This window comes from Podarcis muralis, chromosome 1 (genome assembly GCF_964188315.1).
Source record: "Podarcis muralis chromosome 1, rPodMur119.hap1.1, whole genome shotgun sequence".
Taxonomy (NCBI): Eukaryota; Metazoa; Chordata; class Lepidosauria; order Squamata; family Lacertidae; genus Podarcis; species Podarcis muralis.
In genome coordinates, this window is record NC_135655.1 from 87131137 (window position 1) to 87374539 (window position 243403).

The window sequence follows — 243403 nt, forward strand, 5'->3', positions numbered from 1 at the left end:
TAAAGTTCCGTTAAAGTAAGTGGGGTTTACTTCCGAGTAAACGTGGACAGGATTGGGCTGCTGCAGGGAACTTTTTTCTCCCCTCTGCGGATAAAGGGGTCTAAATATTTGCAGGGGTCCATAGAAGTTGGTCACTCATGGGTAAGATATGCCCTTCTGAAAGCACACTTTTAAAAAAACCCTCCTTAGTAAAAGGTTTGAAAAGTCATCGGCCTTCTTTGAGGAACTTTAGTGTAAGTCATAGTAGATAGCTAACAGATTCAGAGCTGCACAAAAACACAACTGTTCTACCTTTTGTTCTACCTGTTGTTTTTCAGCTGTTTTATTGTATCCCATGCATTATATTGAGGTGTGTGTGTGTGTGTGTTTAATTCATTGTCATCATCTTTGGAACCCATTCTGAAAGCCTTTTTTGACTGAAAAGTGGGTAAAAGTTCTTCAGTTAAATAAATGTCGCATCTGAGAGCAATTCTAACTCCTGCAGAAATGAGAAGCAGCATCAAATTATATAGGCCTCATCTTCCAACTACTGACCATCTCAGATGGATTCGGAGATTAGACATGACATTAAAATGGACAATGCTTTAGGAAAATGAGCAGCTAAGAGGGTGAAAAAGGAAGAAGGCAGATTGATAGATGTTAGATGTCACGGAGAAACATTAATGGGATTATTTATTTAAGAGCAGGCAACCTTTGTGCATTGACGGAGATACACACAGAGAGACCTTTCTCTGTTACATGTTACAGGGTGGCTGCAAATCGGATGCAAAAATGGACGTTCATCATAGACTCTATGCTATGGAGCCCACACATAAAACAATTAGCTGAGCTTTCCCCCTTGTGCTGCTGTTGGCCCATCACTTGAATACTGGTACCAAAGTTTTGTAATCGTTTTGTAGTGCTTTGTAGCGAAACTCTGCGTTTTGTAGCGTTTTGTAACACCCTACAAACAGAGCAATAGGCTTTCTTTCTGTGGTGATCACTCGTAGCCGAGTAAGTTGTCTTCCATGAAAATGGTCTTAACAGTGAATTCATAAGTGACTGTGGAGGCCAATTATGGATCCACACGTCCTTCCACAGTGGGGACATAGGTTATCAGGTGGGAGTTGATCACGGTGAGAGTTTGCCAAATGTGTTTTCCTCCTAGCTCATTTCTCCTTTGCACCCTGAGTTTGTGCTTCTTTAAAAGTCCACAACACCTTTGGTAAAGGCTGTTCTCCAACTGGAGCGCTTGCAGGCCAGTGTTTACCAGTTATCTGTGCTTATACAGTCAAACCTTGTTTTGCGTCCCCCTCCACTGGCATCCACGGCAAACCGGGAAGTACCGGGTTATTTCTGGGTTTCCAGGTTACCTGGATTCCAGGTTATTTCTGGGTTCACTGCTTGTACATGCGCAGAAGCGCTAAATCATGCTGTGCATGCGCAGATGCAGCGCTTTGGTGTGCGTCATTTTCGGGTTGCAGCGGGGCTTCTGGAACAGATCCACTGTACTACAATTTTAAAGATTTGCCTTTAAACCTCTTTTGTTGTCCACCAGTATTTCACTTTCCATTCTTAAATTGGGAATTCAGTAGTTGCTTTGGAAGCATCCGAACAACATGACCAGTCCAACGAAGTTGATGTTGAAGAATCATTGCTTTGACACTGGTGATCTATGCTTCTAAACCCCGCATTTTGTAGTGCCCCTTAAACAATAGACACTCAAAGCCGGGGGGGGGGGCACGGGGGCACCAAAAACCCAACATCCATTCGCTCCAAAACCGGTGCCAAACTTTTGTAATCGTTTCATAGCATTCTGTAGCGAAAACCCCTAAAAACTGGCCCCTAAAAAATGGCAGGCCAAATGGCCAGGCCATGGGCCTCTCTTACATGCAGTGTCCAGAATCTCACAGGGAGAGAAGAAAACATCTATGGTCTGTAATACCATTGAGATGGGTCATTGAGTCAATAGCTTACTAGATTGGCAGGTTTTGCTTCCACACAGTGTTGCTCCCATTTTACTTTCCTCCATATAAACAAATGAGTGCTATTTATGGAGGCCATAAAATAATGGATGTGGAAGATCAGTCAAACATGGAACCCCCGCCTGCATTTTGAAGTGACATATTCTAGGACAGGGTGTATTATGATATTTCTAAACATGAATTTTGGCTGTACTGGACTAGAGATAATTGTGAATTATTTTTATATGAACATATTATATGCAACATTTATGACAAAATTACAAGATCACATAAAACAATACAATGAATAAAATGAAAATAAAAACAAAGGAAGGAACTATGTAATTAAAACATCAGGTACTTATCGGGGGGGGGGGGTTAAAATCTGTTGGAATTAAATTGTCTTAACCAGTTGGTAAAAAGGAACCAGAGAGGAAGCTGCATGAGCTTTCTGGGACCATCTTGCCACTGTCAGTTGTGCTTCTACCCTACTGTGGGGTTGGTATTTGTGGGAGCTCCAACTGGAGAACAGCCTTTACCAAAGGTGTCATGGGCTTTGAAGACACACAAACTCAGGACACAAGGGAGAAGCGTGTTAAGAGGAAGGCGTGCTTGGCAAATCACACTGTGATCAACTCTCACCCAGAAACCAATGTCCCCACTGTGGAAGGATGTGTGGATCCAGAATTGGCCTCCACAGTCACGGACTCATTGTTAAAACCGTTTATGGGAGACAATCTTACTCAGCTACGAGTGATCACCAAAGAGAGATTTGTGGGAGCTATCTGACCACATGTATGCACACATACACACTGATGAATGTTCAGCCAACATCATAAATGTGAGGGCCACACATCTTACACTTGCCTCTGTGTGACCCTTCCCTGCTGAAAAAGTTACAACTGATGGGTAGGATGGTAGAATTTCTCTGTGATGGTTTCTTAGTCAGCCCACACCACTTGTTCCAAGGACAGCATTTAGATATGAAACGTTCTTTCCACTCCACTTCCATTTTGTCCAAGAAGCTGACTTGTTATCTGCTCCCTGCGCTCTCTTCTACAAAGGGTTGCTCTGGGATCAGAACATGTTAAGTTTCCATTTAATGGGTGAGATGGGAAGAACATAGCTAGCATAGATCAGCTTGAAATATTGACAGATGCTAAACAATGCTTATTTCAGGAAAAAAGCTCAGCAAGCAATAACAGGAGTGCTCATAAAAGCAGTGCACTTTGCATGTGTGCTGTTATTTTTTCCAAAGAGATGTCACTGGCATGGCAGGAGGTGAGTAGCCAAGGTTTAGTCCCTGGGGCGAGAAAAGGATTGCTTTGTAAAGCGTTTGATCCTGCAAAGAGAAGATAGAGCAAAAGCCCGAGATGGAATTTATTTGAATGATTACATCCAAGAAGGGCTGCTTTCAATGACTAGAGGGTGATCAGGAAATGAGTATTAGTAAAAAAGCGCTAGGGAGCTGAATGCCTTTATACCTAATTTTGATATATAGTGTTCTTTACTTTCACTTTCTGCATGTAAGCAGGTCCGTCTTTAGCAGATGCGGCAGCGGGGTGCAACTATCCGCCCAGCACCCCCAAATTACCATGGATGGGGGGGCAAAGCTGCACACTGCCAGCCATGGGTGCAACTCTCCCCCATGCTGCTGTGGGAGAGCAATCCCCACAGAGGCTTGGGAGGGAAGCTGCATGCTCGCCAGCCATATGGTTGATGGTACGCAGCTGGTGGACGTGCAGGGGAAGGGGAAGCCGCCGCCAAAGCCTCACAGCTCCCCCACTCACTGGGGTGCCCCTGAGAGGCCGGCTCCCTGGCGCAATGCACCACTAAGCCCTATGGGAAAGATGGCTCTGCATGCAAGCAAACTCAGCACGCTTTACAATTTTGGATATGTGAATGTTTATGAAGACAAAACCAAATCTGGAACTAAATTTACCCTAAATTCAAAATCTGCTGATTTCTTCAAATTCAAAACCATCTACTACTATTACTAATCCTTTGTAGTCAACTTCCCATTTTTGAAACTGTAAACTCTAGCATTTATCCATGCAATATGATGTGACCGTTTGGAAATAAGACTAACAAGGTCATGGACATAATATGCTTTGTACAATTGGTGGTAGTAGCAGGACAATCCATAGTAGCTTTCAGTCTCATGGTAGAAACAGGCTGTATGAAGCCACTTTAATTACCCTCCAACATTTCTCCCATTAAAAATAGGGACATCCCTTTCCATAATGATAATTTTACTGTTTATACCCCATACATCTTACTGGGTTGCCCCAGCCACTCTGGGCAGCTTCCAATATATATAAAAACATAATAAAACATTAAACATTTTAAAAAAAACTTCCCTATACAGGATTGCCTTCAGATGGCTCAGGGGCCGGATAATTCTATACCCTCCAACATTTCTCCAATGACAATAGGGACATCCTAAAGAAAAGCGGGATGTTCCGGGATCAAATCAGAAACTGGGACACCTTCTCTAAATCAGGGACGTCCCTGGAAAATAAAATAGGGACACTTGGAGAATCTGCTTTCAATTGATCCCTGTGGTGAAAGAATCAATTTATCTCCAGCAACTTGCTGTGGAGGGGACTTTATGCTACTGCCAGCCAGGGCCAGATTTAGATGAAGAGAGGCCCTGGGTTACTCCACTTGTGAGGCCCCTCCCCATCCCCCTCACGACTAGAAGAAAATGGAAGAGTGTTATAAACAAAACTGAGTGAAGCCAAGGATGATGGTGGGCATTTAAAATTCTGCAATTCACAATTTCTCCTCTAAAGGACATAAGATGTTATTGTTAAATGCCATAGTGATTTTTTAAAAAAATGCATAAAAGTAACACTGAAAAACTTTTGCAATAACTGAACTTTGTAAACCTTTTGTAGAATAAGCATTATTTTTTAAGAAAATGAAGTTGTAATGTAATCACATTGAGTTTACAAATTATATTGCCTGGAAAGTAAAAATAATATGATCATGATTACCTGACAGTGTGGCACTTTTAGATTCTACTTTATGTTGTCATTAAAAAGTCAGTTTTAAAATACATCTTAAGAAGTAAACTACAACCATCAAATACAGTAAGGCTAAAATGTTTTTTTTTCCCCTAGCCTTCCTCATAGCAAAATCATCCAAAATTTCATCAAAATTTGTTTGTCTAAGTTTGTTACTTTCAATGTACAGAATGCCCAGTGCAGACAACCTGTCTTGAGACATTGTGGCCCTTAATTAATTTTTAATTCTTTTGAGTCCTGAAATACTCCTCTCTCCTGAGTAGTTAGTGACCATAAAGGTAAGAAATAGCTGCAAGATTGCTTCCACATTAGGAAAGGCTATCTGAATTTTTTCCTTGTATATAATTTGATAAAGGTCTGTATGAAAGAGTGCTCTGCTGTAAGCCTATGCCTTTGTGTCACATACAGGTGAAAAGTTCATTAGTAAGTTTCAGGTCAACAGTTCAACACCTTAATTTCTTGCTTAGATGCTGTCAAATTAGCAAGAATGGCAACATCACTGTACACAGTACTTCTTATTTTTAAATTGGCTTCAAGTGCATCTAATATAGGAATAAAGGATTTTATCCTAAACCTATCTCTTGGAAGTGCATCTAAGGCATCAGGTTCACTTCTGTTATTTCTTTGCTGTTCCCTCACTCTGTTTCCTTGTTTTGTAGTTGACATTTGGCAAGGTGGCTTTTGCTTGTTTCTCAAGCTCATCAAAATCATCTCTACTTTTCCTTAAAAAATCCAGAAGTGAACTGTACAAACTTGCACAAGAACTCAAAAACAGGTCTGATTTCTGAAGGGCTTTGCTGACCTAGCACATGGGTCCAAAAATGCAGCATAAACACAAATTCCAGTTCTTCCATTTTCTGCAAAAGATTGTTAGCTTGGAGCCTGGTTTCCGGTTCCCATTAACGTCAGAGTACAAATGACTGAGGGCATCAGTGATAGAACTGTAACTTTCCAAAACAGCTTCTATGGCTTTTGCGTGTGCATCCCACCTAGTGTCTGACAAATATTTCGGCACTTTAGACTGAGGTGGCAAAAATGGTTTTAGAACTGCCCATCTCTTTGAGGAGGATGAAAAGAAAGAATAAAATTCATTGATAATGCCAAAACAGTTCACTGCATCAAGGCAGCAATCCACAGCTGATTTAAAGAGTGATCTGTCAGCTCTTGTTGCTTCAATGAGTGGTTGATGCATGAAAGCCTTGATTGGATAGCATTTCCGAGTCTCTGTCTCTTCTGCTTGCTAGCACCACTTTCAAACCTTTTACTCATCTTTCAATTAGAATCTAAAAATAAAAATAAAAATTAATCTTCAGCTGGATAAACATGGGCTTCTGTCACTCTTCAGTACCTGCCACCACTCACTGACTTCCCTATGCCTTTCTTGAGGGGCAGTGAGACCCCTCTGGCTGACTCCTGGGGTTTGGAGATGAAATCCCTAACTTTGGGTTTCTCCTGGAGAGTTGGCACCAGTACATTTTTGGGCTTTTTCCCTCCCAGGACCCTTCTTAAGGCACTGGTAGTAGGCAGAGCAGGGGAGACTCCGTGGTCACAGCACCAGACTGGGCTTTTAAACAAAGAACAAATGTTTTCTTGAATATCTACAAGTAACAGGATTTGAAACACAAAATGTATTTTACCGGTAATTTAAACACAGAAAAGGAAAACACCACCAGACACAAATAAAATAAGACAAAACGGAGTTCCTCTGACCCTGAAATGATCCCTGTACTTATTTTCCCTCAGGATGAGGTCTAGTTACCAACCTGCAGCCTGGCCTCCTGCCTTCTACAGGTAGTTCTGGATCCCTTCCCACTGCTGCCTTCCCTGGTCCCCAAGGCCACTCTCTGCTGGTGGGCAATTTACAGTGCATGCTGCAGGCACCAACAGGGCTCTGTGAAGTGTGAAAGACAGACTTTCCTGCCTGGGAACTGGACTCACCTGCAGTTCCTTGGCACCAAAATACAGAGTTAAGGGTGCAGATAAGCAGACTGGAAGGAATAGTGGGGGAGTAATCATGGCAGCTGATGGAGGCATGTGGGAGACAGACATCCAAGAGCCTCATGCTGCGGCCAGGACAAAGGCCTGGCCGGGATGGTCGTCCTCTTATATAACCTGCTGGGATTGACAAGGCATCTGACCCTCACCTGAATCTCATAACTGTCCTGACAGGTGATTTGGTCTGCAGCCACAGTGTGGAAACAAAGGATGAGATTGCCCACCAGATACCAGACACTCTACTATTAGGCCCCAATGTTTTTCTTACAATCCGCTTCTCAATGAATAAATTTTAATCTAGCATTTAAATTCTCAAAATTTTCTTATTTGTTAATTCGAGCAAGTAAACTACTGCTCTCACTTCATTACAAACAGTATTTCTACCTGCAACTCACCTGAGCAAACCTGCTCCTCTTCCTTGTACAGATATTTTGTTGCCATTTGCAACTTGTAGCTGCCTCTGATTAGTTATCATTTAACTCTTTGGGGAAATAATTAGCAACACACGTGTGCATGGAAGTTGCCGAACCAATTAACCCACTAGAAGGATTACTGTTAATAGCACCAGTTTTCCTGTAACTTGATACTGCTGGACATACATCTCCATTGGTACATATTGGGTGTATACGTACAGGTTTATGGCCATGCTGTAGTGTAGTGCTTATGCAACTGTGAATAAAAGGTGGCTGGGCTCATCGTCCCAGAGTTTGTTTGTTTTTTGTGGGGGGAAGAAGTGACAAAACTGATTTCCAGTAAGTGCCCCCCCTTTATTTCCATAATAAGTCATTGAGTCTATACTCTGAATAGTGACACCAGGGACCTAGAAGGTGCAGGGCTTGTCAGTCCAGCCCCTGCACAGTCTCATCAGCGTTGGCCTTAAGGCAATTGGACCAATTGGGCCCCGCGGGCACCAAGGCAATCTAGATGGATTTTATTTACCGGTACAGTGGTACCTCAGGTTACATTCGCTTCAGGTTACAGACTCTGCTAACCCAGAAATAGTACCTCGGGTTAAGAACTTTGCTTCAGGATGAGAACAGAAATCATGCGGCGGAGACGCAGCAGCAGCAGGAGCATAGGCGCCGACTCCATGGGGCTTGAGGGGGCCCGAGCCCCCTCAAAAATTCGTTTGGGGGGGCTCCGCCCCCCCAATAATCTCCGGCGCCCCTCCAGCAGAGCGCCATCGCCGCCCCTCCCCCAGCCCAAAATGCACAGGGGGGGCGGGCTGCATGCCTCCTGCCCTCCCTCCCAAGCAAAAGCTCCACCCAATTTCCTTTGGAGCTGATTAATAGGCGCAGCACGCTCTCCCCTATTCGCTCACGAGGAGGCGGCGCCACTTTATTTGCATATTCATGAGCTTATTTATTATTCATGAGCTTTCCCGGGCCCCCCCAATATTTTTTATAAGTCCGCGTCCCTGAGCAGGAGGCCCCATTAGCTAAAGTGGTGCTTCAGGTTAAGAACAGTTTCAGGTTAAGTATGGACCTCCGGAACGAATTAAGTTCTTAACCCGAAGTACCACTGTATATCTTTAAGATTTTGCAGACTTTGGCTGTGAACTGGGGCCCTACAAAAAAAAAAAAAAAAATCAAGTTGGGCCCCAATGCTTCAAATTGGGCCCAACTTGCCAGCCCTGTGTCTCATAGTTGCTGGGCCTGAGTTGCCCTGCCCTTGCATAAAGTCTTGGGTTTGCAATTTTGGGAGAGGGGAGACTTCCCGCTGGGAAGAGGGCAGGCTGGCGAGGCCCCCTAGATTTAGAGGCCCTAGGCTTCAGCCTACTTAGCCTATACATAAATCGGGCACTGCTGCCAGCCCACGTTTTGGTAGTTTTTAAAAGGGCAGAAAAACAGAATGGCCGAACATTACAGAAAAACATCTTGCCATGTGGAAGCAACACCACAGGGAGCAATGGAAAGCAGTATCTGCAGAGAGACATTGGTTTGTGTGTTTCAGCTTTGAGGAATCACTGGCTTAACAGTTGTTCCTTGGTAAACAGAATCCTGGGAACTGTAGTTCTGTGGGCCAAGGTTTGGGATCTTCACTTTCTCACTACAGTCATACAATTCTGTGAATTCTTTGGTGTAAAATGTGATAGGTAATGGAAATAAAACTGATATGTAGGTCTGTAGTGTAGATAGGCCTTAAGGGTCCTGTTGTATCCTTACAAGATACAGTTGCTTCATTTTTTGGACCTTTGTTCCTAGAGGGCCCCAGTGGAATGGAGCATGGAAAAAGGAGAAAGGAGGACAACACTGGGAATATTAATAAAGCCAAGTCTTGACCACAGCATACTCCTTACCAGGAACTCCATTACAAAATGTTGCCCTACTTATAAGCCAGCTTCTAGTATTGTGTGGGCATTCCCAGTTCATGAGGCCTGCTGCAAAGCTCAGCAGATGTACGAAATAGTTGAACATTTTACATAGGTGGGTTTACAGGAGATATGGCATGACCCACTCAACCTAATGAAGTTTGCTGTGTGCATGCCAATGTTCAGAGACTACTGGCCACTTCTGGGTGGCCATTTTGCTGACGTGGGGTGTGAAAGTGCTTAATTAAATGTCATTACATATAATTTTTTATTATTTAATTTTCTGTTTTACAATTTAAAGCACTCGTTTTTACATCCTTAAAATATCAATGACTTCCCTTCTTCTCTTTCCATGGGTCGTTTTACATGTCATAAATCACTGCGTATTTTACAAAAACTATACCAATCAGTATTCCATTTTTGCATCCATCAAAACTTATTTACACTGCTGAATTTATCTTAACGCTACCAATGTTTTCAACTGTAAACAATTATTTCCCATATATTCAATAAACGTTTTCCAGTCTTCTCTAAACGTATGTTCTTCTTGTTCTCTTATTCTAGATGTTTGCAAGCTGTGCATATTCTGTCAACTTAAGTTGCCCCTCTTCTTTGGTTGGGACCTCACTCGTTTTCCATTTTGGGGCTAATAAAACACAGGCTGCAGTAGTGGCATATATAAATAACCTTTTTTGACACCTGGGAAATTCAATCTGACTGCCTTGTGAAATTTCATTGTCAGAACTCGTTCCCCATAGAAATTTTGCTAGAAGGGGAATCTTTCAAATTAGCACTACTTTGGGTGAAATCCAGTGGCAATGCCAGATGCTTACAAATAGACTGGCCACCTTTCTGCCAGAGGGGGCTTCTGTGCCTGTAATACCATGCAGTTGAAATAAACTCAGCAATGGCCCAAGAAGCCTTCCTCCACATGGTAGGAGTCAGAACTATGTTTTGCAAGCAATTGGTGCCTCTGCCAACCAGGAAAATTCCTCTATTGTTACTATGAAGCTAAGACGATTATCTGGCTTGTAAGCAACTAGAGCTGCCTGCATTGTATTTATGCAAAGTCGGGTGTGTTTGCCTGCTGTTCTAGAAATGAGATGCCACAGCTCAAGAGTCAATATGGGCTGCCCATGATGTTAAATCCCAGGATAGGGATATTTGGGGATTTCAGAAAGAAACATTATCTCATATGCTAATTCTCCCAGTCTAGGCTTTTTTCCTATTAATGGGGATAGCTCAGGTTGCCCCCTCCTGGTGCATGTCAGGAGGCAAAGGAAGTAGCGGTGTGAGCTAGGTGTGGATTTTCACCTTGAATTTGACCACTAACAAGGGTTAGAATAAAGTCTCACAGAAATTTGAACGTGTGGTTATGGTCAGGCCAGGATTCTTAGGAATAAGAATATGGGTGTACAAGATGCCTGAGAGATGTAAAGCCTAATTTTCAAGTTCCTTTGCTGCACTTTCCAGTCTACTACAAGACCCAGGGTATCCTGAAATACTAAATACTAAAAATACTTATATAACTATATCAGAATAACTTCTACTGATACAGATGGATGATGAAGAGAGAACAAAATTGTATCATCATTAGACAGAGAGAACTGGGTCTTTTGCAAATTCAAGTGGGAATGTCAAGGGGAGAAGGCCTTGAAAGAGTAGAGAAAATAAGATGGAAAGAGGAAGCAGTCCCGACCAAAGAAGTTTAGCAAACCAAGTTAATGGACTATGCTGAAATGGCAGAATTAACTGGAAAGCTCAGAAATCAAGATGAGAAGGAATTTTAAAAAGAATGGGAAATGTTTATTATGTATTTGCAAAAGTATTGTAAACAGGTTAATACATTGGCAAGATTTTAAAAATACTTGTAATTTTAGAAATCTGAGGTAAAAAATAATAATTTAGAGTAGAAATGATATGCAGCTGAAATGGAAATTTAAGGAACCGGGGGGGGGGGGGGAGTCATGGGGTTCGGAGAATCCCATTTTATGGATTCAACATTGTTTTTGTGTATATTTTTCTTTGTTTGTAGTTTTTATTGTATTTGTTACTGTTCAGGTTTTTTTGTTTTTGTTAAAAATTTAATAAAAATATATTAAAAAGAAAGAGTAGGGAGAATATACTTTGTTTGGGACACACATAGGGAACCCTTGACCCTACAGATGTTGGTGGACTACAGTTCCCATCAGACCTGCATCTCAACCATATGGCTGGGTCTGATGGGAATTGGAAGTCCAATAACATCTAGAGGGCCCCAGGTACCATATCTCTGATTTGGGGATGTGAAATGCCTTCAGGTATACAGGACCGAGGCCATTTAGGGCTTTAAAGGTCAGCACCAACACTTTGAATTGTGCTCAGAAATGTACTGGGAGCCAATGCAGGTCTCTCAGGACCAGTGTTATATGGTCCCAGTGGCCACTCCCAGGCACCAGTCTAGCTGCCGCTTTCTGGATTAATTGCAGTTTCCGAGTCACCTTCAAAGGTTCGCTGTAACTTCACTTCTCGCAGTGTGGGAACCGCCAGAAGGCCCTCGGCACCGAACCCTTGTGAAGATCACAAGATGATCTTGTCTTTTCTCTATTCTATTCACTGCCCAAGATATTTTTGCTGCCTGGGGTAAAGGACAAGACAGTGTCTCTCCCTCCAATTCTAGGTATGGAAGCTGATTGGAGAGGCCATTTAATAGTAGTTCAACACTTGTCATGGGATAGAGTCCTCCACTGCACTCGAAGGCAGCAGGCTAGCTTAGGGATGTCTAGGGCAGGCCATGTAGCACACCTAGCCCTGTCTAATGTTAGGGGCAGGCTCTGCCTCATACAGCTATGGTGCATTCACTGACATTGCCCCTTCTGCAATATATGTACATAAGTACTATTATCCCACAGGCAGCTTGAACTGCAGCTCTGCATAGTTAAGAACTTCAGCTAAAATTATCAGGGGCAGGTCAGCTACATAAATAATACTCAGGAAGTATCCAGATTCTCAGTGTTTGCTGCCTACTTAATCCCTAAATTCTAGGTCCCTTGAGGACCAGCCTTTTAAGATAATTACTACATTGCTTGGGTAGTTTCAAGCATTTGGCCTTTGGCCTGGTGCCTTTGGAGCCAACTTGAGGTCTTTTATAAAGACATACTTGGTTATGTTGGATGACTTAATTTTTAAAAATCACATTTTTGCCACGAGTCCCTGATCTTCTGCAGCACAGTGGGCAAACTTCAAGTACAGATATTTGCTTAGGTCTTGAAAACTGGAAGCCTAAGGATAGGAGCACAATTATGTGGGATGAATGCACTTAACAGCAGACTCTCTCATCCATCTGCTGCTTTACATGTTACATTAAAAAAAAGGGGGGGGGGAGTCAGAGCTTTCTTCTTAGGAACACCCTGACTGGCACCTGGTTGGTGGAAAATCAATGGCCTGGTCCAGTAGAATCTTCTTATGTTTTTGTGTTCTTCCCATTTCACAGAGATGTGGAAACTCTGACTCTTCCGATGCTGCTGGATTTCGACATGGCCAGTATTCAGAGGTGTTGAGAGGTGTAGCCCAAACCAGACCTGGAGCGTTCCAGGTTCTCATTCCCTGCCACCGATCACCTTCACAGTCCACCACATCTGTGCCACAAGAAAGTGCTTGCCGAGCTAGAACTTCAGATGAATCAAACTAGTAAGCCTTAGCTCACTATAAGTGAAAGGCCCATGTCCTCACTAGCAAGTATGAGTGCCAATGGCTATGTAGAGTGCCATTTTTAATGGGGAGGTGGCATATATTAAATTTAATCTAAATCTCACTGCATCTCATCTAACCAAGCTGTTGGGATGGTGGTGGCAGATCCTTGCTCACATCATGATTATACATGATGATCATATTTGCATGGCTTTACTTAAAAAAAAAAAAGGAATCGAGACCATGACCATGTGGACACTGACCAGCACATCTCCCAAAGCTACTCTTTGTCCCTGGGGACAGGAGCTGTGATCAGTGCAAATTACAAACAGCAGCTTGATACAGAAGAAGGAGTGAAGCTCATTGGGAAAACAGTGCTGGGAGAGTAAACGCTTTCTTCCCTTGCAGCACAGTCCTGCTCCAGATCAGGGTCCGTCACACTGTTGCTTTTATTAACATTTTGCAAATGCAATCATGCATTTTCTGTATCATCCAAGTTGGCCCTCAAACCCTGCTTATGAACAAAATCCATTCAGCGAGCCTTTTTCCTGGGGAAATTGGACTGGGCTACATCCGCACACAAGCCAGCATCCTGTCTCTCAGCCTTTGATTCCCTCGGAGGAAATGGAGGGAAATAAAGATTGTTTCTGGGGAGCGAAATCCTTCCTGACAGCCTTGGAACACACCAAAAGAGAGGCTCACAAGATATCCTTGCAACTGTATCTGACTGAATCTGGTGAGGGTTTCCCCCACTTTTCACCTCTCATTCCCATTCCCAGGGATCCAAAAACGAAACAGAGTCTTATAAATGCAGTGGCCATGATTACAGCTAGCTATTAAGGACATGTGCCCAGGTTCTTAAACACATTCTGCTTCTGTTTGCAGAATGTTATGAAAAACAGTTACACTTTTACCTGGGGGAGGAGGAACTGGGGGAGGAGCCTTAGAGAGAAGGGAAGGCAGGAAACTTCAGTCTTCACAACTGCTTCATTGGGGCAAGGCCTAATGGGAAGGGTTCCTGTGACCACTAGGCCTGCAGTGTTTTGCTTCTTTGAAAAAAAGGTAACTTCACTGACACCTGTGTTTTTTATTGCAGACTTACTCCTGACTCTGGCTCCTGGCATATGTACCTGTCTGTTGACACCCCACCCTTGAACATAACAATTTTTCCAGCTTTGAGACTGCAGCAAGCTGGCTCTGATTTCATGGTGTTTCATTCTTCCACCCCACCACACTGATACATTCCTGTAGGTCATTTTATGCTCTGCCAAGTATTCAGGCTCTCTGCTCATTTCGACCCCACTAATTCTGCTCTGCCTTCCTTATCAGCTCTCCGCCCCAGCCATCCAACAGGCACCGATCTTCCTGCTACAGACAGAGCACCTCCGGGTGAGCAACATGCTCCCGCTCCAAACCGTTTTGCCCACTGGTTTTAGTCAGAGATGCTCCGCTTAATTACCACACTCAAGTTTTTCTCCTTAATTGCATCCTCATCCCGGAAAGACACGGGAAGTCTTACTGCAAGGCAACACTCACAGAGGCAGGAGGCTCCTGATCATTGAGAGTTCAGTCAGGAGCCTTCAGTGAAGTATCTTTAAGTGATGGCTTGCCAGGGGGATGTGGCTGAGAACAAAGCAATCAAGGCAGCCTCTGTCCCATTAAGGGAAGCTTAAGTGGAACAGGAAGCTCTCTGCCGCTATTGACAGAGGAGGAGGCAACAAAACGGGTGGAGGAAAGTGTTTGCTTTGTGTAGGAAGGGAGGATCAAGAAGAGGCTTTATGCTTTTTTTTAAAAAAGTATGGCTGCCTCCCGGCTCTCTGCTCCTGAAGGGTCAAATCAGAATGTTACATGTCTTGTGTTCTCCCTTTCCCAGGCCTGATTTAGCACACAGAGGTGACTTAATGTAGAGATTTGCTTGCTTCATGTAGTTGCTGTAGCATTTAAAAGGTACTTCGTCCATGCACTGTTATGTGCATCAAGCGTCAAATGCTAGTACAGGTACCAGCTAAGCAATACATCCAGGTAGTGGTTGGGGCAGATTCAGCCGTTCTTGGGTCTGGACTGCCTTAAGCAAGGGGACAGAAAGGGGATTTGCTTAGTAGGCAGGCTGGGCTTGCTAAGGTCAGGATGCCATAGTAGCCATGGCAGTGAAAGTCATAAGTCTGGGACGACAGGCATCTACTTTTTTCCCCTTTTTCACATCAGTCACTCCACAAACTACCTAATTCAAAGCATTTGCACAGCATGGGCACCAAGTAAGCCTCTCTGGAGAGGGCATTCCATACATGGGGCAGCACCACTGAGAAGACCATTTCCTTGACTGCCAGCCACCTCATCTGAATAGCTGGGGAAACCTAGAGAAGGGCATGTGATCTACTATTGAGCTACAGCAGGCCAAACTTCAGAAGAATAAGAAAGTCTTCTCCTCTCCAGTCCTGCTTTATCTGATTTGGTTCTGTCCACTTCGCTGCCTCCTAGAAGAAGAAGAAACGTCATTTTGATGTTTCCTTAATATTTTGTTTTTCATAGAATTATAGAGCTGTAGAGTTGGAACGAATCCTGAGGGTCATCTAATCCAACCTCCTGCAATGCAGGAATCTCAGCTGAAGCATCCATGACAGACGGTCACCCAACCTCTGCTTTAAAACCTCCAAGAAAGGAGAGTCCACCACCAGAGGTAGATTTAGGGGAGTGCGACTGGTTTGGTTGCACTGGACGCAGAGCCTTGGAGGTGCTGCAGGGGGCACCACAACTATTATGTAGATTGGAAGGCAAGAAGTTGGGAGCATTGAATTTTGGTGTTGCCCAGGGCCTCAAGGTCTGCCAGGGCCACCACTTTCTGAGGGAGTCCATTCCACAGTCATACAGCTCTTCCTGTCAGAAAGCTCTTTCTGATGTCAAGCCAGAATCTCATTTCTTGTAACTTGAAGCCATTGGTCTGGGTCCTACCCTCCAGAGCAGGAGAAAACAAGCTTGTTCCATCCTCCATGTGACAGCCCTTTATATATTCTTTTGTTTTTAATCAAATGACTGTTTTACAGTCAAGAACTGCAACTTATAGAATCCTTAATATATTTCCGTAGGGTTGGTTTTTTGGTCTTTTGTGAAAGACCAGCGGCGTAGTGTGGGTTGTCAGCACCCGGGGCAAGGCAAGTAATTTGCGCCCCCTAACCCCTAACCTGCCGCTGCTGCCAGCTTCTTCTTGCTGCTGCCTGGGCTGGGGTATTTACGGTAAGGTAGCCACGGCGGCGGCGGGGGGGGGTCCGTGTCAGGTGATCTGAGGCGAGTTGCCGCTGGTGCTGCCGCCCAAACGACACCGCTTGCCTGGAGGAGGAGGAGGGCAGAGAGGCGAGGAAAATGCAACATGGCCCAGCAGCTGCAGCGGCGGCGGCGGCAGCGGGGCTGTGAGGAGGGGCTGCCTGGTGCGCCCTCCGCGGCCCTGACGCGCGGGGACCGTGGCGAGCGCTGAGAGCCACTGCCAGCTCGTCGGTTCCGCGAGACATGGGGCTCTGCTACAGCCTGTGCCCGAGGCTCTTCGGCGACTCCGGAGGCGGCGAGCGCCCCCCCAGATGTTGCGCCCGGTGCGGCCGGCCCCCCCTGCACCCCCCACGCTACGCCACTGTGAAAGACAAAACCTTGATTTTCCATGGCACATCAACTCTCAGTGATAAAGTGTTTAACACTTTACAGTGGTTTGAAGTGTAACTTATTTGTGGCAAATTAATTGCATGTGCTGTTTTCATTTGGCTGTGCTGAGTAATTGGATCCACCCCTCTCCACCCTTCATTAGGGAAGAATGAAGAAACTTCCACTGCACTTCATGCTGCTTCTCACCAAAGCCTATTGATAATTTGTATCACAAAGGGAGACCTGGCCCAGTATCACAGCTGAGTGACATTTGAATCTTACCTGCATTGTTCATTGGTGATGGGATTTTTGCTTCTTGGAGTGGTGAGAGGCAAGTGACCAAGCCCTAAACTGCTGAGGGTTTCTCAACACTTATACAGTGTTATTCTTTCTCAACACTTATACAGTGTTATACAGTGTTATTCTGCATAAGAGCACATAAGGAAGCTGGCAAGTAAGTATGTGTATACAGGCAAGGAGTTATCTGGACACCCCTAAGTACAAGAGAACTGTAGGGGGCATTCAAATGACTCCACAACCCTATATAAGACGAGCCCTGCTGGATCAGCCCAAGGGCCCATATAGTCCACCATTCTTATCCAACAGTAGCCAACCAGATGCCCATGAGAAGCCCACAAGCAGGAACCGACTGCAACAGTGGTCTCTCCACTTGTGTATCTGTGAGTGTGCCTTACATGTATATGAACAATCTCTGTGGGATTTTCCATGTGCATATAGGTGTATATCTGCAGCATTGCTTATCTGTTTTCAGGAATAATTGATATAAAACACTGATACAGAACACCATGTTAACTCGCACACACACTAAGTTTAAAAGCATCAGTGATTTAACACCACCAGCAGCAGTCAAATTGTCAAATGGAAGTCCTAGCAAAATAAGTTTCTACAGTGTTAAACATAAAAAAGAGATATGTTTGGCCATTGGACCTCCTTGGAGGCTTAAGCACCAGCGCTGAAGAGGACCTGTTCTGGCTTCCCATGATCTAGCCTCCTAAAAGGGTTTGAGGCAAAACAAGGCCACATCTTGCAATGCAAACCTACAACCAGCTGTGGTATGCATGTGACTAGCAGAACTGCCTGGGCCAATAATGTCCAAGGACAATCCAAATGCCAAATTAATATACAGAAAGCCAGATGAGTTCTCCATCAGGCTTGTCCTCAGTCGTTTAGGTACACTTCACAAAAGGCTAGCCTTGAAAACAGCCCAGAAACTTCAGCAACTCCAAAGTGCACCTGCCAGGATTCTATCAGTAGCTACCCCTTCATACCACATTACATCATTCCTCTGTTGGCTTCACTGGTTGGCAGTGCATGTCCATACTCACTTGAATGTTATGGCTTAAACCTCTAAATGGTTTGCAACCAGAATATCTCTGAACCATATCCCTCCATATGAACATGCCTGAGGCTTACATTTCACTGCAGAAGTTACTCTTCAAGGTACACTGCTGGCTGAGAAACAGCGTATAGATACCTGAGAAATGAATATGGTTATGGAGCCCTTGTGGCCTGCTTTTAGGTGTGTGATAAATATGAATTTATTTAAGTGGATTTTGTTACAATCTTGATTTTATTGTGTATTCCCCTACTTGGTTTTTAGTTTTGCATCGTGGCTTGTTTCTGTTACTGGTTTTTTTTAGGTCGCATTTTTATATTAATTGTTTTATATTGATTTTATGTGAGCTACCTTGTGTACCTTTTGTAACAAGGTAGAGTGTAAATATAGCGCATGCATCCTTTGCAGCCATGATACTTTAATCAGTACCATACTAAGATGATAGAGCTGTCTCAAATATATTCACACTGCCACCATGGTATGTGATAATGGAATGTATTCAAGAGAACAACACAATGGGACACAATTAATATATTTCTTAATGAGCAAAGCATCTCCCAGCATTAATGAAAATATAGATATTCATACTTGTAAGCCATCAAATCCTCTGCAGCTAATTAATCTCGGGGGGGGGGGGGTTGTCTCAGAAGAACCAGATTACCCACTACCCTCTTTGAAATCTTCTGAACTGCATGCAGGATTACACAGCTTCTAGAACAGGTGGTGAACTAGCAGCCTGCAGGTCTGATTTGGCCCACCAAGCCTTGACCCATCAACCCACAACTCACTTTACTGACCGTACTGACTTTGCCCTAAAATTACAACCCATTTATTTCTGATACCTCAGTGAAGCCTGTTGGAAGTAGCAACTAAACTCAAGCAGTAGAATAGATCACTTGATGTGCCAAAACATGTAATATATTTGTTTAAATCATCTCATTCTAAGTGACCTGAAACCCTTCATGTGTGAAGTGAGCTAATATTTCCCGTGTGCGGGGAAAGTATTCCTGAAGATGATCAGTGGCTGTTGTTCTTGGGGGCTCTGCTATTGTGTGTGTTAAGTTTCACGAGGAAACACGATCAAAATTATGCCATGCCACTTGAGAACAGGGGTCATCAAGTCACATGTGCAGTGTCACAAGTGTGCTGTTAATAATACAAGCATTCTGATGGGACAGGGTGAAAGTCCTCATATTATGCGGAGAAACGAAACACACGTTCTCCACTTAAACACACACAAATAAAAACAGATATATAGAAGCATAGTTTCCTCATTGAAGGCACCCACACTAGTTTCCCAAAGACCCTGGCTCAAACTGAGTAGCTGTCCTTCAGATATCTGCACTTTACGACTGCACTTTGTTAAGCAGATAAACTAATAAAACAACCCCCTCTCCCGCAAAGCAGATAAAAAGGATACTAGACCTTATATACATAAAATAGCTGTGCAGGTGAGAGATCAGTTCCTACTCTCACAACATTCCAACGACACACACAAAGAAAATGTGTTCCTAATACTCACAGGTGCACGCACGTAAAGCACAGCTTCCAGAAAACAGAGAAGCAGCGCCACAGACACACACTCCTCTGTACACAGACAACCACGTAGAGATCGTTCTTAGAGATAGATGTATGGCACACTCGCAGATGCATAGATACGGCGTGCGGAATAGGAGCTACCTTTGCCTTCCCACGAGACGCGCACAGTGATCACCCTTCCACGTTCACGCGGAAAAGTGGAAGGCAGGCAATTCCCACGCACAAACATACAGGGACACACGCTTTTACAGCTTACCCACAGACACCGTCTCTTTTTTACACAAACACACGGAGCAGACGAACAAGCAGGCAGCAAAGGAAACAGTAGCCTCACCATATCAACATAATACTCGCAGGACCTAATTTATTGCTGGGGAGGGTGGAAGCTAACACAAGGCGGCTCACAGTTCCGTAGCACAGGTCTCTCCCCCCGCCCCCTCTCTCACACGAGCACCCCCCCTCTCTCTCCCCCTTCCCCCACCCCCCTTACTCTTCGGATCCCTCTGCTAGTTGCGTCAGTTCCCCAGTAGCGCGCCAAGCTGGGCCAGGGAGCTGTCCAGGGCCTTTTGGTGCTGAAACTGCAGCAGCACTCTGACCAGCCCCCCTCCGCCGCTGCTGCTTCCGCCAGCTTCCCTGGCATATTTTCTATGCTAAGCAAGACCTTTCCTTCCCCCACCCCAAACGGTTTATTGACAGCGACTGCCGGCCCTGGAGGCGGAGAGAAGCAAGGCTGGGCAACAACCTCCCTCTCCCGCTCGCTCGCTCGCTCTTTCCCCCCGCCGCCGCTTTTCTGTCTTGGCTTTATTTATTTAAGGGCTGAGCAGCAGCAGGAGGAGGAGGAGAGAGAATCACGTTCCACCCATCCTTCCTCGCTCCCGCCCTTCCTCAACATCCCCATTTGCACTGCAAAACTATCCTCCTTTCCCATTGCATCCCATGGAGGTAGCAACAGCCACATCATCACTGAAAGCCGGGTGGGAGAGAGCTGAGGGGAGGCTGGTGAAAGGGAGAAGCTGATCGCTGCCCAGACGCTAGGAGCTTCAAGCAAAATACCCCCACTCTTCGCTTTTTTCCCTTCTCGATCTGGCACATCGTATTCCTAACAAGCCTGCTTTCATTTTTTCCCCCTACCCAAAGCCGAGGATACTATCTACGTGTGGGGTCCCCCACCCCCACCTCTTTTTATTTTAAAGACTTGCAATGGTTAAGCGTCAATGCCATTGAGCGAAAACAACAGTCAGAGAAAGAGGAGGAGAAGGAGGAGGAGGAGGAGGACAGGGGAAGAGGAAGATGAAACTGGAGACGGTTGTAGCGGCGGAAAAGAAGGAGCCTTATGCATCAAAAGGAGATCCCTGCATCTGCTGAACGCACCTTTTCCTCCGCGTCAGCCACAATGGTCTGTACAGGCTGTCAATGCGTTTGATGACGTCCCTATTTTGTGAAAGGGGAAAGGAAACGTGACAATGTAAGATCCACGTTCTCTTGGTCAATTTCGTGCGAAAAGGATAGAACCGTTTTCTACGGATTTGTTTTCCTCCCCAAAGTCTAGGAGGGAAAACCATTTGAGGAATTACTAAGATCCACGTCCCCTCCTCAATCCTAATCCTAATAATAATAATAATAATAATAATAATAATAATGTGTGTATGCGTGAGTGTGGTCCAGACAGTTCCTGGAACGGGGAGTGAAAACATAATCCAGTGAATTTGGGTATATAAAAATTAACCTCATTTAATACTCACTTCCTTTCAGGACTTTCAAATTTTCTATTGAGAATATTTTAATAAAGTAACATTTCAACTAATCGGTGAGGATTTCACATCGAGGGTGTGTTTTCCCCTCTTCCCCAAGAAATGTGTGCATCTTTTTTCAATGAAATCAGTTTTGATATTACTATTAATAATGATTATGATGATAGAAACAAGAACTAATTTTGCATTTTATTAATGATCTGCTCTGCTGATATTCTGTCAGAGACACATTTTTAAAACGTTCCAACTAAATCAAAATAGTAATAAGGAGAAATACTTGACATGCCAAATACTGTTGGAAAAAACTATATACACATATATATATTTATTTTCTCCACACCTTCTGGTGACTTGAATTCCTCTTCCACTTCCTCCTTTTTTTGGAGTTACCAATTGTTATCAGTTTCCACCACATTTTCCGAACTATCCTACCCAGCACTTGGAGTGGATAGGGCTTCTTTCCATAACTATTTCATTTTAACTTTTTTAAAAGGAATTGTGGAATTGCTCATTTAAAAAAAGGAGATGTGAGAAGGAGGAGCTTGAAATCAATATTTTGTGGTTGTTGTTTTAAAAGGAAACCTCATGATTGTTGTGTGTGTGTGTGTGTTTAAAACGGGGTTGCTGTGACATATCCGAAAGATCTTCCTACAAATTCCACTTTTGTTATTTAGCTAGCTCTTATATATGTATCAGTGAATTTGGGTGGGAGCAGGGAAAAGGAAACGGAAATTAACCAATCCAGCCCTCTTGCTCTTGGGTGCCCCCTACCGGCCCCATTTTTTCCCACCCGTGCCTGTCTGGAAGGGAAGGCACATGTTAATACCAACCGGTGCGATCGTTTTATGGTACTGTTGCTGCGGATTGCTGATCCCCAGACAGATGTCGCGCCACCAGGGTCTCCTCAAGTGCCGCTGCCGCATGTTGTTCAATGACCTGAAGGTCTTCCTCCTGAGGAGACCCCCCGCGCCCCCTCCGCCCTCGCCGCCGCCTCTCCCTCCCATGAACAGTGGAGACCAAGCCTTGAGCTTGCAGGCTTCTAACAACAACACGCTGACCACGCTCTATGGAGGGCGAAGGGGACCTTGGAGAGCGCCGACTGCCGGGGGTGGTGGAGGGGGAGGGGGGGCAACGAGCCCTCCAGAAGAGGAGTGGGGAAGTCCTGGAGGAGAGGGAGAGCAGCCCATGTCTATGATGAGCAGCGCCTCCTCCGAGGACTTCTGCAAAGGGAAGGCGGAAGATCGGTATTCCCTGGGGAGCAGTTTGGACAGTGGCATGAGGACACCGCTCTGCAGGATCTGCTTTCAGGGCCCAGAGCAGGTGAGTGTGTGTGTTTATGCACATATATGTTTACATTCACCTGAGAGAGACTTCCTGCAAAGCCAGACTTTCCTACACCTCCAAAATAGCACTTGCCCCTCCTCCCCACCCCACCCATCTCCACATTGATTCTCCACCCAAGCTGGAAAGGCTCCCCGCCCCCTCTCTCCGCACATTCACACAGCTGCCTGGGGTGTTCCATTTATCTGTATCTGTAGTGAAGTTTCGAGAGAGAGAGAAAAGGAGAGCAGAGCAGTCGGGGGCACAATGCCCCAACTTGGTAACTTTTGATGAAAGAGGACTGGAAAGTACTGCAACACAGTAGGCCCAGGACCAAAAGCACACAGGTGCATACACCAATCACAAACATGAATAGACAAACCCCTCCAAAAAAAAAGTATCACAACAAGGGTCCAGGACCATCTCCCTCCTTTTCTGCATAAGCAGTAGTAAACATAAAGTACAATTTAAAAAAGAAGAAGAAGAAATCCAGAAATATTAAGCTCCACATATGTAGTTGTTCTGCTGGTGAAGTTTAATTACATTCCTGGTAGTTTGTGCCAGGTCAGGCATTACTCTTCCATTGCAACGGAGGAGTGAAAGAAATGATGAGTGAAAGAAATACAGTTTAATGCACTTGTGAAGGGTCTGTGAGCCACCTTTTATGGTCAGCCCTGAAGATGCTAGCCATTCCTTGCTTTAAGTTCTGGTAGATGGATTGTCTTTCTGTGTCAATAGCATTCCACATGCAAAGTTACATGGACATAGGCAAGTATTGCTCAGAGTTACACTGTTATTGCCTTCCTACTGCTGATTTGGTGTTATGTTTTGTTGCTTGGCTTTCCAAACAGCAGAGGCATCGCTTTTGTTTGACTGATGGTTTGCAACTTGGTGGAGAAAAGTGGACTATACAGCTTCCCCCAGATAGCATTTCATTTCAAGTGTTTTGGAAATTTTTCAGACTTTCTAAGTTCGGTGTGATCCAGATTTGGTCAGAGTAGACCAATTGAAATCAGTTGAATTGGAAGTTAGTCTTGACTAATTGAAGTTTATGTATTTGAATGGGTCTACACTCCAAGTATGTCTAAGTTTGTATCCAAGCTTGTGCGATTTCATGTGTTAGAAAATATTGTGCATAATGAAAGTAATGTCATCTTTGATACCTGGCTGAAAGATCACAGTGTGTCAAATTAATGAATTAAACAAGCTTGTCTCAGATTGGCTAACTTCTGAAATGCTAAAAATGTGTGGACATCCTGAAAGCTTGAATTTCAGCACTGCTCAGCTAGCAGATGTTTAAAGATTACAAAATAAGGCAAAAGTAAACAAACAGCCAAGCAATTTAAAGCAATTAGTTTTTTTTAAAAAAAAAAACAACAAACAGCAGCACACTTTTCTAGGAAGTGTATTTAGAAAGCACGATGACATAATGATTCATTAGGAATGATGAGCAATTGAAATTGTGCAACAAAACTTCTAAACTTTCATTTTTGGTGTGAGGGCTCACCCATCACAATCAGATACACTGGACACATTTGGGGTGCAGTGTCTTTTTCATAGCCTTTGGACATGCATACATACATACTATGCTATTGTGCAACTCCTGTTTGATTGTAATATGCTCAGAGCAGATGTTTCCACTAAATTGTGTTCATTGACCACAATCTGTTACACAGTTGCACATGTTTTATCATTATTAAAATAGCTGGAGCTACTCCGTGCTGTATCACAAACATTGTTTTAACATGGATATCCTGTAGCCTTGATCATGAATGGTTGTGTAGTATTTGTGAGGCCACATTAGATGCTTTCATGAAATAAAGTGATGTGGTAATATCTGTAATGCAGAGTCAGAATATAGGATTTATCTCTGTAGAGTCAGGCTGGCACCTTGGAATCAGACAATGAAGACCCTGAATTTGCCTCTGTTCTCATACAATATTTCATAGGTTGGACTTGGGCATCTTTCTCTCTGAGTCTCAGTTTTGAGCCAGCAAAAGGACTCACCATGGCCAGTCAAAATGCTGAACAAGTTGAGAATGGCAAAGCCTGTTCAGTGATAAAGTATTATTGAAAGAATAGTGGTGCTAATGTTGTGGTTGTTAACACACACACAATGCTATAGTTGAAAGGAAGACTGAGAAGAATGCTTCTACATGTAGCATTCTGAAAAGTTCTCTGTGGAACATCAGATGGCTAACTTATGCTTCCAATTCTGGTGGGCCACTGTGGTTTCAATTGTATGGTTTGACCAGTGGATGGTTTGAGTGGATGGTTCAGCCTTCCAACAGACAGTGTGTGTGTGTGTGTGTGTGTGTGTGTGTGTGTGTGTGTGTGTGCGCGCGCATGTCTATGATGAAAGGTTTGGATGAGATGGTCTTTCATGTCTTCCAGTAATGCTAAATGAACCAGTGGCAAAACACTCTTCCATCATACGCTTAGTAGCAATTAGAACTTGAGTTTTGCTATTTGCAGACATAGATCCAAAATAACAAGCAGGGGTGATGAATGCTTTGTGTAGTATAAAACTGGTTCCTGGCCTGACACCATGCAGGCACCAAAATAGCAATCACTCTGATGATTACACTCCTGTCACCCAGAATGCTTGTACTCAGTTGCCCACTGATACACATCCAGGGTTCAACCAGTTATTCATACACCAAGCATCCAACCTGTGGCTCACTGCAGCTCTCAAAGATCAGCTGCACATTGGCTAATACCAAATTGCAGAAATCCACTAGTACAGGCTCCGCTTTATGTGAAAGACAAAAATACTTTCCCTCCAACAAATAAAAATGTAAGGTCACAGTACAATACATATATTTTAAAAACAGAAACTGAGAAAGGTTAACTACAGTCCTGCACATAAAATGCACAGGCACTGCAGCAAATTGGCAGAACAGGAGGGGGAATGCAATGTACTTATACCAGGTAGGTTCAGAATCTGCTGGAAGATCTCTTTAGTTCTGCTGCAGTCCCAATCCTGCCCTTTTACTAGAACGGAGGTTGGCTTGAGTGGAAATGTTTTATCTTAACTGGATTCTTAGTGCCATGCACCAACTCCATCCTTAGTACAGCAAATGTTGCATTTAGTAGTAAAAATTCTGTTGTTGTTGTTGTTTAGTCGTTTAGTAGTGTCCAACTCTTCGTGACCCCATGGACCAGAGCACGCCAGGCACTCCTGTCATCCCAAACTCATGAAATTAGCATTTACTTTTTTGGGGTAATCCTGCTGCTAATGTTTAATGTAAGAGTAATGTAATGTAATAAGGAATGACATATATTTCCTAGCTTAGTTTGTGAGGCTGTACCAAAAAATGGGCTGGAATCAGGATTTGCTGTAGTTTCTCTTACATCACTGTGTGGAATCCAGAGCTGACTTTGCTATACTGTGAGTGTAAATGTTAAGGTCTCCTAAGGAAGAAAGGAAAAGGCATTTTAGTCGTCAGCATTTTAGTAGAGCCTTGAGTCTATTGTAAGGGCATTGGATGGAGCATGTCTTGCGGCCTAATAAGAAAAATTCAGCATCTCACAAGGGTAGTGAAGATGCCTCATACTCATGCAGCATCTAAAACATAAAGAGTTTGGCAGAGAGATTCATAGTGAGGAATGGAAACAGAAGGGATCTTGTGTGACTTCAGTTTGTCCAGCAGTGAGAATGGTATCTAGAAAAACTGAAGTGCCCAGCAGGGCACTAGATCTTGTTGCTGGTTGTGATGTCCTGGTACTGTGTTGTCCAATATTTGTTTTGACCAGCTGTAAGTCTCTACCAGGGCTATAACTAGAAATGGCTCTTTGGCAGCTGTCCCCATGTGGTGAGTCACAGAACAGTGATTGGAACATTATTCTGAGCGATTCAACATTATCATTCTCTGGATTGAGTGGCAGTTGGTTGGCCATTGAGTCTTTTTAGACAAGAAGAGTTCCTGTTTGAGATGATAATTTGAGTAAACAAAAACCAAAAAACAGGCTCTTGTATGTTCTTTAGCTTTGAGTCACATCTGACTGCTGCCCAAGGCTGTGCCCTGACACTGGCATACATTTGTACAAGCTTCTGTGGTTTGGGCAAGTCAGAATCTCTTTGGAGATAAGTGCAAACAAAGGTACAAACATGACATGCAAGGGATTTGGTGGGAGCTCCTGAGGCCGCTGTTGCAGTTCTTGGGCTAGGTCCTGGTGCTAGGTCCTGGTGCTGAGGTGTCCATAGAGAGCATTGGTTATTGTTATTATGTGTGCTTAAGGTCCCAGGTTCAATCCACGGCATCTCCGCATAAGAATGGGAATGGTGAAACCCTGGAGAGCTGCTGCCAGTTTATGTTTGCAACACTGAGTTTGCTGGGCCAATGGGTCTGACCCTGTGTAAAGCAACCCCCATTGTTCCTCTTTCCTGCCAGTGTCACTCTTGTACCTAATCGCTGCACAGAACCAGAGTGCTGATTTGCAGTATACTCTGTTAGCCAGAGGATAAATGACCAGTGAGACACAGTCCTTGGTGGTGACTTCTGTAATTGATGGTTTCAGCAAAATGCCTTAAGATGATTTAAAAACAAACAAACAAACAAAAAAACCCTCTCTGTTTAAATACACATTTTCCCCCCCTCTGCCAGACAAATTACACCTTGTGGAATTTTATTTCTTTTTTATATGTTTAGAAAGCCACTCTTCTGAAGATGCATGCAACTATTCCCCTTGCGTATCCTGCATAATTCATCTTTATAGAGGTACACAAACTGTTTATCTTTCTGCGCTAGTCCAGGAAAGATGGAATCTATGAAGCGTGGCTTTGTGTGTGTGTATGTAGAGATTATAATCAGCGTTAAAGCAAAGAGTCTGCTTTAGAGAGCACTGAAGCCTTAAGACAATGGCAGCACAATTGTATGCCTGCCTACTCAAAAGTAAGTCCCATTGAGTACAGTGGAGCTTACTCCTTTGTAAGTGAGGACTCTCCTGTGTGAGTGTCTGAGGGCCCTGCTCCTTCCTGCCACTCACCATCTGGCCCAGGGCGGGGCCTGAAGGACTCACAGGGACTGCTGTGTTCTGCTGCCCAGGAGGACTCTCCTGTGTGAGTGTCTGAGGGCCCTGCTCCTTCCTGCCACTCACCATCTGGCCTGGGGCGGGGCCTGAGGCCTCATAAGGACTGCTGCGTTCTGCTGCCCAGGAGGACTCTCCTGTGTGAGTGTCTGAGGGCCCTGCTCCTTCCTGCCACTCACCATCTGGCCCAGGGCGGGGCCTGAGGCCTCATAAGGACTGCTGCGTTCTGCTGCCCAGGAGGACTCTCCTGTGTGAGTGTCTGAGGGCCCTGCTCCTTCCTGCCACTCACCATCTGGCCCAGGGCGGGGCCTGAAGGACTCACAGGGACTGCTGCGTTCTGCTGCCCAGGAGGACTCTCCTGTGTGAGTGTCTGAGGGCCCTGCTCCTTCCTGCCACTCACCATCTGGCCCAGGGCGGGGCCTGAAGGACTCACAGGGACTGCTGCGTTCTGCTGCCCAGGAGGACTCTCCTGTGTGAGTGTCTGAGGGCCCTGCTCCTTCCTGCCACTCACCATCTGGCCCAGGGCGGGGCCTGAAGGACTCACAGGGACTGCTGCGTTCTGCTGCCCAGGAGGACTCTCCTGTGTGAGTGTCTGAGGGCCCTGCTCCTTCCTGCCACTTACCATCTGGCCCAGGGCAGGGCCTGAAGGACTCACAGGGACTGCTGCGTTCTGCTGCCCAGGAGAACTCTCCTGTGTGAGTGTCTGAGGGCCCTGCTCCTTCCTGCCACTCACCATCTGGCCCAGGGCGGGGCCTGAAGGACTCACAGGGACTGCTGCGTTCTGCTGCCCAGGAGGACTCTCCTGTGTGAGTGTCCGAGGGCCCTGCTCCTTCCTGCCACTCACCATCTGGCCCAGGGCAGGGCCTGACAGGACTCACAGGGACGGTTGCTGTCACTGCTGCTGCGGCCCAGGGGGATCCGGTGGGGCGCAGAGTTCCTTTTAAAATGTTTTAAAATTTTCCTTTTCCTTTTCCTTTTATTTTTTTGTATATGTGGGGACGGGGATGGGGGTGGGATGGATGTTTAGTTGGGAATTTGTTTGATTTTAATGGATTTGTAATTTTTATAGTTTTTCATTTGTATTGCTTTTTGTTTTCTGAATTTTGTTTGTTTGTTTGTTTGTTTTTGTTTTTATTGTTTTAAGGTCTTATTTTGTTCTTAAGGGGAAGGGTCAGGGCTGCCGAGGAGTGGGTCCCAGCCAACAAAATGGCTGGGGTATGTTCCACAGGGGGGGATGCACTGGGACAACCGATCTCAGTGATCACGGGTAGGAGGAGGAGTTACGCTAAGACCAGACCATGTCATTACAGAGGAGGCAGGTTTAGTCGTTGTCTGAGGACTATCCCTGCCTCCGGGTCTGGTCCTGTCCGGACGGATACTAGAATCAGGAAGGGATACCCACATAGCCTGAAGGTGCTGCTGTGCAATGCCAGGTCAATGATTCATAAGACCACTGCCATCCATGACTTGATCATGGATGGAGGATTTGACCTGGCTTGTGTAACAGAGACTTGGTTGGATGAAGCAGATGGGCCTGTTCTTGCCGCTGCTTGTCCACCGGGTTTCTCTTACGCACAGCAACCCAGGCCTTGTGGGCGGGGAGGGGGGGTTGCAGTGATTTTTAGGAAGTCATTAGTTTGCACCAGGCGTCCTGTTAGGAAGACCCAGTTCTCTGAGTGCATGTTCTGGAAGTTGGGCAATAGGGGCAGTACAGGATTCCTTTTGGTGTACCGACCTCCCCGCTGCACCAAGGATTCCCTGCCCGAGCTGCTTCAGGTCGTGGCGGATGTTCTCCTGGAGACACCTAGTTTGGTTGTCCTCGGGGATTTTAATATCCATGCCGACACGACCTTACAAGGGGCCGCTCGGGACTTCGTGGAAAGCATGGCCTCCATGGGGCTGTCCCTGAATAACTTTGGCCCAACCCATAGCCGCGGACATGCCTTGGACCTGGTGTTTACCTCCATGGATGTTGGTGTTCTGACACTAAATAAAAGTGAAACAAAAGAAGTGCCATGGTCAGACCACTTCCTGGTGCAACTTGACTTCTCCGCGACCCTTCCCCTCTGCAGGGAGGTGGGACCGATTCGGATGGTCCGCCCCCGCCACTTAATGGATCCAAATGGCTTCCAGAGAGTGGTAGGGGATGCTTTATCCCATGTTGATGGCCTTTCAGCTGATTCCCTGGTGGCCCGCTGGAATGTGGAGTTAACCAGGGCTATTGACTGTTTGGCTCCGAAGCGCCCTCTCCGATTGCATGGAGCCCGGACAGCCCCGTGGTTTTCCACGGATCTGAGGGCAATGAAACAATCGTTGAGACGGCTAGAGCGCCGGTGGCGGATGACCCATTCTGAAGCTGACCGGACACAGGTTAGAGCTCAGTGTCGAGCCTACCAAGTGGCGGTAGCGACGGCGAAGAAGGCCTTCTTCGCCGCCTCTATTGCATCTGCAGAAAACAGCAGCAGGAGACTTTTTCAGGTGGTCCGCAATTTAGCGGAACCACCTGCTACATCGGGGCCCAGTACGGGCCACATGATCTCCTGCAATGATTTTGCAAAGTTTTTTGCAGATAAAGTCGCTCAGATTCGGGAAGAGGTAGACACCACCGTGGGAGCAGGGCCAGGGCGGGAGAGTGCTAGAGTCCTGTCTAGTCAAATTGCGTGGGATCAATTCCAATCTGTTACCTCCGAGGATGTGGACAGGCTGCTTGGACGAGTGAAACCAACCACCTGTCTCCTGGATCCTTGCCCATCCTGGCTTATAAAAGCTAGCCGGGAAGGGCTGGGCGATGGGCTTCGTGGGGTGGTGAATGCTTCCCTCCGTGAGGGAACCTTCCCAGACCCGTTGAAAGAGGCGGTTATTAAACCGCTTCTTAAAAAACCATCTTTAGATGCGGCCACGATGGCCAACTATCGCCCAGTCTCAAATCTTCCATTCTTGGGCAAGGTGATTGAGCGAGTGGTTGCTGAACAACTCCAGGCACGCCTGGAAGAAGCGGACCATTTGGATCCCTTCCAATCGGGATTCAGGCCTCATCACGGGACTGAAACTGCCTTGGTCGCACTGGTTGATGATCTCCGGCGGGCTAGGGACAAAGGTGAGAGCTGTTTCCTAGTTCTGCTGGATCTCTCAGCGGCATTTGATACCATCGACCATAACATCCTTCTGGACCGTCTTGAGGGGCTGGGAGCTGGGGGTACTGTCATACAGTGGTTCCGCTCCTTCCTCCTGGGCCGTGTTCAGAAAGTGGTGGTGGGGGATGAGTGTTCAGACCCCTGGGCTCTCACTTGTGGGGTGCCTCAGGGTTCTGTCCTCTCCCCTATGCTTTTCAACATCTACATGCAGCCGCTGGGAGAGATCATCAGGGGGTTTGGGCTGGGTGTTCATCAGTATGCAGATGATACCCAGCTCTACCTTTCTTTCAAATCAGAACCAGTGAAGGCGGTGACGGTCCTGTGTGAGTGTCTGGAGGCGGTTGGAGGATGGATGGCGGCAAACAGATTGAGATTGAATCCTGACAAGACAGAAGTACTGTTTCTGGGGGACAGGAGGCGGGCAGGTGTGGAGGATTCCCTGGTCCTGAATGGGGTAACCGTGCCCCTGAAGGACCAGGTGCGCAGCCTGGGAGTCATTTTGGACTCACAGCTGTCCATGGAGGCACAGGTTAAATCCGTGTCCAGGGCAGCTGTGTACCAGCTCCATCTGGTACGTAGGCTGAGACCCTATCTGCCCGCGGACTGCCTCGCCAGAGTGGTGCATGCTCTGGTTATCTCCCGCTTGGACTACTGCAATGCGCTCTACGTGGGGCTACCTTTGAAGGTGACCCGGAAACTACAACTAATCCAGAATGCAGCAGCCAGACTGGTGACTGGGAACGGCCGCCGAGACCATATAACACCGGTCTTGAAAGACCTACATTGGCTCCCAGTACGTTTCCGAGCACAATTCAAAGTGTTGGTGCTGACCTTTAAAGCCCTAAACGGCCTCGGTCCAGTATACCTGAAGGAGCGTCTCCACCTCCATCGTTCTACCCGGACACTGAGGTCCAGCACCGAGGGCCTTCTGGCGGTTCCCTCACTGCGAGAAGCCAAGTTACAGGGAACCAGGCAGAGGGCCTTCTCGGTAGTGGCGCCCTCCCTGTGGAACGCCCTCCCACCAGATGTCAAAGAGAACAACAACTACCAGACTTTTAGAAGACATCTGAAGGCAGCCCTGTTTAGGGAAACTTTTAATGTTTGATGTATCACAGTATTTTAATATTCTTTTGGAAGCCGCCCAGAGTGGCTGGGGAAACCCAGCCAGATGGGCGGGGTATAAATAATAAATTATTATTATTATTATTATTATTATATGATGACAGCCTTAGGGTCAAAACACACATTGCTGGATTTTAAACTAATTAGGCATGGAAGGCTCCCCCTCCATTTGCATTAAGTGCACAGGAAAGGGATATTTATTCCCTCCCTTCCTGGCCATGATCATGGATGGAAACCAACCCAGCTTTGATCCCACAAGTTCAAGTCCAATGCAGCGGGGGCGAACCCTGTGCAAGGCCAAAATTTGAGACCCTCTCTAGCCCCTGCCAGGTAAGAGGCACCAGGTTTTCAGAAGGAGGCAGGAGGGCTCTGGTAGGTCTTAGAGCCACCGCCCCCTCATTCCCAAAGTTGGTAAGTCCTTGCTGGGTTTGGGGAAGAAGGCGGGAAGGCTCTAGTACCCTGCCAGAGCCCTCATTCCCTTGAGAAGGGTTAAACCTCACCATGCTCTGCAGTCTAAATGAAAGCTGCTCCCCACCTCCATACTTAACTTAAAATATCTCCCAATGGCTCATAATAATAAAAACATAACATAGCTTGGCCCTCAAACACTTGTTTTTTTATTTATTATTATGTATTTATTGGTTTTTTTGGGGGGGTGTTCCAGATGTTTTAGATTACAACTGTGCTGGCTGAGGTTGATAGGAGTTGTAGTCCAAAATAGCTGGAGGGCAATATGTTGGCAAAGGCTGCAAGAGAAACAAACAACAACAACAACCTCACGCCTGGATGGTATGTTTTCAGAGTCTCTTGAAATCAATGGGGCATAGTAACCAGATGCAGCTGTGAAAGTAGAGGATTCCACATCTGCGGGGCCACCACAAAGGATGACTGTTTTTTCACACACACCCCTCACGCATCTGAGGTGGACTTTTGAGGAAGGTATTTGATGTCAATCTCAGTGCACACGAAACATTGTTATTATTACTATTATTTATCAGACATATATTTTTTTCTTCAACAGGCAATCATATATGTGATAGGAACAGCAATAACAGCAACAGGAAAGAAGAAAATGTTATACAGATGAGTTCCAATTATCATTCTCCTTAGAACATTGAAAATCCATAATTAACACTCAGATTCCATATACTCTACAATACTCCAAAAAATGGGTAATGCATTAATTCTGCCATCACCACATAGTCACCAGAGATGGGCAGAGTATAAATAAATTATTATTATTATTATTATTATTATTATTATTATTATTATTCCATATTTTATCATGCCATTCTTTAACTGTTTGGGACTATTGCCCACCTCTATTTGCCAGCATATAAAATTCTGGTAGCTGCTAGCAAATATGAAATCATTTCCTTATGTTCTTTCTTTATTGGCCTTTCCAAATAATTTAATAGAATTGTAAGTGGATGCAACGGAAATTCATAACCCAACATTTTCACTAGCTGAACTTTAATTTTCTCCCAGAACTTTCTTGCCAAATCAGATTATATTGGTGTTAGTGATTATGCTCTGATTTAATATATAATGCCTATATGTTAATATGAACACATACTCAGAATTTCTTAGGTTTATTGAATATTCTGCAGGTAAGGTCTACACAATACAAAAGGCAGAAAGGTTGTTTCTTTTTTTAAAAAAAGAAGAAACAGCAACAAACCTGAATGGACATAATAACAAACACACCGAAAAAGGCTGTCACCCATGAGATTTAAAAGAAATTAAGGTAACACCAAAATATCCTTGCCAGAGGTTATTTATACCATAAATATAATGTATTGGCTGCCCAATTGCTTCTTTCCAGTTTTCATGACAAGAGAGATGAATAGATTCATTGAACCAGCCTCTCTTGGCAAAGACATATGCAGCGTTTTGAGTTCCACATGTGCCTTTATCAGGCAATAATCTTCACCAGAATCTGAATACTGAGAATGAACATATCTGCTTCCCCATCCTCTGCCCAATTATGAAATAATAAGGAAGGACAGGAAGCATATTGAAGAATGCTTTAAAAAAAAGCATTATTGATTGGAAATGCAAACTTTCAGGCAGGAACTGTTTCTGCATACAATACACTGTCAAGTCCCATAAAGAGATGCAAATCCTATTTTGATTTTCTTTACAAACAAGCCTAAATAAGATTTCTCCCTGTGCGTCTTTCTCATCTGTCTTTGCAAGTTTTTGTTTTTTTTAATATAATCTCACCACTAAAGCAAGCCAAAAAGGCTGCAAGGATTTTCAGATTTCAGTTTTATGGCAGTCCGAAACACGGCAGCCTCCAAGCAGCTGACTTGCTTGTATCTTAAGATCTGTGTGTGTGATGGTGGCTTTTATGTATAAGCCCATGGTTTCTGTTAAAACTCATGTTGGGCAAAGGGAGTAGAGATAAAGAAACATTTGGGCTTCCCTTTAAGTGAAAGCAACTCCATAATGCTGCTTTGTGTAAGGTTACCAGACATCCTCATTTCCCGGGGACAGTCCCCGGATTTACAAATCAGTCCCCATACAAAATCCATTGAAGTTGAAAAGTGTCCCTGGATTCATTGAAAAAAATCTGGGAACCTTGTGGTTCCTTCCTTTCCCTGAGTGGGTACGTTGTGAGCCTCAAGGTCCCTGGTTTACATCTTGCCTCAGCCACAAACTCATGAGATGTCCTTAAGTATGCCATTATTCTCTCAACTTCAGATCCCCCTCTGCATGTGGGACCTACAATAAAATGTTGCAGTGCAGAGTGCTCTTGCTCAGCGTGCCATCCAGCCATGCGCCTTGTTGCATTTCCCTCTCCCTTTGCTCTATCACTTTCCCCTCTGTCAGTCAGTATTCTGTGCCCACTTAGCATGCAACACCTCCTCCAGCCAGATCCAGGTATCAGAGACTTGATTCATTTCCGCTGAGATATTGTGGATTTTCTCTGTTTGGGAACTAAGATTCAGGAGCAAGGGTGATTCATAAACACGTGCCCAAGTGCATAGGAGTGATAGGCCTCTTGACTATTTTCTTGTTTCGGTTCACAACATCTGTTCACAAAGCATGGCTTAGCTTGGACAGAAAAGAAATTGAGATGCTTTGACAGGTGAACCTCCGTGTTCAATAGGTCTGAATCCGACCTGGAGGGGAACCAAGCAGGTCATCAGAGAAAGAGAAAAAATTAAGAAGAAAAAGCTTCTTTCACTTCAGTGAGTGGCAAGATTGCAAAGGCAGCAGTGCATAAACTCTCCTTCTGTAGTTATGTCCCCTTGTTGCTACTTATTGTGTTGAGAGGGCAAGACTATCAAAACCTCCTTCAGATCTGGAAGGCTCTGGAGCATGAAATAGGGGCTCCTTCCTGTAAAATGTAAATATGCTGAGCCCATATATTTTGAAGGTGGCATCTCTCTATTTGAATTTGCCTCTGCTTTCCCCTCTCAGGCTTCACTTGAGCTTAGTCCAAAGGGTAGCTGGGAATGTGAATTCTGGATATGTGATCTGTTTTAGGGAAGGATATGGAACTCCCTATACTCATTCCAATATAGGCATATAGAGTTCCTCCTGGTAGGGAGGATCCTGAGTCTGAAACACACATTCCCTTGAGTTGTTGGCTCACCCAGTGAGCTTTGTGGCTCACCCACCCACCCACCTCATTCATTCATTCATTCATTCATTTATTCATTCCCCGCCCTTCATCATAAGGTCACAACATTAAAAACAATATTAAAAACAATGAAATCAACTCTATTTTTAAAGTATGATGGCAAGAGCAGTTGCTAAGGGTAGCTTGCTCTTTTTCCTTGTCCATAACAACAGGGGTGAGGAATTCTTTGGGCACGGTGAGCCAGATTGTTGCCTTTCGTCATCCCTGTAGGCCAGGAACAACCTACCTGTCAGTCACTTGATATCATTATGCGGTCACATGATTAGCAAGTGGGTTGTCCCATCCCCTTGCACAGTGCTTCCCAAGCACATGACAACCAGCTCGTGGGAACCACAACGCAAGGGGCTTTGCTGGGGATAAGCGCTGTACATTGGGCTGTAATGATTAGAGCCCTTAGTTGGTGGAAGTCGAATGCCAGCCTGCTAGGACCCTCCCAATCAATGCCAACCAATTCTGTATTCTACCATATGTTGGAGGCCAGTGCTGCTTTGCAGACTTTTCTTTCTTTGGTGGGCCTTCTACCCATAGAAAAAACTCTTTGTTCTCCACTTCCTCTTGCACAGACCTTGGATGAGTGGGTAGCACCAGCTTATCCTTGGGCCTTCTCAGATCTTTCTTCTCTCGATGGCTGATGAAGACTGTATTTGAGCCAATGTTCAGCTCCCTTGAACCCAGCTCTCTGAAGTGGCAAGAAGTTATGCTACTTAAGAACCTTATAATGCTGGTTTACTTGTTATGGTTTGTTGAATTCATGAACTGCCCAGAGAAGGTTTGTTCATGGGTAGCATCCAAAAAGCACAGGTAAGTGAATAAATAAGGAAGATCCTGTTGCTGGATCAAACCTCAGGTCACGCAGAGCTTTAATCCTGCCCCCGTGCCAAAGCCCATCCCTGCTTCTCTTTTTCCATTCCTGCTCTTCTCTTGCATGGCTTTGTCAAGTTTTCCCCACTGCACACCAAGCCTCACTGCTGCCCATTTTCTTCGAAATGCCAATTTGGCAAGCAAAGTCTCTCCCGCTTAAAACTTCCAATGGGCTGGAAGCCGAAAAAGCTGATATCATTAGACATTTGCCAATGATGGTTAAGATTCCTGCAGCCTACAAAGTGGCAGGCGCAATGTGACTATTACAGCAAGCCTGGAGAAGAAGGGCCATGCATCATAGGAGGCAATTATAAACCTGTTAGCTTAGCACAAATTGTGGAGAGAATATCAGAAACAAAGCTGTGAGATTTAATGAGAGGAAGAACTTTGATTAGGGAAAGGCAGCTGACGTGGATCTGTACAGGGGGGGAGCAACGGAAGCCGCCAGAGCTTTTCAAAAGGCATTAATGTCAATGTTGGAAAGGAAACAAGTATAGTTGATGCTGCACGCTTATAAATCTCAACGAAAAAAAGGTGCCAAGACGTTCCACTCTGGACTTTATTTGCTAACGAGTGACATGCCTGCCATGAGGACGGGAAGGATGTGTGCGGAGGGAGGGCTTGTAGTATATTGCAGGGAGTGCTGGAGTTGAACAGTGCAATGTATCTCCGCAAATTGAGTGTGCCAGGAAGGTTTTGCTTTCACAGCATTGTTATTCACAAGCACAATGCCACTAGGGCTGCGGATGCACCGTGCATTTAAAGCACACTTAAAAGCACATTTTCCCACCCAGAGTCCTGGGAACTGTAGTTTACCCCCCAGAGCTACAGTTCCCAGGAATCTTGGGAGAAAGTGATGTGCTTTAAATATATGGTGTGTATGCAGCCTAAGTTTCTTTCCCTTTCCCATTCAGCAGCCTGGGAGTCAATTCAGTATGGTCCTCAGGAGAGCATTATATGAGTGAGCCTGTAATTATGTGACCATGTAAGCAGAACGGATTGCATCCTGCCCTTGTGGGCAGTTGTTATTTATTACATCTATATCCCATCTGTAAAATGCACAGAGAGCTGGATCCAGTTTTAGTCATACCTGGAACAGACCCATCTGAATCAATGGGGCATAAGTCTGAATCCAAACCAAGGTTCAAAGGCAATCATCCCTTTGGGGACTGACCTGATCTTAGCTGCGTCATGTGCCTTCAAACCATGCTCTAGGACAGTGATGGCCAAACTTGGCCCTCCAGCTGTTTTGGGACTTCAACTCCTATCACCCCTAGCTAACAGGACCAGCGGTCAGGGATGATGGGAATTGTAGTCCAAAACAGCTGGAGGGCCAAGTTTGGCCATCACTGCTCCAGGACCTTTAATCACACATGTACTACTGCAGCATGGGATCTCACCATAATTGAAGTCTTCTTCTTCTTCTTCCCTGCCTCCAGTCTGTAGGGACTTCATCTGTTCTCCAAGAATTCTCAGAGATCATAGACAAAGGCTCTGAAGAGGAAGCATGCTTGTTTTATCCTGCTCTAGAGCAGGCTTCCTCAGCCTCGGCCCTCCAGATGTTTTGAGACTACAGTTCCCATCATCCCTGACCACTGGTCCTGCTAGCTAGGAATCATGGGAGTTGTAGGCCAAAAACATCTGGAGGGCCAAGCTTGAGGAAGCTTGCTCTAGAGAGTAGCACTCGAGGCAATGGAGATTCCAACTAAACATTTGGAAAAACTTTCTGACAGTAAGAGCAGTTCAGCAGTGGAACAGACTTCCACAAGAGGTGGTGGACTCTCCTTCCTTGGAGGTTATTAAGCAGAGGTTGGATGGCTATCTGTAATGGATGCTTTAGTTGAGATTCCTGCATTGCAGGGGCTTAGACTAAATGGCCCTTGGACCCTTTCCAACTCTAAGATTCTATGATTCCATTATTATTATTATTATTATTATTATTATTATTATTATTATTAGACATGGGTGGCACTGTGGTCTAAACCACTGAGCACCTTGGGCTTGCCAATCAGAAGGTCGGCAATTCGAATCCCCACGACGGGGTGAGCTCCCTTTGCTTGGTCCCTGCTCCTGCCAACCTAGCAGTTCGAAAGCACGTCAGAGTGCAAGTAGATAAATAGGTACCACTCCAGCAGGAAGGTAAACAGCATTTCCATGTGCTGCTCTGGTTTCCCCAGAAGGGGCTTAGTCATGCTGGCCACATGACCTGGAAAAACTGTCTGCGGACAAATGCCGGCTCCCTCGGCCAGTAAAGTGAGATGAGAGCCGTAACCCCAGAGTTGCCTGTGACTGGACTTAACTATCAGAGGTCCTTTACCTTTACATTATTATTATTATTATTATTATTATTATTATTATTATTATTATTATTATCATTATCATCATCATTATTTTCCTACCCTGCACACTAAGGTCCCAGGGCAGGTTACAACACTAAAGCACAGTATTAAAAACAGTTTAAAGGCCTGTGCAATCTGCTACTACTATTATTACAACATCTCAACCGATCATGATGCACTCTTGCTTTGTGCTATATATTCAGCTAGCTCCTTGCTTAGAAAACATCCAGCAGCCACATTCAACAGTGTGGGATGGAAGGATGGCAGATGATTTGCTGATGCAAAGTTGAGAGCACAAGTGAGTGGACATGAATACAAAGATGTAATGTTGGGAATTAGGGGTTTCCTGTTTCAAAAGCAAAACCGAAATACTACTATTACTATTACTACTACTACTACTACTACTACTACTACAACTAACTAACTAACTAACTAACTAACTAACTAACTAAATCCTTGATGTTTTCCTCTTTCAGATGTGCCAAGCCTGTCAACCTAGTGCATCATGGGAAACGTAGTTCCCTCCCCACTCTTTGTGTTATATTAGTGCCTTTTCCCTAAAGGCTGTCTTCATTTCTGTTTGCTAAGCACTTTGGGATCCTCAGAAGGCATAAGTGTGAGAGAAGTGGAAGCTGTTATTTTCTGAGTGGGCGGTTGCTGCGCCTCTTCCGTTCCCCCCACCCTTCTGCCTCCTCTTCACACCATTCCTTGTGTTTCAAGACAACACTTAAAAATTCCCCTGAGCTCTTGCTTAGCTTGTTCACTCTCTCGACTCAAAATAGTAACAAGCTTAATCTAGGGGACATCTGTAATCTTTGGGGTTTGTGTGGGTGGCATGAGTAATAGCTCTGAGAAGCAAACCCGTTTATGCAAAGCAGTTCACTCTCCCCCAGCCACTGTCTTTTAAGAAGGATGAGATTAGAAAGATCTTGCCAGCCAAGTGACTAAGGGATCTATCTTCTTCTGAGGCTTGCTTGGTACTTAAGGAATTTACATTATTTGGCTTTCACTAAAATCTGTGCTGACTGAGCCTAGGCCCACAAAGCAAGAGAAAATGCAGTTTAGAAATAGCAAAGGCTGCAGTCTTAAACAGGGGAGATGGCCAATCCTGAAATCAGCAGGATTTACCCTCTAGAGCAGTGTGTAAAGCTGGGTATCACCTAGGATGAGTAACCGAAGGGGGAGAGGCCAGGAGAAACTGCTTATGGCCTTCCTTGCACAACTGCTGCGCAACAACAGCCTTGCAAGGTTGGCCAATTGCATCGTAACTATCCACTTACCACCACAGCTTCCTTTCCATTCTTACAGTTCCCAAACGGGGAATTCTTGGGCACTCAATTAAATACCAAAACCCGGGATCCTGAGACAATGTGCCCTGCATTTCCCAGGCAGATCCCTCTCAGTTTATTCAGGGAGTACACAGCTCTTCCTGTAATAAGGGCATCCTGCTTCTCTTTAACATACCCAAACTTTCACTCAGTAAAATGCACCCAGTGGTCATGCACAAAGGAGATTATCAGAAGTCTAGCATCTTATACACTCTTCAAGTTGCAGACTGTATGAAATTTTATTAAGAATTTTAAACAGGGGGGGGGGAGGGCAAAAGGAGAAGCAGATTGGAAAGTAAAAGGAGCTCATTAGTTCAGATCTACTTAGACTTCTTGGTGTACTCACAAGTAGCACAGTCAGCTGCAAGGTTTCCTGGTGGTTTTTGATGGCAGTAGTGATGTATGGAAGTGAGAACTGGACCATAAATAAGGCTGACTGCTGAAGAATTGATGCTTTTGAATTATGGGGCTGGAGGAGACTCTTGAGCATGGGTGTGTCCCTCAGACCTTGTGGGGGGCCGGACTACATTTTGAAAAAAGATATGAACGAATTCCTATGCCCCACAAATAACCCAGAGATGCATTTTAAATAAAAGGACACATTCTACTCATAAAAACACGCTGATTCCCAGACCGTCCGCGGGCCGGATTGAGAAGGCAATTGGGCCGCATCCAGCCCCCGGGCCTTAGGTTGCCTACCCCTGTCTTAGACCAATGGAAACCCTATTCAGCCCCCATGCTGACCTTCCCAGGTATATCCTACACACATGCCTCTCTAGAATCTATCATTGCCAGCTCCAGAACTAAGCAAGTTGCTTAAAAAAAAAAATTAAAAAAATTCCTGTGGCCACTGCCAGATTCCAGGCTTTCATAGTGCAGCTGCAGAATATGCACAGCCTTGACTTTGCCTGTAAACATATGCCAGCAAAACAATTTCATCCCTAAGTTACACCCGCTTGGCAGCATAGGATCACTCATGAACTCCCTTATGCTGTTAGAGTAGAATGCCAGGCTGGCAGGAGAAATGTTAACATTGGCATGGTATTGGCATAGCCCAGGCATCAACAGAACAATGGCACAGGAGCATAGGAAGTTGCCCATGTCAGACCCACCAGTCCACTGAGCGCAATAAGGTCTGTGCTGACTGGCAGCTCCCTCCAGGGTTTCAGGCAGGGGTCTCTTCAATGAACCTGGGGCCTTTTGCACACACAGAGAGGACAAAAAGCCACACTGGTGCAATTTGCTGCATGAAACAGCTACCCAGTCCCTGTGGTCTCTGTGTGACAAGCAAAGGCGCAGAGGGGCGCATTCAAATTCAGGGTTTTCTCATAGTGGGGAAAACACTATTATTGTTGAGATAATAGCCTGGAAATTTGTTGAATCATAACATCACACCAAAATTTATCAGTTGATTATGGCAATTTGAACCATTATTATGTGATAAAAAGGCAGTTCCCTGCGGGTCAGAAGCAGAGGGAGACACAACATCCTATCTTACTTTAAATCAGAAACAACCGACTTAAGTATTCTTGCAGGGGTGCTGGGGACTCTGTCATCCAGACAGTTGCCTGAGGCCTGGATGGAAATGTATTGTTAGACCAGCTGTTTAGCAGGGCTTGCATTACAGGGAAGTGGGGGTGGGATGGGATGGGATTCCCTTCAGTGGTATTCAACTAAACAGTCTAAACACTCTCACATTCCCTCTCTCCCCACACCACCACCCCTCTTGGGGGTCAAGTGCACCATTTCACTTCTCTCAAAATGTTGTAAACTAGCCTTGCTGTTTTGGGGCCCATTTTGCTGAGTGGCGATCTAGACTTTTACCTTCCAAGTCCTGTCCCCATTGGCCGCCCTACCTTTTTCTTGATGCATTTGTTTTAAGAAAGCTGGAGGGCAACACAATTAAAAAATTCCTTCCAGTAGCTAGCACCTTAGAGACCAACTAAATTTGTTATTGGTATGTGCTTTCGTGTGCATGCACTTCTGAAGAAGTGTGCATGCACACGGAAGCTCATACCAATAACAAACTTAGTTGGTCTCTAAGGTGCTACTCCCCTTCACGGATCACTGCCTTGTCATGGCGAAGGGGCTTGAATAACTCAGAGAAGCTATGAGCTATGCTGTGCAGGGCCACCCAAGATGGACAGGTCATAGTGGAGAGTTTTGACCAAACGTGATCCACCTGGAGGAGGAACCGGCAAGCCACTCCAGTATCCCTGCCAAGAAAGCTCCATGGACAAAGACAACGAAAGATGGAGGGCACAAGGAGAAGGGGACGACAGAGGACAAGATGGTTGGACAGTGTTCTCGAAGCTACCAGCATGAGTTTGACCAAACTGCGGGAGGCAGTGGAAGACAGGAGTGCCTGGCATGCTCTGGTCCATGGGGTCATGAAGAGTTGGACACGACTAAACGACTGAACAACAACAAGGTGCTACTGGAAGGAATTTTTTTATTTTGTTTCGACTACGGCAGACCAACATGGCTACCTACCTGTATCTGGAGGGGAACAGTTTGGCTGAAATAGGGAGGGCAGGTTGCAAGGGGCTTATGGATTGTGTTAAGCCCACCCCAAGAGGTAAAGCACCTCTCCATAGTCCAGAGCTGAGAGCAATGAAGAGAAGGAGAAAGACTCTCCTTGAAGGCAACCAACAACACCTGATACGCGCTCATATGTGGCGGTGAAGGCAGCAAAGAAATATCTCGCCTCCATCACATTCTCTGTTGCTGCAGAAAAATAGATGCAAGCCCACCATGTGCTCACTAAAGAAATAATAATAATAATAATAATAATAATAATAATAATAATAATAATAATAATTTGTTTGTTTATATCCCGCCCATCTGGCTGGGTTTCCTCAACCATTCTGGGGAGCTCCCAACATCATCATCATCATCATCATCATAAGTGATACAATGTCAAACATTAAAAACTTTCCTAAAGAGGGCTGCCTTCAGATGTCTTCTAAAAGTCAGATACTAGCCATGATGACTCTGTTCTACCTCCATTGTTGGGGGGGAGGGGACAATGCCCCTCTGAATGCCAGTTTCTGGGACTCACAAGTGTAGAGAGTGGTGTTGCACTCATGTCCTACTTGAAGACTTCCCTGGTTGGTCATTGTGAGATAATGATAGTAAGCTAGATGGGCCTATAGCCTGTTTCATATGGTTCTTCTTATCTTCTCCTGATCCAAACTTTTAATTTTAGATCATGAGGGCCCTTGGCTATAAGCAGTGGAGTTTGTAACACTATACATTATGGACACAGGACTTCCACTGTTGCTAACAACTCCCATCTTTCTTGTAACATCAAGTCCCACCTTCTACTTACATTGTTGTGAAGGCTATAGGCAGGGTTTATTTTGCTTTTATTCTTCTCCAGCACTTAGCTAGGCGGCCTGGGAACTTAATAATCATAATTGCACTATATCCAGAGAACTCTAGCAAATAAGCTATGCCACACTCTTTGGAGAAACAAAATCCCCTAAAGAATTAGCCTTTTATTGCAATATGTTTTTTCAATCAATCAATCAATCAAATCCTGTTATATGATTTAATCCGTTTAACAAAAACGGATAAATTCCAGAGCTCAGGCTGTTACCGCATACAAACCTTGACTGAACAAAGAAACCACCTGAGAGAATGTTTAATCTGCTAGCAACTTGTAAACTGAAAGCTAATGGAGGGGAATATATGAAGGAGGATTCTGAAGAGAATCGGACGTTTGCTTTGAAATGTGCTGGGGCTACCACCCTGGAATAACTATGAATAATACGACTCTCGCACAGGACTTAAAGATTATCTTCTTCTTCTTTCTTTCTTTTTTTAAAAAAATCTCCTTCTGAACAGAAGCTCTTTGAATTTAAGTGCTTTGTACAAGGTCACATAGCAAACCCGTCTCAGGACCCGCATCACAACTCTTGACACTGCTGGCTTTAGGCATAAAGTGCTGTAGTAAAAGATTAAACGGTGCTATCAGTGGGAGTGGCTGTCTGCTCTGCCGTTGAGTAATGTAATGTTTCCAGAGATTTGCAGAAACACTATAAAGAAATCAAAGGAAGTTTGGAAGAAGAATGCCATTTCTTGAAGAATGACATTTATTTCCACACCGGGCTTTCTGTTTTGGGTATGCACAAGGCTGATTAACCACCCGCATTGTGATGGTGGAAATCATGTCCCCAACTCACTCCAAGTCACTGTGACACCTCCGTGATTATCCTCTGTGAGGAGCGATGTGGGTGGCGGTGCATGCAGCTGTGTGATGGAAGACTTAGACAAAGAGAGAGAAAGTGAGGCATGGAGACTTGTGTGTGTGTGTGTGTGTGTGTGTGTACACGCACTGTTACATAGAAATCTGCCTTATACCGAATCAGACTTGTTGGTCCATCTAGTTCAGTGTTGTCTACACTGACTGGCAGTGGCCTTCCAAAGAGGAATCATTTCCAGTACTACCTTCTGCATGAAGCGCAGATGCTCTGGCAGATCAAGTGGATGGATTATGCCGAAAGGGCTAAAATGACCGGAGGAATCAGAAACCAGGAAGAGCACAATTTTGATAAGGAGTGGGGGGAATTTATAAGCTGCCTTAAAAACCACCGTAAACAGTTAAAATCGTTAGTAGGATTGGAATATCACTTGTAGCTTAATGGTGAATTTTGGACACAATGGAAATGTGGAAGATTTGGATTATCATAAAAGATGCAGGAGGAAATGATTAACAATAGGACCCACAAAGGGGAGGAGGGAAGTCCAAGAGATTCCTTGGAATCTTGTTTCTATGTTGTATGTTAGATATGTGACTGTAGAATTTCAATCTGAAAAACCAAATTAAAAAAATATAAGACAGAAAAAAGAAAAAGAAAAGCAGATCACGAGGTGTTCGCCCTTCCTCACCTTTGTATATAAACTGACGGTGGTGGTGGTGATGAAGTACCGTACTGGATATTTGTTACAGCTGGCTTTTATTTACAATTTTATGGTTGTGGCTGCATTTTTATTATATTTTATTTGTATCTTGCCTAAGAGGATATTACTCTTAAAGGTGGTCTAGAAGCATTCAAAATATCATAACGACAACAGCAGCAATAGTGTGAATGAGAATTGATGCAAACTTGCAAAATCAGGCTTATTTCTCTTTTTCTCTGTGCCACAGGGTGCTATGTTTTAACAAACGGCAGTGAGGCAGCTGCAGTTTACAATGTGCTTTTATCTCTTTGCCTAATTCTGAAGTCTCCGCCCTGCCCTTTCTGAACCCTAATCAAGGCCGCTATTGCATTTCCCCTGCCACGACCAAGCTCATGCCTTGTTACCTGCATGGGTGGCTCTCTGGTTGTGTCCTAGACTAGTCTGGTATATGTGTCAAGGCCTCTGCCTATGTGATTTGTCCTGATCCCATGCAAATGACAGCCTGAAAGGCTGTTCATCACTCATCTGGTGTCCTGATATTCAGGACACCTGATGTCCTGGTGTTCAGTTTCAATATACGTAAATTACGGAGGCTAACAGCACCTTGGGAATGTGATTTCTGTCAGGCCAATAGCAGAAGTGGAAAGGGTTAAGCCTCACCTCCCCAATGAAAATTGTTAAAGAGTTGCAGGAGCGAGAAATTCCTGTTGTTACATTTTTAAAAAATACAGGCATGCTTCATAATGATGTGTTATCATGTCTAGGTTGGCTTTTAGTATGCCTAGTGACACAGCCTTATCAGACTTAGGTCTGAGTCAGGTGAACTAGCACCTGGATGCAATGGGCTGGATGAGGACCAGTCAGCTGAAACTTGACAGGTATGAAGGTGCTCCTTGATTCAACATTGTCCCTAGAAGCCCAAGTAGCTGCACTAAGCCATCTTTGACCATCTTCTGCTGATACACGAACTGTGCCCATTCCTGGACAGGAATGTCCTCGCCACAGCAATGCATACATTGGTAACACCAAAATTGGACTACTGTAATGTGCTTGTGTGCAGCTGCCCTGAAGGCTGGTCTAGAAGCTACAGCTCATTCAAAACACTCGAAACTTTATATGGAGTCTCCCATTGCACCACTCTTAAAGGTGATGCACTGTCTGCCAAAAGGCTACCAGGTCAGGTTTAAGGTTTCAGTCCCTAAACATCTTGGGACCAGGATAGCTAATGGATCATCTTTCCCCTTACTTCCCTGCATGACCATTACAATCCACTAATGAGGCTGCAACCTTTCGGAAGCTCAGTTGGCGGCGACCAAAAAGAGGGCCTTTTCTGTGGTGGAACCATCTCCCCTCTGACCTTAGACAAGTGCCAACATTAGTGATATTTTCCAGCACCAATTAAAGATGCATTTATGTTTGCAGACCTTTGTGCCAGCGCTTGGTAGCACCAGGTTATTTTAGGGCATTTCCAGACTGTTCCTATTTTGGAACAGCAAACCAGCAAATCCAGGTTGCACAATTAAAGCTGATTTGAACAGGTTGCCTGGAAGTAACCTTACTTTATCTTATGTTAAGTCTGCCTGGGTTATCAGCTGTATTTTATTCTGCAGGGTAATTTTAACATTTATGTAGTTTAGATGGTTGCAGATTACCTGGAGCCTGGAGCAGTAGGTGTTCTAAAATATATTTTATCAAAATAAATTCTAAACCTGATATACAGTATACAGTAGCTCATCCTGACCAGCTCAGGCTCCTGGTTCTGCACCCACACCACTGCTGCAGGGAATAAACCAGACTCCTCCATACCGACTCCTGCAAGCAAGCTGAACTGTGAAAACCTTCACCGCTGCTAAAGGGTGAGTGGCGCTGACAGTTTACTGATCCGGAAATACTGACAAGAGTGTCAAAAACGTGAGTGTCAGTTTCACTTAAAGCTCCATTGAGAAGAGCTATCTAAGGTCACAGGCAACTTTGCAGAGCCCTTGGGTGGCTTCTTTGTTTTCAAACGTTGCTTCCAATTCCTGACTCTCTTCTCTGCCTCCTGCTCCTGTGGGGGTTAGGGATTGCGCTGAATGAAAGATAGTGTTATGAGTTTGTGGGTGCCGGACCACTATAATCTCTGGATCAAGCTAGTTTGAGACTTTAATTAAGGCTTGGGGTGTTAAAACTGGGTGCCAGACCTGTGTGTATTAAGTTGTGTGCTAGACACTTTTAATCCCCTGTAATCAGCAAGTGTTAAAATGTAACAGTGTTGCGGTGATAGCCTGGGTGGTGGGCCAGTAAGAGAACAAAGCATCAAAGGATTCAGTGTGAGATAGCAAACAGTTGGGCCCCCTCTCCCTCAGCAGAGGGAGAGCTTAGAGTAAGAGAGTTAGGAGTTATTTGACGAAGATGCAAAGCAGCAGGCAGAGCACAATGTTTGATGTCTGTTTGAATCCAAGGCTGCACCCGTGGGAGAAGCAAGACCCTTTGGGTGTGTCCGTGCTGTGAACCCTTCCATCACAGGCTCAGGCTGTAGATATGTGTACACAAACCATATATCATAAAGACACCACAGTCTCCACTGTGTGTCATTTCCTAAAGGAAACACAGATCTTTGTTAAAGTGCCTGGAACCCCTGGAACCTCCCATCACTTAGAGATTGGGATGGCATGCAACAATTTGGTGCTGCTCGATGCATAGAAAATGGACCAAGTGTAAGGCGTGTACCAGCAAGATTAATTGTGTTTGTTATGCTGAGGCCACACAGGGGACCTCAGCCAACAAGAACGTCAATAGCACAGACTTAAAGAGAACAAGCCATGCAGCCTGGCTGTTGCTGGCAATATGAAACTTAAGCTGAAAGCAGAGCACTTGAGTGATGCATTTCCGGCTAGGGAAATGAAGTTGAGACTTGTTTTATAAAAGAACGCTCCCATGGAATGACTTATTGCCTGCAAAGTCTTTCAGTCATCTCCAGACCGGAGGAATTCTTATGAATATGGAAACTTAGTGTCATAGTTCTCTTAAATAAAAAAAAGTGGGGAAACAGAAGATAGCTTGTATCTTACTGGCCAATTAGCTTGTTTAATGTGTTGAGGAAAATATATATAGGGCTCCTCCTCTTCTAATTAGGGAGCTGGGATGAAGGAAATAATTTAGTAGGAGACAAACGACTGGCTTTGTCTCAGGGAAAGCTACTTTGAATAGCTGCTCTGTCTTATTCCATCACATAATTATACCATTTTCAAGAGGACAAGATGTTTATGCATCTAAATGTGATGTTTCCATTTAAAAAAAAGGAAAACGGGGGGTGCAAATAGATGAACCTAAGTATCTTATCTGAGAGGTTTGTACATTTTAATATCTTTTACACTGAGGCAACCAAGCAAATGAAATAACTAAGAAGTATGTGAAATTTACAGACATCTAATAGACCTCTGTTAGGGACGCGGGTGGCGCTGTGGGTTAAACCACAGAGCCTAGGACTTGCCGATCAGAAGGTCAGCGGTTTGAATCCCCGCGACGGGGTGAGCTCCCGTTGCTTGGTCCCTGCTCCTGCCAACCTAGCAGTTCGAAAGCACGTCAAAGTGCAAGTCGCTAAATACTTACCGCTCTGGCGGGAAGGTAAATGGCATTTCCGTGCGCTGCTCTGGTTCGGCAGAAGCGGCTTAGTCATGCTGGCCACATGACCCAGAAGCTGTACTCCGGCTCCCTCGGCCAATAAAGCAAGATGAGCGCCGCAACCCCAGAGTCGGCCACGACTGGACCTAATGGTCAGGGGTCCCTTTACCTTTACCTTTTAACTCTATGTTGAATTATGGTCTCTTACCCTGAGACAAAACAGAGGTGAAGCCAGCCCCTAATTAATCAACCGTTCTCTTGTTTGCTTTCAACTAGCCTCTAACCAATTGATTAAGCTCACTGATTGTGTAAACAGACTGGAGATGGAAACAAATGAAGGGGTTTAGTTATCTCAGGATACAATTCTGTAAACAAGCTGTATGATTGATTTCTTCCTGTGAACTGTAGTGCTCTACATTCGTATCTTGGTGGTGAATGTCTAAAGCATTTAGCTGCTGAGTGTCCCATATGTCTTGTTTGCACAACCGTTATCAAAAGCCTTGACATCAGCGAGTGGATCCTTTCCTTAATGAGGGCACTTCCAGACTGTCGCTATTTTTTAGTGGGATTCAGTCACATCCCGGCAAATTCAGGATGCCCAATTATAGTTGATTGGGTAGTCTTGTGCAGTATACCTGAGAAAAAAGCAGTCTTTTGGCAATGAAGAACGTAGGGTTGCCAGGTCAGGAGCCTCCCGCCCCTGAAATTTCAAGAACCAAACATGAGACCTAGGGGCAGGCCTCTGATGATGTCACAGGGTGGGCCCTGGTGATGTCATAAGCATGACACATTAACCACAGTTGCTGAGAAGCCATCATTCAAATAAAAAACACAAAGTCTAACGAAAGAGCAAAAATGTCACTGGTTGGATATTAAGATAGAAATCTTAGATAAAGGGACTGTTTCCTGTTCCATCTGCAGTGAGGGGGTCATTCCTTCTCATCTGCTTATACAGACCATGCTTGTTGTGAACTGCTGTTGTTTAAGTCATTGTTAAGGATGCAATTGCCATTCATTAGTGTACACATTTCATTTCATTCTGACCTCACGATCTACACCCCCTCACCAACACTTATGCCATTATACAATTTGTTACTCTTTCAGGTGCCACAAGGCACTCTTGCTTGTTCAGAAAAAGAACAAAAGAAAAAGCATTTAAGAGTTTATAGGAGCACATGACATTAACATCAGCATACAAAATCACCTGTGATGGAGGTCTACCTTCATATAAATGAATCAGAAGTGGAGAGTAATCAGGCAGGAATGGAGATATGAGTGCAAAACAGCCATGTGCTTTAAACTAAAAAATGCACACGCAAACCATTTATTCCCCAAGGTCTGTATTCAAGACATGGGGTGTGATGGGACTTGTAGTCCACCAAAGTAAAAACCATGAGGATCCTCTTCACACCAAGAACAGACCTTTGCAAACTTCTATTTTACACACAGGCAAAGATAACAATAACAATAACAATAATTTATTATTTATACCCCACCCATCTGGCTGGGTTTCCCCAGCCACTCTGGGCGGCTTCCAGCCAAATATTAAAATACAATAATTCATCAAATATTAAAAGCTTCCCTAAACTGGGCTGCCTTCAGCTGTCTTCTAAAAGTCAGATAGTTGTTTATTTCTTTGACATCTGGTGGGAGGGCATTCCACAGGGCGGGCGCCACTACCAAGAAGGCCCTCTGCCTGGTTCCCTGTAACTTCACTTCTCACAGTGAGGGAACCACCAGAAGGGCCTCAGTGGTGGACCTCAGTGTCCGGGCAGAACAATGGGGGCGGAGTTACAGATAGGTAGCCGTGTTGGTCTGCCATAGTCAAAACAAAACAAAATTCCTTCCATAGTCAAAACAAAAAAAAATCCTTCCAGTTGGTCTTTAAGGTGCTAATGGGGGTGGAGACGCTCCTTCAGGTATACTGGGCCGAGGCCATTTAGGGCTTTAAAGGTCAGCACCAACACTTTGAATTGTGTACTGGGAGCCAATGTAGGTTTTTCAGGACCGGTGTTATGTGCCGCATTCAGGATTAGTTGTAGTTTCCGGGTCACCTTCATAGGTAGCCCCACATAGAGTGCATTGCAGTAGTCCAAGCAGGAGATAACCAGAGCATGCACCACTCTGGCGAGACAGTCCGCGGGCCTACGTTCCAGATGGAGCTGGTAAACAGCTGCCCTGGACACAGAATTGACCTGCACCTCCATGGACAGCTGAGTCCAAAATGACTCCCAGGCTGTGCAATTTATTCCCCAAGCTCTGTGTTTAAGACACCGAGTGGCAGAGAGACTAAAAATACCACTGGGGTAGCAGAATCCCATTTTGTGAAACAATATAGCCCTCTCTTCCATCACTCCATTCTCTTCCATATCCAAAGTGATTTGGCTAGATGGGTGGTCTTTAGAATGCCTTACCGGCTTCAGATAGCCCTATGGTCCTCTTTACTGCTTTCATGCGTGGTCTCGAGAGATGTTTCACCAACATCTCTGGAAGAAGAAAAAATCACAGAGAAAATGTAAGGGATGGCTACCATCTGACAGCATCACCCAGGTACCTCCACCGACTTCTGCCTGGCAACTTTTTCTGCTAACTTCAGTCTGCCAGCTTCCATGGGTTTCATCCATTCATCAATATCCACCAGTTTTGTTTTACACATCACATCAGATTCATGCTCATACACACACCATTTGACTCAGCCACATTCAAAACCCATGCATGACGAAAGCATACTCTAGTCAACATCCATGAATATTGGCAATGGACACACTCCCTCATCTTTCACTCACCATTCATTCACATTCGTGCCCTGGCTTCAACCCACAAATATCCACCAGCCTCTGTTGAGCAGGTTCCTGAGGCGAGCTTCAACCATCTTACATCCACAAACATCAGCCTTCTTCATCCTTATGACACCCACTGGCTTCTGAATGTGAATTCTACTGCCTTCCACTCAACAATGTTTGCCAGCTTCCGCTAGGATCTCATTTTCATACCTATATTTTATCTTTAATACCAAGCAGAATTCAGCGGAGACCTCTTGAATCAATAGACTCAGTAACTTAAATACATTGATTTCAATGGGTTTACTCTGAACATGAAATATTTGGATATCACTCCAATTGTTAAAAATGCCAGCACACAAAGACACTAAAAAAACTAAATGGGGGAGAAAACTAAAACACAACTGTCACATTACAAACAAAACTACAAAGCCTGAGGGCACTTAGGGAAGTGATAAGGAAATGTACCAGCAAGTAGAGAATAACATTTGGTTTGATGCAAAGCCATCTAACCTCCTGCAAACAAATCAAGATGACTGCTCAATGGACAGGTTGCCTGGAAGTGTCCTAAGAATGGCTTGTGGTTAAGGCTGCTGGGTCAATTTAAAGAACCTGTTTTTCTGAAGAGGTTAAATAAAGAAGTGGCATAAGGATGTGTGTTCTTCTGATTTCTATCTAGAGGATTTAGACAAGAAGACTTGGACAACTGGAATAAATCCAAACCTTCTCTTCTAAAGCCAAGTTCAAAAGTCAGCTTGAACATTTTTGTTACTCAAGTTGGGCTTGCTTGTTGGATAGCATGAGAATAGTTAGGTCATCCAACCTGGCATGCCTGCAGGTATCAGTGTACCTGGAAAGCCAGAAAAACATCTGGAAGACTACAGGTTTTTCAAGCAAAATGTGCAACACCTAACTAAGCAAATGTTGTAGGTTTGTATCTACTCAGACCTGTCAACTCTGTTGCTTTCTCCTTGAGCAATAGAGTTGTCAACACTGTGACTTTGATAGCTTGGTGCCCTCCAGATTTTTTCTACTACAACTCCTAGCAATCCCACCTTGCTGAAAAACAGCTGTTGCAGGACTCTTGCAAAGAACACGCTCAGCATCTACTTGAAGATGCTCCATCCCCTTGCCAGCCCCATCATTGGCACAAAGTTGTCAGGATGGAGGACTCTCTTCTGCTTGGGATATGAGAGCACTAAATCCAGCCCCACATTGTCCTCCTCAAAGCTGAGGAGGTCCTCAAAGCACCTCCTCTGCTATGGGGTGTTGGGAATTCTATTCCACCTTTCGTTGCAGATATGTGGATTGTTACATGTCACATGTCTGTTTACATTCCGGCACAGATTGCTGGCGTGAGCGGAACTTCTGATCTGCATAGCTTTTGTTTTCAGTCTCTCTCCAAGAAGACGGCAAGGAGAGAAGCCATGTTTTCTTTATCCGGATTTATGTATAATAAATGCGTAGCCTTAGTATTGTATCTACGCCTCAAGCCTCATTTGTTGCACAGTTTACACTGCTGAGTAATGTGTGCTCAAGTATGCACTGCAGCTTGAGTCACTGATGAACGTTGGAGGAGCAGAGGTCGATGGATCTCTGCAGCGGCAAAGCTGAGAGGGGATATGCTCCAGCTGGGGCCGAGCCAGCTGGCTTTTCATCCCCAGTTCTGACATGGGGATGGGCTACACAGTGACACCAGGAAGGGGTGGGACTTTGGGGCAGATGTCCGGGGGGGGCAGTCAGCAGAGTGAGCAGGAAGGCCCCCAAACTCTTGAAGGGCTGGCTTACCACATTTTGAAGTAAGCAGTAAGCAATGCAATAGAAGGAGCAGAGAGAGAGACATTTAAGCCCAGAGTCTAAATTTACCTAATTGCAGCACTAGAAATACACATGAATGGGCATTAGGGACTTTGGATTTGGTGCTATCGAAATAATTTCCAAACTCAGGATATCTAGTCAATGAGTGGTTCCATGTGAATGAACCCAAATTATGGACTTAGTAATCAGAAGCTGAGGGACGCGGGTGGCCCTGTGGGTAAAACCTTAGTGCCTAGGACTTGCCGATCGCATGGTCGGTGGTTCGAATCCCCATGGGGGGGTGAGCTCCCGTCTTCGGTCCCAGCTCCTGCCCACCTAGCAGTTCGAAAGCACCCCCGGGTGCAAGTAGATAAATAGGTACCGCTTTATAGCGGGAAGGTAAACGGCGTTTCCGTGCACTGCTCTGGTTTGTCAGAAGCAGCTTCGTCATGCTGGCCACATGACCCGGAAGTGTCCTCGGACGGCGCCAGCTCCCGGCCTCTAGAGTGAGATGAGCGCACAACCCTAGAGTCGGACATGACTGGCCTTCGGGCAGGGGTACCTTTAATCAGAAGCTGCAGAGAGAAGTGGTTTTATTTTTCTTTGATTCTCAACTAGTTGCTGGTTTGTTAATAGCATTTTATAGATTGTAATGATTTTACTGATGATTTGTTAAGTGTTTCATATGATTTATGCTGTACTTGGGATGTTCTATTATGTTATTGCTATTTATTGTTTGTAAGCTGCTTTGGGATTCATTTGAATGGAAAAGGGCATAGAAATACAATAAATCAAATCAAATCAGTGTTGTATACTCAACAAGGAACAAAGATTAGTTCACCATGGCTGAAAATAGCAATTTGTTCTTTTGGAACAATGTTCAAATTCACTCTCTCAAAAGATATAAATTATAGCTCTGAATGACTAGAATTGTTTTACTGTTTATGATTACTTTATGATGATTTGTATATTTCATTTAAAGTAGGGACAGGGAACCAGATATTGCAGACCTACAGCTGCCATCATCCCTGACCTTTGGCTATATTGATTGGTGCTGATGAGAGTTGGAGTCTGACTGCATCAGGAGGGGCACAGATTCCCCATCTCTGATCTAGAGACATTCTGGTCCTATAAAACGGCATAGATTGAGGCAGCAGCAGAAAGAGTGGCCTGCAGCTCATGCCAGGCCAACTGAACAGCAGCCTGCAACTTCCAGCTCTCCTAGAAAGTCACCAGGCTATGCATGGACATTTAAGAAGTCATCTTAGGAGGTTTCTTCTGAGTGGGTTCTCTGATGAGAACAAAGGCCAGTGAGCCTTTGTTGCATGGGCTTCAGCACTGCAAAGACAATGGTACTGCCAGCCTGGAGGGCTATTAATAGTCCAGAAATTTATGTTTGGGTTGTGCAGGCTGCTGAGCTGGCAGCAACTGAATTGATAGTATGTTAAGAGATGACACAAGATAAAGGATTACAATGAAATATTATCTACATTTATGGATTATATCATGAAGCAAAGAGAAATGTAAAGTGTATGGATTTTAAGGTTTATATATTGCTGTGCTGTGATATGCATGGTATGACATCCCCCAATATGATTGATGTGCTCCAAGTTGGATTTGAGTGAATCACTTTTATTGATCAGTATATACTATAAGATGCATAGAATAAAATGGGGGGTGGAGTTAATACTAAGGGGAACAGTGCATACTACAGGTCTCATGTGCAATGAATTCCCCACCTCTCCATCTGATATGGCTCCTGACATGTTAAAAATTTTGATCCCTGAGTGGGGCCTGGGGCTTGAACCAAGAGCAGGTCCCAGGGTAGAAATCTGAGAAGCAGAAGTTCAAGTCAGTTGTTTTTGTCGGGCTGCAACAGAGCCTACTGGTTTCAGGTCAGTCTGGAGGTTGAGTTCATTGCAAAGACTGTCTCCTTGCTGAAAGTTTATCATTAAGATAAGGCAGGGGTAGCCAATGTGTTGGGCTACAGCTCCCACATCCCTGACAGCTGGCTGCGGCTGATGGGAGTTGGAGACCATCAACCTGAGAAGCTGGAATGTAGATGAGATAAAGTTGCTCACTGCCATTCGGAGTGAGAGTCTTATCATCAGGACTCTACCTTCTACCCTGGCTGTGAGGTAATCAATGCAGCATTGATTCAGTTTCATGAATATTTGAGTTGTTATCTAGTCAGCTGCCATTGTTTTACAAAGCAATTGGTTAGGATTTTGTGTTACTGGTTTAATAATATAATGTAGTTTTAAAAGGTTTTTATTTGGTCTGTTTTTATTTCTTTTCCATTTTATGTGGCCTAAAAAAGGTAAAGGTAAAGGACTCCTTACAGTTAAGTCCAGTCGCAGACGATTCTGAGGTTGCAGCGCTCATCTCGCTTTACAGGCTGAGGGAGCTGGCATTTGTCCGCAGGTAGTTTTCCGGGTCATGTGGCCAGCATGACTAAGCCGCTTCTGGCGAAACCAGAGCCATTTACCTTCCCACCAGAGCAGTACCTATTTATCTACTTGCATTTTTGGCGTGCTTTCGAACTGCTAGGTTGGCAGGAGCTGGGACTGAGCAACGGGAGCTCACCCCGTCAAGGGGATTCAAACTGCCAACCTTCTCATCGGCAAGCCCAAGAGGCTCAGTGGTTTAGACCACAGCGCCACCCGCATCCCTTTTATGTGGCCTACCCTTTGTTTATTGTTTTGAGATTCCTTTATACTATCTTTGATTTTTCTGTTGTACCCCGACTTGAGTTTGTTTCGTATTGATCTGTATTTTTTTATACGGTCTTGATAATCTTTTGTATGGGACAGGTGCTCAGCAGTGGGGCAGGGGAGAGTGAATCTATCAGTTTTGGGGGAGACTGGAGAGCTTACTGTGGTTCCCAAATAATGTGGCAGGAGAGGATGGCAAGTGTGGCAGGAAGATTCAAGGACAAGCAAAGAAACGTTTAAACATTTCAGTGTAATATGGATATGCAACTAGAAACAGTATTCACGCCTCTCTTCAAGAGCATTGGCTATTTTTCTGCAGATCTCCGTATTGTTATGAACAGGGATTTCAATCTCTGACAAATATGAAAGATCAGAAAAGAGAAAGGCTTCTTTGTGTTGATGAGGAAATGAGAGTTTGTATCAAATTAGACCTAATATAAATGCTTTTACCCAGCAAAAGCAAGCTCACACCTCTCATTCAGTTTGTATACATACTTAAGGTACATATGTTAGGGGCTCGTTCATAATTATATTTTGGAAATGGTTCATGTTCTTATGTAGGTGCATTGTTTTATACTTCCTGGATGTCCCATGACCATATTATAAAGTAGTTGTGTTTTCTGTTATAAATCAAGCACTTCCAGGAGTTGTTTCTTTTTGTTTCCCAATGTATTTCCTTTCCAATAAAAACTTTGGTGTGGCACAAGCAAATTTTTATTCTGAAAGTGTGGCCCAGAGAAAATATGTGTGAGAACCAGTGATTTATGGGAAGAGTTGGCAGCCATCTTTTCCTCCAGCGATGTCCTGGGATCAACACGGCATCATCATAGAGCATCCTTGTCCTTGGGCAGCAGTGGTGAACCTGGTGCCCGACAGATGCTGTTGGACTCCTAGTTCCCATCATCCCCAGCCAGCAACGACCAATATTCAGAGTTTTTATTCATTACTTCATTTATTAAAATGTTTCTGTAACACTGTATCTGTATCTATATAGCTATATCATCTATATCATCTATATCTATCTATCTATATATCACAGCAGTTTACCAGAGTATAAAAACATAAAAGGGATGATGGGAATTGTGGCCCATCCACACCTGGTGCTGTAAGACCTGGCGATGCTTCTGATGCTGCTGATGCTCTTACTGCCAGTAATGCTCTTGAAGTGGTTAAAGGATGGAAAGGAACAGGAACCTTCCCTCACCTCTTCACATCAATCATGATGTCAAGTCCCCGACACCTCCGAAAACAAGTCGATTTCATCTTATCCATGAGAAACGAAGACTTATTCGCCAGCTCCTTTCACATCAGCCTTCACCCCTTATATAATTATTGGTAGGCTTTCCCACAAAGGCTTCAGCCCAATGTTAATTGATAGGTGCTCTGTCCATAGAGCTTGAGACTCTTCATCTCAGGGTTGTGGGTTTGAGCCCCATGTTGGACAAAAGATTCCCTTGCATCACAGGGGGTTGGCCTAGATGTCCCTCCAGGTCCCGTCCAACTCTACAATTCTATGATTCTATGTACCAATGCCTAGAGGTGTAGCGTGAGGGATGCCATGGGAGGCCGTGGCCCCGGGCACAAACAGGTACCCCCACAGCAGGCTCCTTCATCAGAGCCTGGCACCACACCAGAAGGAGCTGCACCTTGGTTGTGGCGCTTGTGCCTGGTGCAGAGGCTGCAGTACATCTTACGCCCTGTGGCAGCAGCTCTGCCGCCATGTCACTTCTGACCCGGTGGTGGAGAGCAGCCCTCCTTGGCCACGGCAAAGTGTGCCCGGCTGCAGCGACTCCATTTGCCTGACGCCCACCCTCCTTGGCTGCAAGGCACCTTGCGTCCAGCTGCAGTAGCTCCACTGCCGGATCCCACTTGACCCAGTGATGGAGAGGTAGAGGAGAGTGGGCAGCAGCTCCCCCCCCCCCAACCTTGAACTGTGGCATCTGCTCTGCCACTGCCAATGCCTGCCAGCTTTACAGGGGATAGGAAATCACGCTTCATACTGTAGGGACTTTTCTCTCTCTTATTTTCTTTTTAAAGTCAGCTCCCTCTGAACAGTTGTCCCCAATTGTTGATCTTGGTGGAGCTGAAAGGCGTGAAGACACATCTTGCCTATCTCACCTGTGACAGTCGCAAAGTGCTTGGAGGAGCCCAGTAGTGCCATCACAGCCCTTATCTGCTGTGATCAAAGCTATTACCGTGCATATCAAATTAATTAACAATAATGACTTGACACTGATTATGTCTTTAGCCCATTGAGCTGCTTTGATTAAACAAAGAGGTTCTCCTGCTGGAATTGTAAATTCCAGAAGGTGCCTTCCTATTTTTTTTGGTATTGATTTATTTAATTGATTGCATTTACAGCCCACCTTTTTGTCCAAAGAGCTCAAGGTGGCATACATGGCTTCCCTTACCATCCTCATTTAATCCTACAGCAACTCTGAGAGGTAGGTAGTCAGTGTGGTGTAGTGGTTAGAGTGATGGACTAGGACCACTTCAGCTATGAAACTCACTTGGCGAGTCACAGTCACTCAGTCTAACCTACCTAATATTTCTAGGTTGTTTTCTTTAGTCAAAACTGCCTACATAATTTTTTTGTGATTCTCCAGCACAACTACAAGCACTAGAAATTTGGTGTTGTTCTTTGGGGGGGGGGGAGCTGCTTGGATTCTCAGCATTCAGCTAGTGCAGCCTGCTTTACAGACATTCCCCAGCATAAGGACAGTTACTGTAGGTGTTTCCTGGTCTTCCTGAGCTTGCGCTGAATAATGTGAGAATTGTTTCTAAACAGCGGGAGTCAAGCAGTATGGAAAACAATCTTTGTTCTTGGCAAGGGCTGTCTTTTCTCCCACCCCCACCCCTCCAGGGAGTAGATTACCCAAGTTGTTCTTTTCTACACTAGCATTGCCACCTTCTCAATCATGCCTTTGCCTCTGATCTGCAGCCTGAAGGAGGCATTTATATAAGGGTGAGAAAATATTCACTTAATATTTGCCCATCAAACTGCTGCTAAATTGTTGTTTGTTTCTTTATAATGCATCATCGTCAGCATGCACTGCATTTTACAGAGTATCAGAGGCCATGTCCCTGCCCCAAGGAGTTTACAATCTAGAACTGGACCATGGGGAACAACAGTCGAAGGAGAAGGAAGTGGAGGCAGGGGTAAACAGGAAATCAACAAGCAGTTGCTGCAGCTGCATGCTGTGATGCTTAGCTACAGTATGACAGCTTCCCCCAACCTTGAGATGTTGCTGGACTCCAGCTTCCATCAGTTCCAGCTGGGACGGTCAGTGGTGAGGAAGGATGGGAATGATAGTCTGAAAAATCCAGAGTAGGGCAAGGGAATTCTAGGTTGAAGCCATGTAACAATTATAATAATGAATAACGCTATTAAATTTGGCCACAGCAAGCAGCAAATAATGTTGCTTTGCAGAACCTGAACTGCAGTGGAATGGAAACAGCACTGCATGCAAGAGATATACCGGTATATGTTGGGGGATTACAGCTCTCTGATTCTTGGACATGCTGGGTGAGGCTGACGAGAGTTGGAGACCAGCAACATCTTGAAGGCCACAGGCTCCCCACCCCTAGCGTAGGGTTTCAGAGGTAGAGTGGTATGGTGCTGAGCTGAAAGCCATATCATTTGATGAGGCCACCCACGTAAGAACAGAGTTTCAAAGACTTAAGGAAATCAAGTAGGAGCTAGCAATCTGTGGAGCATAGCCCATTAAAAAAATGCTGACGATCCTATTCTTCACTCTGCCCTTTTTTAATTTATGCATGGTTTTCTTTTCTTTTATATATATATAAAACTCCCCCCGCTTCCGTAACCTGTTACACAATGGTTACGCTGTGCACTGCACGACTTTAGAAAAGACCCAGCCATTGTCATATTCAGCTCTCGTTCGGCTCTTAAACAATCAGGATGAATGTTGGCTTTTTGGTGCTTTGCTCGCCTCTGGAAAGCCTGTGAGGCAGAGAGAGCGAGGTTAAGGTTTTCCTTTTAATGAGCAATTGGTGGAGCATTGGGAGCATGGCTCTGGGTTTTGTGGTGTGTTTTTTCCCTCAGTGCTAAAGGTTCTGAGAGAGATTAAGGGAAACAGGCCCTGTGAAAGGATTAGCAGATTTGTGTGTTCGGTTCATCTCCTTAAATTATTATCCCCCTAATTGCCAGTATGATGAAAGTCCACTTGGCAAGGATCAGAAAGAGGTAGAGCAAGCAATCAGGCCTCGAGAGAAGGCTCAAGGGGGGGGGGGGCGGAGCAGGAGGGGGCAGCAATGTGATTCCTGTTTTGTGCCTGATCAACAGAGCACTTACCTCTTCATTACCAATTCATGAGGCAAGGCTTTTTCTTGGGTCAACGTCAAGATCAAAACTAGCATATGCTTGAAATCTGGGACTCCTTGTGGGGACGGCCCATCCGTGATTCAGACTGATGAAGCAGACCCTCCAAGTGTCCCTATTTTCCAGGGACAGTCCTGGATTTACAGAAGCCTTCCAGGTTTCTGATTTGATCCCAAAATGTCCTGCTTTCTCTTAGGATGTCCCTATTTTCATCGAAGAAATGTGACCCTCGATCCAAGGAGATAAGTCACTATACACACTTTAGAAGACATCTGAAGGCAGCCCTGTGTAGGGAAGTTTTTTAATGTTTAATATTTTGTTGTGTATTTTATATATGTTGAACTGTTTTGGGCAAAGATGTTGAACTCTTTGGGGTAAAACCGCTTAAAAACAACAACCGATTCTGAGATATTTTTATGGAATGACGGCATTTCCACCCGGACACAGCTGCTGACTGCAGTATTCCACATATATCCGGAAAAATCTGGACATATGGCAACCCTATAAATTATTATTATTATTATTATTATTATTATTATTATTATTATTATTATTATTTAGAACATTCCTATTTCCATCGGAGAAATGTTGGAGGGTATGATGTAGCCACCTCAGGAGGCAAGGGCACTGCCTTGGACCTTCACCAGAGAAACGGGGACAAGCAGCAGCAGATTCTGGCAAGAGCCCCATGAAATCTCATAGAATCTTGTGGGACTCTCACAAGATCTCCTGGGGCTCTTGAGAGATCTTGCCAGAATCTGGAAGTCACAACTGCACAAACCAGTCTGAAGGAGATCATGAAATTTTCTGGCAAGCAAAGTTAGCCAAACCTGAGCTGTCAACTTCTACAGGACCTATCGGACCCATCGTGCAATGCTGTGCCTGACTCAGAAGTAGTCCCACTGTGTTGGATGTGCCTTACACCCCAGGAAGTGCATTCAGGATTGCAGCCTTTGCTTGTGTCTCTGTGTAGCTCTCAGCCCTGCTCCTGTGTGGGTTTTGAGTTGATAAACTATTCAGCAGACTTCTAGTTCACAACCTGTGTTTCTCCTATATTAATCATATAATAATCTATTCAATCAAAGTCAGTGGAGCAAGGGAATGTCTGCTGTACATGACTGGTGTGGGTTTTTAAAGCTTTTCATAAAATGGAAGTGCTAGATTAATTTGTAGCATTAAATACAAGACCCTCGCCCTTTTTAATTAAAAAGCAAATGCCCAGCCAGTTATGAAACTGCAGCTTTCCAATGCCAGTCATGCTAGACTGAGTGGATTTTACTGAAGGGGGAGATGAGGTGAAGATGCCCATCACAGTGATTTCGGAGGTGTTAAATTAGCCACTGTAGACTTCCAGGGCAGCCCAAGAGTGTAAAGGGAACTTATTGAATGTGACAAAGGCAAATGTAATGCAACGCTGAATACCAGGGCTGTGGAGTTCACAGAAAGTGCACACACCTGGTTTTCCACAGCAGTTTGCAATGAGGTCCAAAGCCGCGAAGGCAAAATGTAATAAAAATTTGTCTCACTCTACAGAGCATGGAGGAATCTGTGGCAATTGCAAAGGCATGAAAGACCCAGCACAGAGAATAATGGAAGGTTGTTTGCAAAGCCATAGCCAGTTAATAACCCCATCTGTTGTAGTGCTGTATCATAGCTCAGTGGTACAGTGCCTGATTTGCATGTAGAAGGTCTTGGGTCCAATCTCTTGTATCTCCAGTTAAACAATATAAGCTGGCTCTGCAGTATCAGAGCAAGAAAATCACTCCTGCTACAACCTGTGCTGCAGAATCCACATGCACACACTTTTTGAAACAGTTATTCCTGCTTGCTGCGTCAAAACTGCTTTGACTTGAGCATGAGGTGGTCCCCGGGTGCTGAATCCCCTTCGGTCAAGTGATAAAGCAATAGGAACCCGTTTGTGTGCAACTTCCCATTCATGACAATAAAGCGATCAATAAAATCGGCTGCCCCTGGGGCTGCTCCTTATCATCCCACAGAGCAATACAGGAGAAAGTGTGTTGCAACTCGACTGAGAGTGGCACAGAATCAGCTTAGCTGTTATCTACAAAATAATAATGAAGCATTATGCAGACCTTTCTGGAGACAAGTGTGTACATTTCTCCATCCCTTGCAGAGTGCATGCAGATGTCCGGTTATAGGTTCTTGACAGCAAGCTTTGACTTCTACAGCTGTCAGATGCTACAAATGAAGTGGAAGCAGGTTTTCAGAGCATGGCCTCTCACATTATTTTCACCAGAGAGAGACAGCCAAAAACAACATTTCTGTGGCCAGTTATCCACTTGGGTTTTCCATATTCCATTTCCCTGTCATGTCACTAAGAAACCGGGCACCATTTGCATTGCTTTGTTCCATTTTAATTTTACTATGTAATATATGCTCAAAAAGCAAGCAACAGAGCCACAAGCCAAAATAACAGTGAGGGTACCATGCGTGGTTTGTTCTTTTTGCATCAGCAGCTAAGGAGGTGAGCCGCTGCTGTTTTAAAACTGCAGTCACACCCACACCATGCATTTAAAACCCACGGCGTCTTCCAAGGAATCTCCCCTCTGCATATATGGCAGGTGTAGGAAATATTTTGGTCTCCTGGGGCAGATTTTTATCAGGATCAGCCTCATGGGCTAAACCTGGCAGGGCCCCTTGGTCCATGGGCTGCCGCTGGAGTTTCCTCAACCCTGATGTAGGGGTACACTGTCTTATTAGATGGTGTGTGGCTCTCACCTATGTCAAAGCTCTCAGTATTATATCGAATCCTGAATTACAGGGAAATACTGTAGGATATTCTGGGTAGAAAGTATGCATTGGAAAGTGGAAATTTAGACACACACACCCCTACTAAAGACCTTTTAAAAAAGACCTGCACTCATGGAGTTGCCTGCCCTTTATTGTCTCCCCATTCCCCACCCCCTGGTTATCTTTATAGTCCAAGCTCTGCTTGTGATGATTCCTGAGAAAGAATTCAAGAAATGCCAAGTTATATTAGAAAAATATGCAGCAACAGAAAAGAAGTACACACTGAAGTCAGAGAACACTATGTAGGCACAGATCCAGAGGAGGCCTGCAATGTCAAAATTTAAAGCTGCATTTCAATGCATACAGGCAGCCCTGTATTGGGAAGTTTTTAATGTTTGACATTTTACTGTGTTTTGATATGCACTGTAAGCCACCCAGAGTAGCTGTGACAACCCAGCCAGATGGATGGGGAAGAAGAAGAAGAAGAAGAAGAAGAAGAAGAAGAAGAAGAAGAAGAAGACAATGTATATACTGTCATTTGCACAAGCCATAGGGCAGTGTACAAAAGCCATAAAATAACATAAATAATAAATAAATAATCCATAAAATAGTGCAAAAACTCATGACAAATCACTAAAACCCAGTTACAAATAGCAGCTCCAATCAGGTCTCTGTTCCTGCCAAAAGAAAGATGTGTGTTAGCTAGCCACCTAAAATGCTAAAGAGGCAGAGCCAGACACACCTTAGCTGCTGATGCGGATTATAAGAAACTCTCCTGCCATCCCATGGATCTCTGCAGAAACACAGGACCCTGTGCCAACAATTAGCCATGGTTTTCTTGTTTCCTAAACCCTGTGTGCTTGTATCCAATGAAAACCCCTTTCTGCACAAAGGTATGGTGGTGTTGAAGATTCAGAAGCATAAGTTGCCAATCCCTCTCAAAGCAGTTCGCGAGATGGAGAGCGTACGTTTCCTTGGGAAAGATCACATTTCCAGTAGACTGGCGCAGTGGAGCTATTGGCCACAATCCAGCCACAATAATCACACCATCAGAATTCTGAAGCCTAAGCTCTCACAGTGCCAGCTATTGGTTCAGGAGGGGATGGAGAAAGTCTGAGTTTGACCTGAGTCAGCACCTCTCTGTAATTCATGCAGCCTTCTTGCTGTGGACTAAGGGAAATTGTGTATATCTGTAAGGATGATGATGCACCAGAGAAAAGCCTGCAAGTTGACTTTACAGTAGTTGAAGCACAACAGTGCACAACTGAGACATATAATTTGGATTGCAAGTGTGTCATTGTTGTATGTAGTGTCAGGGGAAGCGCCAGCAAAGGGACCTCCTGTATTTCTTTGCTTCTTTAAGAGGTAGAAATAGGACCTTGGCTATTCCTGCTGCTTCCTTGGAATGTCCAGGTGGGGTTGGGAACAGCTCCCATTTGAAACTCTGCAGAGATGTTTCCAGTCAGTGTAGTCAGTGTTGAGCTGATGAACCAATGGTCTGGCTTGGGGGAGGTGAAGGTAGCAGGTCGGAGCTTTAGGGCTGCAACTTCAGATTCCAATTCACAAAGAAGTAAGTGAATGGGGGAGGGGACAGAAATAAAATATTTCGATCCCCTCTTAATATTGGAACAGGTACCAAGTCCAGGAAAATGTCAAATGTTATAATTTGCACCAGTAATTTTTATCGGTGTTTATGTAGCTATAATTTGTTCTAGTACATTCTTTTACCCAAGTCCAGGAGGGGGAAGTGAGTTGTGCTTACATCTTATTGAAGTTAGTTACGACTCATTTTTGGGGAACTTGGGATCATTGTGAGGAACTTAGGTTCTTGATCCCTCACTTACAGAGGGTGTGTGTGTGTGTGTGTGTGTGTGTGTGTGTGTGTGTGTGTGAGAGAGAGAGAGAGAGAGAGAGAGAGAGAGAGAGAGAGAGAGAGTGTTTAGTGGCAAACATAATCTACTATATATTTTGTAAAATTGTTGGTAACCAAATTTTGCATGAGATTAAGGTACTGGCTTCTGTCTATGTTTGGACACAACTGGACACCAATTTGAATGAAGATGGTGGAGTGAACCTTTCAAAATCACACTCTTGGCCACTGATTTCAAAACTGCACTGATTTTTAAAATTATTCTTATTTCTTAGAATTCCCAAGCATCACCAGGTATAAGGCTGCTAGTACATAATAAAAGAGCTACTAAGCTTGCCACATGCTTCCAAATAATATGAACAACTGTTTCAATAGAAACGTTTGAAATTCCTTTCACCTTAGCTATTGTCTTCCCTCTCTTGCTGTAGTGGTGGGTTTCATGCATCAGCAAAAGGTTGTGCAAGGCAGCCTTTTGAGGCTCCTTCCAGCTCTGTGATTTTTTTTTTAACGTGATATAAGAGTTTTAAGATTTGTATAGGCCTGCATAATGCCCATCAGCTTTAGCCAGCATGGCTGTGCTAGCTGGGGTTGATGGAGATATAGTCCAAAACACTAGCCCTGCACCAACTCAGAAAAGGCAGCTATAGACATATATGCATTTGGAGAATGGAGGAGGCTTGATCACAGAACCTTCCTGCTTTTTCAGCACCAATGTCAAATCTGCTCATCCATCTGCCATAGTGCCTAATATGAAGATTCAGTTCTATCTTGTTTCTATAAAAATAACTAGAGGAAACCCTCTGAACAAATTGCCACTTGTCACTGAGTGTATGTTTCATCCTTGGACAAGATGTGTTGTGAAAATATACTTACTAAGAGCTGTCTTGGTGGGAAAAGCCCCCGGCCCCCCGACCATGCTTGTGTTTGTGAATGTTGATAACTTGGTGCAACACAAAAACTGAAAAGCTCTTTCCTGTGTCTGCCATTCATCAGCTTTCACCTGGTAGAGTTCCATTAGGGGTAACCCCATAAGGAAATATACCATCTCACATGTCTGAGAGAGAGAGAATGTGTACAGTGGTATCTCGGGTTACAGACGCTTCAGGTTACAGACCCTACTAACCAGTGGCATAGCGTGGGTTGTCAGCACCCGGGGCAAGGCAAGTAATTTGCGCCCCCTAACCCGTGAATTTGCGCCCCCTAACCCGTGGATTTGCGCCCCCTAACCTGTGGATTTGCCCTAAACCCCAGATGTTGCGCCCGGTGCGGCCGGGCCCCCCTGCACCCCCCACGCTACGCCACTGCCACTAACGCAGAAATAGTACCTCGGGTTAAGAAGTTTGCTTCAGGATGAGAACAGAAATCGTGCTCCAGCGGCGCGGCGGCAGCAGGAGGCCCCATTAGCTAAAGTGGTACCTCAGATTAAGAACAGTTTCAGGTTAAGGACAGACCTCCAGAACAAATTAAGTTCTTAACCCGAGATACCACTGTATATGCGTGTATGCATGTATGTATGCATGCAGAGAGAGACAGAGATGCAGGCTGTGTGTTGATGAATCTTGCTCTTTCAAAGACAATTTTCTGTTCAATGTCCTCCCACTGTTCCTAACTGACAGCCACAGCAGGAAGTTTTGCAGCGGTGTCCATCATTCGTAACTGTGTTAGAGATACTTTCCGCAGATGAAAGACACGGAGGCAGCCGCGAGCTGCATATGAACACTGGATTTCAAAGGGGGAAAGGAGGACAAAAAGTGGGAAGAGGTCTTTCCTCCCCACCTCCCTTCTTCTTCTTCTTTTTCTTCTGTCTGCTTCATCATTGCGTAGTACTGTCACAACTTTCTCTCAACTTTGCAAGTCTAGTGAAACTTCACTTCAGCACTGCAGCCAAATTTGTAATGGTTCTCATTGAGACAGCACCACATTTTATGCAGAACATAATTTGCCAGAATTTCTTTTCCCTTCTCCTTGTTTCTGTCGGAGCGCCCAGATTCCTGCTTCCTCTGCCTGGGACCTCCTTTTCACATGCCTGCAGGTTCTGCTCTAGCCTCCTGCCAGGGGTATCTTGAGGCTTCTCCATCCCTGTCAGCCCACCTTTCCATCTCCACCCTGCTCTTTTCAGCTTCCCATGCATAGCCAAGCAGAGACCAGCACTCTGCACCGCTGCCTCCCGACACACTCCCATGCTTCACACTGCTAGAGCTGGATTACGATATCAAAACGTTGAACATGACTGTACCAAACACTTAACCGATGTGCTTATTTGATTTCAGTGATCCCTATTTTAACACACCAATTAAACACTGGGTCCCTGCATAAGCTTTGTCAACTGTTTGCACAGTTATTCTAACCATTATTTGGAAATTCACAGGCCCAGACTTGATCATTAGGCAGAGTAGGGCAGCTGCCGGAAGATGCAGATTTGGAGTGCAATCAAATGATGATAAATAAACACTTAGTTATTATTACAGTGGTACCTCAGGTTACATACGCTTCAGGTTACATACGCTTCAGGTTACACACTCCGCTAACCCAGAAATAGTGCTTCAGGTTAAGAACTTTGCTTCAGGATAAGAACAGAAATCGTGCTCCAGCGGCGCGGAGGCAGCAGGAGGCCCCATTAGCTAAAATGTGCTTCAGGTTAAGAACAGTTTCAGGTTAAGAACAGACCTCTGGAACGAATTAAGTACTTAACCCGAGGTACCACTGTATATCTCTAACGTTTGTTTTGGATTTTCTGCTTCCAGCAGCAATACAATGAAAACTGACTCAGCCTTTGAATGTACTCTCTGCATTACTGTTCTTTGTGCAAGTCTTTTTCTAACTTCCTTTTGGTAAACTAGTCAAGCCATTGGCCCCATCTAGTTCTTATACCCCAGAGAGATATCTTGGAGCGAATTATGAATCTTGGGTATTGTCACTGGACACCTGTAAGGCTCTTTTGCCCACAAGCAGCCACTTACTGAGGGAATTCTATGGCATTTACACAGAGCCCTTCCTCCACAATTCCCTATTTAATTTTGGAGAGTTGCCTCAGCAACTAAAAAGATGGCTTCCTTGTCACTCCTTAAAACCTTTACCTTTCCAGTCACCTGATTTATGTATTTTATATTTAACTTCACCTGCTTGGCATCCACTCTCTTGCAGAGGTACCACAAACCAATCCCCATGAATTTATGGGACATTTCACACTCCTTATTGCATTTTCATGATAATCTTTCACTAGCATGATATTTCATTAGGGAGCAAGAGTTGTGTTTGCATACACTCTCTTGGAGATGCTCTCTTTTTGTCATCAAGAAGTTTCATATGTGGAAAATTCTCTCCAGTAATCACATTTCAAATTGCTACCAACATTTCTCCTTTCCCAGTTCCTAAAGGAAATCTTTCAAGGAACATACTGCACAAACTCTGAAAGCCTGTTTTCTTTTCACCATGTGTGCGTGTGTATTCAAGTACGTACAACTGATGCGTATCACACATACACACATCTTCTGCCTCTCTTTTGTGGAACTCAGGCATCATGCATGGGGTTGTCAGATGACAGTCATCCATACATTGTCAACCAGATCCAGATCTGCTTAGTGTCAGCAAGCTGTGCCTGTTTTATTAGAAAGATGCAGTAGCTCAGGAGAAGTAGGAGAAACCACTTCTCCTTGTCCAGTTCATAATATTAGCATTTTAACCAAGTTAAATGTTGGAGGGGACTTCCGGCGAGGCAGCATGGCGGCAGCAGCAGAAGAAAAGAGCTCCTGAAGCCAGCCAGAGTAAAAGGCTCTGGTGACCGATTCCCGGACCCCCCAGAACTGCTGCTGCCAGCACTGCCAACGGAGAGGAATTGGGGGTGCCCGGGCATCTATCAAAGGAGCCAAAACACCCCCCCACGACCTTGATTGAGCCGGAAAGGCACCCGACCCCCCCCCCAACAGCCGAGAGGAGCTCCAAAACCCGGAGGACAGTGGAACTAACGCAAAGAGGGAGAAAGAAAGGGAGAGAGAGGAAGAAGAAGAAAGAAAGAAAAAGGAGCCCCAAATTTACCGTTGCTGCCCCCATCTCTGCCGACGGGAAAGCAGAGGAGAGGTAGGTGAGCACGGTGAAGGCAAAATAGGCTTCGGGGAGGAAGGAAAAAAAAAACAAAAACGCACGTGGCTGAGCCCTACCGGGAGCTCCAGCGGCAAGGAGAACACAGAGAAGCTGCATAACAAAGGAGACCACAGAAAAGAAAAAACAACCCCCCCCCTTTTTTTTTAACACCCCCTTTTTTTAACCCTTTCCTCCCCCTCCCTCCCTCCCTTTAAAGAAAATATATATATACATCTTTCTTATCCCTCCCCCCCCATATACCTACTTTTACCACTTTTCTTTTTAAAAGAGGGGCCACTGCTGCTGCAGCCACCCTTTATTTGAATCTTTACTTTTATTTCTATCTTTTCTACTCACTATTTAAAGACACACTTTTCCACACACACATCCTCAATTTAAACCTCATTTTATTTCCACCTCAAACCCCCCTCTTAAGATTTAAAATGGCAGTACCCAGAAAACAGCCCTGAACCATCACAGGCCATTTCCTGGGACTGCCACTCCGCCCCAGACTTTCCACTCTCTTTTACCTACCCTCTTTTACCTATACTTTACTCATTTAAAAAAAAATAAAAATAAAAAGCTTTATTTAAAGACACCCCCCCTTTTTTTTTTTTACCTTTAATTCTCATTTTTATCTTTTACCCGTACATTTTTGGTTGCTTTTCTGCAGACGGAGAGTGGTGGCGGTGGTTGGGGGGACATATTATTATTATTTTTTAAAAGACAGAGCAGAGCCATACAATTATTCTTCTTTTCTTTCTCTTTTTAAAGCTCTTGTTCGCCTGCTCCTGAGGGGGGAATCTTTCGCCCCCAGCTACGACCACCACTCTCTTTTAAAACAAAAATTTCCTCCATATACCCATTTGGAGAACAAAAAATAACTGCATGGTTTTGTTTGATTTGTTTTTCTTAAGAATAATATTTCCCCCTGGTTATTGTTGTTATTTTTTGCTTGTGGGAAAGTAATTAAAAATGGAGGAAAATTAAACATATACCCTCTAATCTCTTGCATCTCTACCTGCTAACCCCCTTCCCTTTATATGAACTGTCTGTCCGTTAGTATACCCATCTCTACTTACCTGCCCCCCCCCGCCTCGGCGGCACCGCTGAGGCATCTACAGAAGCCCTAGAGAAGTTCTTAAAACACAGGCTAGAAGTGACACAAATGACCACCTAATCGAAACGCTCTGTAAAAGCCACCAGCCAACAAAGCCTGATCAGCTCAGCAACCCAACAATACCCAGGAATCACCACTGCCACAACTCCTAACCACCACACGCCCAACCCCAAGAGGACGCCAAGCCAACCTCAAACCAAAACCATCAGGGAGACCGAGATGACACCAACCAGGGAGATGGCAAACAATGCTAAGATGGTAGCTCCCCTTCAAGATGATGACCACCCAATAACGAAACGAGATCTGAGGGAAATGGAAGCACGATTAGAAGAAGCACTGAAGGCCACAATGGCTCCCATGCAGGTACTAATCAACAATCTAACCTCCAAAGTGGAAGCTCTAGAGAACAAGAACCAAATGCAAGAAAGAATAATAGAACAATACCGGGAGGAGAACGCACGTGTGAACAAGAAACTGGACGAACTGGTAAACCAAATGGAAGCAGAACACAACGAGATGAAAATTAAGCAAGCCGACCTTGAAGACCGCAATAGACGTTGTAACATCCGCTTCCGCAACTTTCCTGAAAAAACAGAGGAGAAAAGCCCAGCAGACCTAATTATACGCTGGCTGAAAAACACAATCCCAAGCCTGAAACTTGAGGCAGAGGACTTGGAGAGGGCTCACAGAGCCCTAAAACCTATGCCAAAACCCAGCGCCCCCCCGAGAGACATCATTGTATGTTTCACACGCTACCGAAAGAAGGAAGAAATATGGCACCAACTCAGAAACTCAAGCAACCTTCGATATGGAGAAACCCCCATTCTGGCCTTACAGGACCTATCTCAGGATACCCTAAACCGGAGGAAAAGCCTGCGCCCATGCACCCAGCGTCTCCAACAAGCAGGGATCAAATACCGATGGGGCTTCCCCTTCCGCCTCATTGTAACAACGAACACAACACAACACATGGCTACCAACATACCTGAGGCCCTGCAACTACTAAAGAACCTTGAACTCGACCTCCCGCCGGAATGGAAACCGACAAACCCACCAAGCGACAGCCCCAACCACGAGGAAACAACAGCAAACAACTGGACAATGGTACAGAAGAAAAAGATACAACAGAAGCGGCGCAACAACGCAAACCAATACAGGCAAGCATCATGCTCAGAACCGTCCCGCCGGCCATACGACACAAGAAACCAGACCAAGATCAACCAAACCAACTCATCGCAGATGGACAACCCTACAACAACAACAACCCCGGCTGAAAGAAGCAACCAGGAAAAAACCACAAACTGAAGGACTGGTGATTCCCCCCCCCCTTTTTTCCCCTCCCCCCCCAAAACATAGATTTAGTTAACACCATCAACACCCCCCCCAGCCCCGCACCCCCACAGAAATCCCCACCCCAACACCAGTCCAGACGACCTCAACCACATTCCCCATCACCCACACCTTCAACATCCTCATACTCCATACTAAGGAAAAACAACTCCAACCTTAATAACACAACCCACAATCAGGCTAAAATCTGATACCCAACCAGCACTATGGTGGCACCAGAGCGTACCAGCACCCACATCCCCACCCCAACACACCAACAATGTTGCTCATAATACTGGCAACACTGCTTACAAACCTTATACCTGACAGCGACGTTACAAAGTCACTTCACACTGTCTCGCTGATCACCCCCTATCGCAGACAACAGGGGGGTCGGCCTGTCCTTGAACACGGCCTTCCACACCAGCTGAGACCTAGGACCAACTGGCTAAATGCCAGATGGCCCAAAATACCCCAAACAAACACCTATATGACTACATATAGGAAACTCCCTACAACTTACCCCCTACTCTTTAACCCAAATCTCACTCTAATCCTACTAGCCCCCCACCCACCACACCCTAGGTCAGCGCAACCCCACTGGTTCTTTAAACAACACGAAGAGAGAGACACAAGACAACCCGAACGGGTTGGCATGGAATCGCCCCACATAATAGATAAACAAAATGGCTAACCTAAAAGCAATTACATTAAACGTGAGGGGGCTGGGAAACCCCATCAAAAGAAAACGCATCACCTCATACATAAACACCATGAAACCACACATCACCTTCCTACAAGAAATACACAATCCACCCAAAGGCAGCAAACTCCTGAGCGACCCCCGCTTTAGTCAACAGTGGGTCGCACGAGGCTCAGGGAAAGCCCGTGGTGTAGCCATAATACTCAGTAGGGACCTGAACTTCACTGCCACAACAGTCCTCAAGGACAAAAAAGGCAGATTCATTTTCGCTAAAGGGACACTAGATGGCAAAATCAAACTGACAATCGGCTCCATATATGCCCCAAACACGAAACAACTAGAATTCTTCCAGAAAACACTAAACAAATTCCTCTCCTTCTCTGAAGGGGAAGCAATCCTAGGAGGGGACCTCAATCTAAATATGAAAGGTATATCCCTGAAAGATATCCACCCCACAACCCCATGGGCAACCTTCCTCCGAAGGAAACCCCCAACAACCAGGAACTCTTACAAGTTACTAAAAATGCTAAAAAACAGGGGTCTCTATGACATTTGGGGTGAGCAAAACCCGGGAGACATCAGCCATACATTCCAATCGGGACGCCATGATACAGTGTCCAGACTGGACAGCATTCTACTCACACAGGGTCTGATTCCCTCAGTAGAATCAACAAACATAGGTAACATTAAAATCACAGATCACGCCCCAGTAGAAGTCACTGTTAAAATAGGAGAAGGAACACAAACCACCCCATCCTGGTCCTTCAGTCCCATCCTAACTACAAACAAACAAATTAGAGAGAGTCTCACAAAAACCCTCCAAAACTACTTCAAAGAAAACGATGTAAACAATACAACAACCCCCCTCCTATGGGACGCAATGAAAGCGGTCACCAGAGGAGCTTGCATAAAAGAGAAAACATTCCTTAAAAAACAAACCTCCTCAAAAATTAGCAAAATAGAACAAGACATCACAGCCCTCTCATCACGCTACAAACAAACAGGATCTAAAAAACTCCTCAAACTTATAGAACAGAAAAGGAGAGAACTAGACTCCTTAGAAATCAACAAAACAATGATCAACATTCTATACTCTAAACAACGTTTCTATGAATATGGAGGGAAAAACTCCAGATTACTAGCAAATAGATGTAGGAAAAAAGCACTCAAAACAAGAATACACTGCATCACCAAAAAAGACGGCAACATAACATTCTCCCCCAAAGAAATAATTTCAGAATTTGCAGAATTTTACTCCAACCTATACACCTCCCATAACCCACCAGAGAGGGAAATCAAAAAATTTCTAGCAGGACTGACCATGCCTACCCTAACTGATGAGGAACAGGAATTCATGGATAGCCCTATCACCCCAGAGGAAATAGATGCGGTCCTCAAAAACTTGAAACCACACAAAGCCCCAGGCCCAGACGGCTTCACAGCAGAATTCTATAAGAAATTCAAAGAACCCTTGATGCCCTACATGACCCGCCTATTCAACGACATCATAAAAGGAGGCCCCATCCCCAAAACCTGGACCCACTCCAAAATAGTCTCCATCCCAAAACCACTAAAAGACAGCCTCAAAGTAGAATCATACCGCCCAATCTCATTAATAAACCAAGACTACAAGATATTCACATCAATCTTGGCCAACCGCCTAAAAATCTTCCTACACAAGTTAATAGCCCCAGACCAGACTGGCTTTGTCCCTGGCCGCAATATAACAGACCCCATCAGGAAACTACTGAACCTGATCGAACACAGCAAGGCAACCAAACTCCCATTGACAATTATGTCCCTAGACATACTCAAAGCCTTTGATTGCTTGGAGTGGAAATACATATTAGCAGTACTAACTAACATGAAATTTGGCCCCAACTTCCTACAAATCCTCAAACAAATATACTCCCAAGCCTCAGCAAAATGCAGAACTAACAATATGGATTCTAACACTATAGCTATCCAAAGAGGCACGAAACAAGGATGCCCACTGTCTCCCTTCTTATTTATCCTGGCTCTGGAACCCCTAGCAATCCGCATCCGAGCAGCCGCAGACATCAAGGGAGTGGAAATAAAAGGCAGGACCTATAAATTAGGGCTCTTTGCAGATGACCTAATGGTCACAACACCAGACCCCATAAGCACAGCAACCTCCCTAATCAGAGAACTCAACGCATTTGCAATGGTGTCGGGCCTACAGGTAAATTTCACAAAGTCAGAAGCTATGTGCTTCAACACCCCTCCTCACACCCAAAAAGAACTCACGAAGGTCACCAAAATAAAACTTTGCCACACCAAGTTCAGATACCTAGGGGTACAAATAACCAGAAACCTCAATAAATTATACCTCCACAACTACAAGCCCCTGTGGCGACAAATTAACAAAGACCTAAAGAGATGGAATAACATGAATTTCACTCTCTCAGACAAAATAGCCATGATCAAAATGATCACACTCCCAAAACTAACCTACCTATTCCAAACCCTCCCAATCTGGATCCCCTCAACCCAACTTCACAGTTGGCAGAGAAAACTACACTCTTTCATCTTCTCACATAAAAAACCAAGAATAAGCCCCAAATACCTGCACCTCCCCACCTCAGAAGGAGGATGGGGAATCCCCAACATAGAAGCATATTACAACGCCAACCAAATACGCCATATAATCCCATATATACTAGAAGATGAGACAAAACAATGGGTACACCTAGAGAGGGACACAATTGAAAACACCTGCACCACAACATACCCACTCCTCCCAAACAAACTAAAGAAAATTCCCACAACACTTAACAGGTACACACAGACCATGCTCAAAGCATGGAAAACACAAATAGGCAAACTATCCCCAACCCCATCCCCACTAATCCCCCTGGCATACCACCCATTATTCCACCATGCAGCACAAAACCTCAAGATAAAAACCTGGCGAACCAAAGGCTTGTATCGCCTAATAGACTTTTATAAAAATAACAAACCCTTGTCAACACAAGAAATACAAGACAAACTAGAAGACACCCAAATGCCCTGGTTAACACAACACCAACTACATGCCCTCTTAAACAACCCAACAGTAAAATCAGCAGCAACTAGGCCCCTGACAACCTTCGAAAACCTCCTCCTAACAACAAAGGGAAACGGTAAAGGGATGGTATCCGCAATATACAAAATACTACTCCAAAATCTCGCAAATCCCCTAGACGCAATCAAAAATCAATGGGAGAATGACATAGGCTATGAGATAAACCCCACTCAATGGACCAGAATGTGGTCTAAACCCCCCTTTAAATCCATATCAACGAAAAGAAAAGAACTCACACTGAAACTCACCTACAGGTGGTACCTAACACCAAGGAAACTAGCGCTAATACACCCAGGAACCTCACCAAAATGCTGGAGAGGGTGCACCTCCACAGGCACATACTTCCACATGTGGTGGGAGTGTCCCAAAATCCAACTATTCTGGACAACAGCCATACAAGAAATTTGTAAAATAACTAAGCAAGTAATAGACACCACCCCAGAATTGGCCCTACTAAACATCTTCCAAGACAACAATGCCCATTTACACCACAAAGAACTCATAACCCACCTGCTCTCAGCAGCCAGAAACACCATAACCAGACACTGGAGAGACCTGTCAGGAGTAAGCATGGACCAATGGTATCAAATAGTATGGGAAACAGCCCTACTAGAAAAATTAACTAATAAACTGAAACTGACACGGGGACAAACAGAAGAAGATGCCTTCACCCCGGTATGGCTCCCCTTTATCACACACACAGCCCAACAGGACAATGACAATAATCCACCAACAGCATACAAATCAATATGGCTAACCTGATCCAAAACACCCACCCACCTCACTCACACACGAAAACAAAGATCACCACAGCCAATCACAAGCAAACAATCACACCCTAGGCCAACCCCAACCTCTCTCACCACCAAAGGAACACAAGTGAACAACACAAGCACGCTGACACCAAACTCTACATACATTAAACATAATAGAAACATCGCCACCCGACCCCACCCCCACCCATCTTCCCTCCCTCCACCCCCCTTTCTCTTTTCTCTCCTTTTTTTATTTTTATTTTTATTTTCTTCTCCCCCTAATGCCTCAACAAATGAAACGGATTTGTAAAAATGTTACATGGGGAAAAATATATATGAGGCACTACACTTCTGTAAAACAAGAAAATCCTTAATAAAATATTTAAAAAAAAAAAAAAAAAAAAAAAAAAAAAAAAAAAAACCAAGTTAAATGTTGGTAGAGTATGAGTGGCTTAATCTCAGATTTGTGGGTTCGAGCCTCACATTGGGCAAAAGATTCCTGCTTTGCAGAGTTTGGACTAGATGATCCTCAGGGTTCCTTCCAACTCTATAATTCATAATTCTATTATTCTAAATGCGTAGTGGAGGCATTCTTTTAAGAACTAGGGAAGGAAGACAGTAAAAAGTTGCCATTCTGACATGATCTTATTCCAAGTTTGGGGGGGGCGGTGAAAATCCCATGACATTTATTTTCCATTTCTTCATAAAACACCCTGTTATTCTACCCAAAGTCCCCTATGATAGTTGTGCTTCTCCCACATCTCTGTCCTATAATTTGACCATTGCTCTTAGACAAGAGGCTGTTGCCTCAAGCACCACCTTGACTTCACCATTCTGCCTGAAGAAATCCGCTATAGATGGGCTTCTTATATGCAAGAGAAAAGAAAAATGTAAATCGGGAGAGGAAAAGTTCACTCTTGTCTGATCTCTTCCTTTCCACTGACTTAAAGAGAGATTCTGAAATATAATTTTCTTTGAGCATGATCGCTTACATGAGACAGTATCTGTCTCACTTTCCTAATCTCTCTTTCCGCCCCCACCCTCCCTATATAATGTATGCAATTTATGTTCTCTCTTAAAGAGTAATGAGAAAAGTTATCCCTGCAAAAGATAGCTTCTTTTCAAAGAGGATAAGTGAAGGTGAGCAACCAAGTGGCCATAAAATATTTCTGCTCCTGTGAAATTGCAAATTATGGTTGATCTAATTGTGCAGGCAACAACCAAAGAGAGGAAAAGATGATAACTCCAGTATTACCTAAAGGAGAAATTTTGTCCGCTAGTATCCAACGTTTAATGAGGGGTGTGAGCACATGCTGCGGAACGAGCATTACGTTGCATCAGACAAGGAAGTTTGGAGTTGTGGTTCACCTATCTAGATCAAATCTGGTTTCAGGCCTTGTTTTGACTCTGAAACAGCCTTGGTTTCTCTGGTTGCTGGCTTTTATTGGGGGAGAGACAGGGGGTATATGATGGTGCTGCTTCTCCTTGACCTCTCAGTGGCTTTTCACACCATGGTATTTCTTCTGGCATGATTTAATGAGGTGGGAGTGGGAGGTACCGTATTATAGTGGTTCTACTCCTAGCTGCAGGATCGCTACCAGAAAGCAGTACTAAGGGATTGTTGCTTGGATCCAGCCCCCCCCCCAAAAAAATGTTTAGGGGTACTCTCATTTTAACTCAAGATAACCACCATTTTATAGTTCAAATCTGGAAAAATAAATACAGTCAATGGACAAAAGTACAAAGATTCACAAAATGTTTAGGGGTATGCGTACACCTGCATCCCCCCAGAAACAAAGCACTGCTTGGGTCCATGGTTTTTGGGCAGTGGGATCCCACAAGGGTCTATGATCTGCTATATACACTTAACAGAGAGTAGTAATCCCTAGAGAACTTGGATGGATTTGTAGCTGCACATAAATATGCAAACCAGCAGGCTGCACAGAACTGAATTAAAAACACCTGTCCTTTCTTGTGACTTCATCCATAAGAACATAAGATGAGCCTCCTGGATCAGGCCAATGGCCCATCTAATCCAGCCTCCTGTTCATACAGTGGTCCAACCAGATGCTTGTGGGAAGCTTGCAAGTTGGACACGAGAGCAGCAGCACTCTGCGCACCCATGATTCTCAGCAACTGGTATTCAGAGGCATACCAGAGCCACTTGTCCTCATTAATTTGCCAGATCCTCTTTGAAAGCCGTCCAATTTGGTGGGCATAACTATCTCCTGTGGGAACAAAATCCGGGGTTTAACTATGCACTGTGTAGTCCTGATCTTTTTTATCCATTATCATCAGAGGCTTAGAGACTGAAAGAACAATCATCAAAGGACAAACAAATTCCTATAATTCACAGAACTCGCACAAATAATTTACAGCAAAATCCTATATACCTGCTTAGAAATTAAGTCCCGTTGAGTTCACTAGGGCTTACCTTCAAATCAGTGGGTTCAGGAGTGCAGCCTGAGACATCAATATATATTTCCAATTCATTTTCAGTTATTGAAACTGTTTTCTATGTGAAAACCTTGCATTACTAGAGTGATGACATTTACCACCACCGCCCCCATTTCTCCAAGAAACATGGCTTCCCCGCTCACTCCTTTTATCCTAGCAACAATCCTGTGAGGTAGATTAGGCTGCGTGATTAGGCCCAGTGAGCTTCATGGCACTGTGTGATTTGAACCCGAGCTTCCCCAGACCTATTCCAACACACTGACTTTCTTTGCACACTCCCTTAGCCAACTTCTAGTTGCCTACTAAGTTGAATTCTTAAATGCACATAATGAACATCTGTTGATGTTCAGCTACGAGGGCTACCTTGGGACCTGTAAAATTCAGGTCATCAAAATGACCTCTCTTTCCTTTTTTTTTTTTTAATTTTTTATTCAAAATTTTCTAAACATTTATCCTCCAACACATATAACCCCATCCCCAACAATACAATAAACAGACAAAAAAGAAAAAACAAAGAAAAACATACAGAAAAGAAGAAAAAGTTATAACATCATCGTCAATTTCTTCCTTTCCTCACTTTTGGACTTCCTCACGTCTTTCGTTCCCACTTCCAAATTTATAAAATTCTAGACAGCAAATTATCACCTTGTTTCAATTTCTTAGTTATATTTTTCCCATATTATGTCTTCCAATTTTAAATTTGTTCTCCAAAGTCTTAGATACTTATATATGCATAATATTAACCAGTGGATTAACTTTTTCTCAAATCTCATCTATTCTCAAACTCTTATCAACTAATTTACTGATGCCACCTTTCTTCTTACTCTTACATCATCTTAACATTCATACAGTTTACAATGTTTTTGTAGATAGTCCTTAAATTTCTTCCAATCCTCTTCCACCACTTCTTCTCCCAGGTCACGGATTCTGCCAGTCATTTCTGCTAGTTCCATATAGTCTATCAGTTGCATCTGCCCAAAATGACCTCTCTTTCCAATAAAACATACTTCCTGGTTGTGTCCCCAACCCCCCATCCCTGTGTTAATCTCATGATGAGTAAACTATCCTGGGACAGCCTACCGGTAGTTTATTGATTTGGGTCCCACCTCACCATCCCATAGCAATCCACAAGATGGCTAGCAGCAGCATAAAACAAAGAATTAAACGAGACTACAGAAAAAGAGCCTTGCTGGAGCAGGCAAAAGGCCCATCTAGTCTGGCATTCTGTTTTCACAGTGGCCAACCAGAGACATATGTGGAGTCAGGACCTGAGTACACAGCCATCGTGGCTAATAGATAATGATAGCCTTATATTCCATGAATTTGCCCAGTCCTCATTTAAAGGCACTCATGTTGCTGGCCATCATTACCTCTTGCAGGAACAAATTCTGTAGGTTAACTATGCACTGTGTAGGGATGTAAGAAGGCATCCGTTCCATTCTGACCCACATTCCTTGCATGCAGCGCTGTTTCTGTCCTGCCTCAGTTCGCCTTCTGACAGAAGCGATGCTCTTCATCTCACTATCCACTGCGGAAGAATGTCGTGTTACTGATTATGTGATTAATTACATTATTATTACGCTGTTCCACACCATTCATTTCAACACTAAGGCCATTCATTTAAGTGGAAAAGGAAACAATGCATTTTTGGGGAGGGCAGGAGAGAAATATAATCAATTACATATCATTTGCAGACCGAAAGCAGCAACAACAGTGAATACTGAATGTATTTGCTGGATTGATTTGTGTTCCGGACATGGAACAAATAAGAGAATATTGGCAATTTCTGCTGCTGTTGCAGTTTCTGTCCCAATTCTCTCAACATCTCCAGTGCTTTACCTTCTTTTGTTTGTCCTGAATAGTCCAACATTCAAGTTTCAGTATTGCAGGAGAGAGAGAAAATAAGGAGACTCTCTCCTTTTTTTCAGCCAAAGCATGGGTGGCAGCAGTTCTGGAATCCTTTAAACTTTGCCAGCAAGAAAGCCGTCAGCACCCACCCGTCTCTAGCTCTCTGCACACAGACAAGAAACGGTGGGGATTGGGGGAAGGTGCAGGCTCGCTTTCATGATATATTCACACACAGAAATCCAATTTCTGTGAAACGGAGCAAACTAGCAGATCCGTGCTGATTACAGAAGGCGCTGCACAGCATTTGTCCAAATTACCACTGATATATAAGAGGACGTCGTGATAGGGTTGGTGGCTGCTGCTTTGTGAGGAAACCCATTTTCACATGTTAAAAACAACAAGCGTAGAAGTACAGCACAAATCACTGCAGAGCGTGGTATTAGGTGAGAATGCAGTAAGCCACTATCTGTAAATAAGGGAACAAATCATGAGAAGATTGGCCGGGGAAGAGCTAACCTCAGTGAGCAGCTTGCAGGCCTGTCTCTGGATTTCATATATTATTCAGCACCAAACATTTCATGGCAGAAAACAAACCTGGACATGGCATGAGCTCCTCTCCTCTCCTCCCCCAACTGCCCAGCTTATTTTTTATGCATATCTTGGTCTGCCTCAGAGAACTGGATGCTATTTAAATTCAATTATGGTGAGGTTAAGCTTCCCATTGTAGTACCAGCCGAGTAAATTTAGAAGCAGCGGAGAGTGAATAGGTGCATTTGTCTTGTCTCCATTAAATTATACTGTAGTGAGAAGGGTTTCCTGGGAATAAAACAATTATTGAGCAAAATGAAATGGGCTAGGCTTGTTTGCCTTTCCTTATCCCAGAGTCCCCTTTCGTGGTGAAACTATTATTTGGATAACAGAACCAGGCTGAGCAGGAAACAAAAGAAACTTGGCTCCAAAGTTTAGCGACGGCTGGTGGCCACTCGGGCTGGCAGGGCAGAAGGCAAGGAGCCCTATCAGTGGGCAAGGCCAGAGCACATTGCAGGCAGAGCCAGCTAATTCTAGTTTATACCCCATCCCTCTCCCTGCTGAGTTCTACAAGCCTCTTACCACTAGGAAGTTATTCCTGATGTTTAGTCTGAATCTCCTTTCTTGTAACTTGAATCCATTGGTTTGGTTCCTAGTTCCCGAAGCATGAGAAAACAAGCTTGCTCCATCTTCCATGTGACAGCCCTTTAGACAGCTATCATATTGCCTCTCCGTCTCCTCTTTTCTAGGCTAAACAGACCCAACTCCCTCAACTGTTCTTCATAAGGTTTGGTTTCCAGACCCTTGATCATCTTGGTCTCCCTCCTCTGCACACATTCCAGCTTGCCAATATCCTTCTTAAATTGTGGTGCCCAGAACTGACACAGTAGTCCAGGTGTGGTCCGACTGAGGCACCTGAGGTACTGTGTCCAGTTTTACTTTTACGTAAAAGGAAATATCGCACCAGAAAAATATAGAAAGCATATTCCTTCTATCGATCCCAAAGTCTGTTGTTTATATAGACAAACTTGGCAAAACTTGATGGCATCAGTTTATTCAAGTGCTGCCTGTTTTGCCCTAGCAGCAGATCCAGGCATTGTGTCACTGCTGACTGGGTGGATCTACACACAAGGGGGGGGGGATGCTATAAATAAGGCATAAATTAAATTGTTACAACAAAAGAAAAAAAAGCCCTATGAAAAATCACATAGAAAAGTTTTGCGCTCTACAGCGCCATCTGGTGTAGCATGTTCATAACACATTTAAAATGCTTTTTTAAAAACTAATGTGGGTGAGTTCTCTTGCTCTCTCAATAAGCTTCATAATCACCACTGCAAAAGGTTTGTGGGGAGATTAGAAAACACTGACTGACTGTTTATTGAGCATTCAAGATTTGTTCACAAGGAGGATGCATGTTATCACGCATTTTTGAATGCATCTCCCTCCCACTTTCATAATCACAGTCTGATTTGGGGAGGTGGAGGTTGTTGGGCAAGAGCACCAAATCAACTTAATTGTGCAACCTGAATTTGCTTATATGGGATTGAATCCCACTTGAAAATAGTGAAAGTCTGGAAGTGCCCAGAATTCCTCACTGTTCGTGTCATCCTTTTGGTGGGTGGTTAGTTTATTAGGCATGAGAGACAGCATTAGCAGTTTTCTGTGGAGCAAATTATTTGCTGGGTATCTGCTGGGTGGGGAGATTGACTTGAATATCCTGAGGATTATTGTTGACAATTGGTCTGGCTACGTCTATCCAGAACATTCCCTAAAACTAAGCAAATCTAGGAACTTCTGTGCCCTTTGACTGTATCTTAGATACGCCCCAGCAAGAATGGAAATGATAAGATGGGACAGAACCCTCATCAATGGAGCCATGACATGAGAATGTGAAAGATTGACCTCGTGATACAAACTAGTTATGACTAATTTCTTGGAGCTAACTTTGGAGGATCATTATTTGGATCTCTTCCTAGGATGAAAAAAAGCCAAAGTGATTGGAAACAAAGAGAGGATATAAGTTAAGGAAGAAGGCCGAAGAAGAGGCATTGGGTAGGGTGTACCTGACAAGTAAGGGAGAGTAGCTCTTAAAGACTTAGGAGGAAGCTGGAATGATCAACTAGAGAACATGAGAATAGCCTGTTGGATCAGGCCAATAGCCCATCTAGTCCAGCATCCTGTTCTCACAGTGGCCAACCAGATGCCCATAGGGAACCAGGAAGCAGGATTCAAACACAAGAGCACTCTCACCTCCTGTGGTTTCCAGAAACCACAGATGTACTCTGGAGATTTCCAGTACAAAGAAAGGCTTCAAAGAAAACTGGCTAATTGCTTTCAGTTTTGATTAGGGTTCTTTGTATTCATGTGTATGTTTGCGTATAATTAATAAGAATCTCTCAGCTCTATGTCCTAATATTTTCAAGGCCAAGGCCTCACGGAGAGGTGTCTAGTCTGATGGGGAAAGCAGCTTCTAATGTGTACAGAAGGAATGTCAAATCTAGAGTCACAAAGGATTCGCTTCTTCTCAGTTCCAGATGGTGTGCTTATCCCTTAACAGGTTAGAGGAATTCACAGCATGATGCTCTAACCCATTCAGGTCTGGAGTCTAAGTATTATAAAGTAGCAAAATTGAAATTCAGCTAGCTTCTCATTTTTAAGATAGACAGTGTCACAGACTCTGGGCCAAACTAGACGAGACAGCAAACATGACTGTGATTTAGAGGGGGGGGGGAGAATGACAGTCACCAGTTATTGTGACTGCAACATGCAAGAGAGGAAAACAAATGAGCGTTTGCCTTCTGGGGAGACTGTGAGAGGCAAGGAAAGGGTGAAACCTCCATTTCTCATGTGCTACAGACAGACTGTGGGTTGCCCACACCTGCTAATTGGCCTGCCCACAAAGGAATGTGGCTTCCTTTGCCAAGGAAGAGCTTCTTCCTTGATATTACTTCATATGATCTAAACCGAGCTGGTGAAGACAAAGAGAGGTGCTTTGTGGAACACGCTGCTTTGGTCTATCGTCGCACGCCTGTGTGAGTGCGTACGTGTGAGATACCTTGGGTGTGCCGCATTGAAACTGCCTCTTGCACCGAGCACAATTCCTGCCAGTGCTGTTAGCGATCTCAGACTCCTACCTAGTCAGCCTGCAGGAAGGAAATGCTCTCACGTGCAAGATGGGCTTGGGCAGAGTCCAAATGGAACAGCCTGTTGTCTGTGCTTCTCCGCTGCCATAATTGTGATCTAACAATAAGGTTCAATTTGCATTGTAAACCATCTGTGCCTCCCTTTCAAATGCCTGCCTAGGAATTCACCCTGTCAAATGATGAGCGAATGCAGAATAATGAATTTTGCACACATATTAACTACCTTGCAGGAGATGAAGGTTCAGTGGAACCAGATCTCTCCCCATTGGAGGGACCTTGCCCCTGCCTCCCTATGACTTATTTTTAGTTGTAGTCGTTGCATCCTAGCTTGCTTTAGCTGGGCTCAGTTTTCATCTCAGTCCTGCTCAATGGGCTTCATTTCCTCATTGAGGTTTCCTTTTAATAAGCTTCCGGCACTGCAAAGGAGGGAGGAAAGACCGCGGGAACTAAGCTGTACCATCAAAATGCTTTGCAAATAAGGTTGATGTATTATTATTCTTATGGGACCTGCTCCCATGTCTTTCACAATGCCTTTGAGATACAGTGGTACCTCGGGTTACATACGCTTCAGGTTACATATGCTTCAGGTTACAGACTTCACTAAGCCAGAAATAGTGCTTCAGGTTAAGAACTTTGCTTTAGGATAAGAACAGAAATCGGGCTCTGGTGGCGCGGCAGCAGCAGGAGGCCCCATTAGCTAAAGTGGTGCTTCAGGTTAAGAACAGTTTTAGGTTAAGTACGGACCTCCGGAATGAATTAAGTACTTAACCCGAGCTACCACTGTACAGATATTTATACTCCACTTATTTCCATGACAGGAAGACCTTCACCTGCTAAATGTCTGTGTCATACAATGCATTCCTTTGCATATCTGCTCAGAAGTTATTGACTTCAATGTGGCGTGGACCCACATCAATGTGCATAGGTTTGCATACTTAGGCTATAAAAGATACAGGACTAGGACCAGTGAAAAAAGAAGTCTTAATGACAAATTATTTAATACTTCTTTGATGCCTTTCATACCAGGGGTATGTTTGTGTGTGCTCTGCTGACAGTGTAAATCTTCCTAACAATGCCGAAACTCAAGCCTGCAACTAAGCAGTTTTTGAGGTCAGGATTTGAAGGATGCCAATAGGCCTTTCATTTCCAAAATCTGGACTAAAGGAAGGAATTCCATCACTGATGGGGAACCTTTAGCCTTCTAGATAAGGCTGGACTCCAACTTCCATCAGTCTAAGCCAGCATGACCAATTGTCAGGAATGATGGGAGTTGGAGTCCAGAAACATCTACAAGGCCGCAGGTTCCCCATCAGTGATAGAGTTATTTCCTTTAATTATCATTCTCACAGAATGGTAGCATATATTTAATGTTATACATGAGCATAGTGGGGTTCTTTTAAAAAAGAAATTGCCCTTCCTGTCTTGAAACAACTTAATATTTCTTCCAGTGTCTAAATTATATTTAGACAGGAGTTTATATTCAGCAATGCTGTACCAGCAGTAATGCTTTGGTTTTCACGTTTTAAGTTTGTGTCCAAAATGCTCTGCATTTTTTTGTTATACAGAGAACCAAGGGTGACATTCTCAAGCCTGCCAGAGGCTGTCTGAGAAACGATTGGCTATGTTGTAAGAGCTGCTCTGCCGGCAGAAATGGAAGCCTGCCCGTGGGATGGCACTCAGGCCAGTATAGGTTCCCTAGTACACCCATGGAAAGCTGCTTTGGGGAAGTGCTGTAGCTCAGGGGCAAAGCATCTGCATTGCATCCCAAAGGTCCCCAGATTCAGTCTCTGGCATCTCCAGGTAGGGCTGGGAGACACCTCTGCCTGAAATCCTGGGGAACTGCTGCCTATCACAGAATTTTAGAGTTAGAAGGAACCCTGAGGATCATCTAATCCAAACCCCTGCAATGCAGGAATATGCAGCTGTCCCATGATGGGGATCGAATCTGCAAACTTGGCATGATCAGCCTCATGCTTTAACCAACTGAGCTATCCAGACAGTCAGTGTAGACAAAGCTGAGCTCGATGGACCAATGTTTTGATTCTGCATAAGACCGCTGCCTATGTTCCTACATCGCTATAGTTATTTTCATAGCTTTGTGTTCCCAGGCTGTCTTTGTATTTGGAATTGTTTTTAGACATCTTAATTGCTTTACTGCTTGTGGGTTTGCTGCCCTAGGCTCCTTTGGGAAGAAGGGCAGGATATTAAATAAACAAATGTCGCACCAGCAAGATGTGTGTGCATGTCAGGGGACATTTTAAGGCATGGCGGGGGGTGTTGGGGTGGCTGAGGATCTGTAAAATCCTAAATTGTCCGTCCCCCGTCCCCCCCGGCATTCCTCCAGCAGGAGCCCTGAACATCACCAGCTCTACAGCTACCATAGTTAATTCCCTGCTATTGGTTGCAATGGGACGGGAAATGGACAAAAGAGCAGGAGGGAAATGAGTAACAGAAAGGCATCTCTGTCTCCTACCCTGGGCACATTGTGTCTTCAGGGGTTAGGAAACAGCAGCGCATAAACCACAGAACCCACCACCATAGAACTGCTCTGTGAACCGTAGTCTTGTTTGTTCTGGATTAACTAGCCTGCAATGGGACACGGGTGGCACTGTGGGTTAAACCACAGAGCCTAGGACTTGCCGATCAGAAGATCGGCGGTTCGAATCCCAGTGACGGGGTGAGCTCCCATTGCTCGGTCCCTGCTCCTGCCAACCTAGCAGTTCGAAAGCATGTCAAAGTGCAAGTAGATAAATAGGTACCGCTCTGGCCGGAAGGTAAACAGTGTTTCCGTGCGCTGCTCTGGTTTGCCAGAAGTGGCTTAGTCATGCTGGCCACGTGACCCGGAAGCTGTACGCTGGCTCCCTCGGCCAATAAAGCAAGATGAGCACTGCAACCCCAGAGTCGGTCACGACTGGACCTAACAGTCAGGGGTCCCTTTACCTTTACCTAACTAGCCTGCAAAGCAACCATCTTCTGATGCTGTATTCACAATTGCTAATGGGGATCCCAATCCCCACTGCAGCCATTGGTGTAACTCTTTCCCCACTCGTTATCAACTCTGAGTATGGGAAAGTGGCTAAAGGGTAAACTCGTCCACATTGATGATGAGCCTTTTGTCCTTTGAGAATTTCCGAGGCCGCTTCCAAATTAATTTTCATCCTTACCGTGTCGCTGCAGAATGCCTCTGCCGCTGAGCTTCTGCTCAGTTTCACTCTCCTGCTGTTGGAGGCTGGGACTCACGCTGAGGTATAGAGACTGCTCGGGGGGGGGGGGGGGCTTTTCGCAGGAACTTTTTGCTATCTCACTTGCTTTTTCATCCTGGCAGCTATCTCTTCGTGATTTTCAATGAAACTTTGTCCATGCTGTGGATTTTCCACAGGCAAGTGCCAATTCGGAAATTTGAAATTTATTTAAAAAGGGTTCAGTTTAGCAATAAGCTGATTTCCCCACTTCAGCTTAACTCATCACTATTGATTGATTGATTGATTGATTGATTGATTGCATTTATATCCCATCGTTTTCTCCAAAGGAGCTCAAGGTGACATGCATGGTTCCCTCCTTCCTCATTTAATCCCCACAACAACCCAGTGAAGTAGGTTAGACCAGGAGACAGTGACTGGCCTAAGGTCGCTGACTGAGCTTCATGGCTGAGTGGGGATTAGAACCCTGGTCTCCCAGGTCCTAGTCGAACACTCTAACCACTGTGCCACCCTGGCCCTGTGTGAATGGAATGGAATAAAAATTTTAAGGTGCTTCCAGACTGTCACTAGTAACAGGTGGAATTCAATCACGTATTGGTAAATTCAGTTGCACAATCAAAGTTGTTTGGAGGTTTTATGAGACAAACCCACTCCACCACCACCCAAAAGCTTTGACTTTTTGCAATGAAGAAAGTGACCAGGAAATTCCCTGGAAAGTGTGGGATAACATTTTCTCGATGCAACATTATCTAAGCTCCTTCAAAACCTTGCACAAACAAATCAGGATGGGTGCTCAATAAAGAGGCTGTTTGGGAATGACCTGTGTGAGTGCATTGGATTAAGAGGTTTTGTGACTTGAAGCGATGGTGCAGGGCTGTCCATGAGGTGGACTGAGACATCCTCCTCGGGCAGTGGTACCCAAGGGGCAGCCCCCCTGTGAGTGCCCTGCAGGAGCCTCTCCACCACTGCCAGAGAAGAGAGAAGAAATCACATGGGGTTCTCACAAGATCTCACTGGAAGCCGCCACTTCTCTGGCACCACCCCCAGGTTCTGGTAAGATCTTGAAGGGCTCTTGTGAGATCTTTCCAAAAGCTGCCTCCACTTCTCTTTGCTCCCGGCCCACCCGCTGCCACCAGAGCACCAAGGAGAAACAGTGGTGGCTTCTGGGTTCTGATGAGTTCTTGCAAAGCTCTCACAACATCTCACTGGAATCTAGAAGCCACAGCTGTGCGACTCCAATGAGCAAGGCTTTGGCAGGGAGCAGCACCTTCCCATATTGCCTCAGGTGGCTGAACTTCATCTGCTCTCTAAATGCTTCTTAGGAATACATCCTAATATAGAAACAGCTAGTGCCAAAGTGCTGAGAACCAATAAAACAAGGAACAAGGAACAGGGTGGTGATACAGTGACTACTGCAACCGACATAAGATAATATCACCAAAGCAACAATCTGTAAACATACAATAGACGTCCATAAAAATGGCAAAAGTAGTTTCTTTCCCAAATAGGTTTAATCTTAAAGAATAGCAAACACAGTAAATAAAGAGTCCACTTGTAATATATCAGTGGTTCAGTGCTCATTTCTGACGTCATTCCAGTAATCAGACTTTTCGTCGCTAAAGAGCTTCGTCATCGAGCTTTGTGCTAAATAATATACAAGAGAAGGCTGTATGTAAACGACTTAAAGCAGGGGTATATCTGTCCCCATCTGCATGTTTCCATCAGGAGGAGCATAGAAAGAGGACAATATCCTTCAGTTTCTTAAACCTCCTGGATAGTGTTGAGAACCAGCAGGTACCTTGCCATTTAAATGTCATCGAGAACACATTCCTAACAAATATTGACTCTCTAAAACTAACACTGCAGCCGAGGCATCACATGGAGGCTTTTCAGTGGCAAGGAGGAGGTGGAGGAGAATAAGAAGATGGCATGTGAAGCTCCTGCCCAGTAGTTTCCTGTCGAAGTTTATTCCTTGGGCCAGAAGTATTCCCAGCACTGCAGGACTTTGAGGCAGGATCTAACTCAATTGACTGACCTCCCCCAAATGCTGTAGGGTTGGCTTACAACGTTTTTGAAGTAAGAGAAGTAATGCACATTACCATCGACTTAGGAAGCCTGTAATACTCCCAATAAGTCCGCAATCTAAAATTGCCCAAGTGCAACACCAAATATTATGGAGATCTCACCCAAGGGAAATTTGCCGGGACCATTCTGTTGTGAATTTAATATGGTCAGTAAAATATATATCCACCATGGATGCTGAACTTGTTGACGGATGTACTTTCATTAGCTGCTATTATTTTTAGGGTTGTTTTTTAATGATATTGTAAACGATTAGTTTTAGATGTCTTTAATGGTGTGTGTATTCTGGAACTATTATTGCACTTCTTATATATTTATTAAAATATTTCTGGGCCACCCTACCTCACTTGATCTAACTGGCGGTACCAAGGAAAACTCTGGTATTTCAGCAAGAGGAAAGTGTAGGGGAAGCCAGGGAGCGCTTGTTAACATCCCAAAGTGTGTCTGTGATTATGAACTGAACTCCCATCTTTATGAGAAACTAGTGATTGACTGAGCTTCCACTGTCATAAGAGGTAGGAGTGGGGCTCAGAGGACATTTTCTTTTTCCACCTACCTTCAATCTCAGGCGAGATATAACACATGTATAGGCCTAAACATAAAATAGCTTCCATCAAATGATTTCGGATTGGGTAAAACTGAGGAGACCTGGGCAGAGCCTTCGCACGCACCCAAGTGTAGGGAGCAACCCCCCCCATTATATTCATTTATTTGTTTAAAGTTTTTTTATTTTATTTTTATTCCACTCTTCGGCCAAAAGAAGGGCTCTCAAAGCAGCTTACAAATATCCGTTATTGTGCCTCAGGCATGACATAAAAGGAAAAGGAATTGGGAGAGAGGAGGAAAAACAACAACCCAGGGACTAGTTCTTATTTACAAAATAATTGAAATGGCAGGGGTGCCAACTTGAATATAATGGGGGGGGGGGCAGGCAGGTAAGGTCCTCCTTGCATAATCAATCACAAGACATAGTGCACGCACAGCATTTGAATGGCAATGCCCATCAAGTGGGGTGGGTGTTTCAAATATTTTATTGGGGGGGTGGGTGAAGAGACCTTGGTCCCTAGGAATTGGCTCCTATGGCTAGTAGGAATGAAAGAGTTCAAGGAGAGGAGACAGAAGTTGATGTTTTTTCAGCAGAGCCACTGAAGAGACCCTGCAGTCTTGCCCTCGTCTATAGCCTGATGGAATAGGTGCTTCTAGGTGACAGGACCTGATGGATCTAGTTTAACAGCAGAATTGACCGAGGGATCCTGCAGTCTCCCATCTCTTCCTGTGCTAAGTAATTCTGCTGTTAAAATTCTAACAAAGCTGCCAAATTCTGGGCTAGTTGCCAAGTTTCACCAGAAATGTCTAAACTTGCAACATTGTTGAATCCATAAGGCCTTGCACAAACCTTCTGCCAGCCGTGATTGTTACGAAACATAGTCTTTTTGTCACACCACACAATGAAACACAAAGTCACAGAAGATCAACTGTGATAATAGCAGGTTGGGCTAGGTGTTTATTTGTGAATTGCAATTACAGGCAAATGAACACCTTGCTTCCATTTAACAGGGGTGTGAAAACACTTCCTTCGTCACAAGTATTCTTGCAAGAGTTCTTCGCTACATTGATGCAGACTTGAACTGTAGGAGAATATTGGCGCTTGAATTCTGTGTAAGGGAGTCTGCTGCTCAGCAGTAGAGGATACCCCTTGTCTAATTTAAGGTCCTTTCTTCAACCTTCACTTGATCTGTTAAAAGGGCTTTTTTTAGTAGCTGGAGTAGTTGCCTTAAACATAGATGAGAGGCTGATTTGAGGCCTTCTGCCAGGCAATGTTGACAATACTGGACTAGATATTACCAGCTCTGAGCCCCAGTAGTAAGAGGAACTGGTCCAACTAGGTAGTGTGAGATAGAATCATGGAATCATTTAGAGATTTAGCACTTCTGCGCATGTGCAATTGCCGAAACCCAGAAGTAACCCATTCCGGTACTTCTGGGTTTCAGCGGTCCGTAACCCCAAAAAATGCAACCTGAAGCGTCTGTAACCCGAGGTATCAAAAAATAGTCTGTCCATTTGTTCTCTATAGATGCCTCCTGAGATATCACCATCAAATATGGCATGGGAGCAACAGTCTTCCTTAATGTTTGGATGCTGGCTGCCATTTTTAATCAAGGTGGTGGACCAAAACATAGAATTATAGAGTTGGAAAGGACCATGAGGGTCATCTAGTCTAAACCCCTGCAATGCAGGGTTCTTTTGCACAATGTGGGGCTTGAACACATGACCTTAGATTAAGAGTTTTGTGGTCTACCAAGTGAGCTATCTAATTATTGGTATCCTATAACTGACATTTAACTGGGAGAGGGTGGGTAGTGATATTGCTTTTGCAGATTTCAGCCAAGGGGACCGCAGTTCCATTCCCAAAGTGGCTTTCTGAAGCAGCCCATCCAAGCAGGTGCTCAGAGCCATTGGGAAGCATTTGGGTTCATTCTAACTAAGAGGTGCATTGCTCAGAGACTGCTAGGACTGTGGGTCAAGTGTAGTGCAGGCCACACCCCTCACTGGTTGTGCTTTGTACCCCAAATGCCTTTGCCTGGCTGGAATGTGTCCTTGAATGCTGAAAATGCCTCTTGCTTGTCTAGTTGGAGGATACAGAGAGGGGTAGAAAGAGAGCATGACAGTCGAGACTAGCCATTGCTTCCATTGACGCCCACCACTGGCATGCAGCTCTCGTGAGGTTGCCCAGAAAGGAAGCTGCTTCTTAGTTGGGAAAAGGCTCCCTGCCCATGTGTTGTGCCCACCTACTTCTTTGCTCTATTTCTCACCTCTGTTTTCTCTCAGCAAGTCCTACCCGCCTGCCCCACTCTCTCGTTCTGCTTCTTCCGCTCTTCTTTCTCCTCCACATCCCTGGCTGCTTCTGTTTCTGCTTTTAGCATCCAACTTCCATCTCTTCCACCTCCTGACTACCACGGCTCCTTGCTCCTTTTGTCTCTCATCTGAGTTGTGATTTCCAGGAAACAATTGAAGACGTTTTTGTTTCGACATGCTTCTCCAGCTGGATGAAAAGGTCTCTGCCATCTCCGGTTATTTTTGTTTTTGTGATATGCCTTGACACATATGTAAAAAACGATTCATAAAATGAAGGATCATCATAAATAAATACATAAATTGCCCCTTTACCTTCCTCTCACATACTCTCAGCTTCCTCTGTGTATCTGCTTTGGCTCCCACTCCCACCCCACCCCGTGCCTCCTGCCTGTTCACTCGCTCCTTCCTCTCACCGTCATCCCTCATTCGCCTTTTGTTGCCCCACCTGCTTCCTCCTCCTCTCTTGTCATTACATTTCGGTTTAATGGCACCAGGAGTTTCACTTCAGTGCCTCCCTAGAGTAGGGTGCCGCTTGCAGTTTCCTGTTTCTTCCCCCTCCAATTTGCTTTATGTGATCACACCCATGTGAAGCCACCCTACTTTCTGGGTTTTGTAAAGGGGGTGGCCCCAAAGGATGAGGATGATGACTTGGGGAAATACACTTCAGCAAACCTTATTTAAGTTAATATCCCACCTTTTCCTTCAAGGAGCTCAAGGTGACATACATGGTTCTCCACCTCCCCATCTAATCCCCACAGCAACCCTGTGAATTAGGTTAGGCTGAGAGTCAGTGACTGGTCCAAGGTCCCCCAGTGAGCTTCATGGCTAAGTGTGGATTTGAACCCTGATCTCCCAGGTCCTAGTCTGACACTCTAACCCCTGTACAACACTGTCTCAAAGTAGGTTTTGAACTGACATCTCCCGAGAAAACTGCAGCCTAAGCACAGTTCCTTAGACTGCCCGGCCATTCTTATTAGGATACACCTGACATGCAGGTACTTCCCTTTTGCTTCCCAGTGACCCCATTTTGGTCACAAAACTCTTGGCATGCTAGGACTGAACTCAGCATTAGGTGGAACAATGTTTGGCTGGATAAAAGTCAGGGGAAAGCAACTCATTGTGGTACAGACTGTGGTTACTAACTTCCGGTCCTGACCTCTGGCTTCATTCCGGCTCTCTCATCTCCTGGCCTAGCGGTGAAGAGATGATGGCACTCTGACCCTGGCACTCTCTCCCCAGAGGCCATGATCAGACACACACACACACCCCCGCCCGCCTGTCAGGAAAGGAGGAGACAAGGATATGGACAAATTTCCCCCTCATTAATTACACGTGCCGCTTTGTAGGGCATGTTTTTCAATTCAAGAGACTTTGTGAGGATTTGAAAACGCAAGCATAGTCTGTCTCCAAAACCCCAGCAGATCCCATAGGGAGTTCAGCCATTCAAGAAAAGGTAGTTTATCTCAATGTGACAGAAGAACATCCAGTCCCCAATTAGATGTCACTGAGAAATATGTATCTCAGTATTTTTAAAAGAGCCTCTCCCTGTGGTTTTCCACCACTAGGTGCACATGTATTTTCTGCCCCACAGGACAGCATGAGATGGGATTTCAATATTTCAAAGCATCTGCTTTCAGTCTTGCAACGGCAGTGAGCTTCCTAGTTAAGTGGGTCACACAGGTACGGCGATATGTGTTCCCTTGTACCTGAGATGCCATTTAATGCCTTCGCTCCTCCCATCTCAATGTGCTGAACAGCAAAGGGCAACTTTTCTCCAGGCTGTTTCTCCATATACAAAATTTTTGTAAGAATCTTTCCCTTCACAATAATAATGAGCACAAGCATGGGTGGTGGTGGCGGTAGGGAGCGCTTTCAGCAATTGTACAATAATGTGAGGCACTTCTCAAAAGAACAGCCTTCCTTCATTTCTCAAACTTGCATTTGTCTTTTGTGATGGCTGCTTGGGGCCCTGGAAGGTATTCTATCTCAGCCCAAGAAGAAGACGCACTCTTCCCTGTTAGCGAGGGAATATGGCACATTATGCATCCGAGGAAGTAGACTGTGGTCCATAAAAATGTACGGTGCAATAAACATGTTAAGTCTTTAAGGTTCCACAAGAATCTTTGCTTCTCTGGTTTCCTGCCTTGGGGTGGCAACCCTGTGCCCCATTGTATCTAGAGGTGTTGACTTCCAACTTAAACATGCACAGCCTTATGTTCTCTAGTCCAGGCTTTCCCAAACTTGTGTCTCCAGCTGTTTTTGGACTACAATTCCCATCATCCATGACCACTGCTAGCTAGGGTTGATAGAAGCTGTAGTCCTAAACCAGCTGAAGACCCACGTTTGGGAAACCCTGCTCTACAGTTTCCTTTGCCCCTGTGGGTTAGATATCTTGTGGGCTTAATTTATGCCAAGGCTCAGCACCCAGTTCTGTCTTTTTGCACAGTGTATGTCACTTTTCAGGAAAACCTCGCAAAATAGATGATGTAGAAATATTAGAACAATAAGCATCAATAACAATTGCGTAACAGAGCAGCAGAGACAAGCTACTGGGGGGGGGTGTTTTTGAAAGCTAAATCTCTTCTCCCCATCAGGGCAAGAAAGCCCTTAGGTAGGCATGTGGTGGCAGCTGGCGGAGAGAGATGCCATGTCATTAGCTGAAAAATAGTTGAGGGAAATTTTTAATCAAGTAGGCCTGCAAGTGAAGGGCTCGCTTGTTCATATATCCACCTTTCACATGGCTATATAGCTGCCATTATTTTATTCATATAGAAAGGTGGACTAAGAATTATGGATATATATTAAGGGTGATGAGTGGATATATAAACAAGTGATCTCTTGAGTTTGGTTAACATTTCCCTTCACCAATTTTTCAGTTAATGAATCTGTGAACTAAACATTGCAACCCCAAGGTAGAGTGCTCAGGAAACATAGTTTCCATACAAGAGAAACACTTCCTAAAAGGATAATATATTAATTCCTCTCCAAAACTGGCAGTGTAGTGCTCAGAGCATATTTTCCCAAACTGATGCTCCCAACCTTGAGATGTTGCTATGCTACAGTTCCCATCAGTCCTGCCTATTGGCCATGCTGGCTGGGGCTGGTGATGGTTGGGAGTCCAATAGCCTCCCTGCTTGAGGAAGGGTAGATTAGAGTGTTGTGTTAGGACTAGGAAGACCAGGGTTCCAATCTCTACTCAGCTATGAAGTTCATGAGGTGATCTTGCACCGTCATCCTTCAACCTAACTTTTTGGGGGTGCCCACACCATATGATGGGGCAGCTACAGGGGAAAGAATCTCCTTTTTGTTGTTGTTTAAAAAGAGGCCCACAGTGGACATGACGTGAGGGGTCTATGGCCAAATCTTCTCAGAGCATCTTCTTTCGTGGATAGGGTCCAAAAGGGAGAAACCTGATTTGTATTGGGAGTATGGTAGTCTAGGACAGGGCAGGTATCATTTTCTTCTGCCTTCAATTCCTCCCCCCACCCCCAAGTTGCTGTTTGCTGCTGCTGTGGGAAGGGAAATGCCAAACATACTAGTATCAGACCTCCTCCCCACCTCTGTTTCTAAGAGCAGCTTCAGAAAGCAGGGATTTAAGTCAAAAATGGGAAGGTGTTTTTTAAAAAAAGAAAGAACCACACAGTGCCGCATAGAATTATAGAACTGTAGACCCACAAGGGTAATCTCATCCAACACTCTGCAATGCAGGACTCTTCATATTCCTCTTCCGATGTGATTTTAACCAATGGAAGCTCTGACCATAGATCTCCCAGATTGTGTCTAGTTAGTTTGACTATCCACACAATACATTCAATGCACATTTAAAATGAGATTGACAACTTCTTCCTTTTCTTTTGTTATTGCGCATTCTCGTAAGGGATACAGAGATTATTCATGCAACTATTTCAAGATGCAGGGTCAGCCCGGAACACCTTGCTACCTGAGCCCTGCCCCACACCCACTCAAGTTGCATGGCATCCGTGGCCCTCCAAGTTCTTTAGACATCTGAAGCAGAAAATCCTCACAAGCACCTCTCCCCCTGGAAGTGAAAATTACAACAACAACAAATAATTTATCTTGATTTCTGCATTGCAGGGGGCTGGACTATACAGTTATATGGTTCTAAGAAATTAAATAGCCAGCAACCTGCTCGCTTTCGTGATGCTCCAATCAGCCGCCTGAGGCAGCCACCTCAATTTGCCTAATGGTAGGGCTGCCCCTTTTGAGTTGGTTGCCTTTTGGAGGTTATGTTTCAAGAATTTATTTGTGCTCTCAAAGAAGCCTAGAAAGATCCCTCATCTTTCTTCTCTTATAATACACATTTATATATTCTTCCTAAAATATATTCACTGTTTCATTTGTCTACGTCCTTTTCTAAAAGACACACAGCTCTTAGATGGAAGGAGCCAGACCAAAGCCAATAGCAAAAGTCTCTACTCGAGCCTCACACACAAACACAGGCTTCACAACAAAGGTAGAGTTAGCAACCTGCTGAGAAGCACAACACCCAATATGCTAGGAAGAAAAACAGGGTCTAGAGGAGGGGGTCTGCTTGCCTGGAGGGTGGACACCATCCCCTCTCCCCCTCCCAGAGTAGCTGGGGAAACTCAGCCAGATGGGCAGGGTATAAATAATAAAAATTCTTATTTTTATTCTTATTCTGATGTTACTTGGATACTGCTTTTAATTGATTGATCACAGCCCTCAAAACTGTTTGAGAATACCCGATTATAAAACAAGTTAGAAACCTAGGAACCTGTTTTGTAGCAAGTCATACCACTGGTTCATCTCGATCAGGGGCAGGCAACCTAAGGCCCGGGGGCCGGATGCAACTCAATTGCCTTCTCAGTCTGGCCCACAGAGAGTCCGGGAATCAGCGTGTTTTTACATGAGTAGAATGTGTCCTTTTATTTAAAATGCAACTGTGGGTTATTTGTGGAGCATAGGAATTCGTTCATTCCCGCCCCGCCCGCCCCCAATATAGTCCACCCCACCACAAGGTCTGAGGGACGGTGGACTGGCCCACGGCTGCAAAAGATTGCCGACCCCTGACCTAGATCAGTAATGTCTACATTGATTAGCAGCACCTCTTCAGTGTTTCAGTGTTTCTCTTCAGTGTTTCAGTGTTCCAGTGTTTCTCAGAAGATGCCAGGGGATGGATGCAAAGCACCTGCTCTTCCACTGACCTACCACCCTTCACCTGGTTTGTATAGTGTGTGCACACCAGGCTGGAGGAAATTTACTTCTCAGTTGCTCTTTTCTTTGGGGGGGGACAGAAGGACAGAAGGTGATCCCTCCCTTAAAAACTCCACTTGTGTGGATGTGTTATTTTAGCTTCATATTGTCTTAATGAGGGTGGGGCTATGTGTGAGAATAAGAGATGGCAGGAGCAGTGGTAGAGGGAGTGAAAGATCTAAGAATATCATTTTGGCTTCTGAGACCTGCCTCCTGCAGAGATGTAGGGACAGGTGCAACATGAATATTCGATGCCAGTACCTCGAGTTGGAATTCAGCTGCCAAAACTGCAGGAGGCAGGGTCAGCTTCACTCAGATTCAAGCTAGCTTTAATCCTCAAGGCATTTCTGCAAAGTTTAAAGCATGGCACCCACTAATATTGGTATGAATGCTGCCTTACCATCCTTTGTGTGACTGATGGTTGGCCAATATTCCACGATGATAGCACAACCTTTCATTAGTGGGAGCTAATGATATGAAATGGCCTCCTGATGGATAGAAATCTCTCTGCAAATATTGGAATGTGATATCCATAATCAGGCCTTTCAGGAAATGAAAGGGACAAAAAAAAGAACCCATTCACAATTTTGAGTTTATAGAGAGTATTTGGGGGGGGGGGAGTGTGTCAGTTGGCTGGAAGCAAAGTACCTTGGGGTTCAGCGATACTCTCTGAGATTTGCTGCATGAAAGCTTCTTTGTTTTCAATCTGTTATATATTTTGGAAAGCTGCTTGTTTGCTGTGCACTTGGACACCTCTGACTATATCATAACCAAATTTTGCAGGATGGTTCCTGACATCAAGGAGCAGGTTTTCATCTATGTTTGGATAGAATAGAACCCCACATTGAATCCTGATGGCGGGCTGAACCTTTAAAAACAGAACTGATTTTTTGGTTTTTTTAGAATTCCCAATCAAGACCAGATATGAAGCTGCTAGTAGAACATAATGTGAGCTCCACTGGGTGAGACTAAAGAGCTATCTAGTTCAACATCCTGTTTCCTATAGTGGCCAGCCAAATGCCTCCAAGAAGCCCAGACCAAATGAGTTGAATAGCACTTTCCCACTGTTGTTCCATAGGAACTAGCACTCAGAGGCATGGTGCTTCCAACCCTGAAGGTAGTATTACTAGCCATCATGGTAAGTAGCCATTGATAGCCTTAAGGCTTAAGGTTAAACTCTATGAATATGCATAATCCCCCTTTAAAGCTATCCCCTTTTAAAGTTGGTGGTCGTCACTACATTTTGTGGTAGCAAATTCCAGAGTAACAAAAATATATATAAAAAGAAGTATAGCTTCCTTTTGTCTGTCCTGAATCTCCTCCTATTCAACTTCATTGGATAGCCTCACGTTGTATTATAATAATTATTTTTATTATAATTATTATTATAAAAGAGGCAGGAAAACTTCTCTCTATGCAGTTTCTCAACACCACGTAGATTCGTATACACATCCGTTATGCCCCCTGACTTGTCTTTTAAAAGAAAAAAATTCTAAAAGATCAAACTCTTAAATGCTGTAACCTTTGCTCTACTCCCATGACCTTTTCCTGCACCTTTTCCAGCAGTACAATATCTTGCCAAGGTGCAGCACACAGGATTCCAGATGCAGACACACTATAGGTTTGTACACAGGAACTGTGATACTGAGAGTTTTATTTGCGGTCCCTTCCCTAATGATCCTTAATATAGAATTTACCTTTCATGACATCCACACACAGTGTCGATCTTTTTTGGCTGAGCTATCCACCATGACCCCAAGATCCTTTTCCAGGGAAGTTCCAGCCAAGTTAGACACCATCGGTATACAGGAAGTCAATTTTCTGTACACTTACCTACACTGAACCGCATGTTCCACTTTATAGTCCATTTGCCTATTTACCCATAAACCTCTCTGCGTCTCTCAGCTTTTCTGGGTCAGCTACTTTTGCCTCAAGTGAACGAATTTGTTCCTCAAGAGCCAGGAGATGGCTGTAAGTGGGCACCAACCCACAGCTGCTGTCCAATAAGATTATTGGATACTCTGTGCCATGCTTTGGAAAGCCCCCACACCCCAGCTCATTTTCTTCCTTCAAAACTGTTTATTTATTATTATTATTATTATTATTATTATTATTATTATTATTTGGGAGGGGGATATTAGGAAAGTGCATTTATTTATCTATCAAATCTTTATACCTTTTAATATAAAAAGAAACTTCTGAGCGGTTTCCAGTCTGCAAGATCAAAACAGCAAAGGGTCCACTAAGCCAGTGTTTCCCAACCTTTTTTGGGCAAAGGCACACTTGTGTCATGAAAAAAATCTCGAGGCACACCACCATGCCAGATGGGGAAAGGTCACTTTTTACTTATGTAAAAAAAAAATAAAAAAATAGTAACAGCATAGAAGGTAATGGTAGATGACTGTTAGGGTCTCCCCCCAAATGCAGAATTCTATTAATATCTTCCTTAGCGAGCCGTGTTAACCCCTGTAATGCTTTCTATAGAGTAAGCATAGGGGACACTGGGGGATGTGGAACCAAGGGGGCAGTGGGCCAAAAGAGTTCGGGATCTACTGCTTTAAACAGAAATAAGAGCCAGTGGGTTCTTCCTTTTTTAAAGTATCGTTTCAGCGGGGACAGCAGTCCGGATTTCCAAAAAGCGGCGCTTTTTTGCGTCTGAGCAAAGAAGAGAGAGAGGGGAAAAAAGAGAGAGAGATTGATTTGTGGCTGCGCAAAGGGGGGAGGAGCCCAGGAGTAAAAGTAGGAAGGACGAAGGGAGGGGAAAGGAAAGTTAATAGAAGGAAAGGCGGGTGGGAGAGAAAGAGAAAGAAAGAGGGAAGGAAGGGGGGAAGAGAAGTGGAAAGGAGGGAGACCGAGGCGGGGGAGAAGCGTCTGGAGAGTTGCTCCGAAGTTTGGGGGGCCGCGGGGGTGGGCGCGCGTCCCAGGAGGCGGAGGCCAGCCCGGGCTGGGAGCCGCGCCGCGGCCCGGGGGCGGTAGGCGGACCGCGGCTCCTAGGATGTGGAAAGGGGACGGCGGCGCAGGGGGAGGAGACCCGCACGGCTAGGGCAGCGCGCAGGGGGAGGGGAGCGGGCCGGAGGCGGCCGAGGGGGGCCGCGATCCCGCGCGCCGCGAACATGGCCTCCTTCCCCGCGGGCCCCGCCGAGCCCCCCGGCCGGGGAGGGCGGCGCGCCCCCGCCGCCAGAGGAGAGCAGAGGCAGGAGGAGGAGGACGAAGGCGCTGCCGAGGAGGCGCGCCAACTTCTGCCAACTTCGGCGCCCGCCCCGTCGCCGCAGGCTCCTCCCGGCCGAGAGCCAGAGGACGGCGGCGGAGCAGGAGGAGGAGGATCGGGTTTGGCGACGGCTGCTGCGTCCTCTCCAAGCGCGGGGCTGGCCTCCGCCGCGCCCGATCCTCCGCGCTCGCCCGCTTCTCGGCGGAGCAGGTCTCGTGCGGGTGCGAGGCGCTGCTGCAGGCGGGCGACCCCGGCCGGCTGGGCCGCTTCCTGGGCTCGCTGCCACCCGACGCCGAGGCGCCGTGCGACTCGCCCGCCTCCCTCCCACGGCACACCAGGCAACGTCTCGCGGCACAGTAGTGTGCCGCGGAACACCGGTTGGGAAACACTGCACTAAGCTGCCTCCTTCACCCTGTTGCTCCTTCACACAGATGCCTCACTCTGCTTTTAGCTTTATATTGGGGCTCCATCAGCTGGGGCTCTCCTCATGCTATAGAGCTAGGCTCCTGAAGGAGCTTGCTTTTATGTTCTATATATAAAAAAAACACATTTTTGTTACATTTGCAGTAAAAGAAGAGGAAAACAGGCTTGCTTTTATACACCTGGCTATCTGCAGTTGATTAAATGAAATGGCCTTCCTTTGAAAATAGGGTGTGACTGAATCAGCTGCACCAAACACCACTGAGTGGAAATTTAATTGTAGACTATTAGAGTTGGAAGGCACCCCAAGGGTCATCGAGTTCAACACCCTGCAATGCAGGAATCTCCATTAAAGCATCCATGCCAACTGGCCATCCAACCCTCTGCTTAAAACCTCCAGTGAAGGAGAGTCCACCGACTTCTGAGAAAGTCGAAATGAATCTTCTCAGAATGGTGATTTTTGCTGAAAAGCTTGCACTGAGCTTGAACTGAAAGCTAGGCCTACACTCTTTGTTTATAAGCTGACTTCTGAGTAGTGCCAGTGTAGATTAGTTTGTATTCGTTTCCAAAACTGGGTCTAGTATAGGTTGAAGTTTAATGCGGCTCTCAAGGCGTCACAGCTAGAGCAAAGCTGAGGGAGGGAAAAACTAGGTTTCCACAGGATTACCCCTCTGGGATTTGGTTCCTGGCATGCGATGCCCTTGCTGTGCCTTTGCTTCAGCTTCAGCCGATAATTAATAATTTAAATAAATGGGTAGTACTTAGCTTCTCCTTGCACAGGTGCTCAATTCACCTGTCTGCTTAGCTGTTTACCTTGATGCGCTGTTACCGTGCTCCCCTCGTGCTTTTATATACTCTGCTTGCATATTTGTAAATAAATCAAATATTACAAAGAAGCCATAAATCTCCCAGTGCTCTCTCAACCAAAGGAAAACGATTTCTGTGGCACTGCCCCTGGAATTTTTTGCTGCTTGGAAGCAGGCAGCATGTAATAATATGCTTGAAACCAAATGGATGCAAGTAAATGGCCTGTGTGATCTTCTGCCAAATGGCTCTGCAGAGCTGACGGCCCACATTCTACTATTTTAGTTTCTACTGAGGATTTCTATCCTTGATTGTCAGGACTTGTGAGCTTTCTTTGTGCGTAAATTGCATCACAGATTGACTGGTGTTTCTTCCACTGCTACACCAAAATACTTTCAACCCAGAGATCTGTTCCTTTATGGTTTCCCAACAGTACAGCATTGTGACATAATCACAGACGTGGGGAATGATTATACATGTTGCACCTCCTTGTTTGTGATATAGGGGCCAGCTCCTAGGGGCCAAGTTCCCTTTGGCCCCCACAATAAAATATATGTGGGGACCAGCCCCCCACCAGGTTGATGAGCATTGCCATTCAAATGGTGTGTGTGTGTGTGTGTGTGTGTGTGTGTGTGTGTGTGTGTGTGACGTCTTATAGCAGTTTATGGGTGCCCTTGCGCTCCCAAACTCTGTTACTGCAGATCTGTAACAGTGTATTATGGGAAACATTTGTTCAGGGTGTTAAAATCTGAAGAAGGGAAAAGGCATGGGGCAACTCTTAAGGATTAGTTTCCGAGCAGCACTGAGGCAACAATATAAACAAAGCCCTCTAATTATTTTATGTAGCAATTACACCATGCCATTGATGGCAGTGGATCAGATACTTTCTTCTCACGCTTACTTAATTGCTCCCCAGCAAGAGCCAGAGAGGTTATCAGAGTCTTAAGAGACTTCACATCTGTCAGGGGCTCAGGAGCAGAGGCACAGGAAAGGGAGGAAATAGAGAGCGAGGGGGAGGAATCCGAAGGAAATGTTAGCGATGACAGCGGTCCGAGGTCTCTGAGTCTTTCCAGCGAATCGGAAGATTCACAGAAAGGGGCTCCCATGGTCAGAGCAAGGGGGGTGCCTAGGGGGACACCCCAGGAAGAAGGGGCCAGAGGGGACTCAGAGAGCAGCAGTTGGAAATCAGGACCAGCTTCCCCACCAGAGCGCAGTAGGGGGGAGGAGTCCCAGGTATCGGGACCAGGAGGCTCACCGCCAGCGGGAGGAGAGGAGTCAGGATTGGCCACGCCTCCATCGGAGAGCGAGGAAATGGTCAAGAGGAAGGTGGAAGGCTGGGCGCGCGTGCCAAGTTCAAATGTACAGGAGGGCGGCGCAGTTGGCAGCCCGGATAGGGAGCCAGGTCCCAAAGCCCGCCGAAAGGAGGGGGAGGAGTCAGGGGGGTCAGCGTCAGCGTCAGAAGAGTCCAGAAAGGAGGAGACCCCGGGGGGCAGAAGGACCCAGAGGAGAAAGGAGAGACGGAAGAGGTGGAGTAAGGTTAGAGTCTTAAGCTGGTGTACAGGGGGTGGAGACTCAGATGGAGCTTCGCCGGTCTAGCCTCTAAGACGTAGAGCTGGGGCGCTGCGGCTTGGAAATGGAAACTGTACTTCAATAAAGACTTTTGTACATTACTACCGGCTAGCGTGGGTCCTCTGTGAGCTGGGACCTGGAGCCAGCTCTGACAACATCTCTCCATTCTTGCACCATAGACACTTCACAAAAAGCAAAAATAACATGTCACACTGGCCCTGCAAAGTTATAAGGATTTTTTTCCCCTGATATGAAGAGCTGTACCAATGGGCTGGGCCATCCTTTCTTCTCCCAGTTGTTATCTTGGATCCAAACCAACTTAGGTCAACCTTAAAAATATAAATAGGTTGCCTAAGTAAAACCTATCAAGTGTACATGGGGAGGTTCACCCTATCAAATCAATATCCTCACCTCAGTGCTGGATTTACATATAAGCTAAACAAGCTGTAGCTTAGGGTGCCACTCTCTTGGGGACCACCAAAAAAATTAAAGGAAAAAAACACACCTGGATGTACATTTCCAAAATATAAGATAAAAAACAAATAAAATAAAACCTACATACAGCAACAGTGTTTTGTGTTGTGTAGCTCCTATTTGTTATGTGCAAATGGCTGTAGATATCTAGTAGGTCTATAAATTAGCATATAGCATATATTCAACACAAAAAACAGTGGCAATTTGTTGTTGAGAAAGGAAAGCTGGACATATAAAGGGCCCCATTACCTTCAGTAGCTTAGGGCCTCATCAAACCTAAATCTGTCTCACCTATATTCCTATCTCTCACTGCCCCTCCCGAAGGCAGAAGTGTGCAGAACAATGTTACATGCCAGCCACACAAAAGCTGGAGGTTTCTACACACTTCTTCATCCAGGCGAGCAAGAGGCGCAGTTCAAAGACAGCTTATTGTGTATTAGCAGTGCATTTATACTGAACGGTCCACACATCATTCTACTGGGGCTCCCCCAATGTTACTACATTATTGCTGTCTGGAGGGGCACCACTGGACTACAGAAGGGGTGGGTTTGGGGAAACCACACACCACAGAATAACTGTGGTGTGAAAAGGTATAGGATTTCAGCAGCAAGCTCCTGGACATCCACTGATTAGAAATGAAGCTGTATGTCTGCCCCAAAACAGGATAAGGTATTATCAACCCCCAAGACCTTTCTAAGAACAAATCATCATGAACGCACAATTAAAAGGAAATCTTATTTCTATTAGGGCACCCGGACTTCCTTCTTCAGCAAACATGCTGGACTTTTAAAAGGCAGGGTCCACTGTTACTCAAGCACTGCCTGCAGGGTACTGTGGACATAAAGCAAGGGTGGGGGGCTGTTTTCCAGCCAGATGACCGCATTCCCTGCTGCGCATGCAAACCTTCCAAGGGCCAGAGGCAAAAGTGGGAAAGCAGGTGAATTCTACTGTTGCACAGCACACTCACACACCCTTCACTATCAAGATACGGTACATAGAAATAGCTCAGTCAGTAGAGCATAAGACTCTTAATCTCAGGGTCGTGGGTTTGAGCCCCATGTTGGGCAAAAGATTCCTGCATTGCAGGGGCTTGGACTGGTTGACCCTCGTGGTCCCTTGCAACAACTTTACAATTCTATGGTTCTGTGATCCTCCAACCAGACAAGCAAGGCAAATTAACAGAGTTCAAGGACAAATTCCAGGCAGGCAAAAACACTTGGAGTGGGGTGGGAAGTAGTGCCAGTGAGTGAGCTGGCTGGGAAGAGGGATCTGGCCTAGTACTGAGGGCCAGCTAGAGAGGTTGGGAGGGCAATATTTGCCCTCTGAGCCTGAGGTTCCTCACCCGCGATACAAAAGAAACTGATAAATTATTTGCCGCACAAAGTCAGCTGCCTCTACCCATTTGCTCCTTTGTTGTTATTGTCCTTTCCCTGTACATTTCAACCTCCTTGGCAGGGCCTCACAGAGTCTCGCACTAGGGCTGCCTTTCTCCTCCTTGAACGGAGCTGTTGTTCTTTTAGCGCTTCATTTATTTACGTTGTTATTCATGGGCCAAGGGAGCTCCTGTCCTGTATGACTGATCTGCATGCGCTTGCTGTTGCTATGGCAACCAGGTAGCCAAAGAACCTCATGGCTCGGTGCCCCCCAAGCCACCCTACCATCACACACACACACACACACACACATACACACACACACCCTCTCTCTCTCTCACACACACAAACACATACACAGCTCTAAATCTGCTATACTCTTTCACCCTGCTATAGCAAAGAAAAAAGAAAAATCCCTTCTCTCGCTCAGGACATATTGGCAGAAGCCCTGCTGTTTTCAAAGAAGTTTGACAGTGCCGGCAAATTGCAGGCCTCGTGTCATAGCTGTAAATTTTGGATGGGGCCATCGAAGCAGCTCGCGCCCCACCAGCGCCTGTGCCGGCTTTGATTGTTCATTATGAAAGTGAGAACATAAGCCAAGCATGAGAGAATATAGAACGGGCTCGCGCTGCAAATCCCAGCACGACACTTGCACTGTCTTCCCCAAAGGTTTTCCAGCTTTCCAAGAAAGAAAGAACGAGAGAAAGGAAGAAAGAGCAGGGTGGTTGGGGGGGGGGGACGTTGATGTGTTTCATTTGGTGCTTTGTGAAAGGGGAGCTGGCAATCACAGGGCTCTAAGAAGTATCCCTTTCTATAAATTCTCTCTGGCTGGTCCTTTCAGCAAACTGCCAGCACAACGTTTTCCAAGATGCCCATTAGTGAGTGTCTTTCTCCGCTAACAGCTTCCCGCACGAGTAACTGCAAAGTTCAATTTGCTGAAATTATGACGGCATCACTGATAAGAACCGTATTATAAGGCGCTCACATGTGGAAAGCATTAACTTTTGACTTTGAACTTTTAAAATATGCATTGATTAGAATGGAACAGCTGAAAGCCTTGCAGGATTAGAGATAATAAGGCATACACACACACACACACACACACACACACACACACACACACACACACCAAACCCTGCCTTAAAAAGAACTATCATCTAAATTATATTCAGATGATATCAGTTACTGAATCTGTTCTCCTGTTGTATTAAAAAAAATGTATTAGGGAATCTTTTCTCCTGTTTCCTAAAAAAGAAAAGAAAATTAAACTGGGACTATTTTATTTATCTGTTTATTATTTATTTTAGCATCCCATACGAATCCAGGACAGTTAGTAACAGGCCAAAGTTGTGCCAAAAACAGGTGAAGTCATGCCAAAGGCATTTTCAGTCTGCCACCTTGAATCAAAATTACAATTGGTGTCCAAACATTGACAGAGACTCCCCACCCCCACCTTGGGACCATTGCGCCAAATGTGGTGACAACACTTTGGGAGGTGGCCACCACATCTGTGCCAAACAATGGATAGAGTCACACCCAAGTCATGTAGAGCATGAGACTCTTAATCTCAGGGTCATAGGTTTGAGCAAAAGATTCCTGCATTGCAGAGGATTGGACTAGATGACCCTCGTGGTCCCTTCCAACTCTACAATTCTATGTTTTGGTCTACCACCTTGATTAAAAATGGCAGCCAGCATCCAAACACTGAGGAAGACTGATGCTCCCATGCCATATTTGATGGTGATATCTCAAGAGGCATCTATAGAGAACAAATGGACAGACTACTTTTTGAAATATATAGTAGATGGTGTTAATTATGTAGAGAAACAAATAGAAGTCTATTGTCTGGATGGGATCTTACAACCACACACAAAGGATAAAAACTTAATTTTTTGTAAGGAAGGGGAAATAATCATTGCTGCAGGGACCTATAATGAACAAGTCATGGCATTATCTCACCAGCAAAGCTCAGGGATTGTCACTTACTCATGTTAGCAATAGCTGACAAAAGTGACAGCTGCATCCAGGTGATATTACCCATGTAATTTCTCACAGCCAAGTGCTCCTTGACAACTGTCATTTAACCTACTATTATCCATTACAGCTACACTGTTTGGATGGACAAGGGAGTCAGATGCTTTTTAATGTCTCCTGTAATTCATCCCCTCTATTGTACAGATTTACAAATCTTTCAAAACAAATGTTCTTCTGAGAAGTGAAATAAATTGGACTTTTGACATTTGCAAACCAAATGCAAATGTTCTTCTCCCTTAATGGGCTTTGAAAATGGCCCGCTTTGATGTTTACCAGGGAAGTACAGTGAGTCACCAAATTCAAACTGGCTCTAAATGATTTGTAATCTATCCTGTAGATTATATACGCCCAGCAAAATGAACAGGGTAACTGAACATCTCCGTTTTGGAGGAAATGTAGCTAATGCCTACACAAATTACAATCTTAAATCAAGATTTTGGGATACCCATGTGATCTTGGCCTTGCCATAAGGCCTTTAAATGTTGGGATGGGATGAGGAAAGAGTATATGGCTGCCGCACATCTGCAGTGAAGTTTTTGTCTGAGGATCTTGCATCCTCTGCTGACAAGATGATCAAATGTGATGCTGTTTTATATTGTCAGGCCATTGGTCCATCTAGTTCAGTATTGTCCGCACTGACCGGCAGAGTCCCCCACAAAGTCTCCCCTAGCCGTACCTGGAGATGCCAAGAACTTTTGCATGCAAAGCAGATGTTCTACATCAGGGGTCAGCAAACTTTTTCAGTAGGGGGCCAGTTCACTGTCCCTCAGACCTTATGGGGGGGGCAGACTATATTTTGGGGGGGGGGGTTGAATTCCTATGTCCCACAAATAACCCAGAGATGCATTTTAAATAAAAGCACACATTCTACTCATGTAAAAACACACTGATTCCCGGACTGTCCGCAGGCCGGATTTAGAAGGCGATTGGGCTGGATCCGGCCGCCGGGCCTTAGTTTGCCTACCCATGTTCTACATCTAAGCTTCAACCCTTTTTTCTCATCTTTCTTTAAAAGACACAGGATCGCCCTTGGCTTAGCTCAGTGTGGAATTCAAAAAAGACGAGGGAGGGGCAACACAGCTGTGAGCTCCTATCTGGAAGCTCACACATTCATGTAGTCCATGTTTGGTTTACTGTATTGGATTAGCCAGTACCTCCTCACCAGCAAAACCACTGCTTTTCACTTACTCTTACTAAAAACCATTGACAAAATGGAGAAGCAATCAAGAAACTATCGCACTAAGTTAATGGCCCCTCTAAACATTCTCTTTGTCGTGTGTTCATGATGATTTGTGCTCCGCTAACCCAGAAATAGTACCTCGAGTTAAGAACTTTGCTTCAGGATGAGAATAGAAATTGCGTGGCAGCGGCGCGGTGGCAGTGGGAGGCCCCATTAGCTAGAATAGAATAGAATAGAATAGAATAGAATAGAATAGAATAGAATAGAATAGAATCATAGAGTTGGAATAGACCACAAGGGCCATCGAGTCCAACCCCCTGCCAAGCAAGAAACACCATCAGAGCACTCCTGACATATGGTTGTCAAGCCTCTGCTTAAAGACCTCCAAAGAAGGAGACTCCACCACACTCCTTGGCAGCAAATTCCACTGTCAGAATAAAGTGGTACCTCAGGTTAAGAACAGTTTCAGGTTAAGAACGGACCTCCGGAATGAATTAAGTTCTTAACCCGAGGTACCACTGTATATTGCTTAATAAATCACTTAGAATGCACATACTCACGTTCCACTATCGTTTCTGCTATACTCTGCTGAGTGAGCGTGCACATGTCTTTTGATATGTGTCGCTGGTGCACACCAGGACTGATTTGTGAACGTCCCAGGCTGTGCTTCATCAGGAAGACACCCAGAGAGGTCTGTCTCATTCTGGGGGCTACGTGTGCCCCCAGGCGTGTTCCAACAGTGATTGGGTTTCAAAAGAACCTGGGAACACCCTGAAACATTTGCAGGCACAAATAAAATATGTGTCAGCAACATCTGGAAGGCCGAAATTCCCCACACCTGGTGTAAAGTCTTTATTACAGTAAACATTGTTTTTTATATAACTCATAAATATAACAAAATATAGTTTCAAACAGAAGCTTGTCAGGAAACATTTTGATGGCTTTAGCACCTCACTAACAAAGCCTTACATTGCTACTGCCCAGCAAAAAGGAGGAATGCAGGTCAGGTAACAGGGAATCATACAGTGTGATGTGGGAGCTATAGAATGGGGAAAGCTTTGGCCCTTCAGATATTCCTGGACTCAAACTCCCATCAGCCCCTGCCAGCATGGCCCATGGGCAGGGAGTTGGAGTCCAACAACATCTGGAGCTTCCAGAAGCTTTCTACCACAAGATCCCCTCCTTCTTTGCTCAGGATGTTGATCCTGGTTTACTCTCAGAGCTAAACAAGCAGTTACCCAAGTTGTAGACTTGTAGACCTCAGGCGCTATGGCCAAATGTACTAACACATGACTTGTATTTTTGTGTCAGAATGGTTCCACAAAAGGGTTGTGTGGCAAGTCGAGCAGCTTCTTCATATGACTCTGAGTACATTTTATTGCCTCCTCTTCTTGTTCACAAAGCCACGGTGTGAAATGCCTCATATCAACGTCTCATGGATTAAATTCACTCACCGTTCTCTGACAGTCAGTGAAGGACTGGCTGTGTCACTCTACAGTGCCCTGATTGTATCTTCCTGCAGTGAATCAGGGCTGTGTACACATCATACATGTAAAGCACATGACAGGGACTGCAGTTTGCTACAGGTGCTGGGAACTGTAGCTCTGTGAGAGGGAAACGATAGTTCTGAAGATTCTTTGGGTGAGGCTCTATGGTGTGTACACAGCCCTTGGGGTGTTAGGGGAGGGGTAGTACATGGGGAACATGTCATGCTCCTTCTGGGGTAGTTTGTCCACCTTTGGTCCCCACCCTGCATTCAGCTCTCACCTGTGGTTCCAAGAAGCTGTCAGTATGTGATAGTGGCCACACTCTAGGCACTGCTTTGATTGCCCAGTAGAACCAGGTAGGAGAAGCTGATGAGTCTCAAACCCCTGGTGAGTTAGGGACTTACCCTGGATATGAAGACAGGCTCTGGCAGATTGAGCAGACAAGACCAATAGAGGGTCCAATGGTCAAGAAGACGGTTTCTACATATGCTGTAGAGGGAAGTAAAGGGCAGATGGGGCTCATCAACCTCGTAACCCATCTAAGAGAAGGAAGACTCCAATCCTAAACCTCTCCTGCCTTTCAGGTTATCTCTGGGAGAAGAAAAGCCTAAAGAATAAACCCTGCACAAATCTGTAGTGGAGTCCCTAAGACAGTTGGATGGTGCTTTGCATGCCTCCTTCCAGCAACTCCTGCAGCCAAGCTGGTGCCAAATGTATTGCTCTGCATTCCTTTGGACCACATCAGCAAGGCCAAGAGGGGAGTCTTGTTGTCTGGGCAGCTGAGGACCTCCATGCACACTGCCCAGGTCATTTGATTTCACCTCTCTCAAGACAGACAGATGCCAGCCAACCAACACAGCCCTATCTTTCTCTTAAAGAGTGCTTTCTCCCTTAAGAATATTGGATTTTTGAGTTCAATTTCCCTGAGTTTCCTTTCCATTAATTTAAGTTCTCTCTCTCTTGGCAACTTCTCAGCAGGGTGGAAGCCTGTATCTGCTTCCTGGGGAGTAAACCCCTTTGAACTCAATGGGATGCACTTCTGAATAGACATGGGATAGGGTTGCACTCTAAATTTAGCCACAGGCTCATAAATTGGATTAATTAATGAATCCTTCTCACATCCGCAGATATAAAAGTCAAAATTTACAACTAAGGTTATCTAGTGTCTCACACAAGCCTTGAGTTTTTTGCTGCTAATTTCTGATTCTTGGCAATAGACATTCATTTGCAAATGTTAAGTCACACTTTTCACGAGTTTGCAAAAAACAAATGGCAAAAACCATATGAAACATTAACAGAAAAACTACCATCAACACAGTGCAGCCAGCCAAATGTCAGCACTTTTTAAGATCAATTGACTTGAACAAAATCTTAACTTGGAACTTAAAAGTTCATTGGACTGTGTTCATGACTTTAAAACAAACAAACAAACAAACAAACAAACAAACAAACAAACCCCCAAACCTATTCAGATGACATTATAAAAAGCAAAATTAAAAATATCTTTGAAAATTAGAAAATTATTGATGGTCTTAATGCAGAGTTGTAATTCCTCCTGGAGTTTTATTTAGAGCACTGTTTCCATCATGCTTTTATTGCATCACATGAGGGGTCAACATCTACTCTTCTGTCACCTATGGAAAAATTAGAGAGAAAGTTTGATTTTTTTTAATTTATTTTTTACTAAACCTTTCCTCCCAAAGGATCCCAGAGTGACAAACCACAAAAGATAAAATGCTAAAAAACATTTCAAAAGCCATTTGAATACAGATGCAGACTGGGAAAGATCTCAGCTTCAATGGCTTGTTGAAAGAGGAAGGTATTTACTAGGTGCCAACAAGACAACAGAGATTATGCTTGTCTAATATTCAAGGGAGGGAATTCAGAGAGTCAATACCACATCACAAAATGCCCGATTCTTGCATGTGCTGAATGGACCTCCAAATAAGATGGTATCTGCAGGAGGCCCTTACCTGCAATGCCCAATGATCAACTGGTTATATAAGGGGTGAGATGATCTTTCAGGTAACCTGGTCCTCAGCTGCAAAGTTAACCAAGCAAATTCTCTGTGCTGCAAGATTCCAGCACTTGCAAATCCCAGCAGATAGAAAAGGTGATTACTTCCTTCTAAAGATCCATTCTTTTTTCCTTTTAGTTTATTTTTATTAGTTCTCAAATTATTATAGAACCACAAAAACAGATGAACAATAATGAAAATTTCATAATATATCCAACTAAAGGCTTGGCATTTGAAACCTAAACATATTAAATGATAACACCCCTCTTAGATCATGACATCTCTAGATGGCACCGGGAGAAATACCTATAAATCTGAAACTAAATTATATGATGCAAAATCTGTCTTCACCCCTCCCTGGAAGGATCACATTTCAGCAGCATAAAATGCCTTTTGGTTTCTCAATGCCACTTGGTGACAGGCACAAGCCGAAATCTCAGGAGCTTACTATTTATTTCATGGGACTTAAACCACATGTGGCCACCGGGAGGGAAAACTGATGTTTGCAAATGGCTTGCTTATAGATCATGAAATATTTGCTGCTAAGTGAGAGATAGCCTGATGTCCTGGGTCTCCTGGCAGTCTCAACCATTCGCTCTCCACTGTGGGACCACTTAAAGAAGTTTAACAGAAGGGCAGCTAGGGCTAAGTGTCTTCCGTGATGACAAATTACTAATACACGGTTACTGGCATTTACCAGCAGCAGAGTAACAATGCGATTCTTGTTAAATCCCATATAATTATGTTTTTAATGCAGGAAATGCCTAGTGATTATTTTCCACTTTAATGTTTCCAATTCTTTATCAATTGAATGTGGAGTTACATACACTAAAGAGACCATTAGTGCCACTTTTTACATTTCATTCTTAGCTTATCACACACACAGGGCTTTTTTTTCCCCAGCCAGAGCTCACCGGAACTCATTTCTGACACCTCTCAGGTGGGCACCATTGGCATTCTAAGAGAATAAGGGGAGACGTTCATGGTGAGTGTTGGCATCTCTTTCTAGGGAAAAAAAGCACTGCACACACACAAACCATTAAGAGTCATGCATCCACCATACCCTCTTGTCTGTCACCCAACACTCTTTGGGTATAAACTCCAAGTAAATTAAAAAAACCAACAACCCAGCAACACTGTATAAACTTTTCCCTTTGTGCCCACCTTTGATAAAATGGGTGTCCCACGTGACCGCACTGTGCCGGCGACAAAGTGGGAGTGGGCCCTAGCCCACAAAAGCTACATACAGCAGTAACATGTATTAGCTTTGAAGATACCATAAGACAGGTATGGGGGACCTTTTGCATCCTGGGGACTGCATTCCCTTAAGGACAACCTTCCTGGGGCCACATGGAAGGAGCCAGAGGCAAAAGGTGGGTGGAACAAAGGATGTGGCTCTTACCTATATATAACAGTCTACGTTATGACCATGCAAAAGTCAGAGGTTGCTACACATACACACCCCTGCACACACATCTCTTCATCCTTTTTCCAAGCAAGCAAGAGCCTTGGTTACATTTCAATGGCATCTTCCAGCCAGGCAAAGGCAAGTGAGGTGGTCTGGAGTGGGGCCATGGAGGGGTGTAGCTTGGGGAGAGCTCTGAAGGACACAGAGAGAGGACCAGAGAGCTGCATTTGACCCTGGGCCCAAGGTTCAAGCTAGTGGGTGAGCTGCCATAGGACAAGGATGGAAGACCTGAGACCCTCCAAATGTTGTTGGTCTCCACCTCCCATCGGCCCCAGCCAGTATGGCCAATGGTGAGGGATGATGGCTCCAGCAACATCTGGAAGGCGGCAGGGTCGCGATCCTTGCCGTAGGAGGCCCCGAGGGCTGAGTCTCTGTAGTAATGGCTGATGATAGAGTGAAGCATTGCCTCTAGCTATTCGCGGTTGGAGCTAAGACCCCACTCGGTAGCTTGTTCTTGTGGTTGCTTTGATTTTCCTTTCCCTGTTCATCAATAAGCAGCCTCTTGTTTTGGGCCTGCAAAGTGAGTAACTTATACTAAATAAGAACGTGGCAGTCTTACTGAGAAGTTGGGAATAAAGCAGGGAAAGTGTTAGGAATTACTGAAGGCAGAGTGCGTGCGAGGTGGGAATTAGACCCAGGAACTCGATAATTCCTGCAAGGAGAGTTAATATTTCACTTGGGAGTTGGACACCCACATGTTCAGGAGTGGCTCTTTAAAATGATCAACTACTCAGTGCTTTAAAATGGGTGATGATCTCTTGGCTGTTTGTTGTATTTTATCGAGAGTTTTATTGTAAGCCACTTAAAAGCTTGCACTCAAGCAGAACATAAAATGTTGTTAAATACAAGAGAGACTTACAAGGCCTGCTGATTTCCCAAGTTATCACATTTTCACACCCCTTAACGGAATAGTGGAGAATACTCAAACAACCTAGTTGCCACTTGTGCACATATAATTCCATATACACTAATACACTGTGCTCCCCCGGACTACATTTAGTATTTTTGTTGGGACACATGCTGCTACCAGTTGGTGTTATACACACAAATGACTATTATTGAATAGCTTGCCTAGTGGAGACTGCAGTTATTATGCAATACCCTAGCAGAATGGATTCATCAGTGAGGAAGGAAGCTGACACAGGACAGTCCAAGCACCCTATTAATACTGTCTGAAACCACCACACACACATACACCCCGCAAAATGATTTTTTATTACATCTATTTTTCACCACTACCATTTTATCCTCCCAACAACCCTGTAAGGTAGGTTAGGCTGAGAGAAAGTGGCTGGCTCAAGGTCACCCAGTGAGCTGAGTGGGGATCTGGACCCTTGTCTCCCAAGATCCTAGTCCAACCATCTACAGGGATGACATCTATGCTGCCATACTTCGTGAATAACAACGTGGGTTTCTCTCTTATCTGACCAAGAGCTCCTGGTCTTACCTTTGTGGCATGAAAAGGATCTGTATTGCACAGAAGGTCATATCACATGAAGGTTCAGAAGAGGTAATCCCATTTTAAATTTCACTTCCTACCAATTCCACCCTTAGCCTAACCACCCGAAAGTATCAGCCAATGAGAAATTGATTTTGTTTTTTTGGCAATACTGCTTCTTCAGCTGCTGTTTCCTCCTGGTTTATGCCCTTTTCCTCCCAAACCAGTTTTATAATTAAACTCTGTGGTGGAATAGGGACTACCCAACCTGTGCAGATGGTGGGGTGGGGGTGGGTGGGCAGGAGTGTCAAGGCAGATATGGCTCTGCTATCTTTATTCCCAGGTTCTTTTGCAACACAAATTGCTACATATACTGTCGGATGTCAGAACCACTCGGCCCTGAGCTTCTGAGTTTGCATGACAAGGAATGGCAGGATTCACTATTTCTCATTATAAACCAGTTTGTAACTTGTAACAATGCAATGAATATTAATGGTGTTTTTTGCTGACGATCTAACTTGAATGCCAAGCAGCTTTGGCTGGATTTCTAAGCAGGTGCTGCATTTGACTTAGAGTCAAGCAATCAGGTTGGAGTCTTGGGGGGAAGGAAGTTACGGAGAACATATGGGGGGAGACTTGCCACAACCCCAGAAAGCACAGCTGCCTGTATGAGCCCACCAGCCTGTTAAGATTATCTTTCAGGTCTCTGCTCCAGGCTTCATCTAGTAAGAAACTTAGGCTGACTGTATGATGCAAAGCAGAGACTCCTTGGTGGTTGCCCCAGTCCTCTGGAACACCCTTTCTCCAGAGGTATTTTTCTCCCTCTCTCATAATGCTAGAACTGTGCTGAATGTTGAATGGTGCACAAAAGAAAGAAGAATTCCATTGTGGAATTCGCTCCTACAAGAAGGATGGATTGCTTTAAAAGCACGGTGGTATAGGCTATCAATGGGTACTAGCTGTGATGGTTACACTCTACCTCCACATATCTGTTGATATGCAATGGTCTTTGGATAGCTGGAGGAAAATCATGCTGGGCTTCAATAGTAATAATTGTTTTATTATTTGTTGGTTTTGATAGAAAAGTCTAATGACTGAAAAATTGGTAAGGCAGTGTATAAGTGTTTAAAATAACTGGAGAAGCTGGAATTCAGTAGTGTAGAGCTATGCTACAATAAAATAGCCCTTGAGCAATCTAATAATAATAATAATAATAATAATAATAATAATATAATTTATTTATTATAACCCACCCATCTGGCTGGGTTTCCCCAGCCACTCTGGGCAGCTCCCAACAGAATATTAAAAACACAATAAAACATCAAACATTAAAAACTGCCCCCTGTCCCCCCAAAACAGTACTTCTGTCTTGTCAGGATTCAACCTCAGTCTGTTAGCCGCCATCCATCCTCCAACCGCCTCCAGGCACTCACACAGGACATTCACCGCCTTCACTGGTTCTGATTTAAAAGAGAGGTAGAGCTGAGTGTCATCTGCATACTGATGAACACCCAGCCCAAACCCCCTATGATCTCTCCCAACAGCTTCATATAGATATTAAAAAGCATTGGGGAGAGGATGGAACCCTGAGGGTACCCCACAAGTGAGAGCCCAGGGGTCTGAACACTCATCCCTCAACACCACTTTCTGGACACGGCCCAGGAGGAAGGAGCGGAACCACTGTATGACAGTGCCCCCAGCTCCCAGCCCCTCTAGACGGTCCAGAAGGATGTTATGGTCGATGGTATCAAAGGCCGCTGAGAGATCCAGCAGAACTAGGAAACAGCTCTCACCTTTGTCCCTAGCCTGCCGGAGATCATCAACCAGTGCAACCAAGGCAGTTTCAGTTATGTGTGCGAAGAAATATTCAGCTCTCCACATGCCTAGTGCCAAGAGGTGGCCTCATCTCCATGTGGTTAGAGGGGGAAATCTGAGGTGGGACCATGCAGGAAACAGTTGGCTGTTTTCTACCCTTGGGGTGGGGGAAGGAATGCAGCTCCATGTTCACGCAGGCCTGCCTGTGCTCCACTGCCTTTGGATGGGGGCAGCAAAAACCAGCTTTTGATCCTATTTCTCTTTCTTTCTCTTTGTTCCCAGGGTGAGTTGCTTAGTCCGTGTCGGTGCGACGGGTCAGTGAAATGTACACATCAACCTTGTCTGATCAAATGGATCAGTGAGAGGGGATGCTGGAGCTGCGAGCTGTGTTATTACAAGTACCACGTCATTGCCATAAGCACAAAGAACCCCCTGCAGGTAAAGGTACTAGAGATTATTTCAAAGTCCTTTCTTCCATTGTTTTGCCTTTTTTTAATGCTTTCCTCTCATCCATTGTGTGTGTGTGTGTGTGTGTGTGTGTGGCGTTTTTCATTGTACAGTGAATGGCAGAATTGTTCTTTCCCATTTTATTTATTATTTTGAAAGCTCTGAAAAGATGTTTATGAATGTTTAATAATATAATCAGATTTTTTTTAAAAACACATACACACAACAACAACAACAACAACTCATCTTTTATTTGTTCAGCCTTGGTCACCAAACCCAAAAAGTCTCCTATTATGTCCAGAAGATTCTCAGAATCAAGCTAAGTCGAGGCTTCAGTAACATCCGCACAGCCCACAGGCAGAATTATAATGTCAGCTGCCTTTTCTCCAGCTCCAGGATCTATCTTCCTTTTTCATTTTCAGCTGGCACAGTTTGCACAGCCTTTTCTTAAATACTGCCAGCGGCTCGCTTGAGAGATGGCACTGGATGTATGTTTCACTTACTGTCACAATGCATTATGGGCTTCCTGGGCTTGCCATTCTTGTGCTATTCTTATTTTGATGTATAGCAACATTCGCTGCTTGAGCCAAGCAGGTGGCGTCCAGCCGTCCGCTGGGTCAGAAGCTCTTTCGCCAGCACAAGGGCACCTGTTGAATTCCACTCAATGTTCCTAAGAGGCCATCATCCCTCTAAGTCCCAAAACATGTCGGTTCGATATTAGAGCCCTTTAGCACTGCGGAGGCATCGCTCTTACACAATTAGCTGAAACAGGAATTAAAATGGAAACTGCACACAAGCATTTAAAAGAGTCCTTTTGTAAAGAAACCAACCCTGGACCCATTGCACTGGAAAAATTACTGACAGGTACACCCTCCTTGGGGAAGCTTGGGGCAACTGCAAGCATTCTGGGATGATGCAGGTTATTTAGATCCATTCCAATCTGGGTTCAGGCTTGGTTACCTCACTGCAAGAAGTGAGGGGAACCAGGCAGAGGGCCTTCTTGGTAGTGGCACCCGCCCTGTGGAACGCCCTCCCATCAGATGTCAAGGAAATAAACAACTACCCAGCTTTTAGAAGACATCTGAAGGCAACCCTGTATAGGTGTCAGGGACTGGACTGGGGAGGAATGGTGGAGACCACCACCCCCTGCAATTCCCAGAGAAGTGTGAGACAGTATGAGTGCACAGTATGCACAATTCAGGGACACGTGGAAACAAAATGACTGGATTGAGGGCAAAGCAGCTTTTCTTCCCTCGGTGTAAGACTTCAAGCACTCTGATTTAAAATTAGTATGTGCTTTAAAAGGAGGGGGAGGAGTATCTCGCTCCCATCATTAAAAAACCAGATCAGGTTGCTCCTGATTTGAATACAGCATAGCTTCAGAAATAAAGACCAGATACAAATTAACCACAATGGCAGTCAGTACCCAACATTTCAAATGAGCTGGCAGGGAAGAAAATGAAGATGAAATGGTTCCCTTTTATGAGTTCATTTCTTTACTGCGTTCTCAAAACAATATCAGTGCAGCCTACCGGTGCTACCGAATATTTGTTTTATGCTAGACTCTGACATTAAAAAACAAATAGAATATGCTATGTATTCTGGTCACGTCCACTTAGGTAAAACGTGTGTGTGTGTGTGTGTGTGTGTGTGTGTGTGTGTGTGTTAGTATACTGCACCCACGTAGATATTCCAATACCGTCCATGAATCTGAGAGGCACAGTTTCGTTCATGTCACGGCAAAGTGATGTGCCGCAGTTGGAGTGTTGGACTAAGGTGTGGGTTCAAATGCCCATGAAGCTCAGCAGGTGACCTTGGGCCAGTCACTTCCTCTCAGTTTAACCTCCTTCATGGGGTTGTTGTGAGGAGAAAATGGGGGAGAGGAAGAACCATGTATGCCACCTTGAGGTCCTTGGCGGAAAGGTGGGCTATAAATATTATAATAATATTCCAATATTTGAACAAATTACTAAAATCTTACCTGCATCCTACATGGCTGGAGTTTTTTCAGGCTTGGTATGTGTTTGATTTCACACCAATTAGCTGGCAGGTAGCTCACTGAAAACCATCATTCAAGTGGCAGAGGAGCTGTGTGTCTCTTGCACTGGCCTATTCAATTTATAGCAAATAGTCCTATTCAGGCATTCAGAAGAATGTGTGAGGGCTTAAACTGGTGAGGGAGAAGAGGCCTGTGTGCACCACTGCTGACTCTCTTCTGTTGACTACTCAGAAGGTCTGAAGGGGACTTCCAAATGCTTGGGGCTGGATGTCTTTACAAGCCTCCTCCTCCTCACCTTATCAGGGAGTGTCACATGTCAGAAGGAGTGCATTTGGCCCAAAACACAAGCTCCCTTCAGACCTTCTGGGAAAGTCAAGGGTGGTGGTGGTGCTGGAGTGGGTGTGCCCATAGCGCATGGGGACAATGAGGGCTGGCCTGGCCTGCGTGCCTGAAATATACTCGGAGTCGAGAGTGGATTTCATGCTCTTAATTCAGCTCATAGTGGTGAGGAGGAATGGAAGTTCTCCAGAATGTCTGCTTTATATACATTATTTACACAATGGGCCCCACATGATTGGCTAATTCCAGGATTCTCCTGTAGGCCAATCAGGTTGCGGATTCATTTCCACCTGGAGATGGATTGAGTGGCTCCTGTGGACCAATCAGACTGCTGCATTCTGGATCCTATTGTTCTAGGACCAATCAGACTGCTGCATTCTAAATCCTATTGTTCTAGGACCAATCAGACTGCTGCATTCTGAATTCTGTTGTTCTAGGACCAATCAGACTGCTGCATTTTGGATCCTATTCAACTCAGTACATAACAGTACCCCTGCTTCCTCCGCTCCCCAGTTAAGCCACTCTGTTTCTTTTGAGCAGGGGTAGTAGCCATGTGATGCAGAGAACCTGCGGTTTGACCGGGAAAATTAGAACCCCACCCCTCCAATTACACAATTCAAATGTAGTCGGAAACACCAGGCAAAAGAGCACAATTAATTATTGTTTTATGCCACCCTCCCTCCAAAGAATTCAGGGCAGTGTATGTTGGGACAGTCTTCCATTGCATCCTCACAGCATTCCTGTGAGGTAGGTTTAGGCTGAGAAAGTGGAGACTGGCCCAATATCACCTAGTAGGATTTGTGGCTGAGCAGGGGATTGGAGGATGCCTTCCTAGTTGAAGTCCAGCTCTCTGAGCCGCTCTGTGCTACGTTATGCTCTCCTGAAAGGGATGCATCTTTGAGAGCATGTTATACCAAGGAAAGGAGCTGCTTCTCATTGTTTCCTGGGAACGTGTCATGGCACTGATTTTGATCTATAACTCCATTACTGGCTTGAGCCGAATATACCTCAGAGGGTACCCCACAGCTAAGTCCCAACACAATCTCTGAGATCAAAGAAGAGCGGCCTCTTTTTCTTTTCTATTAATAGTTTTTATTGTGCTTTTTAATCAGCTTTACAACAACATATGCAGGTGCCACGCCGCAAGTCCAATTTTGTAGAACGATCCAAATCCCCCTTCACTTTCTGCCCCCTGACCTCTCCAGTTCCCTTTGTGGCTCAGTATCCGGAGTGCTCCAGAACCAATCAGCATAATAAACAGTTCTAACTATTAGCTTTAAAGAAAAAGGGAGGAAGGGAAGGATAAAGAATAGCAGAAACAGAGAAAGGAAGAAAGCAGTAAAGTAAAGGGGTTCTTATCGATTTCCCATATCCCACTATGGGAAATGGTCTCACTTGGCTATAATCATGTGAGGCAGGAGACCCTCCTTGATGTTATGCAGCAATGCATGGGGAGGAGGGTATGTCTGCCACAGGGCAAGCTGCCAAAAGCATGTAGGCATGAGTAGCCTGTGTCACACTGCAGAATAAGGTCCTGTGTTTTGAAGGGCTGCCAGAGGACAGTTCTCTGTTTCTTAGTCCTTTGTTTGAAGGCTGCCTGGTCCAACCCTGCTTCCACTGCAACAGTGCTGGGCAGTTCAAAAGAGCCCTTGTAGATTCCTTGTTGGGTTTTGCTTTTTTAAAATCTGCATTTACAAATCTGCAAATGCTATCTAGGAATGTAGCGTTCCTGATATCCAGTGTGGGGAAACAGTAGCCAGCATACAACATACATAGCTTGAGCCAGTATCAGTGCAGACTGCGCAGCCTGTAAAACAGAGAATACACAGAATGGCCTTGCTGCTTTTTAATTAAAAAACAACAACCCAGCCACCAATCAAGCATCCTCCCCAAATAAAACCACTTGTACGGCTCCAAAAGTGATTTCCAGGAACCCTGACATATCCTCGGAAAGCTTCATTCCCAGGCAATCTTGTACACTCATGTAACTGGCCATAAAATCATTCTTGGAAGGTTCCTTGCGTCAGTGAAGTGGCCACTTAGCTTGAATTTACGCCCATTAAATGTGCCTTTTCTACTCTGTATAGCTGGGGGTGGGGATTTCATGGGGAAAGGTAACATTTTTCTCTGATGGCCCTAATCAGAGCATAACCTTAATAAACAAGCTAGCTGTCCATCTGTGTGACACAATGGACATTTCACCAAAGGACAGAAGGTCACGCTAGGCCCCAAAAATCACACAAATAGTCTTATAGAGGAGCTATATAGAAGATGCCCCTTGGTTAAAGGAATACTGAAAGCAGGCTCCTTTAATCTAATTTCTAATGCATTTGTGGGGCAAAAAATTCTCTAGATGAATCCCCGAATGCTAAGCATGGGATCTCAGAGGCTGCTTCATTAGGTGGACTTCTTTTTTACAGGAGCTGCTTTGCATTACTCCGTATCACAAAACTGGAACTTGAATATATAGAAGGATTAAGGCAGTGATAGGGAACCTGTTGCCCTCCAGATGCTGCTGGATTGCAGCTCCCATCAGCCCCAGCCAGCATGGCCCATGATCAGGCATGATGGGAGTTGTAGTCTAGCAACACCTGGAAGTTCAAAGGTTCCTCACCATTGAATTAAGATCTACCCCCTACCAATTCCTACCTTCACACATTTTTGCCTGTAGGTGGTGGTGCTTTGTATTAGTGCTGCCCTCTTTGCTTTCATTGTTCTTTTTGCATATGAGTTTTGTTGATTCTCCCTTCTGCGCTTTTTCTGGATGGCTGCTGCATCAGCTCGCTCGCTTCTCTTCATGGCACTGCTTGCCAGGCTGTTCTGATGAGGCAATGATACAGTTAGCCTATTTTAGCCTTGCAAGTGTGTCAGCAATCTAGCCTTGGGTTTGCAAAGGCCCTCTGTGATCTCAGGATGTCAGATGCAGGCATATCACAGTGCATCTGAGGGCAATTAGCTGAGCTGTTCTGATGTCATTATCTCAGCTGCTCTGATGTCACAGAAGGCTTTGCAAACGTGACTCCTCAGGGGCCATGGAGAAAGCTTTTATTCTGAGCGCCAAAATTTAGGAGCAACATTAGGTTAAGTTAAACAGCACTGGCATGTATTTGCTGCAAGGGCTTTCAAACCATTCCTTGACAAAGCCAGAAACATTCATGACACTTTCTGCTTATAAGGGATGTGCTCGACTAGCAGTTCAAGGGGTCTGCATAATTCTTGTCGCGTTCATTGATAAAACAATACTTCCAAAGGGGGGGGGGAGGCAGTTCAGCATAATCCTACAGTTCTATTCAGAAGTGCCATTGAGTTCAATGGGGCTTTCTCTCAGGTACGTGGTATATATAAAATCACAGCCTTTCACAAACAGTTGCATTCCTTTCCACACCCAAAGAGCTGTTGTTGTGATTATAGAGCAACCAGATAATGGTGCTCAGAGCAGGACAAAGGACAGCAGCCATGAAGTGTGTAGAAAATGTAAGATGCTGTACTATAAAACTGGTAAGAACAAACATGGATGTTTTTGCTGTTAAACAAAACCTTTTATTGAGATTTCACACCATCTAGAAGAGAAGCACAGGGCAAAATGCACACATCCTCAGATACTTCAAAATCTATCTAGCCAGAAGATGAGATGTTTAAAAATAATTTGTAAAGCCTATTTTCACAGATGGATGTCATAACAGAGTGAGTAAATGGAAGGTTACTTGAACCAATCTCACACACTATTCTGCCAGCCAAACATGTAATGTTGGCTGGTAAGTTCCTGGTGTTAGTATATTTCACAATGTTGTCCTCTGTAAATAATCACAGGGGCTCTGCACCTATTAAACAGCTATGGAAGAGCGAGAGTAGCACATTACAAAGTACTATAAAAAGTCATAGCCACAAGAGGCCTGGCCTCCTCAAGCATTTTGTAGGCATTTCCCTTTATATGTTATTTTTAAAAGTACAGTTCTGGGATTATTATTTTTTTATCCCTTGTATAATGTCAATTTTTGTGTACAAGGCAAAAATGAAATAATTTCTCTCTCTCTCTCTCTCGGAAACCTGGTCATTTCTTATCCCATCAAATGATTTTACACACACACACACACACACACACACACACACACACACACCTATTTCTCTCTCTTTCTTTTCCAACTTTTTGACACTGCCATGAGTTTCTTGGGCTTTCCAAATAGGCGGGTGGCAACACGAAGAGTTGGACATGACTAAACGACTAAATAACAACAACAACAACACAGTTGTGGACCCCACCTCCACCCATTCTCCCCGGGCTCTGAAATGCAGAAGAGTAGTCAGGCCAATGAAATTTGGCAAGTGGATTTCATATTTGCTCCCAGTGGTGGAAGTTCCAGACTGGGGACTGACTGCTGTTTTCCTTCAAAAGAAAAGTGATCAGTTTAAGCTTAAAAGCATGGATATAGTGATGCACAGTTTGACCCTTAGGGCTATGGCTGCATCCCCATCCCCTGGGTACCATTAAAAGCCCCTGCTTGGTCATGCACAGAGAGCCTCACACTCTTTAGGCCACTCAGGATCGCTCCTTTCAAATTATGATGTGCCCATGCCATCATTATTCGTCTGTGCGCCATGGGCAAATGAATTTTACTACCACCATGGCATGTTCTCATGCTAGTTTCTGCAAAACTAGCCATGACCAATATTGTGAGAAAATCAAGAAAAAAGAATACTTAAGGTGTACTTAATCAATGCACCTACTCAACCCACTCATGACAAAGCAGCCCATAAATGTTTTGAATGGCAGTGGGCTATGGTCAAACAGTAGAATAGCAGAACGGAGAGCAGAACAGAGGCATGTGGCAAGATGTGATCCCATCTTTCTGATCTCCTGTTGCAGGCAGGCACAGGACTGTCCTTTTCTTCTGAAGTCTGCTGTCTAAAAAGCTGCTAGCCTCTGTTGCAAAAGTCTATGTGAAATGCTGTGGGGTGTTCATTGGTAGCAACTGGTGCCACTCACTAAGGAATTAATCATCTACATCTTCTGCTTACGCTTCTCTTTTCTTTGTTGACTTCCCCTCCCTCTTCCCCCCATCCCCGCTGCTGTCTTGCAGTGGCAAGCCATTTCTCTGACCGTCATTGAAAAGGTTCAGATAGCGGCCGCCATCTTGGGTTCCCTCTTCCTTATCGCCAGTATCTCGTGGCTCATCTGGTCCACCTTCAGTCCTTCTGCGAAATGGCAACGGCAAGACCTGCTCTTCCAGATCTGCTATGGAATGTATGGCTTCATGGACATTGTCTGTATAGGTGGGTGACTGGATCTCAGTATGAAATGTAGTGACCATAGGCAGTGCTTTTTTCTGGGGGGGGGGGACAAAGGGATACGCAAACCCCTAAACATTTTGTGAATCTTTGTACTTTTGTCCATTTACTGTATTTATTTTTCCAGATTTGAACTATAAAAATGTGATTTTCTTGAGTCAAAATGAGAGTACCCCTAAACTTTTTTTTAGAAAAATAAGGCACTGACCATAGGAATTCATTTGTAAGAAGGAATTGAGAGGTAGCTTCTTTCCTTTTTTGGGGGGGGGTGTCCAGAATGAAGTTTTGGTGCAACTCTTTTTGGACTCAACGGTATTGGTCCTGGTGGGCTTTTCAGAAGCATCCAGTTATCCTGTTTCATATGCAGCATCGTAGCTGAAGTAGACTCAGTCACTAGTCGGATCCAGTAGGACAGCTCCTGTCCTTTGACCATTGTGGGTCATCTAAGAAATTCCCCCAGACAAAGACATATTTAAATCTCTGCAGTCAGTGGTGTCCAAACTTTTTTCAAAGAGGGCCAGATTTGATGAAATGAAGGGCCGTGACGGCTGACCAAAGGGCCAGCCAAAGTTGTTGAGGTTTTCTTAGGATTTTACCCCAGGAAATAAACTGCCATGGGGGGCCGGATTAAACTGTGGATATCCCCAGTGCCTTGGTAAAGATAACTGTTGATATGATAAATTCCAAAGAATCAGATTCAAAATAGTTAAAATGCAAATCCTTTGTATTTGCTAACTCTTATGCATTAAAAATGTGAGACAGAAAACTACTTTGTAGTTTTGCACATTTTGTTTTCTCAGATTATACTGTAAAATCTGATGTTTTAGATAGTGGAGTCTTGTTCAGAATTCAAACCTGCAGACCTAAGATTCATTTCAGTGACAATTTTAATGCTTTGAGAATCTGCATGTCCCAGCCCTGGTACTTGTTACCTAATTGAGGTGCTTGTCTATTCTGATCCCAAAATAATAAATTCCAGTATCCTCACACAAAAGAGAGAAAAATGGGGAACTGATGAGCATAATCAGTTGGCCTTCTCCTTTTGTGGGAGGCTTGCAACAGTGCCAGCCCACCACAAAGAGGAGAGGAAAACGAAGCCATTTCTAGGCAAAAAGAAACAGCCAGAAAAAGGAATGAAATGTTTGAAATAAATAAAACTTGGAGAAGGGAGGTTGATGATGACAAGAAGCAGGTATTCCTCCTGATTTTGAAGGGTGTGCCACAAAGTGCTTGGGGGGCAGGATGGGACATGAAGGATCTGAGAGAAACTTAACTGGGAACCACTGCATGGCTGGTGGTGATTTCTGAGTCTTTTCCAAGCACATGGGAGGAGAAGCTTTCTTTAATTGACAGTGTGCCATAAATGTTCAATAAACCATGGTATGTGTGGGCAGGAGGGGCAGTGAACTAGTAAAAATGAACAGGGTTTAAGTCAACAGTGGGTTTATTTGCAAGCCCTGGCTCACATGCTCTGTTGTGTAACTCTGACATTATTACCACTCCCATTTCTGTGGTTCTCATGACCCACCACAATTGACCACCACTCAGCAAACATTCCCTTGTATGGAGGGCAACAGATTTGTCCACTAGTCAGCTACAAGCTGGTATCTACTCCAATCAAACCATATTGTCCACTTTTCTCTTTGGGATTTGGATATCACCTGCTCAGAGAGCAACCATATTTAATGAACAATATCAGCTTCCCTGCCAGGACACATCCTTTCCTTGCCACACCATCGCTTTTTACCCAGTTATGCAGGGGACAGGAAGAAGAAATTGTCTAGGTTCTCTTGCTTGGCTGCTGATGGGAACAGAGAACAGGTGGGTGGCTTGCAGTTGCCAGTAAGTAACATGATTAACATGGCTTTGGAAAAGCAGAAATTGTTGGCAGCAGCTGGAGCGCTCATCTGTCAGTGGAAGATAAGTATTCTATTTCCGTCCATGAAATGGATGCAAAACCAAGCAAAATAAGCCAGTCCTTAATGAGAGGAGTGAAGAAAATGTTATGTTTAGATGGAAATCAGAGTGTGATTTCTCCGTTTCCCTTTCATGTGATTGTTGCATTGTAAATCTGATTGTTAGCTGGATGATAAATAGATAAAGTGGTATTCAACTACGTTCTGCTCAGAGCAGATACATTGCAATCAATGTGCCTGAGTCATGTTCATTCATTTCAATGTGTCTGCTCTGAGTAAAACTTACTTGAATACCACCTGAAGTCTTCCCCCACATCCCAGTATATAGCTGCAGTGATAGGACAGACTTCATCTACTAAATTTCTGCTTATTGTGAAACGAAAGAGCACTGTCAGGGGGAAAAATGTGCTGGGGGAATGCATGAAACAGCAGAAAGTGTATTTTTGCATCTCTTGAAACAGCAACTTTTGCAATGAAAATAGAACCTCACAACAATTCAGCACCCTACCAGTTTGCACACAAAAAATGGGGGTGGATAGTCATGCTTCAGGGATATTGCGTTGCTTCAAGACAGCAGGCTGTGTTGATGTTAACAGCTCCTCCTCCTTTGGCATGGCTTATAAATGCTAGCAAACTGGCAGCCTAGAAACCTCTGGTAAGAACCTTTTAAAATGCATATTGTCGGATGAGTTCTCATGCAACGCAGGAGCTCGTCCCTCCTGCGAAGCACTTAAAAGGAGATGGTATCAAAAGGAAGCACAGCCAGCCCTTATGAGAAAGAGGCATTGGGAGTTTGCTCATTAGTGACAAATTAACCAGAAAGCAGGTATGTGGGGAAATGGATCGAGGCTCCCTGCAATTCATGGACGCTGCAGGCATTTTCTAGCCGGTACCTGTGACAGTCGCGTAACCGTATTCCATACGGCCATCACAAAAGAGCTGAGTGTGTGTTGGGTCAGGGATGGGGAGTGGTCGGACACTGTCCTATTTTCCCAGCAGCAGAATAATGCAGCTTGAGGGCTGGGGAAATGTGATACCCCTTTGACAGAAGAGCAGTATATGGATTTCTCACCAGCCGTGGACATCAGCTGCACATTTATTGTTAAGAAAGGAAGATACTTGCTGTTCTTATTTGTTTATTTAATCTAAAGCAACATTACTCACTTTGTAGGGCCAGAACAAGAGGCTGTTTTTGGATGAACAGATTTGAAAGAAAACTACATAGGGAAATGACAGTTAGCACAAGACTCCACCCCATAACATCTGGATGCAATACAGTGGTACCTTGGGTTAAGTACTTAATTCATTCCAGAGGTCTGTACTTAACCTGAAACTGCTCTTAACTTGAAGTACCACTTTAGCTAATGGGGCCTCCTGCTGCTGCTGCGCTGCCGGAGCACAATTTCTGTTCTCATCCTGAAGCAAAGTTCTTAACCTGAAGCACTATTTCTGGGTTAGCGGAGTCTGTAACCTGAAGCGTATGTAACCTGAAGCGTATGTAACCCGAGGTATCACTGTAGCTGGCTTTCGAGTTATGAATTACCACACTTACTGTGACTTGATGCCCCTCCCCCCCTCTCTCTCTGCATGTTGGAGCCTAGGAAACCTAAGCCCTCTAGCACTTTAGGAGCATAGGAAGCTACCTGGTACCAGATCAGACTGATGGTTTGTCCATGCCAGAGCTGAGTCTCCAGGGTCTCAGAGAACTCTTTCCCACCCCCTGCTGCCTGATACTTCTGGCTAGAGATGGAACAGGGACCATACTGGATGCAAAGGACGCAGTGCTCTATGATTGAGCTGGAAATGGGGAAGAGACCCCAAAAAAGTAAGAGGTAATTTTGTGTATGCAATACATATAGCCGGTCAAAAAAAAAAAACAACCCACAAAAACCAATCTTCCAAACTCACACCACTGAGCTGAGTGATGATGACAGTTTGGAAGTTCACTGCACATTCCTGCAAGCACCTGGCCATTAATTAAATGGCAATTCAGATGCAGTTGTGTGTCTGGCTGCCCGTATCAGTGGAGGCTGCAATTAAGGGAGCTTGATCTTTGCAGATTCAAGTGGCGTTCAGGGACAGCAGGGCTGGAAACCATCTCTCGTTGAACATCGGGAAGTGTCATCAGCTAATGAGAGAGGGAGGCCGGTGAGCAGCACGACTGGCCCGAGAGGGGCGCTGTGCATCACAAGACTTGACTTAACAGATGGCCCACACGGTGCTGTCACTCCATCCACCCACAGACCACCAGAGCTGCATACACAACAAGTGCGTCCCATGATTCGGTTTATTTCTTTTTGTTTTCCTGGCTGTGTCAGTTTACCTCATGCACAGCGGATGACTGAAATAGCAAAAGTGATTATGCAAATTGAGACTGAGGGCTTGGAGGTGAAGGAGGGGGTGGGCTCTTGGGGAATTTGTCCCTTTACAGTGGGCAGTTTGCGTTACTGAAATTGACACTGGCTGCAGGGTAAGTGCAGTAAACACTGCCAGTTCAGAAAGATATTTTTCCAAAACATTGGGGGTGGGAAATAGTTTTAAAGGTGGAATAAATAAATATAGACCAAATAGGCTTTTTTCCTTTTCTTACTCCATTACGTGACCTGATCAATTTCAACGTTTGACAGGGGATATACTGTACATAAGTTGAATAAAGGAAGATTAACGTGGCTATCAGATGGAGCAATTAGACTCCATGTTGCTGCATGGCCAACTGTAGCACATTTTGTGTATGTGGTGATGTGAGCTGCTTGCCAGCCTTTATGTTTCTATATTTTTCATGCATCTTATGCACTAATGCGCGCACACAGCTTCTTCATCAGATCCAGAGAGCCTTTAGCTCTTTGAAGAATCACTGTTTTGCATCTGAACAGCTGGGGAGATGAAATTATAAGCAGAGTCATTCATCTGCCACTCCCTCCACCAGCTGGCAATTTTTGTAGACATCACTGTTGCCTTGGAGAAGGGTTGAAGCTCAGTGTCAGATCACATGTTTTGCAGTGAAAGGTCCCACGTTCAATCCTTGGTCTCTCTAGGTAGGACTGGGAACCAATCCTGTCTGAAACCTTGGAAAACTTCTGGCACCCACTGTAGATATATGAGCCAATGGTCTGACTATAGGGCAGCGCTATTAAGTATAGTAATTTAATTGACTGAAATTGTAAATGCTTGTATGCATTACTATGTATTTAATTTTGGCTGGTTGGTAACTGAATTCTAGAGAGACCTTTTGTAGTTGGGTAATGTTGGTCACATGGGAAGCATCTAATGAAGGAGAGACACCATTTTATGTGAAGCAAGATGACTGTGTTTTAGAATCCACTGTGAACACTGCTAAGTTGAATGGAGTGTTGGAGTGCTTCTTATTTGCTTGGAAGAAAGAGAGCAAAGCTGCAGGAGAAGGTGAAAGTGGGAAACTCTCCTAGGAGATGCAAGGAATGGCCTAACTGAGATACAGAAGGCTGAGTGCTAAGCTCTGGAAAGAGATGAAAATACTGTTGTTTGGAAGTTAGAAGAAGAGACTGTAAGCCCACGCTTGGATGAGCATGTGACTGTAAATATTATGTTTTAATTCATCTCTAACTATTAGTTTCTGCAAGCAAAGTCTAGACCAGTGTTTCCCAACCTTGTGCCTCCAGCTGTTTTTGGCCTACAATTCCCATCATCCCTTGCCACTGGTCTTGCTAGTCAGGGATGATGGGAGTTGTAGTTCAAAAACAGCTGGAGGCACAAGGTTGGGAAACACTGGTCTAGACATTGGTTTAATTTCCAAAGAAGGGTGTCAGTCATATATGATCTGAGCTTTTTAGCTGTGTTTTTGCTACCTTTACTTCAAAAAGGACTCAGGCACTCCGTTGCAAACCAGGAACCGCAGGCCTCCAGACTTTTCTGTAAGTCCGGCTGCTGACAGTCAAAGGAAGGCAGAGTTAGGCAGTCCATCCAGCAACCCCTCTGCACAATTGCAGGTAATAGAACAACAGATCAATAGCCAATTAAAACGGATATGTGGTGCTTGATCTTTTGTGGCTTGATGGGAAAGGAAATTAATGGGGGAGCTGCCTGTCGACGCTCACAATTCAGGATCTCCTGTCAGGACTAATGGCGACTTACTTTTAATGGTGCTGCCTGTTTCAACTGGGCATTGTTTAAAATGTGCCAGGCTAGAAGAACCTTTGGCACTTCCTTCTGCTATCCTTTATACGTCAGACGCAGGTAGGCAGAGAAAGAAGAGAATGATGCACACAGCAAAGATAAGAGCAATACCGAGGAAAAACCACACAAAAGCTGCATTTCTTTCTTGGACAAGACTGAATGGTGTTTATAACAACAAAACTTGTCCCAGTAGCTCTATAGCCCTCTTCATCCTAAAGCAGAAAATTGGCAGGGGCTTGTGTGGCGGTCCTGCCTTTGGCACCCCCATGCTGTCACCTGCTATACTCCGGAAAGGGTTTCAAGGATCTGAAAGGGCTTCTAAGCACATTCCGCTGAACATTTGTAGATGCATCCTCACAGTCAAGAACTTTATACTGTCAGGTTCCTGATCACAAGGAGGTAACAAGACTTGTCCAACTGAATGCACTTAGATGCAGCATTCAGGCCTCCCTGCTCCATCTGGGACAGTCAATGGTCAAGTGGGTGTCCCTGGCCCACACAGGGATGTGTAGGGGGATCCAGTCATTCCACCTTACATCGTCGAAATTGGGTCTTTGCAATTGGATTTGCATTTGCCGTGCTTGCGCTTTGCCTGACATTTTCCTCTCTCATGGAGAGGGTGTCTGTTTGCATCATGCTCAAAGGTCACTAATAATGGCCTGGTCTGAGGTCAGCTGGCATCATCCTGAGGCAAAGACCTGCCAATCATGACATACCTCTTGGAGGCACTGCTCTCCCTTTCGTCCAAGTGAGCCACTTCTACCACAAAGCCATGATTGGGTCATCCATCGGCAATCCACCACATTATATCTGGGGTTGCATCAAACATTTCCCACTTGCTGGCATTATGATGCACTGAGTGGGTGTCCAAGAATCATAAAATCATAGAATCAGACCCCAAGGGCCATCCACTCCAACCCCCTTCAATGCAGGAATCTCAGCTAAAGTATCCATGACAGATGGCCATCCAATCTCTGCTTTAAAGCATCCATGGAAGGAGAGTCCACCACCTCCCAAGGGAGACCATTCCACTGTTGAACAGCTCTTACTTTCAGAAAGTTTTTTTTTTTATGTTTAGTCAGAATCTCCTTTCTTGTAACTTGAAGCCATTGGTTCAAATCTCATGGTGGAGTCCTTGGAGGCCTCTCTCTCTCTCTCTGACTTTATAATTTCATAAATATTAATACAACAATAAGAGCTGCCATTGCTTTCAAATGCATCTTGAATGTGCTTGAGACTGACACCAAGGTTCAAAAGTCTGCTCTTCAATATATTCAATATGTAATTCAAAAAGGTAGTATGTTTTATTAAAAATCATCTCTTGTGCTTATTTATTATGTATTTCTGGTGCACCTGTGCAGTTGAGTGAATTGATTAAACACTGCCAGAAGAGAAAAGAACAGAAAAGCAATCTTGTTGTGATTGTATGTACAACTGTATAAATTTTAGTTTCGGGGGTAAGAAGGATTATTTCAGCAATGTGCAGGAGCAGATGTGCACATCAGTAAAACATCTCTTGATGCAATGATACGTACAGTCACATCTGCAATGCCACCTGCACATTTGTACAGTGATGTGCCTTGGTAACATAAATCTTTAGGTTTGTGCAAGCAAGTAAGTATATAAATAAATAACAGTAAATAAACAAACAAATAATAAAATGAATGATAAGTCTCTAGCACAACAAATCCACTTTTAAAAAAAGGAACTGGACCTTTCGTGGTTTGGAAGGGCATGGGAAAATGCATTGAAAAGTGTGGGTTTGATCAGTGACTAATGGAAAGATGTGTAAGAAAAGCCCACAAGCTAATCAGAATACAGTGGTGCCCCGCAAGACGAATGCCTCGCAAGACGAAAAACTCGCTAGACGAAAGGGTTTTCCGTTTTTTGAGTCGTTCCGCAAGACGAATTTCCCTATGGGCTTGCTTCGCAAGACGAAACGTCTTGCGAGTTCTTGCGAGTTTGTTTCCTTTTTCTTAAAGCCGCTAAGCCGCTAAGCCGTTAATAGCCGCTAAGCCGCTAATAGCCGTGCTTCGCAAGACGAAAAAACCACAAGACGAAGAGACTCGCGGAACGGATTAATTTCGTCTTGCGAGGCACCACTGTAAATGCAAGACAAGTGTTCAATGTTGTATAACCACCCCGTAAACAAATCAGAACAAATGCTCAATAAAGGCCAGATATTGTCAAATTTGTACTAGCAAATCCAAGTGAATGCTCAATAAGTAGGTCATCTGGAGAGGCTGTTAATTAACCATATCAAACTGGTTCCAAGGAGGACCCTCCTGTGTGAGTGTCTGAGGGCCCTGCTCCTTCCTGCCACTCACCATCTGGCCTGGGGCGGGGCCTGAAGCCTCTCCATAAGGACTGCTGCGCTCTGCTCTGCGCTCTGCTGCCCAGGAGGACCCTCCTGTGTGAGTGTCTGAGGGCCCTGCTCCTTCCTGCCACTCACCATCTGGCCCGGGGTGGGGCCTGAAGCCTCTCCATAAGGACTGCTGCGCTCTGCTCTGCGCTCTGCTGCCCAGGAGGACCCTCCTGTGTGAGTGTCTGAGGGCCCTGCTCCTTCCTGCCACTCACCATCTGGCCTGGGGCGGGGCCTGAAGCCTCTCCATAAGGACTGCTGCGCTCTGCTCTGCGCTCTGCTGCCCAGGAGGACTCTCCTGTGTGAGTGTCTGAGGGCCCTGCTCCTTCCTGCCACTCACCATCTGGCCTGGGGCGGGGCCTGAAGCCTCTCCATAAGGACTGCTGCGCTCTGCTCTGCGCTCTGCTGCCCAGGAGGACTCTCCTGTGTGAGTGTCTGAGGGCCCTGCTCCTTCCTGCCACTCACCATCTGGCCTGGGGCGGGGCCTGAAGCCTCTCCATAAGGACTGCTGCGCTCTGCTCTGCGCTCTGCTGCCCAGGAGGACCCTCCTGTGTGAGTGTCTGAGGGCCCTGCTCCTTCCTGCCACTCACCATCTGGCCTGGGGCGGGGCCTGAAGCCTCTCCATAAGGACTGCTGCGCTCTGCTCTGCGCTCTGCTGCCCAGGAGGACTCTCCTGTGTGAGTGTCTGAGGGCCCTGCTCCTTCCTGCCACTCACCATCTGGCCTGGGGCGGGGCCTGAAGCCTCTCCATAAGGACTGCTGCGCTCTGCTCTGCGCTCTGCTGCCCAGGAGGACTCTCCTGTGTGAGTGTCTGAGGGCCCTGCTCCTTCCTGCCACTCACCATCTGGCCCGGGGTGGGGCCTGAAGCCTCTCCATAAGGACTGCTGCGCTCTGCTCTGCGCTCTGCTGCCCAGGAGGACTCTCCTGTGTGAGTGTCTGAGGGCCCTGCTCCTTCCTGCCACTCACCATCTGGCCCGGGGTGGGGCCTGAAGCCTCTCCATAAGGACTGCTGCGCTCTGCTCTGTGCTCTGCTGCCCAGGAGGACTCTCCTGTGTGAGTGTCTGAGGGCCCTGCTCCTTCCTGCCACTCACCATCTGGCCTGGGGCGGGGCCTGAAGCCTCTCCATAAGGACTGCTGCGCTCTGCTCTGCGCTCGGCTGCCCAGGAGGACCCTCCTGTGTGAGTGTCTGAGGGCCCTGCTCCTTCCTGCCACTCACCATCTGGCCTGGGGCGGGGCCTGAAGCCTCCTCATAAGGACTGCTGCGCTCTGCCGCAGAGGGCCTGATGGGCATCACTAGAACAGTTGCTGTTACTGCTGGAGGGGTGCAGAGTGCTTTTAAAATGTTTTGTTTTGGTTTTTTTTTGTTGTTGTTGTTGTTTTTAAATTCCTTTGAATTTTTTGTAAGTGGGGGGGTGGGGGTGGGATGGATGTTTACTGGGCTTGGGAATCTGTTTGATTTTATGTTTTTGTAATTTTTACTGTTTTTTGTTTGTATTGTTTTATTGGTTGCTTTTTTTAAGGTGTTATCTTGTTCTTAAGGGGAGGGGTCAGGGCTGCCGGGGAGTGGGCCCCAGCCCACAAAATGGCTGGGGCATGTTCCACAGGGGAGGATGCACTGGGACAACCGATCTCAGTGATCACGGGTAGGAGGAGGAGTTACGCTAAGACCAGACCATGTCATTACAGAGGAGGCAGGTTTAGTCGTTGTCTGAGGACTATCCCTGCCTCTGGGTCTGGTCCTGACTGGATGGATACTAGAATCAGCAAGGGATACCCACATGACCTGAAGGTGCTGCTGTGCAATGCCAGGTCAATGATTCATAAGACCACTGCCATCCATGACTTGATCATGGATGGAGGACTTGACCTGGCATGTGTGACAGAGACTTGGTTGGATGAAGCAGATGGGCCTGTCCTTGCCGCTGCTTGTCCACCAGGTTTCTCTTACGCACAGCAACCCAGGTCATGTGGGCGGGGAGGGGGGGTTGCAGTGATTTTTAGGAAGTCATTAGTTTGCACCAGGCGTCCTATTGGGAAGACTCAGTTCTCCGAGTGCATGTTCTGGAAGTTGGGCAATAGGGGCAGTACAGGATTCCTACTGGTGTACCGACCTCCCCGCTGCACCAAGGATTCCCTGCCCGAGCTGCTTCAGGTCGTGGCGGATGTCCTCCTGGAGACACCTAGCTTGGTTGTCCTAGGGGATTTTAACATCCATGCCGACACGACCTTACAAGGGGCTGCTCGGGACTTCGTGGAAAGCATGGCCTCCATGGGGCTGTCCCTGAATAAGTCTGGCCCAACCCATAGCCGCGGACATGCCTTGGACCTGGTGTTTACCTCTATGGATGTTGGTGATCTGACACTAAGTAAAAGCGAAACGAAAGAAGTGCCATGGTCAGATCACTTCCTGGTGCAACTGGACTTCTCTGCGACCCATCCCCTCTGCAGGGAGGTGGGACCAATTCGGATGGTCCGCCCCCGCCACTTAATGGATCCAAATGGTTTCCAGAGAGTGGTAGGGGATGCTTTATCCCATGTTGATGGCCTTTCAGCCGATTCCCTGGTGGCCCGCTGGAATGTGGAGTTAACCAGGGCTATTGACTGTTTGGCTCCAAAGCGCCCTCTCCGATTGCATGGAGCCCGGAGAGCCCCGTGGTTCTCCACGGATCTGAGGGCAATGAAACAATCGTTGAGACGGCTAGAGCGCCGGTGGCGGATAACCCATTCCGAATCTGACCGGACACAGGTTAGAGCTCAACATCGAGCCTACCAAGTGGCGATAGCGACGGCGAAGAAGACCTTCTTCGCCGCCTCTATTGCATCTGCAGAAAACAGCAGCAGGAGACTTTTTCAGGTGGTTCACAATTTAGCGGAACCACCTGTGACATCTGGGCCCAGTATGGGCCACATGATCTCCTGCAATGATTTTGCAAAGTTTTTTGCAGATAAAATCGCTCAGACTTGGGAAGAAGTAGACTCCACCGTGGGAGCAGAGCCAGGGCGGGAGAGTGCTAGAGTCCTGTCTAGTCAAGTTGTGTGGGATCAATTCCAACCTGTTACCTCCGAGGATGTGGACAGGCTGCTTGGACGAGTGAAGCCAACCACCTGCCTCCTGGATCCTTGCCCATCCTGGCTTATAAAAGCTAGCCGGGAAGGACTGGGCGATGGGCTTCGTGGGGTGGTGAATGCTTCCCTCCGTGAGGGAGCCTTCCCAGACCCGCTGAAAGAGGCGGTTATTAAACCGCTTCTTAAAAAACCATCTTTAGATGCGGCCACGATGGCCAATTATCGCCCAGTCTCAAATCTTCCATTCTTGGGCAAGGTGATTGAGCGAGTGGTTGCTGAACAACTCCAGGCACGCCTGGAAGAAGCGGATCATTTGGATCCCTTCCAGTCGGGATTCAGGCCTCATCATGGGACTGAAACTGCCTTGGTCGCACTGGTTGATGATCTCCGGCGGGCTAGGGACAAAGGTGAGAGCTGTTTCCTAGTTCTGCTGGATCTCTCAGCGGCGTTTGATACCATCGACCATAACATCCTTCTGAACCGTCTTGAGGGGCTGGGAGCTGGGGGCACTGTCATACAGTGGTTCCGCTCCTTCCTCCTGGGCCGTGTTCAGAAAGTGGTGGTGGGGGATGAGTGTTCAGACCCCTGGGCCCTCACTTGTGGGGTGCCTCAGGGCTCTGTCCTCTCCCCCATGCTTTTCAACATTTACATGCAGCCACTGGGAGAGATCATCAGGAGGTTTGGGCTGGGTGTTCATCAGTATGCGGATGATACCCAGCTCTACCTCTCTTTTAAATCAGAACCAGTGAAGGCGGTGAAGGTCCTGTGTGAGTGCCTGGAGGCGGTTGGAGGATGGATGGCGGCTAACAGATTGAGGTTGAATCCCGACAAGACAGAAGTACTGTTTTTGGGGGACAGGAGGCGGGCAGGTGTGGAGGATTCCCTGGTCCTGAATGGGGTAACTGTGCCCCTGAAGGACCAGGTGCGCAGCCTGGGAGTCATTTTGGACTCACAGCTGTCCATGGAGGCACAGGTCAAATCTGTATCCAGGGCAGCTGTTTACCAGCTCCATCTGGTACGTAGGCTGAGACCCTATCTGCCTGCGGACTGTCTCGCCAGAGTGGTACATGCTCTGGTTATCTCCCGCTTGGACTACTGCAATGCGCTCTACGTGGGGCTACCTTTGAAGGTGACCCGGAAACTACAACTAATCCAGAATGCGGCAGCTAGACTGGTGACTGGGTGCGGCCGCCGAGACCATATAACACCGGTCTTGAAAGACCTACATTGGCTCCCAGTAAGTTTCCGAGCACAATTCAAAGTGTTGGTGCTGACCTTTAAAGCCCTAAACGGCCTTGGTCCAGTATATCTGAAGGAGCGTCTCCACCCCCATCGTTCTGCCCGGACACTGAGGTCCAGCTCCGAGGGCCTTCTGGCGGTTCCCTCACTACGAGAGGTCAAGTTACAGGGAACCAGGCAGAGGGCCTTCTCGGTAGTGGCGCCCGTCCTGTGGAACGCCCTCCCATCAGATGTCAAAGCGATAAACAACTACCTGACATTCAGAAGACATCTGAAGGCAGCCCTGTTCAGGGAAGTTTTTAATATGTGACATTTTAGTGTATTTTTTATCTTTGTTGGAAGCCGCCCAGAGTGGCTGGGGAAACCCAGCCAGATGGGCGGGGTACAAATAATAAATTATTATTATTATTATTATTATTATTATTATATAAGAGCTCTCTTGGATGAGGCCAAAGGTCCATCTAGTCCAGAATCGTGTTGCCTGCAGTGGGCAGGCAATATCCCTGGGCAGCCCACAAGCAAGACATGAAAGCACTGGCCTCCTACCCACTCCCACCGCCATTGGTCCTCAAAAAATGAAATACTCAGTGACGTACTGCCTGAAGGTTGCATATAATCATCTTGACTAGTAGCCATTTATGGAGTCATTCTCCATGAATGTGCCTAATCTCTGCTTAAAGCCAATCATGACAGTGAATTCCAGAGCTTCCCTTCTTCTCGTCTGTCCTGCATCTATTCCCCACTAGTTTCTCCTAGCCATTATTTTAGCCAGCTGAGCACCATAAAGACGTCATACCAAGAACCAAACAGGCTAAGGGCATATTGTGATTGTGTTAGAATTAAGTTAAAGGCAACTTTCATTTTCATTTGTTCCAGTACAGCAGAACACAACACTATAGACATCTTAATGACGGCAATCCAACACAATGCTAAGCACACTTTAGCCCTTTGATTTCAATCGGCTTTAAGCACAATTAACTGTGTTAGACTGTGACTTTCAGATTTTCATCACAATTTGTTGAGTTCTTTCCATTAAAACATGTATATTTCAATGTTTATTGCCAATGTGTATTTCAAAGCTTAACCTACAAACTCCACCTTGTGATATTTTTCTCTTGACACTTCAAATTCAGGCCCAGACACTTAATTTTTATTTTTTGAAAACCCAAACACAATGTGTTTAAACCACAGCTTTTCCTGCCAATATACACTGAAGTGGCCTGATGGCAAATTCTGCATATTTTGTTGAGAAATGTAAATATGCACAGTTTGGAACTGACATGTGTGCAGCACAGTGGGGGAGCAGGCTTCTGGAATGGAAGGGTTTAATTTCTGGCATCTTTGGTTGAAAAGTTCTCTACTTCCATACTTGAAAAGCTATTGGGCTTAATGGACCACTGATTTGATTCAGTAGAAGACATGTTCACATGTACAGTGGTACCTCTGGTTATGAACTTAATTTGTTCTGGAGGTCCGTTCTTAACCTGAAACTGTTCTTAACCTGAGGTACCACTTTAGCTAATGGGGCCTCCCACTGCCGTCATGCCACCACGCATGATTTCTGTTCTCATCCTGAGGTAAACTTCTTAACCCGAGGTACTACTTCTGGGTTAGAGGAGTCTGTAACCCAAAGTTTGTAACCCAAAGTTTGTCCGTAACCCAAAGTTTGTAACCCGAGGTGTTTGTAATCTGAGGTACCACTGTACTCAGTTATCCACACCTTAGAATAACATGAGAGATCCACATCCCTGTTCATTTTGCTTATTTACATACCGTATTTTTCGCCCTATAGGACGCACTTTTTTCCCTCCAAAAATGAAGGGGAAATGTGTGTGCGTCCTATGGGGCGAATGCAGGCTTTTGCTGAAGCCTGGAGAGCGAGAGGGGTCGGTGCGCACCGACCCCTCTCGCTCTCCAGGCTTCAGGAGAGCCCCAGCGCCAGCCCCACAAGGTCGGGGGACAGAGGGAGGCGGAATGCCGCCATCCCACTGTCTCCCGAAGTGGTTTGGAGGCTGACGGCGAGGAGACCCCGCCACCAGCCCCACATGCTCCGGGGACAGTGGGGAGGCGCAGTGATGCCGGCCCCACAAGCGCCTGGGGGGGGGGAAATAATTTTTTTTTCTTTATTTCCCCCCCAAAAAAACTTGGTGCGTCCTATGGGCCGGTGCGTCCTATGGGACGAAAAATACGGTATTTATTTATTTTCCTCTCATAGAATATCAGGGTAATGAAGAGAAATCCAAAAACTATTAAAAACAGTACAAAACAATAATTAAAATGACTGGCTACTCAAGAAAAAATTAAACAACCGCACAGAAAACGTTACACATCTGCATAACTGCAACCGACTCAAATTTATTTTGATGAAATCCTACAGCTTCTTGCAAATTACTCTCCGAGTCCCTCCTTGCTCTCTCCTCAGCTTCCTACAGTTGCAGATGCATTTGCATTATTTCCATCTGCCCACCCAGTCCTCTGCTTGGTTCCTTTTTAATTTTACAGCTTCCTGAGCTCAATGCTGGGAAATCAATAAGTAATTTGGATCCCAGCAACTGCCAAGGAAAACAAACTTATTTTTGCACTTATAGTAAATATTTTGAAGCACAATTTATCTAGGAAAACAGGTGTACGGTTGATGCACTGGCCCATCCATCAACATCATTTTATTAATTGCATGGGATCATAAACACTTATAATTTACAAAGCAAAACAAACAGACTTTTTTTAAAAAAATCCTCTTGAATCAGCCTTCTCATTAATATTTGTGATAAGCTTTGAGGCTGAAATGAATTGAATTTTCCACATCTGACTCATGATCCGGTGAGGCAGACTCTTGAGGTCATATACTTGAACTTAAATAATTGAGGTCAGGATTCCTCACCAAACTTTTAACAGAAATGTGAGGGTGCTGGTGTTCATTCTGCAATAAACATTTGACCTTCAGCATCAATATTTGACTCCCGTGATTGATTGTTGAACTTTGGAAACAAAGGGGTCTGCCAAATTGCAGATGTACTTGAGTCCACTTGGGCAAAGTGGAAGACCAGCAGATCATATGCATGTGTCCCTCTGAATCACAGTATAAGTTGTGCTTGGCAGCCAGCATACTATATTTGCACTTGTCTCTTAATATTAGGTGTGGGAAAAGTTTGTGCTAAAGGCTTAAACCTGGGATGGGGCAACCTGTGACCTTTCGGATGTCGCTGGAGTACAACTCCCATCATCCCTGACAAATGCTCATGTTAGCCTGGGTGAGGCAGAGCTGCAGCAATAGCAGCAGCAGTTCTGGCAGCAGAGTCCATGCCACTTAGTGGGAGGGGTGAAGCAGCAGTGTGGAGGTCAGTAGAATCAATGCAATGCTCCTACTGATGCATCCATGGAGCCCTGACCTTATTTTTGTCTCATCTCTCCTGGTAAACAGCTGCTGGAGTGGTCCAAAGGCCCTTCTAGTCCAGCATCTCCTCACACAATAGCCCACCAGATGCCTGAGGCAGGGGAACCAATCCAGTGCCCTCAACATAACATGTAGTTCAGCTCTCTTTATAGACAGACTCAGCAAATATACCGTAATTCCACAAAGAAGGAATTCCTGGGTGCTTTGGGTGCTCATTTCATCCTCACTATTTCAGGCCATTCACAGGTCACAGCTATTTGTAAGAAGGCCTGTGCTCAAGAAGGCTGGTCTAGGTGGAGATTGGTCTGATCCAGACAGGCAATCCATACACTGTTGTTGGTCTTTTAAATCTGTTTATCATTTTAGAATGATGATGGGACTTGGAGCAGGCCATTCTCCCAAATATTAACACTTTGTGTTAAGCGCCAATGAGAGCAAGATGTGCCCCCTAAAGCTATATCAAAAAATGTTCATGGGGCATGTGTACCCTCCAACACTTTGAAGCCCAAATCCAGGATGCCATCTTCCTGGACACCATCTTCTTGTTTTTTTATTACGAGAGTATGGCAGCCGTTTTGGTTGTCATGCTCTCATGTGGTTTTGCACACACACCCTCTTTTTTAAAAAAAACCACGCTTTTTTGGAGCACGGTGCTCTAAAACACATGTTTGGGAGCACCACACAAGATTGCATCCCCGAAAAAGTGTTTTTTCAGGGGGAAATCACACCGCAAAATCGCTTAAGATTATGGCAATCTAAATGGCAGCCATTCTCTCGCAATAAAAAACGGGATGTCCCTTTTTTTCTAGGATACTTGTGGGGTATGTACAATGGTACGTCGGGTTAAGTACTTAATTTGTTCCAGAGGTCCATTCTTAACCTGAAACTGTTCTTAACCTGAAGCACTACTTTAGCTAATGGGGCCTCCTGCTGCCGCCGCGCCGCAGGAACACGATTTCTGTTCTTATCCTGAAGCAAAGTTCTTAACCTGAAGCACTATTTCTGGGTTAGCGGAGTCTGTAACCTGAAGCGTATGTAACCCGATGTACCACTGTACATGGAGTTGGCCCTAGGTGATTCTCAGAGGTGTGTGTGCAGTGATGAAGTGTCAGTGAAAAATTAATAGATTCTCTTTTTTTCCTCCTATCCACACACTCTTTTTTATTCTACAGGCCTAATAATCCATGAAGGACCCTCAGTTTACAGGATTTTTAAACGGTGGCAAGCAGTCAACCAACAGTGGAAAGTTCTGAACTATGACAAAACAAAGGACCTGGAGGATCAAAAAACAGGGACCAGGACCAACCAACGAACCTCCTCTCAGACTAACCATTCATCCTCCACTGGTGGTGCCACTAGCAACTCTGCTCCAGCCGAGAGTGTGGCTCGGGGAGCTGGCCACACCACGGGCACCTTGTCTGACCACCACTGTGCTTATACCATCTTGCATATACTCAGCCACCTGAGGCCTCACGAACAGAGAAGCCACTCTAGCACAAACAGAGAGCTCGTCATGAGAGTCACGACGGTCTGAGCTAAAGGAATTCAGGAGGCCTTAATGCAACGCGGAGTGGCAGAGGAACTCACAAGCGGAGGGGGCGCGGCGTGCCTTTCCCCCACCCTCCACCCCCTTGTCCTCTGCAGCTGCACCAGGAGCACAATAGGCCCTTGGCCAGCCAAGATGGTGGCGGAGGCAGAGCTGCACACACAGCTGAGAGGCGGCTGAAAAGGTTCTGCAGTCGCTGGAAAGTACAACAAAGCAAGTGCAATACAGAACTACAAAAACTGAACTAGGGCAGAGGCTGGTGGGCTGAGGTGGGGTGGGGAGCAGAGAGGGACAGCTGGTCTTACTGCAAGGGAATGAATGGGTAAGTTTTTAAACACCCACGCAGACATTGAATAGGAAGGCAGCAAGGAAGCCAGAGTATTTTAAACTGTATTAACCATGGGGTTCAAGTATTTGAATGCATAAATTATTCTGTGGCCCTATGCTATTTTGTGTGACCACAGGGTGTACAAGATGAAACAGCAGTCAGTTTATTGCTATTGTTATTTTATATGAGTAAAGACACTCTGCCCAGGTTTTTTAAAAAAACAACAACAAACAAACATGCAACAGGTACAAATTCCTGATTTAGCTCCCTCCTCAAACACTACAATTTTTCAATGTTTTTGAGGGAGTGCCACTGGCAGAGAAAGGGCCAAATTCATTTGAGCCACAAACATTTGTAGGAATCAATGTCCAAAGCACAAGGTGGATGATTTATGCCAGCCTGGTTTTTTTAGACTACAACTCCCACCAGCCCCAATCAGTGCATCTGTGCTAGCTAGGGCTGATGGGAATTGTAGTCCAAAACATTTGGAGGGCACTAGGTAGGGGAAGATTTATGACATTTAACACTGAAAGAATTATTTGTGTGTTTTATTTGCAGATTTTTCAAAATGGGATTGTCCCCTACTGAATTTCCTACTTGGCTTTTCCCCCTCATTCTCCAGCACCTCTGTATCGGTGATTTCTCATAAGCCCCTGTGATTTTCCTGCTTTTAAATTTACTTCCTGTAATCTAGCTGCTCCTGGAAACAGTCTCATCCACTTAGTTCAGGCATCCCCAACCTGCGGCCCTCCAGATGTTTTGGCCTACAACTCCCATGATCCCTAGCTAACAGGACCACTGGTCAGGGATGATGGGGATTGTAGTCCAAAACATCTGGAGGGCCGAAGGTTGAGGATGCCTGATTAGGTATTAAGCCACAAAACTTTGCACTCAAAAAACAAATGAAAGTCCCAAGTCTAATCCACACTGTGGATTTAGGCTCCAATCCTATGCACATCTTTCTGGAAATAAGTCCCATTGAACACAGGGGGACTAACTTCTCAGAAACATGTATGGGAGGAGCGCACTGTAAAACTGGTTGAATGGGTCCCTCTCTGCAAGGAACACTGGGAATTCAAGCAGTATGAGTTACACTAGAAATTGCTAAGAGAAACCGCATCACCCTGACCAAACAATTAACAGGATTCTTTGGAAGAAGCCACCATAATCACACTGGTATATTTGCCGGGTACCCGCTGAATTTGAGAATTTGAGAATACTCTCCCTTCTCCACAGGTACTTCCACAAGTAACACTAAATGCTGAAGTATCCCGGGTGAAGCTGCCTTATCTTACAGTGGATTATCATTATTGTTGCTGTTATTTTTCGATCCACACAAATTGGCATATTCACCAGATTTGCGTACACTGCAGGAACCAAGGAAGCATAGGAGCCAACTCCCAGCAGCCGAAGTCTCTGTGCCACCCCTAAACTATTTGAGGGAATGACATACTTAAAGGACCTTGGCACAAAGTATTCCTTCATTGTTTCCTGTCTCATGGCCACTTTAGATGGTACTTGCTGCCACAAAAGTCCTGATTGTCCATGTTGGAGAGCATGGACCCTTAATACAATGCACCTTAGGCCATTCTCATCCCCTGTTGTGGTGTGAAGCCAACCCTGGCCTATCCCTTGGGGTCTGGCCTGCACAGGTTCCATGTATAGAGTAAGGAGCAATGGAATAGTATCAGTTCCACTTCTCTTTCACAAGGACCAGTACAGTACCATCCAAACGCAGGCATCAGCCTGCAAACCTTGGTCACATCCTGGGAACTGTCATTTGTTGAGGATGCTGGAAACTGTAGCTCTGTGAGGGGTCTCCAAATAACTCCCAGCACCCTGTTCTGGGGGTTCTTTGGTGGAGGGGACCATGATTGTTAAAGTTGTATGAGAGTTCTTGAAATGTGTGGGTGTGACCCTCGTCATTCTCGCCAGGTCAGTTGTAGGAACTCAGCAGTATATGGGATCAGTGTTTTCTGGATGTACCATCCGTTTTTCAGGGAACTTATCTTTCTAAGCACAATTAGTGACTCATCTGATACATATGAGGGATGCTGCCCAGAGAGGAAACCTTAAAGCTACTTTTGTTGGGAATATTTGCTTGCAAAGTAGAAAATCGAAACGTATTCATTTACCTTTTGACTTTTCCTTTCCCACCAGTCCTCACCCTGTAATGATACTACCACTCCTCCTAAGGTCCCCACTTCTGCCAGGAGAGAAAAAAGCCACTCACCCATTGCTGATTTGCATATGTTTAATTGACTAACTCATTAAGCATATGGAGGTTGAGCACTGCCTAGCAAGCCTATAAGTTGTTAAGACCTTAATATTCCAGGTGAATAACAGTTACGGGTAGGGCAGCAGTGAGCATCAGTGGCAGCAGGCTCTGTGTATTTATCAGCCACAAAAGCTACAGCCAGGGTTTTATTGTATTTTTTGACTAATATTTCTTACCCACCTTTCGCCCCAAGGTCCCAGGGTGGGTTACATGAACTAAAACATAATCATCATGATAATACATAAGCATAAACCCATAAAACAATAACAATAAAAGCACAAAAGCTTAATGATACAGGAATGACAACTAAAAAAAAACCTATACCACACTTCCAAAGATCAAGGTTAACAGGTGCTACTCTGAGTTCCATCCCTTTACCACTGGGAAAGGGAACCTGTTGCCTTCCAGGTGCTGTTGGCCTTTGGCTCCCATCACCCCTTGCCACAAGTTCCATATCCCTGACTTGAGTCAATAGAGATGTGACATAGGCTAAATGAAGAATGTTTTGGAGTTGAATGTGCAGCAGACAGCCATAAACAATTTTATAAATTTATAAATGTTATATGCATTTTTCACTGCCAATTCTGCATCCTTGCATGATGCTTCTACTGATTCATTATGTCTTTCAGTCATTTTAAACCCTCTGGACATCAACTTGGGCAAAAAGTAGGGAAATTAAAATGACACCCCCCAAAAAACCCTCTTACACCATCAGGATGCCAAAAGGAGGGAAAACCCCAATTCAGATCTGTGACCTACTGATGATGATGACAATTTTTAAAATGTATTATTGACCACACAAAAATCAGGAAATTTTGCTGAGATGTTTTAGCCCAATATCAACAGAACTACTACCTACCTAAATCCACTGAAAACATTGCTTCAGTAATGGGTATCACATAACAGCTTGTTGGGGGAGATATGATCTTCTCCACTTCAGAACAATTTAGGTCAGTTTGTACATCTCAGAGGAAGTGAAATTTTGCTTCTTCCCTAATAAATGAAATATGGACAACTATACAGAGTATGTGTGACTAGTGCTAATTAATTTATTAACAATATTGGAAAACCTTTCTTATTCATTGGAATTTCCTCCCCTACAATTTTGCTCCATTTTAGTCCCATCCAGAAAGCACAACGTCAGCCAGGATGCCCATGTTTTAATTTACTTGAACCATTGGGGCAAAAGAACCCCACTCTAAATATGAGAGTGATAGATTATTGTATCTTATCATTTAGAAACCAAGGTAGAATCCTGATTTTGAAATAAAAAAGGGGGCAGGTGGGTGAAGATGGAGTCCAGACCCTTCTATCCCTCCCCCATGGCAGCCTCTCTCCTCTCAGCTGGGCTCAGTTCTGACACGGGAACCTAACTAAGGGGAAAGTACCTGGAACAGAGGCTGTAGGGAGTTATGCTGTGAGGGTGCCCCTTATCCACACTTTCTGCTTGCTGTTGAAAACCAGACTCTCTACCCCACCAGTTTCTAGCATGATTGCAACAGATCTGACTTTAAAGGTACAAATCAGCCTCCAATCACATCTCATTTGACCCTTGAGTTTGACACAGGAGAGAACAGTGCAGACTGGGCTGTCAACAGTTGTCTTTGTCTCACAACTGGAGAGGCTCAGTTTCCTTTTTGACTGAGGGAAGTGTGCAGTCAGTTACAAAGTTTGAACACGACTGGCCTAAGGGAATAGGAAGCAACCCATATTTAGGGTTTCTTGTGTTCTGATGGGTATTCCCTTTGAATAGGGAAAGTGCAAAGGGGGGAAGTCAAGGGTTTTATTATGCAGTGCATAGTTCCGATCATTGGCATCATGTGGAATCAGCCTTGAATTGTCCTGACATCTTGGAAATGGCATAGTCTACAAAAAGCTAATTGGCATAATCGGAACTGCTCGTCATTGACCTGGTATGTGGCATGACTGCAGACCAACGAAAACATTTTACAAGGAGTGTGGAAGGTACTGTCAATGAGCCCCACAGTTTGTCACCGAAGACAGATTCAACATCTGTCAGGGATGCACAGGACTGGTGGCTTCTGCCTGTCATAATCCCACACTGCTCTTTTAAGAGCTGGACTAAAACATTAAATGTGGTTGCATGCATCTCCCCTTCTATGTTTCTTCACTTGGTTTTAAGGAAAAACAGTCCCAGGTAGTGACCATTCTGTGTGGAACTGTAGCAGAGGTCTGTGTAGGTCTTTCCCTTTAAAATGTTGCCCTTCTGCTTCACACACACAACCCCCTGATAGGGTTAAGAAGGGCTCCTTGGAATAAGAAGTTGTGTTGGGTAGGGTTGAGAATCAGACATGAAGCACATGGATGCTGGAATAAGCACTAGGGCCACTGGGTGGCTATCCTGTCACCATCATTTAAAGCTGCCCACCACATTACACACATGTTTATATGAATCAGATTCCAGATTCCATCCTACAAGCAGTCGGGTTGTTGATTTTTAGCTGGAAGATAACCATCCTCGTGGCTTTAAGCACCCATCAGATGTAATATGAAACTGGGTACGCTTCACATTATATGGTGCGGGGGGCAACATTTCCCTGAAGCTCGCAGACTGAAGAAGCCATAAGAACATCTTGTGATGGGAAGAAGAAGCAGGAGTTAATTGCAGATTGAGGTTTTCCCCCCTCAGCTTCATTTGGATAGGGATTTTCTTTGTAGCCAGTGTGGTGTAGTGGTTAAGAGCAGTAGACTCGTAATCTGGGGAACCTGGTTCGCGTCTCCGCTCCTCCACATGCAGCTGCTGGGTGACCTTGGGCTAGTCACACTTCTCTGAAGTCTCTCAGCCTCACTCACCTCACAGAGTGTTTGTTGTGGGGGAGGAAGGGAAAGGAGAATGTTAGCCGCTTTGAGACTCCTTTGGGTAGTGATAAGGCGGGATATCAAATCCAAACTCTTCTTCTACTCTTCTTCTCTTCTAGCCTTGAGCATGTTTCCTGCTCTTGGGAGCAGGGAGGGGGTGATGATACTCTAACTACCTCATGGGGCACTGTGAGAATCAGTGGTGAAGCACATCCGTTCCTGACAATGAATGGCACTCTGTGCTCCCCTTCCCAAAAGCAAGAATCTGGTTTCCTCAGCAAGTTTTGATGCAGCATGAGCAGGAAGAATGGAGAGCCTCTTGAATTGAATCCTGTCAGAAGTTCTTCCCAGGGTGCAACTAGGCATGCTACCTAGTGGATACCACAGTGTCTTTCTGGGCTACAAGCTTTGTTATAATATGTATGTGTGCATGTTTTCCATAAGGCATAAAGCGTCTGTCTCCAGTTACCACACGTCTCCCCATTTCTATGCCACCTAACAGGACTCCTCTTGTACAAGCCTCTAATCCTTTTTCCTTGACAAGCTGATGTGGGTAGGGGTGGAATCTCATTTCAGAGAGTCTGAAGAAACTGTTGAGGCTTTAAGGGTGGCCAGAGAGAGAGAGAGAACCAAACACTTTCCTTAAAATGAGTTAAGACCTTTAAAAATCGGTACCTCAGTTGTGTTCTCCAAAGTGTTGTAGTGCTGCTCTCTCGTGGTCTTTCCCCATATATTGACCTTTCTGGCCTGGTACAGTGGCTGTTCCCAGTTACTGCGTGTCAGGATCCTACGTGCCGTTTACAAATTTGTTCCTCCACAAAGTCACTTTTGCAGCCATGGGTTCCAAAGCTGCAGACTAAGAGAGGTTGCAAGTTTATTCTCAGCATGCTTGGTGGTGGCATTAATAGTGGTGCTCTCCAGCACACACTCAAATTTACACCCTCCTCCCCTTTTGGTCCATAGAAGGGTTCCCTTTATTTCCCCCCTTCTTTTTCGCCTAATGAACAGAGTATTACTAAGCAAAAAATCAAATACATTGGGTGGGATTGACCTAACAAACCCTTACCCTGATCTCCCCCTGTCCACATGCCCTCTCCAAATAGCTCAAGGGGGTGGTTGGTCAGAAGAAAGCCCAACACAGTATGCAGGAGATGGAGGATTGTTCCGTCTGGCAAGGTGGAATGCTTCCACAGAGGGAACATTTGTAACAGCACAACCATTTATTTTTCTCTTTCCTCCTTTAATGTAGCATGGGGGAGGCGAAATGCATATTACGGATCAAGGCAAGAGACAATATGATTTAGCCAAAACAAAGAAATTTCCTACTGAATGTTCATCTCCTTTCTCTCATATCTCCTTTCTTGCTTTGACAGTTCTCCTGTGTTGCCTTTAATTTGCATCTTTAAAAAACAAAAAACAAATAAAAGGATTATTTCTTCTTTTTCACTTTCACAACTTCTTATGAAACGGTCAAGTTTTCTTACTTCAGCTGGCTTACAGTTGACCAAAAAGCAAGAACTCACTTCTTTGGAAGGGAGAAAACTATTTCTTTGTACTGTGCATCTCCCAGTTGTTATACTTGGTGCAATTAAAGAAACAGAAGGGGCAGGTTACAGGGGTAAATGACCAACTTGTGGCTACAGGGGTAAGTGACGAAGTTGTGGCCAGCTGTTGCCGGACTCCCGCTCCCTTCATCCCTGTACATTGTGCATGCTGACGGAAGGGGCTGGTGGCAGCCGGAGTCCCAACAACATCCATTGGACCACAGATTCTGCAGCACTGGGGTGGAAGATAGGTAAACTCTTCTCTCTAAGGCAATCCTAGCTAAATATCTATAACAAACCAAAAGAAGGAATCATCATCATCATCATCACCCCTGACTATTAAAGGCAACAACATAAAATAAAAAGGTCAAGGTAAATTTAATGGCTGTGATGGACATAAATATACTAACAAAATTTATTACATAGAAAAAATTGAAACTTTTAATAAAGAAAAGAGTGCAAAAATCCCCAGAACTGAATATCAGATGTACAAAATCCATAATACAATAACTGGAATGGGTAAATTCATAAACAAAACATGTATCAAAATAATATCCACAATATATAAAGGTCCCTTGCACTTCTTTTTATTCATATTACTGCATGTTTCTTCATAGGTTGTGTACTATTTTGATACATGTTTTGTACAGTGGTATCTCAGGTTAAGAACTTAATTTGTTCTGGAAGTCTGTTCTTAACCTGAAACTATTCTTAACCTGAGGTACCACTTTAGCTAATGGGGCCTCCCACTACCACCATGCCACCGCCACGCGATTTCTGTTCTCATCCTGAGGTAAAGTTCTTAACCCGAGGTACTACTTCCGGGTTAGCAGAGTCTGTAACCCGAAGTGTTTGTAACCCGAGGTGTTTGTAACCCGATGTACCACTGTACATCTGATATTCAGCTTTTCTCTTTTTTTTTTCTTTTTTTTGCTTTTTTTTAAATCTTGCCTTTTCTTTGCTACAAGACTTTATCTTTTTTGTAATAAATCTTGTCATTCTATCTATGGGCATCACAGCCATTAGATTCTGTATAAAGAGACTGGTGATTAAGTTCATTTATGTTAGTTACCCTTGAGTTTTTTTTATTTTATTTTACTTTGATCCCATCTAATTGCCAGGGGTTGGATTTGTTATCTTTATGCAGAGGAGTGAAAGTGAGCAGAGCTGCCCCTAGATACTTTTGGACCTTAATCAAAGCCTCCCCCATCTAACAACGTCTTGGACAGAAGCTCAATATTGTTTTTATTGACACAGAAAGATGAGGAAAATTGATACCCAACCGGACAACTTCATGGTGGAACCAGCCCTAAAAATGGGTTGTGGGGGTGAATGCTAGTGGATATGTTTGCTGTCTACTTGTTTACAAAAAGTTGTCTTTTTTGCCACATTAAAACTATACCAACAAAAAGGGAGAGATGATCAGTTCTTGAAGTGCAGGAGGGATAGACCGAGCCATATATAGATCAAAGTAAGCACAAAGATAATCGAAGCACAAATATCTGGAGTGACAAAGGACTCGGGTTTTGTTGCGAATGGTTGGTGGGCATCCAAGTCTGAGAACGAAATGGAGATTCATTTCTACATCCTATTGCCGGGTAATAAGATCCTGTGTAAATGGTTTTCTGAGGAATTTTGTTAAGGAAATAAAAGATTGTCATTTATAACAAAACACAATAAAAAAGATTCAAAGTAGTAAAAGGAGCGCTTTGGCTGCTTCCAGACTGTTGCTATTTTGTTGGTGGGATTCAGAAGCATACCAGCAAATTCAGGTTGCACAATTAAAGTGGTTTTGGAGCTCTCATGCAATAAACCCACTTCCAAAAAAAAAGACTATTTGCAATAAGGAAAATGATGAAATGATGGAGAGATGCACTGAAGAGTGTGGAATACCAATCATTAGATTGGCCTGCAAGGTCCACAAACAAATCAGAATGAAACCTGAATAAGCAGTGTTGCCCAAGCTCCTATTGTGCAAACCAGTCAGGATGAATGCTCAATAAACAGGTTGTCTTGAACTGACCAAAGCATCAAATGGGCAGCAGACAGGGAGGTGGAGAGCATGCAAAGACACAAATTTTTTCCCCTTCTCTTTTGGTCAGACGTCAGGAAATTTAAAGTAAAAGTAGCCCACCAATTACCACAGAACTTTTGGGAAACTGAAACAGCCACCAATTTATCAGAGTGCCAGTCTTCAGAAATGAGATTAATTAGAAGGAAAGTGAATATATTTGGCTGCTTCTCGCTGGCAATTTGTGGCAGTTGCTTTTGACACTTCCATATGAGTGACAATCCATCCTGGCTGCTGGGCCTGTTGAATGCAAGCAACAGTTGTCTGCGTAGCAAAACAGCCTTCAAATTTTTCCGCTGTGTGGCCAAGACTGGTTTTCAACATGCGTTGAAGCACAAGAGAAATGCTTTTGTCAGAAGAATGGCAACATAGCACAACATTAGCGTCCTGGGCGATGACATCATTTTGGAGTGCCTTCATTGCAACAGGGAATAGCAGTTTGCTGGGAAACAACTGTGGGAAAGGGCTTATTGTCCTCATGTGCTGCTTGTGAGCTTCCCAAAAGCATCTGGTCAGTCACTATGAGGTACAGGATGCTGGGCTAGATAAGCTCTTGGTCTGACCCAACAGGGCTCTTCTTTTAACACTAATATAGCATTATATATTTTCTTATCACTTGCAGGAGTTTGCTTATAACAGGCATAAGCAAACTCGGCCCTCCAGATGTTTTTGGCCTACAACTCCCACCATCCCTAGCTAACAGGGCCAGTGGTCATGAATGATGGGAGTTGTAGTCTCAAAACATCTGGAGGGCCGAGTTTGCCTATGCCTGGGCCTATAAAAAAAAAGAAGTGGAGCAAAGAAAGATGTTTATTTCCTTTTTCTTTATTAAAACAAATGATATAAACTGCTTAATTTTAAAAAGCCCTCTAAGCAGTATACTTAAAGCAATGTAAAATGGTGATCAATAGCACACAGATAAACTCAGCAGATTTGTTTAAAAGTGTACATGCACAAGTATACCTGACTGAGGTTGATCCCACTGAGGTTTTGGATTTGCCAACCTGGCCCCAGGTGTTTTGGACTACAACTCCCATCAGGGCTGGCTGGGCCTCATGGGAATTGAAGTTCAAAACATCTGGAAGACAGCAGGTTAGCAAAGGCTGGATTAGATGCTGTACACAAACAGCTGCCTAGTCTAAACACTGCCACATTCTTCGTATTTGACTCTAGCATTTTCCCCAACATCGTTGAGGTTTCTGTGCACCAGCTTCTCCAGCCTACTTCATTAATGCCTACCCCTGCCTGTTATAAATGGAGCAGATCAAGGTGAGGTCTCTAGCCTTCCAGATTTCTCACCTCTTGGGGGAGGAATGAACATTTTCCTGAACCAAAGTTCAGAGTGGCACAGGAGAGATGTTTTCCTTTCCCCCTCTTTCCTGTCCTTGGCACAGCATCAGTTCTCACTATTATGCTTTTATTTGTAACAATTAATGGTATAATACTCACTAGTAACAATGGAGGGCGACCCTTTTACATCAGAAACATCTTGGATGAAAATGCCCTCTTTGCTTCACTCTGATGGCAGTGTCTGATCTGTACTCTATTCTGCAAAACATCATCCTGATGCTACGATTTCCATCGAAGTTTTTGCAATGCACTGATACAATCAGGTGCTCTTCTTTCGCTTCCACATGTCTCCCCACCGTCACCTCTGACAAAAGCTGGTAGGGCTACATTCACAGATTAATGTGGCACTAACAGATAGAGCTCTTCCCTGCCCCCTTTCTGATAAGAGCGAGGCAGGAAGGAAAGCAATTCAGTTATGTAAGTTCATTGCTTCAGGTGTGCAGAACCCCGTTCATGGCTTCCCCCATTGGTTCCCAAAGGATTTGGGAACACGCTAACTCTATAGTTGTTTCTTTGATGGCATTTCCAAAAGTTGCACTAAGCACACCTTCCCTGGAATTTGACACAGCTTTGTGTGGGTGGTAGGCTTGGGTGGTAAGACATCAGGATACCTCTGTATGTTTGAGACAATCTATCACAGATCCAGACTCAAGATTCAGCATTCTGAACTGCTGGTGGGAGGTAGAAATTTGATGGAGAAGACTGCTGTGCTACCCTCAAGAATCAGCCTAATGGGAAAGGAGTCTCATTTCAAGACTTCATTTATGTCACTTTCCTGTCATGTTCCCACATCAAGTATGAAATAGCAAGTGCTCTTGATGGGCAGACAAAGTATTCTTGGGTGTTTGAAGGTTGTTTTCTAAAATAAAGAAAAAAGGGTGGGAGGAAAAAGTTGAAATGCTTTGTTCATTTCTCTCCCCACTCCCCACCCGCTCTCTTGATTATTTATTCCCAAGCCAGGTCAATAAAATCCCTTTTCGTGGCTATCCATGAGTCACACCACGTGTTTTGCTTACAATTTGGGAGTGTTTAGTTCAAATACACTAAACACTCCCAAATGCACCGGGACGTGGGTGGCGCTGTGGGTTAAACCACAGAGCCTAGGGCTTGCTGATCAGAAGGTCGGCGGTTCGAATCCCTGCGACGGGGTGAGCTCCCGTTGCTCGGTCCCTGCTCCTGCCAACCTAGCAGCTTGAAAGCCCATCAAAGTGCAAGTAGATAAATAGGTACCGCTCTGGCGGGAAGGTAAATGGCGTTTCCGTGCGCTGCTCTGGTTCTCCAGAAGCAGCTTAGTCCTGCTGGCCACATGACCCGGAAGCTGTACGCCGGCTCCCTCGGCCAATAAAGCGAATGAGCGCCGCAACCCCAGAGTCGGTCAAGACTGGACCTAATGGTCAGGGGTCCCTTTACCTTTAGTTCAAATGCACAGTGTAATTATGGCGGCGGCCCACAAATCACTTTAAGAAACCATGGGGCTACTTCATACAGGACTTTTAGCTTACATACATTTATTTAATACAAAGCTACTGTACACCAAGACCATAAACAAATATCGTCTCCTCCCGCTGATAGGAACGCTTCACTTCAAAGGGTCAAAAAGCACTTAATGGGTCCAGAGACTTTTTTAGAAGCAACAGTTTGAGGAAGAAAGGGTTAAGCATCTCCCTCTCCTCACCTCCTCCATCTTTCACTCAAGATTGCCTTTAATGGCAAAAGTCAGTGTGGGCTTGCTGACTACTGTAGTTGATTTATAACCTTTTATTGTCTGTAAATATAGATATGGATATAGATATATACTCAAAGTAATAAAGTCAGCCAACTATAAAATATATGACATTCAGAATAGCAAACACCATTCCAAAAACAACACACAGGCTTGCCTTTAAATGCAAACTGCATCAAATCTGCCCATCCCGATCCTACTCTGGCTGCTCTATGATGCCTTTTCCTACAAAGCCGCAGGCCTGACGCATGAATCTCGTCCCATGAGATATCCTGAAGCCATTTACAATATAACAACAAAAATGAAACAGTTAAATATATAGGAACAGTTTTAAAAACAATTTAAAATTTAAGGATAGTTTAAAACAGAAACAGCACACAATAAAATCAACCCACAATTTTAAATGCAGCTGAATCTTAAAACGTAGGTGGATTTTCATGAGGCCTGTTTGAAAAGAAGTTGTCTAACTGATGTGGAAATGTAGGGAGTTGAACTTAATATTGGAAAAATCAGAAACAGGGAGAAAATGAAATAGAAACGTTCACCCAACCCTACTCTAGAGCAGATGCTCTGTACACACACACACACGCGAGCACACACACACACGGTTCCGATTTCATTCCCTGGCACCTTATAGGACTTACTTTGCAATTATTTTCTATCTTTAATGTAGCCTTTTTTTGTTACCCCCTCACTTCTCCTGAAAAGGAGATTCTAAAAAGGCCTCTGGTTGGCACTCTCCCATTGTCTTATACTGGGCCACCATTTTAAGTAGTTCTTATCCTCAACATACAACAGGCCCCATTACACCATTTATTTAAAAATACAGTGGTACCTCGGGTTAAGAACTTAATTCGTTCTGGAGGTCCGTTCTTAACCTGAAACTGTTCTTAATCTGAGGTACCACTTTAGCTAATGGGGCCTGCCGCTGCCACCTTACGATTTCTGTTCTCATCCTGAAGCAAAGTTCTTAACCTGAGGTACTATTTCTGGGTTAGCGGATTCTGTAACCTGAAGCGTCTGTAACCTGAAGCACCTGTAACCCGAGGTACCACTGTAAATGGCATAAAAATAACATCATTTGAAAATAATAGACACCACATTATAAAAATAATAAGCACCATACATTTGAAAAGAAGAAGTCAGAAGCAGCTGGAAGAAATTCCCCCTATGTCTCACTAGTCAAATCAATAATAACAAAAGAAATAAAAACTTGCTTTGCTGACCTGCTGGCTGGTGTCTCCGCAAAACATGCCTTTTTTTCCTCCAGTTCAGTAGGCTGCTTAGCAAAGGAACAGGTCTGAACATGTTCAGAATGGAAGAATGATTCTTTTTTGGCTTGCCAAAATGCCAGCACTTTGTGGAGTCAAAAGTCCAAAGCAATTTGGGAGTGAGGGGTTTTTTTGGGGGGGGGCTGCCTGCTAACACCTGTGCCATGATTGGCTAGATTGTTTATAAGGATACAAATAAAGATTTTATTTTTAAAAATACAAAGTGCTTGGGGTGCCCTAGCAGAAGCTATGTGAACGTGTTATTCTGCCTGGAGATGGATGGTGGAACAATATTTTGGCTTGGGATTGGCTGAACAGTAGAAAGAGCTGATTGGCCAGAGTATGGGATATTGACAGAAATGGCTGCAGTAGTTCAAATGGAAGGATAGAACAGAGAACAGGAAATAGTGCAGGTTGGTGGGGCGTATTTTGGGCAAAACGTTTAATTTCTTTAATCACCATGTGATGGGGCATTGCCCCAGTTTCCCAAAGTGACCAACCTCTACTGACCCGATTCCATAAACACCATCAAGCCATTCGCCCAATAGTTTCAATCGGTTAAACGGCACTTAAGCAAGTTTTGGATTATGGCTCATCAAATGATTCAGAAGAAATCCAGTGTAATAACCAACTAGAAAGGAGGAATTACTCATCCAGTAATTTTAATGGTAAATAAATTAAGCAGGAAATGAAAAGCTGCACACGGAAATATGTTTAAGTCATGAGGGACAAAATCCATCTCATAAATTGCAAACTTGTCAGCTCCGGCATCAGAGATTTTATTAACAGCTACCAGAGGAGTAGCCTGTTGCAGCAGAGGCAACAAAGTGTTGGTGCCATAATTCATTCATCACAAGAAGTCTTTGCTGTTTTTATCAACAACTAGTGGAAAAAAACGCTTCGTATTTCAAAACATCCAGAATTCTCACATTAGCAGTATGTTCAGTAAAGGTCACCTCTCCCTACATATCATTGCATGCATCACAATCTCCAAGAGGTGAGACACTCCAGAGGTGTCTGTGCTTACCTGAAGTTCGGTTTTATTTACACGTATACACATGAGCTTAGGATGGAAGAGTTCACAGCATTAACACTCCAACAGATCATGGTCTCCGCCCAACCACAGCTTTGGACTCAGCACACCAAGAGAGTCAAACCTCTCTGTCTTGTCCAGCATTAGCCAAACATCACACACAAAAGCTAGCCTCTTGGCCGAATGATTCCTGGATTTCACAATGATACCACTTCCAATTAAGTGAAGGGGTTGTGGAAGTGCTTACCCCACCCTCTGCCCAGAGAACATGATCAGTCAGGGACTGGCTGGACACTGAGCACTGGTGGCTTGATACTGGTGAGTGGGCACCAGGACAATTGGAGACTGACTTGGAAGATGGAATCTGTGATTTGGGGGAGCCCGTAACGGACAAGAGATGAGAGGCAGAGGCAGGAGAAGCTGCAGGATTGGAGAGTGAAGAACAGGTTGCAGGAGGAGAGAGAGGCGTGCCAGGATGGTGTGGAATCAAGCACCTCCATACCTCCTTCTCTGGCTCCATCACTCCGGCTCCCTTGTCTCTCAGGACCAGGAGAGGATGGAAGAGGGAGGAGCAGAAACTGGTTACACACAGGCAGAGTCTTCGCCTGCTTGCCCGCAGCTCGGATGGGAGAGATACATAAACTGAGGTTGGGGGCGGGCCCTCTCTGTTGCTGCAACTGCCTCATTGGGTGCACACCTAGGAGTATGTAGGACTGGTGGACATGCCTTTCCCTAACTTGTAAGTGTACTTTTGACAATAGAGCATTCATTCCTCACTCTGGACATCCCTGGCCTGACAGCATCTCTCAGTTGTTCCCATGGCAACACAACACCCTCTTTAGGATGCTACCGGAGGTAGTTAGCTGGGCCAGGTAGGGACATTATGTTAATGAAGAAAGAGATTTGACCAGTTTAGCAGACTTCTTCTTTTAAATTCTAACCTCACAGGTTTAGATATCATCCAGGCCAACCCCCCAATCCTATACTGTAACAATATTATTATTTTTAAATGTGATTTTTTTAAGTAAAGAGATGTGTGCATAGGATCCTGACCAGGACCAAAGAGAGACCTTAACTCTTTGCCCCCATCATGGTCTAGATTATCAGAGGGCCTCCCTTTCTGACTTCTATATACAAAAGGAAAGGGAACTCCCAGTTCCCAGGGGAGACCTTTAACCATGAAGTAGACTATAATTCGCAAAAGCTTGTGCCATAAATGTGCTGGTCTTTAAGGTGCCACAATACTCTTGGTTGTTTTTCTTGCAAGGGACTAAACAATTACCTCTCTGAAAATTGTTAAATACGGTTGATTCCGATTGTAAGCTGTACTGCCAGAGTTCACAGTTCAAGACTGATATGTATAACTCAGCAATGTTCTGAGTCCCTTGCTATATTTTAGCACCCTAGGTTTAGCTAAGGACAGAGCTTCTAAATGTAAATAGCTTTATATTTGAGGCCCTTGCCTATTGTTATAAATTCAAATTAGGCCTCGAAACCATTTTCTTCCCATGCAGCATGATGCTAAGGAACCCAGTGTGAACTGACACCATGCAAACCAAGTGTCTCAATGAATCAAAGACTTGCCCAGGCTTTCCTTGCCAATGCTGCTCCCTTGTTCACAAAGATCACATGACTGCACTGCATAAATCATGGCACTTGCATGCTCATTTGCATATATGTTCAGCCAGCATGCATTTTATTTCACATGGTATTAATCCATGTGGAGAGACGCTTGCAAGGCTAGGGTGCTGAACACCAAAGAATTGCATTCCCAAGGTCACAGGAAACGAAGATCACCAAACTACCTCGGTTATCCGTTCTCTCCACAGTGGTAATATATAGAAGAATCAGTTTTACTCAGGTTAAACTATAGTTATGAATCTGAATAAAATAAAAATTGACTTCTTTTAAGAAAGGACCTAAAAACCACCTCCTTCAGTGGAGACTGCAGCATATCCTCTTCAAGAGATGTAATGACATTCTCTGCAAACCCAGCCAGAAGAAACCAGCGCCTGCGGCTTCCATTTTGAATCATACTCGAGCTGCCGCAAGATCCTTGTAAACAAGTTACAGTAGGCTATAAAAAAAATGTCTTCTTGTGGTTGGTCATTCTTGAGTGTTAATAGCTTTCTTTATCACCCAAAACACCTGGAAAGGTAGCAGGGAAGGAAACTCTTCTCTCCCACCATCACAACAATCCTGCAATGAATTCTAGGCTGTGCTGTTAGCTTTTTCTTGTCCTTCAGTAATTTAAGCTACTGTACCCACATGCCAGAAGGAATTTCTACTCCAAAGTAAGGGGTATCAGATCTAAGATCAGAAGTGGATTTAGGAAACTGCACTGGGCACCAAGCGGAGGGGGGCACCACAGGTCTTCACGACTATGACACAGTGCATGTGCAAAACGGAAGATGGGATGGAGCACAGACTTCTGGTCTCTCACAAGGCGCAGCTGAAATTTGAAAGACCAAAGTCTGCCCCTGTCTAGGATCCATGGAAGTAAAGAGCTGGAGTCAACCTGTCATTCCATAGGCTGCATTTCTATCCTGCCCCTTTCTCCAAGCAGCTCGGTTTATATAGTTTTCTTTGCCTATTTCATCTGTGAGGTAGGTCAGGTTAAGGGAGAACATCTGGTCCATGGTGATCCAGTGAATTTTGTAGCTAAATAGGGATTTTGAATACGAGCCTCTAATCACTACACTACACTGATTCTTGGTATTTGGTATTTGTTGAAGAGCCAATGCTTCTCTGAGTCTCAGCTGCCCTTCCTCCTCTTATTGCTGCATAGAGGGCTGTTCTTATTCTGAGCACTTGAGCAGGACAAGGAAGGCAACAGGTGTGCTAGGAAGGCCCGCCAATAAATAAAACCAATAAACAGGGAGGTGACAGCAGAGAACAAGCCAACAAAAACAGAGAGCGAATATAAGGCAGCTCTTGCTTTCAGTCGGAGAAGGCCAGACCCCTTGTAAAAACCTCCCAGCTCATCCATAACAGCCCAAGGCTGGCGTGTTTGCCCCTGCCATGCACATTATTGATTGAGATATTGGGCATTAAAAAACCCAGAGTCATTCAAACACCAATTACTGACACCCCTGTTAACACACACAACAAATTATCTTCCTTTGAGAAACCTCATAAAAATAGAGAACCCAATTTTAAGTGTGTTTCTGCTGTTTGTTCTGAACATAACAGGCAACATTCTCACAACCATATTCTGTGCCTGGCGGCCTGCTGAGCCTGAGATAAGTGTGACTATCTCCAAGTTCTATTAGTACATATAAATTATGCCTCTCCTCTCAAGGCGTTCACAGCACAACTGCCCAGCCAATAATACAATTCCAGCACGCTCAGGGCACCAATAAACAAAGCGAGACACAAAGCTTATGGCAACTAGTAAACTGCTCAATGTTTCTCATCTTGCATGACAGCAGGAGGAGGAGATGGGAGAAGTGAGACAATGGATCCATTTCCAGCCTTTAACATTTCATTTTGAAGGCTTTAAGCATGTGCATATAGCCAATAACCGTCAGAGTAATATGTAGAAAGTCAAAACATCCAAGCTGCAGCTTGATGCTCTGAGCAGTATCCATCTGTCTCTGTGTTCACATAACTTCCTGAATCCATTCTTGCGTGGTTGAAATTAGAACAGCTGGTTTGGGTCTACTGCATATCAGGGAACATTTTCCAGCTCACTGTGGTTTTGGCTAACTCAAGAAGATTCACAGGCTTACATGTGAATCCTCAGAACAACCCTATCACTCTTTTTACACGTGGGAAAGTTGGACTGTAAAATGAGTGGCTTGTCTGATGCCATAAGGGTGGTGGAACCTGAAGCCAAATCTGCAGAAAACGGATCTTTCAGTTATGGCTGGGTGGCTATTATGGAGCCTTTTCGGAAAAGTACAATTCTATGGACCTGCTGTGTGTACTACAATGTGCTGCAGGTCAGCAAATAGGTGAGAATAACCAGAGCCTCAGAAACATAGGGCTCTCAAAACCTGTAGCCAACAGCAAGATTTTCAGACTTGGGATGCAATTCTCTTGCAGCCAGAAAATATCTCCCATGACCACAGTCCCATGTTTAAAGCCGCTGCACTACTTCTGCCTCTTTGAGTTAGTAAACTCTTGGCAGAAGTTTCAAATGGGTTTCATAAGGCAGCCACAGAGCTAACTGCAGGGCAGTTGAATGTTACACAATATTTTGCAGTATGCAGTCAACCCACTATTCTGACAGCAAAATACATTAACTTTCAGAACAACTGCTGATTTAATTGATTGAAAGCCAAACAATTAATAGACTAAACCCCCACCCCAAAAAAGGGGGGCTAGCAATACATCTAAAATAAACTGATTTATCACAAGTCTGTTCATTAAAGTTACAACCATGAAAGAAAACAGACATTTTGGAATATTAATCTTCTGGTTAAGGCAGTCAATTCACAGACCATCAGCATTTGGAAGCTCGCCCCAGGAGCCTCCTTTTGCAAAGATATGTCTGGATCCTGTGGCAAGGGAAGAAAAATAAGGGCCCTTCCAGACATCAGCTTTCTCCAAGGATCATGGGTTTTCTCAGATGATGGGCACCTGTAGGTAAGTTAACTGTGCCACTTGCTGTGATGAATGCTACTAGTGGACCAGCACGACAAGAGGAGAGCAGAGCAATCACCACACCAAAGAACTGGTGACAGACTCAAGCCACTTTTTTAAAAAGCCCCCCCCCCCCGCTTATTTTCATGCCCTCACTTGGAAAGCCAAGGCTTTTAATTGCCCTTGAACTTGCCCTCCTTGTGATGAGGAAAGAAGATACCCGTTTTACAAATAAGAAGCCATGTTGCACAGAGTACAGAAATGACAAGACAAGGTTCCTACTAAACATACTTTGGCTTTTAATATATAATTTTTCTATAGCAACAATATTATTATCTTTACAACCAAGACTGTAACAAATTACACTGCATCAAGCCAGCCTACATCTAACCCGTGCTTTTAGCATCAGTGGCACTGGCAACTAGGTGCACTGTTAGTTATGAAAACTAACCAAGACAGCTAAAAACTGGTGGTTGTTAAGGAAATGGTTAAAAGGCAAAAACCTGACTTTGGATGTAGAAATTGGGGGTTGGGAGGAATGTGAGGAGGAAGATAAAGGAAGTTAAATGACTGATCTGAACTGTGTCCTGCAACATCAGGAAGAATGCTATGTCTGTACCACAGGCTGTGGTTGTGACTTTAAATGCTCCAAGGCAAGGGGAAAGGATGCAGCCGTTGTGGCTCCCACTCTTGTCCTCTGCTGATAGCTTCATCTACTCTTCTTTCAACTGCTGACAACTAACACTAGAGCTCTGCTGACTACAAAAGACAAATAGAAAGGGCTTGATGAAGGAACCCACGGAGCAGTAGGGTGGGATATTCAGCAGCTGCTTCTAACCATTTGAAGGCATAGATATGCAAACTCACACAACCACCTCTGTGTATAAAAACTGGCTTGTGATTCACCTGGAAGGTGCTGCATTGGAAAGGACACATAAACCATGAGCTTCAACAGATAAACATTTGCAACTCAAGAGGCTTTTCTGGGTTGCAGTTTATGAGTACAAATCTTTGGAATCTTTTTTAAATTCTTCATTGGTATTTCAGGTGTTTACAGCATTCATGAAGAGAAAAAATATTTCTGTTAGTATGCCGAAAAGACACACATATTTCTGGAAACGAAGTCTATTGGGATTTCATTCTGACAGCATTCCCTCTGCAGGCAGTGAGGTTAAGGCATCAAAATCTCTTGTGACTATATCAAAGGCCAACATATGACAACAACAGGTATCTGCTTTCAGAGAATGTGAATCTGTCTTATTAAATGGAGACTGAGCAGGTAAAATTCAATGCATTGCCTTGGTAATTTGTGACAAATTAGAGAAAAATGAAGATTTGCACCATCCTGGAGATTTCCTTGGAGCCAGTGCCCTCTTTTCTGGGTCGGAGTATCTACACAGGACTTCCTTGCCACACCTTTCTTTACAACCCATGTCATTCTCTCTGGAGCCTCAAAACATCTTCAGATCCACCCATTCCGAGACACTGTCCATCCACTTAAATCATGTCCAGCTGCAAAAGCAAAATGGCAGAATTGAAAATGGGGCCATCAATTTCAGGCTAAAGCTTGAGCAGGCCACGTACAAAGTGATGGTTATTGAAGAAAAATATGTACAGCCTTTTAAAACTTAAGTAAGAGAGATTTACTACTATGATATAGTTTATGGCAGTGCTCCATTCATTACAGAAACAAAAAAAGCAAGAAGGCTTGATTCAGTCTTAACGCAAAATCCTTTCTGACCCAGCAGCTTTTCCCACAGGTACCGAGGGGGTTTAGAGAAGGGAAGTCTGTAAATTTTAAGCCTTTACAGGGAACTTACAGGTAGAGGGTGACAACCAACATTAGTCACTAACACTACTAACACCCTGACCCTAAGTCATTTATTGCAAGGGCACAGGAAGTGATCCATTAATTCCCTATCTTAATTCCTGATCCACAATTTGAGAACCGCTGCCTGATAAGATGAGAAAATATTTTACAACCTCTTGATTCAAATCTGGTAGGGTCACCAAGGCTCAGATAAAGCGGCTTTAGTGAGCTGGGTCTGCCTCATACTGCACCAGCCGCCGTCTCCCCCACCCGCCTGTTGTTGTTGTTTAGTCATGTCCGACTCTTTGTGACCCCATGGACCAGAACACACCTACCCCCTGAGCACACTACCTGCCTACCCCCTGGGATACAGAAATGTAAGAAACTTCACATTAACATGAATATTTATCACCCGCATCATCCTCCAGTACAATCCAGTTACTTAAAGTAATCATGTTGGAATAATTCTTTAAAATACTTACCAGATCATCAACATCGCCGCCGTCATCATCTGCCACTGGTGAAGTTTCCATGAGCTTTTCTTTGGGAGCCAAGAACTATAAACAAACAGTTATTCAAATGTCAATTGGGAATTCCATTGTGATTTTTTATTATCTATAACAGTAACATTGAATAATAATAGATAGTAGAAGAAGCAAAATTAGAACAAACTTAAAAACAATTGAATATAGCCAAACAAACAAACAAATATTAGAGTCACAATACAAGACAAACAAATCAGTGTGTAAAAGTACGCTAGCAAATTACGTTTGACTAAATTTTCCAAATTTCAATTTTGTTCTGCAGTTTCTTATATGATTCTATTGCAGCCTTTCATACTCAGAAAATGGCCCATTCCAACCTGGGTTAAAGTCTTTCAACCACTTAAGATCTCTAAACTGAGCAACGAGTCACAGCCACAGAGCACAGAAATGTTTTTAAAGTCACAAATTTAATCCAATTCAAATTTCCAGCAACAGAAAAAAATTACAAATGCTCTAACTGCAGCTCCCCAAATTAAAAAATTCACAATGTATGAGGGCTGCTCTAGTTGCATCACAGTCCAAAGGCCAGTGTTTCCTAAGCTGCAGGCAAATGTTATTCTACACACAATGTTTAACTTAAGGCTGCTATGGCCTTAGAAGCAGAAAGCATCACAGATCTGCTAAGGTTATACAGCTGAGAAGACTGCAAAGTCTCAACACATCATCCCTGTATGCCTTTTTCCCTGACACTGTGGATGTAAAACCATTACTGTACAGGCAATATTGAAGTAAAAGCAAGTTGTCAAATTTAAAAGCCTTTTTCCACTGGAGCAGATCCCATTTTACATAGTTAATTAAGGTAAAACGCTATTTCTGAAAGTTACATATTTGCTCCAAGGCCTCTAGAGTGGCATCTCGGCACTAAATTAGATGTAAACAACACATCAGAGTCTTGAAGACACTGAGGATGAGAAATTGCTTAGCAACAAAATTAAACTTTTTATTTCCCATCAAGAAGGCACTGAGTATCAGCAGTTGATTTTTATTCTTTCCTGACAAGATCTGTTTTACATTTATGCAGAAGCAAAATTACACGTAATGGTTGTGCTGAAATCCATTACCTTCCTTGAGATAACGACAGGCTGTGCTTGGCAGGGCTGTTCTTATAACATTGCAGCTCTGTGTTCTGAAGAGGAACACGCTCCCCACCTGTGCTCTTTCATGAATATACTGCCTTAGAGAGAACAATTCTCCCAAGGACAGGAATTAAAGTCCCCGTCAATACAAGATGTGGGCCAAGGGGTAAGCTCTTACCCATGTAAATGGACTTACCTCATGCACTGCCCCATTCATGCAACTTAGAATGCCCATGATCAGTGACTTAGATGACTTGTCCTGCTCACATACTAGCATCACATACAAATATATCATGGCACACAGTGTGTTTAAGTGGGATACAAGCTTACATGGGAAATGGCTTTCCATGTGCACTATGTGCTGAATAAATCAACTTCAATGCCTGGATAAAATATTCAGCAGAATCAGCAAGAAAGGAGGTGGAAGAGTAGCTTGTGCCACTTTAGAATTTAGGGGCACAATGCTTCCCTATGTAAAAAGCTTCCTGCACATAGTAAACTAGAGGACCAGGGAGAAAGTTTCAGATAATATATGCAGGTAGGATATATTATTTATCTAGTATCATTTAAAAATGGCACCCCCACACCTTCAGTCTGAAGTGGTATAGTCCCAAATTCTACCATCTCACTTTGCTGCATGTGGAAGCAAAAACTCATTCATGAGAAAGATATGGTAGGAAGGACAAAATAGCTGGCGGACTCACTGAGCAGCTGGAGATAGAGACCTGCTATCATGAATGCACATCTGTGCACAGGCATAAAGCAAGCTGTACCAAGATATTTTGCTGCTTAAGGGGGCACAGGAAATGCTCCCCAAGACCGGGGGGGGGGGGGGAGAGAACTGCTCTTTCCTGTCAAAATCTATTGCCAGAGGCAGTCATCTCACTCTGCCTAACAATAGGGCCGGCCCTAGCTGTACCGTTTTTTCACACTCATCAATCTGCACACCCAAAAGAACATTACCAGGCCTAAAGGTGGGTTAGGTTCGCCACACTACATACTGACAGAGTTTCCAGAAGAGAAACCTTTGCTTGTAAGCTACATATTTTTTTCTTAAAAAATAAAAATAAAAGGCACTCTATCCAATACCTTTTGGGCATCTTCAGCTGTCAGAGAGCTTCCTTCAGTTTCTTCTTTGGTGATCAAGGAAATTCTATCTATGAATAATCAAACAAAAGACAAGTACCATACTATAATTTTCTCCGAGTAGAAGTAGAAGATTTTACGGTCACAAAACCAATGTTTTCTTGAGGTACACAGGGTAAAACAGCTCTCACAAAAAAATTTCAAGTACCACGGTGTATAAAAACAACTAATGAATGTTTGTAATAGATTAAAAATCCAACCATTTCAAGGTGTGTGCTTTTCCCTGGACCAACTAGTTTCTAGAATACTAGAAAGATGACTTTGAGTTACACCAATTTTGCTCGTCTGGAGAAAAAAAAAGGAATAAAACAGGTTTTACATGGCATACAGTGATGCTGATCTAGCCAAGTGTATATGTTAGGTGTAATTTAAGTTAAGAAGTTAATGTGCCTAACAACTGGTTCCTGCACATATTCACCATGCCTCATGTAAGTCACACTTACAAGCTGCATTTAACCACTAACTGAGCTACTGTAACTCTGATGGAATATTTACTGAAAATTTAACTTTTGCAGGGACAGATGAGTAATATAAGATTGACTAACATGTTTAGCTTACATAAGGATCTCGTGTAGGGCCTTCAGATAGGAAGAGATGAGAATAAGGGTTGAGGAGACAGGATAGATGAGATTTAAGGAGTGGTGAACAAGAGGTTAAAAACCTCATGAATGGGCCATGGACAGGACCAGCTCCACGTTGCCTGAAGAAGAGGAGCAAAACCTTCACACACATTTTAAAGATGGCAAGAGGTTTGTGCTGCAGAGAATACAGGGGGACTGGGATGCAAGGAGACTAAATGCCAGGAAGGAGAGCAGCAGTGGTGGTAGAGAACCTCACACAGGACCTAGTAACAGGAAGGGATGCTTGGAAGGAAAGGGTTTGTATGGAAAAGGAAGGACAAATCCCATATGCAGATTGTAAACAACTAGAAAATACTTTGTTTGCTAGTGTCTAGCAATAAAGACACATTGTTACATTCTGCGCAGTATATCCCAACATTTCCTTAACCAAAGCCAGTGCTCCCCTTTCACAAATGGAGATGCCAGGACAGAGGGATACAGTAACTTGTCAAAGGTTACACCAATAGCTAAAATGAAAACCCATGAGGCTTGTTTTTACGATTGATTTCATACACTGTATACTTTTGTAATTTTTGTGTGCACTGCTTAGACATTTTTGTGAGTAAATAGCTGAATAAATACATAATAACAAATAAATGCAAGTGCATGACTAACAAAGCTATTAGCCACCATTCTCTGGAGTCCCTGACGTGAACACCTTTTGTACTACTTTCAATTTCATCGCTCCGCTTTCTTTCTCCTTTATGCTTACAGTTAAACCTCATTAACTCAAATGACACTAGTTAGGACTCACACACGGCATGATGAATTCCAGATTCTAGGGGGAAATTGCAACCACCACACAACAGGACTGCTACAGAGCACACACTCTTCCTCAACCATGGCAAGCGGTTACCTGAGTGCATCACTCAGTTGTGGGAGAGAGGGGGAAGGCGTGGGTATGTGGCCAAGACCCAGGAACATTGAGCTGCCGCCAATATAGGAATATGTGGACTCAAGTTTTGATTATTAAAATGTTCTGGCTTTTGCCTTACTACTCAGGCATAGCACACCCTTGCTTAATTCCCTATGCTCGGTGGTATCAATGTAACATACTGCTTTGGAACAGTGGGTTGTACACAATCAAGTCATCCCATTAACTCAAGGGCTTTCACCTATTCAATGGGACTTCCTCTCGTGTGCCTGTGAAAGAGTGGAAGTTCTGTGGCACAGGTGGAAGTACTTGTGCTAATCGGATGACTTTGCTAGATATAACCCAGTGTCTGCACGCAATTTTTAGTGCAAATGTTTTTGGCTTTTTTACTATAATTTATGTATTAAATCTGCATACCACCCTTCATCTGTAGATCTCAGGGCAGTTCACAGCATAAAAATACAGGATAAAAACACAACACGCATGTATTATATATTTTAATTTTGTATCCCCTTTTATGGCACACAAGGAAAAAATCAAATGCATTTCAGATCTACAAAGTAAGGTAAATAGATACAACTGGACAAAGTGGTAAGTAAAATGCTTTCCGGGGGGACATAACAAAAAAGGAAATAACTGCATTCCAGAGCAGTCACCCCCCCCCCCCCACATACTGTACATAAAATAAAATAAAATAAAAAACCATGGTTTTTAATATAGATTCTCTGCAGAGATGTACTACAGGTATGCATTCAGTCCACTCATTCTTCTGGAAAGAATTGTGAGCACAATCATGCAATTTCCGATTTGCCTCTAAGCTTCACTCCTCTCCTCCCCCTTGCACCGTACATTGTAAATAATGTCTGACATACCTTGTATTACAGTCTCCCAGAAATCAGTTAAATTTTTATCTTCCACTCTCTTTTTCAGGGCCTGCAGAAAATCATTAAAGCACTGCACCTCTGACAGCTGAAACAACAAGGATAACAAAGGAATCACAGCAATGAATAAAAGTTAGCATGACACCCGTGACACCATATTCTTAATTCATCATAATACTCTGCCTGAATAAATGGGGGGAGGAGGGGGTAGCATTTCAAACCACTGCACATTTATCTGGCCTCACTCAGAAGCAAACTTCTAATGTGCGGTGAGTCACTAAAGAAATGACATTTCACAAAGCAGCACTGACTTTTTTTGTGATTTGCTTTATTCAAGAAGTTATTTGGGAATTGCACAGCTTCCTTTTCATCTAACGGGTCAGAGGTATTGTCTTTCCACATTTGAAAAGCCCCAGTGGAACTTGGTCTAAACTCCGAAGAGGCCAAAAGGCCAATATATAACACCAAGGTGTCTTTTAAGCCTCCAGAATGCCATAGCCATTTTAATTCTGTGCATCCTTTTTGATGTTGTCACGTCATCCCTCTACTCTCCAGCAATGAGTGCAGTTTCCACATGTGCATTACCTTAATAGCTTCCTCTCGGAAAGTTTTTATGCAGTCGATGCTCTTCATATAATACAGATGCCCCTTGTTCTCCAGAAACTGGTGGATGTGGTTTATCAGCTGCTGACTAACTGAAAGGCAAGAACCAGAAAATTAGAAAAATTGCTCATAAAGCAGACAATGTGTATCTTGTGCAAACTACATATGCATTAAAACTAAGGTTAGAACTTTGACATGGGAAGCAGGGGCTTCAGTGGGTGGCAATAATTTATTTGATTTAAGGCAGGGATCGGCAACCTCTGGCCCGTGGGCCTAATTTGGCCTTCGAGATTGGCCTGCTGAGCTGTTTGGGGAAAATCACATGCCTGCTAGCTAGCACATGCCTGATGTCGTACAAGATGACAGGTGCAGGAAACTTCAAGCCACAACAAAAACCAAGAAGAATTGGGAGCATGCTCTTCAGAGTGCTCCCAACTCTTCCTTTGCATCAGAAAGGCTGCATTTTTTGAATTTGGTGTCTTTTTGTTTACATGCCAATCACTGATCAGTGCTTACAGCAAGCCCCACTAGAATCGCTGCCCAAAGCAAGGCTTCTTGGGCCACCTGACATCAGGGCTACGCTGCCTGTCAAAAATACCCCATAGGGAGAGAGGGTAGGGAAGCTCGGGATCTTGCCCAATCTGATTTTGGAAGTTCACAATATAGGAACTGTTGTTAAATAGGAGCCCATGTAATAATATCCAGATGTGCAAAGCGGAATAGGCAAACCCAGTAGCTATAGTTGGAAACAGGATAAAGATTTGAGCCCATCTATTAGCTGGTGTTGTAAAACTAGCAAACGCTGTAGTAATTAAAATGCTAGCACTCAAGCAAAGAAGCCATGGGCTGTGGGGGCTTTGGCCCTCACAAACTTGATGGGCATTACCATTCAAATGGTGCGTGTGCACTGTGCCATGTGATTGATTATGAGGGGCGGGGCTTACCTGGGGGTCCCACAATATTTTATTCAAGTTGGCACCCCTGCACTCAAGACAACAGCTTGGCACGTAAGTTGTTTCTCTGCTCCTTTGAAGAAGGGTGTGTGTGTGTTTTCCACCAACTCCCATTTCCATCTGCAAACCCTAGGCACAATATTCCACATCAAACTATTGGGGGTGAGACATGGGAAAGCCTTTTTCCATAAATGTGAATTTTGTTTCTGTTCATGAAAGGAAATACAGGATCCAAAATACTGATTGTAACGTTTTGATTCTCCTTCTTTTACTAGGTTAGTATCTCATGAAAGAAACATCATACGCAAGACAAAACTGGGTCAAAGTGGTGGGGTAGGAATTGAGACCGACCGAGGAGAAAGTAGAAAGACATGGCATATCCAATCAATGAAGGCAACACCTCCTAGAGGAAATATTTCCTCTTCACATAGACAGTAAAGGCTCGGATCAAAAGGCGATATTGCTCATTAAGTCCTGACCAATAGTTACTGAGACCTTTATCACATTTTACATGTACATTTATCGGAAATAAAAATGATGCTCATATGAAATACCAGTTAAGTATATTTTGCCCTGTTGCACTTTACACTTCTATAGCCCAAACAGAAACTATTGTATAAATAAGATGAAATAGGAGTGTTGTGAGGTGGTTGAAGAATGGTTTTTTTAACCTGATTTTTAAAATTCTCAGTTTCATTAGATACTGGGGGGGGGGGGGGGGGGCACAATGTAAAATGCCATTTGGATGCAATGCAAACATTTTAAAGGTCACACTAATAATCTCTTAAAAACTGAATATGTGAGGCTCTCTGAAAGAGACTGAGAGAAAGCCCATTTCCCATATGCTGAAGAACAAAGGACAAAATGTGTGCCTTGATCTTGATAAATTTATTATCATGCAGAGCAGGGCTTTTTTCAGCTGGAACTCACCGGAACTCAGTTCTGGCACCTCCAAGGTGGGTGCCATTGCCATTATAAGAGAACAGTGAGTTCTGGCACCTCTTTTTCCTAGAAAAATAGCACTGGTCCAAAGTATGAATACTTGACTTGTCAAACAGCATGGATGCTCCTTTTTCATGCAGTGGAAAATTGCTCACTAAGTACTTGCTTCCAAAAAATAGGATGCTAGACAAGATGGGTCTTTGATGTGATCAAGCAGTGCTAATCTCATGCTATTATGGAAGTGGTAGACAAAACTTTTTTCAAGGCCTTAAATCAGGGATGAAGAACCTCCAATCCATGGGCCAATCTTGGCTCACCAGGCTTCACCTCCCCCCACCAAAAAAAACCCCAACCCACTCACCTTTCAATCAGCTAATGTTACTTGTGATGTGAGCAGATGACATTTAAGCAGCAGAACTTAACACCCCCACACCCCACACATATTTTGTATCTGGAGATGTTTTAGCACATGTTAAATTTCTATCTGTAAGGAATATAACAAGTCTAAGTCAGCCTAAGCAATCTACGACTCAAAGCAGTAACTCACCAATACATTTTAAACTGAGTCATTGTTTTAATAACAACTTCCATTAATGGGATAATAAGAAACATAATCACTGAAGGAATCATTACAACTTATTAATCTCCAAGGACACAAGGTAACTCAAAGCCTTGCTGCATCCTGGAATGTAAATGAAACTGAAAACATGCTTTCAAGGCCCATTAGCTGACAAAAATGATCATAATATTAGAAAGAATGTGTGTTAATAAAATGTGTCCTTGTGTGGATATATGGGCATACATAATTGGACCCCAATGTAGGGAAACCTATCCATAAGCAGAAGAAGGTTTCTGCACATTGGATAGAATCCAGTGCCGGCACGGTCTGAGAGGCAGCAGGATCTACAATGAGCCTCCTAGTTGAGCTGAAGCGATCAGTGTTTCTTTCAAGTCTGAAAGAGCTCACCACACCATTAGCATTGTGCTCCTAGTGAGAAGAAGTCTGTGGGGAGGGTTGGGGACAGAAATCTGTGGACAAACGATAATTCACAAGTTATTCCCAAAATTGGAGCTTAAAAAACAAAAAGGGGTTTTGGCATGTGCAAGCCTGTCCACCAATACTAGTGCTGCAGATACTGAGAAGCCACTAAGTAGCTCTATAGTTCCTTGGGACACAGTTTTTAAATTGCCTTCAGCTGGTTAAAACATGGCTCACCTAAGTGTAAACTGGATCCTCATTCAGGAACCATTATCATTTCTCTACAAGCTTCAGAACTTAAAAAGAACCCAGATGGATCTGTCCAAAGACCCATCTAGTCCAGCATCCTATTCTCACAGTGGCCAGGCAGATGTCTCTCCAGCAACAGGAATCAGAGGCAATATATAGCCATTACAACCAGTAGCCACTGATCATGATTAGCCACATGGCAGTCTTATCCTCTGTGAATTTGTCTCATCTGCTATTAAAGCCATCCGAGTGAGTGGCATGTTGGATTACATGTAAAATTGGGTGCTTTTTGCCCTACTATTCATCACTTTACATTTGCTTATACTGAACTGCATTTACCATTTTAACGCCCCTTCACCTAGTATAGGGAGAGATCCTTTTGCAGCATCTCACAACCCAGTTTTGTTATTATTATCTTGTAGTAGTAGTATAGCTGGCACTAACTATAGTAGTAGTAATGACAGTCTGGCTCCAACAAGAAACTGGAATAAATGTACAAATCAATGAAAACTTTACAATTTCAGCTCCACAAGTGAATTCACTCCTCCCGCCCTCCCCTCTCATGGCTAATGAGTTTCTCATAAAATATTCTAATTTCTTACAAATTGCAACAATAAAAATTAAGCCCTGCTGTTCCCCCCACCTCTTAGTTCTGGAGCGCTGCTTCTTCATTGATGTGTTAAATTAAAACCCCAGGCACCAAGAAAGTGTAATAGAAGTCTTCATTGTGAGAAAGGAGCTTCAAATAATTCTCAAGTTTATCCTAGCACGTTGACCTTTTCCCTCCATTAAAATAACAACCTGGTTTCTCTCCTGTGACACTAGCAGATTTCTGAACACAGACCTGAGCCCATTTCTGCTTAGTGATAGCACTTTTTGGTAATAGCTCCCCGGGGACTAAAAATCTGCTTGAATCGTTTCATGAAGCAGTAGAATTCAGTACTCGGCTCTGGGTCCATTTCAGTCTGGCTTTTGCCCTGGTTATGGGAACGAGACGGCTTTCGTCGCCCTAACAGAGGATCTCCATAGACAGCTGGATTGAGGTGGGTCGAGATTGCTGATTCTTTTAGATTTGTCAACAGCCTTTGATATGGTCAATCACAAACCTTTGGACCACCGCCTTGCCAACGTGGAGATTCAGGGCACAGTCCAACAGTGGCTACGCTCCTTTATCTCAGGTCGGAGACAGAGGGTGGCGCTAAGGAAGGAGTTGTCGCCACGGCACTCCTTGGTGTGTGGAGTCCCGCAGGGCGCAATCCTTTCCAATATCTTTATGCACCCCCTTGCCCAGATTGTCCGGAGTTTTGGGCTGGGTTGTCATCAGTATGCTGATGACACCCAGCTTTATCTGTTGATGGACAGCCGCCCTGACTCAGCCCCGGACACACTGACCAGATGCTTGGAAGCTGTGGCTGGATGGCTGCATGGGAGCCGGTTGAAGTTAAATCCTTCGAAGACAGAGATCCTCTGGCTGGGTCGGGATGACATGGGGCTGGGGGGGCCAACTTCCATCTCTTGCGGGGGCTCAATTAGTGCCAGTGCCTTCTGTCAAGAGCTTGGGTGTAACCTTTGACACCTCCCTTTCCATGGAGGCGCAGGTTGCAGTCACAGCAAAGGTGGCATTTTTCTATCTCCACCGTATCAAGCAGTTGGTCCCTTACCTTTCTCGCCCTGATCTGGCCACAGTGATCCATGTGGCAGTCACCTCCTGGCTTGATTATTGTAACTCGCTCTACGCGGGGCTGCCCTTGAAGCTGACCCAGAAACTCCAGCGGGTGCAGAATGCCATGGCAAGGCTCCTTACAGGGTCCCGGCCGTGGGACCACATTCATCCAGTGCTTTACCAGCTGCACTGGCTCCCAGTGGAGTACAGGGTCAGGTTTAAGGTGCTGGTTTTGACCTTTAAAGCCTTATTTGGCCTAGGACTCTCATACCTATGGGACCGCCTCTCTGGGTATGCCCTGCGGAGGACCTTAAGGTCCACAAATAACAACACTTTGAAGGTCCCGAGCCGCAAGGTGGTTAGATTGGTCTCAACTAGAGCCAGGGCCTTTTCAGTACTGGCCCCGACTTGGTGGAATGCTCTGTCACAAGAGACCAGGGCCCTACGGGATTTGACATCTTTCCACAGGACCTGCAGGACAGTGCTGTTCCACCTGGCCTTTGGTTTGGACTCAGTCTGACCCTTATGTTTCCCTCCCCTTATGGTTTTTAATTTATGAGTTACTACTAAAATGAGAACGCATTTTAAATTGTATTTTAACCCGTATTTTAATTAACTGTTTTTCCTTTTACGTTTTATTGTAATTTTATTGGTGTTAGTCACTCTGAGTCCAGTTCTGGCTGGGGAGGGCGGGGTATAAATAAAAATTTATTATTATTATTACTAGAGATAAAAAAGAAACGTAACGCAGAGCGACTAGCACATCAAATCTAACACAACATACACACATACAAATCCCAATGATCTCATATGACTCAAGAAAAGGGATGTAAATCTGTGGCAAACCATCTGCTCTGCATGCAGAGAGCCGCAGGTTCAATTCTCAATATCTCCAGGTAGGTCCTGCCTGAAAACCTGGAGAGCCACTGCCAGCCAGTGTGGACAATAAGGAGTTAGGTGGTCAGACCATAGTCAGACAAATACTCCCAACTTGTTACAGGGCAATTGCTTATGTCCCCACACTTGCCAATTCCAAAAAGTGAAAGGGAGGAGGCGGATGGGATTTCCCCCCCTGAAAACGCTACCTTGTTTCAGCCCTGTCCAACCGCAAGCAAATGTGGGCAGTTACCTGAGCCCCCTGCTCCATCTGCTTTCAAGTATTACAATAACCCACATAGCTGCATGCAATGGCGTTGCCCAGGAGTTTGAGTGAGACTGAAGGGCTACAGCTTAGTAGCAGAGCATCAGCTTTGCATGCAGAAGGGCCCAGGTTCAGTCACTGGCAACTCCAGGTAAGGCTGGGAGAGACCCTTGTCTGAAATCATGGAGAGCCATTGCCTGTCAGTGTAGAGAATACCAAGCAAAATGGGCCAATATTCTGAACATAGACAGCTTCCTACGTTCCTATGACCGTAGGAAAGGAGGAATAAAATAAGAAACTGAGTCATTAGTGCCATCAGCCCAGTCCTGTGGAATGCTCTGTCCATACAGATTCAGCAGGTGCCTTCTGTTTTAACCTTTCAATGCTTGCTGAAGGCTTTTCTACACCAGCAAGCGTACACAGGCAATTAAGAAAACTTCGTTCCACAGTAGTTAGTTGATGTTCTTTGATTTTAATTTTCTATGTGGCTTTTTTTTACCCATATGCTTGTTGTTAAGCGCTTTATTTTTTATGATACAGCAGCATATAAATATTTTTATTAATAAAGAAATGATTATGTAATCTGGCTAGAAACCCTACCCTCTTTTTCCATTCTCTCCATCACACACACACACACACACACACACACACACACAGAGTCCAAGGCCAAAGGCGTAAAGGAAATAAGAGTATTTCAGGTAACAAATTATCAAAGTATGCTAATACATCAAATGAATATCAAATATTTTGGGTCTATATATGCTTTGCTGAAACAACAGAAGTGGTCAATGCTGGTATTATTTTTTTTTTTTTAAACTGACACAGACTCTGCAACCCGCACACACACTCTGGATGTTGAGAGTCCGCAGGGTCACTGCATCCTTTGTCAAAAGGGTCCTCTGTTCAAGGAAATGGAACTTGTTGGCCAAAAGGATCTCTGACCTCAAATGCATGTACTGCCAAATTTTTCAAATCAGATTTGTCATCACTGACAAATCACTCACCCATAGGAAGAAAAAAGAAACTGATGCAGAACGGTCTTGATGGGACTTCGGCTTGAGAAAAAGACTTGGGAGGGAAGGACATCCTCTGGCCTGAATAACTATTAAGTAGGAGATTTGATGTTTCAAGAGAGAGCCTCCTACCCCAACCCCCCCCCTTTCAAAAGCCAGCACGTTAAAAAAGAAAGTAAACTTACAGACAAGGTTTGATGCATTTCACACACATCCATAAGCAGATCATGCAAACGCAGAACCTGCTATTTAGTGTAGAATTCAGCATCCTGAGTACCTCAGCTGTCATGGGGGGGGGGGGTGTTCCATTAAGTTTCCAATCTTCATAGTTAAGAAAGACAAAATCCTTCTACAGTGGAACCTTGTGTTATGTACCGTCCTGCTTATGAATGCTTCAGGTAAAGAGCTCCACTAACCCAGAAGTAGATGCCCCTTGTTGCAACCTTTGCCCCAGGAAGCAAGCGGAAGTTGTGTGGCGGTGGCGCAGCAGGAGGCCCCATTAGCGAAAGCGCGCCTCATGTTAAGAACGGTTTCGGCTTAAGAACAGACCTCCGGAACGAATTAAGTTCGTAACCAGAGGTACCACTGTATTAGTAAATTAGGGAGAGGGCTATGCTCAATCCTTGGGCAAGGTTTCAACATGCAGGGAGGGGGATTCCTTTCCTTTCCTTTCCTCTCCTCTCCTCTCCTCTCCTTTTTCCTTTCCTTTCCTTTCCTTTCCAAGATGGGGTAAATTCAAAAATGCCGTTTTCCATCTGCACTCTGAAATAATACAAGCAAAAAGTTCTGCCAACTCACGCTCACCCAGAGTAACCAGATACACCTTTATACCTGTATAGAAGAGGAAACTATTAAAGGCGCAAGAGATCTGTCCCCTTTTGCACCTGGCCACTCTAGTTTCACACGATTTGGTAAAATGCATCAAATTGTGACCTGCTACTACTTAATGGCAGCAGCACCAACTCATAATTACAAGGTTTGATGTATTAATTTGTCCACCTCAGTGCCATTTCCCTCAAGAATTTTCCCCCTCCCTCAGAAAGCTGAGATTCTGTGCATGAGCAGACTCCTCCCCTTTACTGCAAATAATCTTTATTATAATTATGTACAGGACTGTGTGTATGTGCACACTTTAAAAGAAACTGAGTACGGGTTTTCTGGGCGGCATCTATCTCTCTTTTGTGCTTTCATGCTTTGAACAGGCAAAGGATGAAGTAGGCCTACAACGTCTCGCAGTTGCCCTGAACCTATCAGGTGTGGGACAGGTACACCCATAGGGCCAAAATGAAAAGGAAGAATCACTCCCTAGTGGCAGAAAAAGGCGCTATAACTCAACATGCGCCAAATTACATCTGGAAGGGAAGAATCAGGAGCACATTCTAAGTGATGGCAGGTGATTGACAGGTGGGTGGCCCCACCCACCTCTCAAAAGTTGCCTATGGCAGGGGGAGTTTTGGATCTTGCCATCTCCATCCCTGACATAAATAAGATGAAGTTAGAATAAACAGTTTCACCAAAAATAAAAATAAAAAAATACTTGGGAAGTTAAAATAATGTATTTTCATTACATCCAAAGCTATTTCTTGGGTTTTCTACTTTGAAATTAACACACTCATATGCTGAATGGGAACACTTAAGAATGTCACCAATCTCTTTTCCTTAATGAGCATGTAGACCATATCCCACACAATCTACCCTGTAATTATAAAGCATTCCGCAAGCGGAAGGTAAATTGGCACTAAGTGTCCAAGCCATTCAAGCAAAGACATTAGACACTTCAGAAACAGCTAGCGAGCCGACAGTTTTCCATCTACTGCTGATTTTAATAAATGCATGTTAAAGACACTCCAGTCTTACAGAACTAATGTTCCTAATGCACTATTTATTTTATTAGCTATGATTTTTAAAGTACATGTGGTCTAAGTCAACAACATTTTGCTAAGTTCACCATTTTCAGAGCAATCCCTCCTCTCCCTCTTATATCTGGGGTGGGGGAGCTTTGGATTAGGTGAAGATATCCCTCCATCCAGCCATGGGCATAGGCAGAATTTTTGTTAGGGAGGGACAGGCCTTTAGTTGGAAAGAGCAGAACCTCGGTTTGCTGTCTTTTTATTTATTTTTATTGACTGGGGGGCAGCTGCCCCTCCCTGCCCCCCCCCTGGCTACACCCATGCATCCAGCTCTTCCACTGTCTGCCAGAGAGTGTAGAGTGGTGCCTGGATCTTAAGCCATTCTCACTTCTGTCACATGATCACATCATGCCCAATCACTGTGCCAGCTTGTAGATGTCACTATGACTGGTTCAAAATCATGTCTGATTGTGTCCCCAGCACACACACATACCTTCCACGGCAAGCAGCCAGGATGAGGCACTGGCCCCTTCAATCCCCTCAAACAAGAGTTTGAATTGTGTCCTTAGAAAATTCAAAGTATTATTGCTGCCATTTGACATAATTAAGGCAGCAGCTGTACTGGTGAAGATCAGGTGAGAAGGCAAACATTATAAATGGTGACTAAGAGGAAACTATTACAACTGTACACAAATAAATCTGAGCAATCAAAGTCAAATTCCAGTAATATAAACAATAAATGAAAATGCCACACCTATCCAGTCCTATTCCATATATACCAATATTCCTCCTACCGGACACAAAAAAATTACATAAGTATAGAGGATAATCATTTATCACAATTCCCGCTGTCTTCATAGAAGTACAGTCATACCTCAGGTTGAATGTGCTTCAGGTTGAACGTTTTCAAGTTATGCTCTGCGGCAAACGGGAAGTTACGGAGTGTGTTACTTCCGGGTTTCGCCACTCACGCATGCACAGATGCTCGAAATGACGTCACCCACACGTCTTACGTTCTATTCAGGATGCGAACGGAGCTCCAGAACGGAGCCCGTTCGCATCCCGAGGTACCACTGTACATAGAATTTGGCTGATTAAGAAAAAGTGGGTTGGTGGTTTTTGAGCTCAGAATCCCTGGACCCCAAATGGATTGTCAAAAGCAAATAGAAAACAAACACCTATCCACTTACCATCCTTGAAGTCAACATTTTTCTGCCTCACCAGCACTTTGAAGTTTTCTGCAGGATTAACACTTCCAACCTACAAAATAATCCAGCAAGGGTTACATCTTCAGCCTATGTTCTGGTCTCACTTACTAAAGGGGAACACCCAATGTTCCTGTAACTTGATTTCATTGGTACGTATCCATTCAGGAACAGCATGTCCTCAACAATGCCTTAACAGGTATCAAGAACAAAAGCAGATTCGCACGGAACACCCACCCACTGTGAATGAAGTTTGATTGCAATTAACTTTGTCATAAGAAAAGGAGAACAGCAGGGAGCTTGGCCAGTCCCTCTGCCTGCCATTCCACTCCTACAATATTTCTTTCTTCAAGTCAACAACTTATGCAACATTTTCTGAATATATACAGTCGTACCTTGGATCCCAAATGCCTTGGTACTCGAACATTATAGCTCCCAAATGCCACAAACCCGGAAGTGACTGTTCCGGTTTGCGAACGTTCTTTGGAACCCGAACATCTGACGGGGCTTCTGCAGCTTCCGATTGGCTGCAGGAGCTTCCTGCAGCCAATCAGAAGATGTGCTTTGGTTTCCAAACGTTTTGGAAGTCGAATGGACTTCCAGAACGGATTCCATTTGACTTTCAAGGTACAACTGGGGAGAGAGAGAGAACGAGAGAGAGACTACGCTCAGAGGATACAATCTTAAGCACTCTTACTTGGCCATAAGATTCCATGGTCATACTGCTGCCAAACAAATGTGGTTATGATCAAGGTATATGCGAGGCCTAGTTAATATACACGGCTTTCAACCCATGCAACTTCTGTATCTCAGTTCATGTTGGCGTCATCGTGATTATCTAAGCAGCTGCTTCTGCGATCTGAAAATTCTTAGTTCACAAGATGCACTGCTCCACCAGTAGACCATTGGTATGTGAAGGGGGCAAAACAGTGACATATAAAATGTGAACTGATCTTGAAACATAACTCACTCATCTAAATTGTGTCTCAGAACTATCGTTGCCAGTATGGCATTCTTGGGGAGTAAAAGGGACATTTCAAGGAGCCTGTGTGTTTCTCCATCATCTTACCCAAATGAAGGCAAGCACTTTTCCCCACTTCCCTATCCATCACCACATTGGATAATTATGTGGGGAGAAATTGGCCTATGTGGACACTGGTAATAACCCCATGTCAGGGAGTGACATGCTTAGCATGACAGCCAATCTAACCTATTAGCATCTGCCAAAAGTACTTACCACGGTGACATTGCCTTCAGCAAGGTTTGCAATTCTAAAGTCACCTTCATCATCTTCTGTTTTTGCCTTTTTAGCATTGGGCCCATCTTCATTACTGGAAGCAGACAAGACAAAGCTATCAATCTGAAGAAACTATTTCAGGAATAAACTAACAGGGCAATTTATATCTTAAACACATATATACTGTGAAGATAGTTTCAAGAGCAACACTTTTGGTTATGCAGCTGTATTTCGGGCTCCTAACAAATTATACCTGTTTCAGTCAAAAGGGAATCGGAAAATAAGGAATCGAATTTGACCCCAGAATAATGGGGTAGCCAACAGGAGAAGGCTATTGCTTTTCCTAGGTCCCTGTGTGGGGAAAGGTATTATCCCTAAAGTTTGCCAATATGGCAACTTGGGTTTTTATCTATCTGCGTTAACACTTACATGATATTATGCATTCACATCAGATTTATTTTTCTTGATTAAACTGGCATGAAAGTTAATGGAAATTTAATGTTTAAGAAGGAAATCTATTTACCTTTCCAATGTAATTTTCTAGTTCATGTCGTGAAATGGGTAACTATTAAGTATCTGTGTACACTGAAGACCTGTATGTCATCAAACCCATCTCCTTGATCAACACGCATAAAGGCTAGATCAACTTGCAGCTGTCAGTACTTACATGACAAACCCCAATTAAAATATGCAAGACCTCTCTGTCACACTGGATAGCCTTACACTACAATCAAAATTGCTTTCAAAAGCCAAATATCTAATTTTTAACAAGTAGTTTTAAACTCATCTAAAGCAGACCCACATTTAGCGTACTGCAAGAAGTATGAAGACTCCAACAGGAATTGAGATTGTGACCTGATTCTCATATTACTGCAGCAGCTTGGGGGCTGCTTATCTGTGGTCTGAACCCACTATTTTTTGGTTTATGGTATCAAGAAGGAAGATGCACGTGAGATGAACGGTAGAGTTACTTCTAATGCCAGTGTCTTCTCCCCTTTTCGTGTGAAAAGAAACTACACTGTCTATCTGGCACATACAGATTCTCCATCCAGGCACCTAATTTAGCAGGCTAGGCCAACAAGATTTGTTTTATTCTTTCCAATGTATTCTTATTTAAATTTGTGGCCACCCCCACAACTTAGCATGGGAAACCCTGGTTAAAATAGCATCCTTATGAAAAAACAGAGTAAAACTTGGCACGGTTAAAACAGTTCACCCTTGACACACATCTAAGGGCAGTTCAACCAACATTGCTGAAATATTGGTATTTTTATTTATTTTATGACATTTCTATACCACCATTTTCTTCCAAGGAGCTCAAGGTGGTGTACATGGTTCTCTTCCTCCCCATTTCATCCTCACAACAACCCTGTGAGGTAGGTTAGACTAACAGATGGTGACTGGCTCAGGGTCACCCAGTGAGCTTCATGGCTGAGTGGGGATTCGAACCCTGGTCTCCACGTCAAGCACTAACCATTACGCCACACTGGCTCTTACACTCTCACACATTTGGCATCACTCTGGAGAAATAAAGTTCCACAATAGCGGAATGGATATTGAAAGCATAGCTGTCAACTTTTCCCTTTTCTTGCGAGGAATCCTATTCGGAATAAGGGAATTTCCCTTTTAAAAAGGGAAACATTGACATCTATGACTGAGAGCCCTCTTCTAAGGGTCCTTGATAGCTAAAATTAAAAGCAGAGATAGTCTAATCAAGAGCAGAGCATGCTTTTGGTCTACCTCAGCTGTCATAAAAGCCGCAGAGAAGCTGGCATTCTCTGAGCTACGCTAGAGAAAACCATTAAGACATGGGTGGGAACATCAACACATGCCTCCCCCATGTTTGCAAAGAGGCATCTTTGTCCTTGAGGCTATGAGGGCACAAAAGACAGAAACTAGGTCTACATCCAACCAAAATACCTGCATCTCTTTACACACAAAGGTAATGAAATCCCTCCTGGCCAACACAACCTGAGATTGCAGGTGTAAGGAGGTGGCTAGAGGAAACTGAATTAGCTAACAAACAATTTGCACCAGGCCTATGATAACTTACTTATCTTTGAAGATATGCTGAGCTGTTTTCTGCTCTTTAATTTTATCTGCTTCCTTCAAGGGAAAAAGCGCTTTTAATTTCTCAAGGGGAGCCTGGCATTTCTCAGTCACTTCTTGTGGTGTCCCCAACATGTCTGAGAGGTGTTTTTCAATAGGAGGCAAAGGTGCATCAGGATGGAAAGCCTTATGCTGTAGGCACTGATGGGAAAGCAAAAGAGGACAAGCAATTATGTTTGTCTGTCTGTTTCTCTCTCTCACACACACAAATATACATACATATAACACAGTATATGAGAGCTGGGCCATAAAGAAGGCTGATCGCAGAAGAATTGATGCTTTTGAATTATGGTGCTGGAGGAGACTCTTGAGAGTCCCATGGACTGCAAGAAGATCCATTCTTAAGGAAATCAGCCCTGAGTGCTCACTGGAAGGACAGATCGTGAAGCTGAGGCTCCAGTACTTTGGCCACCTCATGAGAAGACTCCCTGGAGAAGACCCTGATGTTGGGAAAGATGGAGGGCACAAGGAGAAGGGGACGACAGAGGACGAGATGGTTGGATAGTGTCCTCGAAACTACTAACATGAGTTTGACCAAACTGCGGGAGGCAGTGGAAGACAGGAGTGCCTGGCGTGCTCTGGTCCATGGGGTCACAAAGAGTTGGACACAACTAAACAACAACAACAACAGCAACAAACACAGTACATGGGGTTCACTTTGGTTTCTAATATGCAATATGCCTTTCATGAATGTAACATGGGATTTGTTGTGGAGCAAAGTTCAAATATTCCATGGCATGAAATTATATTGATTTAAATCCATTTTGACAAATATTGAAATAATAACAAGGCAATTTACAATAAAGATAAAAACATTTCAATAAAAACATATTCCACCACAAATACTATAGTCAGGAACTGTTAGAACTGGCATCAGAGGCCAAATAGATGTTTTTTAAACAACCAATGGAAGCACAATTACAGTCTATATTTCAAAGGGACTGTCATCCCACAAAACAGGTATCACCGCAGAGAAGGCCCTGTTCCAATTTGCCACAAGATGAACTTCTGCAGCCCCCAGTACAACTAACTTGTTGTGGACTTGTTCTCAAGATTTTAGTGAATAGGCAGGTCTGTGTTGTGGGAGGCTTTCTTTTAGTGACATTCGGTGAAAGATGGCATTCTGGGATCATATGAGATTACAAGTAATAATCTGAGGTGAAAGTGTTCATGTAGCATGAGCATACATAATGCTCACTGATGTAAGGATAATGAAATTTGGCTTTTAATAGAATAGTTTATTACTGGATGTTATGGCTTTCTGTTGGCTGCAAACCACCTTGAAAGGACCCTGTCCTGAAGCAGATTTGTTGGATTTATATGAAACTGATTTAAAATCAGCAAGAAAAATGCCAATTTACATTAGTTTTCCCACTGATAGTTCCTTATTTCCCTTATAATTTCCCCAATTTTAGATCAAAATATACTGATTTTTTTTAACTAATTCATTTTTATTCAGCAACAGAAAGGCTGCCTAAAAATATTCAAAATAAAAGCAAGCAAGCAAACACTGAAGCCCTCCTGTGTGCTACATGCTATTTTTTAAAAAAGCATACAGAGATCCGTATGGTTGGCAGAACTTTAGGATGTATAAATATTGCTATGGTAGAATTAAACCTAAATTTCCTATTTTATCAATTTCAGCCACCCAGAGCTGGATGTTAAAGCTTCTTTAACTCAGGCCTGCCTGTCAAAATACCCAGCTTCTCTGTAAGAGTTTCTCAGATATAGTCCAACACTTTCAGCAGTGAAACACCGAATTATTTTATGCTGCCCACACATTTTCCTGTGAGACTCCAGTAAATAAATGATGAGGGGCCATGTATAGGTTATTCTGCTCTGAACCAGGTGGAAGAAGCATTTGTGGGGGAAATGCTACATAATTTAAGGAGGCTGCTACATCAGTTGCTTTGCAATAGCACAAAACCACTCGAACACAGCACACTGTCCCCTGTCTACATAATTTGTAAAAACCCCAAAGACCCTAGTGGAACTGACTGAAAGCATCTTGCTCTATTTCCTACAAGGCAAGTAAGGATACAGAAATGTTCACTGTGATAACCAACGGCAAGGGGCGAGGTAGCTGTTCTCACAGGCACAGGCCTAACTTTATCACATTACAATTGCAACCAAGTTGTTTTTGCTACAGCTTAAAACAGAGAAGGAAAATATGGGGGGAAATAGGGAATGTTTTAAGGTAACGGTGATATGGTCATCCTCTTACCTGATACAATCTTTGAAATTGAGGGTTGGGGAATTTGCTGGTTTTAAATATATCCTGGCTGGTCCCTTCACTCTCATCTTCATAAACCAAACTCATGGAATCAATCAGAGAGTCAACTGCACACAACTGATCCTCTGTGCCATCAGATATAGACAAAGGAATATTCAATACATCCAGGAGATAAAGACACTGTAGCCATGTTCACTTTCCCCACTACCCCCTGCCCTCACAGTCACAAATGAGAAAATTGCTCATAACATTAGGCTGCATTTACTTTCTCCCACTGAAATCAATGGAAGCCATTTCACTTCTGAGGGGAAATGTAAGCAGATGTGATCAGGAGCACAGCCGAGGTAGGAACTTTCCTCCACAACTTCACTACTGGTAACCCCAACATCAGTATCCTCACTTGCCTTTCAAGTGCCCACATGAAATATGTCTGCAGATGAAGTCCCTTCCATTTTCTCCCACTGACTTCTAAGGGAAAATAAACACCTCACAGATTGGAGACAAGGGTGTGGGATGTTAAGCGACTGACAATTGGGTGTGGTTTGCCCAAAATGGCCTGGCAGGCCAAATCCAGAGGCCATTTGAGCCTAATTGGGCAGTACCAGGTACTTCAATGGATGAAATGGCTAATATCTCAGAAGATGAAATCAGGATTCAATATGACCGTAACAGATTGGAGAACTGTGCCAAAACTAACAAAATGAATTTCAACAAGGACAAAAGTAAAGTTCTACACAGAGGAAGGAATAAACAGGTGCACAAGTGTAGGATGGGGATCCCATGTAACGTAGCCTAACAGCATGAAATGTCCTGCATACTGCAATGAGTCTTTACACTGCAACCGTACAGACATGCACCTGGGAATAAGGAGCACTAAACTCAAAGAGGCTTATTTCTGAGTAGGTATATGTAGGATTGCTCTGTTAATAATGCCAAAGTTCAAAGCTCACCTGTCGGTGTAAACTTTTTATTATTTTTTAAGGAGGAAAACATGTATTGCCTCAGATCTTCCATATACGGTAGCTGTACATAGGCCAAACACTGTAAGGAGAGAGGGGGAATGTCAATGGGGGGGGGGGGACGTTTTCATTTCAGTTGAGTTATCATAGTATTTAACACATAGCACAAAACACATTATAGACTAGAATACATTCAATAGAAATGTTTATGAAATTATTAAAATAAAATTCAACAAAGCTGCAAATGCAGAGCATTTCTTGGAGAATGGCTTGAGGTGTCCTTATCTTTTTCTACCTGCTATAGTTCCTATGACAGAGCAGTTTCCAAATTTGGGAATCTGGTCGGTTTCTTATAGTGGTCTGTCAAGCTTGCTTCTTTTAAGATTCCAAACCACGGCCCAAACCAAGAAGTTCTGCACTTCCCATTTACTGAGCTTCACTGGGCATCCTTTATCCACATACCTCCGCTGGCTCACACCACCTCAAACAATTCCCTTTCTTCTTCTGCTTATTTTTGCCAGTCGAAAGAAGATGAAAGATAGTGTCCGCCCCCACTTTAGCCACTGCTTAACCAAAGCAATGCTTATTAAGCACTGCATTCCATATGCGCATTCACTAAAAAGTAACGTGCCAGAAATGGCATAGCCGTCTGCAGACTTAAAAAAAACATATATGTATGCAATGCAGAATTTTCTTTTATCAAAAAAATACCCAGCAGCTACATACAGATTTTACAAACCACCCCGCACCAGGTTATAGGTGCAAGCACCAAACTACTGTGCTATAGTGAGGTCTAGAAAGTTCCTATGACAATACTGTATTCTTAACTTGGTGGGATTTATGCTACCCAACCCTGCTAAGAAGACAGAACTGAATAGGGGTTAATAACTATATAACCATGGTAGGAGGAATACCTCGTATTCATTCTTAATTAACGGAAAGGCTACTCCAACTTGCGGGTGCGATCTTCTGTCATAGACATAACGCACTATGGCCACCATATCCAATTCATCCAAAGCATGAATGAGGGCAGAAAGTGCTACGGCTGCAGCCTGTCAAAAAGAGAGATGCAATTATACACAAGTATGATGAAAGCCTGGGAACCGCAACAGTCATGAAAAATCAAAGAGCTTGGTTTCAGCAGTCTGACTGAAACCTCACCTTTTTTACCTCTTCAAAAGCAGTGACAGTGCACAACATCAAGAGACATACTGAAGTAGGGCACCCTCATATATACTGCACCACCGTGTCAAAATTAAATGTGTCTATATTTAAAGTTGCAGATTTAAAAACAAACCCTCATGTGATATCACTTCTCTTAAGTTCCTAATTCTATTAAAGCTTCTATTAAAGCTGGAAGAGATTCCATTTTAAAATCTGATGAGGAGAGCAGGCTCTACGTTCAAAAGGGGTACAATATAAGTAAGTCAGTAACCTCCCTGATACTACTGAAGGAGCTTGGAGAAAGTGGCTCTAGAAGAGCTGTACATTTTCTATTTCCAGGGCCTCAAAACTGCCCTATAACATCCTAGTTCGGTCTTTGGACAAAAACTCTGTTACCCTTCAATTTTTTGTGGCAGAGGAGGAGGAGCTGAGACTCTGATTCCATTTCCTCAATGCTTCTACAATCTAGCTATGTTGCACAGTCATGCCAGAACTAGTGGAAGGGGGGGAAATGGGGGCAAAAAACTAGATTGCAACTGCACCATGATACCTACTGCTAAGAAATCAATGTAAGATCTCATCTGTATCAAGAAGATCAAAGCCCAAAAGGAACATCCAAGCCATGATCTCCCAGTGCTAGTTCTTGTGACATTCTAGCTCCATTCTCCTTGCAGATTTTTGTGTTTGTTTTCTTAAAACAGTAACGCTTAAGGAAAATAACTTGTCTGTTTTTGTGATACACCAGATTTCAACATGTTCCACATTAAAAATAAATAAACAGAAAAATGCAGCTTTTGATTCAAGGACAGCCAGTCAGAGATTTAAAGATACAGCAAAACTCCAATCAGCAGGTTGGTAAAGCTCACCTCATCATCCTTTGCTGGGAAGACTTTCAGAACCTGATATCCCATGTAACGATGTCTCTGGACCTATGAATGAATGTTTCCAAAAGTTAGCTAGCTTTGACCTGGTCCAAATGTGACTTTGAACTCTTAAAAGTCACTGTCTAAAAGACATGCAGATTCAATTCCACAGCCAAATATAGTGTTGCTGTTATATTCCAGGAGACTTTTAAAAATAGTTGCTAAAGCTTCTGCACTAGGTATCACTTTGAGCTACCTTCAAGCACACTCATCACTCTGCTCCCCACCTCATACTCTCAGTTACACGAGTTCATCTGTCAGCCTTCTTTCTTCACCCCTGTTGCTCCCATCATGCCTTCCACTACAGATGGGGGGGAAATGCAACACATTGTGCCCAGTTTCCAAAATCTTCCAAGTTACTTCTCAGTGTTAGTGACCTCTACTTTGAGGGAAGGCAGGCTTGTAAGATAAATTTTGTCTCATCTTGTTCTCCATTCTGAAGCACACCGAGGCCCTATCTGCACCACACTTTAAACACTAAAAGTCTTCCCTCAAAGAAATCTTGCCTAAAATGGTGCTGAGAGTTGTTAGGAGATTCCTATTCCTCTCACAGAGCTACAATTCCCAGGAAAGAAGGATTGCTTGCTTAAACGCTCCAGGAACTGTTGCTCTGTGAGGGGAAGAAGGGTCTCCTAACAACTTTCAGCACCCTTAACAAACAAGCTCCAAGGATCATAAATGTCTGACGTGGCATGGTACTGCTTTGTAAGGCCTTAGTGAATGGGATGTAGCTCCAAGTATGCATAAGACTACAGCTTTAATTCTACTGGCTATACAAAATTTGATACCTCCTGTTGTAGTCATCGTTTTGTGATGTTTTATGATGTTCAGATTGTCTTCCGTGGCCAGATCAGGTATGCCCGCAACCTCTGAATATGTGCAAAATAGTGCTCAGGACTGTGTGTGCAATGCAAAAAGAAGCAGCCCAAATTTAATTCATTCACCCAAATTTTCCAACAAGATAGGGTGAATTCCACAGCCTCGGCAAATTATGAAAATTAAACTGGCCATCATGGTTTCTTATTTTGCACAATTTATTCTGAACCTTTTAAACAACACGTCCCTTTTCTATTTGTCATGGAGAGGCGCAAAAAGCCACAGAGGCACTGAAGCTCCTTCCCTTGACCACTGGTATTCTTATTCAGCAATTCCTCTGGATTCTGAAATTTCACAATGCACTTTCAATCATCTTCACAGCACACACACAACCCCGATTGTGACAAAATAAAAAGAATGCTTCTCTCCCCGCCACCCACACTCAGGCATAAGAAATAAGGGAAGTGATCTCTCTCACACACACCAACATCCACTTAAAGTGAGCTGTGATGGCTGTGTTAGAAACCAGGAGCTGAAGTTCATAGCAGCTGCCCTTGCCACAAGAAGTAGTTAGCTCATTTGCAACTCATTTGTACAACCCCTTTTGCCTAGGATAAGTTTTCAAGTAATGTGAAAAGACCTACAGCAGTTGAACAATAAGCACTTCTCCAAGTTTACATCCATACCTGAGATGATCTTGTGAACCCCAAGACAGCAAAGCATTTCCCATCCGTCTTGTATTTCATCTGTTCCTCGTCTACCTTAGAGAAAGGAACTATATCGCTCCCATAGCGGAATCCTGCAGAGTGAAAGAATCAGTTCCTATGTTATTAAATGAGGGTGACTCTCACATGGGAGCCTAAATGCAGAGCAGAAGAGGATGAGAGAGCCTTGCAGGAAAATATGAGTGTGTGGGGTGGAACTGGAGAGGACCCTCCCACCTCACAAACCACCAGCAGCCAAGGGCCACATAGGGACACTGCCTGGAACCCCTGAAAGTCGAACACAGGCAGAGCTGGAAGGTAAGCCTGCTGCATGACTCCCTTCAGCCTATGAACAGAAGCAGAGATGGAGCTAGACATGGAAGGAAGGTGAGCCCACCTACCTCAAGTTTTTCCTTCAAGAGTGCATTCAAAGTGTGCATGTGTGTGTGTGTCACTCCTGTTGTCACACATCCTCCATACTCAACATACACATCAACCAAGCATCTTTTAAACTGCAAGCAGGGCTGTCCTATTTGCAGCTCAAGGGATGGGAGGGGGGTAGCTAAGGAGGACGTGCTTCCTCTAAATAGATCTCCCTACATGGTATCAGATAATTGTATGAAGCTTGTTATCTCTTGATACCCTAGAAATTCTTTTGTGTATTTAGCAAAACATGCATGCCCCCAAATCCATTTTCAGTGCTCTCCTATCTGGAATGGGTATAAAATTTAATTCCTCTGTTACCAATGTTACTTTCACTTATTCTACCTTCATCTCAATGCTTCTGCCGATAAACCAAACCCAGAGCTTGCTCACTATATGCAATTCACTAAATGGCACTTAACTTTTTTTTTTGCAAGCAAATACTTCCCCAGGAAAATCTTGGTGCTCAAAGCAGAAGTCATACCTTGAATAACATCCTCCTTCTGAACTTCTGTTTCATCATCGTCATTCAAGCAGTAAACTGTTTCTTTCTGCACATCTTCTCTTTTTAGTGTCTTGGCATCTACAACCGTCCAGGTTTTTTTCACTTTTTCCTCAGTGAACTTGACATTGAAATTATAAAGATAAGTTATTTCATGTTAACAGGCAGAACAATCCTAAGTATGGGAAGCCAACAGAACTTGTGCCATCTTGAATTAAGCTGGAGTAAATTACCCCTAGTCCGAACTCCGTTCAGGAGCAAGACTACTGACAGCTGAGTTGACCTAAGCCTGGCAGAGGAAAGCAAGCCTTTAAAATAAGAGTGAGACTGACACCACCCTTTTTGCCAGCTTGAGTTCCACTGGGTTGCCAGGTCATATGACTGAGCTGAACAGAGCTAGGATTCAGCATACACCACCAAACATCGGCAACACCCATTTTTCAGGGTTTGTGCCAGCGAAAAATCCCTGGCTAAGCTAGGACATATGACTTACACCAGCATAGCCCAACTGTGTTGGGAATCCACTAGCTAAGCTAAGAGACCCACTGGATCCTAATTTGCTCATCCCAGCAATCTTGGGTTTGGATTACTCCCTTGGGGATTAGATATCCACTGCAACAATTCAAAGGCCCCCTTTCCTTTCCCAGGCATAAGACAGCAGCCAACTTACACTGCACTAGTAAAAATATCCCTGAACACATGAAATTTATTTCACTGATCATTAATGATATGTCAATATTGACAGTTAGAAAACACTGAAAAAATGCCTGGAATTTCAAGTGCACATAATCATGGATTGACAGTCTACAATGCACTAATTTCTAGTGACTGCAGAAGGCAAACTGCAGATCTAAAAGGTTACAGTGGTCCTATATACAAGAACACTTTACCTGAAAATGTGAGAAGTTCCCCAAGAGAAATATGGAAGGAATTCATTGCTATGCAGTTTCTCCAACTGCCATCACTTGCATTTTCCAAGGGAATAGGAGTTTCAGAAACCAGACAGTGAGCTTTATGAAAAACGACCATATTCTATCTCTCTATGCTGTCAGATTTAATAATTTAATAGGCAGCTATACTAATCAGTTACTGTGCTTGAATCTGAATTTACAACTAATTAATCCCTGCTGTGTTTCCTCCCTTCTACTGGCACCAGTGTTGGCATGTGTTCAATTATGCTAATATGGTGCTAAAAATACAAAAGTGGCCGTTGTAACTTACTGCTTTGTAGGCCACAATCCTTATAGACAATTGAGAACCAATTGTGAGCTGGCAAGGCCAAGCCATAGGTCTCCGTTCAACCTTCTTAAACACTGAAAGGCGCTCCAGACTCTCTCTAAATGACAAAACACAGGGGAAAGTGATATGGTGAATCCCGTAAAACATTTTACTAACTGCCCACAGGAAAAGAATAGGTTAGTTTTAACAAAATTGTGGTCTTGAAAATGTTTTGGTTCTAGATAAGTTATCTGTGATTTTTCACATCTTCACATCATAGTAATGTATGTGTTCGATGTGCTAGCTCATACATGTTTATCACAGACACATCTTCAATTTCACCTTACATCATCTCAAGTCAGAGATTATTCCCACATCCAGAAATGTGCATGAATCCAGTTACATGTGACATTAAGGTTGATGACACTGTGGTATTTATTTTCCAGGCATTTTAACAGTTCTGCTGAATTCTTGAATCACTTGAAGCTTACTTGTTGTACCAGTATAGTTAGGATGGAATGTGGCAACAGCACTAGTCCAATATCACAAAACATATCATTGTGTTACTACTTCAGCAATGTTATATCAGCAACAGAGACGGGTATTTCAATGCTCACCAGTCACTTTCATCCCTGCCATGAAACACACATATCTGAGAGCCACAGCCAGACACAAGCACATGGATGGCACGATACAGGAGCAAGGAGTGCAATGTGTGCTATTTTTCACCCAGGTAAAATCTGTTAGGATGCGTAGCAGAGCCCTCTCTGTTATGGCACCCACAGTATGGAACTTGTTAATAAGAAAACTACTGGCTGACTACCTCCTTAGAAGTACTGCACTACCAGAAGACGTTTTCCTGTAGAAAAGCCTTTGTCAGCACTTCACAGAACCAATAATGTCACTGGATTGTGTGGTAGATCAGCTTAAAGAGCCACAGCAATGAACAATAAACTTTCACAGTTGATTTTTTTCCTGATTGCTGGTTTAACACTTATTTTATATCATTAGGCAGTAAACTGCTTTCCACGAAACTTCCCAATAATAAAAAAATCAACAAAAATAAATATTTTTAAAATGTCAAATACAATGCAGATATAGGTTTGGATACTAATGTTTGTTGTAATTACATATTGGGGAGGAAAGCGGTGAGTATAGCTTCTCATTTTGAGCATTATTTTTCCCTTGCTATTTTTGTGTGCTGCTGCTTGATGGTTTTGCTTTGAGGTTTTTACACAAATTTTTAGATTTTAAGCTATCTTTATTTTAATGTGCAGATGCCTGCAAGCAAAGAGGCACCTCCAATATTATCAGTAAATAATGAGCACTGCTCTCCTGTACACTGCTATTCCCAGTGCTATTAAGACCCAGGTTTGCTGCTGAACGTCTAGCTTGGCCTTACGAACCTAAAACAATACACTGAAGCCAAGTTCCACCATAATGAAAAGGGAAATGCTTCTATGTAAAGGAACACTGTGGTGTCAGGAGGAGAAAAAGCCCAATTTATGCAATCAAAACCTCTGTGGGCATGAAACTGGGAGGGAAATAAATACAAGCAAAGTTTCTAATAATGGAAGGAGGAGCAATTCAAGGTTACCTGAAAGTATAAATGTCCTCCAGGCCTTCTTCTTTGGCTAAGGAAAACATAAGCTTTCTCACCATCTGAAGGCCTTCTTTCTGCTGCCCAGATAGCCCCTTCCTTGGAAAAGGGTTGTGGTCCCTACTGGAATGCAAACCATTCCCCGCGTCCCCGCTTCCATCTTCGTCATCTGCTGGAAATGGCAAGCTAAGAATACAATAAAGAACAATTTCCATTCACATTCCTCATTCACCAGAACGACTACAAATCAATTCACTGACTTTTATTTTATTTTTTCCTGAAATGACAGAAATGTGAATTGAGGCTTTGCATCCTCCCTTTATTCTGATGCACATTCAATTGTCATTCTGAAACCTTAGCAAGCCAGCCCACACTGATGCTCATTTATTGCTACGCTATTAGTCACTTGTGACATGACAAGCTCTGTATAGGATCTTTTAAAGCTCAAACTTGGAGTATTCATAAATAAAGTTGACGTATTTTCCTCTGCGGAAAGAAATTGGATTAAGAATTTTGCATAATACATCTGCATGAAATTATCTTTTGATGTAATTTATATGTCAACAACTAACAGTCAAATTATACATAATGTTAAATGTATCATTTTTTTCCTTAAAATCGCAGCAGTGGAGTGTGTGGGGAGGTCAAATCAGAATTGGAGCAGTGGCAATGGGAAATGGGGATTTAACCCTTTCCCCACACATGGAAACCCCCCTTCCCCAAGCAGCTGATTACCCCAAGTGGGAACAGGCCATTGGGGCAAATAGCAGTTTCTTTCCAGAAGTGGCAGAAGGGAAAGGAATATATTTTGGGGAGTGGGGGCACTTTTCACCAAGACTGTGATGTGGTATGAAAAGGTTAACCCCTCCTCCCTCTATGTCTTGGGACAGAATTCCCCCCTTCCTAGTATGGCCATTAAGAAAAAGGAAGGAAGATGGAAGCTAAGATATGCAGTTCACATGATGTGTTTGGCTCTGAGCTTACAATAAAAGGACCTAAAGAATGGAAGCACCCATTGGAAAAGCCAAGTTTCCCTGCCCCATGCATTTCAAGTCACTTAATTCACTGAATGACCACAATGGTTTGTGACTGCCTGCTTCCTTTGGGACTTCTGCCCTTCAGATTTCATCCACGGCATCTTGCCAATTTTTGCATTTTGCGATGTGAGCTGAGTGAAAGCAGTTTTCATTCTCGTCTATTGAGCATGAAAATCTATATATTAACCTGGGAGTAAGCTTCACTGTAATCAATGACCTTACTTCTGATGAGACAGAACAATCCTATTTATGTAATTGATCATAGCATAGCAAAGATGGAGGACGGGGGGCAGAGAGATGAAACTGCATACTATTTTAGCTACCTTTGTCTATTTTGCAGCATTAATGGTATCTAAATATCATTATTGCCACTGACATATGACAGTTAAGATAATTTCTTCTTAGTATTGCTTCCTGAAAGAGCCAAATCACAACCTATAGTCTTTTTCTCAATACATTAACAGGGCAATCCTAACCATATCTGCTCAGAAGTAAGCCCCGCTGGGTTCAATGGGCCTCATTTCCAGGCACAGGCACAACAAGGAAGTTCCCAATTAGCAGTTGCTTGCTTGCATGCAGCCCTACAATTGCTAAAAATATGGGTATTCCTGCACAGAAGCAGAAAAAAGACTCCGAAATATAGCAATGGATGAGTAGAATTAAGGGCCGTGAGAATTTCAGCTATTCTCCAGGGGTCTAGAACTGCTGAACCACAGGCAAGATCCAGCCTATAAAAGCTTCTGAAATGGTCTGCCAGCCACAATGACATAAGCAACACCACAAGAAGACTCAGGTGGCACAATGGGGTCAGTGCACCTGGCTGTTAACCAGAGGGTTAGTGATTCAAGCCCCCCCAGGGACAGCTGCAGGCAGGATTCCTGCATTGTAGAGGGTTGGACTAGATGACCCTTGCGGTTCCTTCCAACTCTATGATTCTAAGCTGTCCCCAGTCATTCTATACAAGCGCTGGGCTGCGGGGAGAGATGCAATGGGGATGAAATCCCCATGGCCCACCTTGCTCTTCAGAATGAAGAGAAGTTCTGCCTAGTGGAGAGCAATTGTGGGAATGAAAATTACCTTTCCCAGCACTCCTCAGCTGATGTGCATGCATCAGCTAAGGAGCAGTGAGTAAGTATGTGCACCTATGATTGTGGACATGGGGGGGGGGTCTCACTCCACCCACTTTGGGGTCTGGTTCTGCCCACTCTTGAGTTGAGGCCCCCCAACAGTTGGCATCTATCAGTAGAGGAATGTATACAACCCAGAGCTTTTGTGCTATTTGCAGAATAAGATATCCCAAATAAGGGCAAAATATGCTTTATTTGCATAATTTATGCAGCTTGCAGAATTCAACTATTCTGGATGCAGACTTGTTAAGTTTTGTGTTTGAACGCACAGCCCTGCTTATACAAATTTTTAGTGCCTTTTTGAGAAAGGTGCTACAGAGTTAGAGTTAGAGAAATGACATTCCCTTTCTCAGAAAAGGACAGAGTTGAAATAATATTTCAAAGTTCTCTTCTCACTCACAAAAACTGAAGCGAAATACCAGTATTCTTCATGTTAGCAATGATAACATCCAGTTGATCCTCACTGAAGGGACTACTGAGGTCTGTAAAAACTTCAATGTGCCGTTTGTCATATTTTTTCCCACTAAAAGAGAAGGCAAAAATAAAAGAGTTTCAAAAGCACAGGTATGTTGACAGCTGCAATATTTTGACTGCTTCTTTACAAAGAGCAATTTATACTTCTAGTAAGGCCACATATGATTAATATGAATCCACAGCATGTCATGTATTTCCTGTGTTTGGCCATCACAATATACCATATTTTAGAGGGATGTGATTGGACCTAGGGTAATGCCTAGGTAAGCTGACATGTTTAACCTTAACCAAAGTATAAGGTTCGAATGAAATGCTAAACTTTATTATTCTTGCTATCCACCTTGAACTGTCAGGAAAGGCAGGATATAAAATTGTTAGATCAATACAAACAAACAAACAAACAAACAAATAAATAGCACTGCCATTTTAATTATTTCCCCCCTTTACTACTCATTGGAGGAAGCATCTCCTCTCATAATATACTGAGTAAAATTAACCAAGTGCTATATTTCACTTGGTACCAGTCATGGAAACTACTCCAGTGTCAGGTGAGCTCTGATTTTCCAACACTTAAATCAATGAAAACCTGCAATTTTTACATTAGCGTAGACCTGATTCTTAGCACTGTGCTGCAGAACAAGTGCCCAATTAACCTGAAAGCAAACTTCAAAAATGGGCTATGAAAGACTTATGTGGCTAAAGTTCAGCAGTGAAAACAAATGAACAAACAGAGCAGAGTAGCAAGGTAAACCCAATACTTTTCATTTTCAGCTTGTTATATACCTCAAGAGTAAAGGTCATTTTGTTCTTCAAAGAACTTCCAGTTCTTTATCTCAGTGAGAATTTGGGTCCACAAAAGCTGGTTGAGAGGTACTAACACTTCCTTTACAAAATTAAACTAAAAATGTCCTGAAGGCTATCCCAAAATAGCCCTATTTACTAAGCTGTCTAATAATACACACAGAAGATTTTGAGCTCTCTTGTGGTAATCAGTCAGAATCTTTCAGTATTTATTATCTCAGAAACACTCCTTCCATAGTAAGATAATGTCCCAACACTAAAATGGAGTCAGATCCATTTTCAAAACTGTGTTTCAGAATCCTTAAGGGCAGTTGTGGGCCGATATACTTACATTGTTTCCTTTTGGAGCAAGTCCATGCAAACAACTAGAGCATCAAGAACTAAGCACATTAAGAAAAGACACTTTAATCTTTAAAAAACCCACAATTTGATACACGCTGGCCAGGATACAGTCATTACTGTGCAGCCCTAGTCACAGTAATATTTCACATTTAACGCACTTGAAGTGTTCAAAGCATTTAACATATCTCAATAACAGCCCTGTAGGGCAGTGTTTCCCAACCTTATTCCAACTGTAACCCCCTTCTGATCTAGTTTCCTTTCTGTGGCGCCCCCCAAGGGCATAGCCAGGGGGGCAGCTGCCATCCAATAAGTAAAAATCAATACAAATCAGAGGTTCTGCCCCCCCCAACAAAAATCCTGGCTACGCCCATGCCCATGTTCTATTTAAACAGAATCTGTTTTATTTATAATTTTTATAATGCAGTCCAAAAGGTGCACAGGGATATATATATGTATATATGGGAGAATTTTAAAAAGTGCAGCTTTCTTCTGAGTAGACACTTAGTTATTTACTAGATGCAAGGCAGCAACACTAGACGACCCCACTCAGCTAGGCACTGGGATGGATTTCACCCAGACATTGCAGAGTCAGGCCAACACTGCCAACAGGCCCTATGTCCCTTGGCACTTAAATCAGGGGTGGGAAACACAGCATTGGTCCTGCTTTGGCCTGTGAAGCCATTTCCCCCAACTCATGCCCCTCTGCTCCACACCTGAAGTCACATGTGAGGCAGGTAAAGACATGACTGGATTTGTTTCGCGAGTTTCCGCTGGGAATCTTGATCATGCCACCAATCCCTCCATGCAGCAGGTTCAAGTCACTGGCAGGATTAAAGTCACTGATGGGTCGTGAGTTTAACACTGCTGGGTGGGCTGCACAATTGAGCACCCCTGTAGAAAAAAGCTTTGCCAATAATGAAGTTGGCAAAGCGGCATGCACCCCACACTCAGCGGGATGTCGGGTGCTTGGGAAGTGCCGTGCAAGAGACTTTGGCAGGTGGGAGGGATAAACCACCTGTCAATCATCTGACATCATAATAATACCATGTCCTGCCCATCTGTCAATGGTGTTCTGTCAGGGTGAGACAAATAACAACCTGGCCCACCGAGCCAAATAGGTTTGTCTTAAATAATAAGGGCTCTAGGAGTTAATGTGGCAATTCCAGACACAGTTAAAATATAAACTCCCAATCTTCCATGCAACTGTAATCTGGTGAAAAGATTTTCAACATTCATAAAGGATACTGTCCCCGTGTTCAGAGCCCGGCTGAACCATATTTTGTATGTCTTCCAGCAAATCAAAATCCGGCATCATCAGGTGTCTCTGCACAGTGATATGCTGATATTGGTCCCCGCTGGCAAGGCTATTTGCAGTGTCCTCTGTGCCAAATAAAACCAAGGCGATTTCATCTTTACTCTCAGCAAACACCTGCAGATGGTAAAAGATGCCAGTGTAGATACAAAGCGTTCAGTATAAACTTTGCTACTCAGCTTCGGATTACTATCGATTCATTTTACCTGCATCATATATGAAACATATTTAAATGACATTTTAGGTTCTGTGGTCAGCTACCAAACTGTTATGGGAACTACAGTTCAATATCTGGAAAAAATTCCTGAGGCTAGAAAATACAGTTACAGAACTTTGCCCCCCCCCCCCAACAGAAGAGGCAGTTTTAAGACAAGCTGAAAACTGAAATAATGGTAGGAAAAATCAATGTACCAAAAGGACTGGTGGAACAGAATGCATTATCAAAGAAGTGGAGTAGACATTCTGTGTTTCTGTTACACCTATGTAACTTCAAGGAAAGAAGTATGAAGCTGAGGGGAAACATGGTGTGCAACAAATTGTAAACCACAGGCAGGGGCAACAGCCTCAACGCCTGTCTTCTATCCCATCGGAGTTCTTTTTTCCCTATTCATTTCTGCCTTATTTCCCCTGGTTTATAAAGTTAACAAAACACTGCAGGCCTGTTTTACGTTTTACTTCTTCCCTTTCACATGAAGTGAAATTTAGCCCTGTTCTGATGTCATCATGCTGTGAGTTTTCTGAGGCAGCTTCATCTTTATCATAACTTCTACTGTTCATCCCACCCCTCTGAGCTCTTTTACCTGTCGCTGCACAAACATTGTCATCACTTTTTTGGCTTGTTCAAAAGGAGAGTCTTCTCCAGGACCAGAATTGCTCATGGAAAAGCCGACATCCATACACAGGACCACTGCTGCCTTCAGAAAGGAAAAGTACAAGCTGAACTAGAATATGGCTAGGCGAAATCATACAAGCACCTATTTCTTGAGCTGTAACATTCTACACCTACATGCTACTGCAAAGGAAACTATGGAACCAATACAGCTTTCAGGCTGGGAGTATGCCCAGCTCGGTTTAATGAATTTTACTACTTTACTCAGAAGTAGGCATACACAGAATTGTTTTCAAAATTTCTACCTGTCTTGTCAAAAACACTGTAGAAAAATAAACCACAATACACACTCCTAACAGGATTGGGGGGAAAGTCCGATTAGCTTTGTAAAATTGCTTTTACAATAGAAATAATGTGTTTAATGCAGTAAGGGTAAATATGGAGGGCTTATATAGAAAAAAACCCATATTTTTTTCTTTATTCGGTTTATTCAATCTATGCATTTTGGGTCGGAGGGCTCTCCTGAGCAGAAAATGCTTGCTCTGCCTGTACCACTGAAGCTTTACAATCACTCAGCTGAGCAATACTGTTGGATCCAACCCAATATTTACAACCCACCTTTACTCAAACTTTAGGAATCCATTTTTAAAAAAATCAGGTCCCCCCATGTCCTAAACTTCTCAAATATATTTGTTCATGTCTTGGATGCTGGAGTCACAGAACTGGAAGAACTGTTTGTTTTTTCTAATTTAATAGTTTAGTTTTTTTTAAACTGCATGTTTACTGTTTTTATATTGTGTTTATACAAGCTTTGCTACATAGAAATCTGCTTTATGGTGGCTTTCCCCTCGAAAAGTGGGATATTTGTACCTAAATAACTACATAATAATGTTATTATAGAATTAAGAGGTTGCGTCCAACTAACATGTATGAGTAGTTCAAGGACTTTTGCCTGTGCAATAAGACTTTCCATCCCCACACAACCCCTTTTATCTGCTCTGAAGAATTGGGGGAGTGAGTGGGCATTGCGCACTACTTTACTGTTTGATCCCAACAGATAAGTTTCTGATATGTGAACAAGGTCTGTGTGTGTCTAAGTACCACTGTGTGTATAATCACTCCCTTGATTAATCTGGAATACAAGGCATCACTTGGTTCTAAATGCAAGTGTAGATTAGGTTGCAATCCTACATACACTTACATGCGAGTAAATCCCATTGAACTCAATGGGTCTTACTTCTGATAAGCTATGCACAGTACTGTACTGTAATAAATAAATAAATAAATAAGTAATATTGTGTCGCGATCCGCTTCGTGCAGACTTATCTGCCCCTGAAAAGCAGGATGCAGTTCTGATTCTATATATGTAGCATTTCGGAGTGGGGGGTCGTGATAATCTCATCATAGGTAACCCCCCCCCAAAAAAAAACCCCACACACACACCTCACTAAGGATTAGAAGCCCCACTTTCAACTAGAATAATAATAATGATACATTCTTAAGCGAGGGAGGGAGGGAGGGAAGAGACTCCAATCGCTAAGCATCTTGAACGGAAGTCCAATGCTAGGGGATGAGCCCGTGTGAAGCAGCCGAGACAGGCGGGGAAAGTTCCCTTCAGGCCCTGCAGCCTCCCATTAGCCCTGTCAGGGCGACGCGCGTCTCTTCCTGAGGGAAAGAGCCTGCAGCGGACCAGCATAGCCGGCGGGGTCCGTCTCTCACGCCCCATCACCCGCGCGTTACCTTCGCCCCCCGCGACATCGTGCCAGAAGCGGCTCCAGCTCCGTTTTCCGCGCCTCCGCCGCCTCTTCCTTCCGGAGTCTCTCGCCTAGTATCCGGCCAAGTGGGTCTGGGCGCGGCCGTGGGAACGAGCCCCACAGCGGCCCCTCGTGGTCCAAGCCGAGATGGAGGAGGAAGGATGGAGGGCCGCAGGAATTGCGGCTACAAGGAGGAGAGGGTTGTGTTGGCGGCACAAAAGAGGATGCTCAGGCTGCAGTTCTAATGCACGCTCCCTGCAATGATTTAACAGTGCCGGATTTACGTATAAGCTAAACAAGCTATAGCTTAGGGCCCCACTCTCTTGGGGGCCCCCAAAAAATTTTAAGAAGGGAAAAACTGGATGTACATTTCCAAAATATAAGATAAACAACAAATAAAATAAAACCTGCATACAGCAACAGTGCTTTCTGTTGTGTAGGCTCCTATGATGTAAGTACTGGGCCCTGCCTGCTAGCCTACTCCCTAAAATATCACTGGTTTGCTCATTTCTGTATATAAGGTGCCTACATTCTGCTATTTATAATTATTAGTAGTTTGCATCGTATATTTGCACCTATTATTATTTCATGTTATAATCTAGTCTCTAGAAACTTGCTATGAGTCTTTGGAAATTGTGTTTCTAAAGGAACTTTTGTTATTGCCAAATGCCAATGTGTTTGCATTATTAAGTTTGTTATGAATAAAAAATCATTTGAAGTTAGAGCTTAATAATTATTTCACTATTAATATACTTAATTGTATTTCACTTCAACAAGTACTTTGATAAAATACATATTTTGTTATGTGCAAATAGCTTTTGATACCTATTAGGTCCATAAATTACTATATAGGATATATTCAACACACAAAAACAGCTACAATTTGTTGTTGACAAAGAACAGCTGGACATTACCTTCAGTAGCTTAGGGCCTCATCAAACCTAAATCCGGCCCTAATTCTTCAACATCAATTTCATTGGACTGGTCGTGTTGTGCGGATGCCTGATTAGCATCTCCCAAAGCAACTACTCTATTCCCAACTTATGAATAGAAAGCGTAATACTGCTGGTCAACAAAAGAGGTTTAAAGGTTTAAAGACTCTCTCAAGGCAAATCTTTTTAAAAATGTAGTATAAACACAGACAACTGGGAAACACTGGCCTGCAAGCTCTCCAATTGGAGAACAGCCTTTACCAAGGGGTCATGGGTTTTGAAGATGCTCAAACTCAGGATGAAAGGGAGAAACGCGCTAAGAGGAAGGCACGCTTGGCAAACCCTCACCATGATCAGCTCCCACCCGGAAACCTATGTCCCCAATGGGGAAAGACGTGTGACTCCAAAATTGGCCTCCACAGTCACAGACTCACAGTGAAAACCGTGTTCATGGAAGACAATCTTACTTGGCTATGAGTGATTCAGTGGCGTAGCGTGGGGGGTGCAGGGGGGGCCGGCCGCACCGGGCGCAACATCTGAGGGTTAGGGTTAGGGGGCGCAAATCCACGGGTTAGGGGGTGCAAATTACTTGCCTTGCCCCGGGTGCTGACAACCCACGCTATGCCACTGGAGTGATTACCAAAGATGAAGACAAGAAGGAGAGAGGAAGGAGTAAAAAGATGTGTTGACACAAAAGAGGATGTTCATGCTGCAGTTCTAATGAACACTTCCTGGGAGTGAGTCTCCTGGAAGCCAACAGCTCTCTCTTCAGAGCAGACACGTATAGGGTTGCACGGTTCATATCATAAGCCTAAAAGAGGGCAATGAAGATTGGGTGTGTGTAAAGAAATGCCACCTTTTAAAAAGGAGAATCTTTTCACCCCACTGCACAGCAGTAAGTTCAAGCTTCCCACCACGTGGATCCTTAAGGATGCAGTCTTGTACTCCCACTTACCTGAGGGCGAGGCGAGGCTCCGTGAGGCTTCTTAGTAGACATGTGTAGGAGTACAATAACCAATCTCAAAGCGTATGGGAGAATGGGATGCTGAGAAGTGCACAGAGAGAAGAAATGTCGTGGTGCATCTGCAGTAGGACAACTGGATGCCTTCACCTACCCCAGCTACAACAAAACATGTCTCTCCTGTATCGGTCTCTGCAGCTGTTACTCAACAATTTGACTTCACCCCCAAAGTCACACTCCTCCATCAGCTCCCGAGATGGATAGGTGCCAACCATTTGTTTTAAAACTACTGGTTTTACTTAGATTTTATGTCCATTTGTTTTTAAAGATTTTATCAGTATCTTTTATGAATATTTTGTATTGTTTTTATGTAAGCCACTTAGAGGTTTGGGTTGATTAAGTGGAATGTAACTTTTGTTAAAATATGGGAGTTCATTTGGAAACACTGAGGTATTGTTCACCGACTTTTTAAAAAACTAAATGTCTGTGTACAGTATCTGCTAGATTAAATTGCAGTTTCCTTTTGCAGAGTATGGCATCCTGTCAAATATATGCAATTTTAAAGGAGGGAGGAAATCTGATAACCCAAGAGGGACTCTTATTCATTTCCCATCATTCCTTAAAGAAGATGCCCTTGGTATCCTAAACGAAGTTGAACAAGTTCCACCCTGGGCTGAAGCAGTGATTCAGGCAAAACTGCCCAAGGCTAAACTTAATTTGGCCACTTTACAAGAGAACAAAAAGAATAGGCCTCCAGTTGCATCCGAAGAAAGGGCACATTATCTCAAACAGCCGCAGCTGTAATGCTGCAGGAGACTGTGGTCCAGATCAGTGTGAATGGATTCTGTGTACAGTTAAATAGACCACTTTCCATTTTCTCCATGATGGGATCCTTGTGTAGGCTGTCTGAAGTTCAAATGGAAAATACACAAAGCAGCAGGTGATGTGAACAATTTTGGAAAAGTCCCTCTCCATTTGCTATGTTTTTGGAACAACCAGACTCTTAAGGAATAGGAGTGGGTGGTGGGTGGGGGAAAGCTTCAATCATTTTGCAAGAAATTGGCAGGTGGTCTATACAGAGGTTTCCAAAACACCTGGGGTTTTGAAAAAGTATCTGTTGAAATATGGTTTTTAAAGGTCTTACACCCCAGCATGAGATAGATCTTCTGGCTACAGAATTGCCTTATCTGTAGCAGCTTTCCTTAAACACTTATTATGCACTGTACTCTACGCTACCACCTGCAGCTCGCCATGACTGTCTAGCAGTTATTGATGATTCCCTGCAGAGGTGCATGTAAGTGCACAATTTACTTCCTCTATTTGAGCACACATACCTGGAGAAGAATCCCCTGCCTACCCATTTCATGAATGTGTATAAATAAACCATGTGCCCATGGTCTGAAATTGAAACAGAACTTCTATACAGGTGGTTAATGTTTCTGTTCACCCTGTGGAATAAACTGCATGTTTAGTTCTGCATCAGTATGGTTTTCAAAATGGTAGTTGGGGAAGTTTACATATTACCAGAGTTTAGGCAACCCTTTGCCTTATGCACACTACAAAATGCTAATCCATTTCTACAACCTTCTTGTTAAACTATTTAAAAATCCACCCACAATATTTTGTTTAACCAGCCTGCCCGTTTGCACGAATCCGGGTGCTACAAGGCAACTTGCCCCCAAATAATTCTTGCTTACCTTAGGCCATGATCTAACTGCGTATCTGCACGCATTTCAGAAAATCCATCAGCAGCTAATTAGATTTTAGAACACAATAACTGATTCAAATATTTTAATCAGATTAAAACTTTCTAAAAATGAAGCAGGCAAACTCTCAGGAATAACTGCTTCTGTTTGCAAAAGACTGAGATCCGTCTGGCGTGTTACAATTTGGATTGTTGCTGCAGTGCAACAGACACCTAGAATACAGCAGATACCAAATAAAGAGTAATGCCACAAACATTTACTCATTGTGCTACCATTACCACAATGTGCTGTGTGGTAAACTGGCCATCTGTTTTGTCATGTTTTGAGGCGAGGATATATAATTTACTTATTAAATCTATTTGCCACCCTTCATCAGAGGATCACAGGGCAGTTTATAAAGACAGAAACGCAAACAATTCATGGGAAACACTTCCCCACGGTAAGAAATGTTTTGACAGTGAAGCAGACTCATGGGTGGTGAGTTTGGGACATGGGCATCTACAGGCATCTTTTGGGAAGGGGAGACAAAGCAAAATACTGGAAGTGGGAAGCAGGCTAGTTTCCCACAAAGAAATGAAAGCAGTGTCCATGTGTTTTGCCACATTATCTCAGGTTCTACAAATGCTAGAAACATAGGGTGGTATTCAATTAACTCATAGGTAGGCAAACTAAGGCCCAATCACCTTCTCAATCTGGCCCGCAGACGGTCCGGGAATCAGCGTGTTTTTACATGAGTAGAATGTGTCCTTTTATTTACAATGCATCTCTGGGTTATTTGTGGGCCATAGGAATTCGTTCATTTTTCCCCCTTCAAAATATAGTCCGCCCCCCCTAAGGTCTGAGGGCCAGTGGACCAACCCCAGCTGAAAAAGTTTGCTGACCTCTGAACTGACTCCTCATGCATGTGAAATTATGTCCGTTTTTGTAATGGGACTTCCCTCCACGCTCTCATGGAAGCAGATCTGCTCAAATGCGCCAGCCACACTGCACACCGCAGCTACATAGCACCCTTCCGCAAACAGCCAGTGTCAACATTAGTGTGGTATCGAGCAAACCTGAATTATTACTTAAGTTTACTGATTACAGAATTGACTAGGTATCTGAAGAAGTGTGCATGCACACGAAAGCTCATGCCAAGAACTAACTTAGTTGGTCTTTAAGGTGCTACTGGAAGGAATTTTTTTGTTTTGACTATGGCAGACCAACACGGCTACCTATCTGTAACTAGAATTGACTATGGATGCCACTAGATTCTCATTCACACACAGAAATTTGTACGTACCTGGCAGGCATCACCGACACATGCTTCCTGATTGGGCCCAGTATCTTGGGGTGGCTAATCTAACCTGTGGTCTTCCAGATGTTGTTGGACTCCAACTCCCATCAGCCCTAGTCAGCATTCCCAGTGGTGAGGGATGTTGAGAGTTGTAGTCAACCAACGCCTGGAGGTTCGTAGGTGCTTTTCCTTAATTGATATGATGGTCAGGCCATGAAGAACCAAGAAACTGCTTGGGAATGGAGCTATGCTTGAGCCTTGAGAGACAGAGAACATTTTATTTCCTGATCTACTGTAAGGCACCAGTATGCAAACTAGAAGGCTCCCAGGTCTCACTTAAATAATATGTGCAATTAAGAATGAGGGAGGGGGAGAGGTCACAAGGGCAGATATTTGCTTAGCATTTTCCTAACTTTTTTTTTTGGGGGGGGGGAATCCCAAGGTTTAACAAAGGCTTTTTATCACAAACTTTGAAAGAGCTTTTTATTTTAATCTTATGAAAGACAAATTTGTCTTCCTATACAAATTGGCTGAAACCCTGTTAAAATCATCTGATGAACTGTACTAGGACAGTAACAATGATAAATCTTCTGTGTCTGGTTTCTCGTATTTCCTGATGTTCCAAAACACATGTAAGAAATGCCACCAACTTCAGCAGAACATTAATCTGTAATAAAAATGGATTAGGTTTGAAAGAAAGGAGATCAAGAAGGTCTATGTCTCACTGCAGAACGGCTTATGGGAAGGTTGGCGAGAGGGGGAGTGAAAGCATCTCAAGAAAGAAGGTAGAAGAAAAAGGTAAAAAAAAATGATAACTACAGCGTCAACATCCATAGCACTTTAATATAAGTCAAGGAAGGAAAGGGGAAAGGGTACACATTTGAGGCCAAAGATCAAGGCGGGACAGAAATATATAAATAAATATTAGGGGGAAAGTATTTAAATCTCCCAATACAAACATGGGAGTAACTAGACACATTCAGCTAGGAAGCGTCTTTGGGGAAGTCCAGCAAGTTAACAGTGGGTGCCTACAGATGTATCATTGAAGCAGGAGCCACCACAGAATTTACCCTGACTTCAGCCACACTTTAAATCAGAGGTGCGCAGCCTTCGACCTTGCATGATCTACTTTCGTTTTCACTAGAACCTCAAGATGCACCAACCAGAGCCAAAAGTGAGAGTGAACATGCAAGGAGAATTAAGTGTACTTCTCAGCACATACCCAATCAAGACATTGCGATTAATGTAATAGAACTGAGCTCACAAGCCTTTCACACTAAAATCCAGTCCTGGTTTTCCAAAGGTTTCCCTTTCTGGAGCCTAATTTACCAGGGTGGGTGGTACAGGGAACTATTGCAACTTATCTAGAGCTCCACCAGTAGATCCTGAGATACATTCTGCCCACTTCTAATATAAAATGATGGATGCACATATCAATGGCTAAAACTCAGATTTAGTCATCAGTCTTGCACCTCCTGCTGCCATGTCTTGGGCAGGTTGTTGACCTGTTAAAGAATAATTTATTAAAACTTAATATACATTTGTGATTTTAAGTGTTCCTGGTCACCTTTTTTTTTATATAAAAAGGTCTTTTTGAAGTTGCAAAACTGCTCTGGACAGGGGAGGAATGGATTGGTAATGTCACTGATATCAGCCAGTCAGTGCTGTGCGCAGACACCTTATGATACAAAATTGCAGAATTGTCGCCCCCCCCCCCCGCCCCAGGTTGATCAGGAAAGAAAATACTGTAAGTTTATTTGAACAGAATGTGACAAACATACTTTCCAAAAGGCACCACTCCTCAAATAGTGTTATATCTGAAGACACCCAATGGCACACAATCAGCATACATTGTGAGTGGAGGAAGGAAATTACATTGTGCTTTTCAACTACAGCATGGCTTTTAATAAAGTTAGTAAGCTTTACAGACACTTTGCAGCATTAGGCGACTAAAGCTTGTGATAAGAGAAGAATCTACAGCTCAGAAAGGCGTACCAAAGGCAAATACAAATAGCACCAGCACTTGGGCTCAACCTTGCTTATCCCACAGGGGTCAACAGATCAGGCCTCCCCAAACTGGTGGTCTCCAAATGCTCTGGACTCCAGCAACCATATCGGTTGAGGCTGATGAAAGGGAAGAGCCCAGCAACATCTGGATGGCACCTGGGTTGGGGAAAACTGCAGTAGACTAAGGAGCAAGAAAGCCCAAGAATGCATAGTAGAAAACAGAACATTTATGTAGGTGCTGTGTAATTACCAGCCCCAAATACCACAGTATTTGCCCTACACAAACAGTAAGAAAGAGCACTCTATTGTAGCATTTATGATATCAATTCCCTCTCCCCCATTATATAATCTGTGCAATCAATAAGGCTTGTGCTAATTAGTTACACAAACATACAACTTGATTTACACGTGCATCTTTTTGTACAGGTTCCCCACCCCCACCCCATTCCATTATATTATATTAAGGAAAACTTCTAATTCAGCTTGGCTAAACTAGACACTAGAGTTAACACCTTTTAACAAACATTACATAGATTTAAAATTTGTGGTGACTAAATGGGGGCGGGAACAAGCCACTGAAAAACTCTTTGGGGGTCAGGTAAAATAAGGAAGGGACTGACAGGGCTTGGAGAAAATTCCTTCCAGTAGCACCTTAAAGACCAACTAAGTTAGTTCTTGGTATGAGCTTTCGTGTGCATGCACACGAAAGCTCATACCAAGAACTAACTTAGTTGGTCTTTAAGGTGCTACTGGAAGGAATTTTTTTTGTTTTGACTATGGCAGACCAACACGGCTACCTATCTGTAACAGGGCTTGGAGAGTTCAGGTTCCTCGCTTCTTTCCCTGGAGACAGTTCTTGGGACTCTAGTTTTTAAGACAGTGTCCTACAGCATCACAGGCTATGGGTAGTTGTGCCTGGGCCCTGTCTTAATGCAACATACTTGGTGCATTTCAGATTGCAGTCATTATCCATAGCACCTGTTAGCTCCTGCTTTCCAACACAAGGAAGGCAGGCATCAAGTGGAAGATTGCATCTGCGTCTTCACACTGGAAGATCCAGTTTGCAAAATAAAAATGTTTGGGGGCAAATTTTATTATTTCCCCGCCCCTCCCAACCAAGCAACACCCCCTGCCAAACAACAGACTTTTTGTCACTAAACCGTGCGCTTTAATAAAACCCAACAAAGAGCACTGATCAGATCAGCAATATTATTAGCCAGTCATGAATGGTCATCTTATAAAGAATGGGAGATTCTTCACCCAGAAGAATTGGCACTTCATAGTCGCTTGAGAATCTAAATGCCAGTGTGTACAATCAGTAGACTTGAGTGGCAAAGCTGTACCTGGGCTGAACCATATCAGGCAGTGGATAGGGAGTGAGGGTTGGATGTTATCGCGCAAAAAACAAATTCCTACACACACAGGAGAGACATGTCAGAAGAGTTTACTCTTCTCAATTATGTGCTGCTTTTGAATGTACAGGAAGACATTTAATGTATTCAAACAGGCGACCCTTCATCTGTAGCCTAAAGTGGCATAAACTGGGTCTGGGTAGGTCAGGCATAATAGGAAATCATCAGCTAGGTTGGAACTTTTCTTGAACACTTTAGCTTTTCACAAGAAGATGATTTTTGATGGAGGCAGGGTGGGGAATGTATTAAAAGTTGCAATCACCCCTTGGTTTTGAAGTGGTACCCTCTAGGAAGGACTGTCCCCCTTTTCTCCCCATGCCCCACCCCAAATGTTTGAATTGGCTTTTTTTCCTAAGACTCGACTGTACAGTGGTACCTCAGGTTACATACGCTGCAGGTTACATACACTTCAGGTTACAGACTCCGCTAACCCAGAAATAGTACCTCGGGCTAAGAACTTTGCTTCAGGATGAGAACAGAAATTGTGCTCCGGCGGCACGGCAGCAGCGGGAGGCCCCATTAGCTAAAGTGGTGCTTCAGGTTAAGAAGAGTTTCAGGTTAAGGAACGAATTAAGTACTTAACCTGAGGTACCACTGTACGTGCATGCCTCCCGAAGTACATCTGCAATGCAAGTGAACATAAAAAGTTAGAGACACTTAAATCAAAGGCTCAGACAGCTGAAATCTCTTCACCTTGGGCTGAGCCTTTGGCTGACAAGCTCCCGGAGACATTGTCAGAATCTAGTAGCTCAACAATGCTGTACGGGGAACAGTCTTCCAGGCCCATCTTGCTACACAGCCAGCCACAGAATCCTTTCTCCATATCCCTCACGGCATGCCACCAATCCCCAAAGGCCCACGAGATCTGTGTCACTGCTGTGTAGAGGCCCAAAGAGAAGGACACCACCATGATGATGATGGGGTAGAAGATAATTAGGAAAGGGCAGAAGGTGATTTTGTGCCAGAAGGTCCTCTCTTCATTGTAGACCAGGAAGACATTGTACCAAGCAATGGTGCCATAGTAAAAGGACACCACAAAGGACATGATGAAGATGACGGGGAGACAGGTGAGGCTCCAGAGAAGGACATGAGGGCCTTTAGAAAGCCCAACCTCACAAGCTTTTTTCCCTTCAGGGATGTCCGTTTTGGGAGGCTCTTTCGACCTGGCCAGTTCTTGCAGCTCCTTGTCAGTGAGTGTAACATGAATGTCCACCATCTGGCCTTTCTTCTTTCCTCTCGTGATGGTGCCAGTTAAAGTAACGTATCTGCTATCTAATGGCATGGCCCAAGAACCTAGGAAGAAAGAGAAACTAAATCAGTTCAAGACAGAAAACTAAAGCAGAACTTAATGGCATTTTCTGCAGTGTTGTAAGAGTATTTTGGAAAACTGCAAAGAATTGGTTTTGGTTTGGTTTTACCAAAGCTTCTGACTTTACAAACACAACCCTAAAAGATGCAATGTTGTTAGCTCTGCACACAGCATATAAACGGTACATAGGTTAATCTTTTAGGGTTGTGCAGGTTCAAGGAATCCTGTCTCAGCACAGGGGAAAACTAGGTAATTTGCTCCAGCTATTTCACACTTATTCAGCAAGATGCTCATTTCAGGAGCTCTCGCAACAACACATTTCAAGCAACTGAACCATATAGCATGCCTTAAAGCAAAATAAAACAATGTGGGGGCAGCTGACAAATTGCTAACCAATTCTTTCTCTGCACCAAATAGTGACACAGTATAAAAAGCTGCCTTCAGCTTCTTAGGAAGGATGGGATAAACATTGAAATAACACAACAGCTCAGTGATAGGGCACCTGCCTAGCAGGTAGAAGGCCCCAGGTTTAATCCCCAGCATCTTCAGGCAGGTCTGGGAGAGACCCCGACTGAAACTCTGGAAAGCCTCTGCTAGGCAATGTATACAGTACTGAGTTAGATATAGACCAATGGTCCAACACCATATAAGGCAGCTTCCTATGTTCCTGTGCAGAATTCCTAACTGACCTGGGAAAACCAGCCATGTTCTGCACTGCCCTTATGTCTTTAATGAGCCAGTGTGGAGTAGTGCTTAGAGGTCAAACAAGGACTTGGGAGACCAGGGTTCAAATCTCCACTCAGCCATGAAGCTCAATGGGTGACCTTGGGCTAGTCACCACCCCTTAGCCTAACCTACCTTACAGGGGTGTTCTGAGGATTAAATGAGGAAAGGGAGAAACAAATACATCACCTTGTGAGGAAATCAGAAGCTATGCTTCCATTTAAAATTAACTGCTGCATCCTAATACTAAACTGTGGCTCACTCAACTGTGGTTTCTTGAAATAGCCCAGCTTCTTAAATTATGATTTCAAGTTGGCTTGTTTCAACAAACCATAGTAGAGATTAACCATGGCTTTGTTAAGTTTGGATGGCACAGCAAGGTTTCTTGTGGTTACCATTTGCTCACGTGCTGGTGAAATAGCAGGTGGAAAAAACATGCTGCTTAAAGATCAGAAAGCTGAAGTAAGAATAAAATGACAGTTTTCATCATGGAGGGATGTGGACAGTGGGGAACCGTACAATTTAGCATTTATAAATTATCAGGTGTGAGGGGAGAACAAAGTTTGTGAATGACACTGACATATTCAGGATGATGAAATTTAAAGCAGATGGGGGAAAGGTCCAAGTTGATCTCTCAAAACCATGTGAATGAGCAAGAAAATGAGATTTTTTAAAAGTTATGCAAACAGAGACCAATAAAATAAAGTTTTTAAACTGTTTATGTCTATCCAGAAAACTATGCCTTAGGATTGTTGTGAACAGTTTGCTGAAAACTGTCAACTCAGTATGCAGTGGCAGTGAAAACGGCAGAATTATTAGGAAAGGGATTTAAAACATTAAGTAGAACAATGTCTTACATCAGGGATGAGGAACCCATGATCCTCTAGATATTGTTGGACTACAACTCCCATCAGCCTCAGCCAGTATGGCTAATTGTCTGGCACAAACAGAGTTGTAGTCCAACAACTGAAGAACCACATCTTCCCCATTCCTGCGCTATATACTGTATATGGAATACTAGTACTAGTACTAGTCGGGTTTCCTAATATCACAGAGGATTTCTATTAATGGTAAAGATATAGATAACGGTACAGAAAAGCACCATCAAAGCAATTGGGGCTCCTCTGTGAGGAGAACTAGTGTTTCATTATTATTTTTTGTTTAGAAAAAAGATTACTAATGGGAGACATTTAAGGTTTATAAACAGTCCTCAGGGAGTGGGACTGTAAATTCTGAGTCATTTTACTCCAGGGAGGTCTGTGAATTCTCAGTCACTTTGCTAATTTAGTTATTTGTAATCCAATTAACATAATATGCTCCAGCTATCTGCTCTTTTATGCTTATTTTGTATTTTGTATTTGTGCTCTGAATGTTTATACCTGATGAAGAATGTGTAGTTCAAAAGCACACAGCCACGAATTTAAATATATGATATTTACTCACAGGTAAGGCCCCCTGTGTTCCATAGGATTATCTCCCATGCTAGTGTGCATAAGGCTGAATGTTAGTCCAAAAGACATAATTAATAAATCACACCCACACACAATAATGTGACATTGAGTGTGTGATTAACAAGGGTTTTAGGTGCACACAACACTACGTATGATCAGGCTGAAAACTTCCTGGTTTTATTTCCCCCATATTTCTCATCAAATAATGATACAACTCTACATTGTCACAACTAAGAATTACGTTTTTCCAGACACCAAAAGCAGGAAAAACCTCTGGATTTATTGCACAAATGTTGGAGACACCAAAGGCCAAGAAATAACTCATCATTTGAGAACTGCTTCTGTTAGGGCAAGAATAAATGGAGAAAGTTTAGTGAATGTGTGGGATTAATGATTGTTTGGCTATTTCACCTAAATGGCTGAAGACAAAGACCAGGGATAGAATCTGTGGTGGTGAGAATGGTGTGGCTGCATCTCCTTAAAAAGATGCAAAGCAGAGCTAATGGATAGCTTGAAAAGCTGGGACTAGAGTGTAGTATAATGTAGCAGTTGAGAATTTTGGACTAGGGAAGACACAAGATCTGCCCACACTGGAAGAATGGCAAACGCAACTGATAGACTACATGGAGCTGGCCGAGATGACTGGCAGAATTCGAGACCTGGGAAAAGAGGAGGTGGAAGAGGATTGGAAGAAGTTTAAAGATTACTTACAAAGACTTTATAAATTGTTTGAATGTTAAGATAGTGCATGAAAGGAAGGAATATGGCATCAGCAGCCTAGATGAGAAATGTATGAGAATAACTTGAAATATAAAGATGAGATTTGAAGTAATGTTATGCCTAAACTAAGTAGTTTAATATTTGATGGAAACATTTAAAACTAGAGGCATAACATATCAGAATTAGAACATAAGATCTGAAATAAGGTAATAAATTGCGGAACATAATGTTTGTCTGGAGAACGCAGGAAAGGGTGACGTGAGGAAGTCCAGAGGGTTATGAAAAAATGTATGAAAGGCTGTGATTTTCTATTTTTTTATTTTCTATACTTTCTTTGTTTGTTATATGTTTGGTGACTTTCTTTTCTTAAAAAATGCAATAAAAAATTAAAAAAAAAAAAGAGAATGTTGGACTAGGACCAGGGAGACTGGGGTTCAAAGCCTCATGCAGCCATCAAGCTCACTGGGCCAGTCACTGTCTTTCAGCCTACCCCACAGGGTTGTTATGAGGATTAAAAAGGGAAGGGAGGCGCTCCTTGGAGGAAAGGTAAGAAAGAAATGTAATATTTATTTTTTTTATAGCTCAATGGCTATTTTGAATATGCTTGAAAGCCAAGACTCAATTTATTTATTTTTGAGACTTTGTCTTAATTGCTCCAGGAACCCTGAAAGCTCAACAGACCTGTGAGTGGGAACCTGCTTATCTGAGAATACCATACACTGGGACAAACACAGGAGGGTGAGGTTGGGGGTCTTAGAAACTAACCTAATGACCTTGGATCTAATGGGTTCAGCTCAACAGTTAGCATCACCCACTTATAACTTCAAGATGAAAACTCAGCAATATAAAGTGAAACCTTGCACACCTAGGATTTTCACGATTAACAAGGCAAGTCCAGAGGTAGCGACTATGCATTGCCAGAACTCTGCTCTCTACATGACCAACTGCTCTCAAGGTTGGCCACCTGGGTCATATGCTTCAGTATGAATAGACAGGGATCATGTTGAGACCTTGTTATTGAATAAAGAACCAACTGCAAGATATACAGTGGTACCTCAGGTTACATACGCTTCAGGTTACATACGCTTCAGGTTACAGACTCCGCTAACCCAGAAATACTGCTTCAGGTTAAGAACTTTGCTTCAGGATGAGAACAGAAATCGGGCTCCGGCGGTGCGGCAGCAGCAGGAGGCCCCATTAGCTAAAGTGGTGCTTCAGGTTAAGAACAGTTTCAGGTTACGTACGGACCTCCGGAACGAATTAAGTACTTAACCTAAGGTACCACTGTAGCAGTGTTTGGACTTTGACTACCCTCTGCAAGCTATTAAAAGGGTAGCTGATCACCCACTAAAACTCAGCAGCTAATGGGTCAAAGGCACACTGCGTGTAACACTTCCCATTGTGAAAGAAGCCAAGGAAGCCCCTTTCCTCACACTCTGATAAGGCAGCAAAGCGTGCCTGATGAATCACAGATCACTTGGTCTCGGGCATTTACCATCGGCAGAGTGTCCCAAGAACTTGGAACCTTCCTCTGAGCTTCTCTCGCCCCCATCCTCCTCCACCTGTTCTTCATCCACCTTGTTCTCGTTCCCCGATCGGTAGACGATGATCGATTCTGGGCGGGACTCCTTCTTCCTCTTCTTCCGCCTCTCGGTGGTGGCTTCTCCATCGAAGGTCACTGCAGTAGCTACAGCCCTGCGCAAGGAGTTGCAGTGAGGGCTCTGCGCCCCACCCTTGCCCTCCCTTACAGCAGGCTCCTCCGCCACCCCACTGCTACTTTGGAGGCTCTCACTGGGCATCTTGGCAAGGGAAACAAAAGAAGTCAGCTTCTTCGGTACTTATGAGCTGTCAACACTGATATGTAGGAGTCGGTGCTCCACCTAACAGCAGCAACCATTTCACGGCACAGAACGAACACGTTCCACGCCTAACCCTAAAAATGGGAGAAAAGGGAAGTAGCAATCAGTACACATATAAATCCAATCCACTTATTAAACGAGGAGTAGTCATGCAGAAGTTGATGGTTTATAACTCCCACTATCTCAAATGGATGCGGCTGATGGGAGCTGAAATTCAGCAATATCTGGGGTACCACAGATTCCACATCCCTGCATCAATCTGGAAGCAGCATCTTAACTCTCAGGAGGCATGTACAAAGTCCGTTTTGGGGGCCTAATCCCAATTTTGGGGTAACTTCAATCCTAAAAAAGCTCAACAACTTCAGCCAGCTCTCATACATGTTCACTTCATCAAATCTGGCCCTCTTTGAAAAAAGTTTGGGCACTCCTGGCCTAGAGGGTGTTTGCTAGGAAAACACAGAGAACTTTTAAGAGGTAGTGAAATCAACTGTTATTGTGCATAATTTTGCTGCTGTGCCTTCAGGGATTCCTACTGAAGCTGTTGAGCTTTTGGAAGTTTTTGCCATTTGTTAACAGGGCTTTTTGTTGTACAAAGTAAAGGGAGATGTGGCTAGCTTTAGTCAACACCGAAGGCTATACAGTATTGCAATGTTCTTAGGCTGGCAGGGCAGAAGCTAATTAGCATTTCTTATTTACAAGAAAGACAAATTATAATCATGTTTCAACAAACACAGTGAACACATTACAGTGGATATGCTGTTGCTGCCCATAATATCATTAAGGCACTTTTCATTTAGAAAGTAGCAATTAAGTTATTCTGCAGATGAATGATCATGACTTAAACCAAGATCTCAATTTACCACCAATTAAGGTTCAGCAACTGGGGAAATATCCTCAGAAATAGATACACTGCCCAAAGAGACATTATAATTGTTATTCATTTTAATTTATGAATTTCTTCTCATGAAGCATCACAAAACAATTTCACAATACAATAAAAACACATATTGCATGCATAAATCACAGAATCGCACAGTTGGGAGGGATCCCAAGGGCCATCTAGTCCAACCCCCCACAATGCAGGCATCTCAGCTAAAGCATCCATGACAGAGGGCCAGCCAACCTCTACTTAAAAACCTCCAAGAAAGCAGATACTATTGCATATTCATAAACACATTTTCAAATCCAATACATGTACCAACAGAGATAAAAATCTTGAAAGCTTGTTGAAAGAGGAAAACTCTTTAACAGGCTCTGAAAAAAGATGTCTGGTGTGGATTGGGAGTGAGTAGCAGGGTAGGTGCCATCACATTAAAGCTCAATTTGTGTGGAATGGACATCCCTGATAAGGCAATATCTTCAGGGTACTCTTACTGAGTGCAGTGAATATACAGTATTTGGGTATCCTGGTCTCAAAAGGATTAGGGCTTTCCACGCAAGTACCAGACCTCCTTCTTAGCCTAGTGGCTAATTGCTTGCCAGTGTAATTCTTTCCACACCAGCATAATACAATGGTGAAATTCTATCCCAGTGATATTAGTCTCATTATATCTTCCCAAGACTAGCAGGCTACCAATAATGGCTCAAATGCCAAGGAAGGTCTTGAGGGCGACTCAAAACTGTGTTGTGGACAAATTTATGGATTACCGCAGGAAGGTGTTGGCTAAATTCAGGCAAAGGACTCAAAATCAGTGCTAACTCTCAACTTCCAAATAATAGAGCCAGTTTCTTAAGAGTCAGAACTTGAGCTGGGCCAAATCACTGTGTCTTAAAGTCTCATCTATCTCAGAGGGTTGTTGTGAAGCTGAAACAACACTCGAGGAGGAGAAGAAGAAGAAGAAGAAGAAGAAGAAGAAGAGGAGGAGGAGGAGGAGGAGTTTGGATTTGATATCCCGCTTTATCACTACCCGAAGGAGTCTCAAAGCGGCTAACATTCTTCTTTCCCTTCCTCCCCCACAACAAACACTCTGTGAGGTGAGTGGGGCTGAGAGACTTCAGAGAAGTGTGACTGACCCAAGGTCACCCAGCAGCTGCATGTGGAGGAGCGGAGATGCGAACCCAGTTCCCCAGATTACGAATCTACCGCTCCTAACCACTACACCACACTGGCTCTCGAGACTTGCGTTGAGTTACAAACTGTCTGTCGCTGGGCTAAATCAAGAGGAATATAAATCAATATATAAATATTAATTTAAATATATAAATATATATCAAGAAGAATATATGCCAGTGTGGTTAATGGTTAGAGTGCTGGACTAGGACCTAGGAGAGCAGGGTTCGAATCTCCACTCAGCAATGAAGCTCACTGGGTGACCTTGGGCTAGTCACCATCTCTTAGCCTAATCTACCTCACAGGGTTGTCCTGAAGATGAAATGGAGAAGAGAACCATGTACACAACCTTCAGATCCTTAGAAGATAAAGGTGGTATATAAAGGCAATAAATAAATAAATACAAGTAATAAATCATTGATGGATAACAGTTTGTTGCGTTCATATTCTCTTTTAAGAAGGCCAGAATTTGTAGGAACTTATAAAGGTTGCAGACTTATTTGCAGTTCAGTCTTATGCAGTTAGGTTGTGGACCATCCCGTTACACAAATTTATTGTCGATTCCGGCATATAAGACAACTTTTTAACCCTAGAAAAGAGGTTAAAAAGTCGGGGGTCGTCTTAAACACCGGGTATGGGCGGCGCGGAGCAGAGCCCGCCTCCTGCTGCTATGGCAGCGGCTCCGAAGCAGCAGTGGTGGCAGCTGGCTCTGCTCCATACCAGGAGAGAGCCGCCCGGCGCGGAGCCCAGGCACTGCTGCTTCAGAAGCAGCAGCAGGGACAGCAGGCTCCGCTCCGGGTGGCTTTCTCCCGGCGCGGAGCTGCCCAGCGTATTAGGCGACTGGGCATAGAAGACGAACCCCCAAATTGCAGCTACTAATTTTGGGGGGTTGTCTAATACGCCCAGTCGCCTAATACGCCGGAATTTACGGTAGGTACAGTCACTCCTAATGTTGTGTTAGGTTCATGTTGCGTCTTTTCGGCTTGCGAACACAGCAAACCTAGAAGTGCATACTTCTGGGTTTAACCCCGCGTGCACGTGCAGAAGCGTTCTGTGCGCTTTGCACATGCGCAGAAGCTCTCTATCGTGCTCCGTGCTTGCGCAGAAGTGCCATTCTAGTTGCAGACTTTTTGGGGTGCGAATGGCACCCCAGAACGGATCGTGTCCGCAACTAGAGGTACCACTTTATCCGTCAGCAATTATCAGTATTCAGAAAGAGCTGAGGAACATTTAGATCAGTGGTTCCAAAGCTATTCACCACCCCCAACCACTTGAAAATTGCTGCATTTTTTGGAACCACTGATCTAAATATTCTGAATATTGAATGAAATAAAATAAACAAAAACATCCATACATTAAAAATCAGCAGGAGCATTTTAGTGCTATGGATGTGTCTGTAAGTGTTGAACAAAGTTTTCTGATTTGTCATTATTCATCCTGCTGCTGGCCACATATCAACTCTCCACTCCTTTCAAGTGCCTTGTCAGTCTTGCTTTATTCCTCAGAGGAAGGAAAAATCTCCACACCCTCATCATTTCTGGTCAGTCTCGCCCCCCTTCTAGGCAGACAGCCAGGTTCCAAGAATGATGGAGCACCTGCTGCACCCACCCTTTCCCACATGCGCACCCACCTTTCTTCACACACATGTTGCTCCTCAGGGCTGCCACTGCAAATCACTTAAATGGAGCTCACAGAGCACACTTTGGGGACCCACACCTGACACAGAGTCCACAAATTGGAGGTGCAGAGAAATCTTTCTGAGGAGCTTACAGTACAAGATGCTTATATGGGGCTGACTCTCAAGGAAGTGTGCATAGAACTGTAGACTTAATTATATGAGTTCTAATAACTTTAAATCAATTAAATCTTAATAAGTATGTAGACAAAACACACACCCCAAAACCATTTTTTTAATAGAAGAAACTTATGGTACACATATGGTACTGAGTCTAAGCTTTTTTCCAAGGCATTTCCGGTGACAAATCTCACTGGGATGGAGTATTGGCACTTGTTTTATTTTGCTACCCAGGGCAGCTGTTTTGTGCTGATACCCATGACACTTTTATCAATACACAAGTACTAGCACTTCATTTTATTTTGTCAAAAGAGCACTGCCTATGTCCATTGCCCTACTCTGGATTTACACCTGGAGCAGCACTGGGCTCAAAGTATCATGGGCTCTTCTTTCAGATCTCCCTTATCTTCCAGGACTGACTCAAAAACATACCTTGGCAGTGGTGGAGGAAGGGGGTGCGGTAGGGGTGGTCTGCCCCAGGTGTTACCACTGAGGGGAGTGACAAAATGCTGGGTGGCACTCACTGCGGGGCCTGCAGCGCGCCCATGCCACGCATATCTCCTGGGAGAGACGTGGTGATTTGGGTGCGCACAGGCTCCGTGCTGCCCAAACGGTCTGCCCTCTGCCTCCCCCTCAGCTGTAGGGCAGCTGGGTGAGAGGAGGCAGGCAGACTCCTTGGAGGCCCCGCAGAGCGTCCTGCCCTGGCTGGCCCCACCCCCACAGGCGGCTGGCCCCGCCCCTGGGTGCTGCCCCAGGTGCGTGATCCGCTTGATCCACTGCTGTACCTTGGTGGAGGAACTGAAAGGTTGCTCATGGTTTGACAACAAGAAGAATTCCTAGGGCAGTGGTGTGAATGTCAGCTTCTTCCAACTCTGCAATTTTATGATTCTATGTTTGTATCCAGTAATTGAGAAGGATATTATTGTTGCTCCTTACAGTGGTGCTCTGGCTACTTAAAATACCTCTACGTCAAATCTGCCTAAGTACCACTAGCTGATGCATTAAGGTAAAGGTAAAGGGACCCCTGACCACTAGGTCCAGTCATGGCCGACTCTGGGGTTGCGGTGCTCATCTTGCTTTATTGGCTGAGGGAGCCGACGTACAGCTTCCAGGTCATGTGGCCAGCATGACTAAGCCGCTTCTGGCAAACCAGAGCAGCACACAGAAACGCCGTTTACCTTCCTGCCAGAGAGGTACCTATTATCTACTTGCACTTTGACGTACTTTCGAACTGCTAGGTGGGCAGGAGCTGGGATTGAGCAACGGGAGCTCACCCCATCGCGGGGATTCAAACTGCCAACCTTCTGATCGGCAAGTCCTAGGCCAGGGGTCTGCAACCCGCGGCTCCGGAGCCGCATGTGGCTCTTTTACACCTTTGCCGCGGCTCCGGGGCGGATACTAGCAAGGGGAGGAGGCGCATTGTGCGCCCCGACACTCCCCACTGTGGCGGGCACTGTACTGGGTGTGACGTCGCATAGGAGCGGTGCGTGCGTTAGTCACACACCGTCCCGAAGTCACCTTCCCAGTTTTGCGGCTCCCAGTTTTTTTTCCTTCGGAAACGGGTCCAAGTGGCTCTTTTTGTCTTAAAGGTTGCAGACCCCTGTCCTAGGCTCTGTGGTTTAACCCACAGCGCCACCCGCATCCCCAGCTGATACATTAGCCGTATCTATATTCTCAATAGCTGGTGGTTAACATACTGAACACCACTGCCCAGATTCTATATAGCTTTTAAAGGCGTTTTCCAGAAACACGCTGTTTCAGAACAAAGGGTTATTTCAAACCACAAACTTCAGGCTAGTGGGATCTACTTCATTTTTACCAGAAATCTGAGATTCACCAACGAATATCAGGTGCAAAAGTCATGCATTTAAATAACTATAAGGCCAGGAATTTAGAGTTTTCTCAGCACCAGTCTTGAATGAACTCAGTATCCTTCTACACAAAAATCCACATGGAACAGACTTTTGAAAATCCAAGTTACAGAAGAAGTGCTGGTAGAAAAACAGATTTGGGCAAGATGTCAGAAGCATCACAGTTAAAAGCTTCAAGTCCAGAAGGGCAGCATAATTTGCTGCCAATTTCCTCTTACAAAGTGATCTAACCTAAGTAAATCCCATTTAATTGACACCAATTGGCTTGGGAAGGAACTTCACAGGCCAGGTGCAGGAGGGAGGGCATTCATAGCTCAGATTTCATTAATAATAATAACTCAAATGCACAAACTCTTTCGACGTGTATGCCAGATTTTGCCACAAGCAAGCTTGCTTGCAAGGGGTGTGTACGTGTGGCTCTCTGTCCTCTTCTTTATAATGTAACAAATGATTTAGTTGCCGCTTTCCAGTATATATTGAGGAATCCGCTCTCAGGGAACTCACTTCCTATATGCCAGGTATGCCCTCAGATGGGATTTCTCCAACAACCCCACATAATCCCAAGGATCCCTCTGCAGTTCTGGAATAGTGAGCTCTCTTTAAAAATAGAACATCGGCCAGGAGCATCGTGGAAAGGGAAGGAATTTCACCAGAATGAGATCTGAGGGTCTCTTTCACAAGCATTCCCTGCAGGGAGCCGGCACTCCTCGCGTGACAGTGCGCACCACAGCCGCCCCATTTACCGAAGTGCTTGGGAGGGTGGGGGCAGGCGCAACATCTGGCTTGCGCTTTAAGTGGAAAGGGATGAGGATGCACGATCGCTTAGGGCCGACCAGTCAATCAAACCCTCGCGCTTACCTGCTCCTGCGAGATCAACGAGGCCTGCAGGAGGGGTGGGAAACTGTCTCTGCCGGGCTCCCCACCTTGGGATCATAGCATGAAAGGGGCGCCATGGAGCCTCTTGTCCCTCGTCTCCCCCGCTGGCAACCGGGTGGGTGGGTGGGGTAGGATGTGTCGCCGCCTCTTCTCCCACCACCCTTTACCCTGGCAAGGTGAATGCGGCCAGGCAAGGAGGAGCTCTCCTCCTCTCCCCTCGCCCCAGTGGCCCGTCTGCCCAGGAGATGGAGAGAGGCGCGGGGGGCGCCGGGCAGGTCCGCTTCAGCGACGAACGGCTGGGTCGCCGTCGGGATCCCTCCGCTTGGAGCTGCTCATCGCCGCAGTCAACGGGTCTCGGCATAGCTCGGTTGCAGCAGGCACGATGGCTGGGGCGCTGCTGCTGCTCCCTCTTTTCCCGACGGGTGAAGCCATCAACCCTCAGGCTGCGGCGCTGGGTGGGAGAGGCTCAGGATCCCATCTCTCCCACCCACCCTTCCTCTCACTGCATGCGCGCGGAGAAGCAAGCCACGATTCCCTCTCTGCGCGTCGAGGAAGAACCGGAGGAGAGGGGCGATCTCCCCCTCCCACCCTCCGTTCTTCCCTCTAGCTAAATGCAGGCAGCAGGGAAGGGGGCAGGCCTTTTGTCTTGCGAGGTAAAAAGTGGGGGGGGGGGGGGAGAGAAAGAAGGCCGCCGCCCCTTGCGACCCTCCACCCTTTTCTGGCACGCATGCAATAGGAGAAAGCGCGCTCCTCTTGGCAGCCTACTGGGTTGCACTGCGATGAGGACGCCCCGCCCCGTCGGGGCTACAAAGCCGCACCAATAATATAACAATTCTAATGCTAAGAATACTCTTGATGCTCCTGCAGCCTGCGCTTGCTTTGGTGGCTTAATTCAGGAGGAGGGGGAAAGGGGCGGGGCTCTGGGTCACGTGGTGTTAATCCCTCCCCCCTCCCCCTCGAAGGCTGCTGGTGGCTTTGGAGACCTTGGATCTCTGGAGACCAAGATGGCGGCGGCGGCGTCTTGTGGCGGCCACGGGGGTCGCTTTCTGGCGTCTGGGCTGTTCCGCAACCGGGTGGCCATCGTGACCGGCGGGGGTACTGGCATCGGCAAGGCCATCACCGCCGACCTGCTGCAGCTCGGTGGGCAAGGGGCGATCCGAAGGGGAAAGAACCAAAGGGAAGCCCCCGGGGACTCCCCCAAAATCGGGAGTGAACCAAGCGGGGTACCCTCGCTGCGCGCACGCATGCACGCATTCACACGTCCCCTCGGGAGGAAATCGCGGGTTGGTGGTAGACTTGGGCTGCCCCGTGTCTTCTCCTTCCTTGTTTTCAACAGGAATTCAACAGGTGTAGCCTCCCAGGGGCGTAGCCAGGGGGTTGCAGGCTGCCAAATTTTGCAGCATCTGAAGTTTTCAAACCATCTTCAGAGGCAGTCCTGCATATAACACATCGCAGTAATCTAATCTAGAGGTTCCTAGAGCAGCTAGGCTACCCTAGTCCAGATAGGGCCCCCACTGGGCTACCAGCTAAAGCTGATGGAAGGCACTCCGTGCGACAGAGACCACCTGAGCCTCAAGCGACAGCAAAGGATCCAGAAATATTCACAGTATCCAAGCTGTGTACAGTACATGCTTCTTCAGAGGGAGAGTAACCCCTACTGTGTCTTGATGATCTAGTTGTTTTATATATATTGATAATTATTATATTCATATCCCATCTTATATTCAATGAGTTCAAGGTGGTGTACAGACTTTTCTCCCTCTGCATTTTATCCTTACAACAACCCTGTGAGGTAGGTTAGGCTTAGAGACAGTGACTGGCCCAAGGTCACCCAGCGACCTTTATGGCTGAGTGGGGATTTGAACCCTGGCCTCCCTGGTCCTATTCCAGCGCTCTAACTACTCCACCACACTGGCTCATCATTCCCTTTGGCCCTGTCCTAGAGGATTAATGTCTCTTGTTAATCAGTGATATATACTGTAATGTCAAATCCAGGAAGGCAGATAATGAACTCTGATTCTCTAAGCTGCACTTGTAGCTGATGATAACTGAGCTGTAGGGAAAGTGATTGGCAGCTTGAAAAAAAGCTGGCTATATCTGTGTGCTTTACAGGGAATCAGGCCGTGTCACTTGTGTGTTAAGTAGGGCAGGCATTAAAATACCAAACTAACTCATATGCTGCTGAAGATTCTGTACCTTGTTTGTGGCTTGAACGATGAATGAAGTCATGAACTAAGGGTGGGCAATTTTTTGCCATTGAATGTTGTTTTACTGAAACACACCACATTTTGATTAACACATGGTGTGTGTACATGCAAATTCTGAAGCCAAGCCACAAATGATAGACTTCTTCATTTGTTCATCGAATGAAATGTCCATAAAATGTCCATCATTTGTCCATTCTCGTATAATTCAGAATGTAATAGCATGCTTTTGGAAATACTAGAATGTACTTTCTGTTTTGGATAACCTCTGACTCTCCCTGTCATCATGGCCAACTGCAGATATTCTTTCATTTGGACCTGCCACTCATTTATCGTAGGTGTTTTATCATTTTTCCAGTTTCTTGCAATTAAGATCCTGGCTGCTACTGTCGTGTACATAAAAAGTGGTCTAACATCTTTTTAAATTTCTGGTGACATACCTAGGAGGAAGGTTTCAGGTTTTTTCTTAGATGAGAACTAATATAACTTTTTAAATTCATTATAAATGTTATTCCAAAATTCCTTAATGGCTGTGCATTCCCACCACATGTGCATATATCTGCACTTCTAGGTCAAGAAGTGATGGTGGGCGTGGTTCTTTGTGATCCAAAGAGGTCTTGTTTCTGTTGTCGTTAGCACTACACTAATTTCATGTCTTATAATTAAAATTCTACCATTGGCTCAGGAAGTTTCTGTGAGATGGCTTTCCACTTCAGTAGGGGGGGGGGGTACAATTTGCAAGCTTAAATAACAATTTATAGAAGCATTTCAGGTATCTGACTTTGCAGACTTCCAGAACCGCCAAAAATGCTTGACAATCCAGAAAGTCATGATTGAAGATGGTTATCACAGTCTGTGTACAGTGCCATTTGTTAAGCAAGAACCCTTGTTGCCTCTACTAAAATGCAACCATGGGCATAGCCAGGATTGGGGTGGGGGTGGGGGCAGAACCATGTTATCTGTGACACAATTGGTCAGTTTATTAAGTATTTTATTTATTTACTTGATTGGGGGCAGCTGCCCCCCCCCCCGGCTATGCCTATGAATGCAAGACTATTAATGTCTAAAATGTATTTCCCCCCTCTTTTTTGACAGGTTGTAATGTAGTCATTGCCTCCCGCAAATTCGACAGATTAAAAGCTGCAGCTAACGAGCTAGCTGCCAAAATTCCATCCACAGTTTCTGCCCAGGTTACCCCTGTACAGTGCAACATTCGCAAAGAAGAGGAGGTAAAAACAAAATACTTTTGTGCTGTAGAGTGGACAACTAGTGTACTGGTTTGCTGGAGAATATTTGCCTTGAGTGTATTACACACATACAAACACACAAAATTTGATTTATTATATTTCTGTGCCGCTCTGAATTCAAATGAATCCCAAAGCAGCTGGTAGTTCACAGTATTTTTCAAAGAGGTTGTTGTAAGAGTAGTACTCTGTGATGGGAAAAGATTTACATCTTGCTGCATAATTGTCTTTAATGTTGTACGTTGCTAATAACAGCCTCCTTTGCCAATGTTGAAATGACTTCTGAAGAATGTAGATTTTGCAGGCATTGAGAAATGTACACATGTGGGTGCTTGCATCTGGAGATTGGATCTAGAAGCCAGCCACTTTGACTTAAACAGTGCATCTGGATTATTCCAAAGAAAAGGGGGAAAGGCCAATTATTTTTGGTGACTTTGTTTTATAAGGAAGACATGTAACCTGGCTGTTGCTTTGACTAAGATAAATTGTTGCTTTCCCTAAATCATTGTAGTTTTTTATTTCGTGTAGCTTAGAAGAGTCGCCCAGTCTGATTATGAAAGTGGTAACACCCAGTTGTTTATGTTGTTAAGGTGTGTTGCTGGTTCTACTTTTAAAAAATAATTGGGGAAGGGCTTTGTAAAAGAGCAGTGGGAAGGGGAAAGTTAATGTTCCTTTTCGCTAACTCTAAAGCGTTTTTTGTGTGCATCTTACTATCCTTTGTCACTACGAACCATTTAATTATTCAGAATTCAGGCTGCAATGCACTATCTGGGTCTGTCCGAAACCTCAAGTGTATCTGGAATTATTTGTCTCACATTCATGAATAAACTTTTAAGATTTGGTGTTTGTCATAATTTCCTTTCTTTTTGCATATGCTTCTTGGTTTCCTAATCCGTGGATGGTGGTCACTATTTCTCCTGGTAATCCTTCAGAGCCCTTCCTGTTTGTAACCTGTCTTTTGGAGCTGGAGGAAGACATTTTCTCTGGGGTTTTTTTTGAGAGTTGAAGGCAGTAGGGTTGCAGATGCTTGTTTCTTTTGTCATGGTATTGCATGGTTTCCCAAACTTGGGTCTCCAGCGGTTATTGGACTACAACTCTCATCATCCTTAGCTAGCAGGACCAGTGGCCAGGGATTATGGGAATTGTAGTCCAAAAACAGCCGGAGACCCAAATTTGGTAGTGCTTCAAAATTGTTGTTGTTGTTGTTTAGTCGTTTAGTCGTGTCCGACTCTTCGTGACCCCATGGACCAGAGCACGCCAGGTACCTCTGTCCTCCACTACCTCCCGCAGTTTGGTCAAACTCTTGCTGGTAACCTCGAAAACACTATCCAACCATCTCGTCCTCTGTCGCCCCCTTCTCCTGTCCCAGCATCAGTGTCTTCTCCAGGGAGTCTTCTCTTCTCATGAGGTGGCCAAAGTACTGGAGCCTCAGCTTCACGATTTGTCCTTCCAGTGAGCACTCAGGGCTGATTTCCTTAAGAATGGATGCATTTGATCTTCTTGCAGTCCATGGGACTCTCAAGAGTCTTCTCCAGCACCATAATTCAAAAGCATCAGTTCTTCGGCGATCAGCCTTCTTTATGGTCCAGCTCTCACTTCCATACATCACTACTGGGAAAACCATGGCTTTAACTATACGGACCTTTGTTGGCAAGGTGACGTCTCTACTTCTCAAGATGCTGTCTAGGCCTGTCATTGCCCTTCTCCCAAGAAGCAGGCGTCTTTTAATTTCGTGGCTGCTGTCACCATCTGCAGTGATCATGGAGCCCAAGAAAGTAAAATCTCTCACTGCCTCCATTTCTTCCCCTTCTATTTGCCAGGAGGTGATGGGCCCAGTGGCCATGATCTTCGTTTTTTTGATGTTGAGCTTCAGACCATATTTTGTGCTCTCCTCTTTCACCCTCATTAAAAGGTTCTTTAATTCCTCCTCACTTTCTCCCATCAAGGTTGTGTCATCTGCATATCTGAGGTTGTTGATATTTCTTCCGGCAATCTTAATTCCAGCTTGGGATTCATCCAGCCCAGCCTTTCGCATGATGTATTTTGCATATAAATTAAATAAGCAGGGAGACAATATACAGCCTTGTCGTACTCCTTTCCCAATTTTGAACCAATCAGTTGTTCCATATCCAGTTCTAACTGTAGCTTCTTGTCCCACATAGAGATTTCTCAGGAGACAGATGAGGTGATCAGGCACTCCCATTTCTTTAAGAACTTGCCATAGTTTGCTGTGGTCGACACAGTCAAAGGCTTCAAAAATTACTAGATATTATAAGCAGTGTTATAGCTACTGGGGGGCTAGCCAGGTTTTTTGCCCCGGGTGAACGCTCCAGAGGGGTGCCATTGAGGCTCCCAGCCTGTGTGTGTGTATGCAAATGTGTGGAGTGTGTGTGCTAAACTGCATCTTTGACCCGGGGTTTCACCCGTTTCAGGGAAAGGGCTGTAGCTCCTTGGTAAAGCATGTGTGCTTTGCATGCAAAAGATCCCATGTTCAATCTCCAACATCTCCAGGTTAGGCTAGGAAAGACTTGCAGTCCTGCAGATTCATGGCCAGTCAGCTGTAGGCATTGAGTTTTTATTTTGATTATATATTTTGTGGCTTTATATTTCAATTTTGTTCTGTGAACGGCCCTGATACCTCCAGGTATAGGGCGGTATATAAATTCAGTAAACAACAACAGCAACTTTGTATAAGGAAGCCAGCTATGCTCTATGATTAATCAACGGTGTTAGAGCTGTCATATCACTTTCAAATTCTGCTTTTTCAATAATAATAATAATAATAATAATAATAATAATAATAATAGAACCATCTATTGTCAGTCTTCTGCCTTCATCTCCAAATAGTGTTCCTGCTATGAAAAATAGCCCTTCTTTGGTTCTATTTTAGTTCATTCTGCATAAACCACTGCTTTCTCTTTCCATTTATTTCATAAATGGGCTTCTGGAGAGGCTCTTTCTCTGATCAGCAAAAGGAGATTCACGTAAAACGTCTAGGGAATAACTTATTGAATGTGAGTTTCAGAGTCTTCATCTTTATCCTCAGGGGCCTCCTTGCTTTCTTTTTCATAAATAATTCTGCTGATTGGCACAGGGCTCCTGAATGCTGTGCAGTCTGCCAGTTTCCTTTGTTAAGAATACAGTGATGCTGCATTGTGCCCTCTGTGTCTCTTGGCTGTTCAACATCCTGTAGCCACCAGTCCTACCAGGCTTGATTGTCTCTCCTGACATAAAGAACATAAAGCTATTGAATGCTGTCATGTGGAAAGATGACCTCAGTTCTCTTTTCTCTCCAGCCCACCCCACACTCAGCACCAGGAGATTGTATCTGGGTTGTGATAAGATGGCAGTGATGAGATGAGCTCCCTGTGATTATTTAATTGAACAGCCTTCCATCTCATACTTGCTGCTTTCAGAGGAGTCGTTGGAACTAAAGGCCTTTGGACCAAAATCTGTAGATAGTGTTGCCTACTAGTAGTGATGAAGCCATAGATTTCATAAGAAAACTCTTGGATCGGATACCAAATGCTTAGTGTTCTGTTTCCAGTAGTGGCCAGCTAAATACTTTTGGGAAGCTTGCAAACAAGCTACGAAGGTAGCAGCCCTTTCCTGTTTGTCTCCAACATCTGGTATTTGAAGTGGTTTCACTTAGGTATCGTATCTATTGGGCTGATAGTCTTTGGTGGCTGGGGAAACCCAGCCAGATGGGTGGGGTATAAATAATAATGATTAGCTATAATTATGATTAGCTGTAAGATCACTAAACTAGTGAAAGAATGGTGTTATTAGTATTACATGTATTATTATAAAATTACTTGTGAAGTATGGAAAGAAAACACCATGCTTTCACTAGTTTAGTGATCTTATAGCTAATCATAATTAAATATCAAATTCTGCATATAAATGATTACATTCATCCGGTTTAAATTGCTTCAGTCTAATAACAATTCCTTTTGAAGAGGGTGCTGCTGCAACAGTGTACAAAGTCTGGCTATATACATTGTTACAAGTCTCCAAAAACCCTGAAACAATAGCTTCCTCTCGGAGTGTAAGGGAGGTCTTTTCCATTCATAAGTTTGACTTCTGAATCTAGTAGTAATTCTTTATTCCCAATGGAATAAAGGTGTCGAAGGGTGCAGGACTGCAGCCCATGATGCTCTCTGAAATACTCCTTTTTTTGCTAATGGGGGAAGGCTGAGTGATGCTCTCTGGGCGATTTTTTTCTTAAGCAAGGCAATTTAGGCTGCAAGCCTAAACAAACTTACACAGGAGTAACTCCCATTGAGCTCGGTGAGGTTTCCTTCTGAGTGGTCATGTGAAGGATTACACTGCTCATGGTTTCATAGTCAAACATTTACTGAAGGGTCTTAACCATTAATATGGCTCTCCATATTGAGCATGCAGTGCTTGCATAATTCCTTAATAAACAGCCCAGCCTTTTATCTGTACTTCTCATTCGGTGGCTATGAGTGGCTTTGCAGTATAATATGATTGGACTCTGCTGCCTGGAAGTGTGTATGTGTGTGGATATAAAAGTTTCTTGTAGCATGCTCTCTGAAGAGGCTGGATTTTCTTCTAAATGCATTGTTAAATCAGGGTTTTGTAATTGGTTGACTATCCAGACTGGTGCTGGGAAATGCATTCAGCTGTTGCTAATCATAATTAAATATCAAATCCTGTGTATGAGTTGCTGCATTCTTGTCTAGTGCTTGAGGGTTGTCTCCATAAATATTCTGTTGAGTGATCTACTTTTTTCATGTGCTACTTTATGGACTTGCCCTTTTGTATTTCTTGATTTCCAACTGGAGTTAATTGCTGTTCTTACTTAATAGGGCTCTGATATTTGTTCTGTTACTCACCTCTACTGATTTTTCTCTGGCTTCTCCATATACCTGGAATGTGTTATATGCTAATATGCAGCCTATTTATCTCCCTTCTTAATACAAACTCCTGAACACACTCTTACCCCTTCCCTGCTGCCCCCTTACAGCCTCTTTTAATATAAGTTTAAAAAAGCCATTTTTAAATTTACCAGTACATAAGGTTCTTCCTCATCTCATTGTCTAAAGATCTCAAAGCTGTGTACAAAACTACAACTTAAAAAAATTGAAACGGTATCATAAAACAGACATACAACAAAATCAGTAAAACAGTATGATTAAAAAAAGGAATTATGTAATATCAGGATCCAGTCTTATGGACTAGGGAAATCACAGGCAAAACATATGCATTTACAAGTAATCTGAAACATCTGATGGATAATGCTTTACATATGGCAGATGGCAGGGAATTCCACAGTACAGAGTTGATTATAGAAAAAGACAGTTTTGGGGTCACCACCCTGTGATATATTCTGTAGAGTATGTTTCCATGATTATCATTTCCTCAAATGATATACCAAAATGAAACATTTTAGTAATATATGGCTCTTGTTTTTCTAGAAGAGTCGCACACAGATTCTTGTCAATTTGAGCTAATTCAGCTGTTAATCTTTGTATTCAGATTCCCAGATTGCATGCCTCTTTTTAAAAGGAGTGCACAGGTATGAATTTATACCTATGATGTAACACCTGAAGCAGCCCTTAGCTGTGAGCTAGTTGGACAAGGGTTTGTTCTGCAAATTGTCTAGTATTAGGCATCATTATAAACAAATACTACGCATTTATAAAACTTCTTCTTACAAAAATGTAAGGATTTTTTCTTGCATTTTTGCAAAGCTGCTGGTCTGATTCTGCACAAAATCTATGCTGAAAGAATTGTAGCTGCTGTACATGCCTTGCTAAATATTCAAGAATGGCATTTCGCTTTTCTTTGACAGGGTTGTATAGACAGCGACTCTGCCACTTCAGCAGAATGTTGCCATTACTTGTTTTGGGTAGCTGAGGATGCTGCTGGATTAGCATTTCTTCCATCTTTTGCTTGGCAGGGATCCAGGCCCCTTGGATCCTTGTGAAGACCATTGGCACAGATAGCGGAAAGGGGACACACAAACTGATTGCATGGGAAGAATAACTTCTGTGTAGCAATGCATTATTCTTTAAAGCACAAATATGTTTGCATTAAGGCAAGAAAGCAGCCTTATTTTTAATCCTCAATTTTTAAGAGCTTTTGCCAAATGCTCTGAAGGTCAGAGGTGAATTTGAAACTCGGGACACAGGTGGAGAGGTGGGAAGAAAACTGGTGCTGTTGGATTAAGAGGAGAATGAAATCGCTTTTTCAAGTCTGCACTAAAAAGAACTTTACAATGGAGCTGGAAAGGGAAGAACAGCATGCTTCATACTGGTGGAAGTTGGTCCATGATTAGAGCAAATGGGACACTGCCCTACCACCTCAGAGTGCCATCAGTCAGCCCCCACCTGCATGCTTTCTTACTTAACGCTGGGCTTTAGCTTCATCTTCTGATGGGAGTTGTAGTCTAAAACAACTACAGGGCACCAAGTTGAGCAAGAGTGGTCTAAAATCTCAGAAATCCTCACCCAGCTTCTCTCTGAACTCTGCTCTTCTGTCCGTGCCAAGTGGGCCTTGCTTCCATTCTTTGGGAATGCATTAATTTGCGTGCTGCTGTTTTCATTCATAAAATACAACAGATTGGTTGTCCTCCCTTGATGACCTTGGGAACTAGCAAGACCTGCTTGCTGGCAAAAGACTATTTCACACATGACTTAAATAGACTATTAAAGACTGCTTGTTCCTTCTATCAGTGCTGCCGCTGCACCATAAAGTCTCTATCTACCTAACTAAGGTTTAGGTACATTTGAGGATGCATGTTTACTACTTCCAGGATTAGATATAAAATAACTATTCTAATATCCTTTATTGCAGAAAAGCTCTTTTTATTCATTCCTTGCAGTATTATTCATGGCATTGTTAGGAATGTCATGTTGTGTTTGACAAGATGCTCATGTCAGTCAGCTGTTACTATATGTTAAATTTTGTAGGATCGTGAAAGTTCTCTGAGACGTTCTATAATCTAGATCTAAAAGTCTATTTTTAGGAGGTTCCAGTGGACATTAGACCTCCGGCTGCAATGTTGTGATTTCTTTAGTGTTCACACTGTTTTACCAGCCCCTAACCTTCTTTTTGCAGGAGAAATATACAACATATACAAAATACAAAAAGAAACCACTACAAAACAACCAATTGTTTTTATTTGGGGGAAGCTTGAGTAATTAATGTAGAAATGACTAACGCTAAAAGGCTACTGTGTGCAGACTTATCACTCAACATTTTTTTACTATTGGTAGGTAGAGGCACTGGTGAAATCAACATTGGACCTTCATGGGAGGATAGATTTCCTGGTCAACAATGGGGGAGGCCAGTTTCCTAGCCCAGCAGAAGCAATTAGTTCAAAAGGCTGGAATGCTGTGATTGAAACTAATTTGACTGGGACCTTCTACTGCTGTAAAGCAGGTGAGCACTTGGTGTACACAGGAAATACCGTATTTTTCGCTCTATAACACGCACCTGACCATAACACGCACATCGTTTTTAGAGGAGGAAAACAAGGGAAAAAATTCTGAATGAAACAGTGGATGTATCATTTTTGTGCTTCATGCTGTGGCCACAGACATGTGATCTGATGGTGAATTTGGGGTGGCCCAATGCAAAGATCCTGAGGATCCATGTGGATCCATGCTTTTTAACCACGTTTTTGCACCATTGCAGCCCCAGGCAACAGTGGGTGTGTGATTTTAGGGGGGCAGGCTGCTATGTGATCTGATGGTGAATTTGGGGTGGCCCAATGCAAAGATCCTGAGGATCCATGTGGATCCATGCTTTGTAACTACATTTTAAGTGGGGAGTGAAGGAAAAACACAGAAGGGACAAGAGAGCGGTGTGCAGAGAAGCAGCTGGCTAAGAAAGCAGGAAAGGGATTTTACGGGAGGGAGGAAAGAAAGGCAAAAGTTTCCACAAACCGAAGCCAGCTTTCTCTCTCCTCCTGCATGTTTTCTGGCTGCCTGCGAGGAGCATGGAGAGGAATTAGAAGGAAAGACCTCTGCTTTCCCCTCTGCTTGCCTGGAGGGGAGGGGATTTGTCTGCTCTTTGTTCCGTTTGAGCAAACACAGCAACGAAACAGAGGAGGGTGGGCAGTAAGACCCTGAGGCAGAATGCAGGAAAGCAACCACTTCCTCTTTTCAGGTTTCCCTCTCCTACACAACGCACGATTGATTTTTGCTGATTTTTGTTCCTGCGCTCCCCTAATCGGCTCCAGGGACCCCCCCCCCACATTCGCTCCATAACACGCACAGACATTTCCCCTTCCTTTTTAGGAGAAAAAATCTGCGTGTAATAGAGAGAAAAATACGGTAAGTAACTAAGCCATCAGAAGAACTCTCCCTCTGCTTTCCCTGTATAGCAGTTCAGTCTCTTTATCATTGCCATGGCATGTTCTTGCTCTGCTATCCCCAGAAGCATTATAATCAGACATTCAGAGAACTTTGGGGTTCTTCCTGGGCTCAGCAGGTTATTAAAGGACTCCAGGCTAAGTTGTCACTGCTAACTAGGTTCGGTTGAAAGTTGGGTTGCCAGGTCTGTTGAAGTTCAGACCCTGAGATGCAAGGAGAAGAGGTTAGGGGCTAAGAGAGTCTGGATGCTGCCTTAGGTTGGAGGTTGACAGACATGGGGCAGTGGTAGCAGGATGAAGCCTCTTGAGCCAATGATACAATAGCCTGCTGCCTTGATTTTTGGTCCTCAATCTGAAATTCTGTTTTCGTAGAATCTTCGAGTTGGAAGGGACCTAAGAGTCATCTAGTCCAACCCCCTGCAATGCAGGAATCTCAGCTAGTTTCCCCCTTCAAACCCTGAGAAGAAGGCTGAAATCTGACATCCCCAGGTCAAACCATGAGACCTGACAAGTAGTTTCTCCTCCTGACTAATTTACAACTAGAGGTGGAAGAAGCAAGGGGATTCTTTGACTATTTTTTTTCCATGTGTGCAGATACCTACTGACTAGATGACAGATTTACATTTGAACACTGATGCTGTTTTTGGCACTAAGAAATAGTGAGCGACAGGTGAGGCAGCAGGATCTTCCTTAAGGCTCCAGAGCAGTTTTTTCTAGAAGGAAAGGAGGTGGGGGCTGGAGCAAACACTGGATTGTCCAAAAGCGCTGTCAGTTCTAGTTCTCCATACTTGCCTAGAAACATCGTGCCTGGGTCATCAGGCCTAACTAGTTGGAGCCATTTTCTTAGGCAGTAGTAGACGAATTGGTAGCAAGATGGACAGGTATCCTGAGTCAGACCTGGTGCAGCTAGTCTTGCCTGCACAGTGACTAGCAATGACTTTCCAGGATTTCACAAAGCAGATTTTCCCAGCCCTTTCTGGAAATGCCAAGGTTTGAACCTGAAACCTTCATGCAACTGATGCGCTGTCTCACTGAGCTGTGGTTTTGTCTTATACAGTACAGATAAATATCAATAGAGTTATAAGATGTGCATTCAGTTGTGATTCTCAGGTGAATATTTGGATTTAATGTCATTGCTGCTTCCACCTCTGAGCAACATAGGGCCCTGTTGATAGCAACTGGTTTTGTCAAGTTTTCTAAGGCTATGGAAATAAGGCTTGAGACAGATTTCATTCCACTCATGTGTTTATTGTAATCTTTGCACACCATTTATCTGGCAATGTAAAAGCGTTCACAGCCATTCTTCTGTGTCCACCCAGTGTACAATGCTTGGATGCAGGATCACGGAGGTGCTATTGTCAACATCGTGGCTGATATGTGGAAAGGGTTTCCTGGCATGTCGTAAGTCTGCTATCAGTATACAACTTTTCTTTTTCATTATGATACACTTGCTTTCACTTAAACTGCTGTCCTTCTGAGTAGTCGTGTGCATTTGAATGGTAAAATGAGATAGAACAGCTGATTCCCAATATTTAACATGCACATTGCTTGAGATTCCATTTTAACAGAAGTCTTTGAGGAATTTGGGACTAAATTGCCGGTGCTTATGATCCTCACTTATTGTCACCTGCAAGGCTTTCCTGAGAATGCTCTTGAACAAAAAGTGGAATGCAGGAAGCAGTCACAGACAAGAAGAGGCTGCATTTTCTTAGGCCAATTGGAAAGCAGAGTCCTTCTGCTGGGACCGTGTGATGAGTCTAACTGAGGTCTGCCTATATAGCTGTGCATCTTTGCACATGCCTGTTTGTAATCTGCCATCTGACTGGGTTGCCCCAGCCACTCTGGGTGGCTTCCAACAAATATAAAAGCATAATAAAGCATTGAACATTAAACACTTCCCTATACAGGGCTGCCTTCAGACAGCCCCAATGACATAACTTCTCATGCATTTGCAGTTTAGTACAAGAGGACTTCTCTCATACACACAATTAAAGGACAGGGCACCATACCAACTTCTGTTTTTGTACTGGAAGTTGTTTCTGCAAAGTTCCTACAGAAGACTGAGACATCTGGAGGTGCAAAGTACAATTTTATTAACAACCTTGCACCTCAGAAGTCTGTCTTCTGTAAGCCATGCTTTTTTCTCAGTCAATGCCTATACTCCTATAACTTGTTGTTTATAATTTGATGAGTCATACAGAATGCTATTAACATTATTGTGAGCTTTTCGTTGGGCTGGAATAATTGGACAAACACAAAATATTGAATTTTTTTTTACTGCAGGCCTTCAGCCAACCTTTGTTCATTGTTTGTGCTAGCACTGAGTTTGCAATTAAGCTTCTAGAATGTCAGATATTGCTAACTTGACTGCCCTGTTCTGCTGAGATTTGTTTTGGATTTGTTTGATTGGATGACTGTCAGAGTGTGAACCTAGTTAGGCTTGATAGGTGTCGCTATAGTTACTTCAAAGCATCCAGTCTTGATGGAGCTGCCACATACCCCATGTCTATTTATTGATGGAAGATAATATTGTCCTTTTAAAATTTCCTTCCCTCACAGACACAGTGGTGCAGCAAGAGCCGCAGTCGATAACCTGACCAAAAGCCTAGCCATCGAGTGGGCCCGCAGTGGAGTGAGAATTAACTCTGTTTCCCCGGTAGGTGACAGAAACATGTGACCAGACCAGCTTTGGTGCCCGTAAGGGAAGAGTAAAATAAGTACAAATTTGTAAAATGATCATTTAGTTTGGTTTAGCTGAGATAGAATAAGATAATTCCCTACCATCACATGCTAGCTGCGCATTTGGTCGTAATTATTTGAGTCTATTAAGGGTTTTTGTAGTTAAACTTACTAACAGCATCCAGGGTTTGGGATGGGTCTTAGGATATGGAAACGGAGGATGAGACTTTCTTTCTTTCTTTCTTTCTTTCTTTCTTTCTTTCTTTCTTTCTTTCTTTCACAAATTTATAAGCTGCTTCACAGACTGAAGCTGCCAAAGCAAACTACAACAGTATAGAAATGTGATAAAATGCAAGCTCCCAAAACAATTTCAATTGATATACAATGTATCTTCCTTGAATGACTGGGTCACACTTTGGGGAAAGCTGTCTTAAGCAAAAATGACTTTGGTACATGCCTAAATATCATGATACAACTCTTCACAGAGATTGAGTGGTTTATAAAAGATTCAAATCATAAGTGCAGTTAAGCCAAAGGGAGAGAGAACAATTTAGTTGAAAGGAATAGAAACTCTGCTTTTTGGTGCATGTGCTTGGTTTTTTTTTAAAAAAAATATTTATCATCATTCTACTCCATCCTTCCTTCTGCAGGAGACCATTGGAAAGTACACATAATCAAAAGTTTTAAAACAGCCATGCAAACAATAATCCCAATAAAACAATTTAAATACGTTATACAGTGGATGAGGAATATTGGGCCGTCAGTCTCAGTTACCATTAAAGTGGTTTTTCCTCAGGGTGAATCCTGCACCACACAAGAACAGCCAAGAATTTGAATAAGAGCTGGAATTTGTTTTTATCCCCCCTCCCCAACCGTGTAGCTCTTAATGAGCACCTGCTTTTCAGTGTAGAGGGTTCAATGTTACTGTGTTAAGCATTAATGTAGTCTGACTGTGAGTCTGTCCTTTTCTTCATAGGGAGTGATATTTTCAGAAACTGCTGTTGCACATTACAAAGATGGTGAAGAACTGTTTAAAAACTATGTCCAAAAAATTCCTGCCAAGAGATTAGGACTTCCTGAAGAGGTATTACAGTATTTCAACCTAAAAGTTACTTTTTAGCACTGAGGGTCTTTCCAGATGATCGGTAGTGGCGCCCGCCCTGTGGAACGCCCTCCCACCAGATGTCAAGGACATAAACAACTATCTGACTTTTCGAACACATCTGAAGGCAGCCCTGTTTAGGGAAGTTTCTAATGTTTGATATTTTATTGTGTTTTTAATATCCTGTTGGAAGCCTCCCAGAGTGGCTGGGGTGGCCTGGCAGGATGGGTGGAGTATATGTAATTTTATTTATATATATAATATGTGTGTGTGTGTTTGATTTCCCCCCCTGTACACAACATTTGCACAAAGTAGTGCAAATACCAGCCTTGCTGTGGGAGATGTTTTTCGGTGGTACTCCTGATCAGCATGTGTGTGAACAGGGATAGGTCAGCAAGGGCCAAATACAGTCCTTCAGGCCTCTCATAGAATAACTAATGCATTAAGGGGAAATGGTGCTATTGCATTGGAAAGAGGAATTTCATGACACTGGAAAGAACACCCTAAATTTCAAAGAGTAAGATATTTGAAGAAGCATACCACTAACTAATATGTTCATGCAAAAAATGATTATTAGAGTACTCTTTAAAGGGCAAGCTATGTGCCTGGCATTGTATAAACCTAAAATAGGTATTCTGATTATGCTATAATTATGTTGTATGTACCATCCACTCCACAGTAGGAGCAAACACCACATTGCAAGCCTGCTGGTTGAACTTGCAGAACTTTTGAATGTGCAGTTTATCATATAACCTTGCCAGTTTTGAAGGTGATTTTTGAGTACTTTTAGAATGGATCGTCCCGCTGACATATCCAAGCCAGCAAAGCATTGAAATGATATAATATTTATGGACAGTAAAATACCAAGCATTTTCTTTTTGACTTGAACATTTTGTATTTAGTAATATATTCATGTGGACCACTGGTCAGTAATCTTCTGTAATTGATCAGTAATGACTTCTGCTCTAAGAATCACCTTCAAATAGGAAGCTAACAGGAACCCTTTTCAGAAATGTGCATTCAATGGACGCATGCAGGGCTGGTGGCACTGTTGTGGTAACTGGCTCTGTGCCCACCCTACATGCTTATCAGTGTGCATTGACACCATGCTTTTGACATACAAATGCATATGTTTGAACATGTGTAGGGCAGAATCTATACACTACTGCCTTTGTTGTGATGAATGCATGAAGCCTTGCCTGCATTTTTGAAAAGTGCTCTGGCATGGCAGGCATTGAACACCTGTAATTCACATAAGTAAATGTTTCAAATCTTTATAAGGTATCGCCCTTGGTGTGTTTCCTGCTGTCTCCGGCTGCCTCTTTTATCACTGGAGAAACTGTGAAGGTTGATGGTGGGCAGAGCATATATAGTTCCCCATGGGAAGTACCAGGTAAAAAAACCCGCGTTTTAAAAACTACTTTTTAACAAATAGCTTGTTCAGTTATATGCCCACCCAGGGCCTGTTTAGATCTCTTACACTCTTTTGTGGAAATCAACACTTCAGTTTTATCATAGTTTATTGTCAGCTTTCAGTAGCTTGATAATTTAGTTGTGAGTCTTTTTAGGTCCAGCCTGGGATTGTAGAGTAATACAACTCACTGTAATAAAAGGATTTCTATACTAGCCAGTCTGGGCAAGTGGTGCTGTGAACCCTGAATGCTTCCCCCCCCCAAAAAAAAAACCCTATATGCTCAACAGCCTTAACTTAAAGGTTCTAGTCTTATGGCCGCCTTCACTCTCATGACATTGGAATGGGATTGGTAAAAACACTCTTGGGATTACCCCAACCTCAGTTATTGAATTGTCATATAGCTGTCTTATAAACAACAAGAAGCAACCTTTTTATAAAAATTTTTTGAAGGATTTTAATAGACAACAAGGATACATACAATGTCTCTGTTCTCAGTTCATAGAGTCCTTTCTATAGGTCAGTTACATTCGGTGTGAGACAGTGCTGTCATAGAGATTATGAGGTGGAAGAAATGAATGGGGGAAGAAAGGGGGCAATGATTTTCCATTATTTTGGCAAATAACCCTTTACTTAACAATGTCACATCTAGTTTTTCCCAGATCTTCATGTGCTGAATCCAAGGCTGACTAAAGATCTGTAGACATATAGTTTGCCTTTTTGGTGTTTGGAAGATTTTTCAGCCGAAATGAACAAAACTAATGCATGGTCCATAGCTTTTTCTCCTAGGATCTCTTCCTATACATGTTGGAAAGACAATGCTGTAATTTGGATCACTGTAGATATGTAACATGATATTTTTTGGAAATAATTCGATAAAAGGGTGTTTGGAGAGCATTTAGCCCAGTCTTCCCCAACCTGGTATCACTATTTATTTTGGACTATAATTATCATTAGCCATGCTGGTGGGGACTGATGGAAATTGTAGCCCAAAACAACGGAAGGGCACCAGGTTGGGAAAGGGTGCTTTACACTTAAAGGAAGTTTTCTTTCTTTAAGAGAGCTGCTCATCGAGATCTAGCTGGGTTAAGGTGAGATGAAGCAGCTACTAGCTTTTGAAGGTAACTGTCTTATTGTATCCTTTCCCACAGATCATAATAGATGGCCACCTGCACCAGATGGAGATAATGCCAAAGCACTCAAGAAGATACTTTCAGGAAAAGCTTTGTCAAAGCTGTAAAACAAAAGAAATGGGGTTAGCCCCCTTCCATGCCTGTCAGTGGATAAATGCTACCTTTCAGTAATTGACTGCAATCTTGAGGATCACAGCCCCACTGGGGTAACATCTGTGCCTTAGTTTTCTTCTTATGATTCCTCTGAAGAAAGTCCTCCAGAACCAAACAACTGTCAACATGTGCTGCTGCTGGCTTTGATGTAAAAGGGTAAATGCATCTCTCATGACTTCTGCTCTTGCAATTTGCACTCTAAGCTCCGCTCACTAAATCACGTACATATGCTGCATTAACAAGGTGCTGGAGTGAATTACGGTCCAAGTTCTGTAGCTTGCTATCATCACAGCCTTTCTGATTGCCATGCATTGATTACTCACTTCTGCCATAAGAGTCTTTGGCACAGCTCCCAGAGATGAGAGATGTTGGTGCACAATAAACTGGTGGTTTGTATCTATGTTCAAAGTTGTGTTTTATCTTCAGTGGGAGTAGGCAGCATGGGTACTAACTGCCACTTGAAAACATCTTTAGGTAAAAAAGGTAAAGGGACCCCTGACCATAAGGGACCCCTGACTCTGGGGTTGCGGCGCTCATCTCGCTTTATTGGCCGAGTACAGCTTCCGGGTTATGTGGTCAGCATGACTAAGCCGCTTCTGGCGAACCAGAGCAGCGCACGGAAACGCTGTTTACCTTCTCGCACCTGTTTATCTACTTGCACTTTGACGTGCTTTTGAACTGCTAGGTTGGCATCTTTAGCCTGTACTATACTTTAAAAGTTCAGAGATTCAGAAAGGGAAATGCCTTCATCTTCAACGCATGGAGAAAACAATGGCAAAGCTTCATTTTGTTCACGTGTTGCAAGATAGTTTATTTTTCTAAACTAGCACTGCTTGTCTTGGACAGTTTGATTTGCAAGCCTTCAGGCTGGTATGTGCCATAGCCATCATACTGACTTAATTCTAGTGATTAGAGAAGTTGTCCAGAAACATTTCCCCCCCATAAAGGAGCTGAAGAGGAGAGGTGGCAGATGAAGAACTGAAATATGGATACTTCATTATCACTGCAATTACCAGAACCCAAGGGGAAGAAAAAGCATTAGAGCTATAAGGGGAAAGCTCATGTTAGCTGCAGTTCCTTGCTTTTAATGAATTGCATTTTATATATTTATTTTGCCAAATAAAAAAGAAAATTAGCAAAAATTAATCCTGCCAGAGTGTAATACTTTGAAGGGATAGTTTCAAAGCCAAGTTACTGCACAAATTTAAATGTTTAGTATCTAAACATTGGTTCTTGGGAGTCCTCATTTTCCTCTAGGCGGAAGTGTAGTAGCAAAAAAGGGAATGGAATATCCTTTTCTTCCCTGATAACAGTGCATCTTCTTTTCATAATTGACCGCTGTTGTGACAGTTAGGAAGTTTGCATCACCCTTTGCAAACACTGTTGAACAATGGATATCTATCAGTTTACAAACAGTTTATGAACTGTCTTGTTAGCAAGGAAATACTCATTTATTTGAACATCCACGTCGCTTTTGAAGTTCACCTGCACACCAATGATGCCTTTTGATCTACTCAGATGTGTACTATCCTTCACTGATAGACCAGATTTATAACCATAAAAGACAGTTAGTAGGTTACTGTATTTCTGGAAAACGTAATTAACAGATTGCCTTGGTGTAGGGTGGCTGCATTTAATTCAATCTTTGACGAGAACAAACATCAGCAACCTATTAAGGAACCCTTTAGTGACTCTTCTGTTATTTCCCTGCCTACTGTGGCCCACAGTGCTTCAGGAAGGATTGGCTTGTTTGTCTTTCTTAAGCAGTCCAGAGAAGCTCCAAAAAGTGATAATGGGAACATTCATAATTGAAGACACGTGAGAGAGCTTCACTCACGCTCTTTGCTGATAAAGCCAGATGCTGGAAAACAAAATGTCTATGGGCTAACAAACTACTTTCACTCCATTTTTTGCTTTGCTCTCTTGAATGTATATTGTGAAACACTTTTCTTACTATGGACTTCAGAATGTGTTGCCCAGCATTGACATCTTGACCCTAATGTCACTTTGTTTCCTGTTTCATAGTGATGGAGGGTTTCTATCCTGGAGGTAATCATAGTTAAAACATTTGCTTTGTTTTTATTTTTCCATCCTGGATTAGATGCTGTTCTTGTGTTTGACACTGTGGTTCCGTTTAACTTCCAAACGGTATTGTTCATTTCTGTACAATGGGCCGGAAATCAACAATGCACAAAACACTTCCTTAAAAACAAACAATGTCTCCTTCACATGGGTTTATGCAAAGAAAACATTTAACAGAAAGGTGTACACACACATATATTACACAGTATAAGGCTTACTAGAACTATCGCAGGTTCCCAGAATGGAAAAGGCTGTGTTTCCAATTCCACCTAGTGACTAGCCAGACTATTACATTTCATCTATTTATAGACAACTTAATTTTCAGAATTTCTGCACCTTGCCCATAAACGTGTTTTAAAAATAATAATACAGGAAACAAGAATGATAAAAATTTGTCTCCCGAATAAGCCAGCTTTAAGCCATGCCTGGCGTGCTCTGGTCCATGGGGTCATGAAGACTAAACGACTAAACAACAACAACAAAGCCACGCGAGTTCTGTTGGCTTGTTGACATCCCTCGCCAGCACAGCATTCCTGCACACACGCGCTCTCCCCAGGCTGCGTCCTAGGGGATCGAACCCGCGATCCAAGGACGGGCAGAAAGGCAGGCAGGCAAGCACTGCCCCAAAGAGATCCACAAGGCGGTAGGGGAAACTGCGCATACTCCTTCTGATAATCGCTTTTCGCGTCATCGGCCACTGTGTGGCGAGCGTCGCTCGCGAGGTACGGAGAGCTCTGGATTGTGCACCACAGAGATAAGAATCTAGAGAAGGCCATCATTATCGAGACGGAGAATTTCAGGGTTCGCACAAGAGTGTGTCTGTAGGGTCAGAAGCGAGCGCTGCCCATAGAAATCAGTGGAGAAACAGGATTTTGTAGGAGGTGAAGCTGAAGTGAGAAGCAGGGCTGACTTTCCACTCAAGGCTGCCTAATGCAAAACACCCTTCAGCTCAATCTTATTCATTTGCCTCCTCAAATCAACCTGTCAGGCCAGCTCCAATATGCAGTCGCATGCAAAAGCATTATGTTTTTAAAACTCTAATTACTAAAATAAATATATTTAACAATATACACAAGAAATCGGGACGTGAACAAGGAAGAGTATGAAGTTCTGACTTTTCTACCTTGTTTGAGGAGAGCTCTAACTATATTAAAATTGTGGATTTCTCCATTGTTAGAAGGAGAAAACATTTACAATTAACCCGGAAATTTCTTCCTAGCAAAATCCAGTTTTACAAATATACGATCCAGATCAATTTTAGAATGGAAATGTCAGTTAACTTCTTTGGATCCTGCAACTTGCAGACTTGTGAGTCCCAATCAAGGAAGTTCTGCTTCTATACTGTATAAGAGTTGCGTTTATCCTCAGTTAGTAGTTCTCTGACACAAAGCATATTTATTTCGGCGGTGGATTTATTTTATTTTATTTTTTTACATCTTAGAATCCCCAAGACCTCCAGCGCTGTCGCTCTGCGCTCAGAGGAGATCATAGATGCCGGGTTTCCTTTTTATTTTTTTCCCCCGACAGGCAGTTGGACGCTATGGGAAGACGGGGTGGGTGTCCTCAGACGTCACCGGAACTACAACTCCCATGATCCCTCATTATTGGCTACGCTGTCATGGGGCTTGCTGGGAGTTGTAGTCCTACGACTTCACCGGGTTACAAAAGCTATCCTTTCGGGAGACTCTTTCTCCGAGCGCGCTTCTTCAGGCCACCCGCGAGCCCCTTTCCGAATAAAGTCTCCGTAGGGGGACGCGGCTC

The 243403-nt window shown here is 44.1% G+C and overlaps 4 protein-coding genes across 4 annotated transcripts; 2 read left to right on the forward strand and 2 right to left on the reverse strand.

Annotated features, from left to right (window-relative positions):
- The first annotated feature begins 20217 nt into the window (after positions 1-20217).
- MARCHF4 (membrane associated ring-CH-type finger 4) lies at positions 20218-145847 on the forward strand. The gene is made up of 4 exons (XM_077934490.1): positions 20218-22541; positions 116761-116916; positions 124342-124534; positions 141850-145847. The coding sequence occupies exons 1-4, from the start codon at positions 22038-22040 to the stop codon at positions 142209-142211; spliced, it is 1215 nt and encodes a 404-aa protein (XP_077790616.1). The 5' UTR covers positions 20218-22037; the 3' UTR covers positions 142212-145847.
- Positions 145848-161507: 15660 nt separating this feature from the next.
- Positions 161508-200461, reverse strand: XRCC5 (X-ray repair cross complementing 5). The gene is made up of 21 exons (XM_028742567.2): positions 200329-200461; positions 198560-198673; positions 197693-197876; positions 196437-196485; positions 195231-195353; positions 192664-192852; positions 191070-191184; positions 189831-189969; positions 188906-189018; positions 187347-187409; positions 186231-186368; positions 185308-185398; positions 184349-184482; positions 182069-182265; positions 180016-180109; positions 178764-178833; positions 168766-168875; positions 168172-168268; positions 165749-165816; positions 163521-163595; positions 161508-162740 (listed from the first exon to the last, which is right to left on the reverse strand). Exons 1-21 carry the CDS (start codon positions 200344-200346, stop codon positions 162726-162728), a joined length of 2196 nt encoding a protein of 731 aa, XP_028598400.2. The 5' UTR covers positions 200347-200461; the 3' UTR covers positions 161508-162725.
- An 8191-nt stretch (positions 200462-208652) lies between these two features.
- Positions 208653-222180, reverse strand: TMEM169 (transmembrane protein 169). Its single transcript, XM_028742598.2, has 3 exons — positions 221273-222180; positions 214335-214772; positions 208653-209929 (listed from the first exon to the last, which is right to left on the reverse strand). The coding sequence occupies exons 2-3, from the start codon at positions 214636-214638 to the stop codon at positions 209307-209309; spliced, it is 927 nt and encodes a 308-aa protein (XP_028598431.2). The 5' UTR covers positions 214639-214772; positions 221273-222180; the 3' UTR covers positions 208653-209306.
- A 74-nt stretch (positions 222181-222254) lies between these two features.
- On the forward strand, positions 222255-239960 carry PECR (peroxisomal trans-2-enoyl-CoA reductase). The gene is made up of 8 exons (XM_028742583.2): positions 222255-222430; positions 224590-224723; positions 231983-232148; positions 234402-234483; positions 235642-235738; positions 236738-236845; positions 238145-238256; positions 239426-239960. Exons 1-8 carry the CDS (start codon positions 222295-222297, stop codon positions 239512-239514), a joined length of 924 nt encoding a protein of 307 aa, XP_028598416.2. The 5' UTR covers positions 222255-222294; the 3' UTR covers positions 239515-239960.
- The last annotated feature ends 3443 nt before the right edge of the window (positions 239961-243403 follow it).

Coding starts and splice junctions, on each gene's coding strand:
- MARCHF4 (XM_077934490.1), top strand. CDS start 22,038: ATGTTAATACCAACCGGTGCGATCGTTTTATGGTACTGTTGCTGCGGA. Junction 22,542..116,760: donor GCTTTCAGGGCCCAGAGCAG/GTGAGTGTGTGT, acceptor CTTTGTTCCCAG/GGTGAGTTGCTTAGTCCGTG. Junction 124,535..141,849: donor CATGGACATTGTCTGTATAG/GTGGGTGACTGG, acceptor TTTATTCTACAG/GCCTAATAATCCATGAAGGA.
- XRCC5 (XM_028742567.2), bottom strand. Junction 197,877..198,559: donor CAATGTTTGTGCAGCGACAG/GTAAAAGAGCTC, acceptor TACCATCTGCAG/GTGTTTGCTGAGAGTAAAGA. Junction 168,269..168,765: donor TCCGAGAGGAAGCTATTAAG/GTAATGCACATG, acceptor TTGTTGTTTCAG/CTGTCAGAGGTGCAGTGCTT.
- TMEM169 (XM_028742598.2), bottom strand. CDS start 214,638: ATGCCCAGTGAGAGCCTCCAAAGTAGCAGTGGGGTGGCGGAGGAGCCT. Junction 209,930..214,334: donor CTTGGGACACTCTGCCGATG/GTAAATGCCCGA, acceptor CTTTCTTCCTAG/GTTCTTGGGCCATGCCATTA.
- PECR (XM_028742583.2), top strand. CDS start 222,295: ATGGCGGCGGCGGCGTCTTGTGGCGGCCACGGGGGTCGCTTTCTGGCG. Junction 234,484..235,641: donor AAAGGGTTTCCTGGCATGTC/GTAAGTCTGCTA, acceptor CTTCCCTCACAG/ACACAGTGGTGCAGCAAGAG. Junction 236,846..238,144: donor GATTAGGACTTCCTGAAGAG/GTATTACAGTAT, acceptor AATCTTTATAAG/GTATCGCCCTTGGTGTGTTT.